Consider the following 288,358-nt stretch of genomic DNA (forward strand, 5'->3'; position numbering starts at 1 on the left):
ATTTTCTCAACAACCAGCAGTTCTAGACTTTTTATTAGATGCTTTATTAATTACTGTTCATAGCAGCATACAATAAAAGAATATAAATATGTAGACAGATCTGAACAGTGAATTGTGAGGGTTGGAGGGCTTGCATCAGGGAAATGTCAAATTTTAAAGACAAATCTGAACTGGGAACATAAAGGATATAATCCATTTTGACATCCAAAACTAATTTCACATCATGAGGTATAATAAAATTCACATTTATATTCATGTAATAAATGCCTCTCAATTTTGCATGGCCCTAATACAATAAAGTTAAAAATATTCTATCACTGTTTATCCTTTGTGATCAGTTGTTTATCCTGTGTTAAACAAATATTGTGGGAAGAACACATGAGAACAGGCTCCAAAGCATTCCTTGGATGCTCATCAACAGAAACACAGAGAGACAGCAGAACCCAGAACTTGGACAGATAAAACCCAACAGGAAAACCAAAAGAAAACTGACTAGAATTTTAAATCTTTAACAATGAATAGAGTAGTGGGATTACTGGTATAAACGTGAACCTGATGCTTCAGAAAATAACTTTGAATTTTTTATTCTAAAAAAATAAATATATCCAGTTGCTTTTCCAAGGAGATCCTTAATGATAAATGTGTCAGGGCAATGTATGTGTGTATGTGTGTGTATAGTGTGTGTGTTATATATAGTTGTTTTTTTAAAGCAAGAGAAAAAAAGCATGAAGAACATATAACATATGGCATTCCCTATCGCCTCAGCTGGTGTTTGCCATTTCCTGCTCGTAACTTTCTTAATTTTACATCTTCTCCTCAATTTCAATATACTAGACATTTTAACCAGATTTCTAATTTGGCCTTCCCAGTTTCTTCATTTGCTGCCCCTGCTCCTATTAATGTTTTCAGTTATATGAATAAGCCTATTAGATTTGAAGGAAAACTAATCATTGCAATGCCTAGAGTATTTTCATGAATAATCAATAATGTGCTCGTTGTGATGTGGCTCTCTGGGTAAGTTATGCTTAGCTGTGAGAGGTAATAAAATAAAAACACATTCTAACATTTTAGTCAAATTTTATGGGATTGACACGTGATGTTAGTGAGACTAAAAATCAGTGAGGAACATGAAGGCAACTTATGAAACAAACTATATATACAAAACTAACTTTGAGAAATTCAAGCATCACCCCTCAAAATTGAACCTCAGTTTCACTGACTTCTAGCCCTGACCAAAGCTAGGCTGCATAATGAAGCAGTTTTCTTTGAAAAAGACAGGCAGTAAAACTGGTCATTTACTCTCAGGCAAATGAGTTAAATATCAGCTTCTCTAAAGCAGCTAACAAGGATGCCAGACCATTAAAATTCCAACCGTGGCTGGCAAAATCTTCCTCATCAATTCCAAGGTCAAAAGTGAAAATGAACCAAGACAAAAGAAAAAGTGAAAGCCAATTCTCAACTAGAAATCAGAGTTACTGGGAAATGTGAACAAGTCAGGGTGATTCCTGTTTCTAAGCTTCTGAATAAAGCTCTAAGAACATTATAGTTCTCAGAGTCCTTATATTTTTTTTTTTAAGATTTTTTAAACTTATTTATCTTTAGAGGGGAAGGGAAGGAGAGAGGGAAAGAAATATCAATGTATGCCTCTCGTGCGTCCCCTGCTGGGAACTGGCCTGCAACCCAGGCATGTGCCCTGACTGGGAATCAAACCTCGATCCTTTGGTTCACAGGCCCGCACTTAATCCACTGAGCTACACCAGGCAGGGAAGAGTTCTTATAGTTTGCTGAGCCACTAACTCCGTGCCTCTGGATACCCCAAAGTCCCTTGCTGGCAAATGCAAAGACTAACCCATCCAAAACACCTTCTTTCACACCCTGACAGCAAGTCCTAGGATTAAACAATATCAGTTAAGGTATTAATGTGCCCAGCCAGGACTCCACAATGACACCTTAGATGCAGGGGTGTCCAAACCTCGGCTCTCAGTTGTGTGTGGCCCAGGGTGACTATGGATGTGGCCCAATACAAAATTGTAAATTTGCCTAAAACCTTAATTTTGCTCAACAGTTTTCATTAGTGTTTGCATTTAATGTGTGGCCCAATACAACTCTTCTTCTTCCAGTGTGGCCCAGAGACTCCAAAAGTTTGGACATCCCCGAAGGGAGGGTCTTCCTGAAGGATCCTGAACTAATTTCCTAAAAGCTTGCATACATAGGCATGGATTCCATCATATTTTCTCGGCTTCACTAATCTAGGTGGTTAGTAGAGAGAGCTAGGACTTCACATTATCCTAAATTTCCCAGCATGTGTGATTGTAAACTCACCCACTGCCTTCCTTGTGTACCTCCTCAGGGGCTGTCTAATGGTTACCTCTTCACAGGTCCTTCTCCTCATCGGAATGATCAGGTTTTAATGAAACTTAAAGTTACTAGCAAAGAAATCCTTAAAATTCGAGAAGTGGGAGATAAGAGAAAAAAAGATACACACTCTCTAGGCAACAAGGTTTGATGTGGTACTGTCAATAGTCATTTCCCACTTATTATCTAATTCTTGATATAAAAAGTTCATATCAGAGTACACAAACAGAAAATCAAGAAATAAGACAGCATAGGCATACCTCCTCATTTATGGAAATTAAAACTCTTTTTTTGATCATGAATATCCAGGTTGGAATTTTAAAATGTATTCATAAAAAGAGACTTTATTAACTTATGTCAATGTAAAATTAATTTTTCTACAAAATAAAATCAACAGACAAATTCAGAATTAAAACATTTCAGCCCTCGCTGGTGTGGCTCAGTGGACTGAGCACTGGCCTGCAAAACAAAGGGTCACCAGTTCAATTCCCAGTCAGGACACATGCCAGGGTTGTGGGCCAGGTTCCCAGTAGAGGTGATGCAAGAGGCAACCACTCATTTATATTTCTCTCCTTCTCTTTCTCCCTCCCTTCCCCTCTCTCTAAAAATAAATAAATAAAATATGTTTTTTAAAAGATCTCCAAATCTCACATGGAAAGTAATTCCAAAACTGGAAGCTGTAATTAAGATAGAAGTGTCAGAATGAAATTTTAGGGTGAGAAAATCTTCAAATCTATGAGAAATCATGTCTGAATAATGATAGATACAGTATAAGAATTTACATTAACAAGTGAAATAAACACAAGGATAAAAATCACACAGTTAAGAAAGGCCAAAACTTAGCCTGTCCTCACATAAAATTTAACACTTCTATGCCTTACCCTAGCCTACAGATTTCATAGGAAACTAAGACCTAAAGCAATTAGGTACAACCATCTGTAAATTACCCAGAAAATGATTGAAAGTGTAGTATCAAAAGACTGACAAGAAGAAAACTCTTGTGAAGGGAATTTACAGCATTTAAGGGAAAAAAAAAACAGCGAAGCCAGATGTCAAAATATGTATATTCAGTGCCTCATAAAATTTCATTGCCCCAAATTGGGAAAAAAAAAAAAGAATACCACATTTAGGCAACATTTTCAGCTGATGCCCCAATATACTTCTAACTTTAAAACATTCCTTCAACTTTCTTTAAGTGCTTCTCATTCATTGATATTTCTCTTATTTTATTGAGATTTTCTAACCATTGTCCTACAGGATTAGCAGTGAATCCAGGGGCAGAAAATCAAGATAAGCTAAAGGTCAAGTTCCCCAAACTCTGCTTATCTACATTCAGCTCAAACACGTAGTCTGATCAAAGGGGATAAACTGGGGGATAAAATGAGAGAAGAAAATAGACCCATTTTCATCATATTCCTCTCTTCCAACTTTGTAAATGGCAATCTAATCTACAATATACACCTCTTATATTTAATGTTTTCAAATTGTGTTTAAAACTTCAAAAAGAAAGTAGAACTGAGTATGTCACACTGGAGAAACTGTAGAAAACTCCAGGCATGGGAAGAATCTCCCCAAATCCCTCAACCCCCACAAGACTGTATGTAGACTCAGGTAAACTTGCAGACCAAGGGCAAATCTGTCCGCAGATGTGTTTTGTTACCAGAGTGCCTTTCAACAGAGCTTCATTCCCCAATTGGTCACAGTCCCCACCGCTACCAATGAGCTTTCAGAGACCCTTCACACATCCGCCTTACCCATTAGTCCCTGTGTACACTTCAGATTTTGACCCCTGCAAATGAAGATTTATCTTCATACACTCATATATATATATATATAAACTCAACATTGACAAGGCCTTAAAGTCCATCTTCTAGAACAATCTTTCATTAGATAATTAGATCCTTCAATACAATTCTGCCTAGCTTTTTGCACATCAGAAACACCAGAAAAACCTCTTTTAAATATAGATTTCTGAGCCACACCTTTGACCCACTGAATTAAAATACCCAAGAGCGAAAGTGGAGCTGGGGCGGGAGGGGCATCCTAAGCATCTACGCAGACCAATCTGATGAGCAGCTAGGGTTACAAACTATCTCTTTACTGCATTCAGTGAGAATTCACTGCTTCCCAACAGTTTTTTGTTTTTTGTTTTAGTAAGAATGTAAGAAAGTTCTTTCCTCAGGCAAGTCTTACTGTTCAGACTAGAGACAGGGAAGAGTTACCTGCCTCTCAGCCCTGGGGCGATTTGACAGTATATCAGAGAGCCTTGTCAAAACTCACAGAGGCTTGTTACAGAAACCAGTCTCTGCCTCTTCCACTTCCTGCCATATGTTTCATTCCCTGCTGACTCCATCCTGAGAAATTTTTCCATCTCTATGTCCATGTGGAAGCTAAAGATACCTATTCAGGTGTTACAGCTGTCACCAACCACATCCCGGTGATGGATGAAATAGATTTTGCTTCAAGAACTATGAAAAAAAGTCAGTGCACAGAAATGACACATTATGAAATGACAAAGTACAACATCTGGCTCAAAAGTGAGTCATACAGGTGTCATTTATAAGACAAACAGGAAGCTTCTTTTTTAAACAGCCAAGCTAAATTTCCAGGCTATTTTAAACTTTCTCTACAAAGGCTTATTAACCAATTCAGTCAAAATAACATTTCAATGTATTTCACCAGATGTTTGGCTGAATTAGGTAAAATGACTGGTTATTATAATATAAAAAAAAGCTATGATGTTAAGTGCCAACAGAAATTTGATAGTTATAGGTCAAAAAATACATCATTATAACACCAAGTCAAAAACTACACAGTACTTTATACCTTTCCAAAAAAAGTACTTGCTTACAAATAATCTTTTTGAAATTTAAAGAAATCCTTTTGTCAGGAGATAATAAACCTATGTAAATAGATGAAGAAACAGAGACTTGTCAAAGGACTTTCCCAGATTTCCTCAGTCAGGATCCGAGCCTGCACAGGTCCCAGATTCCCCAAATCTAAGATCATGTTCAATTTCTGAGGACCTTCAGCTTTTTACATTACAAGAGGAAGCTTAAAAATAAATTAGATAGGTAGATAAATAGATAACAAACATAAACCTAACCATAATTTCTGGAAGCACATAACTGAACATAAAGAAATGTAGTAAAAAGAAAAATGAGAAACATCTATCTCTGGCTGCCAAGAGGACAAGCCAGTTTTCAAACTGAGCCCTAAGGTAATTCCGGTGACATAAATATTTGCAGCTGATTCCCAGGCACATTAGGAACCAGCTGTCAAAGGCACATGTACAGAGCAGAGAACAGAAGATGCCATCACATTCTGGTTGTGCAAAACTTTTTACAGTGATGCAGAAGCGATGAGACCCATTTCCCTGCCAGGTAAATACTGACTGTGGAATACTGGGGCACAGGAATTTGGGGGGGAAGAACATATGAAGTGCCGCTGAACTTGTTGAACTTCAGCCATGACAATGCTTTCTGATGGTCAATAAGGGGTAGGACTGACATCCAAGACAGCAAACAAAAACCTTTGAAAATATAGGACATAATGTGTTATTTGATTTTTCATATTTGGTTCAGTGTGCAAAGTTAAGTCATGGTAAAATGAGGAAGAATACCTCTTAAATATCAAGATCTCAATAAGGGGTGTCCACCAGTGGCCCCTGGGCCACATGCAGCCCAGGATAACTGTGAATGAACGAAGCCCAACACAAAATCATAAATTTACTTGAAACATGAGATTTGTTTGTGATTACCTGTCACAGTGTTTTTAATGTGTGGCCCAAGACAACTGTTCTCCTTCCAATGTGGCACAGAGAGGCCAAAAGTTTGGATGCCCATTCAGGATAAATGTTTAACCCCCTGGGTCATCAGTGTGAGACAAGAGGTTGACAGTGAAAGTAGCAAGGCCCTCTCTATTCAACTACATGGGGATGAGCTTAAATGTGGAATAATTCCTTGCTATTTAGGATGATTTATTAGAACTCTGCTATGAATTTGTTCACAAATTGAAATTTTCTTATGTGTATGGTTTAATTTCTTTTTGCCCTCCAAATCTTATTTTCAGTGTTGATTTTTGGGATGGAGGAACTAACTCAAAATGTTATCTATCCCTATACTAATTTTTTAAATGGGATGTATATTTGTTTTACAAAAAGCCAATATATTTGTGTGTATATGCATGTATATATATATATATTCCAACTTGAGAAAAAGCCAATGTAATAAAATTCCAAATAATAAAATAGATAATTAGAAAGGATTATTTGCATTCATTAATTCAATATACGTTTATTAGGTACTTATCTTTTGTCAGACATTGTGTGAGATATAAAGACACAAAGATGAGTAACACAGAACCCTACTCTCAAGGAATTTACTATAGGAGAAGCAATTCAATGCTAAGAGGGGAAAAAAAGGTAGTCAGAGTATGGTAGAGGTACAACCCAGTAATCAAAACTCCAATCAGTAGCAGCTTTATATTATGCACTAAGGAATATAGAGTTTTTATTTTAGACAAGGAGAGCCATTGAAAAGTTTTAAACAGTGAATAGTTTTCAGAATTATGTTTTATAAATAGCAGTACTACAAAAACAGGATACAGGATAGCTTGAAAGGATCAAGCAAAAGATGAGATAACCAAATAGAAGACTGTGCAAGAGTTCACATAAAAAATGTTGTGGGCTTGTACCAGAATCAGAACAGGGAAGATGGAGGTTAAGTGGGGGTAGCTAGAGAGCAGGAAATGAATGCCATAAGGTACCCTACTGAATATTTTTTCCAAGAACCAGAGTGTACAGGAGATAAGATTATTAACAATGGGAATTTCCTGACTCAGGAAAGGGAAACTTCTTCCAGAGGGTGCTAGGAGATGTCAATAAAAAGAAGAAAAGGAAAACGAGTGCAGGACTAAGATAAATATTTCTCCAAAGAAGATACGCAAATGGCCAGCATGGATATGAAAAGATGCACATCACTAATCATCAGAGAAAAGCAAATTAAGCCCAGAGTGAGATCGTGTCATACCCATTAGGAATTCTGCTATAAAAAAAAAAGAAAGAAAGAAAATAACAAGTGTTGGGAAGAATATGGAGAAATTGGAACTCTTGTGCACAATTGGTGGGATTGTAAAGTGTACAAACTGCTTTGGAAAACAGTATAGAGGCTCCTCAGAAAACTAAAAATGGAACCACAATATGATCCAGCAACCCTACTTCTGGGTATAAATCCAAAAGAATTGAAAGTAGTTTCAAAGAGACATTTGTACATCCGCGTTCACAGCAGTACTATCCACAATAGCTAAGACGTGGAACCAACCCAAAAGTCCAACACAAACGAATGGTTAAACAAAATGTGGTCTATCACACAGTAGCAGATTATTCAGCTTTAAAAAGGAAGGAAATCCTGTCATTTGCTATAACATGGATGAACCTTGAGAACATTATGCTAAGTAAAATAAGCCAGTCACAGAAAGATACTTCCACCCCTTTGAGGTAACTGGAGTAGTCAAATTCACAGAGGCAGAGAGTAGAATGGTGGATGCTAGGCGGGTTAGGGGACAGGGAAGGGGAGTTGTGGTTTCTGTGTATAGAGTTTCAGAGTTGCAAGATGAAAAAATTCTAGAGATCAGTTAACACTACTGAACTATACACTTCAAAAACAGTTAAGATGCTTAAAAAAATAAGGAGGAGGAGGGGAGGAGGGGGAGAAGAAGAGAACAAGAGATCAGATCAAATGTGCTCACTTCCCCCTTAACTCCTCAGGGTTAAGCTTTACGTGGGCTGTGTAGTAGAAATACTGAGGTTGGCTGAGGAGAGCAGTTTCCCGGAGCAGGAAATTTCTCCTAGACAGGCTATATGCCTCTCAGAGAAGCCCCGCAATCACACTGGGCTTTGCCCAACCAACTTGGCACCTGAGCAACAGAGGAGAAGCAACTAGACAAGGTACCTGACCAGATGGGCCTAGAGAAATACCTTGTTCCCCAGGAGCCACATGTCTGGGGTGGTCACGGAGACGGTTCAGGCTGTCAAGCTCATGAGAAGTTCACCAAGATCGTGGGCAAGGAGACTGTAGCAGAGCCTCAGCTGAGCCAGGGAATGCAGGCAGACCCCAGAAGGTTTTTCTCACTGTAACTAAGGTTGGGGCCAATCAGCCAAGAAAGGCATTGCACCATAGTTACTGGGGCCAAGGGCACGGCAGCAGCTCCTTAAGCAAGAATCGAGAATGCAGCACAAGGACAGACATTTCTCCCCCATTGATAAGAGAATAATGAGCATTGCCTCTCGCCAGATACCATCCTGTGACAAAAGGAAAGGGAAGACACTTGAGAAGGCAAAGAGAGGGGCAAATCCAGATTTTGTAGTGCCTGCAGCTTATACAGTTTAAGGACTAATCTACAGGAAAAAGAACACAAAATTATAAATAGAAAATTGCTAGCGCTCCTTCCAGGATTTTGTAAGGGTCCCAGGCAAGCGAGGGGGTCTGAAGCATAAACTTCCCTCAATTCAACTCTGGGATGAGACTCTGAAAATCCGAGTAACTGCCCAAAACAGACTGTTTTGAAACTAGAAATGGAGGTATGTGCCACTAGCATGGCCAGTGTGCTCTGCATCAGCTGGGAATGGGGTCCACAGAATACAGTGAAAATATAAGTCTTGATGTGCAAATATCTACCACCTGCCACATTTTCTATGTTCAGAAAAAGTCACTTTGTGAAATATTCAAAAAAGGATAAGCTGCTGGAAGTCAGATTTGAGATTTACTGCTATTGGAATTTAACCCCATGCCCACTGATAACAAGAAGGGATGTAATCCCCTTGAAATTAATAAATGTGAGTATGATAAGATTGTAACAGAACCCCTGGGTTCTATTGCTCCGTGTTCTGCTGCCCACTGCCAATAAGAATTGTGACTCCCAATGCCAGAGTCTTATGGAAAGGAAAGGAACTATTTATTCAAAAGTTATACAGGTTTAGAACAATGGCAGAATTATGCCATTAAATCTTACTCCCTTCAGAAACAAAAAACACTCACGAACATACAGCCCTGCCACTTCCCAACCCCCACCCCCCGTGCCAACCACTTGCCAAACCAGGCCAGTCAGAGGTACCATCTCTCAGAAAAATAAATATAGAAGTCTATATAGTTTAGCTGGGCAGACTCCTGTCTGTATTCCAGCTTCTTCCAGTTGCCCGTGCTCAGCTAGCTAGGCTCTTGCTTTTTAATCCGAAACTGCATCCTCGTGGCGGGCCAGGGAATCCTTCTGCACCCTTCCCAACAGCATGGCCGAAACACTGGACAGCTGCTGCAAGGCGAAGAGGTTTCTCCTTCCCCAGCTGCATGGTCAAAGAGAGTGAGAGCCTCTCCTGGCTCTCCTACTCTCCTTCACCCATGGTCCGGAGTTCAAGTATGGCTGAGAGAGAGTGTGGCTAGGAGCAAGAGAGAGTTCCCTCAGCCCCCAAACCACATGGTTAAGCCCTCACATGGCTACCACACCTGGGTTTAAATCTCAGCATGGATCTTCCTCCATTACCCCATTTCTAACTCCTCCCATACTGGGTTACATCTCCCAGTGGTCTGGTTCCTTCTGCCTTTTACAGCTACCATTGTTTGTCCAGGAAAGTGTGGCTCCCTGATGTAGAGCTAACAGCCTTCCTGCTCTCACACAGGTGCAGGAAGCCCCTCCAGCCACACTGCATCACAGGATTGCATCACAGGATTGCATCACAGGGTTGCATCATGGGGTTGCATCATGGGTTAGAGTCATGCCCATCTCCCTGGCTCCAAGCAGGCACAGCCACTTAACATCACTAAAACATTGGCCAAGTTCTTCAGATATGCAAAGTAACTCTGAGTGGCCCTGCTCCACTTCCCTCATCCCCCAAACAATAGCTATGGGGGTTTTCTCCATTTGGGGGCGCCTCTAGCTAACACCCCATTACAAGATCACCAGATATCTACTTACCATGAATGTCTTTCACTTTTCCTGGCACTGTGGTATAGACATACTGAGATAACAGCTACTCTACGATAGAGGGTCCTCAGAGGGTATGTGAGGTCCCCCCTTTTCCAGCTACGAAGCTGTGTATGGCTGGATTTTTAAAAATATACACTTCAACCAAAACAACATTTCACAACAGCTTGAATGCAGGAGCAAACATGTGAATCCAGCTGTCTTCTATTCTGCCCAGAAAAGATGGAGATTTGCAAAAATGTGAAACAATGCCACTCCATTCTAATATTTTTTGTTTTAAAAATTTAAAATTTATATATGAATGTATAATATATAATATACATTATATTATTTATATTAATAAGAATAAACACATCACATTGTTTTAAATAAATTAATAAATTTATTTTTAAATTAATAAATATGTTCAATTTTTTCTCATTACTAATATAGCAAATATTAATATAATACACATAAGCCAGGGCTTTTTGGGATCCTCAACAACTGTTAAGAGTATAAAGGGACCCTGAAATCTACTGGTCTGTGAGAACTAAGGTGTGTGTTGTGTAGTAAGCTTTATTCCAAAGAAATCAAGAATGAAATATTGTTCTACTTTTATAGCGTAGGGGAACCCACAGAGATTCAGGAACACATAAATAAAATAGATATTTTATTAACAGGGTCTTTAGGCCTCAGGTTCAATGTTACTCTCTTAGAGAAGCGGTCTCTCCTAGTAAGATAGTCTCTCCGATCTCTCTCACTCTCTCTGTTTCTGTGTGTGCGTGTTTCTTGTCCTATTTCCTTCAGAACACTCCATAAAAATCCCTAATGACCTCATTTCTTTGTTTGCTCTTCTAGGTGTTTATTTCCTGTGGTCCCCACTCTTTTCTTGTTTGTGACCTGTCTCTCCCCTGGAGTATCGTTTTCTTGGCAGACCTTGGATGTCTTCCTCAATGCTGTCCTTTATGTGCTGTCCCCTGCAGCTACATAAAGTCTGACACATAGGAGGAATTTAATTAGTATTTGTTTATTGGCTGAACAAACTGACTACATCTATTGACTACTGTAAGAACTGAAAAAATCTAGAGAATGCTTTTGTAAAATGTGATTCTTGCCTTTCTTTTCTGAAATAGTAAATGTTTCTTAAATATTAAAGGAGCTGCAGTTCTTACAGTTTTTCTTGCGAAGCAGGGTCTTGTCAACCAGGTCTACTTGGCCCTCCAACTAGGAATGTTTTCCGCTGGTGGAAGATGACACCCTCATGCATCCCCCAGGGAAACCTGCTGGAACGCATCTAACTTTGACAAAACGTTGTTACATGTTTATCTCTGACCAGACTTACTGCTGCTTTTTGTCTAATTTTATTCTAATAACAGTAGCTCAGATTGGACCAGCATATTTAAAAGTTCCACACCTAAACATACATGCCTACACGCACAGAGAACTGAATTCAAGCTGTAATAAACATCTCTCTCTAACAAAAGAACAAATTTGTGCCAGAGAAAGGGCTTTAAGTGTTTTTGCCCAGGCAGAAGACATTTGTGATATGACAAAAACACGTATCTCTGTGTATGCAACCAGCATTCCCTTAATCAGAGGCCCTAACCTTGGCTGCAGTTAGCTTATAGACAGTGCTGTTCAGGTCACTACCCTACATTTAGGCCTGGGTCTGCGTGGATCAGAACAGGGCAGCTGCTGCGAAGGTGCACCATAATTAAAGCCCATGGAACAGGCCTGTATCTGCCCCGCTACCCGCGTGATCTTGCTCAAATCACTAAACCCTGGTGTTTGTATTTGTAAAACATACTTAATAATGCCTGTCCCAGGAACTCACCCTAGAAGGATGTTGTAAAGATAGAGGAGATTGGTGACGGCAAAGCTCTACATCTGAAAGGTACTGTTTAAATCACAGATACTATTATTAGGGCTCTCGCAGTTTCTCAGCTAATGGACTGTGCAGCAGATGGGGCTCAGAAGATGTTTGATGTTATTGATATTTTCCTTGAAGTAGGTTTTCTCTTTCCATTTCTATTTATCATTTATTAAAATTCTAGCTCTGATCTACATAACACAGAAGAAAAAACACAGAACGCTCTGCATTTGGGCTGAGTTTGTGAAGATCATCGGACCTGACAGCTTAAAATGCATCACTCCCACGTGCTTGTAAGCACAGGGTGATCTTAGCTGCAGGGACAATGGACACAGTTGGATTAAGCAGTTACAAATGTGCTAGGATTCAATGTAGGCGAGTGGTTGGATTGTGAATTCTTTTTCTTTCTTTTAAAACACTCTTTTTTGGTGCTTGACATTTGGAAAATAAAAATTGATGGAAAAAATGTTAAACCCCTACCTATACTAAAAATGCTCATCTAGGAGATCCAACACAAACACTTTAGAAGAGTAAAAACTAATAGAGTAGCATTCAATACTGACCAGAGATACAACAGTCATTTACTATTTACAAAGGAGGGCAATCACAAAGACTCAATAATAGGGGCACTGCCTACCCAGAGACAGAACAGGGAGGGGCAGAGGGGCAGATCTGGCAGGTAGAGATGTGACAATAGGAATTAAAAAGGTTTCAGAAAACAGCCTGATTCATAGACTTAACATCATCACTGTCTCATGCCCAGCAGCCTCCACCGCCAGCTTGCTCTCTATTTAAAATCACCTCTGGCCAAACCAATCTATTTTCAGTGTTTGTTTTAGTCTTCCTTTAAATACAAGTTATTTCAACAATTAACTCACTGCTGTGATGCAACTTCAGACTGAAAACACACACCTAAGATTTGGGGTGGAGATGTCTGGTAAGACACTTTATTTGAGCCTGATGTGGTTTTAACCAAATTGCATAAAGGATGCTGCTGCTGCTGCTGCTGCTGCTGCTGCTGCTGCTGCTGCTGCTGCTGCTGAAGCAACTCTCCAAAGAGTAGGCTGCTGCTGGGCAGAATAAAACAAAAAGGAACAGGTTGTGCCTGTTTACTGCTGCGTGGTGTTGCTCCCAAATAAATGGATGCTAATTGAGAGGGAGCGTGGCTTCAGATTTTATGACACCCTGGGTATATGTTAGGAAATCTCAGGAGGGCTGCTTTAAATTAAAGCTAATGTTAAACTCTGCTTAATTAGCATTGCCATAGTGAATTTCACATTTCCCTATTAGGAGAAGAATGTGCTATGTTACAGTTCTCCTATTGTAAAATACTAAACTATATGATGGAGGTAAAGAACTGATTTGGGAACTGAATGACTTGCTAGCAAGACAGAACCAGACAGGATGGCATTTTACAGATTAAGATAAGAGGTGTACTATTCAGATGGGAGGAACACAGAGTGGGGACAGTGTAAAGAAATCCTCAGAATGGCACCATTATTTTGGAAAAGTTTATATATCAGATGGGGTTGGGGGTCTATAAGCAATTCCAGATAAAAAAATGAATCAGTCCCTCCTGAACAGTCTGTGGTAAAAAGCTTTAAAGATGCTAAGAACTAAAACTTCTGAGTTCCATGTAAATCATGCATGCCTGATGGGAGTATATTTGAAACAAGAGAGGTGGAAATAGCCTTTACTTTAGCTGAAAATCAGCTTTATCTTTGACTTTTCTTAATCTCATCTCTGACACTTGCTTTTGCTTTAGTTCCATTTACACATAAGCTGTGCAGCCTTTATGCACCAGTTTCAGCTCCTTCCTTGAGTGCCAAGTAGGAGTGCCACACTGGCCTGCCAGTTCCCCAATCTGTCAGTGATTTCAACTGCAGCAGATTCGGAAGTACAAGGTTGGTTGTTTCTGGACTGGCCACCAGACACTAAGCCCTGGTCATTGCATCAGGTACAACCAGGCCAGAGGGGTTTTCACAGATTGACAAAGCAAGAAGTTGCCCAGAAAAAGAAATCCAAGCTTGAAGTTACACATAAAAACGGTTTACTAAGTGATATGTCCTACTCACAGTCTCAGGAGGAAATTTCTGAGGATGACGACCACTCAGTCCACCAAAGAGGACTATTGTCATCTGAGAATAAGAAGAATATTATTCAGCCCTCTGATACAAGTCAAAACACATCTCCTTCTCACAAGGAGCCAGCATAGAACAGGGACTGAGCTGGGAAAACAGGTGTGTTTGCACTTGGAGGAAGCGGCTAGGGAGATGAAAATGACTTAGCAGCTGGTGAAAAAGAAGATTGAAGTTGTGCCAGGCAAAGGGTGTCTTTCCCCTAATTATGCAAAAGCCTTAATTTCATTGATCATGTTGTTCTCTTCTTTCTCCATTTAAATAGTATGAAGTCTGTGCAAAAACTCTTTTGGGAAGTCAAAAACATGGCCAAGGATGCTTATTAAGGGAACAAGGATCAAGAAATGCTCTTTAGTGGATAACCTTGCTGTTTTCACAGGGTTTATGAACCATCATAAACTTAATTAGAAAAAAGTAAAAGATGTAATAAAATGAGGTGTAGGCAGTAGAGCTGACAAAAATGATATGGGAAGAGTGACCTCAGGAAACAAAACCCAGAAAACCTCTTTTTAAATTTGCATTGTTATTTAATTGTTGGCATTCATTCATTCCTTCACTCATTTACATGCATTTTGTGGCAGGCACTGAGCTACACTTTTAGAATACAAAGATGAAAAATGTGTTTTCTGCTTTCTACAATGGTTCGCAATACAGGGCTTGAAAAAGCAGTTCACTCTAATTCTGCTGGGGTGGTTGCTGGGGCAGCTACTTAGATAGAACTTTATTCTAATTAAGAATGTTAGTCTGACCTTTCATGTCAGGTGCAAATTTCATATTTTTAGTTGAATTCTTCAGATAATTTGTGAAAAACTTAGCAAATGGTCTGAACTGAGGGCAAGGACTTCACTCGGCCACATACAACCATGCGACTCAGAAGGACCACCTCTCCTCCTAGACTTGCTCTGTGATCCTACGTGAACATGTAACCCAAAGGTGATGATCTTTTCCAAACCCAAATAAAGTAAAAGACCAAAAATAATAAGATAAACAACATCCTCATATTTCACACAGAAAGGCACTGCTTGGAAACGTATTAGCCACACCACTGCCCTTTGCTTCTGCTCTCCCCACTCAGGGAGGCAACATGTGCTAAGCGACCAAGAAGTCGAAGTAACCTTCTGACTCTACAGCTCGTGGTTGTGAACCAACATTACACATCTCTCTACACCATCAGAAACTGTATCCGCAGTCCTCATAGCTGGAAACAGCAGTCACAGCATGAGGTTCCATGTCTCTGTTTGACTTACAAAGTGTCAATCATTGTGTGGTCTCAGATACATTGACTTGCTCGCTGTTTGGTAACATTGCAATGACAATGTGTTTTAAATATATGCTGGAAGGACAATTTAAACACTTGACAGAAGTGAGAGTCGAGACAGACCATATTTTCCTTTCTGAATCTAGTATGCAAGAGAATCTGCACATACTGCCAGTATTTTATTGTCATTTACATAGTCTTCAAATGTAAAAGTGCTGGCTAAGCAGGCTTTTGCTGGTTGGTTTTACCTTGAGAGCCTGATAGAGCGGGGAAAATTACTAGATGAAGAGAACAAAGGAAGAGAACAAAGGAGTCAGGGACCTAAGGCACCAACCTCCAAATTTCTTATTTATTTCGTGGATCTTTGGATGTGGCACCTCTTTTCTGTAAATCCACACTTACCCCCAGGCAACTGTCCTGGAACTTACACCCTTAAAATGATTCATGCAACACTCTAAAAATGGCCCTCCACTTTGAGTAGGGGGAAAAAAATCTAAGGAGAATACAAGAAAGAAAAGATACAAAACACAGTGTGGCAGGATAATTCATTAAGATACTAAATCATGCTTTGTTCTGAAATTACTTTTCCTTCTTCAGCCCTTTCTAGAAAAACAGCCATGCCATTTGGACTCCTTTACTCTAGGAGTCCAAATATATCCTTCCTGACTTAGTCTTCCAAATATCGTGAGCTTCTTGAAGATATTACGTTATGAGGATGATGAGAAAGAAGTTGGCCTGTTAGAAGGAGAAGTTTTCACCTTCCCTGAGAAGAGAGTGAGCAGTGTACAACCTGCACCTTGCTCCCCACGTGGAACTTCAGCAGAGATGTCCACAGTCAGGCTGTCACAGAAGGAGCAGGGCCGGCTGCTCCAAGGGGACTGCACTTGCTCAGAGAGCCTATTAGTGGCGACCATACTGGATCATACTCTTCCCCATGTTCTGGGCAAAATTTAACTCTCTGGGAGGAAGGAAAGGGAGCAGAATAGTGACAAAACTTGGATTTCCTACCACTTTGGTAACTTACACAAAAATAAAATAGTATCACAATTCTTGATCACACAAATTTATGACTCCAAATTCAACAGTTTCAAATACAAACAAAGTAGAATAACCACATTTATTAGCAGTTCACGTTACTAGGTGTCTTTTTTTCCCAAAGAATGTGTGGCTGCTGTTATTTCTTCTCTGGCTATACTTTGCAGAGGAGTGCTGACTTCTCCCAGAGCCATAAATTAGAGTCAGTTATTTGGGTCTTGATTTTATTTCACAGTTTTAAATTGAATACCAGTTTGCGATTGTCAATAACTTAGTTTTACCTTACTGATTGGATGACGAGTTAGCCAACCACAGTTCTGTGGATGTTGGTTGCTGACTCTTGGGTTAGAGATGAAGGACTTTGTTACAGCACAGCAAGCAGCATGTGCAGAATATTTCCGTCTGTTCTTCCTTGTCTCCAAGCCCTACAGCGGCAACACAGATGGGCCCATATGGATGCCTACACATGCAGTGGCTTGCATTTCAGGAAAGGAAACTTGAACTCAGGGAACTTGAATCTTTTATACTGGACAGCAAGAATGCCTATCTTTTGCCCCAGAGGGAAACACTATGTCTATTTTCAAAAATGAAAATACTGCTTTCTATACTAACCTCCTTGAAAAGACATTCCAAGCCAAAGGACAGTTTATGTCTCTGCTCCCAAGACATACAGAAATGTGAGGAACACATGGAAAATTATCTCCCAGCAGTGCTAAGTTTTCTGTAGCCCTTACGAAGACCAAATGAACACAAACCTCATTCCTCAGAGAATCCAGTGAAAGATCAGTCAGAAGGTGTGCAGGCTATAAGCAGAGAAATCCACGTTTCAATGCTTCTCTTGCTGTGATTATAAAACAGGAATGAATCTTCCCACTCACGGCATATTTTGAGTAAGAAAGGAAAAAAGAACAGTCTGACAAGTGCTTTGAGTTCCGTGATGGACACTCTAAAATAGAAGATATCGAATAAAGAACATACTGAGTTCTAATCACAACTTTATTCTGTGATATCTTTGGAGGAAGTGTGATAAACATACAGATATTTAGTCTGATAAAGTGGAGACATTGATTTTTTAATGGTAAATATAAGTTTAAGGCATTAGTTTCATCAATTTTTAAAGCTGACTAGATATGTTTAAATACTCCATTCTTATTGAAATCACTCTTTAGATTTCCGAAGAAATCAAACAGGTCCACTGTCTCTTGATCACATCACTTTCCAGCAGTCCCTCTGTGCGAGCCCTGCGTCCTCCTTACAGTGCGTGTCCCCCGCGCCCCTCATCATCTCACACGCACTTGGCAGAACTGCCTCCCTGTCTGGCTCCCAGCTAAGGGGCGGCTGATCTCCTCGTTCTCCCAGCAGGGAGTTACCCTCTCTGCTGCCTAATGAGTTTTGACATAAAGTCAAAACTAGGCTTTATACTTACAGATACGAGAATCATTAGACGACGCAGGCTGTACTTAAAAGTTTACCTAAATTCGAGTGTAGGATCTCCAGCATTCTATAGTTAACCTACAGCAATTGAGTTAAAAGATGTCCTCAATTTTCCTGAAGACAATATGAATGTATCGCATGTGCTCTATCACCCTTACAAGAGAATGCGTACAACGCATACACACCACATCTGGCGAATCAGACCATCAAAGACAGAGTCCAGAAACATACATTTTAGCAAGTGCTACAGGTGACTCTCATGGCCACTAAAGGTTGAGAACCACTCCTTTAGTGTAATTACCAATATAACTTAAATAATTACGTTTATCTTCTAAGCTTTAGAATATGAGACAGAAACAAAGGCCATTCCTTGAAAGGCAGAAAAGGCAAGAAACAAAAAATATTTTTTAATTCAGTAGAATAATTTTTATCAACCAATGAATGCATAAATAAGTGGAAAAACAAATTAGTGTTTCTCTGTCACTCTCTAAAAATCAATCACAAAATAGAATGATTTCTAAAGACCAGATGATTTCTAAAGAACAGACAATTGTATACAGAAATACCCTAATTTCCTTTATTAAAAAGGCAAGGAATCTGAAAGGATTAAATAGCCAACAATGAGAAAATAGTTATCTAAAGTATAGTACATCTACTCAATGGAATATTCTGCAGTTGTTATAAATGATCACTATGAAAACTATTAAGCAATATAAAAATATCTATAAGAAACTGAACAATAATACAGAAAAAAGGTCAGGTTATGGGTGAGTCCACTCCCTCCATTTTTTTTTCAAAAATACATTTTATGTTGTATTTCCCTAAAATTTAAAATAAAATCTAGACTGCAGTAGAGGTGGGACTCTAAACACAGCCCCTGACAAATCTACCAAATAGAGTCATACTAATTTGGGAAGTATTAAACAAGAAAATGGGTGAAATTTTTTCACTCTAACACAAGAAGATCTTTTTATTTCCCATCATCTCCCCACTGGTATCCAAACACTTATCACTAAGACTTCTTAACTCAGACTAAAACTGCAAATGCTCTTCTTTTCCCTCTCAAAAACGGACTCAACCGCCTGCATTTTTCACTATCTCAAGGGGTAATACAAAGATTCACCCTCCAGAAAGTACCTACATTTCCCCTCCCTAGAAATCCACGGGGCATCTGGTCTAAGTAGAATTCACAACCAATTTTGCACTGTAGTACAAAAGGCACTGGCTGACCTGTCAAAATTAGACATATTTGGAAGGGTTATTTTGCTGTTGGAGTTGCTTTTCTTAGAAAGAATTTTTCTCTCTACTTACAAGTTGAAAATGATACTGAGAATCTCAAGAGTAAATACTCTTCTTAAACCATCTCCTTATTTTATAAGCAATAAAATGAAATCTGTGTCGGGGATGCCATGCGAGGTCTTTCAAGAGGCGCACTGCACAAGGGTTCAGGCAAGCAGTTGAGTGGCAGCCCACATCCAGCCAGAATTCTGCTCCCTGGACCAGTGCTTCATTGATGCAACACCTGGAGGGGAGGGTGCATTTCTCTGTTGGGAGAAGAAGTCTGCTGTGTGTTTGTTTATTTCTAAAGCTCCTTGATTCCACAGTGTTCACCCCATCAAAAATGCCTGCCCAGAAAAAACTTCAATATAACAGAAAACCTGTGACTACAGAATATAGGAGAGTTCTCTTTGTTAGTGTTCATATTTTTCTTGCTCTTTTAACTATATTGAGATACTAAGGAGCTGAATCAGATGCTGCCAAGACTACTCCTAGAACTCAACTTCTTCAGGGCACACAGATCCCTGAACATAGTCTGACTTGTGCATATTTCCCCGCCATAAGGGCAAAATCCTCAAAGCCAGCATCTGTCCCATCCAAGTACAGTTCCAGGGAAGTTCAATGACAGTGATGCTGGTGGCCCTGAAAATGGCATAACTCTTTCACAACATGGAGCAGATATAAGATGGCACTATATATGTACCATAAATCCTCTCTATTTATGAACTTTTAACTTCACAGCTAATGTACACGAGTGCCAAACACAATATATAATACAGTTGTTTATCTAATGAATCATCATATTATTATTACTATTACTGTTCCTCATCTTAACTCTGAGCAAAGAGAAAATCAGTCAAACATTAAATTGGAGGTGGGGAGATCCCAAAGTAATACATTAAGTTTCAGAGTAATTATAAAACTGTATTTTCCACTTAGCTAACTCTTACCCAAATTAATGAAAGTTCATATCATGTGTAGTTTTGAAACCATAACATGTGACAGTCATGTGCCCCTACAGCTGTCCTAAACCACCACAAAAGACTATTTCTATCACCAAACCCATCTTACAACTGTTACTCATTTTTAGTCATTGGTATTTTTTTTTACAGAATTGCTCATTTTCAGCACTTTCTAATCCAACAATTTTCTCCAGTTTCTTTTTTTTGTGAAAATTCTTTTTATTTTTTAATCAAGTGTATTTTATTAATTATGCTATTTATGGTTGTCCCATTTTATCCCCTTTGACCTCTCTACCTGGTACCCCCATTCCCTCCAACAGTCCCCACCCCTTATTTCATGTCCTTGAGTCATACAAATAAGTTCTTTGGCTTCTCCATTTCCTATACTATTCTTAACCTCTCCCTGTCTATTTTGTACCTACCATTTATGCTTCTTATTCCCTGTACCTTTTCCACCATTCACCCTCCTCCTCCTCCCTGCTGATAACCCTCCATGTGATCTCCATTTCTGTGATTCTGTTCCTATCTAGTTGCTGGCTCAGTTTTTTGTTTTGGTTTGTTGTTGTTATTATTGTTGTTGTTATTGTTTTTAGGTTCAGTCATTGATGGCTGTGAGTTTGTTGTCATTTTACTATTCACAGTTTTGATCTTCTATTTCTTAGTAAGTCCCTTAAACATTTCATAAAGTAAGGGCTTGATGATGATGAATTCCTTTAGCTTTACCTTGTCTGTGAAACACTTTATCTGCCATTCCATTCTAAATAATAGCTTTGCTGGATAGATTAATCTTGGATGTAGGTCCTTGCTTGTCATCTTTTTCAATACTTCTTGCCAGTCCATTCTTGCCTGCAGGATTTATACTGAAAAAATTAGCTGATACTCTTATGGCACAGGTGGCAAACACAAGGCCCACAGGCCAAATCTGGCACTCCACATTGTTCTATCTGGCCTGGCACCTTGCTTCTACCTGGCGACAGTGCCAAGCTCCTTGCACCTAGTTAAGGAATAGTTATATTTCTGCATTTCTAAAATTGCACTCGGCCCTTTGAAGGCAATTGCAAGGCTGATGTGGCCTCCGGTGAAAAATGAGTTTGACACCCCTGCCTTATAGGAACTCCTTTGTAGGTAACTCTCTTCTTTTCTATTGCTGCTTTTAACATTCTCTCTTTATGTTTAAGCTTTGGCATTTTGATTATGATGTGTGTTGGTGTGGCCCTCTTTGAGCCCAACTTTTTTGGGACTCTGAGCTTCCTAGACTTCCTAGAAGTCTATTTCTTTTGCCAAATTGGAAAAGTTTTGTTTTTTCAAATAAGTTCTCAATTTCTTGTTCTTCTTCTTCTCCTTTGGCACTCCTATGATTTGGATGTTGGTACATTTAATATTGTCTTGGAGGTTCTTAAGCCTCTCATTTTTTTGGAATTCTTGTAATCCAACAATTTAAAATCCAATAAAAACTACAGCTTTCATTTCTATTATTCAATATTTAGTGTCCATTTGTGGAGCTGTTATCAAAAAATTTTTCACATGAGCTCAGCCTTGGTGATTTAAGCAATCTTCAATACATCAAATCATAGAGAAGGGGCAGACCCAGGATTAACCTCTGAAAACAGTTTTATTCAATCTCATCGATAATTCAGAAATTCACAGCATCTCAGAAACCCACAATGCTAACTATTGAGTGTTAAGCCTGAAGGAAAGTCTGAATTAAAGTTCTTGAGGCTTCCAGTCTTTCCCAGTTCTGCCTAGCCCTATCTCCAATCTAGGCTCAAACACCATGTAGCTCATGGAATTCTCTTGGGTGTCTCCAGGCTTTGGCCAATCTGATCCTCCACCTAGACTTGCAGACTGCCAGGCCACAGTCAGGAGCTACAGAAATTATAGAGATTCTGGGAGTTAGACTGGCATTAGGCTCTTCCACAGGGAGAGAAGGAACATATCCTAGAGTGGGAATTGTCAAAGATTCACCAGAAGCAGAATAAAGGAAAGTGATGAAAAAGTAAGGGGAGCCAGATCACAGCCCGCTCAGCTGTACCCATGTACCTAACATGTTTCACTTGCAACACAGTTGTTGATTCATTCTTAAAGAAATTACTGTCAGCCATCCACCACGTGTAGAAAATTTCTTTATGGATATAAAGAAACATGATCTAACAAGCCCTTCTGCCCTCTGGGCTGCACAGCTTGTGTGCCATATAATGACCCTAGGCCCTGGAAACAAAGAGTTCAAATCCTGATCTGCCATTTACCATCTACGTCCAAATTACTTAGTCTCTCTGAGACTGCTTTGTCCTCCAAAAAATATCTAATGTACAAGGTAGTTGTCAAAATGAAATGAGGAAGCCTAGCTCAGCACAGAATAGTCACCTAATGAAAGATTCTTGCCCCTTATCTTCATAAGAATTGGCAAACTAGGTGTTAAGGTAATAAAAAGAATCTCCTTGTTTCCAAGATTAGCCTTTTGTGGATCTGCTCCACTTCAAGACAGTCTAATTAACACCCATTCTTCACCTTCACCCGCATGTTCATCAGTTTCAAGAACAGTTAATAGGTAGCAGGAGGTCACAGAGCAGATTTGGGCTCTCAATTCTTAATACCAATTTCTACTTCTGAGTATCTGTCTATGACAAACAATTCAAGTAAAATGAAAACACAATACTTTATTTGTAGTTTAGACATATATATACAGATCTTTAAATCCACGTTCCCCATCATCCTTCTAGGTTCCAACACAATAAAAATATATTTCTAATGAAGTATTTACTCTCAATTTATATAGCAGATATTATGCTATAGTACAGCTGCTTTTTTATGGAGTGTAAGTACTTGTTTTTTTTCTTCTACGGGTCTTTATTTCATAGGTCTTTAAAGAAATAAAATATTACAGACTCTGCAATGCTGTTTGCATATAACAATAAACTAGGGAAATTTTTTTGAATACCAAGGCTTGGGACAAACCTCAGACCAATTAAATCAGAGTCTCTGCAGTGATACCCAGACACTGGAGGGTTCTAAGGCTCCCCAGATGATTTTAATGAGCAGCCTGAGGGAAGTGGAGTGGAGGAGACAGGACTGCTTCTCTCCTCCTTTGTTTATTGGACTCAGAGCCCTGTTCCCCACTGACTAATCTCTGAGAGCTCACTCTAGCCAAGACACCACTTGGGATTTTAGAAGAGCCACATCATCTCCTGCCAGGAAGGAGCCTTATGAGTTTGCACTGACTCTCCAGCCCCAGCCTGGAAGCATTTCCTATGATGCAGCTGTTCGTTTCAACACTCCAGATGACTTGGCCTAGTCCTGCGTCCTACTGCACTGAGCTTCTCTCCTAGTCTTGTGATAAAAATGCCCCATCTCGTGATTGTAATAGACTTTGTTCTGTCTGCTAGTCCTCCAGGTCTGGTTTTCTGGACAGAGTTAGAATCACCTGGGGATCTTGTTAAAATGCAGATTCACCAGATTCAGGTTGGGAAATGCAAAGGCAGGGCCCTGGCATTCTGCATTTTTAATAACCTAATGGTGCTGATACTACTTATCTGTCAACCACACTTAGGTAGCAAAGACACAGATGGTCTTTTTCATCTCTAAAGTCTAGGGCAGAATTCAATTTTGTTGTTTTAAGTCCTTTTTTCTTCTGGGAGACATTCTTTTTTTGAATACCAATTTGCTTTATTTTTAGAGTGAGAGGAAGGGAGGGAGAAAGAGAGGAAGAGAAATATCAATGTGTGATTGCCTCTCACATGCCACCCCACCACCATTGGGGACCTGGACGGCAATCCAGGCATGTGCCCCAACTGGGAATTGAACCCGAGACTTTTTGGTTCACAGGCTTGATCCACTGAGCCACACCAGCCAGGGCTATGGGATATTCTTTGTCATTTCTAGTCTATTGATATTGAATCTCTGGGTGGAAATGAATCCCACAGTTAAACCATTACTTCTCTGGAAAAGCACAATTCATTTTATGAAAACTCACTTTTACATTCAGCTCACAGGAGGCACCATGGTGAAAAAGGCGAATTTGCTGTATAAATAAACTGATAACTACATCTGGAGCAGCATATGCTGACTATCAAATGAAGGTATTGACCTGAAATGGCAAATACACACCAACCACAAATACGTCCCACTGTCTGTCTTCCCTCTGGAGCCTTTGGCAGATATCAATGACCGTGTATAACATTTTTTCTCTTTGAGTTCACAGTTAGCCTTAGAATCCTTCCCAACAGAGAGACCTACCTGATATCCAACATTGGCACCTGCAATATGGACATAATGAGAGCTCGGAGGAAGAAACCATCAACCCCAAGTAGGACCACTTCCCTAAGGGAATTGATTTTTATTCAGCCTGGCCAGACTGAATCTAATTTAGATTAAATAATCTAATCAATTTAATAGCATCTCTTTCTTCATGACACCAACCTCTCAGTAATAATCAGTGTTTAAGTGTTCATGCAGTTTAGGTAACATTAAACATTCATCTTATCTGTAGTTATGTAATTATAATGTGTGTTTTATTAATGCTTTTCATGAAACCCTTGATTTTCACCTTCCTTGATTTTACTATTAATAATAACAAAACAACAACAACAATTTCAAATGGCACTCAGACATCGCATTGGTAGAAAATCCGTCCGTGACATTTATGACTGACTTGGAGAACAGGGTCTGCAATTTGCTGCCACTCTTGCCCCACAATCTGTTTGCCACTATCTAAGGAACCTGGTCCCTTCCTGACTAAGTTGTCTGTTTCTTTGTCAATTAGCATATCACTGTATAAGTGAGTGGCTTAAATCAGACTTTGAAAATGTTTGAATTTTATGAACTAGTAATATTTTCAATAAACATTTGGGGGACCAATGTAAGGTTGTTAATCTTTAAACTGTTTAGCAAAGATATAAATCAAATAACAACCATCCACTAACACTGCTGCTTTGTTTTTAAAAACCACATATTAAAACAAAAAAAGTAGGAGGAAACTAATCTCTGAATTTAAAAAACAGTTCTTTAAAGTGAATTAATTTAGCTTTAGAAGATAATATCAGTGCATTAGCCTTCTCATTTCACATGGTCTAATTAAAACTTTATCATAGACAACAGTCCATCCACTCTTCTTTGGGTACCGCAGGCTTCTATAACTGAAACTTTTGACAGCAAGTTATGTTTTCCTCATCAACAACAAGGACTAGGGTCTCTGCTCAGGAAATGAATTGGCCTTTTTTGAATGAGGTTGAAAACCAGTATCTGCTAAATCATTCCTGCACACAGTCTGCTTTCTGTGCTCTGTACAGTAGACATCCAGCCGTTCCTGAAATAGAAAGGACAGCTTCTATTTCCATTTGTTGCATCTTGGCTTCCTTCTCCTACCTGCTGGTCTACATTGATCCATCAAGGCCAGCCAGTGTTGTTAATTCTTTTGTCTATTAAGGAAATGCCAAGCTATGGTAAAAAATTTCTTTTTGCAGTTATTCCAGAAATAACTGGAATGTCTGATTTCCATCAAGTTGCCATGTATTGCTTTCCGCTCCATGGGCTGCATTTATGAACCCATTTATGAGCAGACTACACAGTGCAGTTACCTAGAAAAAACAAATTTCTGAGTCTCGGTCAGGATCCATTCCTGCTACCATTTTCAAGAAGTTGTGATAGCTTTGAAAAGACGGCAGAACTTTGTTTCTTCCATGGTTTAAAAACGATTTCAATAACAGTAAAGATGAAATCAGAGAAAAGACTTTTGGAGTTAGAGATATATTAACTTTTGAAATCTTTATTAGTTGTCAGGCTGTGGAAGCAATGGCAGAATCCTTCCTCCTGAGTCATGACAATGGATGAATCATATGGAAGCAAATTCAAGCCCACAGACACCAGAGCTCAGGCAAGAGTGAAGTAAATTCAGGATTGGAAACACGATCATTGAAATCAAGAGTAAAGCCGCAAGGTTTCCCTATATGGCAAGCACAGGCCATGCTCTCGCTCACTCTTTTGCTGCCCCCGTCTTGGCCCTGTGTTCCTGCACAAAGAGCCCGGGGAAACCAGATAAATCATCCCTGATACAGGGCAGGAGTTGCCAGAGCCCCAGGCTGAGACATGATCTAGAACAAAATAGATAGTGATGAGTCAGTACTAGAGCTCGAGGAACAAGACTCCACACAGGCAGCCACACGACAGGCACTGCTGGCGTGAAGAACTAGTCAGTAAAGCAAAACAGAGCCAAAGGGAAAAGAAGGCAGAAGAGGCTATGGCCAAACTAGGTCTTCAATAGGTTGCAGGGGTTACTAGAGTCACTATTCGGAAATGTAAGAATATCCTCTTTATCATCACAAAAGCAGATGTCTATGAGAGCCCAGCTTCTGATGCCTACATAGTTTCGGAGGAGGCCAAGTTAAAAGATTTATCTCAGCAAGCAAGCAACTGCTGAGAAATTCAAAGTTCAAGGTGAACCTGTTGCAACTGCTCAAGAAAACACACAGACTCCAACTGTACAAGAGGAGAGTGGAGAGGACAAGGTTGATGAAACAGGTGTGGAAGTTCAGGACATAGAATCGGTCATGTAATAAATGTGTCAAAAGCAAAGGCAGTTTGAGCCTTGAGGAACAACAATAATTATACATGTAACCATATAAAAACAAGGGCTTTTGTGTTTTGGGGGTTGTTTTTTGGTGTTTCAAAAGAGTAACTGCAGCTGGGTCTGAAATTTGTACTATCGTTAATAAAGTTACGGCTTCCTCTGAGATAAAAAAAATAAAAGAAATCAAGAGTAAAGCAGAAATATCACAGAAACACAGGCTGTTGGATCTGGTGATCACCCCCAAACTAGGAATATAGTCGATCAGATCTAGGTCGTTATTTGAGGAGCAGGCACACAAAAGACCAGAGATAAATGATTGCTAAGTGGTGCCATGATTCACGCTTTCTGGAAAAGAAGACTGAAGAGACCTTAAATCTACCACTTGGAAATATTTTCCTCTGTCACCTCCAGCCTGCGGAATAACTTCCATTTGTCTGTCTGTAGGAACCACCCTGAAAGAATGAAAGTCTCTGAGACTAACTCCATACACTGAACTGGTCCAACCATATTGACTGAAGCAATACCTTGAGAAAACAAGTCTGTAGATTAAGTCATCTAGTTCTGTTTATAGATATACACTGAATCTACTTGTGCTTAATATCACAATAGTGAAATTATTGATGTGTGTAGCACTGTACATAGACTTGTTCATATCGCCTCTGGTTTTTATCTGAAGCCCCAGAGCAAAGAACAGTGTTAAAAAGCTCCCGCTACTCATCCATTTGTTCAGGGATCATGCAAAAAAAGGTGATCCCAAAAAATAAAAAAGGGAAGGTGATGAATTTTAAAAAGATTATAGTAGTGGAGATGTTCAGAGAGACTAGTCAGAGAGAAGGCATTTTCTCTAGCCATCTCGCTGTAGAATTTGGTAAAACAATCACCAGTGCACAAGGCATCCAGCCAGGTGATGGGGAGAGTTAGCCTGGCAGTGTCCACTAAAGTAGGTTGAGTATAGAGACTCTTCCCTGGAAGAGTTTAAAGTCAAGAGGCTGGCCTGGTTCTGACTTTGAAGACAGAGCCAGGAGAGAGGGTTGTCTCAGGAGTAGCCCACACTTCCACATTAAGCAGAGCAATGTCACAGGTTTTCTGGTGAACACCATGGGAGGGAACCAGGTCTAAGTCAAAGTTCCAAAACAAAGACCCTGTGTAGGATATACTGTTAATGCAGGGTCTCAGGGGCAATAGTAAGAAATCAAAGAGGTTGTTCATGCCAGGGACAAGTACAGTGTCTCACGGACAATAGGGCATGTACCCTACACAGAGGCTTCCAAGTCAGATTAACACTCCAGCAATACACCTTCTGTTCCACACCTCTGCTCCATTCTCACAACCCCGTACACATGTCTGAAAGATGCGGAGTTTCTGTCTGCCAGTCCCGAAGGCCCTGGTTTCCTGGACAGAGCAAGATCACCTGGGGATCTCTTTAAAATGCAAATTTATCTGATTCAGGTTGAGAAAGGCAGAAGCAGAGCCCTACCATTCTGCATTTCTAGTAATCTAATGGTGCTGTTGCTGCTGATCTGCCAACCACACTTAAGTAGCAAAGACATAGATGGCAACATAGTGAGATGAGGACTGGGGAGTAGAAAAGTGAGTCAGGAAAGAAATACAGAGGACTACCGTGTCCACTGTGTGTCCCTTTCCTCACTGCAGCTTCTGAGCCCAAGCCAGGCCCAAGCAGAGGAAAAATTAGTACTTCTTTAGATGGAACAAGACTCTTTAAAGTGGTGATGAAATGAATTAAGTTGATTTTTGTTTATACCATGGCAAGTTAATTTCACGTTATGTTATGGGCTCAGCTGTGTCCCACCAAAATCATATGTTAAAGTTATAATTCTCAGTTCCTAAAAATATGACTGTATTTGAAGATAGGGCCTTTAAAGAGGTGGTTAAGATGAGGTTATTAAGGTAAGCCTTAATCCAACATGACTGGTCTTCTCATAAAAAGAGAAAATGTGGCCGCACAAAGGGACACCAGGTGGGGAGGGAGACATGTTTGTACAGAGAGACGCAAGAGGGCAGCCATCTGCGAGCAAAGGAGAAGGGTCTGGAACAGCGTCCTCCCTCATGGTCCTCAGAGGAAATCATCTCTGCCAGAACTCGATCCTGGTCTTCCAGGTCCTCTGCAGAACTATGAGAAAATAAATGTCTGTTCTTTAAGCCACCTACCCTGTGGTATTCTGTTATGGCTGCCCTAGTAAAGTAATGCATCAGTAAACCAGTAAATGGAGGGAATTTTTTTCTCCTTGGTTAACTTAAATACCGTATGTTTTGTAGCTGCAGAAAGCTTCTGAACCACACCACTATCAGACTTAAAACCTAAAGAAGGGACTGGTGATTAAGATACAGCGCTTCAGTGAAAGTCTTCTCCTCAGACCCTCAGTCAGATTTACTATCCTACCACTTTAGGGGTGAACTGAAAGCCTGATAGACCTCACGTCCAACTACTTGTAAAAACCTCCACATAAACGCTCCACCAGCTCCTGAATATCAGCTTCAGTAAAACTGAGCATCTTCATCAACATGGTCCTGTTCTCTCTACATCCTTTCGTCTAGGTTCTAATGTGCTTGAAAAGGGTCAGTGAAGCAACATGCTTGTGTGCAGCAGCTAGAATGGTGCCTGGCACCACCATTACTCTCACAGTCACCGGCGCGACCAACTTTCCAGTCACACAGTTAGAAACCCAGTAGCACCCTTCAACAACTTCCTTTCCTTAGATCCCCCATTTCTATCAGTCCCAATATTCTACCAATTTCATAGTCAAATAATTATTCTTAACTGATCTCCCTGCCTCTAATCTCTGTCCTCTTCATTAGATTAGTTTATAATATTTTGTTCCTCTCTGTATCCCACGTAGTAGTAGAGTTATTTTTTTCTACTGAATTAGAGCTTTCAGCTGTTAAATAACCACTTCCTCTAAACCTCAGAAAGGTGTGTGTATACAAAAGGTGCCCCTTTAGTTGACAAAAATCAAGAATAAAAATGTAACAGGAAACCCAAGTAATCAATATCTAAGGTACTTTCAGCTTCAAATATGTACAAGGTTCTAAAGCTCTCCCAGCTACAGCACCTCCTACTTCTGGAACATGCACCTGCCTTTGGCAAGGAGCACCCAACTGGAGAAAACCCTCACCAGCGGACTCCCTCCCTGCTGGGCCACCAACCGCACTGAAACTCTTTCTCATCTAGGCAGCTTCTCTAACTAGCCTCACTCCACTCCAGTTAACTTCATTCAGAGCTACGAACTCAAGCCCTATGACAATTTTCTCTGCTTTTAGAGGAGACCCAGGTCATACACCTAAATGAAGTGAGTTTTTTACTCATTCTGATTAGTATAAATTTTCTTAAGAGAGACTGTGTCATGTGGTGGGAAGAGCATGGGCTCTAGCGTTAAGCAGGCCTCGAGTCAGATCCTGGTTCTACATGAGTAGCTGTTCGACCCTCCTCCACTGTTCTCTCACCTATAGAATGAGAATTAAATCTGCTTCCTGGTATGTTTGACACGATTCAAACATACCAGTAAGATAACGTATTTGTATACAACAGCTAGTATGGTACCTGGCACAACAGAGTTACTGCATAAATATAGGTCTCTTTATCTTCTTTATAAATATTTATTTTTCACTCTTTCACCTTATGCCATGAGCAAGCACCCTGAGAATCTTGGAAGAAAGCCTGGAGTCCTGCCAGTAATTACTTTAGCTTATATTAAGTATTGTCATAAAGTTTCTTTGTTTAATACCTCGGACTATAATTAAAGTCAAGGATTCAATTGGATATTTTCCTCAAGTTTCTGGGTGGGCCTCAACTAAAGAGACATGTAAATGCCCAAAATTTTTAGCGTCCTGTTTCTTTGAATAAGAGTCTTGTTACTATAGGAGGTTTTCTTTACATACAATGCCAAGTAATAAATTCTTCTTTCCATAATATAAACTCATCCTGTGTGGCTATCTATTCAGTAGTCATAGAGAATGTCACATCTCAAACTCAGTCCTGTATTTCTTTGTGTTCTAGATACATCATGAACTATTAAACACCTGGCACAGGCATAGCACTTCTAGGTGCTGTGAAGCTACAAGTTATGTGCCAGTCATGGCTTCTGATCTCAAAACCCCAGAGTAATTCTATAGTAATTCTATAACAACAGTGTGTGTGAGATATAACTAAACTGCATTTCAGAGTCTCAGTGCTAGAAAAGTTCAAAAGAAATTGGGAAGTCTTCTGACTGATAGCAGGGGAAAGGCTCACCTTGGAACAAAAGAAAGGTATCTAATGCAAGAACAGAATGTCAATGAATGTGCCATCAAATGCCAAATGCATTATATTTGTTCCCAGTTGGTTAACTCTATTGTTCTTCTCAAGAAAAACCCACCTCAGCCTTCCACATTGGGCAAGAGGCCACCTCTGTGCAGACCACCTGCATAAGCCATCCTTGTATGCAACCTTTCTTCTCCCACCTTCACCGAACTCCACTTTCCTTTCTTCTCAGTTTTCTCCTACATCCTCTCCCACCATAATCAACTTCTGTGTCAGAAATTCAATCATGCCAAGAAAAAGAATCACAAACTATTGCTAAGTTAGAGCTGAATGGCATCTTAAATATCATAGAGTTACCCTTCCCTTCATTCAAAGTTTGCAATCAAAGACTGTTACATTCAGTCACTCATTATTTCACTTGAAAATATCGAAGCCACCCTATTATATGCAAAGTTCCCGGTAACTGTATTTCTGCTCAGTTTCTCTTATCCTTAAGAATCTTATCCCCTGACTCTTCTCCATGTAATCAGTTCAGATGAAATTGGGAAATGGGGGAAACTGACTTTTGTACTCCTATCTTCTTCATTCTTGGCCCATGTTTCTCTTCAGTGACCTCCCCCATCTGTTACTTTAAATTTTGTCCTTTCTGTAGTTATCAGTTATCATTAGAGTCTTCAGTCACCTTAAGGTTGGATGGCCCATACAAATCTGATTGATTGTTCTTCTTCACGAGGTAGTTACATTTTAATTGGGGTTAAAATCTTATATTACAAATAAAGGCCTAACCCGTTTCAGACACCAGTGAAGGAGGATTTGGGGAACATACCTGAAAAGGCATTTTATAGTTAACAACTCCTTTACATAACTTCAAGTAATATTGATAATATGCTTAAAAGCTACCATTGAATATTGACATAACTGGGCACAATGAAAATTAATCCCTTACATTTAAAAGTTTGCCAGCTAAAAATGTATTGCCCCCAATTCCAAAGCTCCCCTTAACTGTCTTCCTAGAAAAAAAATGGAGCTTGAAATTTTCTCCTTTGCTGTAAGCACAATGTCAAGTTTTGTCGGTATAGGAAACTGGAGAGATACTCCAAGAGGAACCAGGTTCTTGGTTTTCCATTTGCTTCTTGCTCCTATCTCATGGCTTCCAGCTTCATGTGTGGGTTTCATCCATTGGCACTCACCCCCTTAAGGTTCAGTGGAAATAGATGGACTGCTTCTTATCGGGCTGCAGTGCCATCCCTGTTGACAGCTTTCCAGTAAATCACACACATGTCCTGAAAGTCAGTTTCTCAGCCTTGGCCCACCTGCATTTTGGAAGGATGTTTTCTGCATGCCCAGTATCCATGGTCCAGTTCTGACATAGGTACCCCCAGAAAAATTCTCTGCAGTCCAATGGTATATTGCCACACCTTCTCCACTGTGGTCTGAATCCCACCCTTGGGCAGGAGGCCCCTTTTCCATATTCATTTCTTCCTTGGGTACCCTCAATGAGCTCTATTGCATTCTTTTGACTTATGTTCACCCCTTTATAGATCACCATCTGTTATAGTCGATAAGTCTTTATATTAAATATTCCCTATTCAAATTCTAATACTATATGGTGTCTGTCCTTTGACTGGTCCCTGACTGATATAAGAAGGGGAAGAAATTATCTTCATTCCTGAAGAATAAACCTTCAAAGCATGTGTTAAATAATCCAGAGTATGCAAACAACCAGAGAGATAGTTTGAATTTCTGCCAGAGTAATCTGTTGCAAATTAGTCTAATATCTTGGTTACAATAAATAAGATAGAAAAAAAGGCAAGGAGCACTCAAATCCTAGAAAAAAATAGATTCTCATATTGAAACTGCAACTGAAAATAAAATAAAGCAGAATAAACAAATTTAAAAATTCAAAGCTAAGTACACCAGCTCCTTAATCAACTGTCAAGTTTCAATATTGCTGTACCCAATAAGTATCTTCTGTATTTAGTTTTAAAAATCACCTGGGGGATGAGGGATGTGGGATGTGGGAGCTTGACTAATTAGGACTTTTGCATTTGCTTCCTGAAAAAATATTGGCACAAAATAGGGCACAAACAAGCCAAGCTGGAAAAGTATAAGACATGCAGTCATGACACTGAGCATGGTATTGAGTCACACAGTCTGAGCAGTGGAGAGCAAGAACTTCAATGCCTGTCCATGAAGCTATTGCAAAGATCAGACCTAACACAGTGCCTGCCATGTAGCAACTTCTCCAAAAGGCTGTTTTTTTGTGGTTATTGCTGTAATTCACGGATCTTGATTTATTATGTTGAGTTTTATATCAAGAAAATTTTAATTGTTACTAACAGGAAATCCAACTCAAATGAACTTAAACAATAAAAAAAGATTTGGTTGATAACATTACAAGGGAAATCAGGAGGTAAAGGGAGCTTCTAAGTTGGTTCAGCAATATCACTAAAGCCCATCTCTCTTTTGGGGTATCACATGGTAGAGCCTTATTCTACAACTGAAGCCCTTTGTAGATTTAGGCTGGCTGCCAGCCATAACAACCACTTCACTGTTCACTCTCAGTGGAAGAGCGAGCTCTGTATTCCAAATGAGAGTCCTGGGATTCACCCAGATTAGACTGGCTTGCATCACATACTCACCACCCCTAAACCAACAGCAAAACCCAGGGAAATGTATTGTGTTGACTGGTTTAAGCCAATCTTAACTTACCTGTGAATTAGGGGTGTAGTTAGCTTTCCACACAGCACATGCTCCATAAGGGGGAAGACAAAAAGACAATACGGATGTTGCCCAGATGAACAAAAAAATCTTGCTTAAATACTTTAAATTTTCTCTCTAGTTTTCTTGTAAAACTTGTATTTATTCCCATTATGGTTTTACAGAAATAGCGAATAAAAATTTACCAAGGAATAAAAAATAATAATTAAAAATGTATATAGTCTCACCATGTGCTGTACATGTTTTACATATACTAACTCATTCTATCTTTAAACTACCATGAGATTTAGGCAAGGAGCTACTAAAGAATGGAGTCAGTATTTGGAACCTAGGCAGTATGGCTCCGGCACCTGTGTCTCTAACCCTCTGCTAGATTGCCTCTCAACAAAGAGGTAATTTTTCATTCCTCTGATGTGCTATGAAAGGTGCCAGGGAGGTTGATTCTATGTGCCCTCTCCCCAGAGGTGATCAACAGAGCAATTGATGAATAAGTGAATGATGTAAGAAAGAGATTCCTAGAAGGGTTTTTTTATCACTCAAATGTTATTTTAAAATCTGAAACACAGTGAAAAGGGAAGAGATGGGCCATTCACCAACAAAGTAATCAGAGAAGTTCTCCAATCATGCCCCACTCATCATCCATACTTTAACAGCATCCTCAAATTATAGTCAGAGATGATGATCAAGTATGTTGGAGCCAAGACCTCTAATGCCAATGGACATCTGTCAACACCATTATCAGTTATTTGATATTGAGAAAATCTCTCTCTGCGAGTCTCAGTTTCTCCCTCGCTGAAGTGAAAGGATTCAACCGGATTATCTAAAAATAGCATGCATGCACACACACAAATTATTCCTACACTTCTAGCACTACCTCAGTTTTTCTCTCTCAAACAATAGCTTGTTATTGAATCTTTCATCATGGCTCTGGCATCCTTCCAAATATGATCAAATTAAAAGGAAACTTAACTAGTAAACCAAAAAAATAAATAACGGAAAGAATCTTAAAATCTCTCTGCAAGCTTCAGCTGATCAATCCTCCCAACCTGCCCCTGGAGTCAAGCTAAACAGTTTTCAAAGGTCAGGTCTCTTTGAAAGTCTGATTTATTTTATTAAAGTCACGGAGAAACTCAGTTTACAGACTATCCTTCCTGTTTCTCCCTCTTTTTCCTTCTTTTCTTGAATTCCACTCTTGCTGTCACTGCTATGGATAGGCTTGCACATTTTTTATCTCCTCAGTTATAGAGAACTACAGGTATGAACTATTAATCCTATTAATATTAGAAACTACTATACTGTGCGTGTTGCATAGAAAATTATTATGACCTTAAACATCTCACTGAAATTGCAATTTCATGAATTTATGAATCCAAAAGAAATACATTTTAAGTAATGTAAATTTGTTTTCTACCATTTATAAATTCTGGGCCTCTGTGAGGGAGCCAAGTAATTTCTATTTTCTTTATTCTAATATCCAAACCACTTTTCTGGGTATCTCAGTTTAGAAAGAAAATGCTGTGAGGCTCATTCTTTTGGTTGATGGTTCTCATTAACCATAACAGGAGAAATCTCTGTACATAGATCAAAATAAAAGGGCCACTTGGCAATAAACTAAATGTATTGTTACCTTGGCCATTAAAAGAGAAAGTAGAATGTGTAATCCCTGAAGCAGACCTTTCTATGGTAAGGTGTCTCATTCCCTGATAACATTCTGTCATCTTATAGACATTTTTTTATGGAGGCTTAGATAGTTCACCTTGTACCCTGTGAAAGTATCATGGATTTTTTATGAGACATACTAAGCTATGCATAACAGATTGAAAAGGGGAAGAATTGAAGGATAAGTAATCTGCAGAAGCAAATCGTGCACTGTCAGCATCCTTAACTAATGGCACTGAGTCTGCTCCAAGGCTGCCTTGTTTTCCTAAACTGGGCTTTGAGATACAGCAGCGAGTCTAGCTCCCTCCTCCACTTCTCCGCAAAGGCCCATTTCTGCACCGTCCTCCTTTGCTTTCCCATCCTCTTGCTGTTTCCAGTTATATCCTTCTCACATGCCCATCCCAAAACCAAACTGGTAGTTATTGAACAGGGATTGGAGATGGCAGACTCTCAGTTCATTAACTGCTTGTCAAGTTGGAAGTTTTCAAAATTGGCTATAAAAAGGAATAAAACGTGATAGCGTTTCCTCAGAATTTCTTTTTACCTCCTCTAAAATTGCATGCTAGCCCTGGCCAGGTCCCAAGTGACTCAGTTGGTTGGAGGGCCATCCTATGGGCCAGAAGTTTTGGGGTTCAGTTTCTGGTCAGGGCACATATCTAGGTTGCAGTTTCCATTACTAGTCAGGGTGTGTATGGAAGGCAATTGATCCATGTTTCTCTCTCACATTCACATTTTCTCTCTCTCTCAAATCAATAAGTATGTCCTCAGGTAAGGATTAAGAAAATAATTTAAAAAATAAAATAAAATAGCCCCAACAAGTGTGGCTCAGTTGGTTGGACATCACCCCACAAAGCAAAGTGCCGCTGGTTGGATTCACAGTCAGGGCAGATGCCCTGGTTGCAGGTTTGGTCCCTGGTCAGGTCAGGGTGCACAAGGGTAGCAACCGATCTATGTTCCTCTCCCTCTCTCCTTCCTTCTCTTCTCTCTAAAGATAAATAAATAAAACCTTAAAAGTAAAATAAAATAATATTCTATGCTGTCAGTAAGGGAATCTGTATTTGATAAAGTGCACTCTAATGAACATCCCAGCTGCACGGTAATAAAGTTGTTACAGTACAGACTTTGGAGACAGATGCCTGAGTTCCTACTTACTAATTATATTTACTAGGTTAAGTTAGTTAACTTTTTTATGCCTCAGTTTTGTATCAGCAAAAGATTACCTTCCTCACTGGGTACTTATACGGATTACAGGAAATGAATTGTTCCAGGACCAGAGTAAATGTTATGTTAGTCATTATTATCTCATATGAGATGTTAATACCCTTTCAACATTCCCAAGAAGTGACCATTTATTTTAATCTTGATTTTCCGTAGGAACAGAGACATTATCTCCCAGGGAGACTTACTATTATTTTTGCTATAGGAATGTTAATCTCTCTATAGTGAAATAAAATTTATTTTCCTTTTAGTTCTTACTTGCTAGTCTGAGGTCCACCTTGGAGTGATATAGAAGAATTTAACTGATATTTGACTCGATATTTTTCTGATATATTCCTATCATAATGCACATATAGTATAGATGAGTACTTAGTAACTCACTGTCTACATTGTTCTTAAAGAGTGCTATCCAGAAAGAGGATCTGAAAGCACTGTTTCCTTCATTCTAGATGGACTCCTAAGCTCTTATTCATTTTTGGAATTTTTAACATCCCTGTAACCCTACCTTGACTAAAATTAAGTCTTTTTTCTATGACTGCTACTAAATTGCATCTCATTATTGCCTCTCTGGATTTATGTGATTTTTCTCCTGCTTTTTGCTTATTTATAAGGTGGTGGACAGTTGTGGGATAGTTGTAGGATGAGAGTAGTAACTAGACAACTTTATCACTGCTTTTCTTAAATTTCATGCTAGCACCAGTGTATACCTTGAATTTGTCAAGATATTTTGGGATTTTAGTTCTATTAACCATCTTTCCATTACCTGTCACTGAGTCCTTTTTCTTTTGATAGCCAAAATTATATAGCTGTCACACAATGAGGTTTATAGAGTGTTGAGAAAACCAGAGTCCTACTTTTATTCCTAGCTTCAAAAATAATAGGCCTAAGGTACTTCTTAACTGTTCACAATATCTGCCTACTTCACAAATTTGTTTCAACCTCTACAGTGTTGAAAAGTAAACTAAGACTTTTAGAAAAAATTTCCTCACAGTATTATAGAAACAAGCAAAAAGTCCCAAGTTAGCCTAAAGGAAATCAAGTGAATATACTGAGAACATGGGGAAAGTATCAAATAAATTTGTAACCCTTGATCCTTCTTGCTTGTTCATTTAGATGTCTAGGTTTCTCTTCATGAGTCACTCCGGCTAAGGATTGCCCCTGTCTCCGCACAGCACCTTACACACATGTCTGCTCTTGTCTTTGGCAATGGGCAGAGGAAGATATCATTTGCCTGTCTATTTCTTCCTTAATATCATGAGATCCTCGACGGTAAGCAAAAGCATTTTAATAATCCCTACGCCCAGCACAGAACCTAATACATAATACATAATAAACATTGTTGAATAAATAAATGAGCAAGCTTGCTAACTACATGTCCCTACTGATACAAGGCCAGTCATTAACTTAGGTTACACTTTTAAGTAGATGAATTGTATGAAGTAAGGACAGTTCCTTTTCCCTACCTCCTCCCTGTGGCCAGAAGTTCCACTAAATAATTATAAAAGTCTCTAAGCCATAAAATGCAAATATCCCTGAGGGAGAAGTAATATTTTGGCATCAATATATGTTAGATTGTGAATTAACGACACCAGCGACTTCCTCCAGTGCAGTTTATAGAGATTGGGGTGGCATTAGAAAAATAGTATACATTATCCCCACAGGTCCCAACGCTGTTGTGGCCATGGGCCACTAAAATCTTGGAGCATCAGCCCATTAGCAAATAGAGGTTAGAAAATTCCATTCCTCCCGTAGATACCATGTCTAGAACAGGGATTTCTGCAGGTGCCCATGTAATCATCTGAACTGCTTCTCAATCAAACACCTACCCCATGGAGCCCAGCTGCCTAATTAGCTTCCTGGCCAGAGTTCTAGGTACCTGGGTTCCCTCCTGAAGGAGGAAGCCCATCCCTGAATCCTAATCAGCAATTAAGAGCCCTGGCTTTCTTGCCCTCCAGTGTCCCCAGAAAAGATTCTGCTTTTCAGGTCTTATAGAAACCTCTCACCCAGACCTTCCCTGAGAACTCCACTGTCCATGGTGGTGGTCTTCATTCTTTGATTGGCAACCCCTCGGCCATTCACCCCGGTGTGAATGGGAATCTGACTTTTGCCTTCCATCCTTTAATTTTGGCTCAGAGCTCCCTCAAGTCCTCTCTAACCCTAATCATTGTACCCTAACCCTTGCCAATCCTGGCTCAGTGCCAGTTTGCTCCTTTTTTCCTTACAGGAATCTATAGGTTTATCTGCCCTGGTCACATCATTTATGATCCTGAGAGAGAAAAATGAAGGGGAGGGAATAGGAAAAGGAACCATTAGAAACAGCAAAGATAAAAATTTCCATCTGCCTCACATGTTTTGCCAAGAGCCAGAACTTCTTAGCAGCAGAGGTTTTAAATTCCATGCACTTAGACAGAAGTTCCTCAAAAAGATCTCTAACTATAGCTTCTTTGTCTTGGCTTCTCAGGGCCCTTTTGTAAGCATTGCCCCTCCAGGTTAAAGCCAAGTACCCAGGGCTGGCCATTTCTGCTGGATCTTGGCTATCGGCCAAGCTCACATGCCAAACAAATAGAAGAGGAAAAGGGCATAGACAGAGAGACCAAAGGGACATTTCCCAGTTAAGACATCAGCACTCCTTTTTTATTTTTAAGATATCCGTTTTTAGGACCCTGCTCATTCAAAAATGTAAATTCTTGAGAAGCATGTTTTCCTTCCAGTGGTCCTCTTGAATTTTTTTATATTTACAGAGTTCTTAGGGTTTTTTTTTTCCATTGCACACAGGAAAGTTTAATGTTTGGTATCAGTAAGGTAGTTATAAAAAAACACAAGGTATTGCTTCTTGGCCTTTTGGCTAAGATCAAGTGTAGTAAAAAAAACACAAGATGCTGAAGAAAATTAATTCTTCATTATATGTCAGATGAGTAAACGGAACATTTTGAATCATAAGCGTACTCAACATTTTAAATACTTTCAAAACTATTTCCTTTGTACAGAATAATTTCATCATGATTAGAAATATCTCAGGCTTATTTAACATCTAATAGAAGAGAGGGCAGTGTTTTCGAATGGAAAGGACACTAGACTGAGAATCAGAAGTTTTAAATCCTAATCCTTTCACTAATCGTGGATCTTGAGGTGAAGTCTCAGGCTCCTCATCTGCAAAATGTAGGAATTAAAATAGGAGACTTTCAGTCTTTTTTGGCTACAACCTTTTTCCTGTTTAATAACTTTGCTGAGAGTATAGTACAGTGAAAAAAAAAAGAAATACATTCAGATTCAAGAGATTCAGATTTTAATCTGAGTTTTACCTCTAACTTTCTTTGTGACTTTGAGCATTTGCCCTCTCTCCTGTTTCCTCATCTGAATAAAAAGGAAATAGAACAGATGGTGTCTAAGGACATTTCCAGCTCTAAAATTTTATAACAGAGAAAAATGTCTGTGCTGCATATGCTACCTTCCATTTGCACATAAAACTTGATGTTTTCCTCCAAGCAGCCTGAGAAGAATACATGCATTTGTAAAGCATTTCCCCAGTGTACTGGATGGGACACACACTCATCCACCTGAACAATAAACCTTGGTTCCCAAGGAGAAAAGCTGTCTTAAGTGCCTCTGTGCCTCACCTGAGGTCCAGCTCTGGAATCCAGCACAAACATTATTATTACCAGGCTTCATTCAAGTGACCCCTATAGACCATGAAACAAAGACAACTATACCCAAATCTAGTCTTTACCTTCTGTTTATAAATATATTACTTATGGGCAAGAATAACTTCTTAAATGCTAAAAAAAGGCTATTTATCAAATACACTTACTATTACATTTTTTACATGAAACTGTGCTTAATCCAAAAATATTTTTGTATTTATCATTTCTGGATTTTTGTTAAAATGCTGTAACTATTCAAGTAAAGTGTCTGCTTCGAAAGGAAGTCAGAACTACAGTCACGGTGGTTTACAGAACAATTTCTGGTAGTCTTTGCTTCAGTTCAGTATGTTGCCATGATTGGCTGTCAATAGTTACAAATAAGGAAGTTTTCAAGTCAGGGGATTTCTCAGTGGAAGTTCCCAGTTCAACACAAGGGAGAGCTCAGGGGGGTTTGGGCAGCATTCTAGACTCTGTAACTGCCTACACTTTAAAGAGCAGTGGTCTGTGAAAGAAGACTTGTAACCCGAAGAAGCAGTAACCAAAACTTGAATAGTTCGTACTGATTCACAGCCTAGAAAGGGGCTTGGATGGCTTAAACTGAAGTGTTGCTGATTTGCTCTTCTCTTGCTTCTGCTGAGTGAGTAGTTTATGACATGATTCAATAATGCCATTGTATTCATTATTATAGTTAGGAATTTGACCTTTAAAAAAACAGGGTCCCTAGCTAAAAAAAATTTAAATACTGTGATTTTGTTACATTTTTCTCAACTTTTAAAATAGAATATATGTCTATTGGAAATGATTTTTTTAAATATAGACCTTCTGTAATGAGTGGTTTTTATAACATAATGTAGAATAAAATGTATGTATTTGGCATAAGTTATATATGGCTTACTAGGTTGAAAAGTACACTAATACTATACATATTCATACTTTCTTTGGTTATAATTTTAAAGATCAATTCCAGCATAATCCAGTGTGTTCATTCAAACATTAACTCAAGTTTATATTCTTCCATTTTCTAAGAGATACATTTTAAAGAATATAGCTTTACTGTAAAATATCAACCTCATAGGAAATTTTCCATTTCCTATCCTGAAATATGTAAACTTAAATAATTAGAGCAAACTAGTCTTATTCTATTACCAGTTGGCTTTTATGTTCATAATCAAAAATGAATACTAAAGACTATATAGTATCTTCTTAAATATTTTCTTAATAATAATCTTAGGATTAAACACCCAGAATATCATCACTATTGCTATATTAATAGCTACCATTTATTGAGTGTCTGCTGGAGGAAAACAATCACAAAACCTTCCAGTTCACAACAGAGCCCATGCTTAAATATGAATTCGTATCACTCCTTTTTCCATGGCTCTCTGTTTCCACTGCCCTGCCTTCTTACAACATTGAAACAGAATTTGGGGATGTTTTATCCAAACTGCAAAATGATGGGAAGGGGAAGGAAAATGACTTGGCCAAGGTCACAGAGCAGCCAAGTTATTTATAGAAACTTAGAAGTCATTTCTAGTTCTCCCTTCCCCTCACTCACCTGCACCATCCCCTCACCATCCCCAGGGCTCACTTGTACCTGTGCCGAGGTGCACACCAGAGTCTGCCTCCACGCAAAGGGGGTAAGGGCTGTATATGAGGTTCCTGCTAGCAACCGACTAGGGCCCTAAAGGAATGTTCAGTTATTTCTTCTAAACACTTGTGACTATGAAGAGATGGCCAACTGAAAAGATTTAAGACAAATCTGTTAAATTTCTCCAAAAGTGTTCCAGTTGTAATTTCATAAAACTATTTCACAAATTTGAGGAAAATGATCATCCTTACAGTAGAGAACCTTCCTGCCTGCAAACATTCTTTCTTTCCATACACTTAAGGACTCAGGCAATATATAGGTTTTTATTTGTTGTAAAATATATTCCAATAAATTTTGTTTTATTATGTTTCTGTGGGGTAGGGATTTAAGAAAATTCTTGATTCCACAATTTTATCTTGCATCCAGCCATGTATTGAGCTTTTATTTATTCTAAATTATTTTAGGTAATTTACATGTGCTGCCTAGATAGGAAAAATATAATTGTATGTCCTCTTTTGTTCCTCTCACCATATTGTCCAGAGAACTTCTAGAATAGTTTAATAACAGAGAACATAGCAGCCAACCTTGTCTTGTTCTGACCACAATGGGAATTTCCCTAGTGGTTAACATTAAGAATGACGTTGGCTGTTGGTTTGAGGTAAATAAACTTATTATAAAAACCAAATAACTACCAAATATACTTCTAACTCTAGTTTACTAAAGATGTATCAAGACTTCCTATAAAACTGTATTCGATATTGTGGTATCATTAGAGACAACTGTATAGTTTTTCTACTTTATATAGCATTTTGCTGTTATACAATACGGTAATTTCATTTTTTTAAAATTCCACATTATCAAAGATCGTGCCCCAGTAAAAATGATAGGTTTATAGTTATAAAGTATATTTTGTTTTTCCTCTGATTAAAGTAACGAATTGGTTGATCAAAACCAACCAAACTAAACCTACACATTTCCTCATTTTCTCTTCAATCCACATGCTTAGACGCCTCTTCTCTATTATTTTGTCTTCACAATTTAGATCACAACTCAAATTAACAGAAAGGAATGAAAACAACATGACATAGCCAAGGAGCTCTATCCAGGCAGAGCAACCAGATACTCAAACAAAGCAGCTCTTCCTGCGCTTTGTGCAAAATCTTTCTCCCTGTTATGACAGTGCTGGTTGCAGACCAGTTCAGTTACAGTTTACAGTAATATGCAAATGGATGACCCAATTGAACAATTTTATACCAGTTTATATTAAGAAAATGCATTCTGAAGAAATGTCTGTAATTTACTGAGAATTTTTGCATTCATATTCATAAGTGAAATTAATCTGTATTTTTATTTTCTGATAAAAATACCAAAATTTTCCATGTTCTAAAAATATTTAATGGGCACTTTTTGCTCCTTGAAATGTTTAAAGAGCCAACCTTAACACTGTTTGTCCTTGGCACCTGCTTTTGTTTGTTTTGTTCATAAATGATCCTTTTTATCAAATATTTTAAATGCATAAGCATACACGATATTCTCTTGTACTTTTTAAATCATCTCTATAATTATGTGGATAACTCTTTTTCATTTCTTATTTTATCCATTTATGTTTTCTCCCTCTTTCTTTTTCCTGATTGGATATGTCAAAGAATTCATCTCTTGGATGTATCACTTTAATGGTTAGATGATTAGCTCTTTTTTAAATAGTTTTTGCTTTTAATGAATATTTACTTAATGCCATGTTTTAGAATATTTTCTCTTTCCCTTTTTGTTTTTGAGTTGAATGATTACTTCATTTATTTTTATTCTTTGTTGTTTACGTAATGAAAGTATTTAAAGCTAGGAGCACCTCTGAGGATCGTTTTAACTACATCTCACAACTTTGATATGTCACTTCCCCGTGGTCATTATTATATGGTTTTTAATTACAAATTTGTTTCCTTTTTGATTCAATAGTTACTTAAGAGAATGCAGGATTTTTAGTTAATAGACTACATTTTTAGAATAGTTTTAGATTTAGAGAAATATTGAGAAAACATTACAGAGTTCCCATATACCCAGCCACACAGTTTCCCCTACTATTAACATCTTATTTTATTAATTCAGTTCATAGTTTATTCAGACTTCCTTATTTTTTTCCTTTTTAAAATTTTGAGGTAAAATTCACTTAATGTAAAATTCATTTGAATACTATTGTAAATTGAATTGTTTCCTTAACTTCATTTTTGGAATGTCCACTGACGATGCATAGAAACAACTGGCCTTTGAGCATCAATCCTGTAATCCTGCAATTTTGGTAAATTCATTCTTTAGCTCTAGTAGCATTCTTGTGTATTTTGGGGGATTTTCTCTATACAAGACAATTGTCTATATAAGACAGTATCAATGTAAACAAAGATATTATCACTTCTTCCTTTCTAAGTTAGAAACATTTTATAGTATATCTTGTTTAATTGCTCTGACTGGAACTTCAGGACGAGGTTGAACTACTGTGCTGAAAGAATTATCCTTGTCTTGCTCTTGGTCTTCTGGGAAAACCTTTCAGTTTTTCACCATTATGTAAGCTGTTAGCTGTGGATTTCTCATAAATTCTCTTTACATATTGAGGCAGTTCCCTTTTATTTCCAGTTGTCTATGTCTTTTTTTTAATCACTAAAGGCTGTTGGATTTTTGCCAAATGTCTTTTCTGCATCAATGAAGATGATCAGATGTTTTTTTCATCTATAATGTGGTATATTGTATTGAATGATTTACTTATGTTTAACCACCTTTGCATTCCAGTAATAAATTATACTTGGTCATGAAGTAAAATCCACTTAATATGCTGTTGAATTTAGTTTACTAGTATTTTGTAGAGAATTTTTGCTTCTTTATCCATAAGGAATACTGTTTTCAGCAGTTCTTAAATAGTTATGTAACTATATTCCAGAAGTGAAGAGTATTTATAACTCACTTACAAATGCAGTCTGTTACACCAATAAATGTGACTTGACCCATTGTGTAAAGTAAACAATGTGTGAGAATTAGTCCTGAAATTGTTCACTGAATTTCTACTTCTAATCTAGTGGATTAAAAATACAACTACGAGTGGTATAAAGATATAAAACCTTTATTGTGATAAAATCAGTCACAAAAATAGAAAATTTAGATCCTACCCAATTAATTTAAGAACTCAGCAGTTTTCCTCAAATTACATGAGTTCCACCCAGAAAATATTAAAGATGTCTTTCAATGTGATGCAACTGTATAAAACTAGAATATGCCTATTTGATGGCCAATGTATCAAAATCAACAGAATTTAGAAAGCACATATAATTATAAAATAAGCAGAGACAAAAAGGCAATTTACATAGAATTATAAACTTCTTTAAATGTTATCAGAGTTCAAATGATATTTCTTTCTTCAGGTAATTTTTTTCCAGCTTGGTGAAGTTTGTTTTCAAATTTCCTTTGGCCCTGAAATGGTGGCTCCATTAAATGTCTGCTGTAATTAAGAATATCAGAAAAACTAAGCCTCCTTTCTAAAGTTTCTGTGGTGAAGTCATGCGTATCTCCTAGATCAATAAATCCAATGATGTAATCTTTGGTTTTTCCATCTCTTACCAGTATTAGTATGGGAATGACTTTGATCCTCAGTCTCTCAAAAAGAAAAAGTGTTTTTTCCACATTCACCCTCAAAAATTTGGTCTCCAGGCATTTCTTGAACAATATCACCAAATATATGTCTAGTATTTTATACCTGAATGTGGAGTATGTAGAAAGGACAAACAACTTTCCTACTCTCCTTGACTTCTTGCGAAAGGCTTGCTAGAGATTTCTCTGTATTCTCCATGTCCTTTTTAAAGCCATTCTTATTTCTGCTGTTGAGCTTTTCTTTGTGCCTCAGGTCTCTTCCAGGTGTTCCAATTCATCCTTGTCCATCTGATCCAGTTTCTGAATTTCAGCATCCAAATGTTCTTCCACTAGGTTAGTCTAAATTAGTCTGAAGCAACTGCTTCTCTAGGACTTTCGAAAACATGTTGACGGATGCATTAACTTCCATTCTTAACCATTTAGCCTTGGTGAGCTCTCAGTAAAACATGAGAGGTGACAGAAAGGTAGCTTGAGAAGAATAGTCACCTCTGGCTTCAGCCTCCCAGCAGCGGCTAGGAGCTACCAGCCAGCTGTTGGCTGAGGCTCCTTAAGCCTTACAGCTGCAATGCCCCAGGAAGTGTGGAGGAAGAGGAATACTGGTTTTTAGGTTTCTTTACTTGTGGGATCTTCTCTGGCCTTCGTATCACAATCATCCTGGATTCACAGAATTAGGAAGGAATTCACATAATGAAGCCAACTGATCCAGGACTCCTTTTTGTTGGGCGGTTTTTGATTACTGATTCAATCTCTGTGTTTGCCATAGGTCTGTTCATATCTTTTATTTCATCTAGATTTAGTTTGGGTAATTTGTGTGTTTCTAAGAATTTGTACATTACATTTAGGTTATCTAATTTGTTGGCAATCACTCCTCTACCTTTTGGCTAAAATCTGTAATCTGTAGGCATGTAGTTATCCACAGTATACTGTCATAATCCTTGTTATTTCTGTTTGGTTGCTGGTAATGTTCACAGTTTCGTCACTGATTTTAGTTATTTGTTGTTCTCTCACATTTTCTTATAAGTCTAGCTAAAGATTTGGCAGTTTTGTCAGTCTTTTAAAAAATTGATTTGCCCTTGCTGGTTTAGCTCAGTGGATTGAGTGCGGGCTTGTAAACCAAGTGGTTGCTGGTTTGATTCCCAGTCAGGGCACATACCTGAGCTGCTAGCCAGATTTCCAGCTGGGGGAATGTGAGGGGCAACCACACAGTGATGTTTCTTTCCCTTTATTTCTCCTTCCCTTTCCCTCTCTCTGAAAAATAAATAAATAAAATCTTTATTAAAAAACCTGATTTTTACTTCGTTGATTCTATTGTTTTTTCCATTCCCTACTTCATTTATCTCTGCTCTAATCTTTATTATTTCCTTTCTTCTGCTAGATTTGTGTGCTTAGTTCATTTTTTTCTAGTTCCTTGACATATCAAGTTATTGATTTCAAAGCTTTTTTTAATATAGATGTTTGCTGCTATTAATTTCCCTTTGAACACTGTTTTCATTGCATCCCATAAATTCTGATATGGTGTGATTTATCTCTAAGTAAATCTAATTTCCTTTTGACCTATTGATTGTTCAAGAACACGTTGTTTAATTTGCACATATTTGTGAATTTTCCAGCTTTCTCCTTTTATTGATTTCTAACTTCATTTCATTTTGGTTGGAGAAGATACTTTGTATGATTTCAATATTTTTAAATATTAGTATATTGAGACTTTCTGTGGCCTAATACTTAATCTATCCTGAAGAAATTTTCACATCCACTTAAGACAAATGTGCATTCTACTGTTGCTGGGTAACATGTTCTATATATACAAGGAGGGAACCCCAAATAACACAATCTATGTATAAAAATTGTGTATTTATTCTTACATGTTTAAACTTCAGTCACTTTCAAAGTACTCTCCATTCGATGCAATATACTTATCAAAATGTTTGTCCACTGCTCAGAACAGTTTTTGAACTGGTTAATTTTGATGCCTTTCAGTGCTTCTGCCATTTTTTATTTCACCTCTCCCATTGATATGTTTCCCTTTGAGGACTTTTTTCATCCAGGGAAACAAAAAAAAAGTTGTTTGGGGCAAGATTGTGAGAGAAGGGAGGATGAGGCACAGAGTTCATGTCTCTTTGTGATCAAAAGCTGCTGAACACTCAGCATAGTGTGGGCAGGGCACTTGTAAATCACTCATCATGAAATGAGCAAATGCATTGAAAAAGTCTTCCAGAAGAATTCACTGAAGCCCAATACAGCCTCTCACAACAACGCCAGCTGGTACAGTGATACAGATGGATTCCTAAAACACCCACTTAGAGGGAGAAGCCTATACTATAAAGGGACTACCCTCCAGAAGATAATTCCAGTTCTTTTTGGCCCCTCCCCTTGTATCTGTGAAATCTAGCTGTTTATAGTATTCTTCAAGTCTTCTATTTCCTTTTTATCTTCTATTTTTCTATCTGTTATTAAAAGTGGTGTAGTAACATCTCCAACTGTTACTGTAGCACTATTTCTGTCTTCCATTCTATCAATATTTGCTTCATGCATTTTAGGGCTCTTTGTTTGATGTGCATATGTGTATTATTGCTATATCTTTGTGACAAATGTCTCTTTTGTCACTATACGAAGTCTGTCCAGAAAAAGTCCAACCACTGTTAATATAATGAAAATGGTTTGCATGCTATGGATATAACATAGCAGCCAAGGAGAGTGCACTGGAATGTGTATGTATGAACAATGAGAACTTCACTGCACAAGCAGTGGAGGAAGTAGACACGACCGAGAGAGCATGTGTACTGTGTGGCCGTCACATTCAAAATGACTGAGCGAGTAGAGCAATAAACTGCATCAGATTTTGCATTAAGTTTGAATGTTCTTCCATGGAAACTATTCAGATGATTCAGAAGGCCACAGCTGTGGGCAAGTGGTGATTGGCAGCTTCCTCATGACAATGTGCCCACTAATGCATCACATCATGTGCAGAGTTTTTGGTGAAACGTCAAGTCACCCAGGTGACTCTGCCCCAGTACAGCCCAGATTTGGTGCCCTGCAACTTCTGGCTTCTCCCAAAACTAAAATCACCTTCAAAAGGGAAGAGATTTCAGACTGTTGATGAGATTCAGGAAAATATGACAAGGCAGCTAATGGTGGTTGGGAGAACTGTGTGAGGTCACAAGGTGCCCACTTTAAAGGGAACTGAGGCCTACATTGTCCTACATACACTGTTTCTTACATCTTGTATCTTCTTCAATAAATGTCTCTATTTTTCATAATACATGGCTGGATACTTTCTGGATAGGCTTATACCATGCTTTTCTTTGTTTTATAACAGTTTTAGACTTAAAAGCTATTTTGTCTGCAACAGAGCACTGAAGGAATAAATTAAGAAAGATACAAACAAGTAGAAGCATATACTATGTTCATGGATTAGAAGAATTAACATCATTAAAATGTCCTTACTACCCAAAGCAATCTATAGATCAAATGCAATCCCTATTAAAATACTAATAACAATGACATATTCACAGACTTAGAACAAACATTTCAAAGATTTATATGGAACCATAAACAACCTCAAATAGCTGCAGTGATTTTTAGAAAGAAGAACAATGTAGGAGGGATCACAATATCTGATATCAACTATACTACAAGACCCCACTATATTCAAAACTGTCTGGTACTGGCATAAGAAAAGACACAGCTCAATGGAACAGAGTAGAGAGCCCAGAAATAAAACCATGTCTCTATGGTCAATTAACATTTGACAAAACAGGCAGGAGCATAAAAAGGAGTAAAAATAGCCTCTTCAACAAGCGGTGATGGGAGATCTCAAATGGCACATGCAAAAAAATGAAACTAGACTACCAATTTACACCATGTACCAGGATAAATTCAAAATGGATAAAAGACTTAAACATAAGCCATGATACTATAAAATTTCTAGAGAAAAACAGGCAATAAAATTTCAAATATCCCACACAGCAATATTTTCACTGATAAATCCTATAGGGCAAGGAAATAAAGGTTATAGTAAACAAATGGGAGTACACTGAATTAAAAAGTTTCTGCACAGCTAAAGAAAACATCAACAAAATGAAAAAAGAACCAACCATATGGGAAAACATATTTGCCGGCAATATCTTGGAAAAGGGTTTGATCTCCAAAAGACATAAGGAACTCATATGACTCAACACCAGGAAGAAAAACAATCCAATTAAAAAACGGGCAAAGAATCGAACCAATACTTCCCCAAGGAAGACATATAGAGGGCCCATAGGCATATGAAAAGATGCACAACATTACTAGGCATCAGAGAGATGAAAATTAAAACCACAATAAGATACCACCTCACACCAATCAGAATAGCTGTCATTCACAAATCAACGAACAAGTGCTAATGGGAATGTGGAGAAAAGGGAACCCGAGTGCACTAGGGAATGCAGACTGGTGCAGCCAATGTGGAAAACAGTATGGAATTTCCTCAGAAAACCTAAAAATGGGTCCTGGCTGGTGTGGCTCAGTTGATTGAGCACCAGCCTGCAAAGCAAAGGGTCACTGGTTCAATTCCCAGTTAGGTCATATGTCTGGGTTATGGGCCAGGACCCCAGAGTAGGGGGCACACTAGGAGCAACCACACATTGATATTTCTCTCCCTCTGCTTCTCCTTCCCTTCCGCTCTGTCTAAAAATAAATAAATAATCTTAAAAAAAGAGAGAACTAAAACTGGAACTGCCTTTTGACCCACCAATTCCACTGCTGGGACTATACCCCAAGAACCCCAAAACATCAATTTAAGAGAATATTTGCATCCCTATGTTCATAGCAGAGTTATTTACAATAGGCAAGTACTGGAAACAGCCTATGTGCTCATCAGCAAATGAATGAATCAAAAAACTGTGATACATTTACACAATGGAAAGAAAGAAAGGAGGAGCTCAGCAGAAAGAAAGGAGAAGCTCCTACCCTTTGGGATAGCATAGATGGAACTGGAGAGCATTATGCTAAGTGAAATAAGCCAGGCACTGAAAGACAAATACCATAGGATCTTACTTATAACAGGAACCTAATGAACAAAAACAAACAAATGAGCAAAGTAGAACCCGAGGCATGGACACAAGGAACAAACTGACAGTGACCAGAGGGGAGGGGAAGGGGGATAAGGGAGGAACAAAGGGGAAGTGTCTAGTTAAAGAACAAGTATAAATGACCCATGGACATGGAAAACAGGGTGGGGATTGACTGTGGGAGGTGAGGGGGGGCAGTGGGTAAGGCAGGGGAGAGCAAGGGATGGGGGGAAATTGGGACAACTGTATTAGAAAAATAAAAATTTTAAAAATAAATAAAAGCGATCTTGTCTGATATTAGTATAGCTACCCTTTCTTTTTTTTTTTCCATAACTTTTGGCATGGAGAATTTTTCCATCCTTTTACTTTTAAATTATTTGCATTTTTTAAATCTAAAGTAATTCTCTTGTAAAGAACATATAGTTTGATTATGTTGTATTATCCATGCTTCCAAGCTCTGACTTTTGATTGGAGAGGTTAATCCATTTATATTTAAAGTAATTATTGATAAGGAAAATGTACGTCTGACGTTTTGCTATTTGATATCTGTATGTCTTAAGTCATTTTTCTGTCCTTCACTCACTTGCCCCATTATTGCCTTCATTCATGTTTAACTAACTCTGCTTTACAGTATCTTATTCCATTCTCATTTGCTTTTATATTTTTAAACATACTGTCTTAGTTGTTACTATGGGGATTAAATTAGCAACTTAAATTTGTAGCAAACTAATCTGAATGAATACTAACTAAACTTCAATAATATACAAACATTCTCACCTGTATAGCTTATTCCCTCCCCTATGTTGCTATAATCACAAATTTCATATTTATACACTGTGTGTACATTAACATAGGCTTATAATTATTTTAATCATTTGTTCATTGAATCATGTTAAAAATAAAAATAGGAGTTCAAACCACAAATGCAGTCATGCTAGATTTTATATTTACCTATTTAATTATCTTCACCAGAGTTAATTTTTTGGTATGGCCTTGAACTGTTGTCTAGTGGCCTTTTATTTGAGCCTAAAGGACTCTCTTTATCATTTCTCATATGGTGAGTCTACAAACAACAAACTCCCTCACCTTTAGTTTATCTTAGGATATCTCAACTTCCCCTTCATTTTTGAAGAATAGTTTTGCCAGACATAGAATTCTCGGTTGAGACCTATTTTTTCCAGCACTTTAAATGTCATCCCATTGCCTTCTTTCTTCTATGATTTTTAAAATAAAATTGGTTATATTCTTACTGAGGATCCCTTGTACATAATGAGTCATTTTTCTCTTGCTACTTTCATCTTTGGTTCTCAACACTTTGATTATAATGTACCTCAGTATGAATCTCTTTGTGCTTATCCTACTGTAGTTTATTGCACTTCTTGAATGTACAGATTCAGTCTTTCATCAATTAGGTAATTTGGGGCTATTATATTTTCCAACATTTTTTTTCTGTTCCATTTCTCTCACTTCTTCAGAACTTCCATAATGCATATGTTGGTTCCCTGGATGTTGTCTCACAGGTCATCTAGAATTGTTTTACTTTTCTTTATTTTTTTCTTTATGCTCCTCCAACTGGAAAATTTCCATTGTCCCATCATCATATGCACTGACTCTTCTGCCTGCTCAAATCTGCTGTCAACCCCTCCAGTAAATGTTTCGTTTCATGTACAGTGTTGTTCAGCTCTCAAATTTTGATTTTGTTACTTCCTAGAATTTCTCTCTCCTTTTTATCCCCATATTTCTCCTTATTATTTTCCTAATTTCCTTTGGTTCTTTGGCCATGGTTTCTTTCAAACTTCTTTCTTTTTTGGGGGGTTAGGCATGTTTAAGACAATCGATTTAAAGTACTTTCCTAGTAAATCCAATGTCTAGGTTTTCTCAGGGAGAGCTTTTAAAGACATTTTAAATGATAATTATGATTTCTTATTTAAATTAAAAATTAACTGAATGTAGAGCCACTTACTTAAGTTACAGAAATTATCTATATTAACAGTATTGAGTTCCTTATATAGGCCAGGCCATGTTTATATATCATCTCATTGTACATGCACACAAAAACTTTGAGGCAAGGACTATTATAACCTGCATTTAACAGATGAACAAGTTGAGGCACAGGGCTAATAAAGTTATATGTTAGTGGCTATATGTCAATATAACTATATCAACATACAAATGAGGCAATTTTAACTCAGAATTCTCACTTATTACTAGCATGAATTAGCCTCCCTCAGCTTAAAGTTTTGTTGTTGTGGTTGTTGCTTTTGTTTGCAGGGGGGTGGGCAATGACCTAGGTATTAGACTGTCATTTGCAATTTCCTTAATATCAGTTGTAATAGCTGTCCCAACCTCAAAAACATCCAAATATATCTCTTGGAATTTCATGGTGCATGTCATAAAGTGGAAAGACAGAGTGAAATAGGAATCTACAGCTGATCCCACAGTTCTCACCTGGAAAGGGAGTCGAATGAGGTCCTGATTAGAATCAGTCCATTTAGCTGAGGCCTCAATAGACCAAGCAAAACATAAGGGAAACGCGTTCTTGAATAAGAAAACCACATTAGAAAACACCTAAAAAAGACAGAACAGGGAGCATTCGAAGTATCGAAAGGAGCCCAAAATCACCAAGAGGAAGAGGGAGGATATGAGTCTAGGGAAGTAACAAGCCTCATACCATGCTTAGAGTTTGGATTTTATCCTAATGGTAATAAGAAACCAATGAGTGATTTTAGGTAATACAGGAACATAATACAAGAACATAATAACACTTAGAATTTGACAAGAGTAAAAATGAGGAGAACATTGAGAAGGCTGTTAGAGTAAATACAAATTGATGGTGGCTTGAACAGGGCGGCAATAGAGACACAGCAGTAATGAGGTCAGAGTGTGACAATAGGGACACAAAGAGTGTATGCGTGCAAGAAATGTTGCAGAGGATTACTCACCTGAGTTTCCTTACCAGGCGACTGATTAAATGTTGGGAGGTAAGAGTTTTATGTCTTTCCTATATGAACAATGTTTTCTTTCTTCTTCTATTTACATGAAAAAAATGAACATATAATATTTTATTCTACTTGTACTTATTTACCTTTACATATAAAAGAGCTAAAGTAATGTATGTTAAATTGTCATAGGGAAAATGAGATCTTATTTATCATTTCTTTATTTCCACGTAGAAAAGAAAAGAAATGAGTAAATTAGACATTTTTACTTCCTGCCATCTCTCTTTCACCACTTGGGTTTTGTTGCTATAATCAGGAAGCTTAGTACATATTATTAGTAAATTATTTATTTACATTTGTATCTTATGTCTTAACATTTCTTTTAATATTCTCATTATATTTGCAACAAGTTTTAACCTAATCCAGTATTTAAATTATTTCAAAAATTTAAAAATATTTTTTATATCACAATTTCACCTTTGGTTTTTAATTTTGATTCCCTTCTTGACCAATGGAAGTGTAAGTTCAATTATTTCAGGAAATGAGTGGTGTATTTCTGAACCTTGAGGCACGTGAGAATGTCTTTGCATTCCTTTCCTAAATGAATGATGACTTGTGTGCGTACAGTCTTTGTAATGAAACCTTTCCCAAGCAACTGTAAATGTTACTCTATTCAGCTTCTGAAGTCTAGATGATGAAGACAAAAGGACTTTTCTCTACTTTTCCTCCTTTGCAAGTAACTTCTTTCTTTTCTGCTTAAATTCTTGTTGAATATTTTTTTCATACTTTAGATACAGTGTTTCCTCATGCTCTTAAGCCTGGAATAAGGCCTTTCCAAAGTATTTTTCAGAGTATCTTACACTTATCCCTATTGTAACATTATAATAATACCCCATTGTGAAGTAATTGCTTGCTTCTTATATGTAGGTCAAACACAAGAGACATCAAGTTATTTAAGATAGGAATGTGTCCTGATCTGTTTTGTATCTTTAACTTTTACCACATATCAAGTACTCACAAAAATTTGCTGAGTACATGAACAAATTGATAAATCATTAATGTCAAATTTTTTAGCAGGACAGGTTAAAAGTGTTTAGTCTCTTCTGTAATATATTTCAAATATCATTGAATCCTTTTCATCTCTGCTTTGGATAAAAATGTTATTTCAGATACCTTTTGATATATCTTTGGTCACTATTTCTGTTCCATTTACTTTGATCTCTTCTGAAAAAATTGGAGCACTATCTTTTTACTATTTCATGTAATGGTTTTCATCTATTCATCCTTTCCTTTCACATTTTAAGAGAATTTTTTCAAGTTTTTACTCTAATCATTAATAATCTGCAATATTGATTCCATCCTTGATAATATTTAGATAATATTTTAATTTTACATTTGTGTATTTTATGTTCTTACAACCTAACTTTGACTAGGTCTCTCTTTATCTTGATTTAATATCTTATATTAGTCTAATATATTATATTTCATTTCCTGTTTCATAGAAAATGCAAAGTAGGCTCTTTCCATTTTCTGATACACCATTTTTCCAAAGTGTTCACTTTCTCTGCATTTTAAACATTCTGTCATTCTTCATTTATGAGCATAGTCTTTTAAAAGGGGATATTTCATCTTGAATTTACTAATTCTCAGCCTTGAGTATCCTTTACTAACCTAATGTATGGATTTTCCTTGATTCTTCTCCTATCTACCTGATTTCTATCAGTTCTTTAGCACAGATCTTGTGCTCAGAGACAAATATATATGCACAGTTTACAGCTAAATTTTTGGCCTTAAACTGACATTCATCGATTTGTCACCATGATGTTAGCTTGTAGTAGACCCCTGACCTTTATTGCTTAGTTATTTTATTATGAAAAGGTAAATTCTTGGTTAATCACAAACAATCACTGGTCTTTTTCTCAGTAGGAACCATAGATGAAAAATTAAACTCCCACTGAGAGTCAAACACACAGCTCTATCTGCCCAGCCCCCTTCATTATTGGTTTCATGTAGTCTTAAAAACAGAGCATCATCTCTCTCCACTCCCTCTGGAATCGTGCCGGCATAATACAAACCATAGCTTTAAAATGGGTAATAGAGAGAAGTACTAATGGGTATATTGGGGAAAGGAGGTACAAAATACTACTTGTAGGTAACACATAGTAGTGGGATTACTGTCAATTGATTTATAGGTGCCATGAGGCAGATAGGTTGCTTAATGTACCAGGCTAGCAGATTTGGTCACCTTTAAGCAACAAAGTTCATATGCCTTTCAGCCTCACAGTTCTTGCAAATGGTAAAAAACACTGTCAAATTTTGTCACTAAGATGCTTGACAGCAGGGTACAGCTACTCTTTTGATTCCCGTTGTGACTTAGGAAAAGGCACTTCTCTAGAGATGGTTCAAGCCCAAGGGGACAAGTGAGCACATCTGTCAGCCGGGTACCCTGAACAGGGCACAGACTGCTCAGCCATAACACACTGGACCTGGTCATCAATCCTGCCTTTCAATGCTACTATGTGTTCTCATGTTTTTCTAATTTTTTGATTAGTTTAAAGAGTCTGAGACACAAATAGCTAGTCCAGATGTCATCTTACATCAGAAGTCAACCAGATTCTATTAATAGTGATATTTCACATCAAAGATTTGAGTGAGACAATTGTTGCTTACCTGACAGTCCAAGTTGTAGTATTCATACTGGCAGTTTTCCTTGTCCCTAGATTTATATCCAGAATCCTCAATAAAATATTAAGTAGTTTTGAAAATAGCTCCTAAAATGTTTGTAATGCAACTCTCATTTTCATCCCACCCTACCCCACAGTACCACTTGCTAACCTAAGGTCTATAATCATATGAGTAAAGGAAAATTAGACTAAAATTATGTCATTTGTTCAGAAGACTATTTCTCAAATAAATATCTCAATTCAATTGCTAACCTTAATAAAGTATACTTTGTTAATTCTAAAAAATTCATCATCATCATCATAGAAAAAGATATTTTACACTGTTATAGGACAGAACTCATCCACCTACTCCAGCATTTATGTTCCACATGTTGAAGAAATATGCAGCCATTTATTTCTCTTCATAATTACATCATAGAGGTATAAAGAAAAAATGTATTTTAGAAATGTGTACGTTTAATTTTACTTCCTTATTCAAAGTTTTTTAGCACTTCCATTATGGATAAACAAACTGTGGTCTATCCATACAGTAAAATAGTACTTAGTGCTAAAATGAAATAAACTACCTACCCATGAACAAAACATAGAAGAAACTCAAATGCATATTACTCAATGAAAGAAACCAATCTGAAAGGCTATATAGTGTATGATCCAACTATGTGACATTCTAGAAAAAGCAAAACTATGAAGACAGTAAAAAAAAACAAAACAGTGATTGTCAAGGACTGAGGGGAGAAGGGAGAAATAGGTAGAGCACAGATGGTTTTTAGGGCAGTGAAACTATTCTAGTATAGTATTTTTTAAATATATTTTATTGATTATGCTATTACAATTGTCCCATTTCTCCCCCTTTATTTCTTCTGCCTTGCACACCCCCTCCCACCTTCATTTCCCCCTTTAGTTCATGTCCATGGGTCGTACATGTAAGTTCTTTGGCTTCTCCATTTTCTATACTATTCTGAACCTCCTCCTGTCTATTTTGTATGTACCATTTATGCTACTTATACTCTGTACCTTTTCCCCTTGTCTCCTCCTCTGACTCCCACACTGATAAGCCTCCATATGATCTCCATTTCTGTGATTCTGTTCCTATTCTAGTTGTTTAATTAGGGTTTTTTTTAGTTTAGGTTGTTAATATCTGTGAGTTTGTTGTCATTTTACTGTTCATAGTTTTGATCTTCTTTTTCTTAGATAAGCCCCTTTAACATTTCAGATAATGAGGGCTTGGAGATGATGAACTCCTTTAACTTGACCTTATCTGAGAAGCACTTTATCTGGCCTTCCATTCTAAATGATAGCTTTGCTGGATAGAGTAATCTTGGATGTAGATCCTTGCCTGTCAGGACTACGAATACTTCTTTCCAGCTCTTTTTTGCCTATAAGATTTCTTTTGAGGAATCAGCTGATAGCTTAATGGGAACTACTTTGTAGGTAACAGTCTCCTTTTCCATTGCTGCTTTTAAGATTCTCGCCTTATCTTTAATCTTGGGTAATGCAATTATGATGTGCCTTGGTGTGTTCCTCCTTGGGTCCAAATTCTTCGGGACTCTCTTAGCTTCCTGAACTTCCTGAAAGTCTATTACCTTTGCCAGATTGGGAAATTTTCCATTATTACTCTTTCAAATAAGTTTTCAGTTTCTTGCTATTCCTCTTCTTCTCTGGCATCCCTATGATTCAGATATTGGAACATTTTAAGTTGTCCTGGAGGTTCCTAAGCCTCTCCTCATTTTTTTGAATTTTTGTTTCTTCATTCTGTTCTGGTTGAATGTTTCTTTCTTCCTTCTGCTCCAAACCAGTCCCAGTTTCCTTCCCAGTTTTCTTGATTTGAGTCCCAGTTTCCTTCCCATTCCTGTTGGTTCCCTGTTCATTTTTCTTTATTTCACTTTTCATAGCCTTCATATTTTCCTCTAACTTGCAACCATACTCAACCAATTGTGTGAGCATCCGGATTACCAGTGTTTTGAACTGTGCATCTGATAGGTTGACTATCTCTTCATCTCCATTGCTTTGTTGTAGTTTTGATCTGTTCTTTCATTTAGGCCAATTTTTTTTTGTTTCAGTGGGCTCCTTATGTAGTAAGGGTCAGAGCCTTGGGTGTTCACCAGGGCCGAGCAACCCACGTTGCTGCATTGTGATGCTGTATGTGGGGGAGGGGTCCAAGCAGGAACAGTGCTGCTTGCTCCACTCTCTGCCAGTTTTAGTCACTTTCTCCACTACCCACTGTCAAATTGGGCCCTTCTGGTGCTGATTCCTGGGTGGGTGGGTGGGTTTGTGTATTGTCTAGGAACCTGTGGGTCTCTCCAAGAAACCCTCCTGTGAGGTTAGGAATTTCTCTTGCAGCCTCAACCTCCACAGGTGTTTTCAGTTAGAGGCTTTGAGGCTTTATTTCCCAGTGCTGGGGCCCTGGGTTGTGCAGTCTGTCTTACTCCCCAGTTGTTCCTCCTGGTTTATTTGCACACAAATGTGGGACCATGCAGTCCACCAGCTGCTGCCTCACCCAGTCCACGAGCTGCTACCTTGCCAAGAGTCCTCTCTACCCAGATGCCCATCTCCACCCCTCCTACAGGTCTGGATGAATATTTCTTCTTTAACTCCTTGAGTTAAAGAAGAAATATTAGCTTCTTTAACTTCTTTAAATTTGTTGCTGTCCTTCTTTTGCTTGTGAGAGGAGGCACAATGTGTCTACCTATTCCTCCATCTTGGCCAGAATTCCTCTAGTATGGTATTGCTTGATACTTTGATGGGTATATGTCACTCTACATCTGTCCAAACCCATAGAATATATGTATGTATGATGTTGAGAGTGAACATCAATGTGAACTATAGGCTTTGAATGATAATGACGTCAAAGTAGGTTCATCAATTGTGACAAATATACTAGTCAATAGTACATTTGGCACAATGTACTAGTAGCCTGGTGGAAGATGTTGATAATGAAAGAGGTTATGTGCTTGTGCACATATAGGTATAAGGAGTATATGAAAAATCTCCGTACCTTCCCCTTAATTTTGCTGTAAACCTCAAAGTGCTCAAAAAAATTCTTTTTTAAAACTTTTGTATCGTCATGTTTAACTCAATTACTTATTACAAGAAGGCTGTTCAGCTGATCACAATACAAGAAGTTTCTCTGTGTGTTAAAAAAGAAGTTTTTAAAACTATGTTTTGGCTTTGACTTTTAAAAGCAAGCCCAGCATTTTAAAATGCACTGCAACTGGTAAGTTTTTAAATCCTTGGACTTACCTGCTTCAGAAAACGAAGTGCAAACATCCATGGTTCAGGAGTATAGGGAGAAGCTGAGGCAGCTAGTGCCTGATCCTCCTGCTCAAACAAAGAAAAGAATTTATCAGAGGAAGAAAAAGATGCTGGACTCCTTGAGGAGATAGCAGCTTCTAAGTTATACGAACCTTAGGACCAGAAAAAAAGCAGTGCTCAAGAACTCCAGAGCTAAGCTTAAAACATTCAGGATGAAGGAAAAAATTATGGATTTAAGACCTGTTCAAGCAAGGCTTGGTCAAGATCACTAGGACTAGAGAGTCTGCAACCTGGAAAAATTTGTCAGGTTTATGGCTATAAAGTTATGCTCTGGAGCAGGCTCTGCCTGACAAAAAATTCGTAGTATTCATGGTCACTTTTTTTGGCTACCAAATTGCTGCTTTTACAGTCTTTAATATGCTTGTATTTGGTGGTGAGGTCTTTTTCAAATGCCATCAACCCATGTCATATGTGCAAAAGCAGTGAAAGTTTTAAAAAGTACATATTTTTTGTTGTTTTTTTAGTTACACTTGTCCCCATTCCCCCCTCCCCACCCCGCCGTTGCTCTCTTCTGCCCCATCCAACCCCTGCCCCAAAGACATTCCTAACCCCATCGTACTTGTCCATGGATCCTTTGTACATGTTCCTTGACTTGACCAAATCCCTTCTTTCCCCCATTATTCTCCACTCTCCTGACCTCTGGTCACTGTCAGTTTATTATTTCCATGTCTCTGGTTCTTCTTTGCTCATTCGTTTGTTTTGTTCATTAGGTTTCTCTATGGGTGAGATCATATGCTATTTTTCTTTCACTGTCCGGTTTATGTCACTTAGCATAATATTCTCCAGTTCCATCCATGCTGTCCCAAAGGGCAGGCATTCCTTCTTTCTTTCTGCTGCAAAGTATTCCATTGTGTAAATGTATCAGAGTTTTTTGATCCAATCATCTACTGAGGGCACTTAGGCTGTTTCTAGCACTTGGCTATTGTAAATAATGCTTCTATAAACATAGGGGTGCATAAATTCTTTTGAATTGGTATTTCAGAATTCTTAGGGTATAATCCCAGCAGTGGAATTGCTAGGTGAAAAGACAATTCCATTTTTAGTTTTTTGAGGAAATTCCATACTGTTTTCCACAGTGGCTGCACCAGTCTGCATTCCCACCAACAGTGCACTAGGGTTCCTATTTCTGCACAACCTCACCAGCAGTTGTTGTTTGTTGATTTATTAATGATGGACATTCTGACCAGTGTGAAGTGGTATCTCATTGTGATTTTAATTTGCATCCCTCTGATGGCTAGCGATGTCGAGCATCCTCTCATACACCTATGGACCCCCTGTTTGTCCTCCTTAGAGAAGTATCTGTTCTTGTCCTTTGCCCATTTTTTCATTGGACTTAGTCTTCCTGAAGCTTGGTCACAGCTAAAGAAAACATCAGCAAAATAAAAAGGGAAACAACTCTATAAGAAAACATACTTGGCAATGATACCTCGGCCAAGAGTTTGATCTCCAAAATATATAAAACATATTTTTAATTAAATAAATAGGTCATCACTATGACAGCTTCCGAGAGTGCTACCTGCATTCATCCAGATGCAGTCATGCTCCAGTCAACACGGAGAGCCCCTGCCTCCAGTGCTCTCAGGAAGCTGCCACATGTGCTGTGGATTTGACTGCTGTCTGTTCCTGAAAGGAATCCCAGGGAAAATTTTGGTAATGGGAAGGAGCCAGCATGATATGAGTGACTCTGAACTACACCTTTCATTTGTACAGCTATTGTTTACATTATTGAATTGATCCTCCCAACCATCCCTCCAGTAAAATACTTTAGCATTGTCTTTATTTGTCAGATTAAAAACAAAACCAGAAAAAACAAACCTAAGGTTCATTAGGTTAAACAACTTGCCTTAGCCAGTAGGTATCAAAACTAAAACTAGAAGTACAAATGCTTTTCTTATCTGTCTAAAATTTTTATCTTAGCTAGGAAATGGCAAAATCAGGAAATCTAAATTAGTGGGAAATTTTCTAATAAATCTACTTGCATTTACTGACCATTCAAACGATAGCAAGTACATTTAATGTAAGGTGTTACTCACTGGGGAAAAACCAAATGTGTGTGTGTGTAGTTTTTCAGAGTATCGGAATTAATCACATTCACTTGAGGATCTGTCAGAAATACAGGTTCCTGGGCTTCACCCACTTGCTCTGAATTGTAGGCTCTCTACGGTTGAGTTGTTAGAACCAACACCGTTAATAAGCTGATTCTGCGTACGCTGACACACAGGGTGATTTTAGCAAATTGTTATTGTTCAGCATAATTTTAGCCAAGACCCTCAGGTGACCTAAACTTAACATTGGACGCCTTTCCACTGCAGTTACTTACCCTAAAAGGAGGAGCGGCGCACTGGGCGGGGCTGCGCTGGGCGGGGCTATGCCGGGAGGAGGCCATGTGGGTGGGGCTTGTGTGGGTGGGGCGACCCGCCAGGGCCGGCCTGGCTTAGCAGGGTAGAAGAAGAATGGTGAATTGTATGCACCGTGAGAAGGCTCTGCCCTCTGAACTGGAACGGAAAACAACTTCCGGTTGCAGTCACTCCGCCAGGGGACATTGGGCCAGAGGCAAAATGTGAGCGACCAGCTCGGAATCCCGGAATTGTGAGTAAAAAAACTTCGTGAGTGAGTAGATGTATCCAAATCCGTGGAGCACGGCGTCGGAGAACTTGTGTTTGTGTGTGTGTGTGTGATTGTGTGTGTGTGACACTGGCAGTGGGTGCACTGCAGGAAGAGGAGCACAGGAGTTGCGGAGACAACCTATTCTCAGAACGGGGAGGGACTTCGTGGAGAGAAATCCCCGGGGTCTACGTGAGCTGACCGGGAGGGGCTTTCCAGCCCCAGACGTCAGCGCAGCCACCACGTCCCGCCGCCACGTTGTAGGGGAGGGATTCTGTCGGACTTTGACTTCTTCGCTCGGAAGCTGGGGAGGCCGGGCTTGGGGTGTCAGCGTGAGCAGTGGACTCCGTCTGGCGTGTAGACTTCCTTCGGCCCTGGAGCTGCCTTCCACAAGCTAGTACTATCATGGTCACGCTTGCAAAAACTTAACTTTTTAGATTCTTTTCTGTTGTTTTTTCCTGAGGTTGTTGCACAATTCTGCTATCTGCTTTCGTGTGGGGTGTCATCATAATCTTGTCAGTGAGAAGTTGGGTAACTTTCCCGAGGGTCAGGTGGCAGAGGCGGAAAGAGCAAAAGCAAACGGTGCTGGCACTGGGAACCCAGGTGTTAGGTAGAGTCCCCACCCTGGTGTAAACTGACTAGTAACGATTTACAGCTATAAAAAGTTGTTTATGTCAAAAAGTGAAGAAAGAAGAAGGAAGATACTCAAGCCAAAGAGAAGTTGTTTCTTATTGCTATGCCGTCACATACAAAAACAGAGCGGCCTTGCTATGTAAAGTGACATTTATCTCAAATGATTTTGACAAAGTTATCATAAGGAAGAAATGGTAGTAAAGGAAGCGAAGTGACATGAAAGTGAAAGAAAATAAAATGATCTTTCTCCTTACCATGGTTGAAATGTACGGCTCAAACAAGAGGTAGCAGACAAGCAAGCACTATATTCTGTTGAAAACTTATTTTGTCCTCATCTTTTGAGACTAGAAGAAAACCCGAAAATGATACAAGGTTGTGTAAAGCAGAAAATGAAACACTTTCACAGCTGTATTTCCAACCATAGGTACTCCAAAGCCTTTCACATTTATTTCATAGGTGCATATACATGTTATTTCATCTTCTTATGAAAATGAGATTATGTATGCATACCATTCTATTATCTGCTTTCTTAGAAAAATACATGGTGGAAGTCATGCCATGTAGAGCTACTTTGTCTTAATGTCAGCATGGAATTACTTTGTCTGGGTGTTCCGTAACCGACTTAACCATCTCTTAAAATGGCCTGTCCATATATTTTGCCTTTATTCTTCAAAATTATATTTTATTAGAATACAGATATATTAATCCTTTGTGAAATATATGAGAAATATTTTCAAGAAGTATCAGTCTTTTGGTTTAAAATACCCAGGTTTTATATTCCTTAAGGTGGTCCCCACGTAAAATTATCAAAATATATTCCTATATTATCTGTTAGTTCTTTTTATAGTTTTTACGCTTTACTCATGAAAACATCTGAAAGTTATTTTTCTACATTGTTTAAGATAGATGTTTAGCCATTTTCCTGAATCCATTTGTTGAAATCAATTTCTTCCCCCAACTGACTAGAAATAATACTACCTTAAAATAGTAAAAATGTGTACACGGGCCATTCCTGTTGGTTTTTTTTTTTTAATTTTTAAAAGACTTTATCTCTTTATTCTTAGAGAGAGGGGAAGGGAGGAAGAAAAAGAGGGAAAGAGATGTCAATGTGTGGCTGACTCTCATGTGACCCCCACTGGGGACCTGGCCCACAACCCAGGCACATGCACTGACTGGGAATTGAACCAGTGACCCTTTGGTTCACAGTCCGAGTTCAGTCCACTGAGCTACACCAGCTAGGGCCCTTTTCTTTTTTCTTATTCTTCTATTGCTTTGTTCTATTTGTCTCTTCTTATACAAATACTAATCTCTTTGATAATAGCCTTTTTTTTTAACTAATTCATAAAGCAAGTCCCTCATCATTTGCCTTTTAAAGTTTTCTAGAATATTATTGTACCCTCTTTCAATAAAATTTAAAATAAATTGTTCATGTTTCATTAAAATAATCCTATTAGAGTTTTAGCTGTTATTTAATTTCCAGTAAATTCTGTTTATCAAGGAAGTTTCTTTACTGTTTCTAGCTTACTAGGATTTTTGCAGAGAATGCATTTTGGATTATGTCCAAAGTCTTTCTGGGGGTGATGGAGGAGGGTATATTTACATTGACTCGCACTTTGAGAGCCATTTAAAATAATATATGTTGATTGTTCATTTGGTCTATACCTTTCTTGTTCTTAAGATGATGGCTTTTCATTATTACTTAACTAAACACTTCTATCGGGACGGGAAGTTGAATTTTATCATACGGCTTTTTGGCATCTGTCAGAACTTTTCATGTGCTTTTCTTCTTTGACATATTAGGATGGCAAGTTATTTTAGCAGGTTTCCAGTTTGTGAACCAAGCTTTCACCTGGTCATGGTGTAATATTTAAACATATAGGTTCCTTTTAGTAACATTTTTATTTAAAATCAATCATTGGGTTTCATCAGTAGTCTTTTTCTGTGTTATCTTTGCCAACCTTTGGTATGAAAGTTATGCTGCTTTCCTAAAAAGAACTGTGAAGAGTTCCTTCTCTGCTCTGAAATAACGTAGAGGCAATAAGAGCTCTCTGCCCTTTAAAGGTCTGACAGAATACACTCGTGAAACCCTCTTGGCCTGAAAATGTTGTTCTTAAAACAACAACCATATTTCACAAAAAGCCCAGAACTTTGAAATAAACAAAAAACTCCTTAAAATGAATAAAAGGATCTGAAACACCACTAATGTTGACAACAAATAACTGCTGTACTGATCCCACTTGTTTTTATTCCTAGCCACCCCACCTCCTTTTTTTATGATCAGTGAAAATGCCGTTGAAGACAGAGGCTGATAATACAATATATTATGGTACTTCTCTTTCTCTCCTCTATTGCAGTGATAGTTAAAAAAAAAAAAAAGAGTGTTGCTTCCCTTCGCTTCTACATGGGTAAGTTCTCCTAAGCCCTGAAGGGGAAACCAAGGCTGAAACTCAATTGGAAGAGCATCAGTTTCAGTGTTTTCTCTTTAGCTTCCCATTTTTGCTGGGAAATTTCTTCCTTTAGAAGTGATAACCAAGCTGACATTCTACTGTAGGCAAATTCCATAGGGTGGTTTCAAAATGAGTGGGTGAGAAAATATACAAGCTCAACACACTTGTACTTATTTGAATATGAAGTGGAAATCATTCTCACAGTCCACGGCTGGCTTCTAAGGCATACAAACCATCTAACCAACACCTACCATTTCACTGGACTAATAGCAATTTTACTGTTAATATGTGGATGATAGTATATTTAGTAGTCTTTAGTAGGGTCATTAATTTTTATAAATGACTACTTTTAAATACTTTTTAATAACCTTCAAGGATATGACTTTAGGCAGGTAATGTAATTTGCCAGTGTCCATCTGTGAATTGTGGAGAATACTTCAAGACATTCATAAGGACATTTACAGAGTGATGTAGGCATTATGTGAATGGTTGGATATGTGATTTTAAAAGTGATTATCTGTTAATCTAAACAAAAATAATTACTGAGCTGATTTGAGGGTGTGCTTTATAACAAAGACTGTGTGTTTTTTTAAAATCATACCCACTATCCAAAAGTAAATGATAGAAGAAAATAATTATCTATTAATGTAAAATGTCACTATTCTAACTATTCTGATGTGATGCATTAGCTGATTTGCCATTACTCCTATTCATTTTGTTTTTAACATTTTATAAGCATGAATATTACTGTTTTATTTCAACTCCTTTGTGTTGAATTACATCAATCCAAGTATTAGTTTCTATTTCCCTTAGGATTTATGCTGTGGCTGCTGTTTCTCTCCTGCTATCTCCTATGCTTGTATTATGGTTTTTAATCATGGGGAAAGAGAAGGTAATTACCTAGAATAGGTAACAAAAATCTCTTTATAGTTCAGGATCAAGATTCTGAGTCATCCTCAAAAAAGGATGAAAGCCCTGGCCAGGTGTTTCAGTTGGTTAGAGCTTCTCCCCTCCATGCACTAAAAAAGTTGCTGGTTTGATGCCTGGTCAGGGCACTTGTGGTTGTGCCCAGGGGAACCAACTGATCATTGTTTCTCTCTTACATCAATGTTTCTCTCTATATATAATCAGTAAACACATCGTCAGATGAGGATTAACAACAACACAACAACGGATAAGAGAAAATATGAAATAAACTGTATTTGGGGGGGGTGGCTAATTAGTGTGCAAAGTCTTTTAAACTAGGTACAATATTTGACAACCGTTCAAAAAGTCAAGAGGTTATGGAACGGGCAGTGGTACCAGGTTCTTTGCAAAACTGAAGATCAGTCAGCCTTTGGGACCTACATAATACATGTGTCATAGTTTTTCAATACATAGTCTTTAAAAACATTTTTATTAATTATGATAAAATACACATAACGTGAAATTTGCCATATTTACCATTTTTAAGTGTACAGCTCATAGTGTTGAATGTATTCCCATTGTTGTGCAACCAAGAAAAACATTTCTTAAAGGACTTATTTTTTTAGAAAAAGAATTTGGGAACTAAGAAATAATGATAATTGTCTCACTGGGGAAATGTCCTATATGGTAACCTGAGCTTTCCTTCTTTTACTATCAGAAATATACTCTCTATGATGGTAATTATCAGTCCTAAATTGTGAGAATAAACAGTTTGAGCATCAATGATCTGCAGTACCTTTCACTTACCACCAATACTTTTCTTTTGCAAAAAGGAAGGGTCTATTGAAAATAGGTTGTTAATCATCAAAAGTCTTTCAAGTCATTGCAGTAAGGATATACTGGAAATTGAATGAACTAAGAAAAATGTGAATTCCGTCTTGATGGTTACTTAGTAAGTTGAAATAAGAATCCTTGAAATACTTGTGTAGACTGAGATAATGGAGAATTGTTCCCTTGGGCAACAGAACAATCAGGTAATTTTGCTATGGAGAGAGACTTGTTAAAAGGACAGAAATCAGAGATTCAAGTCCTTTCATGATAATACATCATTTAAAATTACCTGAAGAAAATCAATTGTTAAGGGGTATTTAAGTGGTTTTACTATTCAGAGCTATTTATTATGTGGCATTTCATGACTTCATATTTGCTGTCCATAAACTAGAAATGTTTTTCCTTTGATATTGATGTTTCTCAACCTTTTGAATCCATGTTTCCTTTTTTGTTAGACATTGAAATCTCATAAATATTAGATTGTAATATGTGCCCCTGCTTCCCACAGTCCTCTCTTACTCCTCCTTATACACAGTATAAACTTTCTCTTATAGTTCCTCCATTCAAATATATTCTACAGAGCCCTACTTTATATAATTTATGAAAGCAGATTTTTAATATTCAATAGCCATTTTTTAACTACATAACCTACACTGTCTCTAGATTCTAACATGGCACCCACTCAGAGGAGAGGATAATCCTTGCATAGCTGAGCAGGCTAACTGAGCAGTGCCATGTCTGTGTTTACCTTCAAGGAGTTGAACATCATATGCCCAGTTTCCCCTAAGCTATTATATTCTTTAGTTGTGTACATCAACCCATTGAATTTGGTAAATCTGAAAGAAAGTAGAGCTAGAGAAAAAAAGGAAGTGAGGCAAAGCTGAGACTCATGGGTGTGGTCTCTGACTGTAAAGTCTTCTTTTAATTCTCAGAAGATAGCACAAAAAGTTTCACTAAGTTCTAACATCAGCAAAATGGGAACCTGGTCTAGGGAGCTTTCAGTTTGATCAATGACTTGTCTTACTTTGTTAATTCTGATGCATTTAGCCAACCAGCTTATGGAAAAAATAGAAAATCCAAATTCTGACAATGCTGGATCTATGATAATTATTTATTATTTCAGCTGTTTTATTGGGACACAGTACCAGTATAGTGCAGTGTGCTTTGGGTATATCCATAACTAAAGCACAAATTTACATAAATGAAGTTTACAACCTGGAAAGTGAGACTAGAAATGCAAGCTCATCATTTTGCAAGCTCATGTCATTTTGGGGGAATTGTCTGCTCTCTTAAAAGGGGGAAATGATCGTAAGTAAATGTTACCAGTAACAATTTTTATTTCCTTTCTTCAAATAAGGAAAACACACTTACTTTCAAATGTCTTCAAAAGATTAACTATCTGATACAGAGGATGTCCTTTTATTGATGTACTGCATTGTATACAATGCAGTGTATGTACTGCATTATTGACGTATTTTCTGCTTTTTGCTTCTGATGTTTTTGGTGAGTGAGGAGGCCAACATTGAATTAAGATACAGAAAAGGTAGGATGTGTCTGTCACTCACCTCTTTGCTAAAGTGACAGCTTTTCTTAAATAGAATGTGAACTCTTTATTATTCACATCCCAAAGGGTTGGGAAAAACAGGTGACTTTCTTTTCTAGGGCAGAGTGGAAGAAGTAGCACTTATTTAAGGTAACTTCTTTCCTCTATCCTGAAACTGCTTTAGATTTAAATTGGCCTCTCAACACAAGTGTGAACAACTGGCAGAACACTTAGAAAAGTCTTAGCAGTCGGGGAATCCCAGCAGAGGGCCCCTTTCTACCTTCCAGATCACACATGCTTATCTACAACCCCACAAAAAGTAGGCCTTCTTAGAATTATAAATCATTCTAGGATAAAGGTGTTAAGAATCTACCTTTAGGCCTGTGATTCTTTTCAGTCTTGAAGTGTGTGTTTGTGTGTGTGTCTCTGTGTAAGTAATCAAAGTTGAGCTGCTCTGCTCCAGTTGGACTGGGCATTTGGTTGTGAACCATTGTTTGGCTCACACAGTCCCAGCCTCAGTGGAGCTTCACAAGCGCCACTACTTACCTTGATTATTACTTTCTTTATTCAGGATTGGTTACCTATTATTTGGCAGCACAATACTGATTGTCAAAGACAACAGGCTTAAGATATTTTTTTTAATTTTTTATTTTAAAATATATTTTATTACTTATGCCATTACAGTTCTATTTCCCCCCTTCATTCCCCTCCACCCTGCACACCCCTCCCCCACCATTCCTCCCCTTTGTTTATGACCACGTGTCTCAAGTTCTTTAGATTCTATATTTCCCATACTATTCTTACCCTCCCCTCTATCTATTTTCTACCTACGTCTATCCTACTTATTTTCTGTACCTTCTCCCCCCTTTTCCTCCTCCCACTCCCCTGTTGCTAACCCTCCTTGACATCTTCATTTCTATGGTTCTGCTCCTGATCTAGCTGTCCTCTTAGTTTGCTTTTGTTTTAGGTGTGGTTGTTAATAACTGTGAGTTTTCTGTCCTTTCACTGTTCATCTTTTTTATCTTCTTTTTCTTAGATAAGTCCCTTTAGCATTTCATATAATAAGGGCATGGTGATGATGAACTCCTTGAACTTGACCTTATCTGAGAAGCACTTTATCTTCCCTTCCATTCTAAATGAAAGCTTTGCTGGATAGATCAATCTTGGATGTAGGTCTTTGCCTTTCATGACTTGGAATACTTCTTTCCAGCCCCTTCTTGCCTGTAAGGTCTCTTTTGAGAAATCCACTGACAGTCTTATGAAAACTCCTTTGTAGGTGACTATCCCCTTATCTCTTGCTGCTTCTAGGATTCTTCTGTCCTTCATTTTAATCTTGGCTAATGTAATGATGATGTGCCTTGGTGTGTTCCTTCTTGGGTCCAACTTCTTTGGGACTCTCTGAGCTTCCTGGATTTCCTGGAAGTCTATTGCCTTTGCCAGAATGGGGAAATTCTCCTTTATTATTTATTCAAATAAGGTTTCCACTTGTGACTGTTCCTCTTCCCCTTCTGGTACCCCTATAATTCAGATGTTGGAACATTTAAAGAAGTCCTGGAGATTCCTAAGCCTCTCCTCATTTTTTTGAATTCTTGTTTCTTCATTCTTTTCTGTTTGGTCATTTTTTTCCTCCTTCTGGTCCACTCCTTTGATTTGAGTCCCAGTTTCCTTTCCATTACTATTGGTTTCCTGTGTATTTCCCTTCATTTCAATTAGTTTAGCCTTCATATGTTCCTCTAATTTGTGACTAAAATCAACCAGTTCTGTGAGCATCCTGATCACCAGTGTTTTGAACTGTGCACCTGAAAGTTTGGCTATTTCTTCATCACTTAGATTTATCGGCTCTGGGGCTCTGAGTTGTTCTTGAGCCATGTTTTGATCAGTTGGTGCCTGTTATGTATGAGGAGAGGAGCCTTAGGTGTTCACCAGGGTGGGGCCACCCAGGTCGCTAGTTTGTGACGCAGTATGTGACGCAGTATGCGGAGTCAGAGAGGGAGCAATGGTGGTTCTCTCTGCCACTGCGGCCTGCGTGGTCCGTCTCACCATCGCTAGCTCCTTCACTGGTTCATCTGCGCGCGAATATGTGACCACAGTCCGCCCTCAGTGGCGCCCCCCTCTCCCACTTCTCCACACCTGGGACCCGCCCACAGCTGCTGGCGCACCTGGGTGGCACAACCGGGTAGGTCTGGTGGATCTTTCCTGCCAGACCCCACTCTGCTGCTGGCTCTGCCCCTCTTACCAGTTTGGCTGAAGGTTTCGTTGTTGTCAGACTTCCATGTAGTTTAATTTTCTGTGGTTTGGCTGCGTTTTTGTTGCTAAAACTTTGTTGTTTTTAAACTTGGTTGTGTGAGAAGGCAAAGTGCTTCCACCTACGCCTCTATCTTGGCGGAAGTCTAAGATATTTTATCTATAAAGTAGGAGAGAAGTTCATTTAAAAAGGAGAAGGCTGGGAGGAATTAGAGTACCGCTTCAGAAGATTCAACATCCATATAAGAGGAGTCCCAGAAAGGGCCACAGAAGGAATGAAATTGCCCCCAAAATAATTCATTAAAATTTCCAAGAACTGAAGGACAAACCTCCAGATGAGTCACTACAAAATCAGGAATCAAAATGACTCGATTTCAATTAAAACAAATGGAAGCTGGAAGAGAGCATAGCAAAGCTTTCCAAATTCTGAGGAATAATCATTTCCAACCTAAAACTCTTAACTGGCAAACTATCAATGAACTCTAAGGGTGAAATAAAGATATTTTCAGTTATACAAGGTTTCAAAAATTTATTTCACAAACATTTTCTCAGAAAGATACTGGAAGGCTAACTCCACCAAATAGACAGGTGAACAAAAAAGGTGAAGATTTGGAATACTGAAAATGAGGGATTCATCTAGAGAGAGAGGGATGAACAAAGGAAATCCTTAAATTCAAGGTAAAAGAAGGTTTCAAGATAAAGGCTTTTCTTTAGGCATAGAGATCCAGTCTAGCCGGGAGCAAGTCAGAAAGCCCAGGGAGAGATTCTTCCAAGATGAAATCCATAGAATAACTGAAATATCTGAAAGGATTAAGGAATTGTGATAGTGGTAATAAATAAAGCAAAGGAGAAGTTTTTTCAGGAAAATTTTTTCAGAAAAGGGAAAAGAGCCATGGTATACAGGGTGGGCAAAAGTAAGTTTACAGTTGTAATAATAATAAATAATAGAATACTTTTCCCTACCTCTGTATTATAAGGCTCTGCAGTGAATAGCATTACATAGTCATAAGAAGGTAAAGCTGAAAGTTTACTCTAACCAAAAGTAGGAAAGCAGGGAGGATATAAAGTAAGGAAGGGGGGGGTGGTGTTAAAGAGAGCTTAATCCTTGTTTTGCATAGTGGGAAGGTCAGTAAAAGTGAAAATTAATAGTGGCGATATTAACATATTATTTAGAGTACAGAAAGAAATACCAGAAAGAATCAACCAAAAGAACTGAAAGTTGTTGCCACAGTGAAGCAGGAAATGGGGAGGGGGGAACAAGGGACTGTTTTTCGTAAGCCTTGTGAAGCTATTTGACTAATGAAACTATATATACACATATATGTGTATATATATCTTTGATTAAAAAAATAAAAACTAAATTAGGATGAAAAGAGTTACAAGATTGGATTCTTTTATATCAGCAAGACCTGAATTTATCTGGGTCTTCCATTTTCTAATTCTATAACATTAGTCATTGTATTTAAATTTTTGAAGCTCTGTTTTCTTAGCTAGAAAGGGAAGATAATATATACTCCTACAGAGAGATATTAAAAAGCTAATTTATGGATTGAACACGGGCCTGTGAACCAGAGGATCATGGTTCGATTCCCAGTCAGGGCACATGCCTGGGTTGCAGGCCAGTTCCCAGCAGGGGACGCATGAGAGGCAACCATACATTGATATTTCTCTCCCTCTCTCCTTCCCTTCCCCTCTAAAGATAAGTAAGTAAAATCTTTTTAAAAAGGCAGTTTATGTAAAACATCTGGCAAGTAATGTTACCTCAATAGGTGTCAATCCCTACTTCTATTACCTAATGCTTCCCATGAGAAAATAGGGAGCCACCTCCTTCATTGTTAGGATGTTTGTCATGTAAACACAAGACTAAGATTGTCCTTCTGTTCCGTGGCTGTGTGTCTCTTTGGGATTGAAGGCATGTCATTGGGATTTATGTCTTTTTTCAATTATCTGTAGGTAGTTTGAGAATTTAAATAGAATTGAGAGTATTGGTAGGGGAAGAAGCATCATGTTAAAAGGAGTGCTGTGGCCTGGTGGGAGAAGAGCGGTGGTCACACTCAGATTTCTCTCTCAACATGAACTTCAATGCAGATGACATTAATGGAGTCTTTCATTCATATATAAAACACTTATATAGACTGATGAGTTGTGAAAATTTTATGGAATGAAGGTCATTAGAGTGCTATTCTCTGGGTCATCTGCCAAAGTATCAAAGTACATTAAAAAACAAAACAAAACTAAGCAAAAGCAGGTTCAGCTGTCTGCTGCTATGAAAGCATGTACTCAAGAGGCAGTTGCTGATGTAAAGAATAGTGTTTTATTTGTAGATGCTGGCCATCTGGAAGATGGGGGACCCACCTCTCAGTGGAGGCAGAGGTGTTTATAAAGAGGGAGAGGGGAACAGAACAAGAGGTGAGAGGGGGTTGCAAAATTCTCTATATGCAAACTAGCTCAGTCCATTCCGATAAGGCAAGTGATGGTTTGGCATTGCATCATCCTGGTTTAGTCATCATGGATTCACGTCATCCCAACTTCATGTCATCCTGGCTCCATGGTTGAAGGTCAGCAGATCTCCCAGAGCCAGATGCCTGAAGGTCCGGGTCTGTATCTTTTAAAGTTAGTCCCTAGATTTCTTATACAAACATGTTGTTTAAACATGTTGGTTAGTCAGCATCAGCTCTTACAGAAACAGTGTCAAAAGAATGGTGGGGGGTGGGTTACAATTTCCCACTGTTACAGAACATCTCCTACCTTAGCAACTTACTTTTGTTTTCAAACTCTATATGCTTCTGGAGCAATTCAAAAAGCAGATGATTGTGGAGCAAAGGATGCTATGAAAGCCTGTTTCCCTGCCTTGGTGTATAGCTGTGTAGTGTTTTACAGAGTACATTGCTTTCCCAGTTATAACTAGATTCCCTATAGCAGTGATTTTAAATCTGGTTTATATTTGCTCCTTCCTCTTCCCCAACTCCCTCCCCCCCTACACACACCAAATATTGTATGATTCAGGAACTCTTGGACAGGGTTTGCTGATCTATTTTTTAAAACTACCCTTCAGGATTCTAATGCACTGACAGACTGGAAACCCATACCCTACAGCATACTCTACCCCTATACTAAACTGGTGCAGATGAGGGAACTGAGGTTCACAGAAAGGTTACATGACTTGCTCACTCTCATCAACAAGCATGCTGGACTCAATATGCATTCTATACGCTAACTCTGACTTTATCTTTGGTTGATTAGGCATTTTAATTTTGGTTCTAATCTACACATTGTCTTAATAGAGAAATTAATACATTTCATACAACATGTGGTCTCATTTAAAAATTAAGTTTGGAATTTTTATTTTGTAGTATCTTTTTTATTTTTTCCAGATATAAAAGGAAGTGATACAACAAATAAAAAATTTTAATAAACTTTTAGTTCTCTACAGCAAGGATTAGGATTTGCTAGGTCTGAACATGTATATTTGAGAAAAAAATGGTGTAGCCCTGAAAAGAGTGGAAATTTGGATAATTTGGGCGCAAATACAGGTTTGAAACATTGGTTTGTCAGGCCAACCAGGATTTTTGGGTCCTGTCTTGGGAGTATTCAACAGTTGGAGTGATACAGTGTGTTGCATGGTATAAAAATAATGTATCTGGTTTTAAACTTATCATAGTACATTTACAGTCACACCCTAAACATCTTGGGAATGACTGGAAATGGAGATCTGGAAATCTCTGAGACCTTATTTATTTTCTTATTGGAGTTCTCACAGTTACTTCTGATAAAGCAAGTTGTGACTTGCAGTCATTTGCCTAACAGCCTGTAAGTGTCCTCAGGGAAATTAAAAGCAGAGGTATGAAGAACTGTAGAGTCCTGTGCCATTGGTTAAGAGCACAGAGTACAGCTTTATAATTATGTAGGCTCTTGCCTATTCCACTTATCATTGGTAATATTTTCAGGGCTAAATGACTGCTCAGTAATTTAAACTGTGATTGAAAAGAAAAGAGACCTTTGTGTAAAAAGGTCCTTTATTTGTATCCTGAAGTTTAACTCTCTTCATAGAAGAGTTCTCTCTTTTTTTAAATGCTCACTGAGGGTATGTTTATTGCTTTTTGGAGAGGAAGGTGCGGAGAGAGAGAAAAACATCAACAGGAGAGAAATATTGATCGATCGCCTCCTACACACATGCCAGCTTGGGATTGATCCTGCAGCCTGGGTATGTGCTGCAACCGGGGATTGAACCCGTAGCCTTTTGGTTTACAGGATGATGCTCCAACCAAATGAGTTTCCCCGCCAGGGCATGTTCTCTCCTTTTATAAGGTTTTTTTTTTTTCTTATACAGTAAATGACTTGAGATTCTGGAGAGCCCCCTAATCTGTTAACTATAAAATGTTAACTACATTTTCAAGAGCAACTTTTTCCTTTATAAATCTGGTGCAGCCTGTGTCATTTCTTACATTATTGTCTTCTGTTTGGGGGACTTTTTTTCAGATTACTTGAAGGTTTTTTCCCCCCAAAACTTTCCTGGTTAAAGCCAGAAGATAAGTATAGTATCCTATTCTTGTGAGAGACCATTAGTGACACTATTTTATTTTTATAAATTTGGTAGAGTGGAAAATAAAGACTTAAAAATTACATATTCAAACACACTGAGAGTTTTTTCCTGTTGTTTAATAGTCTGTAAGGGTTAACAGAACAGAACATTAGATAACATTCCTATAATATCTATTTGGCTAATAGTCTCTTTACATAAGACAATAGACGTCTACTAAAATGCCTTTCTGCTTTTATGCATTACCTAGTGTTCTTTCTGACATCATACATATAATAAGTAGTCCTGTTCTTTTTTGGTTTATATTCGGGAGGAAAACAGTGTACATCTGGGACGTAAAGTGGTACAATAATGAGTATTGTTTCTTTTTCTCTGTGCTATTTTCTTTTCAAAAATGTAGTTTTTTCTTGCAAAAAAGATTTGGGTCTGGTTGACTGTCCAAGGATTTATCAGCATCAGAGAACACTGGACATTCAAAACAGGACTTCAAGAATATAATTAGGAGGGAAGGCATCTTTGGTCTTCATTTCTTCAGGTTTTGTTATCACTTTCAGCTACATTTTTTTCTGCCTTTTGTTATTTTCTCTCTTCAAGTACTTTTTTCCAAAATTGAGTAACTTTCCCTTAAAAATTTTCTTCCTGTTTTCTGTGTCTGTCTATCATCACTGTCTGCCTAGTATTTTGAAAATTATGGCTGGTGAACCATCTCCAACAGAATTGCCTGGGTTACTTGGCTTCTCAAAACGCAGATTCTAGGGGCCCATCCCAGGCCAACGGATTCAGAATTTCAGGGACCTGAATGCTACTTTCTTGTCTGTTGTGCAGATCCAGTTGATAACCCTGTTGATTTTGCCTTTGAAATATCTCTTGAATCCATCCATCTTTCATTTCCCTTGCTTTAGTTCAAGTCCTCATCTTTCGCCCAGAATAGAGCAGCAGTTTCCTATGGATATCCCTGTTTTGTCTCCCTCAGTTTGTATCCCATGCTGGTGTCCAGTTTACCTTTCTAAAACATGTCTATCTCCTGTTTGAAAATTCTTCATTACTCCTTAATGTCATTACTCCTTAGACTTTAGGTTAAAGTCTAAATTTCAAGGTCTACTATCAATGCAGTCTGGTCATAACTGAGTCTGCTGCGTGTAGTTTATACAGTTAGTGCCCTCTGTATCTCTAGGGGATATGATTCCACTTACAGTCTCTGTGAATGGTGCTCCTGGGGTTTTTGCAGTGTAACAGTCATACCTAGATGGTGGCTCTCATGATCTTGTTAGCGCATCTTCTCATCCTGTACGTACACTAGACTTCATAAATGGAATACGTCCAGACCCTAAATGCACCGTAGTAGTGATTGCTGAGTACCTCTGCTCTTTCAGGGTAAATGTTCCTTAACCTTTCATTCTCTACTTGTTGAAACCCTCATACTTTAGGGCCCAGTTTAATTGTTAGATCCTCTGTGGAGCCCAACAGTTCTCTCTCTCTCTCTTTTTTCCCTTTTGTGGTAAAACTTTACATACAATTAAATGCACAAATCTTGATTGAACTATCAAGTGAGTCCCTACAAATACCTCTACCTGTGCTTCCCAGACCCTACCTATATATGCTCATACCTTTTTACATACTTATAATGACTTACTAGCATGGTTAATCATTTTCATGTGTGTTTGCCTTATGAAATTACAAGCTCTAATTAGAAAAACAAAAGGCAAGGATTACGTACTATGTGTTTAGCACTGAACTAGTCCTGAATATTGTACCAGTTAGGAATCAGCTCAGCTCCCCTCTTAAGAGACCTCCAAAGACAGTGGCTTACAACAGAAATTTTATTTCATTCACGTATTACAATTCAAAGTATAAGATATCCAGAGCTGGTCTGGCAGCTCCACGATGTCAAGAACATAAGCATGTTCATTTTTGTTGTCCCACCATTCCTTTTGTTCAGCCATCCCTGAAGTGTTGTCTTCACCATAGGTGACTATATCACAACATTTTATCCAGCAGGAGAAGCAAAAAATTGGGAATACTAGAAGAGCAGATGTGAGGAACAAATAACATATATTCTTCACATATGGTCTCATTTAATATTCTTAATAACCTTATGAGCTATGCGTGGTAAGAAAACTAATAATCAGAGAAGTTAAGTAAACAGCTATGTTAGTACATGCAAACGAGGGGAAAACCTGGAGACTGAAAATCTACTTCCATAAGTGGAGAGCAAGAAAAGACCAAAGAAAGGCTGGCTACTCCAGCCTGGTAATTAATAGAGTTTATGAAGGGAAATTTACATGTGAGGCTTATTTTGGAAGGTTGCAAGATGAAATGGATCCCCATGCCACTTGGTAGACACCAACCCCTATGGCAGAGGAATAATCAGGAGTATCAGTACATGAATGCTACCAGGTCAGGATAACAGTCTGTCACAGGAACCAGCACATAGCAGGAGGCAAGGGAAGGTACTGTTTATGTCACAATAAACATCAGTTAGGATTAGACAGTCTCTAAGGGTTTTTGTTGTTGTTGCTGTTTTGAAGAAAGCAACCTCCATTCTGACACAAGTCCAGTCATGTCATGGAATAGTCTCTCCTTTATGGGCTAGACAATTGCAGATCTGGGATCTGAATCCAAAGCCTATATTTTTTTATTATTCTACCTAGTAAAATATTAAAGAGGAAATATATAATTGTTATTAAATAAATAAGGTCATTAATTTTCACAGTGTTATATCACATATTGTCAAAGTATCATATGATCTCTTTACTTTCAGGATACCCTATATAAGTTTATTTCATGCTTCTCACCATCTTGGAATGAAACTCATATCAAGTGGTTTATAGCCAAGGCCTACTTTATAATACAATGTAAAACAAAATGGCTACTCCTTTTAAATCTATGGTATCATTTATGAGGAAAAATAAATCACCATATTTGCCAAACAAAAGCTTCTATTCTGTGCTTCTTTGGAAATGCTATATAATAATAAAGTTGAAAGAGATTATATCATTTAACTCCATATTTTTAAAGGCAAGGAAAATTGAAGTCCAAAATATAAAATTTGGTCTTTATTTTATTTTCATTCCTACTTGTTTTTTCAAGGATCATTGGAAGAGCACTAAATTAATCAGTCATTTATGTGAGTAACCATTGTTATAATTAAGAATTGCCTAAGGCTTCTCACTGCATCAGTATCCAGCAAAGGCTTTGCTTATAGTTGGCACTCAGTAAATATTGTAGTGAATGAACATACTCACCATGGCACCCTGGGAGAATACTTTGCTGCAGATTTTAATGAACAATCTTTAAACTAAGAATTTGTAGCCAGTAGGCAAGTCTTTTAATTCCTCTGAGCATTATCTGTCAAATGGGAATGTGAATAATAGGAAATGATGACTTGGCAAAAAAATGTTGTGAAAGAAACACAACCCTAAGTTAGTACCATCTCTAAAGCCCTTGCTGCACCCAGCATAGTGTTTTACGTGTAGAAAGCAATCAGATATTTTAGTTTTTTGTAATTGAAATCAATAGTAATGAGATTATTGATTAAAATAAAAAATTGACCCTAGCAATTGATAGACTTTTGTTGGAGTTGAGAAGCTTGACCAAGGGAAGACAAAATTATCTCCCTTGTGCAGGCTGCCTCTCTAAGCCCATAGCAGTTTCATTATTGAACCAAGGGATCAGTGAAGGAGGAAGCAAGCTGCTGCCCAGGGAATTTCTCGGTGCTTCCTTCTAAGTGGCAGATACTGGCCCTGGGAAGCAGAACAGGAATGCACTGCCCTCCCTTTCCCTTTCATCAGGAACCACCCAGGGGCAAAATAGACCTGCTTGTGGAGGTGAGTGGGTGGGAACTACCCTGGCTTCTGGAGGATTGGGGTTGGGGGGCCACTTTACATTCTGTCCACCCAGCTGCCCTCTGTGGCATCAGTGATGTAATCTTTTCTTCGTATGTGATAGAAGGAAACTGGCAAACCAGACCCAGAAACAGATAAATTACTGTAGAAGGCTTTCCTTAAAGTATATTTAAAAGAGTGAAACCATAACCTGAAGAGTGTTTCTAAGACAGAGGTTGCTCTAGCTTGGACATTCTGGGCTTGGGGAGTGACAATGGCCATAAGATTTGTGTTTGAGCATGTTTACTATAAATAAAGTGAATTCCCTGGAGCCTGGCAAATTTCACAGCAGACATGCCAAAATGTAATTGAAATGTGACTGCCTCTTAAATTGTGAAATTAATCTTACACTTAACAAATGCTTTAAAAAACAGAGGAATGAGTGGCTTTAAAGTTCAGGGTGTTAATATTTGAAATCTGTTCAATTTAATTAGCTGGGTCCAGAGACTGTTTTCCTATTTCTCTGGTCAGTGTCACTGATTAACACCTAATTCTCTTCTTGGCTGTGAGATAAGAATTAAATGTATCATTTATTTAGTTGTATTGACCTGAATTATATCTCCCCAGTGTACATTCTTATTTCAGGAAATAGGATGCATTGCTGTGGAATTTACTTAGTAATTCAGTGACATTTGTATGATCTAATTCAAGGACCTGAAGTACATATTCCACATAATTTACTTGCATATGATGTAGCTATTTTTAATTCTGCATTTGTATTTTTAAAAACAAGAATGTACCTTCTTGATGGAACAGACATGCATTTTTAGACTTACAGACCCCAAGAACTGTAGAACAAAGAAGTTTCTTAGAAATCTATTCCAAATACAATTTTTATATTGTAGAGAAGGAAAACTTGGGTCCAAAAAGATTTAGTGGCCCAGATTGAAAAATATGGGTGAGATTTACATTGACAATTTATAATGACATGTGTAACTTTTAAGACAGTGATAGATAACTTAGCCATTTAGCTACTTAAAACCTTTAACTTCTATATTAGCATGTTACAGTATATTATAGTTCCTGTAGCTACCTACCCTTATTTTTCTTTCCCTGCTTGTATACTTATTTTTAATCTCCTGTGTAAACTGCTTTAAATCCTTCTCTGCTTGATTTAGTGTATAAGTAAATAAATACAGTATTCAAAGTGGTATTTTGTATTAATGCTAATATGTTTCCATAGTGTCTGTGGCATGTCAGAAATCCTGGCAATGGCTCTATGGGTTGGGTGTCATCATGCACACCAAAAGGTCACTGTTTCGGTTCCCGGTCAGGGCACATGTCTGGGTTGCCATCCAAGTGCCTGGTGGGGGGCGTGCAAGAGGCAACCAATTGATGTTTCTCTCACGCATCAATGTTTCTCTCCCTCTCTTTTTCCCTCCCTTCCTCTCTCTATGAATAAATAGGGAGGGAGGGAAATCCTGGCAATGTTGATTTTCCTAACAATATTTCATCTTTTCCATCTATCAGATGTTGCAGTAGAAACAAACTTCCTGAGTAGATTATTTAAAAAGATTAGCATTCTTTTATTTTCAGATAATGAAATTATGATCCCCATAATAAAAAACTTGAAATTGTTTTTATTAAGCCTGAAAGTTGACTTAGAAGTATATTTATTATCTTAAAATGAAAGATTGGCTGATAGGATTGAAATGTTACCGAGGTATTTAAAAGAGCATTGTGATTTATGCTTACCTGTTTTTGACATGGGTGACAAGGCCATTGAGTGGGAGAGAATAGCTTTTTAACAAATGGTACCAGGACAGCCGAATAGCCACATGTGAAAGAAGGAGTCTGGACCCCAACCTCACACCGTTTACAGATAAACTCAATATGGACCAAAGATCTAAATGCAAAAGCTAAAATAATAAAATTCTTAAAGGGAAACGTAGGTGATAATCTATGTGAACTTGGATTGGCAATATTTTCTTTTTTTTAAATATATGTTATTGATTATGCTATTACAGTTGTCACATCCCCCCCCCCTTTATTCCTCTTTGCCCTGCACCCCCCCCACCAGCATTCCCCTTTACCCCCTTAGTTCTTATCCATGGGTCATCCATATAAGTTCTTTGGCTTCTCCATTTCCTATGCGATTTTCCATCTATTTTGTACCTACCATTTATGCTTGTATTCCCTGTACTTTTCCCTTATTCTCCCTTCTCCCCCTTCCCTGCTGATAACCCTCCATGTGATCTCCATTTCTATGATTCTGTTCCTGTTGTAGTTGTTTAGTTTGTTTTGTTTTTTTTTAGGTTACATTGTTGATAGTTCTGAGTTTGTTGTCATTTTACTGTTCATTTTTTTAATCTTCTTTTTCTTAGATAAGCCCCTTTAACATTTCAGATAACGAGGGCTTGGAGATGATAAACTCCTTTAAGTTGACCTTGTTTGAGAAGCACTTTATCCGACCTTCCATTCTAAATGATAGCTTTGCTGCATAGAGTAATCTTGGATGTAGGTCCTTGCATTTCATGACTTAAAATACTTTTTTCCAGCCATTTCTTGCGTATAAGGTTGCTTTTGAGAAATCAGCTGATAATCTTATGGTAATTCCTTTGTAGGTAACTGTCTCCTTTTCTCTTGCTGCTTTTAAGATTCTCTCCTTATCTTTAATCCTGGGTAATGTAATTATGATGTGCATTGGTGTGTGCTTCCTTGGGCCCCACTTCTTTGGGGCTCTCTTAACTTCCTGGACTTCGTGGAAGTCTGTTGTCTTTCCCAGATTAGGGAAGTTCTCCTTCACTATTTTTTCAAATAAGTTTTCAATTTCTTGCTTCTCTTTTCCTTCTGGCACCTCTATGATTTGGATGTTGGAATGTTTAAAGTTACCCCAGAGGTTTCTAAGCCTCTCCTCATTTTTTTTGAATTCTTGTTTCTTCATTCTCTTCTGGTTGAATGTTTATTTCTTCCTTCTACTCCAAACTGTTGATCTGAAAACTCATTTGCTTCCCTTCACTGTTGATTCCCAGTACATTCTCCTTTATTTCATTTTTCAAAGCCTTCACTTTTTTCTCTATTTTGCAACCTACTCAACCATTTCTGTGAGCATCCTGATTACCAGTGTTCTGGTACTCTGCATCTAATAGGCTGGCTATCACTTCATCGCTTAGTGGTATTTTTTTCTGGAGCTTCGATCTGTCTTTCATTTGGGCTTTTTTTTTGTCTTGGCACACCTGGTTCTAGTGAGGGGCGTAGCCTTAGGTATTTGCCAGGGTGGGGCTACTCACATTGCTGTGTTGTGGGGCTGTATGTGGGGAAGAGGTCCAAGCAGAAACAATGTTGCTTGCTCAGCTCTGCACAGGCTTTCAGTTACTTCCTCCACTACCCACAAGCAATTTGGATTCTGCTGGTGCTGATTCCTGGGCGGGTTGTGTATATTACAGGACCCTATAGGCCCCTCCAATGAACTCTCCTTTGAGGTTGGGAGTTTCTCCTGCTGCCCCAACCCCCACAGGTTTTTTCAGTCAGAGGTTTTGAGGCTTTATTTCCCGGGCTGGAAACCTGGGTTGTGCAGTCTTGTCTCACTCCCCAGTCGTTCCTCCTGGTTTATCCACACCCAAATGCAGGAATGCCCGGTCTGCCAGCTACCACACCTGCCCTGGTCTTCTAGCCCCTGCCCTGCCTTGAGTCCTCTCCACCCCAGCTGCCCATCTCTACCCCTCCTATAGGTCTGGATGAATGTTTCCTTAACTCCTTGGTTATTGGACTTCATACAGTTCAATTTTTTGGCAGTTCTTTCTATTTTTGTTTTTTAAATTTTTTGTTGTCCTTCTTTTGGTTGTGTGAGGAGGCACAGTATATCTACCTACACCTCCATCTTGGCTGGAAGTCAGGCAGTATTTTCTTAGATGTGACACAGAAAGTATAAGTAACAAAAGAAAAAATATAAAACTTTGTGGGTTCAATCTCTGGTCAGAGCACATATAAGAATGCATAAATGGGTAAAACAACAAATCAATGTTTCTCTCTTTCAAATCAATAAATTAAAAAATTAAAACACTAGTTTACTTATTGAGAAAAACATTTTTTTTAATTTAAGATTTTGTGTGTCAAAGGACACCATCAGGAAATGAAAAGACAATCTAAAGAATGGGAGAAAATATTTGCCAATTATATACATATATATATACATACATATGCATGTGTATATATTTATAAATATATATCTGCTAAGTCTCTATTAGACAACCCAATTAAAAAGTGGGAAAAGGACTTCACTAGACATTTCTCCAAAGAAGATATACAAGTAAACAATAAACAATGGAAAGATTGTTAACATCTTTAGGGAAGTGCAAATCAAAACTATGTTGAGGCACCACTTCACACCCACCAAGATGCATATAATTTAAAAATAGACAATTAATGTTGCTATTAAGAGCTGAAGAAATTGAAACACTTATATAATTGCTAATAGAAATATAAAATGATACAGCCTCTTTGGAAACAGTTTTCGCAGTTCTTTAAGAAGTTAAAGAGGATTACCATCTAACCTAGCGGTTCTGCACCTTGGTATATAGCTAAGAGAATCAAAAACAGGTTCACACAAATATGTATTACACAAATAGTGGCTTTATTTAAAATAACCAAAAAGTGAAAACAATCCAGATCTCCATTTGATGAATGGATAAATAAAGTGTATATCTGCAGTGGAATATTATTCAGACATAAAAAGCAATGAAGAATTATTACATGCTACAACATGGAAATTTTATGCTATGTGAAAAAAAGCCAGATACAAAAGACCATAAAGTGTATGATTCTATTTATATGAAATGTTCAAAATAATCTAATCCATAGCATTAGAAATCTGACTAGTGGTTTCCGGGGAATGAGGAGAAAAGGGGGTTGGGCCTCACTGCTAATAGGTACAGGTTTCTTTATGTGCTGATGAAAAGTGGAGTTATGTAATGGCGATGGTTCCACAACATAGTGAATGTACTAAAAAAACCCAAATACACACTTTGAAATGGTGATTTTATGCTATATAAACTATATCTTTATGTAAAATACTAAACATTTTTAAAGCATTGTGTACCCAAAGATAAAATGAAAGATGTTATGAAAGATTGGAAACAGAGCTTATGAAGGGTTTCCTATTATAAAGCTAAGTAATTTGGTACTCCAGAAACCCCCTATAACTTATAGGGCACTCTGTCTCTTCTGTGGCTTTCAGAGGGTTAAGAGAAAGGTCCTGTGGTGAGGTGTTTACAGCTGGACAGGAGGAATCGGTCCTGGTAGTCCTCTGCTCAGAGTCCAGGAATGTGGTTAGAGATGTTACGCAAATTGAGGTGATAAAACCAAATTATCTCCACTGAGTAAATCACCTGTAGTTCAGAAACAGCAGGGAGGTTAGAAAACTAATAGGGAGTAGAGGATGTGTTTTTTCTTTTTAAATATATAGTCCCACAGCAGCTCTCCCTCGGTTTTGTGCTAAAATAAGAGCATTTTCACACGTCTTAATTGCTCCGCGATAACAACAGTGCGAACTCCATCCACAAACATTTATTATGTATTTAATTTTGCTCTAATACAGTGTAGTGAAAATTCACCTTGTAAGGGAGTAACTGTTCGTTTAGTAAAAAGAAATCTCTTCCCACATTGCTAATCCTGTTGTGCATTTTTGTAATGTATTAAGAATACTTTTATATTTCTCCATTTTCAGGTTGCACTTACAGATTACTATTTTCAAAGTAGCATCTTTATGAACTGGATTCCCACTTGCTCCTTAAGCACTAGTAAAGAATATTTTAAAATTATAGAAATTAAAGTTTCATGGTATTTATTATTAGGATTTTAGATGATACTTTTATGTCTTTATAAACCTTTATAGTACTTGATGCTATAATGTTCATGACAAACCATTTAGAATTGTATTTAAGATGTATTTAAAAAATGAGATTTATATAACTTAGTAGCTGTAAATTGTTCTGATTATTTTCCAGACGTGTTATTTACTTCATCCTTGATAGTGATGCTACAGAACAGAGAGAAATGGATAAAAACATTGGTGAGCAACTCAATAAAGCTTATGAAGCTTTCCGACAGGCATGCATGGATAGAGATTCTGCAGTAAAAGAACTACAGCAAAAGGTATGTGGTTCTGGTTTTGAAAGTTATGTATCCTGGTAAATGAAATTTGAGAGTCTTGTTACTGAAAAATATGATATTGTTAGACAGTGCTTTGAAGAACTATGATTACTGAAACATGGGGATATATTAATGGATAAAATATGAGAATTTTATGTTTTCTTTTTTAAAAACATTGTGACCTGTGGGAAGAGATCATTTTTAAGGAATCATGTATAATAGATGACAAATGTTCTTTCGTAAATTATTTTTTATTTTATTTTTTCATTACAGTTGACTTTCAGTATTTTATATTAGTTTCAGGTGTAAATAATTCTTACATAAAATTACAAACTGAAGTATTATTATCTTAGCTAGTTTTTTTGGTTTTACTTGGTTATTTGGGTAGCAGGAAGACAGTATAATTTTAAATTTTAGTTTTATCCTAAAACTAAATTTGTTATATATAAGTTTTTCATCTTTAACTAAAATAGGAAAAAATAGGCTATTTCAGTAAAATCTTAGTGACTTACCAGAAGTTTCAGTTTTGTAAAATTACCCCTGTACACAGTGTACTATGAGATGATCCTATGGTTCCAAAAGGACAATAGTCAGAACAGTCCAGGAGAAGAAACTGTGAAAGGATATTAGGGCCCTGTCATGATTAATGTGACTAAGTAGTTTGTACTGTATTTTTTCTTCAGTCAACATTTACTGAAGGAGCCCTGGCTGGTGTGGCTCAGTGGAGTGAGTGCCAGCCTAGGAACCAGGGGTTTGCTACTTCAGTTCCCAGTGAGGTCACGTGCCTGGGTTACGGGCCAGTTCCCCAGTAGGGGACATAAGAAAGGCAACCACACATTGGTGTTTCTCCCCCTCTCTTCCTCCTTTCCTCTCTCTCTAAAAATAAATAAAATCTTTCTAAAAATTTACTGAAGGATTAATACATATATGCTTTAGAAAAGTCTTAATATATAATTACACAAAAGATTGTGGGATAGAAAATAGATAGGATAGAGAATAATGTGGAATTCAGCTAAACAAACATATCGACGCTAACCAATGTTCTAAGAGCCAGGAATTTAAAAGTACATGGCAACCATAAAGTTGAGCTTTATGTACTTTATTTATTTGTTTTTTTATCCTCACCTGAGGACATTTTTTCATTGCTTTGAGAGAAAGAGAGAAACATCAATGTAAGAGAAACATCAATTGATTACCTTCTCATATGCATCCCAGCCAAGGATTGAACCTGTAACCTGGATATGTGCCCTGACCAAGAGTCAAACCCAGACATTGACCCTTCAGTCTGTGGGAAAGGGACAACACTCTAATCAATTGAGCCACCCTGGCCAGGGCTGTACTTTAATATACACTTATACATGAATATCTATTAATAAGCATATTTTAATATATGTGTATATATGTTGTACTTCCATTTTTAAAAGAAAAAATAAGTGGTCTTCATTTCAAGCAACCAAAAAAAGGAGTTAAATTAGTATTAAGAGAGAATGGGGAAGAAATCTAAGATTTATTTAGGAGATAGAATAGAAATAGTGACAGCTGCATGCAGGCCATTTCTGAAGGTATGGCATGGAGTCTAGAATTATAGCCAAGTATCTGGAATAGAAGGCTGGATCAGTTGGTGTGCTGACAACTGAGACCAAGAATGGGGAAGAAGGTGAAAATTTGGGGATAGAGAAATAAAATGTGTAATTTTCAGTTATTAGATTCAGTTACCTATGGGGCATGAAGATGAAAACATCTAGTGCATGGTTACAGATATGGATCTCGAAATCTGTGTGGGGTTTTGAATTGGAGATTATAGATACACATTTCAGAGCAACAGGTTTTATTTTAGCCTTGAATGTGGATAACATATCTGAGTTAAAGTGTATAGGATGAAGAAATAGTTAAAGGACGAAAGGGTAAGAGGAAAATCAGGCCAACCCATTGGTCTGGATTAGGTTGAAAATTTTACTATGAATAAGAAAAGAAACATTATTCCTCTAATAACCGGAGGGAATGAAAGGAAAAAGTAGTCACAAATGAAGATAAGTTTGCAGAAGGAGGTGGTGGTGGCCAGAAGATAGAAGGGTTTATTTTGTATCACACACATAAAATCTAAAGAAGTCAAATATATAAAAACCAGTTAAATGGTGCTAACCAGGGGATAGCATGGGGGTGGGAGTGGTGGATAAGATTAGTGGTGGTTAAGGTTATAGGTGTGTAGTAAATAACAGTACAAACAAGTAGTAAATGAGACAGAATATAGACGATCATAATTTTACAATACTTATGTAATGTGATAACACTACAATGTTAATAATATTATGATATATAGATGTTTCAAATTAACACACTTTACACCTTAAACTTAATGCCATACATCAGATAGATTTATTCAGTAAATTCATCTGAGCCTTCAGTGAGTTGTAATCTATACTGGTAGAGGGTCTTGGCTCGATGTTGCAGAAAAGGCAATATCAATGAAGCAAAATAAAATACGGTATACCTGTAATATAGTAAAATAAGAGTTCTGACATTGGGTTTTATATTTTATTCTTATTTATTTTTTAACTTTTTAAAAAACATGTTTGTGAGAAGACATTTATACTTCCTTTTTATTTCTTGGGATTTTATTTTATGAAACATTGTTTTTGAACCTGCAGAATCAAAAGTACTAAATGTATATCACTAATTTCCACTCATGTATCTACTCCCAGAAATGACATTGAACTTTGAAGTAAAGCAAACTAGTTATTACTCACTTATAATCTTTAGTAATAAGATGATATGTACAGGTTCTCAAACTTCTAGTATGAAGATAAAGGTAAATGTTCTTAAGTCAGACCTGAGTTTTTAAATACCATAGTTAGCACTTTGAAGATTTTAAGCCTGGTTAACTGGAAGACTGATGATGCAGCCACAGAAACAGAGAATGCTGATTATGGTAAATGAAATTATTATTTTGTTTTATTTGGGTATTTTGGGTTCAAGTGTTAGAAGATTAGCTAGGGGAAGATGACCAACAAGCAATTGAAGTGTGGGTCTTTGGAAAAAGGTACCATATGGAAATACAGATTTGGAAGTTTGTCTTTGTAGAGATGATATTTGAAGTGATAGGAGAAGAAGGTACCAAGGAGAAAGAGAGTAGAGCAAGAGAAGAAGAGAAGCAATTGGACAACCTTAGAGAAGTTGTGTACCAACAGATTGAATAACTTGATAAAATGGACAAATTCCTAGAAACACTCAACCTACCAAGACTAAATCATGAAAAATAGGAAATCTAATAGATCTATACCTGATAAAGAGATTGAGAGAGTAATCAGAAAATTCTCAACAATGATAGTACAGGACCCAGAGGGTTCACTGATGAATTTGACCAAACATTCAAATAAGAAAAAACACCAACCCTTTTTACATTCTTCCCCCAAAATTCATTAGGGGAGAGCACTTCATAACTCATTCTAGGAGGCCAATGTTACCTTCATCCCAAAGACAGAAATAACAGAAAAAAGAAAGAAAATTAGACCAATATCCCATGCAGGTATTGATAAAAAAATCTTCAACAAAATACTAGCAAACTTAATTCAGCAGCATATTACATGCATTGCACACCTTAACCAAATTAGATTTATTCCTGCAATGCAAGAATGGTTAACATACAAAATCAGTTCATGTAAAACCACTTTAACAGAATATTTAGATAAACAAAATATTATATATGCATACAGTGAGATATTATTCAGCCTTTAAAAGGAAGGAAATCTGACACATGGTTCAACATAGACGAACCTTGAAGAGATGTTAAGTGAAATAAGACTGTCGCAAAAGATGATTCTACTTTCATGAGATACTTAGAGTGGTCAGGTTCATGGAGACAGAAAGTAGGATGGCTTTCAGGGGATGGGGGAGGGGAATGGAGAGTTAGTGATGTACAGATCCAGAGTTTCATTTCAGGATTGCTTATTCTGCTTTTTGCTTTGTATAAACATTCATATGTATCCACACTAAGAGATTTTTCTGACTTACCAAATAGAGGAGTGTTTAAATCACAATAGCCCTTATAGAGTTGGCTTGGCCTCTAAATTAGTTATTGTATAGGATAAGCTGTTGTTACAGAGACCAAGAAATATTGCGGCTAAATAAGAGAGTTGTTTATTTCTCACTCATATAACAGTTTAGAGGTGAGTAGCCAGGTGGTAAGACAGCTCGAGAATCCTTAAAATATGGTTTCGGTCTCTGGAATCACAGTGGCTACTCTACTTCTTACCATTTCCCCGCCAGTGGGAAGAGAGGAAGAGAGGGGGTAGAAGAGAAAGAAAGAAAAATACCAGGGAAGAGCAGACAGCTTCCTTTTAATTACATGGACCAAAATTTGTACAGGTCACTTCTGTTCATCTGTTAGCCAGAACTGAGTTGCATGCTCACACCTACAAGTGGGGAAGACTAAAAAATATATTCCCTAATTGGATGTCATATGCCCTGCTAGTAGTTCATATTACTTAGAAAAATGAGAACGTAGCCTGCGAACCAAAGGATCGAGGTTCAATTCCCAGTCAGGGCACATGCCTGGGTTGCAGGCCAGTTCCCAGCAGGGACACATGAGAGGCAACCATACATTGACATTTCTCTCCCTTTCTCCTTCCCTTCCCTTCTAAAGATAAATAAACAAAATCTTTTTTAAAATGAAAATGTATATAGGGGAATAATTAGCAGTCTTTGCCACATCTTATGGTTAAGCTAAGGTGCCTGGAGATTTTCAAATATCACAAGATTCCATAAATTGAAGTTAAATATGTAATCAATTGTATTACATTACCAACCTGCTTGTTTTCCATCCCTTCCACTGTTCTTGGGAGAAAACAAGTATTTTTAATAAAGAGTTAAGTACCCTCTACTGATTCTTTGACCATCTTTCTCAGAAGAATCAATAATAAGATAATTAAAAATCTGAAAATTTTAAAACCGATTGCCATTTAAAAGTCATATTACCATATTTATATATGATTGTTACTGAAAACTTCCTCTAGCTGAATCATATATTCATATCTGATTAAGTTACTGAAAACTTCCTATATCTAATTGTTCCAGGATCCTTTCTATTTTGTAATCAGAAATATAAGTCTCCTTGTTGAAGAGAAATACAGAGTAAAGGGAATTTGTCTCTTCCTGCCCAGTTCTGGATTAAAAGAGAAAAATCAACAATGTCTTATACAAAGAAAGAAATCTTAATCCTAAAATAGTTCAGCCGCTGTGGTATAAATTGCTTTTTCTTTGTACTAGTAAAAAAGGTGAACAATATTAACCAGTGAGTCTAAGGTAAAGGCCTCTGTCAATAAGACTAATTGACTCTGCTGTGTCTCTTTATCACAAATTATAGATCCAACATTTTCCTGACAATAAATGTAAAGTTGTAAAGACTGTTTTGTCAGATTACCTTTTTCTAGAGCCGGTCTTAACCCATCTGAAATATTAACTCTTAGCCTAAAGGCCTATGTTACCTCTAAAAGCTTATAAAAAAACATGGTTTAAAGAATTATATGAAGGCATAAAATGCCTTTATTGTAGGTACTATTTTATTTTTTTAAAACACCTTCGTTTTCACTTAAAATGTAAATGACTCATTGTTTACCATCTTTTGGTTCCTTTCTCCGTTCCCCCAAAATCATCTTTGTTTCGGTAAAGTATTGATGAGAATAGAGCAGTCCACTCTGGTTTTTTCTTCTGCTGAAGCTACTGGCATTAAAATAAAGATGCTTCTGTCTGTTTCTAATCAAAGGTTTATTTTTCCTATTGTACTCGTTAGTATTTTGCCATTGACTTGTTTTCAGAATTTAAAATGTATGTATCCTTTTTTCTAGGTTTTTATTTATAGAAATATGTTCTGTCAAAACTTTCAGACAGGTATGCTAGGTTCAAGAAGATCCATTAATAATTAGAGAAATTTAAATTCTGATGCTTATTTAGAACTGTTTTGAGCACCTTACTCAATATATTATAATAGGAACTGCGCTAAGTATTGGGTTGCAATGATAAGCAGAGATATTCCCTGTTTTATGGAATAGTGGCACAGTCTAGAAAAACATAGACTAGTCAAACAATCTCATAAATGTAAAATTTCAAAGTCTGGTAAGTATCAGAAAGAGAGGTCATCTTCCATTAGAATTATTAGGGGCTTGACCTAATCTAGGAGGTCAGAGAAGACAATCTTTATGAAGTAATTTTTTAAAGGGCTTGGGGGGGTGAGACAGGGGGTGTACTTTCCAGATATAAGGGCCTTTGTTATAAAGACCCATTGACCTAAAACAACTGAAAGTATATGGGAAATACTGCAGTGTGAGAAGAGTCAGGGGCAAGACTGTAGAGTTATAGAGACCATACTGAGATTTTGTGTTTCTTCAGTCTAAGAGCAATAGGAAGCCATTTAATTAAGATTTTCGGGCTGCGGGAAGAATGAGAGTTGTGGTTAGATTTGCATTTTGCAGAGAACACCATAGCTAGCATGTAGGGAATGGATTGGCTGATAGATTTAAGAACAGTTAGGTAGTTGGAGGGAGGAGAACCATTAGTTTTGAATAAGTAAATTTGAAGTAATTTTCCAGTACCACTTGGCCACATAGATCTAGAGCTCAGAGTAAAGGTCTGGACTAGAAGGAGAAATTTGAGAGTCTTGCTTCTAATGAGACACTGAGGATGAGACTGCCTAAGGGGGAAGTATATAGCAAACAGAGGACCTTCGTGGAGCTAGGTGTACTCCCATGATATGCCATACTGGTTATTTAGGGCTTGGGCGTTGAGGTCAGGCAAGCTTGGATTCAAATCCCAGTTCTACTACTACCTACTTAGAAACTTTGGGCATGTTATTTTGTACCTCTTTGTCCCTCAGCTTTTCTCACCTTTAACCTTCTCAGAAGGTTAGTGTAGGGAATAGATGAGATAAAGAATATAAAGTTTGCTGATGTGGTTGCATAGTAGCTATCAGAAATGATCATATAATGATAATGCATTATTGAAAAATTTGGTTATAGAACAGCTTTATTTATTTGTTTGTTTATTTATTTATTTTTAGAGAGAGGGGATGGGAAGGAGAAAGGGTGAGAGAGAAACAGCAGTGTGTGGTTGCCTCTTATGCGCCCCCTACTGAGGACCTGGACTGCAACCCAGGGATGTGCCCTGACTGGGAATCGAACCAGTGACCTGTTTCACAGGCCCGCGCTCAGTCTACTGAGCTATACCAGCCAGGGCAAATTCATATTTTTTAGAAAGAAAGATACACACACATATACACAGGAATTCTGAAAGGGCACATACTAAAGTGTCAGTAGTAGTTACCACTGAGGAGGAATTGAAGACAAAGTAAAGGAAGACACTGTCACTTTTTACTTTGTACCTATCTGGATTTTTGTTGTGGTCCTGGTGGACATTTTGATATGTGCATTTTTTTCAACAAACATGCTACTTTTATAATTTTTAACAACCATTAATTATTCCTTAATAATTTTTGAGCCTGTTTTTTATAGGTTTTATAAACTTTCTTTGTAAACTTTGAACAATCAGAGTTTCTTGTTTTTGCTTGACAGAATGTTTTTGTTTCAATGGCGATACCACAAACTTCTGAGTCCTAGGTTACAGTGAACTAGAAGAAAGACTGAGGAAACTGGCTTAGAGCATGGGGTGGTTGTGTGGTAAGTCTGGTAGCAAACTGCCTGTATTCAGTGGTAATCCGGGCTTTAATTCATGAATGTATGCACTACATGCTATGGTAATAGATGCTAGGTAGGTACCTTGCACATTATTAAAAGAAAGGAATTAATGTTTGCAAGGAGCTTATTATGTGCCAGCTATTTTATACATGCAACCTCCTTCAGTCCTTCAGGTAAATATTATCTTCATTGCAAAGAGAAAGAAATCGAGGCTCAAAGACACTAAGTAAATTAATCAGGGCCAAAACACAAGATTGTAAAATAAAAATAGTTTGTCTTAGTGTACCATTTGACATGCTGTGAAATTGCTGGCAGCACTGTCACCTAATAGTAGATAATTAGATTGATAATCTGATCTGTCAAACTGTAGCTCTAGCCTAGATAAATCTTAGTATTGGGAGGGAGAGAGAGGGCAGGCAGGACTTCTACCTCATTATAAGGGAATAATAGCAGAGAATAGATGAAGAAACCAGGGTCTCTGAGTTGCTGATCCTATAAAATCTCATTTTTTTTAAACTTAAAATTGATGGTTAGTTTACCAAAGTATCAAGATAAAAAGTTTGTGTCTAAAATGCTATGTATTGGGATAATTAATATCTAATTATCTTACTTTATGAACTGTGGAACTCCATATTAAGAGCCTTTGTGGTAGCCAAGCAAATCCTTCAGTGAAGTTTTTTGTTCTCTTTGTTAATTTTGGAACAGTTTGAAAGGTTTTTAAATTGAGACTTTTTTCATTCATTCAACATTTATTCCAATTTTTATACTTGAAGGAAAGCAGTAGTATTTTTCAGAATATTGAGATTAGTTCTTTAGGATAAGAAGACATAATGTTCAAAAAGAAATAACATTTGATCTGTTTAGATTATTGTAGATGACTTAAGAGCACTAGACTTTTTTCATATAGGAAATAAGTGCTTTGGAGAATATGAAAAATTAGAATTTTCAGTGTCAGCAATAGGAAAATAATTCAGTTTTTAGAACTCTATTTTATTTTAATGAAACTCATGAAAACTTGAGCAGCTGTATGTCCAAAATTATAGAGAATATGCTGCCAGTTTTTAAGATAGATTCAGATTTTGCCTGGATAAAGGGATATTTGTTAAGCTTTTGATTAAAATATGTGTGGACAACCATTTTTAATAAATTTAAGATGTGTCCTATATTTGATCAGCATTGTTTTAAGTTTTGCTTTTGTACACTGAGAAAGATACAAAGTGCATTATAGTGTAAGTACCTAAGTACCTGTTTTTCCTCTTTAGATGCTGGGTAGACCACTTGTTTTGCTAGTCTTTAGAATTGGAAGGAGTGTCAAATACACAGAAGCCAGAGTCATCTTGGCCAGATGGTGTTTGATACAGATGGATGGTTAGTTGTCATGCAGATCTCTTAGTTGGTAACTTGTTGCTGCCATCTGACTCAAAGAATCATTCACACACACTGGCTGTCAAAAGCATCTTCTCTTCTGTCTGTTTTAGCTGTCATGTCTGTGCTCTGTACAGAAGTGTTGACAAGACATTGCTGTTGTACATTTTCAATGTGGTTGTTAATTTTTTCTGTTTTATGGGGTCTTTGATAGTGCCGGGATACACTTGGCTTTGTAAATTTTTTTAATACTGTGACAGTGCAATAATTGTGTGACCCTTTAAAAGGACTTTCAGGCTCTAAGTTTATTCATATTTTTTTCAGTGAGCATAAGTATTTAATTTTAAAAAAAACCTTTTTGTTTCTTTTAGTTTCCAAACATAGCAAAAAAACTGAATTCTACCATTTAATTTCCAATCTTATATAATATTCTCTGGACTTCCCTCATGGTCTTATGGCCAAATTTCGTTTTTTACTATTTTCTGAATATATATTTTTCTCCTCTTAAATTATTACCTTTTGTTTTCCTGATAGCAAAAGCTTCCCTCCCCCCCAAATTAATAATCTTCCAACATTGCCTATCATTTGCATCCATATTCTTAAACTTAACTTACTTTTATCTTATTCACCTACTGACCTTATCTCCATTTTTCCTGTTTCCCTTTCAGAAAAAAAGCAAAGCCTTTTCTTTATTCTCCCAGGTCACTTGTGAAGGCATATCTACTTTCTTAAGTAGTGTATTTGTTCAAGTAATATTTACTGAGAATCTCAATATGTGCTAGACACTCTGCTGTACTCTGGAGATAACAGAACAAAATAGTCTTTGCCTTCGATGAGGCCATAGTTTAAAGGAAAATTTAATTTCTATAATATAAGTACATAGAAAGAGCAGTGAGAGAACATGAACCACTGCTCTTCTGTTTCCCTTGGTATACTTCTAAGGTATTAGGTTTTAAACTATTACAAAATTTACTTGAGTTTATAAAGTATTTTATTAAGTGGTTTAAGAAATAATTCAAAGCTTCAATTTGAAATAATTGTTGATCTATTGATTTTTCCAAGTTAATATGAATACATTCTCAACATTATTCATTTATTATTATATGTACAAATGTGCTAAAGTATGTTTTTAAACCAGAGAGTAGAAGATGAAAATTACATGCCAGCGCCCTGGCTGCTGTGGCTCAGTGGGTCGAATACCTGTGAACTGAAAGGCCACTGGTTTGATACACAGTAGGAGCACATGCCTGAGTTGCAGTCCAGGTCCCCAGGTGGGGGCTTGTGGGAGGCAACCAATCGATGTTTCTCTCTCTCTTTCTCCCTTCCTTCCCCTCTCTCTAAAAAATAAATAAAATCTGGAAGAAAGGGAGGAAGAGGGGAGGGAAGGAGGGAGAGGGAAGGAAACGGGAGGGAGGGAGGGAAGGAAGGAAAATTACCTGGCAGAGGCTTTCTGAGTTTGCTTCAAAGGAAAATACAGGTCAGTTCATTTTTCATTAAGATGAGGGAAATATATCTCGTGGATGGAGAATGGACTGAGGCTTAAATAACCTATACATTTATTGTGGGCCTATCTCTAACCTGCTGAGTTTTTTGTAGTGGTTACTTAATGTCTGGATAAGTGGAATGTACATACCTATCAAAATACATGAAAAATGGGTAATTATTGGTCATTGTTTGTGATGAGCTTTGAGTTCTTTGGAGAAAGTTCTGAATACACAGAAATAGATAGAGAAGACTTACATCAGTTTGCTGATACCTCAGCCCTGGAGGCTGTGTGTAGTCCAGGTAAATTTAAGGTGTTACAGAGTTTGCTATAGACATTTGAATCCTTCTTTCAGTTAACCTATGCACTCTTTCTAGGTCCTTGAACATAAATTTATATAGGAATAAGATGTCATGTCCTAGGAAGCCTGGCCCTAGACTGGATTTTGGTATCTAGGGTTCAGTTACACACATAGTCACAGGACATGTGGTGCGCATGGACTCACAGGATTTATTCTTCTATTCATAATAAAATGTACTTTGATTTTTTAACTTGGATTCATATATTTTCTTTTTTTCCAAATGAGCATGTACTGAATACTTTCTATAAGTTACCTCGCAGAGCTTTATGGGGACATCCAGTTATATTGTATAAGACTACTTTCAGGTGGCATGTACATCACTTGGGTTATTTATCAGCTCTGACAGTTATCATGTTTGAAACATATTATACAATTTTGCCTTTTAGTTGGGAAAATGCAGGGTCTTGCTTTAGTTTCTTAAGCTAATTTATTTGGGGAATATAGGAACATCTGTATAATTTATAAAGAATTTTAGTCTTATTGTTCTCTGAAACTTTGAACTTTGATCAAGAGCCAGTTCAAATCAAATATTTAGTATCTACTGGAGAACTTTATGAGATTATTAGGACACCCCATCTCACATTTCAAGGAATTTATAGTTTAGTCATTTACTTATTTGTTACCTGGTGATACAAATTGGTAAAGAATTCTCTATTATTCTCTATTATTTTGGTAATAAGTTTTTAAGACTTTGTACTAATTTACTGATGGTAATGCAGCATTTTCAAATTCTTTGAGATTTACAGTATTTCTATTTTCCAATGCAAACTTGTGTCTTGTTTCACTGCTTAATTCTCATAGCTATTGCAATAAAATAGCAAAATAAATGGATTTAAAATATAAGATAAATTATGACATTTAAGATAGCCACTAAAAATTAACCATTTTTTGAAGTCTTAAAACTTTTAGAAATGAAGTTTATGATCAATAGAATTTTATAATTTGTACCCCTCCCTTTGGTTTTCATGTCTTAGTTATACCCATTTCCTTTTTTATTTTGTCCTCTAAAAATAAATTCAAAACTGTGATTATTTAAAAGACATGAGATCTTAGCTTTTTAAGTTAGTGGGTATTTTTATAGAAAACTTTAATATAACATTATTATTTATGCCTTTTTTTATCATTAAGGATTAAATTCTAAATTATAACTTTTATTCTAACCAAAGGACCAAGAAACCATATGTTGAGCTCTTAAGTGAAATTTTCTTTAAGATGATTTTTTAAATTTTATAGTGTTTCAAGTGTTTTAAATCCCAGATGTTGGTAATGATTATAAATACATTGCTGGCGCCAGTGTTTAGCTCATAAATAAGTGCTCAATATCTGGAAAATAGCAATATGGGCGATTTGTATCTATGTAATTATTAATAGAAAATATATATACATATCTGTCAGTAAATATCAGGCTAACTGGTTTTTATGTCAGCAGACTGAAAACTATGAGCAGAGAATACGTGAGCAACAGGAACAGCTGTCACTTCAACAAACTATTATTGACAAGCTAAAATCACAGTTACTTCTTGTGAATTCCAGTCGAGGTATGTTCATGCTAATTTTTTGCATATTTCTTGAACCACTTCTAGAAAAAGGTGGAAGTCAAATTTTTCTAATTTATCTCTACATTGTTTGTCTGATGTACGTATTTAGGAAATAGAAAAGTGAACGTTCACATAATTCTGTATGGTAGAACTCTAGGTTGATAAAATTTTCTAGAAGTCAATTTGCCAATAAATAGCAAAAGCTTATTAAAATGTGCCTTTTAAAACACAAATTTAAGTTCTAAGAATATATTTGTTCAAGTACTCAAAGATATGTAATCTGGGATGCTCACCATGACATAATTCATAATAATAAGTTATTATAGCCAATAAAAGTGATGATAATAGATTAATTAACATGACATATACTCATGTTATATAGCAAAATGAGCAAAACAGGTTACAAAATTAAATTTTATTTTATTTATACAAAAAAAATCTTACATTTTATATATATATATATATATGAAGAACTGGTAATATAAACTAAAATATTAACAGAAATAACAGATAATGAAATTATAGCTTATAGCTAGCTTTTTTTATACTTTTTAGAAAATGTCTACATTTTCTAATTTTTCTATAATAAGCAATGAGTCTGTTAAACAAGAAATACATACCTGAATATACAAGTTACGTAAAACTTTAATTCTAGTTGTTCATGGTTAAGCTGTAAAGAGCATAATTCTAGTTTTCTAAATTCTACATATTTTGTACACCACTAATTGTGGTAGAGTAAGAGTTTTGTGTGCTTAGTAGGAATGAAAACAAATATGAAGTAAATGTGCTCAAATCTAAATAAGCAAATCTAAATTGTCAAAGGAACTATTTTTTACAGAAATTTTAAAACTTGTAGTTTAAAATTTCTACTCCTTAAAATTAGGAATTTGGGTTTGTATTCTATTTACATTTCCAGGTAGAACCAAAAACAAGGGTTTCCTACTTAAGTCCAAGAGGGTTTTGTTTTACAGATAACAGTTATGGCTGTGTTCCCCTGCTCGAAGACAGTGAAGCAAGGAAGAATAATTTGACCCTTGATCAGCCACATGATAAAGTAAAATCAGGAATACCAAGAGAAAAAGAATCCAAGGTAGATTGTGCTGCTGGCTTATTCCCTAAAGGAAAGAAAAAATAAGAAATCAGGTTCCACAGCCTGAATTATTTAGTCAGTATTGTATCATAACTTGGGTGGGCAGGAATGGGACAGAAAGTGGACAAGATTCTTTTCAACCCTAACATTGCTTCTGCAAAAAGCAACATTCAAATGTTGATTTGTAGCTTCTTCATTTTATTTTCCTGAGTTCTAGAATTCTAAACAGAAGTTCTGTATATACAAATAAATGAATTAAATGGTCTTAAATAGAAGTACTATTTCCAAGTAAAATAAAGGCTTAGGTTTCATATTTTCTAGTATTCTCTTTTTAGGCATTTAACAAAAAAAATTTATGAAAAAATAAGAAATTAATCTAAGGTGGGTAATAAGATAGATGTGAATCTGGATTAGAAAATAGCATTCTAGTTTTTTCATCAATTGCCTGTGCTTAAATTTAAAAAGAAAAAGAATCCACCTAACCAGTTTAAGCAAAAGTCTTCATTGAAGCAGTATAAAAAGAAATATTTCATGTCTGCAAGGAGATAGGTACACATATGTTCATGCTGTGTTGATTGGAAACAACCTAAACATCCATCAATAGCAGAATGGTATATCTTTACAATAAAACACTTTAGAAAAATTAAACTAATTTATATATTAATATGCCTAGATTACAAAAGAAATGTTGAGTAAAAATTAAAATGACCAAATAACATCTGGCTGGTGTGACTCAGTGGATTGAGCACTGGCCTGCAAACCAAAGGGTCGCTGGTTCGATTCCTAGTCAGAGCACATGCCTGGGTTACAGGCCAAGTCAGGACCCCAGTTGGGGGTGTGAGAGAGACAACCATATATTAATGTTTCTCTTCCTCTCTTCCTCCCTTCCCCTCTGTCTAAAAATAAATAAATAAATAAAATCTTAATAAATAAAGTCTATTTTTCAGAAAAGAAGTGACCAGATGACAAAAAGGAATAATTTATATAAATTTTTAAACATATAAAATGTAATGACATTGTTTATAAAAACACAGATGTAGTAAAAATATAAAAACACAGACAGGAAGTGTACACATCTTTAGAAAAGTGATACCTCCACAGTTGCTGAAAGAAGAGGTGTGACTCTCAGAAGTCAATAAAGGTGGTTTCAGTTGTATCTATAACTTTTCTTTTTAAAAGAAAATAAAATAAAGCAAATAAAAATTAGATCTAAGTTAGAAAAATACAGGCCAAATCAAGAAATGAAATTAAAATCTTTTTCCATTGGCTTATGTATATCTATACTTATGGAATCATAATTAAAATCACTTTTAGTTAATAAAAATTAAATCATTTTCTAAAGACCTTTGATTGATTTGAATATATTAGGGTTTTTCCAAAATGAAAAAAAATTATATTATTTGGCTTTAATTTTGTAAAATTATGGTCTTTCTACAAGACAAGAGCTTGAAAGCAGAATGCAGAAATGGCTAAGATAGTGGCAAAATGTATTTTTCTATTTTTAATATATTCTATATTTTAGTCTTCTCAAAAATGAATTGATTTCTAGAAATCACATTCCCAATCAGTTGGCCTAACCTCTGTAATGAATTAATTAATTGAAATGCTTTGAACCAGTAACAGAAGGAAGCTACAACTAACCACCCACAGTCCTTTCCTCCTCCTGTTTGGTGGGTGGATTGAGGATTTCTTTTCTTTAGAATAATTTGTTTAAATATTTGAGTGGAGTTAAGATCTGTGGACATTATGGCAAATGGAAACTATTGCTGCCTTGGAAAATGAAACAGAGAAAAGGAATGAGGGATATGTTGAAGGAAAAGAGACCCTTATAGAATATTTTATTTGAAAACACTAAATTTATAGTTCACTCTCTGTTCATGCTAATCCTATACAAACAATGCAAGAATCTTTTGGCTCCTGAAAGAATATAGAGTCAAGACAACAGGGCCTATATCATCAGATGACTCTTAGTACTCTGCTTGTACTTTAGGGACATTAGAGAAGTATTCAGTTTGGTGGAAAATCTTTCACCTCTTGCACACCATGTAGTTTGCAGTCTTTCTTGATGAGATACAGCTTTGTCAAAGAGGATGTTTTATTAGGTATCATGTTATAAGTTATAGAAAGTATCCCAAACTTACCCCAAAACTCAACAAGTTAAAACAACAAATATTTTTTAAAGATTTTTATTTAGAAAGAGAGTAAGGAAAGCAGAAAGAGAGGTAGATTAATATTGATGTGCCAGAGTTACATCGATTGGTTGCTCCATGCATGGGGAAGTGGCTTGCAACTCAGATATGTACCCTGACCGGAATTGAACCAGCAACTTTTTGGTGTGCAGGAAGACACTCAACCTGCTGAGCCACGCCACTCAAGGCAAAACAACAAATATTTATTATCTGTTTCTATGGGTCAGAAATTCAGGAGTGACTTACCTGAGTGGTTCTGATTCAAGATCCCATGTGATTGAAGTCAGGATGTAGGCACAAGGGTTTAGTTCTGAAGGCTTTACTGTAGTTGGAGGATCTACTTCCAGGAGGGATCGCTTATCAGATTATTGGTAGGAGACCTCACCATGTGGATATCTCTTCACAACCTGGCAGCCAACTTCCTCCAGGTAAAAAAGTAAGAGATCTGAGAGAGAGAACAAGGAATAAGCCACAGTGTTTTCTGTTATGTAATTCCTAAAACTCACATACCATCCCTTCCACTTTATTCTGTTCATTAGAAGTAAGTCGCTAATGCTCCAGAGGCAAAGAAATAAGTTCCTCCTTTTAAAAGGAAGAGTAGACATTTTAAAAACATCACAGGGATTATAGATTGTGGTACAGAAGAAGGTACCAAGTATCAAGAGTGTTTTGGGGGGATCTAGTATTTAATTCACCATGTGATAAATATTAATGAAAGGTAAAGGAAGTTAGCAGAATTTAATAATGAGTTAACTTCCTAATCCTATCATTATTAATCTCAGGAAAGAAATATCATAATTTATCATCTTAACAAGTTCAAAAATTCTAATATGAATATAAACTTTACAGAGGATTATAGCTGAGCAGTGCTTTACTGCTGCATGTTATTACTAATTTGTTCTTATAACCAATTAAAAAAATTAAAAATCAGAACAACTGTAATAGCATAATCAATAAAGTATAATTTAACAAATATAAAATAAAATTATATGCCAAAGTACTAAAAATTAAAAGTTAAAATATTTATATACAGGAAATCAAATAACACTAAAATGCACACACTTACTCTTGACAAAGGCTATTTAATCTCTTATTTATAGGATACTGTTGTCAGAGTTAGTAACATGATAGCAATTATTATTGAAATAACACATTTTGTATTTTAATGAAAATATAAAAATTTTTAAACTAGAATTATAACATACTGAGTCATTTGTATGCTGTTAGAAATAAGATATTTTTATAATACTGCTTCTGAGAATCACTTCATTTGCCAGACTAAATGCTACACTGAGTATCTAAGGCTTACAAAACTGTTTGCCCTCATCTTTCTGTCCCACTTGTTGTTGTGGCAGTTACACAAAAGCCTAGAGTGTTTTAATGCAGGAAGATAGTTGAGAGCAGTAATATAGAATACATTAAAGAATTTAGCAATATTGGTAAATTTTCTGTACTCATTTATTCAATAACTCTGAACTGCTACGTTCCTGACACTGTCAGCCACTAGTAGAAAAAAGGTATTGTCCGTCCCCTCTGGGGAGGGAACAGTTTAATAACTAAGGTAGAGATTACTGAATATTGTAATGTTATTTCAGATTCTAGGATCCAGGACACAAAGTCAATATAGTATGAATTTATTTGAACTTTTAACTGTTGAGATTGTGTTCTTGTGTCCAAAGAGCTGATTTTATGTTTAATTTCTGATTTCCTATATATATTTGTAATATATTCTTTTTTATTGTTGTTCAAGTATAGTTATCTCCATTTTCACCCCACCACACCACACTGTCCCATTAATATATTCTTTATATATGTCTTTTTTCTTCTGAGTTATATGCTTTAAGCAAAATTTTAAAAATATGAAGAATGAAGTTGTGTCTTTAAGTCACCAGTTAGACAGTGGCAGTTTTCTGATGTGGCTGCCCTTATGACTACATCAGCAGGTATATGGTAGCTTTGAGGAGCAGGGAAGATTTTATAGGTTTAGAAGAGTAAAACAGTGAAGGTAGGTGTGGAGCTGCCATCTTTGCTAACTAAACATTAAGGAAATGTGCTGGCAATTGCAAGTTATATAGACACTGATGTTTGAAGAAAGCTAATGTCTAAAAGTTCACCTGTCAATCACTTACACAAGCAGTATGTATTGAACTCCTTTTGTTTGCCCACTCTTGCTGGTTGATGTCAAGAACACAAAAAAAGGAGAGAGAGAGATCTGTCTCTTTTAAGGAGCTACAGTCTGGTTGGAGAAACAAAGATTTGGAGACCCAAGCATTATAAGACAATGTGAAGTCCTAATTATATGACAAAATAAAATCCTAATTGTTTTATGGTACAGATAAAACATATAGGCCCTTATTTTAAAAATAAACATTCTCCTTGACCTGAAGGTAGATGAGCAGGGGCTCAACATTTAGTTCAAGTAGAGAAAAGAAAGCAAATTCTTACTTGCCTATATCTTTTTTATTAAATATCTTATTGTTATTTTATTACAGTAGTCCCAATTTTTCCCCTTTTGCCCTTCTTTCCCAGCCCACCTCCTACTTTTATAGTCATCCTCCACACTGTCGTCCATGGGTCATTCATACATGTCCTTGACTAATCCTTCCCCATCTCTCTACCTTTATCCCCCTCTCCACTTCCCTCTGGTATCTGTCTATTCCTTGTTTCCATGTTTCTGGTTCTATTTTACTCATTAGGTTCCTCTTATAGATGAAATCATGTGGTATTTGTCTTTCACCAACTGGCTTATTTCACTTAGTATAATACTCTCCAGTTCCATCCATGCTGTTGTGAAAGGTAGGAGTTCTTTCTCTCTGCTGTATAGTGGTCCATTGTGTAAATGTACCACAGTTTTTTGATCCACTCATTTACTGATGGACACTTAGGCTGTTTCCAGCATTTGGGTATTGTGAATAGCACTGCTGTGAACATTGGCGTACATAAATTCTTTTAAATTGGTGTTTCAGGATTCTTAGGGTATAATCCCAGCAGTGGAATGGGGCGAGGGGCAAAAGACAGTTCCACTTTTTTTTAGTTTTTTAAGGAAATTCCATTCTGTTTTCCACAGTGGCTACATCCATCTGCATCCCACCAACAGTGCACTAGGGTTCCCTTTTCTCTACATCTTTGCCAGCACTTGTTACTTGTTGATTTATTAATGATGGCCATTCTAACTGATGTGAAGTGGTATCTCATTGTGATTGTAATTTGCATCCCTTTGATGACTATGATGAGCATCCTTTCACATGTCTATGAGCAATCTGTATGTCCTGCTTCGTGAAGTATCTGTTCAGATACTTTGCCCATTTTTTAATTGGATTGTTTGACTTCCTGGTGTTGAGGCATGAGAGTTCTTAATATATTTTGGAGATCAAACCATTGTCTGAGGTATCATTGGCAAATACATTCTCCCGTATGGTCAGTTCCCTTTTCATTTAGATGATGTTTTCTTTAGTCATGCAGAAGCTTTTTTAATTTGATGTAGTCCCATTTATTTATTTTTGCCTTTATTTCCCTTGCCCTAGGAGATATGTTAGTAAAAATATTGCCCTGTGCAATATCTGAAATTTTTCTGCCTATATTTTCCTCCAGGACTTTTATGGTGTCACCACTTACAATTAAGTCTTTTATCCATTTTCAGTTTATTCTGGTGTATGGTGTAAGTTGGTCATCTAGTCTTTCTTTCTCTCTCTTTTTTTTTTTTTGCATGTACCAATCTGGTTTTCCCAACACCATTTATTGAAGAGGATATTTTTGCTCCACTATATGCTCCTGCTCCCTTTGTCAAATATTAATTGACCATGGGTTTATTTCTGGGTTCTCTATTCTTTTCCACTGATATATGTGTTTATTCTTATGCCACTACCAGACTGTTCTGATTACAGTGGCCTTGTAGTATAGTTTGATATCAGATATTTTGATCCTCCTACTTTGTTCTTCTTTCTCAAGATTGCTGAGGCTATACAGGGTCTTTTTTGGTTCCATATAAATTTTTGGAGTCTTTATTCTAGATCTGCGAAATATGCCATTGGTATTTTAATAGGCATTGCATTGAATCTATAGATTGCTTTGGGTAGTATGGACATTTTAATGATATTAATTCTTCTATTACATGAACATGGTATATGTTTCCATTTATTTTTACTGCATATATTTATTTATTTATCTTTAGAGGGGAAGGGAAGGAGAGAGGGAGAGAAACATCAATGTATGGTTGCCTTTTGTGCATCCCCTGCTGGGAACTGGCCTGCAGGGAAACGGCCTGCAACCCAGGCATGTGCCCTGACTGGGAATCAAACTGGGATCCTTTGATTCACAGGCCCGCGCTCTATCCACTGAGCTACACCAGCCAGGGCTTTGTTTCCATTTATTTTTATCTTCCTTAATTTCTTTCTTTAGTATTCTGTAGTTTTCCAAGTACAGTTCTTCTACCTCCTTGGTTAAGTTTATCTCTAGGTACTTTATTTTTCTTGTTGCTATAGTAAATGGGATTTTTTTCCAAGTTTCTGTTTCTCATATTTCATTACCGGTATACAGAAATGCACTCAATTATTGAATATTGACTTTATGGCCCACTATTTTGCCAAATTCAATTATAAGGTCCAGTAGTTTTTTGATGGAGTCTGTAGGGTTTTCTATGTACACTATCATGTTGTCTCCAAATAATGACAGTTTTCCTTCCTTTTTTGTAACTTGGATGCTTTTTATTTCTTCTTGTGTGATTTTTGTGGCTAGAACTTCCAGTACTATGTTGAATAAGAGTGGTGAATGCAGATAACCTTGCCTTGTTCCTGATCTTGAGGGGAAGTCTTTTGGTTTTTTCCCATTGAGTATGATGTTTGCTATAGGTTTCTTTATTATATGAGGTATGCTCCCTCCATTCCCACTTTGTTGAATGTTTTTAATCATAAACGAGTGCTAGATTTTATCAAATGCTTTTTCAGAATCAATTGATGTGATCATGTGATTTTTGCCTTTCATTTTGTTTATGTGATGTATTATGTGTATTGATTTGTGAATATTGTACCATCCTTACATCTCGGGATGAATCCCACTTGATCATGGTGTATGATCTTTTCAATGTATGGCCAATAATTTATTGAGGATTTTAGCATCCATGTTCATCAGTGATATTGGCCTGTAGTTTTCTTTGTTTATTGTGTCTTTACCTAGTTTTGGAATTAGGATAATACTGGCCTCGTAAAAAGACTTTAGGACTCTTCCCTCTTCTTGAATTTTTTGGAATAATTTGAGGATAGCAGTTCTTCTTTAAATGTTTGGTAAAATTTACCTGTGAAGCCGTCCAGTCCAAGGCTTTTGTGTGCCAGGAGCTTTTTGATGACTGCTTCAACTAGTGAGTTGTTTTGATCTATTCAGGCTTTCTGCTTCTTGATTCAGTTTTGGAAGATTGTATGTTTACAGAAATTTGTCCATTTTGCCCAGACTGTCCAATTTCTTGGCATATAAATGTTCATAGTAATTTCTTATAATCCTTTGTATTTCTGTGGTATCAGTTGTAACTTCTCTGTCATTTCTGTTTTTATTTATTTGGGTCCCCTTTTTTTCTCGATGTATCTGGTTAAAAGTTTGTCAGTTTTGCTTATCTTTTCAAAGAACCAGCTCCTGGATTCATTGATGTTTTGAATTATTTTTTAGTCCTATATTATTTAATTATGCTCTGATCTTGATTTTTTTTCTTCCTTCTACTCGCTCTTGGCTTTCTTGTTGTTCCTCAAGTTTTTGTAGATGTAGGGTTAGGTTTTTTATTTGAGATTTTTCTCTCTTCTTTAGGTGGGCCTGCAGTGCTATGAACTTCCCTCAGGATTGCCTTTGTTTGCTGTGTCCCATAGGTTTTGGGTTGTTGTATGTTCATTTTCATTTCTTTCCAGATACTTTTTGATTCTTCCTTGGTCTCATTGTTAACCCATTAATTATTTAATAGCCCGTTATTCGGTCTCCATGTATTTGAATGTGTTTGAGTTTTTTCCTTGAGGTTGGTTTCCAATTTCAAGCCATTGTGATCTGAGAAGTTGCTTGATATGGTTTCAATTTTCTTGAATTTGTTGAGTCTTGTTTTGTGTCCTACCATGTGGTCTGTCCTTGAAAATATTTTATGTGTGTTTGAAAAGAATGTATATTTTGCTTTTCTTTTTTTTTTGAAGTAAAAGGTTCTGTATATATCAATTAGTCCGTTTGATCTAGAGTATGTTCAGTGTCTCAGTTTCCTTGCTGACTCTTTGTTTACAAGATCTCTCCATTGTTGACGTGGTGTTAAAATCCCCTACTAAGAGTGTGTTCCTGTTGATATTTTTCTAGAAAACCTCCAAGATTCCCCTTATATACTTGGTGCTCCTGTGTTAGGTGCCTCTATGTTTACAAGGGTTATATCTTCTTGATAGATTATTCCCTTAAGTATTATGAGTATATTCCCTTAAGAGATTTTATCTCTTTTTATTGCTATTGTTTTGAAATCTTTGAAATCTATTTTGTCTGATATAAGTATTGCTACCCCACCTTTTTTTATGTCCTTGGAATATTTTTTTCTATCCCTTCACTTTTATTCTGTGTAGGTTTTTTTTTCTGGGGTGGGTCTCTTGTAGACAGAGTATATGTGGGTCCCGTTATCTTTTCCATTCGGCTCTACTATGTTTGATTGGAGCATTTAATCCATTTATAGTTAAGGTTAGTATTGATAGGTTCTTATTCATTGCCATTTTACCCCCTTTGTTCTTGTGTTCCTCTCTCTCTCTTTTTCTTCATCTTCTTAAAGCAGTCCCTTTAGCATCTCTTGTTATGTTGGTTTGATGGAGGTGTGTTCTTTTAGCCTTCTTTTGTCTGGGAAACTCTGTATTTCACCTTCCATTTTAATTGAGAGCCTTGCTTTAATTGAGAGTCCTGGTTGCAGGCCTTTGCTTTTTTTTTTTTTAGATTTTATTTATTTTTTAGAAAGAGGGGAAGGGAAGGAAAAAGAGAGGGAGAGAAACATCATTGGGTGGTTGCCTCTCACATGCCCCCACTGGGGACCTGGCCTGTAACACAGACATATGACCTGACTGGGAATTGAACCAGCAACCTTTTGGTTCACAGGCCGGCACTCAGTCTACTGAACCACACCAGCCAGGGCATTTCTTTGCTTTTTATTACTAGTTCCCTTGTATGTATGTTACTAGCTTTTTCTGCCTAGTTGCCTATATCTTGGTAATGTACGCATTGGTATGTAAAGTTAAATTGTCTCCAAGATTTAAATGAAAAAATATTTCTAGCCCTGGCTGGTGTGGCTCAGTGGATTGAGTGCCTGCCTGGGAACCAAAGGGTTGCCAGTTCAAGCCACGTAATCATGGCTCAGAGGAAAGTGCTCCCTACCTTTTTATCATAGACAGCTCTTCAGTGAGAGGCTTTTACCTGTGCTGTGTTACTCCAACTGTTATGTATGACAGTTTCAGCAGGCATTATAGGAACTGTTCTGCTCTCTGGCCTCTATAGCTTATAAAATACTAGCCTCACAGATCTAGGTCTTGGATGGGATCCCCATCCTTGAACTGTTCATATCATATACAGTGGATTTCAGGTGCAGCTCCCATTTGGTGAGTTCCATCTGAACTTTAGTTCCCCCATAACTTTTCTCAGCACTGTAGATACTTTCTCTATTGCATGTCTCTTACACTATGTTTATTAGTTTGTTAAGTTGCTGTATATTATTCAGGTACCTGGTTATATATTGGAAAAGTTTTAAAATAGAGTGCCATATACAGGTATATGATAAATAATGTTTTCTATCATTTGAACAAAAGTTAGAAATTAGACCACTGGTCAAATAAGTAATTACCCAGTGATTTCTGTGGAAAAGGCAAATCTAGTTATGTCATCTGAACAACGTTGTGTATTTCTTAAGAGAGGGACTTGGAATAAATTTGACTACTTATGTTTATTACACAGCTTTGTAAAGCAAAATGCCTTATAGTCCTTTAATGTTTGATTCTTTTTTTTCATCATCTTTTACTCAGTAGAAACAGTGCTTGTGCCCACTATACAGTGCTGCATGTTAACCTAGCCTAGGGCTTACAGAAAGCTGAGAAAATGCACACGCATGTGCAGCACTTCGCCTCTGTCAGAGCAGATGTCCCACTGTCCCTGTTTTGTTTCTAGAGACTGGGACGAGTATACCTTCTTGTTTTATAGACATATAACACTTCTCTTTGGAGACTAGTCTTTGTTTATTGATTCTCTGGTAGAATAATAATTAGAGGGAAATAATTATCTTTAATCAGTTCATTCATTGAAGTTCAAAGTTTTGTTCCAATTTGTTATAATAAATATATCACAATAAGAAAACGTACCAAGATATTTTAATATTTACATTGAAGTTTCTTTTATAAAAATTATTTCCAGAGATTGATTATTAATTCATCCTAACCCTTTCCTGTTTTTCAATTCAGTACCTCATTTTAGAGTTTTTGAGGGGATAAGAAAATGAGAAGAGGTATATCCCTTTTTAACATCTCTTCCCTGGTTTCTAAGCAAATTTGAGTGTTTCTAAGTGTGTCTTTTCTCCTCTTATTTCCCTCAATTATCCCCTTTCTCACATTTCCCATTTTTATTTTTTTCTCTGTGTTCCAGAGCCCACAAAACAGAGCTTGTGTATTTTATTCAGCCCTGATTTCTCTTGACAAAGGCATGAAAGACTGTTATCTCAACCTTAGTAGATTAGGAATAGCCCCCCCAAAACCAAATCTAGTTTCTCTTATTAACTTGTCATCCTAAAGGTTCTCAAAATTTGTTTTGAAGATTTCTTTTACATTGTTGTGAAATGTTGCTGCATTAATCTGCTGTAATATTTTGTGGGGTTTTCATTTTGTTTCATTTTTTGGTTGGATTTCGTGAAGAAAATCTAGCCTCACACAGATATGTAGTTGGGAAAGGGAAGAGTATTTTAGTAATCTTTTTAGAAATTATGGATGTTCTCTCATACTATTCCAAAACTCGATAAATTGTAGTTTCTTAAGTGTTAGCTGCAGTATAAAAGCCGAAACTAATGACCTTTTCTACTACATTAAAAGCCACTGGCCTGTCTTGTATTTTGAATGTATCTCCTCTCTATGTGTGATTGCGTAACATCATAATTTAGTCATTGGTTCACTAAACTATGCAGATCTTCCAAATTCTGACTTATTTTATGATATATTTAAAAATTATATGTAATATCATCACTGATCTTATCAGAAAAGTTTTTTCAGTATTAGCTGTCAAGTTTACTGTAATGGGTACACATTTTTTTTAATTAAAATTTTCACAAGAAAACTTAAATTTTTTTCATGGACAACAAACCTTGTCAGTTGGGTTTTTTCTTAAGTCAGAAATTAACTTCATTTGCTTTCGAGAAAATGCCTGCTCATCAGTCATTCTTTCAAGTAAAAATGACATTCCATATTTAAAAAATGATTAGTTCATCTTGTAACTCAAAATGTTACAATAGGTGCTTTTTCCCAAGACAACCCTTATACTTCAGTATGAAACAGAGACCCTTTTTGTGTATTTCCCATTTTGTCACACAGAATGTTAGCAAGATCTTAACTTGGGAATAAAATTCAATAAATCTTTACAGCCTCATCAAGGACATTCTTGGGTGAAACTGGCTTTTTTTTTTTTTAACTGGCAATGTGACATTGAAGAATATAGTGACTACAGTCTGGTACCTCGGTCTTAGTCATACTCAGGCACCAGCAGTTTTACTGACCCATCACTTTTCATCAACATTTTATGTAAATGCCAACACACAAAAAAAAGAAAAAAAGGCAAATAACATCTAATAGTGTTGTAACAATAGTTGACCCCAGGGATTTCAGAGTCCGGATTAGATTTTACCCTACTTACAAGCTAATAAATTAGCCAGTTATCGCTTCATGGATGATGGAAGAAGACACAAGACTCCTTGATCAGAGGAAAACAGATTTATTATTCATAGCACAGCAACCTGCAAGAGCATTATATTTGCACTGGTACCACCCGGGGGTGATGTGGTTGACTCAGATGAATGCTGGGACATTAAAAGAGAGGGACATTGAGTTTGGCAATCACACCATTTTATAGCAAAGCAGTAAAGCAGGTTTTCCCTCTGTGAATGCAACTCTGAGAAATGTGCCAGGCCTTGTATTCTTGGCATGCAAGCAAAAATATGCAGGGACACTCAGGGCCCATGCAGATTCTTTCTTCCCAACACTGGATCTCTGGAAAGGATCTTAGGACCCCCTGGGATCCTCCCAAGGGATCCTAGGCCATATTTTGAGAACCACTGTCCTCAAAATGTGGTATAATTTTAACAGATTATAATTTTCTGTTATAAAAAATCAAGTTGTCTTTTTTTCTCACTAAGTTGTTTGCTTTTCATCCTGCAGAAAAAATTGTCACAAATACCACATTATCTCACCTTTAACAGGAACCTAAACAACAAAACAAACAAGCAAGCAAAATATAACCAAAGGCACTGAAATAGAGAACAGGCTGACAGTGTCTAGAGGGGAGAGGGGAGGGAATTTCAGGGGAAAAGGGGAAGGATTTACAGGAATTAGTATAAAGGACACATGGACAACAACTAAGGTGGATGGAAAATGGGAGGGAGGTGGGGAGCACTGGGGGGGTGGGCTGTAATGGGAGTAAAATACAGAAAACTGTACTTGAACAACAATTAAATTTTTTAAAAAAAGAAAAGAAAAAATTGTCATGCTCCAAGAGTACTCTAGCATCAGGAACTCTGTATTCATGGAGGTCATATTGCTTGCTAAGCCTTTCTTTTCACATTCATTGGATACATAAGTACTTTGTGTCTCTATACTTTAAATCATGATACCTGTAATTAATCCTGTTTACTTAGCTATACCTACTACATTAAATCTAGAGCAAACTCTGAATTTTCACTCTATTCTGTTAAAAGATACTGAAGGACCTGATGCATTTCCAGAGGTGTTCCACAAAACCCTACACTTGTGAAATGCTGCATACTATGTACTCTGTGGTCATTTTAATGGCATGAGAGTGTGCTTTAGGATCTGAAATCAACAGTAAGAAAACCATTTAGCTTCCTTTAACCAAAGAATCTCTAGCTAGCACTTTTCCCACTATTATATTTAACAATTTGTTGTAGATTTGTAGTTCTCCCTAAGATACTGATAGAATTTAGCAGGGGAGTAGAAGGGAAGTCTCATCTAAATTTTCATTTGCAAAATGGTATTAATGCTCTTTGTTGCTTGCTTAAGTATTGCTGTGTTATGAAAGCCAACTTTTTCCCTAAAAGGTATTTTTGTTGTTATTGTCGATAAACATCTTTCCATACACTTGATATTTTGCTCTAATATATAAATATATCCTACAATTCTGATAAAATTAACTATTGTAAAGTATGTCCCAGACATTCTGTGTGTCATTAACCTGTGATTTTTTTCTTCCCTAATAAGTTCCTTTTGGAAAACCAAATAATTTCAAGATGGATATCCTTTGTTTTGTTTCTCCGATTGTGTTTATCAATAGTGGTATGATTTTTGTATTTCAACTAAGTTTTCACCTAAGTAATTCCATATAGAATGGGTTTACACACTCTTATTTTTTAGTCCTAATTGCTCTCTGCTATTAACATTAAGGACAGCATGTTTCCCTGTACTAATGGGACATGGGGTCACTGACTTGTTCACATTCCCTTGAAGTATCATCTGGAACGTATTCCTGCTGGGTGGCCAAATGGCCACAGTAAATCTTCCTTTCCTTCCTGCCACTGCCGATGGAACATGGTCTCCTCCTCTTTCCCATGCTGTAGCCTCAGAATCCTCATTCCTGTCCCTCGCTCTTGCCACTCATCCTCTGATGAGAATTTTATAAAGCTGAATCTAAAACTTCCTCCTGTCTTTCTGATAAATGTCTTTTCCTTTTTGACAAGAAGGAGGTAGATCTTGGCAATTTGTTCTTTTTACTAACTTTTTTCTTGGCAGAATTAAAAGTTGGTAGACCTTTGTCATGCCCAGAGCCTTGTTTGGATTTTACTATTCTAGAAGAGCCTAATCTCAGTTCCTTTAAAGTTTTATCTTGCCTTAAGATTTTTCCATGCTAAAAAAGGGGGGGAAATGAAGATTTGAAGTGTGAGCAGGATTTGAGGAAAAGATGATTATGAGTATATCATGTTTTAATGCGTGGTGGTCTACAGTAGACAACAAGTGAGCATGTATTGGATCAAAAGGGAATTGAGAGTGGCTGTCAAGAGAGAGGTTGAGCCTGAACAGACAGACTTTAGGGGTGAATACTCAATAGCCTTGACAAGAGAATGAATGGTAAGAAGTATGTGTAATGAAGGGAGAACAGTGTACTCATGTCTGAACCTTAGAAAATACCCACATTTGACAGGAAGCTAAACAATAAAACAAACAAGCAAATAGAATAAAAACAAAGACACTGAAATAGAGAACAAGTGGGCAGCGACCAGAGGGGAGAGGGAAGGGAATTTAAGGGGAAAAATGGGGAGGGATTTTGAGGAACAAGTATGAAAGACCCAGAGATGAGGACTGGGGAGGGGGGAATAGGAGGGAGGTGGGGAGACCGGGCGGGGGGCTGGGATGGGAGAAATAGACAAAAAAATGTACTTGAAAAATAATTAAATAAAAATTTTAAAAAAAAGAAAATACCCACATTTATGTTCTAGAAAGAAGGACCAATGAAAATACTAAAACCTTAGAAGAAAACCTAAATAGTACACTGGTAACCAAAAAAAAAAAACCCAAAATAAGTTTTGAGGAGGAGCTGCCTAGTAATGTGAACTACTATTGAATGAGCATTAAACAAAGTAAGAGCTTTGGGAAGAGCTATTGGATTGGTGATTAAATCACCTCTGGAAAATTATGATGAAATTTGAGACGAATAGAGGGATTTAAATAAACAAGAACTAAGTTTGGGGGTTCAACTTCTGTTATGAAGAAGTGAGTACCAAACAAACCAATCCTCTACAAATCAAGAGTAATAACATATAAAAAATCAACTACCTGAAGACTTCAGAGACTGAACTCTGCACATTTTGATAGGGAGTCAAAATGTGGAGCAAGTAGTGGCTCAGTGTCAATTCTCAGTTTTCTGTGGTTTTATCCTAAGGGTACGCCAAAGTTTTAGTGGCTGAAATTCCAATAAAAAGCCCAATATTATTCTAGCTGGCAGAACCAGGAGGCAGAATGAGTCCAGAAAAAACTATGGTCACCATAGAGTGAGGGAAGGACCCCCAGAGGGGAGAGAGCCAGCAGAGAACTCTGAGTTCAGTGTTCAAACTCGGCCCAAGTCTCTGGCTACTTCTTGAACCCATGGATTTGTGGGGCAACCTGAAACTAGTCTGCAGCTCAGACTTAAAGTACTGAACTGAGATATGAGCTGCTGCTCTTCAAAAGAGTGGCAGTTTGGAGTCTGAGCCTAACCAACTTAATAGCCTGGAGAGACAAAAACATCAGCACCCTCTGGTATCATAACACAGTGTCTCCACAACATAATATTCACAGTGTTCAGGGCACAGCTCAAAATTACTCAACATATGGAGAGTAAAGATAATGTGACTCATTTTCAAGGGAACAGATACCAATCATGAAGTGATCCAGATATTGAAATAATCAGACAAGGATTTAAATCAGCTACTATAAATAAGCACACTCTTCTATTAGGAGATAAAAAGACAAGGAAGGTTGTTAAGGTTTTGAGAGGATAAATTTAAAAGTAAGATACTCCATTGTCATGTTGTCAAACAGTTAACTTATAATAAGTTTGAGGTATAATAGTTAGATTATGAAATTTTGGTTAAGAAATTATTGCCAAATTATCCCTGTCATCAAATGAACTGGTTTGGCAAAACCTGAGATATTTATCTAGGTTATTTTGGGATGTTAATTTCTACTTGGACATTCTTGAATGTGTGCACACATGCACACACAGAGACATACAAAGGCCATACCTAAGTCCCCCGCCCCACAGGCAATGTATAAACGGCAGTCTTGGCTTAGAACCACTCTTGAATGAGAAATATATTTGTTGCCTGACAGGTTTTAGAGTCTTAAAATTATTTTGTGTCAGTGCAACGCATACATGTTCCCATTCTGCATCTACCTCCCCATGCTAGATAACTGCATCACTTCATTTCTCTAGTAGCCAAGCCCTGTGCCAGAAGTTAAGAGCCTGGGTTCCAATTACAACTACTTCACCTACTGGAACTGTAGACAATTTTTTTGAGGTCTCCAAAGCCTTATTTACTACAGCAAACTTGAAAGTCAAAATAAAGTACTTAATTCACAAGGTTATATGCATTAAGTTAAATAATAATACATGCAGATTGCTTAAATATCCATTTTCATGAACATATTTTCTGTTCATCATGATAATAGTATATCATAAAGCTTGTGGTTAATGGAAAGGATTTTCCTACATCAGTTCATTTTAAAATCTAGCATTTGGAAAGGGGGTTAGGTGATCATGGAAAACCTTACTTTTAAAAATTATTTATTTTAAAAAGTCATTTAAATTATTTATTTTCTATTTTGCATTAAAAGGCATTCCTGCAATTGGATATTTCTTCCCATTGAGAAAATAAGATATGCACAGGAGAACCTAATGCAAAGTGAAAGGCTCAAAAGACAGACAGTGGAAGAGTATTAATCTCACTCTGCTTCAAATTAACTTCATAGGATTGAAATTATACTAATTGTAGCAATACTGGTAAAGGATTTTAACTTTTTTTAAAGGATTTTTTTATAGCATTGAATTAGTAGAGCTTTTTTGGGATTTATATTAAAACAGAACCTTGTAAAGAACTTGGAAGTAATTGGGATATTTAATTTTATTTTTTATATTGTTTATTTTCTTGCCACTTCCTTCAGAACTCTGGGATGGATCCCATTTTGCCCTGGAATTGTTCCCAAACTGGCAGTGGGTTTGCCTAGCACACTGCATCATGCAGAATGGGCAGGGCTCCTAGGATTTGTGCCTTGCTAGATTTTTAGTAATGTAGTAACATTTAGTAATGTTAATGAGGGTAAGAGAAATGAAGATTTTACATAGCCATAAAACCTTATAGATACAGTTACCTTGTATTTTTTAAATTTGCCTTTTGTCAAACTTTCCTTTTATTACACTTCTATATTTATTCATATCAAGTCTCATTTTTGTTTTTGTATTTTTTCTGTTCCTGTTTTCTACTTTAATCCCTTCGCTGTCTCATCCCTTTTCATGCTAATTCAACAGTAGTCAGAGCTTGACTTTAACCACAGCATCCTTGTGTAAGTGTATCTAAAACTGGTAAGTAGCTACAAGGTGTAAAAGCAGGTTTACAGTTGCTAGTGCACCAGAGTTTATTCTTGGATTATTATTTATTACTTATTGTATTATTTTCCATATGAACATCTGTAAACCTACTTTTGCCCCATCCTGTATTCTACCTCAGTTTCTTCTTTATTATTTCACTCTTAGTTTCAAAAATCTGAGTGATAAGTGAATTCTTATTTTCTATTTCTTTTTCCACTGTTCATTTTTCCTTTCGCTGTAGAAAATTTTATCAGGCTTCTATTTATTCCAGTTTATATTCCCTTTGCTAGTCCATCCCGTCTCACTTCAGCTTATTTCTTAGTTTACATTGTTCCAAATAAGAACATAGTTTTAAAAGCATAATTTTATTGTTGTTTTAAAGCATAATTCTATTAAGCCTCCTCCAGAAAAAAAAATACTGACTAGGTGCCTGACCATGTAAAAATGAATATTCCTTTTGCATGCAGGAATCTCAACTAAAGTTTAGAGACAATCTTTGATATGAACACTGGAATAAAAGTGATAATCATCACTATAGTCCAAATATGTATCATTGAAAACTTACCACCTATATTCAGTATTAGCTTTTAAAGTTTCAGTTCCTTCCATATGAAAGAATAGGCATTACATTATGAGTTTATGATTATCCTTAGAAGTTTCAGAACTCAACTTAATTTTGTTAACTTTAGTTGCATAGAAAAAAACATGATTCTGAGTTTAAATTTTTCTTTGCATTTTTTCCCTCCATCTTTATGGAGGTGTAATTAACAAATAAAAATTATATACCTTTACATTGTAGATGATGTTTTGATATATATATATATACATACATTATACTGTATCACAATCTTATTAATATATTCACCACTTTACATAGTTATCTTTCTTTTTTATTGTAGTGAAAACATTTAAGATTTACTCTCAGTAAATTCAAGTATGCAGTACAGTAGTAATGATTAACTGTAGTCACCATGTTATACTTAGATCTTCAGAACTTTGTATTCCATAAAACTGATAATTTGTCCTCTTTGACTAGCATATCCCCATTTCCCCAGTCCACGACCCTGGCAGCCACCATTCTATTATATTATACTCCTGTGAACTTGAGTTGTTTAAATTCCACATGTAAGTGAGATCATGCAGTATTTGTCTTTCTGTTCCTGGCTTATTTCTCATAGCATAATATCCTTTATTTAGGCTCATCCATGTCGTCTCAAATGACAGGAGTTTTTCTTTTTTAAAGTTGATATATTCAGCCTAAAATATTCTTTTTTTTTCATTTTTTTATTTATTTATCTTTAGAGGGGAAGGGAAGAAGAGAAGGAGAGAAACATCAATGTATGGTTGCCTCTCTCATGGGTCCCCTGCTGGGAACCGGCCACAACCCAGGCATATGCCCTGATTGGGAATTGAACCGCGATACTCTGGTTCACAGGCCCGCGTTCAATCCACTGAGCTACACCAGCCAGGGCTAAAATATTCTTTATATATGTGTATAATATCCTACTATGTATGTATGTATATCAGATGTTTTTTATCTACTCATCCACCAATAGACACTTAGGTTGAATCCATATCTTGGCTTTTGTGAATCATTTCTGTGTTTTTCAAATTGCTTTATAAAAGGAATAATATACTTTCACTTTTGCTACCAAATATTTTAACAGGCAGGCATTAGGAAAAATACACATTTCTTTCTTTGAGATGTTGATATTTAACAAAATGTGGACTCCTGAAAACAATATTTTTTATTACCTTTGCATAAACAATAAACCTGGCTTTGTCCTAATGAAATATTGGCCATATGGGGTTTTTTTCACCTTCTTAAATATTACTGCTTATTCAGATAGCCCTTGAAAATATATTTTTTATATAACATCCGTATCTGAGATGGGTAAATTGATTCACATATACTAAGAAACTGATTTATATATACTGAAACAAAAATTCTCCCAATTCACATAACTAGGAATTTAAGGAATCATTTCACAGTGTCTTCCAACTGTTTCAAACGGGTTTGTCTTAATGATTTAGTCGAATGATTATCCAGCGCCATACTGGAAGTATAAGTGAAAAGTGCGACGTGTAAGACTCTCATTTCAGTATTCATTCCACAAATTCGGCATTTCCAAACTAGTACTTGGAACAGTTTATAATGTTGAGTATTTTAAGTTTTAGTACCTCAAGATAAATTCATTTGTTGAATGATTTAATGTTTAAAATCTCCTAAAACATAATGTCCAAAGTTCCCTTGCTTTCTTATCTGAAGTTGCAATAACTTAACTTCCTGCAGTATAGGGTCCATCTGGTTAATATTTGAGAGTAGAAGGAAAAATAAAAATGATCTCTTCTAATGTTTATGTACACTCTGGGATGCTCAACAAACTGAAAAATCTCATTAAGATAAATTAGCACTGAAAAGAAAGTCTGAATTTCTGAAAGTGTTGGAGTTGCCATTAACTTTACTAATCTCAAATCCTTTGAAAAATAATGAGCATTTTCAGAAAGTTGTGTCAAATTGCCACAGTGGAAAATAATGTGCCCTGGCTAGTGTGGCTCAGTGGATTGAGCACCAGCCTATAAACCAAGGGGTCACAGGTTCGATTCCCAGTCAGGACACATGCCTGTGTTGCAGTATAAGAGGCAACCACACATTGATGTTTCTCTGCCTCTTTTTCTCCCTCCCTTCTCCTCTCTCTAAAACTAAATAAATATTTTTTTTGAAAAAAAGAAAATAACATTAACATGCTACATTCATTGTAGATAAATCCTATTTGTCCTTTCTTTTTAAGTAACATGTTAATAGGTTCCTTTGTGAGATATTTTCTTGGGATGCTGAGGATTTAAGATTTTTATTTTAAATATATCAACAATCAGTAATACTTTTATTTAATAATAATAAAAATAATAGTAAAGCAGAGCTGTATTTCTAACCCCAAACAAGGTGAAGACCTTAAATACATCATAGAAATACCTCAAAGAGTGAGTCTTCCCTTTTATGTCTTGCCAGTAAACCCAAAGAATCTTCCAGATAAATTTACCCAAACCCATAATGAAATCTAGATATCACAGAAGTTGACAGTTGTTTGTAAAGCCAAAGATGTATCCTTCTTTTCCTACCTTTTCCTCCATCTCCTCCCTAACCTTTACCACCTTAGCTTTTAAAGGTTTTTCAGCATTAGAAGCAGTCATTCCTAGTATAGGGCAGAATCATCAGTACTTTGACAACTGGGGTAGTCTTTATCACTTTCTGTAACTGTCTTCATTTTCAGGCCAAAATTACAGAGTACCTCTTTTTGGTTCTAGTTCCTAGTAAAATCGTTTTTTTTATATTGAGAATTTCTAGTAGCAAATTTCAAAAAGAGATTAATCAATTCCATTTAATTTACTTATTTTGTTTAACATAATGTCAAGTGTTTCTGTTCTCAAATATCACTTCTGATTTTGTTGATAAAGATTTAATATAATCTGTTAGAAGTTTATTTTCATACATGTAGCATCCTGAACGGTTGGCTAGCTTTCACATGTCACCATTCTCCCTAGTCCACACTAAAAGCCATTGTGTTCTAATTGCACGTAACACTAAAGAAAAACTTTGTCTACCACTTTTTAAAAAAAACTGTGACTGTGAAAATGTCTGCTGATGTGACCGCTGTATAAGCTTGGTGAAGCAGTTTTGATCCAGAGGAAAACATGGCCTAATTGTTGGTCAGACAAAAAATACGCAGCAGTAAATGATCTTTATTTTACCTCAGTTTGACTACATAATTACGAAAGTAAAGTAGTACTCTATTTTAGAAATGTTAAGCAAACACTGGTACTTAGAAAATACCACATTAGAATGTATATTAGAAAAGTTGAAAAAGGTGTATTATAAGAAGCTGGTACAATAGAGCAATAAACTGAAATAAACTGGAGAAGGTGTTGAGGAGACCAAAGAGAAATCAAGTCTTTTTCTTAAAGAACAAATAAGACTCCTAAGAAATTGAAAGAAACTCCTAAGAAATTTTCAAAAAACAAGATTAGAGGGAGATGTACTCAGATGATAAGAAACAATGAGGTAAAATCACTCATTTTAATAAAAGATACGATGACCTTAATTGAATAAAATCTTAAAAGTCACTAAATATAAATGTCCACTGGTTTGAATTTGAACTTCTAAGACCGAAATTGCTTTGGCTGAAGTATTTATGATTGTATAATATTAGGACTTCAGATCTCTGAATTTTTCAATTTATAGCTTTATAAGGTACACACAGTTTTCTAGGTATGATCAAATTTTTTTTAAATCCAAACCATACTGTAGATTATTTCATGTTGTTCAATGTTGACTTTTTAGATGTCAGAGTAAATGTAATACCAGTGTAAGCCACAGGGTGGGAGTGAAAGGCAAGAACTTGTGTTAAAGTAGTTTAAATACATAATCGTACTATCTTTAAAATGTTTGTTAAATGCCAAGGAGCTGTTGCTTGGTCTTCTTCCTTCAATAAAGCGGCATTCCTCAGCAAAGACTCTAACAAAATACAAAGACATTGATTTAAATGTATAGGCCAGTACTGGAAAAGAAGAGCACAAACACACACATATTTTCTCTAAACTTTTCAGTCATTTCAGGTGCTACTGGTGATCAGAGTAGCAATTTTGATCAGTAGGTGGATCTGAGGAAATTCCTCGAATTATCAGTATTGGAAATAGTACCAGACAGAAATACTTTATATCTTCATCCTATTTTTCTCCCTTCATTTCCCTTTTTTCCTTATTCTCATTTAAAGGAAAAAATCAATCATGTGTCTATATATGTACATATACATATATGTATATGTGTATTTGCATATACCACATACAGGTACATGCATATGCACATGTGCGTAGATGTATATATACATATCTATAATTTACTTAAAGTTATTTTTCAAAGAAGAATATAAATTTTCATTGTTTTCTGTTAACCTATTCTCATTTGAGTTGAGAAGCAATTTAAAGTGGTAATCATTTTCTATCTTTAAGGAAAGAAGACAAGAAGTTTCTTCTCCTAGAAAAGAAACTTCACCAAGGAGTCTTGGCATTCCTTTATTCCATGAAAGGTAGCTCTATATCCTTTTTCTGCCTACTCTAAAAATGATAAATATTGAAATATATTCTTACTTACATATTTTTAAATTTTAGCAATTGAAAAAAATAGCAGCTTCTTAGAACTAGACAAGACCAACCCAAGGCTCCTCTATGTGAAAATGACCTACATGAGTTATACAGTTAATACCAGAGGTTAATCTAAAAACTGAATTCTCTAAAGTGCTAGTATTTTAATTGACCAAGTATTGGGTTGGCCAAAAAGTTCATTTGGTTTTTATCCATGAGATGACTGTAGTAATGCTCAGTTGTCTAACTTTATTCAAAATAATTTTGTTAGATTGTATTATGACAGCTGTCATATCAGCAGGCATTTTTTTTAAAAACATCAAAATTGGAGAATTTTTGTGTAGACATTTTAATATTAAAGATGGAAGAAAATATACAATGTTTTCAGAATATTATGCTTTGTTATTTATTGCAAGAATGGGAAAAATGCAACTGAAACACAAAAAAAGATTTGTACAGTGTATGGAGAAGGTGCTGTGACTGATCGAATGTGTCAAAAGTGGTTTGTGAAGTTTTATGCTGGAGATTTCACACTGGACAGTGCTCCATGGTTGGGTAGACCAGTTGAAGTTGGTAACAATCAAATCAAGACACTGAGAACAATCAATGTTATACCACATGGTAGATAGCCACATACTCAGAATATCCAAGTCAGTAAAGTTATTGGTAAAAATGAAAAATTTTATATCCATAAAATTTTTATTTTATGGATAAAACCAAATGGACTCTTTGTCCAACCCAGTATTATGGCCACATTGTTTTATACAGATGACTCTTAATATTAACCTTATCAAAGTGAGGAATATTTAATTTTCCTTTGCTTCACAGGCTTAACAGAGAACAAAAGTCAAAGCGTCGAAATTTCTAATGTGAGAATGTGACAGCCAGTATAAGTGTGATATATGAATAAGCAGCTATGCTGGTCTGCCCTGTGTTTATGTATTAGAAGTCTTAGTTTTTTGTTACTTTGTACCTGGCTCTCCAAACATTAGAATTTTTTAGGGGACATTTTCTAGGAGTTGAAAACATTTATTTAACTTTAACCTTTCAATAATTATTTTCTGGTACATAAAAACTTGCTATATAAGTTTAATTATGATGGAAGAATATTTGAAGAAATAACCTTATATTTTTAAATACTGATTTATTTTTAGGAGTTATATAGAGAAGACTTTCTGGGATCTGAAAGAAGAATTTCATAGAATATGCATGCTAGCAAAAGCTCAAAAAGACCACTTAAGCAAACTTAATGTCCCAGCCACTGCAACTGGTAAGGTTCAATTTAATGTAATATTAATATTACTGATAATATTAATCTTATTGGTTGGAATTTCTTGTTGATTATGGACATAGTTCTAAATGTTTAAGTGTCACATATCTTCAGCTTAGGCCTCATACCAGTTATAGTTGGTCAGTGCTGTTAAAGTTTTGTAATGTATTACATTATATTATTTATTGGGTTTTCTTTCCTTCTTTATTGTATGTGGTAAATATAGATTAAATGAAATGACACTATTACTAATCATAATGAAAAGTTTCATCATGGAAAAAATATAAAATAAATATAAACTATATCTCTCAAAGTTTTCAGTTGCTCTTTGGGTGTCTTATAAAACATTAATTCATGTGTCAGTACGCGACCTTAAAACTGCATTACCATATATAAGCTGAGTTAAACTATAACATCAGGCTTGTTTTAAATACTGTCTGAAAGATAGTTAACGCCATAGATACATTTTGTAATTTGGTTGAGAAATAAACATTGTACATTTTGTGAGGCCACTTCTTTTGGAGGCACAAAATACAAATTTAGTATTAAAAATAAAAGGAGCATCTGTCTTACACATATATTTCAGTGTGTTTTTAAAAGCTGCACCTTTTCTTAAAACCTCAGATTGGCTTCCTGGTGTTTGCATCAGGAGTTCATGTGAATAGCAGCATACTGGGGATTGAACCTGGCTACCAAGCACTTCGGTAAACAAAAGGAAAGTAAGAAAGTAAATGATCACTTATGATAAATTCCCCTTTACCCTTGTGATTTGAAATATTCATCAATTCCCGAGAGATGTGATTTAGAGTTTTCACTCTGAAAGATGTTGCATCGGTGCTAATACCCCTTTAATTAAAGATCACATTCCATTTTTTATAGCTTTTATATCTGGGCTATTTAAAAGTCATTCTATAGTGTAAATTCACTTTCTGCTTTTTCTGCCATTTTATTTTCAGAAAAGCTTCACCGTGTTGTATTGGAAAAACAAAACAATCTTCATGGACAGATATAATTTATTGCTTCCCCACCTTTCCTCCTACCTCTCCAAAAAAGAACTTTAATTTTTCCTTCTTAGTTTTTGTCATTTTCATTAGAGATTGGTACTCTGTGCCAACTAAAAACACTAAGTACTTCTGAAGGGATTGAATTATTTTACTTAAAAGATACTAACTATAGAGAAGTAGTACCTAGAATTCATAAACATTCTTTTTTGAACATCAACATCTTATCAAAACATTGCAATGGTGATATATTCCTTGGCTTTACCCCATTATCAGTGGCTTAATACCTTGACCATTTTTAAATTGCACAGTTCTAAAACTAGTATGTATCTGTCAACTAGAACACTGAGTGTTTAACTTCAGTTTTTTCCCCACTAAATCTGCTTCCTAACATTATTCTAACTGTCACAAATAATAAATATAACATTATTCTTGAAATGTTTTAGAACTGCTGTGCTACAGATTCCGGTGAAGTTTTTGCCAGGTCCAAACAGAAACCAAAATATCAAATACTATGCTGCTGACAGCAGTAAAGGGGATAGAAAAAAAGTATTTTGGAAAAAGATACCTTTTTAGGTTTTTTAATGGGTAAATACTACATTGAAGAAAGTATAAAGGGGCCCTAGCTGGGCAGCTCAGCTGGTAGAGCATTGTCCCTGGGCCAGGATAGCAGGTTCCTTCCCCAGGCAGGGCACATGCAAGAAACAGCCAGTGAATTCATAAATAAGTGGAAAACCAGATCCATGTTTCTCTCCCTGTCTCCCTTTTTCTGTCCCTCTGCTTCTCCCTCTCTCTCTCTCCTATAAATAAATAAGATACAAAGAAAAAAGGATAAAGGAACTATTTCAAATGTGATTTTCATAATACATCTGGAAAAAGCATATTTAATATTATCCCTATGTTTCTTTTGTTAAAATTTTATTTTTACTTTTAAATAAACAGATACAATTTGTGAAAATTTGCTGTTGGTAGGATTGTACATTTCTGTATTACTTTCTTTTCCTTGTCATTGACACTCATTAAGTGTTTAGTCCACAGAGCAGCCAAGAGCACCCTTCCCAAACTGCCTAAACCAGTTTGGGGAAGCCAGAAGAACCATCCAGATACATGAAGATACATGTTTAAGTCAAGGAATGACAAACAAATAAGAGTTAGGCAAACAGTAGTGGGAGGGGACACTAGGCAGTCCGCACAACATATGCAAAAACCCAAAAACAAGAAAGCATGTCTATTTTGAAGAACTCTCCCTAAGTCTGTTATAGCTGGAGTAAGGAGTGAGGCAGGTATTGTTGAAAGATGAGAGAATGGAGAGGTGACTGGCAGCTGAGGATCTTGGAGAGCCATGAAAAAGTTCTATCAGGAAGGTAACAAGACCAAATTTGTACTTTACCAAAAAAACTAGGGGCTTATGCAATGTAGAAAATGAAGAATATGAGATAAACTTAGAGGCAGGAAGTAGTTCAAAGTCTGTTGTAATAGTCCAATAGAGAAGATATATGTACTAGAAAAAGGGAGAAGGTGTAGAATAGAGGGAACCAAAGAAGTTAGTTGCAGTGCACTACAGTCATGTCCAAACAGAAGGCACTGTTTTGGAGTGTGGTGTGGCTTGAGACTGCCAAGACCCTGAAGAAGGGAAAGGAATTGACATTTGTTAAGTGGCGACTAAGCTGGACAGACACTGTGTGAGGTTCTTAGAATGTCATCGTTGGTCAGTTTTGTTTTGTGATTACACAACTTCATTGATGATTACCTTGTTAAAGTGATCATTGTTGTTCTTACCATTTGCCCACTTAATGAAAATACACACATTACCAACTACCAACCTCACAGCCTTCAGGAAGTAACATGTAGAGCGTAATTGAGCTTTTCCTAATGTCTCAGGATCATCAACGTGAAAAGTGCTTTGAGCATTATTTTTTTGTTTTTTTGTTTTGATTTGGGTGGGTTTTTTTCATTGAGAAATGCAGCTTTTGTTGGCTATAAACAAGACAGTGGTGTTTTCTGAATTATTCTGTCTGCTTTTTTTGTTGTTTTTCTTGTCTCCACTCCTGCCTTGAGCTCTTGTTGATATCTATATCTGCATTCAGCAACTCATATCCATACCTTTTAATTTGCTGCTTCTAACCAGCTATGAGCTAGGGAAGCATCATCAAGCTTGTTAGAATAAATCCAAAATGAGAATAAGAGCAAAACTCATATATCTGTGGAGCATGTGGCTCTCATTCTGACTCTTGAAAAGCTCAGTTCACTTACTTGTTAGCTTTGCCTATGCCCTAGGGAGCGGAATTTGTTGGATAAGTGACGTCTGATAGTGGAGCTACACAGTCCCTGGTATCTTCCTGATAGCTACCTATTATCTACAGAGGCCTCTTTTTTAACCTATGAGAAAATAATAGATTCACGTGTAATTTGCTGAACATCCATTCCAAAATGTTATTCTTTTGCCTCCACTGTCTCCCCGCCCCCCCCAACCACATCACTCCCTCACATGGATTACTGAGAGTAGACGGCGGCTACATTGATTGGTGATATACTTTGTCACACAGTGATACTAGGGGAAATAAATGACCTAATTCATAGTGATTCTTAACCTGTAAAATATATATATATGTATGTATGTATAAGGATTTTCCTTTTTAACAATTTATTTTTCTAATAAGCAAGCTCACAGTTGCAGCTTCTCTCCCTGACAAAATGTTTAAATGTATACACTATAAGTAAGGTTTTTGTTTTTTGTTTTAACTGTAAAGCAGTAGAACTGTGAACAAGATGCAAAGCTTATAGCAAAAGAACTGGGAAAAGACAAAGCAGTTAAACCATGGCTAATAAGATACGTTCCAGTTCACCCACTGGAGAATGCTAATAGTTTCGTGTAAGATGGTAGCAAATGTAAAAAATCATTGTTTTCTGTTGCTATAAATAATACCAATCGGAAAAATAATACTCATCTGTCCAAAGCTAATTGTACATTCAGATTGTTAAGAATGATTGGAATATGACTTGCTTTCGTCTTCTTTTGCCTGCAGAGACACAGTGCTCGGTGCCTGTACAGTGTACCGATAAAACAGATAAACAGGAAGTGCTGTTTAAGCATCAGACTAAAGATGATATAAATAGAGGCGCACCCTGCATCACGTCTGTCACACCAAGAGGACTGGGCCGAGATGAGGAAGACACCTCTTTTGAATCACTTTCTAAGTTCAATGTCAAGTTTCCACCTGTGGACAGTGACTCTACTTTCTTACATAGTACCCCAGAAAGACCCAATGTCCTTGGTCCTGCCATATCTGAGGCTGTGTGTGAGGATAAATTCAATATGGAAATCATAGACAACCCAGGAAACTTTGTTAAAACAGAAGAAACTTTATTTGAAATTCAGGGAATTGACCCTATAGCCTCAGCTATACAAAACCTTAAAACAACTGACAATACAAAATCCTCAAATCTTGTAAACACTTGTATCAGGACAACTCTGGATAGAGCTCCGTGCTTACCACCTGGAGACCATAATGCATTATATGTAAAAACATTCCCTGATAAGGACCTGTCTGATGCTTTTCCTTCACTTGATTCACCAGGAAAACCTATCCGAGGACCACAGCAGGTAACTGTTTTGCATTAGCAAATATATTACGCATGAACACATGCTTTGCTATACAGGCACAGATAAGCATCTCTTTCAGGTTATCGGGCATCCTTTTAAACTAATGACTAGCCAAATGTAAATTCTCAATAAAAGATCCAATCCCTATAATAAATTATATGGTAAACCTGTATTATAAAGTACCTTAAAATTTATGGCACATTTTAAGATACGTGTAAGCCTTCTCCATATCTAGTGTGTGTCACTGTTTTAATCCTTTTTTCAAGCCTCTTTTACTCAGCATTATTGTTGTAGCAGGATTCTTTGTTAAATTTCATACTGTGAAACAAATGCTGTTTTTCTATTAAAAAGTTTGTGTAGATGTACTCATCTTTATAAGGATTCATGATTTTTCATAATAATTGTATTGCATATTCCTGTTCATCAAAATAAGTAATCTGTCTTTTAACTGATATCAGTTATACAGTACGTACATCTCTAGGGTTTAGACTTGGTTTTTAATCTGCCACTGACGTGCACCTTAATATATTTTTAATAGTGTCTTCATTTGTATGATTTTAATCAAATACTTTAATGTTCCTAAAGCTCACAGACTACTTAAAGCCCAGCAGTCCACTCCTACCATCTTTTTCATTTGGGTACTCATGGGATGATTCTTCTAGTTTAGTTTAGTTTTTTTTTAAATTAATGCCTGAAGGCAAATGAAAATATATAATTGTTAAAATAAACAAAAACTCATGAAAATACAGATTGGTGTAAATGTCTGTGTAACTTGCAAACATTTGTTTGATTTCTCCTTGTCTTAAACAACTTGATGAATACCCCTTGGCTTTATAAGTACTCTAATAGGCTATAGACTTTTAAATTAGGATGCAAAGGACGCAATAGCCAAGCTGTGGTATATTTTAACAGTGAGGAAAACGAGGCATTTCTGACAATGAACTTTAATTATAAACTCACTTACGTTCTACATTTTACCTTATTTCACATCATAGTCTTATAGTTACTACTAAATGAAGCAAATTAAACAATTTCATTTATTGCAAGTAGAATGCCTGTGGAGCTGTGAAGTGCATCAGTTCTAATGCCTGTTACTTTTCTCCCCATTATGTATCTCTTGCTTGTTCTTTTACTAGTTAGTCTGTGCATTCATGTTTCAGTAGATGGCACCCTGCATTGTGCATTTGCTTTCCATGCTAGAGCTAGGGAAACAGCTGGTATGTGATTACAACTTGATGGAAAAGTATTCAGCTTAAAAAATGCAGGAGAATTGGTGTTGAGCTGTCACAAGACATGGGGCATAAGGTTAGATAATTGATATTTTGGCAGAAAAGGCAAAATTAGTTTGTTTTGAAGGCCATGTTACAGTTTAAGATGGAAAGAATATTTCTTAAAATGGGTTTTAAAAAATATTTTGCTATTTTATTTGTATCAATGTAGCTAGTATAATAAATATAAAATTCTTGAGTTGAAATAACAAAGAGCAGTGAAATTATGGTTAAGTATACCATCTTTTACTTTTTATTAATCATTATTACTGAACACTGTTTTAATATGTTCAGCTATCATTATAAAATTTAAAATACATCTCCCTATTTTTGCTCTATGGGACTTTCTTTTCTTCCTGCTTTTGCTGAGTCAGTCATGGGGGCCCCAACTGAAGTATATGAAGAGATCAAACCTGAATTAATAGCTTTTAACAGAGAAGGATAAATGTGAACTTTGAAGTTAAATCGGCAGTAGAAGATTGGCTCACAAAACTTAAAAGCTAAATTCCATCCATCTAAGTCTGCTTCTCTTTATTTTATACACCTTAGTAATTACTTTAACATAACTTTTTATGTATTTCCTTATTATTAATTTCCCATTAGAGTGGTACATATTAATCAGTTGTATTTTTCGTTTAAAATGCAAACAGCAAAATTTAAATCTAGTTAACTAGATATTTGCTTACTCAAAATTATTACTGCTTTTATCATAGAAGATTTTCCCCAAAAGTATTTTACCCCCAATTTCAAAGTGTATATTTTAAGTGTTACTATTTTATGTAATAAAATTACCACTTCTCACAAAAGGAATTTTGTCACTGTTACTGTAAGCTCTCTGTACTGATATTTGAATGCATCTCAGTGCTTAGACAGACTCTGTGTATTTACACCAACTGTACACAGCTGTCCAGTGAAATGTGTGTAAGAAGACAATGATGTCATGAAATCCAGATACTTCAATTAGTAATATGTGTGCTTTTTCAAATCATTGGTTAGCTAGAATGAAAGAGACTGGTTTAGGAAATGAAAGCTAACACTGTATTAGGTGTTGGACTAAGGTTACTTTAAAAACATTTTGGGAATAGGAGCACACAGGGGTCTCTTTAAATTGACTTTTTTGAGGTGATTTTCCTCAAACTATCAGAATTTAGCTATGTCAAGGTAATTTATCTACACAAGGTAAAAAGCAAATTAAAAAAAGAAATTTGATTTGTAACACTTTAGGAAAATTATATACTCCAATCAACAAGTATTTATTGAACACCTACTGTGGAACTAAATTCTTTTCCTTGCCCTTCTAGTTTTGTTTTTTGTTTTTTTTAAGAATAAATTCAGTTACTTAAGGGCATTTGTGTGCTGCTTATAAATGGAGATAGTTTTATTGAATTATGGTGTTCTGTTAACTATTAATAGGTTTCACTTTATTCAGCCACAAAAAGGAATAAAGAAGGCCAATCTATACACTAACAGGAGCAAAAAATGAAATCAAAAAATGAATCCAGTGTTAGATTTTGTTGAATAATTAATATGTATTAATTAATATTAACATATTAATATGTTCAAATACTTAAATATTTGAGATTTTAAAAAACTGATCAATGGAATGAAAAAAACTTATTTTCAAAAATCAAAACATTTATGAATTTGCTTGTAGTGAAATTTGAATTACTCTTCATCACAATGTATGTACATACATATCATGTCTAGTGTACTGTGTATTAATAAAGGCCCTATAATTTAAGGTTTCTGTTGTAAAATAGAAAAGATAGAATTTAATTTTTAAAGTCTCAATTATTGATTGTTGTTCCAAAATTACTGCCTTTGTGATAAGGGTATTAAAATATGCTGGTGTTAAAAGTTGGAAGATTTTTTAGATATGTGAAGATAAAATGCATGGATGTATGTTTCAAGCGACTCTAAAGTTTTGATGTAACACCCCTTAGGAAAAAGAGAATAAAGTCATGTTTCATACTAACTCTTTGGAAAGGTAATTTACTTTTATATTAGGGAATTTGATATATATATGCACAAACCCATTCAAAAAATTTGAATGTGAAATTCAATGCAAGTTGATTTTAAATATAAATAACAAGAGATGTTTCTGTTTGTTTGTTCCCTGCAGCCAGTTTGGAAGCCCTTTCCTAGTCCAGACGGTGACCCACCAGTACAAAGTGGCACAGGCTCAGAACTGCATATACCTCGAGTATGTGAATTCTGTCAAGCGGTTTTCCCACCCTCCATTACATCCAGGGGGGATTTCCTCCGGCATCTTAATTCACACTTTAATGGGGAGACCTAAGACACATTTGAAAAAGACATATCGGGTTCTATGTGATGATTTTGAGTTTGTAATACTATAAATACTCTGATTGCAAACTTACTTCGAGACCATTTGTTAAAAAATCACAGCTATTTGAATTTTTCTAAACTTATATTGTAACTTTCTTTTATTAAAGATCAAACTGTAAGTCATTGCATTCATGTTTACGGTGCTTATTACCATAACCCAAAGTTATGTGTGTACTTACGGAATTATGTGACCACAATGGAAGTTTGCTTCAACTGTCTAAGCTTATTGCTTGGATTTCTAGTTAGATCTGTTGAATTTGGTGATGTCAAATGTTTATAGGGTATTTTTCATTGTTTTCATTAAAAATTTTAAATTATACTCTAGGTGATTTTTTAAATAAGCCTATAGTAAAGAATAGCAGACAACATAAACATCTAAATACAAAACCTAAGACATTTGTTGCTCAGTGACAGAATCACTGGGAGAACTATTTAAACACTTTATATTTTTTAAAAATAATATACATGGCTTTAATTTTTACTGTATAGGTACAGGATGAAATGAACTATTAAAAGAGTTACTTATATTGTGATCATTAATGTGTGCTTTGTTCCTGAGTAAAAAAAATATGAAGGAAATAAATCACATTTTGGGGACATTTACAAAATGCATGTTTTCTTTCCAATAATTGATACAAGGGTGACACCAGGTCTGGTGACATTTCATTACAACTAGTAGATCACTTTGAATTTTTAAAGTATTTTTCAAACTAAACTTACTAAAGAAACATTTGTATTTAATGGGAACAAATCTAAAAACCTGTAAGAACTATATCCATATGTATTAATTTATACTACTTATATTCACATTCTTCTTGAGAAATTTGTTATTGTTAGCATTCTGATTGATGGCCACTGGAAGACATTTAAGAGAGGGGATACCAAATTCAGAAGGCTGCAGAATTTTGTTTAGAGTGACACTTCCCTTTTGCTTTCTTCCCTGTGATTCTTGTCTTTTAGGTTTCTCTTCCCTCCTACCCTTCCCCCAATTTTTTAAAATGTCTGAGGAATGACTTCCGTTTCATGAAGTAAACATTGATTTACAACTCTCAAAACAAATTTAAGGCTTCCTTGGAGTGTGTGTTTTGAAAAGCTGGAGGGTTTCCGATGAGGGAATTGGAGCAGGCCCCTGTGCCACAGCGAAGAAGAGCCGTAACTTGAGGAAGAATGAGAGTGGTGCCTCAACTTCTCAGGGTGCCAAGCACATCACGTTGACATCTTCCTCACCCAGGTGACATGGTGATTATTAGGTATTCACTGTGAAGGGTTCCAAGGCATGTACATCTTTCTTTCATTGCCACTGGGGCAGGCGAATGGAAATGCCTAGACAATTATCCAAGCCTCTTCCCTTCCCCCACTACCTTCCACCCACCCAGCCTCCCTTCTCACTCCCTGCCACCCCCACCACACACAGGCACCAAATTAAAAATAAAGACTTCCCTGCGTGTATCAGCCAGAATATACCACTGCACCTATCGTGCAAGGGGATTCTTTTCCTCTTTTTCTGGAAAAGTCCCCCTCACACACTTGACATCTAGACTACTGACAACCAAAAGAAATTACAGCCCAGAAAGTGACTCAGTGTATCACTGACCCCTCTTCTCCAGTCAACTGTTTTCCCACCTCCAACACTGTAGTAAGAGGGGGCAACTCTTATTTTCTTTTGGGTTCTAGTGCTACCAACATCCGAGGGACAAAGGCCCTCTTGGGGCCGCAGGGGAGGCAGCCAGAGAACTGGCTCCTGTCCCGAACTGCAGAGGTGGCACCGGCTGCAGCTTGAAAGGTGGAGTGGGCACCCGCCAGGACTCTCCCTCTGTCTCTTATTACTGAGTCGTGCAGAGGCTGCATCTTGGCATCTGCTAAGCGTGGCCGGGTAAGAACAGCTCCCAGGTAAAAAAGCTGCACACTCGAAACGCTGAGTCTGAAAAAACCACCCCCGCCGAGGCGAGGCAGTTGTGAGCGGGATGCCTGAGAAGTGGGAGGTGAATGTCCTCGGGAGGGCCCCCCGGTGCAGCTTTCCCCGGAGGCTGAGGCTGCTGCCAGCGGGGACATCTGCTTTCTTACACTCCCGCCTGGCTCACCCCGCCCCCTCAGCCCGGGTTGCGTGGTTATTTTACCAACACCGTGGTAGGGAGAACTCGAGGAGGTAGAAAGGGGGTGGATGGAAGCTCAGGAGATGTTCTTCCCACTCCTCCACGTCCCCTCCTTTTCCTTTCACATCTTTTAACCTTCAAGGTAAAGACTTTATAAATATGAAAGATGAGCGTGTCCGCCGGCTGCTAGGCCTGCTTTGTGCTCGCTGGGCTCTCGGGTGCGGGGCCTTGCCTTTCCATCCTCCCCGGGGTCGGGCGGAGTTCCGGCGGGGCCGCAGGGCCGGCGGGTGCGCCCGGCCCGTGGCGGCTTCTCTCCCGGGCTGCTGCCTCGACAGCTGCTCGTAGCTACAGTAATTAGACTGTCAGTGCTTGTTAGAAGAGAGCGGGGAAAACACGCTTCTGACAGCAGATTCCGAGACTCCCCAGTTTGTTAATTTCTAAGAGATCTTTAAAGCATTAATTGAGGTCTCCCCAACTCTCCCCTCCCGTCCCTCTCCCCAACTCCTCCTTTCCCAAAAATATCTTCAGGAGAAGAGAATTCTCTCCGCGTGGAAGCAGTGTTTCCCGCAAAACTGCAAGCCCCCCTCCCCGGATTCACGCACGTCCACCCTATTTTATATCTACATATAGACGCATACACGTATACGCGTAAGGTTAACTCCGCGGAGGCCTCGTCCAAAGAGGAACCAGGATTGCATTTTAAAATAATAATAATAATAATTAATAAATAAATGCACTAAGAAGGAAAGGGGGGAGGGAAACAGAGTCGGAAAGAAAAGAGAAAAGCAGCAGGCTGATTACGAGGTGTCAAAACTGCCAGGAGCAAGAAGGTGATAGCAATCAGGGGTGAGAAGAGTGCGGCATTCGTGCGGGGCAACTAATTATCCGTCTCATTTGAGAAGAGCAGCATTTGAGGCAGCAGCGTTCGCCTGCTGAACGGTGACAGATTGGCGCGGAGGAGAGGGGAGGTGTTAAAACAATGGAGCCGGGCGCGCGAGCGCTGCTGCATGCTAATCAGCCCTCCCTCCGCCTGCCTGCCGCGCTCCCTCCTTCCTCCCGGCCTCCCTCCTCCGCGCTCCCTCCTCCCGCCTGCGGCGCTCCCTCCTTTTCAGCGGGCCCGCAGCCGCCGCCGCCACCACCACCCGCGTCCTGCTCCCTCGCTTTCCCGCGCGTCCTTCCCGCCGCTGGCAAGTGGAACCCAGCCGCTGACACCGCGTCCCTCGCGGACCGGGGCCCTCTGGCACCCCCCGCGGGGGCCGTTCGCAGGCCCTGGCCGCACGCGAGCCGCGGCGGAGCGCCACCCGTGCTGGTGCGCCTGGAGCTCGGCCTGACCGAGCACTCGCGTTCTCGGTTCCAAGTCTTGGAGTAGAGGCCGGGGAACCTGTATTCTCGCGCTTTCTGCTGGTGGATTGCACGCGTTGAGCTGGCAGCGGGAACCTAAGCGAACTCAGGGAAGAGCGATGGGGAGCCAGGGGAAGAGAGTCAAGGCCAGAAAGGCAAAGAGGGCCCCTGCGCGGCCGGCGGATACCCGGATCTGGCCCTGGAGCGGCTGGCACTGCACAGGCCTTCCGCCGCCTGCAGCGCGCCAGGGAACTGCGGCCAGCACTGTCTCCCTAGCTCGTTGATCCCGGAAGACCCCAGCACCTTACCTCACAGACACCCCCCAGGAGAGAACTACACTATTACATGATTTAGTAAGCGCAGGAGGAAGACCTTAGCGCTTAGCATAAAGAGCCTTAGCATTAGGTGTGTTTCCAAGGCTTAGCTTCCTGACCCAAGACCTGACCTAAGGTGCTTCTGGACTCCTCAGAGAAACACCATTGAACTGTCCCGGGTCAGCTAAATAAACTTTAAGAAACCGGCCACCCGCCCTCTACTTCAGAGACTTGGAGGCCTGAGGGAGGTCAGGGTTGCTGGCTCAGAGCTCTGGCCTGAGAGACATTGGTCAAAACTTCAGGGCCGTGGCTGCCTCTGGACGGAGAATCCACCAGAACCCGAGTCTCTGCTGAAAAAGATCTCCTATACCTGTTGAGGCTGGCCCAGGACCTGAGGTTTTGCATACAATTTCCTCCTACTTTTTGAGTTTAAAAGCTGATTGTTGAGCTTAAAGCTTTTGCTTCTATTTCTACATTTTTTACTATTTACATTCACAAACTATCCGTAGAGATTAAAAAACATTGACACATTAACGTACTTGTGGTTTAAGTTGATTAAAGGGAAGAGCTCAAGAAGTGGTAGGATATAGACTGAGAATGCAATTCCTTCTAATGGGTTCCCTGCTATTTAGCTAACCAGGTGTTGAAATTAACATAAAACTTCCTTCCCCCAAGCCATAGAGGGGAAAGGAAAGCAGATGAAAATTAATCCCTGCTGTGTAATTTTTTTCCTGCTGACCTTTACCATTGCATAACTTTACACACACAATTGTTCTTCCAAATCAATTTAAAATGTGAAGATCTGATAAAGCTGTCATACGTACATCAGGGTGTTATTGATATTATTCTCTCTCCCCTTCAATTTGTAAGGTTGCACAATAAAAGTACAACAAAAATAAAATAAAAATCACTCGAGTACAATTGGGTATTTTATATCATCATTATTGATCTAGTCATGAAAAAAACATACAAGCTCACAGCAATCATTTTTAAGAACATTCCCCAGCACCCCCAATACAATAGCTGAATGTAAAATATTAGGGTCAACTGAAATAATACAGAATGCTTAACAGTTTTTACATGGAGAATTCTTAAAAGACTGAAACAAAGAATTGTGTGTAAATAGATGTTAATTCCTTTTTGTTTCTACTCTTTGGAAAACCACTAAGCAGGCCTCTGTGCCCTTAGTGCATCACAAGCTTTTCAGTGCTGGAGTGTTATCTGGCATTTGGAAAACTCCCTGGCATCTGAATCTGTTAAAATAGCAACCTATCTAACAAGAAATACATTAATTTTACATATTTATTAATGTAAACTTGGAGGCTCAGATGCTTCATCAGCCTCAAAATTAAGCAATTTATTAACTATTCTAATCAGCCTTTTCTTCATTAACCAATGCTAATACGCAAAGTATCTCTCTGAAGCAATGAATCTATAGAGTTAAATAAATTTAGTTTAATTCCATGTTACGTATTTCTAGTAGCTAATCAAGTTTTTTACCTTCCAACAATTTGATTATTATGGATTTAGTGTAATTTCTTCTCAGTCTTTTAGACTTCACAAATTTGCAAGATTGTTTTAATGGTGTATTTACAGATAAGTTTTTATTTGCACATAAGGACAAAAAGGTGAAGTGAAATTTGGTCCCAATGGGAACCTGTTAGGTTCCCTGAACATATGGCTCATTGGGCTGTTACTTTCTTTTTGAGATCATTTTCCAAGATTTTTTAATATATACATCAATTTGACATCAGTTATAAAGAAAAGATATTGGCTTTGAAGATGCCTCCACCTGGGGCATATCTCTCAGTAACAAGCCATCTAGTCAGGTGTACCTCTGAATGTAGAGGTTTCCAATCTCCAAGAACAGGGGATAATTTCTAACCAGTCAGAACTGACAGTTGATTTACACTGTCTTTGAAATTAGGTGATTCTGTGGATTCTTAGACTGCCACAGTGATTCGATTAATACAATTTAGGGGTGATTGCTTGTATCCCTTTTCAGAAACCTATGCATTTGGAATCCACAGTATTACAATGATTTTTCTCGGTAATACAAGTGATGTAAGTCTCATTTATTGAAAGTATGTGGTGCCAGTTTAAGACTTAAGGGGAAAATCACAGCACATTGAAAAAGATGTAAATGTTCAATTGGTAAAAAAAAAAAAAAGGGGGGGGGACCGTGAAAAAACATGTGCCTATTTCCGTTAAGCTTAATTTACTATTCAAAACAAGTTTTTCCTAATAAGCTCTATTGTTTCTTTCTGTTTTGTAAAATTTAATATGTGTGAGACAAAAACCAGATTCCGAATGTGAATGAAGTCTGTTTAATGAAAGCTTGTTGGAGCTTACAGTTCAAGGAGGGCCTCAAATTAAAAGACACATCACCTTACAACACTGATAGGCTACAAGGAAGCAGTTTTCTTAGGTCAATTCTAGAACCATTTTCAACTAGATTGTTAACTTACTCCAGCCTCAGAGCTCCTCATGGATAAATTTGAACATTTAATGTGCAGAAAACACTAGACTATTCAGAGTGATGATGCATGCATATTTACTATAGAATCTTAGCTTTCGCTTTATTGCAGTCCTCTTCTTTCTGAGGTCCCAGTCCCCAAATAGGATGGAAGAGTAAGTTCTTAAACATGTCATTCCCTTGTCCTATCTGCACAGGGTTGTTTGCCTTTAGGCCACTCACACTTTTCCAGACTATTTGCACCTGATTGTTGGACCCCTTGATGGTGAACTGGCCTCCCTCATTTAAATATCCCCTTGGAATCTGGAATGCCTGGAGAACCAGAGTGAGCCTGTGCTTCCTTTGTTGTTTAGGGCTCTGCCATGAATACATTTTTAAATATATCATGCTTATATCCTTTGGAAGCAGTGTAAAAATATGAGTTATTGCTTATTAATTCAAGGAATAATTGCTCTAGAAATAACAAAATCTTAAAGACTGCATAATACAACTTCTTCTGTATGTGGACAAAACAAAACTGTCTATAGGGGAGGAATGAGTCCTCAAATCCCATCCAAATAGCTAGAATGTGACTCATGTTCTCCAGCCATTCAGTCCACTATTTTTTTCATAATAATCTCAAAACAACTGTACCTCAAAATAGATACACTTTTTCACTGGCTTTGTCCTTGGCTTCACAGGAAGCTTAAATCGCTGTGTCATAAGTCTTTTGTACACAAAGAAACAAACCATTACCCACTTTTCTTCACCACGAAGACATTAGGAAGCCTGACACAACCTGACCAGTAGGTGGGGTGTATTTTTAGGGATTATCAATTTATCACCTCCCTACCACAGGCCCAGAATATTTCTGCTGGGACTAAGAAGCACACTGAGTGTAGAACATTTCTCATGCCTGCCCCACGGAGGGAACAGCAAGTGTTGGAATGTTATTTTTCAAGCTTGAGACACAGACTAAGGTAGGAGAGAAGGTAAAGATTTGTACATCTAAAGCGTGGAGTTAAGCCTCACCATAACGCCCAAACCACAATGTTAACTTCTTGATAGTCCAAATTCTAAACCAAAGTTTATATGGGAAAGAAAGAAAAAAGTAAACCAGTATGAACTGGGAGTGAGCCTATGTATTTTCCAAACTATTAAACTGGAACTAAAACAATTTCTAAACCAACAAATATTTCATTTGGGTCAAGAATTGGTCTGGAGACAGTCTTGAGGCCCATGAGGAGGTCTCAGCACTGTATTATTTTTTCAACGGTTGGTGAATCAACTCTGAAAACAACTCTCATTAGATAGTTTCTTTTTTTTTAAGTTGTTAAATAGCACTAATCGCCAGTGAGAAAGGGGCATTATGCAACTACAAGCAATTGGCTTAAAAGGAAGACAAGCTCACTGGGAATCCAAAGGATCAGTAAGGGTGATAAAACTTCCGTGAAAAACCTTCTCTAACCCAGACTGAGGATGAAATGCAAGCAGCAGGCTTCCTCTCTTAAGCAGCTTCCTCTCTCTCTCTCTCTCTCTCTCATACACACACACACACACACACACACACACACACACAGTGCTCCAATATGCCATAGCACATTGTTTTGTTTGACCTTTCCAGAGGTTTTACCATTGGCATTGCGAAAGTCTTTTCTTTCAGCATCTGCAAGGCCTGGTTGAGATTTGTGGGTCAAAGCACTTAATGAATTCCAAAGCGGATTTTGCTCTACCTTTCTGCCTTTGAAGTTTTCAAGTCTCAGTTTTGTTTTGTCTTTTTTTTTGTTTGTTTCAAAATAAATAACAGTAATGTGTCTCTGTAGTAGAACTTTAGAAAAAAATGTATCATCCTGACATGGAAGTACAGTAGTAACTGCCACTCTGCTTCCGGACATGTTGTGGTACCCTCTACTGGCCTGGAAGGGGGCCAACCTTGGGGAAGGAACCAGTCCATTTTCCAGCCCACAATGACACTGCCACTTCCTCCAAAAAATAAGGACATTTCCAAGCATTTCAGTCATTTCTCCCTCCTCCACCCTACACTGTGCTTGGAAAAGCATGCTCCCCAGATGACTCATTTCTTTTCCAAAGCCAAGTCCCAATAAAAATGTCCTGAGTATCCTGATTGATACACATCAAGAGAATGAGCCTGTCTTCTTGTATGGTTTCTCCAATAAAGTGTGTTTTTAAAGTTATGATAGCCAATTTAGCAAATGCAAATACAGGATGCCCAGATAAATCTGAATGTCAAATAAACAACAAATAACTTTCTATTGTTACTATGCCCTATGCAATATTTGGTGAGCCTTTTTTTCTTTTTGTGAGTTTGAGGAGGGGCAGGGAGTGTGATTAAGTGTGGAACCAATATCCTTTTTTGTGCCTGGAATTTTCTTTCTTCCTTTCTCATTCTGCAGGGAGTCTCAGATCCTCTTAAATATCTCTCAGCATTTGCTGTACAAACTACCCCCCTCGCTTTAGATTATACATTGTTTTGTGTTGTATTTAAATGTGCGTTTCTATAGTCTCCAAAATAACACGAGCTTTTTAAAGCGAAAAGGCTTATCACATCTCTTCCTCTTTCTCAGGGTCCTCTGCGCCTTCCTTGCTGTCCTTGCAGGCTGCTTCTGGAGGCTCAGGAGGTGCACTGGGAATTCTTCACTGCGCCTGTGTCCCGGATGTAAGGGGAAACTGAGACTCAGGGACTGGGCCCCTGGAACTGCACGGAAGGAAGAAAGCAAGGTGGCCTTTTAGGCCCTTTGCAGACCTGGCCTGCGGAGCGATGAGGCCTTGAGGCCTGGACTGGAGGCCTCTTCCCGGCGCGGGGGCCTTTCTGTCCGGCCTGAGGTCCTGCTCTCCTGCTGGGGCCCCCGAAGGCGGGACAGCCGGGGCCCCTCTGCCCAGCGAGCCGCGCGGGGCACCGACTGCTTTTGGCGTCCGGGGTCGAGAGGCCGAGAAACCTCCGCTGCGGGGCGACAGGCGCCCAGGCCCTTCTCGACCCCGGCCCGGGCGCTGCATCTCCTCGCTTCACCTTGCTTCAGCCGGGCGATTTTCCTCTCATTTGTTGCATTGTTTGCATTAATATGAATATTTTGTTCTGTTTGTTTTGTCTCCTGGGAGCCAATAAAGCTGTGAGTTTTTTTCTTTACACCAAATGCAGCTCTTCGGGCGATCAATCAATGGGTAGTCTTCGGATAATCTGTGAGAGTGAGAAATCTAATAAAGCCAGCGACTAAAAAAGGAAAACGAAATCTATTTTTCCTCTTAGGTTCACTACGGCAGGATGAATGTGTTCCACTTCTGCTTGAGGTGGGTTTAACTCTTGTTTTATTTTGGGTTTTTTCCCCCTTTTTTAACAAATGAATTTAAATGTCAAGAAGGGAGGGAAGAGTGAGAGGAAGAAAGAGGGCCGTTTAGGGGCCTCTTATATTTTCTAGTGACTGGTGAGTTCTTGCAAGAAGAAGAAAGAAGTTACTTTCTAACGTCCCAGAAAACGAGAGCGTGAGGGAGGATTCTAATAAAATGCACTTTGGCAAAGAGGTCCTTATTTTTCAAGCAGGCAGAAAATGTACAGTACATTAATAAGAGGGTTAAGTAATGATTACAGATCAAGTTTTTATTAGTGTCCCCTGCCCCAATCACTTCTCTGTTCTCGTTAGATGCATTTTTGGGAGTCCTCTCTGCTCTCCTGAGCCACGCAAGGAAGATGAGAAACATCTTCTGCCTCCGTGGCTGCAGTTCCCACAGCACAATGCAACCCAAATTATTTTATAAACACATCAAAATAACAATCTGAATTATCTAACATTCACAGCTGAACTGAAGAGCCCAAGATTGTGTGATGAATTGTTAAATTGTGATAGCATTGTTTTGGATTGCTAATTAAAAAAAATAAGCAAACCCCATGACTCTAGATATGACAACTGAAAATACCCACAAATTATTTAATAAATGAAGCGTCTAACAACTTTAACACTTCCTGGTCGCCTTGTAAATAAATGTAATTTGAGGTAGATCTTTAAAATCTTCAACCTAAACAGTGAATTCATTACCCGCCATTCAGCTCTCTGGATGCCTATGGACTTCTTGGAATTAGGTGTTAAATAGACAAAAGTGAACCAAACCGCCTTTAAAAGCACAGCATGACCATGTAATTCTTTTTCCAGTTTGTGGTAAAAAATGATGAAACTTCTTTCCAAGTAGCTATCACCCAGATTCAGTGTGAAAAGTAGTGTAATTGTAATTCACGCCATCAGGGTCTATCGCTGATAGACGATCAGCTGTTCCGTGGTGGGGAGAGGCTTTCTTTTCGAACAGGAAAGCTGCCAAGTGCTCCGCGATACCTCCAGCAAGCTTATCGGGTGGAGTTCAGAGCCAAAACAGCAGCTGCACACATATGCAAATTGGCAATTAATAGTATAACATTCTGGAAAAAAAACGTTCAAAAAATTTTTTTAAAGAAAATAGAAAGAAGCTACCTGAACATTAACCTTAACTGGGACTGGGACTTCTAGGATGGATGACTAAGGATTAATTACGCTCTGCAGAGGACGTGCTCTTTACTGCCTTCTCCCCTGCAGATCAAGTCTTTGTTGTCTTGCTGAGTTTTGTTTGTTTCATGGAACACAACAATGGACACTACAGGAAGAAGTTTTAAAATAATTAAAAGCTTCTACATTTTGATTAAAAAAAAACAGAGAAATTCAGTTCTTTCCATTGATCATCCTTTCCATACACAGAGATCACGAAGCAAGAGCTTTAGCATCCTCATGAAAGAGACATATTGTCCTGGACGTCATCATCTCCCTCCACTGCAGCGTGCAGCAGGACGCAGCTCTCCGTCCTGGGGGAGCTGCCTGTCTCCCTCTTGATTTGTCTGTCTCTTCCTCCCATGGCCAGGGATGCTGCTGGTGGCTTCACGCAGCAGTTTGCACAAATCCAGCAAGATTTATGGGTTCTGTTGCCCAGCGTGGATAAACACAGCACTCTCAAAATCTTTAAAGATAAAAACCATATGGATTTGTTAAATTTCTTAACATTTTAGTCCCCCCACCCCAGCCCAATCTCGCACACAAGGTCACTGTTTCCCTGATAGAGTCACACAGTGGTTGTGGCTGGGGTTAGGTTGACAACCTAAACCCTCCAAAGGGCCTGCATTTTCACAGCAGGTTCTCCCTAATGCTCTGAGTCTTCGTCTCCCTCTAGCAAAGGGGTGGGATGACTAACAAATGTTTCAGAGAACCTGTGAATTCTTAGTCGTCATAGCTGCATGGTTGAAGATCTGTCTCTCTCTGGAATGGGGCAGGTTTCAGAAATGTTGGCGTTGGGGGTTTTACAGAGTTTGAGATTCGGGTCAGGGTTCTAATTCTCCTCAATATGTAAGGGTGAGGGAGGTTTATTTTGCTTCATTTTTTCATGTTTTGGGGTGAAATTGTACCAATTCTGGCTGTAGTGTACCATAAATGCTGAGTTGCAACCATTTTTCTTGCCTTTTACTCTTTTTATCATCTATACTTCTGGCATCACTACTTTCAGGTTTATTGCAGTTCAAATGTGCCTTTAGTTTAAAAACATTCTTTTCTTATACTCTAGGGACACTTATAATCCCAAACAAGTTTTGGAGTATTAACACTCTAGTTAAATGGATACCATATGCTTTCATTGCCAATATAGGTTTTGAAGCGTGGATACCAAATCTTCAAAAGGAATTTCACACAGGTGGCATTTAAATATATTTGTTTCTATTTCTTGGGGGGCGGGGGAAGATTTTGAATAACTGTCAATTGAGCATCCAATCTTATTTGTAGTACAGAAAAATTTGAGTCCCTGCATGGGAGGACAAAAATCCCTTCCACTAAATGACAAACTCTGGGTCAGTAGATTGTACTTTTCTAAATATTCATTATTGACAGAACTTTTCTCTGTCTTATTAAATAGTAGTATCCTATGTTCTGAAGATTATAAAGTATGGGAGAAAAATCGTCAAGCCTAAATTTTATTCATAAGTAAAGTATTATTTGTCTGGTGAGTGAATTTGAACACACTGTTAGATTCTTCTTTTTTCTTGTGACTAAATACAGAGTAGTTAAAAATGATGCAGCAAGTCGATTGAAAAGTTGCTTTTGAATAAAACAGAACAATGGGAATGCCAACTTTCTTTCCTTCTCTATAACTTCATTAACATGGTTTATAGACATTTGCATGTAAAATATAGTTAACGAAGATTACACAAAAGTATATTTAGTCCTTTTAGTGCCTACCTCTATGGTAAACTCATGCCATTTGGCAGAGTTTGAAGTCTTCCAAGAAGCCTGGTTTCCACCTGGAAAACAAACAACTAAATCTGAATGTGTTACTTATACGATGGTGAGTTTCTCTCTGTTACATTTTATTTTAGTGCATATACTAGAAATTGTATTTAGAGTTTTCTAAAATTGTCATCTGTCAAGGTAGAGAACTATAGTAATATAATTATACCAGAAAAAGTGTCTGACTTTAGATTATTTTGGTAGTTACAAATATGCATTTTAAAAATTTCAGAATGTTTGTCACAAACTCATGTTTCATTGTCCAATTCTCAGATTAATTTACATTAGCATTAACTATTATAACCAAAGTTCATTTTCTTTGCATTTATTGATGCATAGATAATGTTACGCACAAACTTAAATGCGACACACAGACACTAGTGCACTCTCTAGCTGGACCTAATTTTGCTCCACCTTCAATTGAAACTTCATCTCAAAATTTTCTACAAAATATATCCTATATTTCTAAATATAGGATATTTATTAAATCATTGTTGTAGTCCCAGTTCCATGTATCCTACTGCTTTAAATCATAAAGAGTTTGCTTTATAAGAACTATGTTTGATTAATCAAAGATCCTATGTTGTAGACACAAAGTGTCATGATGCGATGACCGGTGAGATGTCACAGATAGTGAAGACAACACTGAATAACTTCTCCAGATACACACCCTGTTTTATAATGAATGCTGCAGGTGCGCACAGTGGGAGGAGATGAAGATGTGGGACCATCATGGCCCAGGAAAAATTTACTACCACAGCTAGTGAAAAGGGGAGACTCTATGTCTCCTTAAAATGTATTTGCAGCTTTTTCTTCATCTGAGAGTGCATAATCTCCTAAAGGAATCGATATGATATTTCTTGCTGAAGATACATCTTCCAAGAACAGGTGTGGTTGTGGAAGTCTGTATCCTCAAGCCCAGACGCTTTAAAATGCACTACAATATATGAAAATATGTCTCATGCCTCTACCACTTTTGTATTATAATTTTTATATTTGTCATTTTTTATTCTAAAGTGCTTTGTGAATCCAGATGAATATATAATAGATACCACATTCTCTGGGAGTAAAAAGAAGAAAAATTAATTCATATTTTGAGCAATATGATGTTAAAATATTTTATCTTAGCACAGGGCATTTGTTTTCAGGAATTTATCTGAGAACTCAGGACCTCTTCTACATAGAAAACTGAATGGGGACCCTTTATTTAAGATGACAAAGGGTAATGTTTTTAGAAAATCATGCTTTTAGGAAATTCATTTGGCCATTAGTCTAATGAAGGCTAATAGTCTAAGAAGTGATGGCGATAGAATAATAATATTTCTTGGTTACTTTCTCCATGCTAGACACTTCACACATACTCCCTCATTAAGTCATAATAACCACCTTACGAGGCCAGCATTATTAACTTTATTTTACCGAAGAGGCAAATGAGGCTAAGTTTGGGTCACATAGCTAGTGATGGATGAGCCCCTATGGCTGTGGACATTGACTTATACGCTCTTACCGTGTGAGGCATCTCCATTCTGGTGTTTGAAGGACGGAGCATGAGGAGGTCAGAAAACTGTCCTTCCCATCTTAGAACTCCATTTTTCCTTTGCTAAGTCAAAAGGAGTCAATAAAGTAGCCCTAGACTTGAGCAGTGTAACTGAGGTCCCTTTGATTAAGATGTCTCTATATGACTGGAGACAGGACTGTTTTGGCACATGCATAAAGACTCAGGCAATCTCCACATCCATCCTCAATTTTAGCAATTCGAAGCAGTTAGCTTACCCGGACAGTTTTGTATGCATTGCTAAATGAAGACACAAAAACTGCATTCGCAAAGAGAGGAAACCCAGTTAAACTAGGTTGCAAATTTGGCCCTAATTTAGCGTAGCATTTGTGATACATATAGGTTAGAGTGACATTTATATAATGGTGTGAAATATGAGAAAGTTCCAATGCTAGACACAAAGACTTTTTAAAATTGCTTTTGCCTACTTTGGTTAGTTTAAGAAACAGGAGGAAGAATTTGGTTTTTCAAGTGATAGAAAGCCTTTAAGGATGTTGGAACACAGTTTGGTCCCCTGGGGTTCTGCCTGCTGTACAATTTTAAATGTCTTTTAGCTAAAAAATTGGCCAACAAGGGAAACGTGGAGATGAAATCTCTTCTTCTTTATCTGGGAAGTGAGAAGCTATAGGTAACTAGCATAATCCAATTGTGTTAGTCAAATAAATGGTCAGCTTTCAGGCTCAGAAAGCCATGATGTGCATTCCTCTTGGCTAATACTTCTCTTGAACTGGGGTAATTATCTGTACATGAGAACCTACTTTGGAGGTTTTATCCTTATGCTTGGTTGTAGATGTGGGTTTCAGTTTAAGAAATACAGCCAGATATGAGACTAGGTAGACACATGTTTTATATAGATGCTAAGATCATGGTACCTGAAACTGTTTCCATTTCTCCAAAGAAGACCACTGGAGGGCAGTGTTTTCTCCTTTGGGAACAGCACCTGGTTTTACAAGGTGAACGCATGGACGTGTTAAACAGGCGTCTACCAGTTTCGGAAAATTAGTCGCACATCTCATTCAGGCTGTGCTTGGAGCTTACTCCCTCCTGTTTACATGTCATGCAGCTTGTTGCTTGTCATACTGCCAGTCAAATTAGTTACATACCTAAAATCAATCCTCAAAGAAGATCATGTACAATATTTGTTACCTGAGAATCATTTAAAGTTTTATATTAATTAGCCATTTGAGGATTGTGCAAAGTTTATTTTAAATAGCAAATGAAAGAAAGGTGCACAAGAAGGATAGTTTTAACCAGCTTCCTTGCCCTGCTAAATTTCAATACTTCATTACATTTACATTAACTTTATTTTCTTTTTTTAAAAGATTTTATTTACCTTATTTTTTAGAAAGGGAAAGGGAGAGGGAAAGAGAGGGAGAGAAACATCTCTGTGTGGTCACCTCCCCGGCACCCTCCCCTGCGGACACAGGGGACCCAGGCATGTGCCCGGACTGGGAATTCAACCCGCGACCCTCTGATTTGCAGGCAGGCACTCAACCACTGAGCCACACCAGCCAGGGCTAACTTTATTTTCAATAAAATATGTGTATCTAGGAAGGACAAATCAAGATTTTTTTCTAGATGTTGTTTTGGTATATTTTATGGTATGTCTTGTTCTCTAGGGAGAGTTTATGAAAAAATAATTAGAAAGTTTTTAGTAAAAATAATATATTGCTGAGTATTAAATTATAAAATTATACTTTTTGGCTCTGACTGATGTAGCTCAGTGGGTTGGTTGTCAACCTGCAATCCTAAAGGTTGCTGGTTGGATTCTGGGTAGACACGTGTGTGAGAAGCAACTGGTCAATGCTTCTCTCACACAATGATGTTTCTCCCCCTCTTCCTCCCTCCCTTCTCCTCTCTCTAAAAATAAATAAATAAATAAACAAATGTTTTTAATTATGCTTTTTGGTTTTCGCATTAATTAAAAAGTGAACCTGTATTACATAATATAATTTCTGGGGGAGGGATTTAATTTTTAGTTAAATGTATCTAATGCTAATTGAATTTTTAAATTACAGTAGTCATTTTGTTTCATTAAAAAAATAAAAATACATTTTAGCTTTGTAATTTTTTTCTAGCAAAAGATTGCTATGTATAACAAATCCATTTTGTTCTAATGATCGATGTGATTTTTTTAATGAAATGACTAGAAGCTGACCTGGAATTATGCCTAAGCAACACAAAGGAACCCAAAGCAACCAGACACTTAAAAGAAAAACATAGCTATCAATGTCTGCATTATAAATATTTTGTTTAAAGTATTTCTTTCTAAGATTATTTCTGATTATAAAACTAATGTGTTCATTGAGGAAATTATGGAAATCATATAAAATCACCCATAACCAATTAGAGATAACCACTATTATATTCACAATAATTTATATTCACATAACATATTTTTCTATGCAATGATATGTAGTAAAAATAGTTAAAATACATGACATCTCTCAGTGTGAGCTATACTTTCCATTTAAAACATATCAGGAACCCTGGGTGGTATAGCTCACCCAGTGGACTGAGCATGGGCTGTGAGCCAAAGGATCGCGGTTCGATTCCCAGTCAGGGCACATTCCTGAGTTGCAGGACAGGTCCCCAGTGAGGGGTGCACAAGAGGCAACCATACATTGATGTTTCTCTCTCTCTCCTTCTCCCTCTTTTCCCCTCTCTCTAAAAATAAATAAATAAAATTTAAAAAATAAAACATATCAGAAATATGGCCCATTTCATCAAATATTTGTCAACATAATTATTTCGAGTGAGTATATGGTGCACCAAAGTTTACCTAACAAGTATTCTAACACTATATGTGGTGGCTTCTAATTCTCCTATATTATAAACTATGTTATGAATATCTCTGTAGACAATATTTTCATACATCCATAATTATCTCCTCTCCATAAATTTCTAAAAGCGGAATTTCAGGGTCAAAAAGTTTCTTTTCGTTTTTGCAAATTTTGAACCTAACCCCAAAATGTCTTCCAAAATGGAAGTGCATGAAAGTGTCCATTTTTCATTTCTTCAGTAACACTGGGTGTTGTTTATTGTCGACACTATTGCAGACGTTCTCCATTTCCCCTACCTTTGCTCCCCTCCCCCCAGCCCCCACCCACCAGTCCCCCGCCCTTCGCCATTATTGTTTTCTGTGTATGTGAGCTATGCATGTACGTCCTCCAGCTAATCTCTCCCAGTGCCTCCCCAAGACCTCTCCTCTCTGAGATCTGTTCGTGTGTTCCATGCATCCATGCCTCTGGTTTTAGTTTGTTCATCAGTTTACTTTGTTCATTAGATTTTACGTCAGTGAGATTATATGGTATTTGTCTTTCTCTGACTGGCTAATTTCACTTAGCATAATATTCTCCAGGTCCATCTATGTTGTTGCAAAGGGTGAATCTGCTTTCCTTTTTACTGTCGAGTAGTATTCTGTCGTGTAAATGTACCACGTCTTTTTTAACCACTCATCTGCTGGTAGGCACTTGGCTGTTACCAGATCTTGGCTAGTGGAAATAACACTGCTATGAACATAGGGGTGCATAAATTCTTTCTAATAGGTGTTTTGTGATTCTTAGGGTATCTTCCCAGATGAAATTATTTTAATCTTCTCTAATTTAATGTCTGAAAAAATTTGTTCTTCTAGTTTTTGTTACTTAAAAAATGTAATATATTTCATATGCTTATTTGCTATTTATATATTTTCATTATGGCTTGCTTTTTTAAAAAATCTATTTTATTGATTTTGCCATTACAGTTGTCCCATTTCCCCCCTTTACTCCCCCCTGCACACTCCCTCCCCTCCTTTAGTTCATGTCCATGTGTCACAAGTTCTTTAGTTTCTATATTTCCCATACTATTCTTGCCCTCTCCACTGTCTATTTTTCTACCTACCATCTATGCTACTTATTCTCTGTACCTTCTCCCCACTTCTCCTCCTCCCACTCCCCTGTTGTGAACCCTCCTTGTGATCTCCATTTCTATGGTTATATAATCTAGCTGTCCACTTAGTTTGCTTTTGCTTTAGGTGTGGTTGTTAATAACTGTGAGTTTGCTGTCCTTTCACTGTTCATATTTTTAATCTTCTTTTTCTTAGGTAAGTCCCTTTAACATTTCATATAATAAGGGCTTGGTGATGATGAACTCCTTGAACTTGACCTTATCTAAGAAGCACTTTATCGGCCCTTCCATTCTAAATGAAAGCTTTGCTGGATAGATCAATCTTGGTTGTAGGTCTTTGCCTTTCATGACTTGGAATATTTCTTTCCAGCCCCTTCTTGCCTGTAAGGTCTCTTTTGAGAAATCAGCTGACAGTCTGATGGGAAGTTCTTTGTAGGTGACTGTCCCCTTATCTCTTGCTGCTTCTAGGATTCTCTCCTTCATTTTAATCTTGGCTAATGTAATTATGATGTGCCTTGGTGTGTTCTTCTTGGGTCCAACTTCTTTGGGACTCTCTGAGCTTCCTGGACTTCCTAGAAGTCTATTGCCTTTGCCAGATTGGGGAAGTTCTCCTTTATTATTTGTTCAAATAAGTTTTCCTCTCATGGCTATTCCTCTTCCCCTTCTGGTACCCCTATAATTTGGATGTTGGAACATTTAAGGATGTCCTGGAGGTTCCTAAGCCTCTCCTCATTTTTTAAAATTCTTGTTTCTTCATCCTTTTCTGTTTGGTTGTTTCTTCCTTCTAGTCCACTCCCTTGATTTGAGTCCCAGTTTTCTTTCCATCACTGTTAGTTCCCTGTTCATTTTGCTTCATTTCACTTAGTGTAGCCATCATTTTTTCATCTAATTTGTGACTAAAATCAAACAGTTCTGTAAGCATCCTGATCACCAGTGTTTTGAACCGTGCATCTTGATAGTTTGGCTATCTCTTGGTCACTTAGAAGTATTGGCTCTGGGGCTCTGAGCTGTTCTTCTGCTTGAGCCATAATGTTTTGGTCTGTTGGCGCCTGTTATGTGTGATGGGTGAAAGCTTAGGTGTTCACCAGGATGGGTCAACCCAGTCCCTGGGTTGTGACGGGGGGGCAGGGTCAGAGAGGGAGCAATGACGTTTGTTCTGCTCTCTCTTGGATTTCTGTCCCCTCTGCTGCTTCCCATAAGCAAATCGGGCCCTTCTGGTGCTGGTTCTCAGGTGGGTGGGCTTGTGTACATTCTAGCACCCTGTGGGTCTCCAAAGAACTCTCCTGTGAGGCTGGGAGCCTCTCCCGGTACCTCAACCCCTGAAAGATTTTCCAATTGGTGCTTTTAGGCTTTATTTCCTGGCACTGGGGAGCTGCATTGCATGGTCTCTCTCACTGTCCATTTTTTTACCTGGTTTATCCACGTGTGAATGTGTGACCATGGTCAGCCAGCTGCCTTGTGCCCTCACTGGGTCTTCCCATTGCCACCGCACACCTGGGATCTGCCGAGCGCCGCCTGTGCTTCTGAGTCAGTCGGTCGATTTTTCCTGCTGTGACCCGGCTCTGCCAGCCACTGACTCAGCCCCTCTTACTGGTCTGGATGAATGGTTCTGGGTTCATTTTTTCTCTTGAGATACTGGGTTTCTAACATCAATTTATGAGAATTCTTCATATAGTAAAAAAAGTAACACTATACCATACATTCTATAAGTACCTTTCCAGGCTTATATTATGTTTTGCTATTGACTTCTTCACTTTTAAATTACCACCTTCTGAAATGTTTTTATTAAAATGTTTACCCTTATATATTTAGAAAATATTTGTCACAAAGATTAAATATCCACTTATATTTTCTCTGACATGTTTAATTTGTTTTTGTTTTTATTTTATACATTTAATGCTTTAGTTAATCTGCAATTTATTTTGATTTATCATGTCGGGTGACTATTAGATCATTTTTCCATTGTTAATCAATTGTTTCTGAATATTTCCTGAATAACATACCTTTTCCTATGGATTTAAGAAGACTTTGAATCAAGCTGAAAGCTTTTACATTCCAGGGCCTGCTCCTGAGATTAATTTCTGCTCCAATTTTTCCTCTCTTCTTCAACCTTTATCACGGTGTCATAATCATACATTGTGACAGCTGGTATTGGAACTCTCTTTTCAGTTCTTCAGTAGTTGATTTTTTTCCCAAAATATTCTTTGTGATTTATTTCTCTTTATTTTTTATATACTTCAGAATTGCTTTACTAAGTTAAAAATTCACTTGACCCTGGCTAAGGTGGCTCGGTGGATTGAGTGCCAGCCTGCAAACCAAAAGGTTGCTGGTTCGAGTCCCAGTCAGGGCGTGTGCCTGGGTTGCAGGCCAGGTCCCCAGCGGAGGGCACACAAGAGGCAACCATACACTGATATTTCTCTCCCTCTCTTTCTCCCTTCCTCCCCCTCTGTCTAAAAATAAATGAATAAAATCTTTTAAAAAATTCACTTGAGAGCATATGTTTTGTTATGGAAAAAGGCCAAAGATATATTAAGTGAAGAAAGGCACTTGTAGAACAGTATATATGACATTATTCCTTCTATAATTATAAAAAGTCAGAAAAAGCATAGCAGTGCATGTGCATTCCCCGGGTGTATGTGACTACATGCCCTACAAACACATGCAATTTCCTGGAAGAATAGACAAAAAAAATTATTAACCATGGTTGCCTTTGGAGAGTGGGAATGGACATTGTGAGAAAGAGAAAATTTTGCTTTTTACTATTAGCAGTAAAAAGTAGTTGTAAGTAGTTTAGACTTTAAAATTTACCTGAAACAAAAAACAGAATTATATTAAATTTATAAATGGATTGAGACGTTCTTCTAACATTGTCATTTTCCCATACAGGAACACTTTTCAAAATTTGTATGCCTCTTAGTAAAATTTTATAATTTTCTTCAGATGGGCCCAACACAAGCTCTGTAGTTTATTGGCTTATCCCTGGATGTATATAGCTATAAACATAGGTAAATTATGTGTCTGTACCAATAGACTTATGCACAGATACAGATATACAATGTTGTACGTATATACATTATAATTGCCATTGCTTGTAAAGTTAATTCGTCTTATTGAAGACTATTTTCTGATTGTCCTTTTTTAAAAATAATTGAGAGCAACTTAATTTTTTAATTTTTTGGACTTTAAAAATAATCTTGAAGTAATTGGTTACTTTAAGTTTATGCTAAAATTATCGTTTTCTGTAGAAGTCCTCTAATTTTACTCAATAGAATCATTTTCATTTATGACTTTTTTTGAATCATATAAACATGGCTTAAAAATAATAATTATGAGAAATATTTTTAAATATGTATGTGACTTTCTGAAGAAATGCAAAGGAATAATGAACAAAAATAATTATTAGTATAATTAGGATTTCCATTAATAATTTATGAGAACCTAGAGAAAGAAGAAGAAATAGATGTGACCTACTTTGAGTCCTATAGACTTTTCCATATTTGTAGAAGGTAATTTCATTTTTCATATTTTTTCTTTTCAAAAAAAATCCTATTGCTATCATTCTTGACTATAAATAAATAATATTCTCATTGTAAAAAACACTCAAGTATTGTAGAAAAAAGTACTTTCTTATATGGTCAACCATAACCCTATCATCTAGAAAAATTTAGTTAATAGTATTTTACATATTCTTCAAGAATTAATTTTATATATTTATAAAATTAGACCACACTATACATACTGGTTTTTAACTTCCTTTTTTCTTCTAAAGTATAATCACTGGTGTCTCTTACTGTCTGTAAATGCAGATCTTCACAATTTCTAATGGCTGCCATTAAAATATATATTTTATTTCATGACATTCAATAATTTATTTGATTAATTTTCCATAGATTAACACCCTGGTAGTTTCCAATATTTTACAATTAATATGATAAAACATCCTTTTGCATTTGACACATTATTTTTTAAGAAATAAAATGATAGATTGAGTCTTCATAATTTTAAGACTTTGGATAATACTGCAATACTGCAAAAAGCCATGGTGATTTTGTTTTCAAGTCCTTCCAATATTTAGTGTTGCTATTATTTTTATTTATTTATTTTAATGTTTTTAAAGATTTTCTATATTTACTTTTAGATACAGGGAAAGGGAGGGAGGAAAAGAGAGAGAAATGTCAATGTTCAAGAGAAATGCTATGGGCTGTTTCCCACACGCCCCCAGCTGGGAACCCGGCCTGTGTTGTGACCTGGAATGACACAAGCAATGCTTTGGTTCATAGGCCGGCACTCAATTCACTGAGCCTCACCAAGCAGGGTGCTGCTATTATTTTTAGATCTTTATAATCTGATAGGCGGGAAATAGTATTTTATTGTTCTTTTAATTTCAAAAATATGATTCCTAATGAGGTTTACTGAGTTTTCTTATGTTTAAAGTCTACCGTTGTTTCTATGTTTGTGAATTAACTATTCTTTTCCAGTCCTGCTTTTCTTTGGAGTACCATATGTATCTTATTGTTCTTGACTCTTAAATGTCTCCTTAAAAATAAAAAACATTAATCTTTTGGTGTGATATGTATTTCTTTCAGTATGTCTTTAATTTTGTTGCCTTGTTCATGTCATTTTGCCGCACAAAGTTTCTATGTAATCAAATTTACCAGTTATCACTGAAATTAAGTGTCTTTGGTGTCATCCTCAGAAAGACACTATGATAAGATAATAATAAAAAATTCTCTTATGGTTTATTATAACTATATTTATGTTTTCATATTTAACACTTATATCTTTAACCAATATAGACTTTCTTTTTTAAGACATAAGTAGAGATATAACCATATTTTTCCAAATGTTTAGTTAATGTTCCCACACCATTTTTGAACAACCCATATTTTCTTCAGTAAATTTTTGGATGTACTATAATCTTGGTCTAGATTTTATCTGGATGAACTATATTAATGTGATTTGTATTAGTGCAATTCTGAGAATATGATTAATGTTTTGTTACAGTAGTGCTGTGTAACAAACATCCCCCGGATTTCAATAGCTTACATCAAACATTTACTTCTCTGTCATGGTTACCTGAGTCACCTCTAACACTGTAGTGTTCTCCTGGACTCAGTGGACTTTGCTCCCCGTGCCAGGGCATGTTTATGACTGTCCCACCAATATCTTATCAGGCCAAAGTAGCAATACCATAGAATATGTTCTTCCCATGATGAATGGTAGAAGTTCAACAAGCGTGGTGAAAATTTGGCCACACTTTTAAAATTTCAACTTAATGCACTCTCTTTTCCATCCACACTCCCACTGGTTTGAGAAAATCACATGGCCAGGCCCTAAATGAATGAGAAAGGGAAGTGCAGTGCCTCAAAGGCCATGGAGAAAATGAACGTTTGTAAACAAATAATACTTCTACCACTCTGAGCTAGTTATATTTTTAAGTCTCATTTTCCTCACTGTTAAAATATGATTATTGTTAAGATTCAATTACATAGATAATAAATATCAAACACATTGGCACCTTGCATCTAGTAATTCAGTAAATGTGCATGTGTTTTCTCACAGTACACTACAGCTTGGCAAGATACTTTACCGTGTGGAAGAGCAGATTAGCTCTTTAACATCGCTCTTTCTGTTTTGTTCTTTTTTCTTTCTCTCTCTCTCTCTTCCCAACACTCTTTCTTTTATAGGATTTTTTTCTGACTATTCGCTACCATTTTTCAAGGTGAATAAACAGACTTTTGATTCCATCACACAGGTTTTCTCATTCTAACTGAGGAAAACGTCTTCTCAATCATACTACTTTTAGATGATGAGCAAGTTATTTCAAGGTCTTACCAAGAGAAAGTTCAGGGATTACTCTTGAGACTCATAATAATCAACATATTTTTAAAAAAGGCAAAACTATACTGCACAAATTTGCCAATGATGTTAAATTCATTGAAATGGTTAGTATCCAGAAAAAAATAAATGAAAATTCAATTTAGGATAATGGTAATATAAAAATAATGCTCAAAAAAAGCAAATGCAAGGCATGCTCACAAACATTCAGTACAATATAGAATTGTACAAAAATGTCTAGGCAAAAGGATTAAAAAAAAGGCTGAGGTTTACTGCAAAGTAATGTCAACAATGTGAAAGAAAAACATATGAGTAGGGACTCCCCCAAAAAGAATTTATTTATAAAAAATTTCGTATTCATTCTTACACATTTGAATTCCAGTCACCATCGAAGTTCTCTCCCTTTGATGCAATACACCTATTGAGACATTGTTTCCACTGCTCAAAACAGTTTGAGCCATAGAGCATAACTGTTTTTAATGCCTTCAAATGTCAGAAAGAATACTTCTGCTGTTTTTTGTTTCACCTTTTCCACATCAGCAAAATGTTTCCCTTTGAGGACTTTTTTCATCCAGAGAAACAAACAAACAAAAAACTTGCCAGGGACCAGATTGGGTGAATAGGGAGGGTGGGGCACAGGGGTCATGCCATTTTTGGTCAAAAAATGCTGAACACTCAGCACAGCGTGGGCAGGTGCACTTGTAAATCACCCACCGTGAAATGGCCAGACATTGAAAGGGTCTTCAAAAAATTTACTGAAGCCAAACGCAGCCTCTCACAACAACGCCAGATGGTACACTGATGTAGGTGCACTACTAGGACACTTACCTAGGGGGGGTGCCTGTTAACATGGAATCTGCCTTCCAGAAGGTAATTCAGTGGATTTTGGGGGGCCTCCCTCATAATTATTCTGATTTCCTTAAATAATATTAAGTATGCAAGGGACAGTTTCTCCTCTGTATCATGTATTAATTATACTTTTGTCTGAAAAACACTTCCTGTTGGATCATACTTTTAAAAGATTTGGAGATATCGATGATAATTCAATGAACAGAAAAAGAACCAAAGAGATCTAATGTAGGTCCTTGAGGAAAGCTAAAGGAATTGGCATTATTTAATCTTAAAGTCAAAAGTGTGACTTTATTCCCATTTAATTATAAGAATTATTTTAAGAGAAAAGATGCTGATCCTGGGTTTTCTATGTCTAAATAAGGAGAGAAAGTTTATTAAAATAGACAGTTTTATGTGATTTTATAAGGATGCACTGATTGTTAGGTCAAGGAGACACTAGAGGTAAATATTTAAAATTTTTATTTCTGGAAAGAGAAATATTCTATTTTATAAGTTAGAGAATAGATAATTATCCTCTGGTTAAAACTACCATTTCAAGGTCACTGACAGACCGGATTGACCCTTCTGATACTATGAGCCATGAATTTATACTAAGTTGTCCAACACTTTAATCTGTATTATTCATTAATAAATTGATTAAAATATTTATGATGTAGTTTCATCATACAACCATACTGACATATTTACATAATATTTGAATATGGGACAAAATAGTTACAGTGTTCTAATTATAATTATTTATTCTTAATAATAATAAGTATATGAGAAATACATTTGGTCAGTTACGCTCTATGGGTCATTTTGGAGTATTTTTCACAAGCATCTAATAAAATGTTGCCCAAACTATACTCATTCATTCTTGATTGTAACATAAAAATTTTGGGTTTAAATGTAGTTTTAAACATTATTTCGAGTATAGTTTTAGGGCCATATTAATTTGAGTTGTTCTCCAAGGACGCAAGTTTGAATCAGAACTATGATCTTAGGAGGAAAAAAGATGGTTTATTCTGCCTTGTAACTTCCTGTTCCACCACTACACAGCACGAGAGGCTCCGGAGCACTCAAGTCTTATTTGTTGGTTGGATGAACTGACAAAATAATGTAATAGCATCAAAACTGCCCCTTTGGTTCTTTAAACTTTTATGTAGTTTTGCTGTTTTTTAAGCTGCAGTGTAAAACTCCTTAGCAGATATTTTTATTCATTGTGGTTAGCAACTTGCTAGTGTTCATAAAAATTTAATACACGTGTTTGACCTGGCAATTCCAATTCTTTGAACTTACTTTATGAAATACTCAAACACACCCACAAAGATAGCTATGCAAGGTTACTTGTTGCCTCATTGTTTTTAACAGAAAATATTTGAAAGAAACTAAGTGTTCATCATCAGCAGACAGTTAAATAAAAGCAAGGTATATCTATACTTGGACCACTATGCAGAAATCTTAAAAGAAGGAAGAAGATGTACATATATATGTGCATAGAAAGATCTCCGAAATACTGTTGAAAGTTAAAAGACCAAACAAAATTCTCCAAATAATCTATGTAATGTTAAAACATAAGAATATGTTCTGAAATGATAGACACCACAATTTTAATTGTGTTTACCTCTGGGATAGAAAAATATATTGATGATAATATTAAGTGTTTTAAGACTCTGGCAAAGGCTTTCACTTTTTACCCCCTTGTACTGGTGTATTGTTTTAACTTTTAACAGTGACCATGCATTTATATATTAAATAATTAAGTAAGCCTGTGATTTAACAAAAACCAAAAACCAATACCTCTTTGCACAGAGAAAAATTTATCTTGTAAATAATTATTAAAATATAACATGAAAAATAAAATTAATAAAATAAAATATAACGTGAAATAGTTACAATTGTTCTCTAGATCTCTTTCTGCCATTCCTCTCTTATACATCCCACCAATTACAAAGCTACAAAGAGCAAGCCAAGAAAAGTGTCTTTAAAAATCAGAAAAAGGGAAATAAAGGTATGCCTAGAAAAACACCACGTTCAGATTATGTCCCTCATGACAAATAATACATTTATTTAATCCAGAGGATTCTATTCATACACACAGTGCTGAGGCCACTGGAAAAGCTGGAATGTTGATCCCTTTTAGTAAATTTCTAGGGAGATGCAGCTGATCATTTCTACCAAAGGTTAAAGGTGGGAGAGTTCTTAAATGCTTTTGAAAGAGTAGATGCATTCCATTTTAGCATGTTATCTGATTGTGTTACATCGAATAATATTGAATAATGTCTGACTGGGTTAATATTTTCTTTTTAAATATATTTTATTAATTATGCCATTACAGTTGTTCTATTCCCCCCTTCATTCCCCTCCACCCTGCACACCCTCCCATTCCCCCCTTTAGTTTATGACCACATGTCTCAAGTTCTTTAGATTCTGTATTTCCCCTACTATTCTTGCCTTCCCCCCTATCTATTTTCTACCTACCATCTATGCTACTTATTTTCTGTACCTTCTCGCCCCTTCTCCTTCTCCCACTCCCCTGTTGCTAACCCTCCATGTGATCTTCATTTCTATGGTTCTGCTCCTGATCTAGCTGTCCTCTTAGTTTGCTTTTGTTTTAGGTGTGGTTGTTAATAACTGTGAGTTTGCTGTCCTTTCACTGTTCATCTTTTTTATCTTCTTTTTCTTAGGTAAGTCCCTTTAACATTTCATATAATAAGGGCTTGGTGATGATGAACTCCTTGAACTTGACCTTATCTGAGAAGCACTTTATCTTCCCTTCCATTCTAAATGAAAGCTTTGCTGGATAGATCAATCTTGGATGTAGGTCTTTGCCTTTCATGACTTGGAATACTTCTTCCCAGCCCCTTCTTGCCTGTAAGGCCTCTTTTGAGAAATCAGCTGACAGTCTGATGGGAAGTCCTTTGTAGGTGACTGTCCCCTTATCTCTTGCTGCTTCTAGGATTCTCTCCTTCATTTTAATCTTGGCTAATATAATGATGATGTGCCTTGGTGTGTTCCTTCTTGGGTCCACCTTCTTTGGGACTCTCTGAGCTTCCTGGATTTCCTGGAAGTCTATTGCCTTTGCCAGATTGGGGAAAATTCTCCTTTATTATTTGTTCAAATAAGTGTTCCACTGGTGGCTGTTCCTCTTCCCCTTCTGGTACCCCTATACTTTGGATGTTGGAATGTTTAAAGATGTCCTGGAGGTTCCTAAGCCTCTTCTCATTTTTTTTGAATTCTTGTTTCTTCATCCTTTTCTGTTTGGTCATTTTTTTCCTCCTTCTGGTCCACTTCATTGATTTGAGTCCCAGTTTTCTTTCCATTACTATTGGTTTCCTGTGTATTTCCCTTCATTTCAATTAGTTTAGCTTCCATATGTTCCTCTAATTTGTGACTAAAATCAACCAGTTCTCTGAGCATCCTGATCACTAGTGTTTTGAACTGTGCATCTGAAAGTTTGGCTATTTCTTTATCACTTAGATTTATCGGCTCTGGGGCTCTGAGTTGTTCTTGAGGCATGTTTTGATCTGTTTGTGCCTGCTACGTATGAGGAGCAGAGCCTTAGCTGTTCACCAGGGCAGGGCCACCCAGGGCGCTGATTTGTGACGCTGTGTGTGGGGGCGGAGTCAGAGAGGGACGGTGGCAGTTCTCTCTGCTGCTTTCCACTGCTGGGGCCTGCGCAGTCCATCTCACCACCGATAGCTCCTTCACCTGTTTATCTGCACATGAATGTGTGACCACGGTCCACCTCAGTGGGTCCACCTGCTTTTCCACACCTGGGATTTGCCCACAGCTGCTGGCGCACCTGGGTTGCATGCCCTGGTCAGTCCCGTGGATCTTTCCTGCCCGACCCCACTCTGCTGCTGGCTTTGCCCCTCTTACCGGTTTGGCTGAAGGGTTCGTTGTTGTCAGACTTCCGTATAGTTCAATTATCTGTGGTTTGGCTGCGTTTTTGTTGCTAAAACTTTGTTGTTTTTAAACTTGGTTGTGTGAGAAGGCACAGTGCTCCCACCTACGCCTCCATCTTGGCGGAAGTCCAATATTTTCTTTAAGTAGATCTTACACTGTTTTAATTCTACTAGGTATTAATATTTATTAGTGTATGTTCTGTTATATTATTTTCTTTTTTTTTTTGCCTACCTCCCATGTCACATTATTGCTGAGACTAAGTCTTGTCCATGCCTGTGTATTTCAAATATAAGAACTACAAAATCATTGCTTAGCTCTTGTCATTTCTTACTCTCTACTTTTATATATACTTGTATATAATCTAATACTTAATTATAAAATTATTTGCTGTTTTAGCCCTGGCTAGTATAACTCAGTGGATTGAGCACGGGCCTGTGAAGCAAAGGGTTGCTGGTTCGATTCCCAGTCAGGGCACATGCCTGGGTTGCAGGCTAGTTCCCAGCGGGGGATGCATGAGAGGCAACCATACATTGATATTTCTCTTCCTCTCCTTCCCTTATGCTTTAAAGATAAATAAATAAAATCTTTAAAAATAAAAAAAATTATTTCCTGTTTCTATGTTTTCATATGAGAGCTATTTTAAATAATAAATAAGAAAGAGAAATACTGATATATAATGAGAAATTGCCATCCAAAGGAGGTGAATTTTTAAAATCTTACAAATGCTTAAACTTACTTGCTCTATGGAAAGTCTTCCCTTAGATTTCAGCTACAGGCCTCCTGTAGCTGATGTCCACTTAGATTGGATCTCCACTTCTCAAAACTCTGCATATGTAAACCAATCCTTTTATTATTTTCTAATTCAATAAGCTATGAAGCCCAATTTAATCTGAGCAGATTTCTTTCTTGAAAAGAGAAAATTTATTATTGAGGCCAAAGGCTGTCTCATTCAGTGCCATTTTCAGCTTACTTCTAACATAAGGCTAAAAAGAAAATGTAGGCATCACCTGTCACCTTAGCCTCTACAGAATCTGATCTGGTCAGTAAAACCAGTTACAAACCAAATAATTATTTCATAAAACTTACCACTATTCTAAATGAAAAGACATTATGCTAATAAGATCAAATAAAAATGTAAGATAGTTAACTATTTCTGCTCCATTCAAATTCAGAAATAGTCTCCCACTTTTCCCAAGGGAAATTTTTTTTTTACTAAATCAGTAGAAAATAAAATTTTTTTCACATATTTTTCTATTAAAGCATTCCAAGAAAAAGAGGCAGTTAAAAACCTTAAAGTAAAAAAATACAGCAAAGAAAAAAAGTGTGAGCCTTTGTTTATTTTTAATTATTCAGATTATTTTCTTTATTCTTTAAATCTACTCCCCAGTTGCTTTTTAAAAGAGTTGTACTTGTAAAGTCAGTGGAAAATGAAGGCATTGTTGTAGATCAAGTAATACGAGACATGTTAATGATGTATAACAATGTGGAAAATCCCACTGAGGTCTTAACAGTCACTCAGGACAATGGCCTCCCCTCACACCCCCTTGTCTCCCTCCCCACCACCTCCTGTTTCATCAGTACTGCCATGGCCACTGAACAGGAGCAGAGTAAGCGATGCTGAGAGGGCTGCAACTTTCATTTAAATACAGTTCAAAATTTGAAATAGTTGATGGTCTAATGGAGAGAAAACATACGGTAAAATGACTTCACTTAAAATAAGGTAATAGGGATTATTTAATTATAGTTATGTACTTGTAGGTTTGCTTTTATATAGGCATTTACATATATACTTATTATTTGTGATTACATAGGAACATACTACATGAAAGGGAGAAAGTGGTCAGTCACTCTATATTAACCAGAGATGGCTTCTAAGAGTAGATTCCAAATATCTAGACATACAGATGGCTGGTAATTCTATGCCTGTAGAAAGCTTTAAAGTTATAGTACACCGAAAGACCACCTCAGTTTTTTACTTCTAGAAATTGCAGTGTCGTCACAGGAATGGTGGCTCTCTATGGGACAAATGTACACACACACACACACACACACACACACAGAGTTATTGACCTATTTGCTTAAGATGCATAACTTTGAACTTTGAACTTTGTTTCAAATTAAGTTTTGATGAATGGGAAATAACTTCATATATGAAGAAGACAATTTTCTTTCTGTTTTCCATTTCTGTACACAGAACAAACAACAAATAAAAAACAGTGTGATAACTGATTTCTACTTTAGGACTATTTGTCAGATAAATCTATAGAACACACGTGGGAAGGAATGTCTGTGTTGTCAGCAGGAATGAAAATTTTAAATTACTTTACTAGAACTTAAAGCAGCCCTCAGGTAACCTTCACTCAAAAGAGCCAAGAAAGGTAAAAGCATCCCGTTTACTGAAACAACCATTGATCTTCCTAAAGTTGATGATTTTAGTAAGATTACACTTTTAAAAAGTTAACAGACTAGGAGGATTACATTTACCTGCATCTGCATGAAGGAATAAATGAGACTATTATTAGAATAATTTTATCTATTTATTAGCTAGCCGATGTTTCTACAGGAATCAAGCTTCAGCAAATCTACTTCTAATGATCTTTGTCTTGCCTTTGTTTGGTAAGTCAGGATACCATTTTGGATGTTTTTGTGCTCAGGATACTTCCAAAGCACTTCAAAATCAAAATAATCTTGAAGACCCTATCCAGCACAACTTTGGTTAAAGATACATCACCTACCTGTAATAAACCAGCAAAAACACACTTTGCCCAGCACAAGGTGGAAAAAGTATCCTCGGTTAAGGTCTCAGACTTGGTGCACTTCTCTTTAGGGTACACTGAACAAATTAAACACTTTTCTTTCCCGATTTTCTTGGTTAAATGGACTGTTAATGGTAGAGCAAGCCACTTCAGTGGTTTTCCTTTGAGGAGAGAAATCCTATAGAGACGATGGGTTATTTTCCCCAACACTTTTGTGCTGACCATGGTCTAATTCTGTAGGGTCTCCGAACGAAGCTCCCCTACATCGCTGGGAAGACAACTCTCCATTGTCATATTTCAAGGTAGGTCTTCATTTCTTTAACACAACTGGGTTTTTCAACTTTGAAAAGCAGCTACTGCCTAAGCAGCCTGACTTAGACTGACAAAAGCAAGGAAATCCTGGATCCATAAATCACCTTCCACCCCTTGACCCCGCCACCCGCCATGTTCGCGTGATCACACCCAAATACCAGCTTGTGTTTACACTTTCAGTCCCCACCGCGGACGGCCGCGTGCACGCGAGCGCTCGCTCTGTGAGCACTGAATGGGATCGCGACCCGGAGAGCTGGCAATGTAAACACAAGCTGGTATTATGGTGTGACTGGCGGTTTGTGGTCCTGTGTTTGGATACTTTAAAAATGGGCACCCTGGCAGGAACCGAAGAGGCAGAAAGCAGAACTGCTCTTAAATGACTTCTCTGGGCTTCATCTCGCCTCAGGTAGACCCAAAATAACTTATCCACTTGACCAGGTCCCTCTCAACCATTTGTTTTTGCCTAGTTGGCTACACTTCAACACAACAGTTTTGTTTTCAAATGTAGGCCATAATACTTTGCCTTTGGTAGTTTCAAATTATTTTCTGAGTATTTGCAAGCACTATATTTATCCAGTTAATATTTTTATCAAAATCTTCCATGTGGCAAACTCATTGCAATGTTCGATGTGTGTAAGCAAGAACCTATATGCCTCATGTGGTCTTGTTTTCATATTTGCAAATTTGCAATAGTTCTTTTACCCCAAATGAGAATTGGCATCAACATAACTGTGTTAGACAACATGTCTACTTAGTGGTCCTACTTATGCTATTTTAATCATTGATTTTGAAGTTCAGAAGTTGACCTCAGGAGAAACGTAAAGGGTAAAAAGCCTAAAATTACAAGGTTTCTCTTAGCATATCATCCCCTGGCACAGTCAGCCCTTCAGTTTTCCCTGCAGTCTCTGCCACTTCTCCATCCTCACACGGAGTCCCACCGCTGGCTCTCCACTGTGAGCTTTGATTCTGAAATCGATTTTCTTGTAGGATGAGGAGATGATCATCTAGTTCAGGAAGAAAATTAAGGCATATAAAGGAGAAAGGTTGAAAAGAGCTTATTTCTTAAAAAATGTCAACATAGCTCATGATATGCTTGGTTCCGTGATAAAGTATTATCGTGGTTTTTAAAAAATACAAAATTTTCTCTTTGGGATTAGGGATGCCATCACTACCAAAAATCAGAAACAAAAGAAACAGTGGGTGGCGTGGCAGATCACTCTTCTCAAATAAAAGTTACAAATTGAGTTTACACCCGTTGAGGCAGCCGTTCTTCACTGTAAGCTTATTTCTGACAACTGTTTCTTTTAGAATCCAGTAAGTCATTGAAAAACAAAAGTGATGTTCTCAATACAGTCGAGAAAGCAGTTAATGTAAAGACATAAACACAAACAACTCGTGGCTGTAGACAGGTTTGATGTGGACTGCAGTCCTTAATAAGGAAATAAGAGGGGTTTAAGCTTGAGATCTTTAATGACATGCCACTCACATGGAAACAAGTGAATTCAGAAGTGTTGCCAGTCACTTTAGACTGTAAAGAAATAACTTTTAAAATATCAAATAATTTGCACTAAAATGCTGTAGGGCAGCAAATTGCCTTGTTTACTTAAAACCTATTGTCTTTGATTGACGCAGTTATTGGCTCTTGGTGCCCGTGGCATCATGGATGAGACATGAGACAAATTCATACAGATTACTGAGTCCTGTGGAGGAAGAGGGGCCGCATGGCTACTCCCTCAAGGGGGGAGTACCTTGGAGTGGCCTGGCAACTCTCTCGAAGGGAGAATGTACTGACCCTCACCTAGACAGGCTTTTATTGGGTTTAATTTGAGCAGGAATACAGGTACAGATCATTAATCATTGTCAGGCAGTAAAGATCAAACAGTAGATAGCATGCAAAGAACTAAGGGCTTCTTCTGAGTCAGGGTCTATCAGCTAAGAGGCTACAAAACTTTGGGAAACAAACTCATTTCCTGCTTGGGCCTTTATCATTTAACTAAGAGCATTCTTAGCAAAGCAGGTTTCAGAGCATTTTACACAACCTTTCTCAGGCCTGATCCCCTGGGGAGCCTGCCCTTTCCAGCACAGGGCTGCACTGCTCTCTGTCCTTTTTTCAGGCGTAAGTCAGACAGAGGAGGCAAGGTAGCCAAGGAATTAGGAGAAATGAGGACTCAGGCTTCAATCAAAGCTGAAGGGTGACAGTCCATCACCCCCTTTCTCCATAGCCCCCCAAGTGCTTCCCTGGGGCCTCCACGTGATCATGCCTGTCTTAGGTCATTCCCCCCTTGGGGAATCTTATCCATCATTGGCTAACTGATCAAGCATTGGGGGCCAGCTTGAAAAAAGGAGCGGAAGTGGCACTCCTGCCAGGGGGATAAGCTTTGTCTCCTTAGTGGCTTATGGTTCGAAGGTCTCTCACTCGGCCTTAGCAATGGGGGGTTACAGCTCCTGAAACTAGGCAAGATGGTTCCCAACATTTGATCACTTCACAAAACTGCACAAAGTGACGGACCTTTGCCATCTTGTGTCTTGATTATCTGTCTCTGTATGAGACGTCTCCTCAAGACAGCCCGCAAGCATTTCTCAAGTTACAATAAAGGAACCACTTGCAAGTATATCCACAGTGACAGATCTGGATCATCTTATTTTCACCTGATATACCTTCAGGCTCAGTTGACAACCAAGCTATGGAATGAATAGATGTACTGGAAGAGTGAGTAAGCCCTATCTTACACACTCATTTTCAGAACAACTGTATGGAGATATTTTGAAGATTCAATAGCTATGGTAATATGTCCATATACACAAAGAAATATTGTACAAAGAATTGATGTTTTCACAGATTTACTCCCCAATACCATATACATTCATATCTCCTATGCCATAGTTCACATTCTGAAGGGAAAAAATTCCATGGTACAGGATTTCATAGCTTTAAACTTTAGTTTTCAGTTTGAGATTTTCAAAAATTCTTTAATTCGAATATATTATTGCAATTTGACAGAAAGATCAGAACATGTTAAAGCCTGCAGACCTCCTTCCCATTCCTCATAATTTGCTCAGGCCCATTCAGTCTCTCACATCATCACCTTTCTGAGCCACCTCATGCTGTTCGTATCTGTTGGGCAAACACGTAACAAAGTGGCCTTATAGATTAGAAGGCAGTTGGCAAATTCCTCATGTGGAGACCAGAGAGAAAGGTAAAGTGGGGCCAGAAAAGCTGCAGCAAAGCCCCAGTCGAACATCTCTAGCAGTTTTTATTTTAAACAGTTTGTTGGTGATGATTACACAACACTGTTGACATACTTACTTAACAACACAGGACTCTGCACTTAAAGTGGCTCGAATGGCAAATTTTATGTTATGTGTATTTTAAACAAGTTTTTTTAAGAGGTTAAGATGAACTTGAATGAGAAATTAGAGACAGACTTTAAGAACCTAACTGACCCACAAAAGAAAAAAATATATACTACAACAGTGTTGCAAAGATAATGATAAATTAAGCAGAAAAAACTTTCTTCCCAGTGTGTTGGAACAAACATTTAAGAATTCTCTGTTGTCGGAGTTCATTCGAACCCAAATACCATGTAAAGTAGCCAGGAGATAATATAAAAGTAAGACAACGTTTATTAAATACTTTTCAGTCCCTTCTCTATATTTTTTCTAATGGCTTCCCCCCCAATTTGTTATTTTTTTAAAGCTCATGCACATGAGCATATAACTTGTCTGTGTAACTATGAATATAAATGAAAAGGAATAAAGTAAAAGTGAAAAATAACACTGCCTGAAATACTGATGAACTTTAAGTAGTTGAATTTTTTTTTTAAAGTAAACTCTAAGTCATCCTGTAGGGCCTACTTTCCCACTTTTTAATAGCTTTCTAAAAAAACTCGAACCTTAAAGTGCGTGCAATTAGAAACATACAACAGTGAGGCTAGGCTTAGTCACAGTCCTATTTCAATGCAAGCTGCTCCTATTTTCGGTGTCCTCCAAAGAAATAGGATTAGAATGTTCTAACCTCTGCTCAGTCTGCAGGTGAAAGCCGGAAGCTGACTGTTTAAGAAATTGGTGCGGGCTCATCCTTTTTCACCAGTTCTTTCTCGTGTATTATATATTGGAAAATTATATTACTGTCGTGTGGACAATGAAAAGCAAATAATTAATTTTGTATGCACAGTCAGCTCCAGACTCTTCTGGACAGATTGCCATGAATATGTCCTGTCTGTGAGCATCAGAACATGGATTCTGCCTTGTAGTCACAGTATGCTATGGGTTGTGTGCCCTAGCTGTGTGTTTCTAAGGCTTCTCCATGATCTAAAATAGTGCACTGTTACATAAATTCATCGAATCTTAGGATTTGATGAATTTTAAATTCATCCAGTTCAAGCACCCATCTGAGGCTTGAATCTCTCAAGTACTTACTTGGCTTTAGCATTAATATTCCTTTTTTAAAAAGATTTTATTTAGTCATTCATTTATTCATTTATTTATTCGTTTGTTTATTTATTAAAGGGACATGGGAAGGAAGGGAGAAAGAGAGGGAAAGAAATAACAATGCAAGAGAGAAACATTGATTGGTTGCCTTCTGCATGTGCCCCATCTGCTGACAGAACCCACAGCCAGGCATGTGCCCTGGCAGAGAATCAAACTGGCGACCTTTGGCTTGGCGGTACAATGTGGGCATTGTACCAACTGAGCCATTCCAGCCAGGGCAGCATTAATGTGCTTTGAAGCAAAATGGTGGTACTGTTTAATTCTGCTGGAGCATATACACTTGACAACAGAAAAACTAATAAGCCAGGAGAAAACAATCATTTCTTCATCTGTAAAAGATGTATAAGATGGAGAACTGAATGAAATAACCTATATAATCTTGCTTAGCGAGTGCTAGAAACATAATATATAGTAAAGATAGTTATATTTAAATTCATTTATATAGCACTTACGACTCCATATATTTCAAGCTTCTGATGCTGGTTGATGTCACCTAGATTTTGGGGTGCCTGGTTGTCTGTGATAATGTTAAGGAACAGGGAAATATTTATGTAAATATGTCATGGTACAACCATAACCCTAACACCACAAGAATCTAATATATGAGAGAAACATCTTTATTTCATGTAAAAAAAATTGTGAACTGTATCATATTAGACTAATGACATTTGAGCAACCTTAACTGTAAATTCACCTTCCCACTCACTAATGCTAACATCTCAGTTACAAGCTATAAAAGTCACCACATGTTTTGGAATCTTATGATAGTCTCCATAAGTGCTTGTCTTCACAAAGGCAAGATTGCTCTCGTACTTCATTCATACTCTTTACTGACTCGATGTTGAGAAGTATAAAAAAACTACTAACCTCTTCATCTAAAACACACCACATGTCCATTTCTTAATTTTATATTCACATGGTAAAACCACGCCAAAACTTCCTGCTGGCTCCCTGACTGGTGTGGATGGAGTGCTGTCTTGCAAACCGAAAGGTCACTGGTTCGACTCCCATTCAAGGCACATGCCTGGCTTGAGGGCCAGGTCCCCAGTAGGGGGCATGTGAGAGGCAACTGATCCATGTCTCTCTTGCACATTGATGTTTCTTTCCCTCTCTTTCTCCCTCCCTTCCTCTCTCCGTAAAAATAAAGAAATAAAATCTTTAAAAGAACTTCCCTCTGGTAAAATCACAGTCAACTAGGCATTATAGTCTTTGAGCTATGTTTTTAAATGTTCTTAAAGATTTCTAGTTCTATGGCTATGATTATTTAGCAATCTGCATATGAGTAGCTTTATTGAAGGTAAATTAATTTGAATTATGAATGTGTGACCTAAAACTTCTTAAAGTAATTAGCAGCTCTCGTTTACCTGAAAGATGCAGTTATCAGGAGCATGTAGTTTAGTATCTGCACATCTCTAATATCGATGTTATTTAAAGCCATACATTAAGAGTCATAAGCATCTGTAGTGACAGAAGAAGCATACAGCAAAGCACTGGAAAACTGGAATAGAATTAATTGGTTTTGGTCTACCCACTTCACATTAGAAAATAGCAACAGAAAAAAAATAAAAGACTAAATGTATTCGTTAGGCAGGATCAGCAATCATGCTGCCCACACATGATCTGCAATTAATTTGTAAACAAGAAGATTCATCACCTGGAGGATAATAAACTCTAGTTTTATGGCCCAAAAGACTAGACAAGTAAAAAACCACTAATGAATGCACTGTGTAAACACAGGGGCAAGCATGTACATTGGTTGAGTAAGTGAGGATAACAAGGAGACTCTGTTTTGTTATTAAAGTAGACCAAAAGATACATGATGCATATCTGGAGATTTTCCGGTGTTAACACTTCTCAAAACAGGGTCACTTAAAAGACATGGAAAAGTGTTTCTATCAGTAAGAAGGGCAAAAGTTGATTTTTAGAAAGAGCATTTGAAAAACAAGCAAGGATCAGTATGAAAAAAAAAAACCTGACATAGTTACCTTAATTTTAATTATATTCTCATAGTTACTTACTAGAAAATCCTACAATAGTAATCAGACGTGATTTTAGTTTACCATCTTCAGATATGACTTGGAGTATGAAGAGATGTCCCCAAAAATTATTTATTGAGAATATAAGTACTAGTGGAATTATCAGTATTGTCTTACTTTGGGAAAGGTTTTGATGTGAAAACTAATTTCCTTCCTGTAAGTTACAGTTGTATAACACACCAATTCTGAACCCAAAATAAAGCACTCAACTTTACATCTGTTCAGGTGAGAATTACTTCTTTAGTATCAGCTAAAAATTGTGAGAAACACAGATGTAAAGAATCAATTCAGGGTGTTTGTCTGAAATACAGAATCCTGGTCTCCACCTCATACCAATTGAAACACAATCTCTGAAACTGGGGGCCCTGGAATCTGTATACATTTGTTACAAAATCTCCACCTGATTCTGATGGATACTGAAGTTAAAGGATGAATTTATTGGTTAATATACATGTTTTTTTCTTTTTTGTTGGGTGTTTTGTTTGTTCAAGTCTAAGATTTGGAAATGCTGACCCTCTGTTAACAAGAGCCAATGGGAAATACAGGGTCCCTTCCCTCCCCGGGCCTCCTTGGCTGGAACTACCACCATCACCTCCTTGGCTGGGAGAGCCCTCCGTGGATGTGGACCCAGGATGCCAGGGCAGCCTCCTTCTGTGGTTGCTGGGCCTGTGAACACTGCAGTATCACTTGGCTTTCCACATCTCTAAAATGTTTTTCAACTATTTTGCGTACATGGCTCAGTGCACTCCCCTCTTTGCTTTTACAGTTTTCCACTTGATATGGGGGTGTAATAACAACTTCTTCCATGGCTACGATGGTTTTTTTCTTGCCATTTACAGTCTTTAATGGTCTTGTGAATGGTTTGGAAGAGCTGCTGGCCCTCTGAGGAGACAGACACCAGCACTGATTGCATAAGCCTGGCTCAGTTTCTGCTCCTTTCTCTGTCCGTGCTTTGCTGGCAAACTTACTAACCTTGAGTGAAGCTAGGGGAGGAGGGGTTTCTGTTAGTCATTAATTATTTCCACTTCTGAAACATTCTGTAAGTTTATGGGCAAGATGTCTGCGTGGTTGGGCTTTCCACTGGAAGAGGGACATTTTAAAGCCAGCATTTTGGGCTGGTACTCCAAGGCTACCACCTGGCCCTGCAGCCGCTGCTCCTGGCCCGTCCGACAGGACACCGGGCTCCCAGCGCTGAAGTGCTCGCCCGCAGGAGCCATCGTCTTGGGAGAGCAGCCGTGGCTGGCCTAATACACATGTTTTCACAGATTTTTATAAATTGTTCCTTTCTGTAGATAAAATTATTTTAATAAACATATGAAAATACATTTTTAAAGTGTAAGAAGTAGACCTGAAATTACTCACATGAAGTAAGTTCTCAGACCTGGAGTCACCTTACTGGGGTGAATGGTGTTATTAATGCCGCAATGAAAATAAAGGAAGTCAAAGGGAAGTCTTTTTTTTTTTTCAAAGGGAAGTCTTAATGCAGTAAATAGCACTAAAATTTTCGAATGCCCTGCACCTCAATGATTAATTATAAATATAATCAACATATTCAAAAATATCACTTATTAAGCAACTTCAGCTTTCAAAACATCTCTACTCAAACAGATCATAGAGGACTCAAAACAAATACCATAAACCATACTACAAATACCATGTAGTTCATCAATAAGAATTATATTTGACCCAATTTTAATAACTTCATTTCTCTGGGCGATTTGATCAGAATGCATTAGAAGTAACAATATTTCATTTTTAAAAAGATTTATTTATATATTTTTAGAGAGAGGGGAAGGGAGGGAGAAAGAAAGGGAGAGGAAACTTCAGTGTGTGGTTGCCTCTCATGTGGCCCCGACTGGAGACCTGGCCTGCAACCTAGGCATGTACCCTAATTGGGAATCGAACTGGTGACCCTTTGTTTCATAGTCTGGTGCTAAATCCACTAAGCTACACCAGCCAGGGCATAGCGGTAGCAATATTATTTCAAAACAAAGAATGGGCAGTGCTTGCTTCAGCAGTACATATACTAAAATTGGAACAATACAGAGAAGATTAGTGCGGCCCCTGAGCAAGGATGACACACAAGTTTGTGAAGCGCTCCATATTCTTATACTTCTCCAAGGAGGACATACAGAGGGCCCAGAGACATATGAAAGGATGCTCAGCATCACTAGCCATCAGAGAGATGCAAATTAAAACCACAATAAGATACCACTTTACACCAATCTGAATGGCCATCATAAACAAAGCAACAAACAACAAGTGCCGGCAAGGTTGTGGAGAAAAGGGAACCCTAGAATATTGTTGGTGGGAATGCAAACTGGTGCAGCCACTGTGGATAATGGTATGAAATTTCCTCAAAAAACTAAAAATGGAACTGCCTTTTGACCTGGCAATTCCATTACTGGCACTATACCCTAAGAATCCTGAAACACTAATTCTAAAGAACCTATGCGCCCCAATGTTCACAGCAGCACAATTTACAACAGCCAAGTGCTGGAGGCAACCTAAGTGCCTATCAGTAAATGAGTAGATCAAAAAACTATCATTTACCCAGTGGAATACTACACAGCAGAAAGAAATAAGGAGCTCCTACCCTTTGCCACAGCATGGATGGAACCAGAGAGTATTATGCTAAGTGAAATAAGCCAGGTGGTAAAAGAAAAATACCATATGAGCTCACCTGTAAGTGAAACCTACTCAACAAAACAAGTGAGCAAAATAGAACCAGAGACATGGAAGTAAAGAACAAACTGACAGTGACCAGAGGGTGTGGGAAAGGATAACAAGGGAAAGAAGGGGAAGGGTCAAATAAGGGAATTTGGTATAAAGGACCCGTGAACAACGCAGGTGTGGGGGGAAGGATTGAATGTGACTGGTAGGGGGTGGGTAGGACAGGGAAGAGTAATGGGGACTATTGTAATTGAACAGTAAAAAATATACAAAGGTTGGGCAAAGATGACATTTGTTCCTAGAAGTTAATTTTTTAAATATTTGGAAAGAAAAAAAGAAAAATGTTTATTAAAAAAACAAGCCCCAACATACTAGACTAGACTAAAATACTGTACAACATGAACTTAAAAAGCATAGTTATGTGGGGCTGTTTAATGTAGGATCAAGCACTAGAATGATCTTGTGTAGTGCTGTAACTGATGTTATAATGACTACTAAATCATCAGGCAGCATGTTTATTATGCTCTAGATTAAGAGAGAGAAATGTATAGCTCAATTTAGAAAGATTGTGTGCTGGATGGTGTGGCTTGGTGGATTGAACACGGGCCTGGAAACCGAAAGGTCGCCAGTTTGATTCCCAGTCAGGGCACATGCCTCGGTTATGGACCAGGTCCTCAGGTGGGGCATGTGGAAGGCAACTGATCGATGTTTCTCTCTCTTTCTCCCTCTCTCTAAACAATAAATAAAATATTTTTAAAAGAAAAATTTTAATCCAAATTGTCTAAAATTAACAATGTTTTTTAGATTTTATTTGTTCATTTTTAGAGAGAGGAGAAGACAAGGAGAGACGTATCAATGTGTGGTTGCCTCTCATGTACCTCGTACTGCGGATCTGGCCCGCAACCTAGGCATGTGCCCTGACTGGGAATCAAACTGACGACCCTTTGGTTTGCAGCCCATGATTTTTTTTTTAAGATTTTATTTATTTATTTTTAACTAGCCGGGAAGGGAAGGAGAAAAAGAGGAAAAGAAACATCAATGTGTGGTCGCCTCTCACGCACCCCCTACTGGGGACCTGGGCCACTATCCAGGCTTGTGCCTTGACTGGGAATCCAACTGGCGAGCTTTTGGTTCATCTGCCAGAACTCAATCCACGAAGCTTCAACAGCCAAAGCTAAAATTAACAATTTTTTTAATCATAAAGAGGTAAATTTTACCTATTATTAAAACTCATCAGCAGGATTTACCTTAAAGGATGACAAGGTTATTTCCAAATTAACTTAAAAAAATAGATTGTGTTACTTAGACATAGGCGCCATCTAGTGGCAAAAGGCAATAGTTTCAGGGTAATTGTTTAGATTTTGGATTAAGACAATATGGAAGTGGCTACATCCAGAGATTTTGTTCAAGGTTTAAAATAACTGTCAATTTTAAATTGCATGGATTAAATGGAAAATTATTTATTTAACTTCAAAAGCCTTCTAAATATCACAAAATGAGGAAGAAATTGAAGGTGATGAAGGCAGGTCAACATACACAAAAATAAAGGGGATATAAAATGAAAAATAAACACAAATAGAGTTAAAGGAAAAACTTTATTGAATATTGATTATGGATAAGCATGTAGGTAAGCCTAACACTGAATTGAAAAAATAAATATAATGATTAATTATAAGAATCTTGAAAGCAAGATGGAACTGGAAGATAATATGGAAGATGAAACAGGAGTGTATTGGAATTCAAGCATCTTTTTTTTTATTCTTGTATTATTTTTTATTTATTAATGTATTATTTTTCATACAAACAACCAACTTTTGCCCTAACCTACCTTAAAGAGCTTGATATACTTTTTTTTAATTTTTTAAAAAATTTTATTTAGTTACTTTTCAAGTACATTTTTTTTTTTTTATCTATTTCTCCCATCCCACCCCCCCCCGCCCGGTCTCCCCCCTCCCTCCCATTTCCCCCCCCCCCCCCAGTCCTCATCTCTGTGTCTTTCATACCTGTTCCTCAAAATCCCTCCCCCTTTTTCCCCTTAAGTTCCCTTCCTTCTCCCCTCTGGTCGCATCTTAAGATCCTTGATTTAAAGAAATAAGAGAGATATTGGCTAAATATATATTGATAAGTTAAATAGTCATGTTAATGTATAAAGTTAGCAACTAAGAATGGCTAAATGTATAATGCACAGGCAAAACCAATGGATTTCTAGATTATAGACAATAATTATAACAATAAGTGCATTACAAATATTAAGACATTTAATCCTCACAACAATTCCATTGAATAAGAAGCATAATTATCTGCACCCTGACTCCAAAATTTATACTCTTTAACCACTATGCCAGTGTTTTTTATGTATGTCTTATTTGGTTACCATTGCATATATGTCAATATGTTTACACATTTGACAATAAAGAAGAGTAAATGTGGCATGAAAAGGTAACAAAATGTTGGCTATCAGTGTACAGAACTGAAGTCTTCATAGTTTAAGAAACAAGGACTGTAATATACTTGTTCTTGGCAATATGTAAAGGGTGGGAAGAGAGAGAAGCATCCCTATAACTAAAGTACCAGAAGCTAGAAATAAATACATTTGATGATATGTGATAATTTATTATAGGAGAAGGATGACATTTCAAATTAACATGAGAATAAAATAATAAATGGAAGAACAATTAGGTAGTAATCTTGGAAAATGTGAATCTGGAGGTCTACATTACTCCTATGTGAAAGTGAAATCCAGATAGATCAAGTTTTACATGTGAAAGTCTTTGAAGAAGGAAGATATGATTAACAATTTTTATGCTGTAAAGTTCTTTCTTGAGTATGTACAACCTAGAAACAAAAGCCACGTCATCAGACTTTTTTGAAACCTTCATGCAGTGAAAAACGGCATTAACAGATCTGCAGAGGGCTCTGCGTTTTTCCCATCCACCACCTCAGCAGAGCAGTTCTCCGTTTATCTGCTTTGTATATCTGCTGCACGTAAGATACCATTTGACGCAATGTTCTAACACAGGAGTGGGAAAAAGAAGAGGAAGAGGTTGGAAACCACTCTGCAGTTGTGCCCCCAGAACAGTTAAGTGATACAAAGTTAGCAGCATACTGTGGTCCAGACCTGTGCTGTCTTCTTTCCTTTTTGTTAACATTAAATGAAGCACCATACTAGCAATTGAAATAAAAATCTTCTTTTGAAGTAATGAAATAAATAGCCTATTGACTTCTTCAAATAATTGTGCAGTATTTAGTAGTTTTGACTGGTTTTACATTTTTTGCATGTGTCCCATTATTGATTATTTAATTACTTATTATAGCACTATAGTCTAGAAATAGGAAGGCTACAAAAATTGAGTAGCCTATTCCAAGAATATACAATGTATCTGTTGCTTTGAGAGTTATTTTTCCATTTCTCCAAACAATGAAAAATTCATTAGAAACCATTTATAACGTAATAAAATTTGGCATTATGCCAAATTTTGAGGAGCTATCCCCTTGGAGGCAATTCTGTACCACAGATACTGTGGTTAGCATTTCAACTCTATCAAGCCTTTTTGCATCCCTGTCTGATAAAGTTACATATGTATTGTACATCTATAAAAGATTTGATGTGTTACATGTGAATATTATTTTTAAATGTTTTTGGTCAGAACGATTAGATTGCTCTGTTAAACATTAGTGGCCCAATTATGTTTTAAAATGTAAAATAAAAGTTATCTCTCAGTAAAGAAAATAATCTGCCCTTTTTTATTGAATAATTCTTAATCAAGTTATTTGTTGTCTCAGAATTACCACTTTCAAATCTTTCACTCAGTTGAGATTTCTTTAAATGGCTGAGATTTCTTTAAAATGTCACCATCTATCTGTAAAGAACTCTTGTCATTTTGTCAATGAATATTAAATCCTCTCCATGAATGAAGTCATTTTCACCCAAATCATTAGGAAATTCTTCTATTACACTACCACTGTAAAGCATTAAGGTTACTGCTTAATTTAGTAAATGCACAATAATTATAGAAAATCAAAAATGCTAAGAAAACTAAAGATTAAAAGAGTTTATAGTGCACTAATCTATAAATCAAGTAAGTTCATTATAAAATAGTTATACTCTAATAATGGGATTCTTTATAGACCCAATTAATACCATCTGACAAAGATGATCTTGTGTAAGCTACCACATAAGAGGCCAAGAAAGCTTTTGAAGTTTAAATAGAGAACATTTTCTGATCCTTAGCACGTTCTGATTTAATTTTCATATTTGTAAGTGGATCAAGTTTATTTTATAAAAGATTTGGGGCCTTATGTAAGTCCAAACCAATGAGTCACTAATGTTTTTACACTTAAAGTAGGAGATAATTGTCAGTTTGATGATATTGAAAGTTTCTTAACTACAATAAATAGCTAGCTTATTGTTAACTCTTTGCTTGAGATAGTTGAACCGTAATTTTCTGTTAAGACCCCAAGGATACAGTGATGAGGCAGATGCAGTCCCTGTCCTATGAGCCTGAGGTTGGAGTGGGTAATTAATAAAAGATGACATTCTTTTCACTGGTCCAGCAGTGTGTTAAATGCATGATATACTATTATATTTAGTCACATAATCCTACAAGGTTGTTAATATTATTCTTTTGATTTTCCAGATAAGAAAACAGGTTTATAGAGATTAGGTGATGTGCCCAAAGTAAGTAAGAAGTGGAACTGGGGCTTTGGCTGCTGTAGCTCACTTGGTTGGGTGTCATCCTGCTTACTGAAAGGAGGCAGGTTTGATTCCAGTCAGGGTACGTGCCTGGGCTGTGGGTTTGGTCTCCAGTTGGGGCACATGCAAGAGTTATCCTATTGATGTTTCTTTCTCATTTTGATGTTTCTTTCCCTCTCTTTCCCCCTCTCTCTGAAATCAATAAAATAAAGAAATGGAACTGGGATTTGATTCTAGAACTTTCAAATACCACAGTATGGGTTATTGTAGCTGTATAATAAGTCTTGATGTCAGCTAGTGTAACTCCTTCAACTTTGTTCTTTTTCAGAGTTGTTTTGCTTATTCTAAATCTTTTGCATTTCCATTTGAATTGTAGAATCAGCTTGGGAAGAATCTTAATGTTGAATGTGGTTCAATTTCTTAGAAACACTTCTATCTTTTGGAACCTTGCTTTAATTTTTTAAAGGAGGCCCAGACCTGCATTTAGTCTAAGCACACTTGTTCCCCACTACTGAAGCACACCCTACTTCATGCCCTAGTGATACTGCTTCAGTTATGAGGGGTTTCACCCTAAGTTTATTGCCATTGGAGACAAGTATTATTTCTGGCCCCTACCAGCCAGTCACCATCCCACCTAACCCTTTCACATGGTCCTTTCTCCAGCCACACGCAATTCACCAATCACCACTGAACTGGAAGGGTCTCCGTGAAGATCTCTGGCATTCTCCCTCTGCGTCTCTCTCCTCTCTAGTCCTCTGCCCTGTGAATTCTAGCAGCCTGGCTCCCAAGACTCCCACCTCTCTCCTCAACTCAGAGTCACCTCGGGGTTTTCCCTTCCTGTGCTGAGGCTTGGAAACTTTCTCTAGCAGGGGTGTCCAACCATTTGGCATCTCTGGGCCACACTGGAAGAGGAAGAGTTGTCTTGGGCCACACATTAAATACATTGTACACAAAATCACACACAAAAATCTCATAATATTTTAAGTATCTTTACAGTTTTGTGTTGGGCTGCACTCATAGCCATACTGAGCTGTATGCGGCCCAGGGCCACAGGTTGGGCCCCCTACATAATGTAGGACCACTCAGGGAGCGAGAGGGCTCTCCTTATTTGTTTTCCATCTCTCAGAATTCATTTTCCTTTGTTGTTCAATGTCCAATGTCTTAAGTTTTATTGTTTTCTTGCTTCCTACTAGAAATGACAGTATATTCTTTTGCAGTTAACCATCAGATTGTAAATAAAAAGGACACGTGTAAGTACCAGTTCGTGCTCTTAATAGAAAGCTGTTCACCCATACTTCCATTGTTCCCCGTCTGACACGCTGCTGCGTGAGCGGACAGCGAAACAGCTCAGTAGGAGGATCACATCTCCCCGATGGCTTCACGGCACAGTGCTACCCTGAGCCCCTCACCACCTTGAACTTGCATGGGAGGTCAAAAAAATGTTATCACTTAGTTAAACCATTACTATTTTGGTCTTTGCTAAAAAACAACTAATACTCCAACCAATTCAGCCATGAGAGGTAAATAACTTCCATAGAGTCCATTTATAAACCTAGATTTAACTATGGACTATTGAAAATCATAGTCCAGTGTTTCTCAAATTTGGATCATTTTTGCATTATTTGCACAATTTTTCCCTCCCACATACTATTTGTGTTATTGTTTGCTTTATATATTTTTAACATAGATGCTCTAAAAAATTGAATGTTCTTTTAAGACAGACATTAATTCAAGGGTCAGATAGGCTCTTTATATATTTTTCTAGTACACATTGAAATAAGTATATAGCTATTAAGGCAAACTGTCCATGGACATTTTGTGCCAGCTGCTACTCATGGCAAACAATGAGAAATACATTGTACATTTATTTTTCCTCTCAATCACTTTACACAATGGCTTACATAGATCTCAGTGAATAGAAAGATCAGACTCATCAGAGGGTATTTATTACATTACACACTTTACTCACTTCATTCCCCCACCCCCCCAATTTGAGTTTCCAGGGTAGTTGTTAAAAAATTCCCTCTGTCATCTGCAAATATAAAGAACAAACTGGTGACTTCTCACTGTCAGGTATGAGCCTCCCTGGAGCTGCATTTGGTCTCGGAGAATAGCTAAGCCTACACATCTGCCTGGCTCAGAAAGGAGATGATCATATGCAATCCAAAGTGTCATAGAAATCTAACATTATACTTGTTTCCACTTTAGAAAAATTAAATTGTAGCCAGAAAGAAATGACACTAGTTGCACATAAGTTGCTTTTCCATCAAAAAAAATTACTGGCTACTATGAGTTTTGACTTTGCTGTTAACTCACTACGTGACCTTTCCTATGCTATGTGTCCACTTTGGGTTTCATTTTACTGAAGTACAAAGTTAAGAAAGTATGCAGATAAGGACAAATAACTTCATAATAAAGAACGTGCCAAAGTCATTAATTGGCACCTCAGAAAAGAAAAGGTACAACTGACCAACAAACACATGAAAGTTTAGTAATAAGAAACATGCAAATTAAAGCAAAATGATGTTGTTTTATTCCCATTAGATAGGCAAAAATTATTAAGTCTGACAAATTGTAATGTTAGTTATGATGCAGAGCAGTGGGAAAGTTTGAATATTATATTGGAGTACAATTTGGTACTATAGAGTGCAACTGACATGCATGCCTCGACTTCTAGGTTTACACTCTAAACAATCTGTTAGTAAGACCAAGGAACTCAGAGAATATTTATAGAAGCATTCATAACACCAACACCTGGAAACAAGCCAGATGTCCATCAACTAGAGAATGGATAGTGATATAGTCATATAACAATGAAAAACCTGGGTAACAGATAGGCACGGATAATAGAAGTTTGCAAGTCTTCAGAATGTACATGATACAAACTTTAAGCCTGAATGAAATGATACATAGAGCCCTGTAAAGTGAAAAGAGAAACTGGTAGAGAATGACAGAGGATAGGGGACCATCAAATTGCCTTTTAAATACGGCAGCAGAAACAAAGGCTCGTACACTAGTTCCCCCTGGTCCATGGGGAATACATTATAAGACCCCAGGGCATGCCAGAAATCATCAATAGGGCCTAAACCCTACATAACAATGTTTATTCTAAAACATACATAGCTATGATAAAGTTTAATTTATAAATCAGACACATTAAGATATTAACAACAATAACAAAATGGAATAATTATATAAGATTATACTGTGATCTTGTAAATATGATCTCTCTCTCAAAATATCTTACTGTTTTATTCTTGCCTTTTTTCTTGTGATGATGTGAGATGATGCAATGTCTTTGTGATGAGATGGAGTGAGGTGAATGAGGGCGTTGATGAAGACTCAGTCCACTCGGCTGGTAGCACACACAGCACGGATATACTAGACAGAGAAAGGGATGATTCCCACCCTGAGCAGGACAGAGCAGGATATTGCGAGATTTCATTATGTTACTCAGAATGGCATGCAACTTAACACTTATGAATTTCTTATTTATTTTTTTATCCTCACCAGAGGACATACTTATTGAATTTAGAGAGAGGAGAAGGGAGGGAGAGAGTGAGAAGCATGGATGTGAGAGAGAAACATCAATGGGTTGCCTCTTGTACGTGCCTAGACCGGAATTGAACCCACAACTGAGGTGTGCACCCTGACTGGGACTCACACCTGACCTTTTGGTTTACAGCTGATGCTCCAACCAACCAACCGAGCTACACTGTTTATTTATGGGATTTTCCATTTAATATTCTGCACTGCAACTGACTGTGGGTAACTGATACAGCAGAGAGCAAAACTGCAGGTGAGGGGGCACTACTGTAAAGTCTTTGTTTTAATAATCATCTACCATGGATTTCTTTTGAATGCTATTTTCTATCTTTTCCATAAGGTTTTTTTCCAGTTAGAAATCCTTTGTAATGTGTAAAATTATCTTGTACTATAATCACCCTCTTTTTTAATATGCTTAATAATATGCTGGTTTTTTGGACTTAAAGTACATAAATTTGAAATCCTTTGAGTTACTCTGTATATTTTATTTACTTTGCCAGAATACACTAAATTACATTTTAGAGCCTTCTTGAAAACAGAGATTATGCTGTTTACATACTAGAAAATTCAGTATAGACTTGGGATTCTGATTTATGCTCCTTATGATATTCCTTCTTTGCAGATGCTAAGGAATAAGAAAATTATTTGTGAAGATTAAATTTTCTTGACACCAGGGATATTCAGGCCACATCACCAAAAATTTTATGGCAATATCAGTAGTGCCTTTTAAATTAAATGACAAATTGGAAGTATTTAACAACATATGGTCGTTTTTTCTTGACATATATGATTAAGAATATACTTTTTATCAAAATGTAAAATACCATCTGGCAGAAGTAACAATTATTCTATTGGTCTTATACATTAAATTAATTCACTGTACTTTAAAAAGTAAATATTTTCCTATTTTTTCTGTTTCTTGTGCTAGATCTATATTTATTTATAATACTCAGAAACTGCATTATTCAAAAACTATAATTAGGTATAACAATTAAAACTGACTTTGAATTTTGAGCAGAAAAAAAATGTGTTTCTTAAGTTCTTTCCAAACATTTCTCAAAAATTAAAATGGCAACAGCCCTCTTCTGATATTCATAATTGTAAAGCTGGGCTATCAGAAAATTTGCTGTAATGATGTCCTGTGAGACACACAGTCAGACTTTGTAGATGAAAGGAATTATATGTATATGCACATAATGTCCTTTACAAATGGGAGGAAATTTTTATAGGGTTGAATCAGTTTGAACGGGTTCATAGTAATGCTACTCTAGACAGAGACAGTCATTCATTTAACAAACCTCTCAGGTTCAGAAGGTACCAAATGAGTAGGAGAGCTTCTCTGACACAATGCATATGTTGCATGTTCAACAATGTGGACTTTGGGCAATTTATGATTTTAAGACATATCAAACATTTCATAATTCCATACAAAGCCACAATGGGACTTACCTAAACAGTGAATGCTTTAAGCTTAGCATGTAACATTCATATCAGATATGTGGCCATTTAGATTCCATAAATTTGTTTTTATGGCAGATTAGTTTTATTTATTTACTTACTTATTTCCTTATTAAATTTGTTGGGGTGACACCGGTTCATAGGGTAATAGGTTTCAGTATATTGAAATGTACCTTTTCATATAGGTACATTTCAATGATACATGATCTGTGTATTGTGTTACGTGCCCACTGCCCAAAGTCAAATCCTCTTCCGTCACCATGTATTTGGCCCCCTTATACCCTTTACCCTCCTCCCACCCCCTTCCCTCTGGTGGCAACCATGCTGTTGTCTGTCTATGTCTATGAATTTTAGTTTTATATCCCACATATGAGTGAAACCATATGGTTCTTAGCTTTTTCTGACTGATTTACTTTGCTTAACATAATAGTTTCAAGATCCATGCATGTTCTCACAAATGGCAGTATTTCATCTTTTCTTATGTACCACATCTTCTTTATCCAATCCTCTATCAGAGGACATTTTCACTGTCTCCATGTCTTGGACACTATGAAAAATGCTGCAGTGAACATAGGGGTGCATATATCTTTATGAATAAATGCTTTCAAGTTTTTTGGGTTGATACCCAGAAGGGGGATTGCTGGGTCATGTGGTAACTCTATTCCTAATTTTTTAAGGAACTACATATTGTTTTCCACAGTGGCTGTCCAGTTTACATTTCCACCAGCAGTGAAAGAGGGTTCCTTTCACTCCACAACCTCTCCAACACTTGTTATTACCTGTCTTGTTGATAGCTGTTCTAACAGGTATGAGGTGGTATTGCATTTCAGTTTTGATATGCATTTCCCTAATAGCTAGTGAGATTGAACAACTTTTCTTTCTTTCTTTTTTTTTTTTTTTTTTTTGGTTTACATCTGCCACTTCATTTATTTATTTTTATTTGCAGGAGTTGAAACAAATCTTTAAGGGTATTTTCATTTTTCCCCCTCACCATGAGTCATTCAAATACAGCCAACTATAGAAATGTAGCAAAGCAAGGAAAAAGTAGCACAACAACCCAAGAGGCAAAGGTCGGAAGGAGAGGTGGGTGCAGTCCACATATACCATATGCGTAAATGCCATGTGATTCACCTGCTCAGGACCCCCTCCCCGGAATGAACATCTTATCACATATCTGTTGGCCACTTGTATGTTTTGTTGGGAATGGTGTCTGTTCAAGTCCCCTGTCCATTTTTTAATTGGATTGTTCATTTGTTTGGTGTTGAGTTGTATGATAAAGTTCTTTATATATTTGGACATTAACTCCTTGTCAGAGCTGTTGTTTGCAAATATTTCCCATGCAGGCAGTTGCCTTTTTGTTTTGTTGGCAGTTTCTTTTGCTGTGCAGAAGCTTTTCAGTTTTACACAGCCTTATTCACTTATTTTTGCCTTTAGTTCCCTTGCCCTTGGGGTCAAATTTATACAATATTCTCTAACACCCAGGCCCATAAGTTTAGTAGCTATGTTTTCTTCTATGTAATTTATTGTTTCGGATCTTATATTTAGGTCTTTGATCCATTTTAAATTATTTTTTGTACATGGGGGCAAACTGTAGTCTAATATCATTCTTTTGCTTGTGGTTTTCCAATTCTCCTGGCACCATTTATTGCTGAGGCTTTTTCCCCCCATTGTGTGTTTTTGGCTCATTTTCAAAAAAGTATATGCCCATATACATGTGATTTTATTTCTGGGCTCTCAATTCTGTTCCATTAGTCTGTGTGTCTATTTTTCTGCCAATAACATGTTATTTGGATTATTGTAGCTCTGTGATATAATCTGAAGTCTGGTAGTGTGATACCTCTGGCTTCATTCTTTTTGCTCAGTTCTTCTGTAGTTTTATACAAATCTGATGATTTTTTGCTTTATTTCTTTAAAAAATGACATGGGAATTTTGATGGAGATTGCATTAAATCTGTATATTGCTTTGGGGAAGATGGACATTTTAACTGTGCTGATTCTTCTAATTCATTGACATGGACTATCTCTCCATTTCATTGTGTCTTTTTCAATCTCTTTTAATAATGCTTTGCAGTTTTCAGTATATAGGTCCTCCACATCATTGTTAAGATTCCATAAATTTGTTTGTTTATTTTTTAGAAAAGTATTTTAAGAGGGACTGTATCCGGATTTAAAATATTTCTGATCCTTTTGGGCATTCTTAGCAAGGAAACTACTCGGACGAGTACTACATCAGTTTTTAGTACCTACTACAGACAGGCCATGTTCTCTGTTTTCAAGCTTAAAGTTTCGATAGGAAGGTAGACAAGTAAAACAAGGATGATAAAGTAACCATCTTTCAATTGTAGGGTAATGTACATGGCTGGTATTAACTGATCACACTTCAGAAAGGCGGGGTGAAATGTGGGGATTGGAGGTGGAAGGGCATTTAAGATAGGAGAAACAATATATTTGAAGATTCTGAGGCATAAAACAATATGATTTATCTGTGAATACTTTGGTGTGGTTAAGAAAAGGAATAAACTAACAAATTTGAGAATTTTTCTTTCTTTAAACCAAATTGATTATAATATAAATTATATGCAATAAAATGTACCTATTTCATGTGCAAAGTTTGATGAGTGTTGACAAACTATCATCACAATTAAGACACAGAACTTTTCCAACAACCCTAATGGAAATTTCGCACCCTAAGCAGTCAATCCTTCCACCTAACTTCACTTGGAATTCTCAGGATAATCACTGATCTGCCTTCTGTTACTACATCCTTGATTTCATTTGTTTAGAGTTTCATTAAAACAGTATTTTTTGTTCCAGAATGGTGTGGTGATGCAGACACTGGTCCACAGTGCCCGTGGCATTATGGATGAGACATGAGACAAATTCACATGGACTACTGAGTCCTGTGAAGGAAAAGGGATGGCACTGCTACTCCCTCAAGGGGAGAGCATGCTGGTCCTTGCCTTGAAAGGGTTTTATTGGGTTTAATTTGAGCAGGAATACAGGTACAGATCATTAATCCTTGTCAGGCAGTAAGAATCAAACAGTAGATAGCATACAAAGAACTATTAGGGCTTCTTCTGAGTCAGGGTGTATCAGCTAAGAGGCTACAAAACTTTGGGAAACAAACTCATTTCCTGCTTGGGCCTTTATCATTTAACTAAGAGCATTCTTAGCAAAGCAGGTTTCACAGCATTTTACACAACCTGTCTCAGGCCTGATCACCTGGGGAGCCTGCCCTTTCCAGCACAGGGCTGCACTGCCCTCTGTCCTTTTTTCAGGCTTAAGTCAGACAGAGGAGGCAAGATAGCCAAGGAATTAGGAGAAATGAGGACTCAGGCTTCGTCCAAGCTGAGGGGCAAGGAGGGTCCATCACCCCCTTTCTCCATAGCCCCCCAAGTGCTTCCCTGGGGCCTCCACGTGATCATGCCTATCTTCCCCCCTTGGGGAATCTTATCCATCATTGGCTAACTGATCAAGCAATGGGGGCCAGCTATGAAAAAAGGAGCAGAAGCAATGCTCCTGCCAGGGAGATAAGCTTTGTCTTTTTAGTGGCTTGTGGTCTGAAGGTTGCTCACTCAGCCTTAGTTAGCCATGGGGGGTTTACAGCTCCTGAACCCAGGCAGGGCGGTTCCCAATAGTGTGGCCATGTGGATTGAGCACAGACCTGTGAATTGAGGAGTAGATTCCCAGTCAGGGCATGTGCCTAGGTTGCAGACCAGGTGAGGTCCCCAGTAGGTGGTGCACAGGAGACAACCACACATTATTTCTCTGCCTTGTTCTTCCTCCCTTCTCAGTCTAAAATAAATAAAATCTTTAAAAAATGATATTATTCAATACGTACTCATTTGTGTCTCACTTATTTTCTTCAGTATGATATTTTTGAAAGGCATCCTCGTTGCACATGTTAGTAGCTTCCTTTTTATTGCTGAATATTATTGCATTGTAAGGATATACCATACTTTATCCGTTTATCACCTGGAAAACATATCATTTCTAGTTTAGGGCTCTTATTAATAAAACTGTTATGAACCATTATGTTCAAGTCTTGGTGTGAACACAGGATACTTAATTATTTTTGATATTTAATAACTCTATATATAGAGTTATTGTATGAAATTGTAACTTTTACTTTATAAAAATGCTAGGACAATTTTCAAAGTTGTTGTACCATTGTACTTATTGTTCATATGCTATGCATTTTTTATCCTTTTAGTTTCAACATAGTTCTGTCTCTAGCGAACTGCATATAGTTCTGTTTTAACTTTTTACCTATTCTGCCAATTGCTGCCTAGTAACTGAATGTTTAATCTTTACATTTAATGTAATTACTGATAAGGTAGTATTTACACCTGCCATTTTGCTATTTGTTTTCTAAATATTGTACATCTTTTACTTCCTTTTATCTCTTCATCACTGCTGCTCTTTGGGTTAAATACATATTTTCTTGTGTACCACTTTAATTCCCTGCCATTTATTTTATTATATATATATTTTTAGTATTTTCTTAGAGGTTGCTCTGGGGATTATAATTACCAAGTTACAACAATATAGTTTGGACTAATTCCAACTTAACTTCAATTAGTACGCAGAAATATTGCTACTATAAAGCCTCTTTCTTTCTCCCCTTGTTTATGCTGTTACTGTAATACAAATTACATCTTTATACATTAAATCGACACAGGTTTATAAATATTGCTTTATGCAGTTGTCTTTTAAATCATATAGCAGACAAAATGAATTACAAACAAAAAGATATCTGTACTGTCTTTTATATTTACTTACGTAGTTACCTATACAAGTGTCCTTTATTCCTTTATATGGATTCGAGTTATTGTCTAGTGTCCTTTCATTTCAGGCTGAAGGACTCCCTTTAGTACTTCTTGTAGGGAAAATTTGCTAGTGATAAATTCTCTCTAATTTTTTAGACATATATTTGATGAATATATTAATTTTCCTTCTTTTTTGAAGGATAGTATGTTTAGATATAGAAATCTTGGTTGAAAGTCTTTTTTTCTTCAGCATTTGAATGTCAGCCCACTGCTTTCTGCTTCCGTAACTTTGGCTATAAATCTTACTGAGAATTATGTGATAAGTAGTTTCTCTCTTGACACTTTCAAGATTCTCTCCTTGCTTTTGACCTTCAACAGGTTGATTATAATGTATCTGGGTGTGAATTTCTTTAAATTTATTTGAGTCAGAGTCTTAGGCATCTTTCATGTTTTTCATGAAATTTGGGAAGAATTGAACATTATTTTTCAAATATTATTTCTGCCTTTTTCTCTTTCTCCTCTTCTTCTAGGACTCCCATTATACCTATGTTGTTATGTTTGATTGTGTCCCACAGGCTTCTGAGGCCCTGTTTATACTGCTATATTCTCTTTTTTACAGGCCTACTTCAGAATTTTACAAGTTTAGTTTCAGACCAGAGCAAGAAAGTGAAAACCATAATAAGTAAATCACACTAATTCTTTGGTTTACCAGCACATATAAAAGCGATTTTTATACTGTTCTGCAGTCAATTAAATGTGCTATAGCATTATGCCTGAAAAAATAATGTACATATCTTAATTTAAAAATACTTTATTGTTGCCCTGGCCAGGTGGCTCAGTTGGTTGGAGCATTGTCCCATACACCAAAGGGTTGTGGGTTCAATTCCTGGTCAGGGCAAAAACCTAGGTTGCAGGTTCAAACTTGTGTCAAGGTGCATATGGGGGGCAACTGATCAATGTTTCTCTCTTACATCAATGTTTCTCTCTCTCTTTCCCCCCCATCTCTCTCTCTCAAATCAATGAAAATACGTCCTCAGGTGAGGATTAAAAAAATTACTTTTTTGCTAAAAAACCCCTAACCCTCATCTCAGCCTTCAGTGAGTCATGATGTTTTTGTTGGTAGAGAGTCTTGTCTTGATGTCAGTGGCTGCTGGCTGATCAGGATGGAGGGTGCTGAAGGCTGAGGTTGCTGTAGCAATTTCTTATAATAAGACAACAATGAAGTTTGCCACATCAATGGACCCTTCCTTTCATGAACAATTTCTCTATAGCAGCGATTTTCAAACAGTGCTGCAACAATTTTTAAAACATGCAATACCTGACTATTTAGTCAGGGGCACTGATCTCTTTTCCCTTAGATTGTCAAATAAAAAAAATGACAACAGCCAACACAACAATTGCTGTCTGGTGTGAATAAATCAAATCATACCTATTCCTTTTTGTCAGATCAGCAGAAAATATATTATTTGGTGTGCCACAGAATTTTAGTAATTTATTTCTGTGTGCTGCGAAATGAAAAAGATTGAAAATCGCTTCTCTATGGCCTGTGACGCTGTTTGATCCACAGTAGAACTTCCTTCAAAATCGGTCAATCCTTCAAACCCTGTAGCTTTATCAACTAGGTATATATAATATTCTAAATTCTGTGTTGTCATTTCAACAAACTTTATAGTGTTTTCACCAGGAGTAGATTCCATCTTAAAGAGTCACTTTTTTGCTCATCCATAAAAGGCATCCCCTCATCCATTAAAGTTTTATCCTGAAATTGCAGCAATTCAGTCACATCTTAAGGCTCTACTTCCAATTCTAGTTCTCTTGCTATATTCCTATTCACCACTTCTGCTGCTGCTTCTTGCACTGAAGTCTTGAATCCCTCAAAATCATCTGTAAAGGTTGGCATTAACCTCCAATCTCCTGTTAATGTTGATATGTTAATGTTCATGGTGTGCCCAAACAATTACAGCAGTGGTTATAGATCAGCAGCATCAAAGATCACTGATTATAAGCCCTGGCTGGTGTAGCTCAGTGGATTGAGTGCGAGCCTGTGAAGCAATGGGTTGCTGGTTCGGTTCCCAGGCAGGGCACATGAGAGGCAACCACACATTGCTGTTTATCTCCCACTCTTTCTCCTTCCCTTACCCTCTCTCTAAAAATAAATAAATAAATAAAATACTTTTTAAAAGATCACTGATTATAGATCACTATAACAAGTAGGATAATAGTGAAAAAGTTTGAAATATTGTGAGATTTAGCAAAATGTGACACAGAGACATTAAAGGAGCAATTGCTATTGGAAAAAATGATATAGACTCATTCAACATATGGTTGCCATAAACATTCAATTTGAAAAAAATATCTGCAAAGTGCAATACAGTGCAATAAAACTGACCTAAATCCAAATTTGAAAAAATTTTTTCAATCTGATGATATCTCTGTTGAGTCCCTCTGATGAATTTTTCACTTTGGTTATTATTCTTTTCAACTCCAGAATTTTTACTTATATATTTAAAAATGATTTCTTTCTCTTTATTAATATTATCTATTTGGTGAAACACACTTCTCATATTTTCCTTTATTTTGTTTAGACATGGTTTCCTTTAGCTTCGTGAACATATTTAAAATTTCTCATTTAAAGTCTTTATCTAGTAAGTCCAAAGTGATAGTTTCTACTGATTCTTTTACCCCTGTGTATGGGCATCACATTCTTGTTTCTTTGCAAGTGTCATATTTAATTTTTTTTATTTTGAAACCTGGACGTTTTGAAAAATAAAATATGGCAATTCAGGAAACCAGATTCTACCCTCTCCACAGGGTTTTTGTTGTTTCTTCTTATTCATTCAAGTAGTTGTTGGTTTAGTGACTTTTCTGAATTCCTTTTTTAAAGTCTGTGCTCTTTGCTCTGTGTGAGCACTGAAATCTTTGCTTAGTTAGCTTAGTGGTCATCTGATGACTGGACAGAGATTTCCTTAAACATCTTCAACTAATAGTCTCCCACTCTTTGCCATGTGGGTCTTACTATGTGTGTTGGGGCATGCCTTCCACACTCCGCCAAAGAATTTACAACTGTATCTTAGCCTTTACTTCTTACTTGTATAAGAGCCTCAAGATCAGCCAGAAATGAAAGCTTAAGGCCCTCTCAGGTCTTTCCTGAGCAATCACATGGCCCTAGGCATGCACACAATTCTAAACATGCATATTTCCTTCTAGATTCTCAGGAATATGTCCGAGTTTTTAAAACTCCCAATGGACATCTCATTCTCCTGCTTAATACTTTAGTATGGGTGGAGCAATGGTGCTCCAAAGAAAGTTGAAGCATTCTTAATTTTTGATTGGATGTTATGGGGAGCCACTGGTGAAATTTTAAACAAAGAAAGGGCATGATTGCAAAGGAATTGCAGAAAAAATCTTTTCCGATGGAGAATGATTGAATGGGAACAGACTGGAGACTGGGAAATCAAGGAGATTATTGCAATATTCTAGGGGAGAAAAAGGCCTGAGTTAAGAGAGAATGGAGAAAGGGAAGTGGTAGATTGGGAAAGCTATTTTACATTTTAGACACATCATTAGTTGGGAGGCCAGTGGGAACAGGGATATAGGAGGGAAGTGTCTACTCTTAGGTCAAACTAGGAAAACTGGTTGAAGGATAGGGTCATTCACCAAAAATGTAAACAAAGGAGACATAGGTTTTGGAGAAAACATAAAGATGAGGACCCAAATATAATGAATATTACCTATGCTTAAATAACCTATGTATTTTTTAGATAGAGTATCTTTGAAAGGGAAATTCTGTGTAATAGTGCCTCTCAAACAGCTTTGGATTTAGATGAGATAATCTCTTTCCCTTTCACCCAGTAGACTTCATAACCATCCTTGGTTTACGAATGTTTTAAAAAGGCTTATTATTTGCAGTATATGTGACCAAGTGAGTGGGACTTGGTAAACATGCTGCCTTAAACAGAGTCTGTACCTAAGTGTGATAAATACTTTCAATACTCATTTTTGGGCGGTTTTGCTCTCTTAAAACCCAGCAGAGAGCAGATAATGGATAAAACGTTGTTATTAATGCAAATCGCATGGAGAAACATCAGTAAATGATTCTTTAAGTCCTGCAAATTAATTTGAGCTTAAAGTAGGTGATTTTGACATTTGGTAACGTTGGTTTTACTTGAAATCCAATCCTTCCAAAGCGGTAAAGACAAGGTCAGCAGATCGCACTGAGAGAAAAAACCTCTGACCGATTCCCCTTCTTTTCACGCCCCTCCTTCTCTCTCGCTTTTCAGGTGACCGGGGTGAACACCAAAGCGAAAGGGGTTCTGATGTCTGCGATCTTGCAGCTCCATTTCCTAGACAGTCACCTCCCCGACTGGGTAGGCGGGCATGCCAGATCTGGGGCGCAAAGAGGTAGGGAGAGAAGAGAAAGGGTGTTGAGGCGGCAGCGGAGCGGGCTGCACAATCCCGCCTGGCCCTCCCAACCTGGACCGGGGAAGTGGGACCGTCCCAGCCGCCCGTCCCCGCGCTACTCCTGGACCGCCGGCCGGACTCCAGAGACGTCTCCAATTGGCCGTCGGGGGAACGGAAGCCGAAGTAGTGCACTGAACCCGGAAGTGCTTCGCTGCGGAGGCCCAGGCGACTCTTTTGAATGGAATCGGGCTGATTCATCGCCGGTTTGCGGAGCCAGAGCTCAACCGAGTCGGATCCCTTGCTGCAGCTGCCGCGGCTGCCGCATCACCGCAGCAAAAACACCAGGGTCCAGACCGCGAACTCCTGCCCGCCTTTAGGTAAGACGGGGAAGTCAGGTCCCGGAGGTCCGCGGAGACGGCCGCGCTAGGCCGCGGCCAGCCCCGTGGTTTCCTGAGTCACGATGCCCAGCCGAGGTGTCACTGGAGGCCCGGGCCCTCGTGGAGGAGCCCGGGCTTGTTCGTCTTTCTCGCGGGCTACCAGGGTGGCCTGTCTGGGCGTGATCTCCTTCCTCCTGGCGTTTCTGCTCCACTGAATTCAGATCCTGGGAACCTCTCCTTCCTGTAGAGGGAGAACCCGTGTTTATGGCCTCAATTTATGCTCTATTGGTAGTTACCCCTATTTTGAAAAACTCCAAAATACACAGGGAAAAAAGGGGAGAAAGAGTAAAATTAACCTTCTAATTGAACGCATGTTTGCTTTATTACTTGCCCTTTCTATGGGCCTCGACTCTTAGTATTAGGTTTTCAACTCCCTTCAAAAAACAAAAATCCCAGAGACTCACTGGTTTCTCACCTTGAAGATCTTCAAAACATAGTGTGATAATTCCAGCTATGCCTTTTAACTAACTTTCAGTGTGTCGTAACTGTAGTTTTGGTGAATTGATTGCATTTACTGTTTTCAATAAAGTAGAAGTCTTCTACTGTGTGTTACCTTCTGATTTTGGTGGTGACGTTACTTAATGTAAGTCAAAAGAAGAAAAATGGTAAACTTTTTGAAAAAGTCTGGTGACCTAGGCAAGTGTTGAAATTTTAAAATGGTACCAAAAGTTGATCAAGGTTTCATGGGAAAGGCAGGAAAGAGGCTTTAAAAATTAGCATCGAAATGTAGTTTTAGAGCAAAAATAATTTTTTCACTGCTCACACAGTTATGTTTGTAGTGCTGATGATGACTTTGTGTTTATGAGTAAAGCAACAAGACAGTCATTGGCAATGTTGAAATAACAACAACAACAAAAGAACTGAATACAATTTTAGTGGAGATGATTAACAAAATGGTGACCTTTTTGTCCTGTCGTGTAAGCCTACTATCCTTCAAAGTTTAAATTATATGGTTCAAACAAATTGTATGGGTTTTTGTGCATTTAAAGAGATTAAGACATAGTGGCTCAGAATTAACTAGTTACAAAGTGGTATTTAATGAAAAGCCTGAATATTGTCTTAAATTTAAATTTGTCCCAGAACAAAATTACATCAGGCCAACAGAAGGAAGTTTTGAACTCATGATCTTTCAGTGAAGCCTCACCTGTTGAATTTAGGAGATTACACTCCCCCGCCCCATACTTAGAAAATAATATATTGCTCTTCTAAGTGAAAAGCTGGAGTTGAACTTCTTTGACATGAGTATGTTCTGTTTTGTATTATACTTGTCATCTAAATTGTGTATTTAATATCTTTGTTCAGAACCCATATTTGCAAGTCAGTAATGAGAAGCAATTATACTTTTGTTTTTTTCAATTTCACTAAAAAGCAATATTCACTTTACAAATCACTGTCCACCTGTGAAAGCCTTGCTTTAATACTCATGTGATTTCTTACTCATGAACTTGTCATATATCCTGTTTTTCATACTCATTTGACATTTATATTCTGTTTTGTGATATTTTCATGTCACTGTAAAATGACAATTGGGTTCAGTAATCTCTTCCAGCTCAAAGATGGTAATAATAGTAACAATAACAGCCGTTGTTAAGTATCTATGAATGTACCAGGCACTATATTCAGTGCTTGTATTTATTCTTGCAACAGACTTGAAATTGCAAGGTCAGTGTTGGCCCATTTTATAGATGAAATGGAGGAGGTTATCTTTTTCTAGATCCTATCTAGAGTAGGTGTTGAAACCATGATTCAAATCTAGGTCTGATTGGGCTCAGAGCCTTTCAAGCTCTACTCTGCTATCCTTTCATTTTATGTATTTTTCATGGGTTTACGTCATCCCTCCCCAGGTAGTTTGTAAATTCTTTCAGTGTAAGCCACTAAGTTTCTTAGTGGCTCTATTTTTGTATTACCTTATACACACAGTAGTACTTAATAACTGTTTTACTTGAATGATATAATTAGGAGACACCACAAGAGATACTTAGGATAATTCTGTCCTCACTGTTGTGAATTGGGGAAAATCTTGCTTTCAAAATCTTGTTTATATAATTAAGTTTAATGTTGACTCTTTGTATATCTTCCACTGGAGAAAGCCCTTAAGAATGTGAGAGAGTTCCTAATTACTTTCTACAAATCAGAGAGTAAAGGAATTAGAAATACAGTGAGATCACAAAGGATTTAGCATCAGTCTGAGAAATAATAGTACTTAACTGCAACATGGGTTGGAAAGTAAAAAGGGAAAATAAGAAACATAATGTTAAACCCAGACAGCTAAGAGTTTCATGATTTTGTTCGAATTTTATAAATTATTGGGATACCATGTCCCCTGTAAAAAGGTTGAAAAGTTAAAAAAAATCACATACTTAATCCAGAATAAGATAATTTTGAAGGATTTTTTAAAGTATTTTCTTGTGTACATAAATTTCCTATAGATATTCGAAAATGGTATGTTTTAATTACAATGTGAACATGATCTAACTATATATCAGGTGCTAACCAGATCTTAACTGAGATGAAAAAATAGAAAATCATTAACCTTTTGAAGGTAATGATACTTTGTACTATTTTTACCAATAAAATACATTACCGTATATATAGCATGTTGCATGTAGTTAAACACTAAATGTTTTAAGTAAAGTTAATCATATCATGAATGAGCTCTTGAGTGTTTTACGTTTTGATAGGGATAAAAGCTTTCTTTAAATTCATAGACTTTTTGTATTGCTTTTATTCCTAAGAATTGGAAGTATTCTGTTTTATAGTATAACACTTTAATTTTATAAATTTCTTTGGTAAATTCTGCAAAATGCAAGTCCTTTTAGGACTGTGAAATATGCCCAGTGCTTGGAAACTCCCTAAGTGGCGAACTGTGTATGACGAAGGATCTGTATTGGATGAACTGTACCTGTGCTCCTATGTAGTGCTGGTGACAGCAGCTAGTGTTCATTGTTTTATTTACTCTGTGCCAAACACTGTGTTAAATATTATTTATGTCCATTGTCTTTAATCTTCAAAACTACATTTGAGATGGGTGCTACCATTATCCCCATTTTCCAGATGAGGAAACAGAGGCTGAGAGAGGTGACTGACCCCAGGACACGGAGCTAGTAAGTGTTAGAGCCAGGATTTGAATCCTGGCACTCGGACTACAGAATCATAACTCTTAACACTCATATGCCAAGAAAAATAGTCATCATGTTTACCATCTGGGTTGTATGTTAGAAATATTAACATAGCTTAAACATAGAAAATGCACATTTTTATTCTGTATTTACCTGGTTTTGAAGGTACATGTAATTCTTTGAATGTATTTAACTGCTCTTCATCCATCATGCATAAACCTGGGCCATATCCCTCTTGTAAAGATAAGCTTCACATTTTTTTTAAAAGTCTCTAACCAGGCCCTCTAACTCATTATTTCTTCTTGTTCTCCTTGCACTTGTAGTTCTTGGTATGTGTAAACATATACATAACCTAAAGTTTACCGTGTTGACCCCATTTAGGTGCATGGTTTAGTGGCATTAGGTATATTCACTTTGTTGGGCAAGCATCCCCACCATCCACCTCCGGACTTTTTTTATCTTCCCAACTGCAGTACTTTTGAAAACACTGGCAGTTCGTAATTTTGTTGAAGAGAGGACAGTCATCATGTTTGCTTGCAAAGCATTTTATTTTTAGCTTCATAAACACCAATTAGAGTTAGTTCAATGGTTTTTTTCATTTCTACATTATTTTCTTTTAGTCACCTTTGTGTTACACTTCTGCATTTATTTACATATAAACTATATCAACATTATAAAAGATAAAAGAATATGTTACACATCTTTTTAGCAAAACAGGTTCTTGTAAACTAGAGTGTGATGAAGTCCTTCTTGTTGAATACCTGGGTGAGAATGTCATATTTCTTTTTTGGTCTTAGAAATATTGTTGTTTGTTCATTGGTCCTTTAAAGAAATCATTATTGAGGTGAAATTTATGTGACATAAAATTAACCATTTTAAGTGAACAGTTTTAGTACAGTGTCAGTTGGTACATTCACAGTGCTGTACAGCTAACACCTCTGTCTAGTTTCAAAACATCTCCATCATTCTAAAGTAAAATTGGTTACTTTAAACCTGTTCAGCAGTGTCTACATTTTACTTCCTTCATGCAGCCCCTGGCAATCGCCAATCTTCATGTGTCTCTCAGGATTTATATATTTTGGATATTTCATATAAATGGAATCATACAACATGTGACCTTTTGTGAATGGCTTCTTTCACATGGCATAATGTTTTGAGGTTCATGAACATTGTAACATGTATCAGTACTTCATTCCTTTTTATAGCTGAATACTATTCCATGTTTCATTGTTTATGTAGATAGTCCTAGATTTTGATCAACATTTGGGCTGTTGCCACTGTTTGGCTGTTGTGAATAGTGATGCTGTAAACATGCATGCACATGTACTTGTTTTGAATACTTGTTTTCACCTCTTTTGGATGTATACCCAGGAGTGGAATTGCTGGGTCACATAGTAGTTCTATGTTGAACTTTCTGAAGAGCTCCCAAACTGTTTGCAGCACTCATTGCTTCTTAAGTTAAAGAAAATGAATCTAAGATATTGCCGTCTGAAGATGCATAATCTGAGGTGTTTGTGTCAGTGGTTCTTACCTGGGAGTGATTTAGCCCTTTCAGAGAACATTTGACAATGTCTGGAGACGTTTGTGATTATCACTGCTGGACAGGTGCTATTGGCATCCAGTGCGCAGAGGCCAGGGATGCTGCTAAACATCCTGTAATATACAAGACAGCCCCTACAGCAAAACATTTTTTGGTTCTGAATGTCAGTAGGGCCCCCAAGCCGTAGCTTATATCATCAGTTTTACTGTCATTATTAGAGGCGAGAATGCTGTTACTTCTTTCTTTACACATTAATCTTGTGATTCTCTAATAACTATGAAGGCTTTTTTTTTCCTCTTTGCCATTATGGATGGGATATAGAAAATTCTAAATTCTCAGCTAGGTCCAATGAAAGTTAAAAGACTACAATGATAATGTCTCTAGTCTTCGGTATTTTTTTGAAAGATGAAGCAATAATTTGGGTAGTGCAGTAAAAACTGAAGGATGATACAGTAGCTGTAATGTATTTCACCATCGCTTCATTTTGGATGATGGTTTTCTTTCATTTCCTTGTGATTTTAGTCTGTTTTGTCATAGTTGGAAATAATGGGTTAAGAAATGGTAAACTAATTTCTAGGATACTGGAAATAGCAAATTTCAGGATATAGGACAGATAACATTATGATGATTCCATAATGCATCATAGATTTGTAATAATGTTGCAGTGGACCCAATATAATAATTGTATAATTGAATGAGTTTTGTTCTATTTGTAATGTAAGTAAATTTTCTCATTGCTCGTTGAAATACCTTTAGAAAGACTAAAAGTCATGACATGTCAATTTTTATGCATAATTAGAACTGCTCAAAAAATTAGAAACACAATTTTGATACAGGGTTAATCACTATGTCCTGTAGCTTCCAGGATGGTATTTCAGTTTATACCCTGGGGCAATTAAAAAATAAGTTTTGATTTTTGTTTTGTTTTTAGGAATTTTGCTTCTCATAAAGCTCTTGTTACATTTTCCTTTTTAGTTCTCAGTGTACTTATATCTTATTTATTTTTATTTTTTTAGAAGAGAGAAAAAATAGTTGGATAAAATCATACCTGCCAGTGTTAGCAAGAACTTGATTTAGAAGAAACTTGTCAAAGTCAACAAATTGAAGCTTAATACCACAGGAGTTGTAGCTACTGACCAGGTGAGAATTCAGAATGTTTTTTACTCTTACCTATTCTTTCAGGAGATATAAGGATGTTATAAAAATATATTATTTTTAACACATGTCAAATTATAAATCAGATAACCAGATTTAAGGAGTCATCAAAGTTAACTAGCATTTTTGGTTTTGTTTGCTTTCTGTAAAGTTATAAAAAGTAGTGTGATTTAGAATATTGATCAGTGTATTTCATTTCTAAATGTTAAGATCTGATTATTTTATCTTAAAATGTTTTAGTTTGTTAAATATTTTTTCCTGTTTGCTGAGACATCTAATTTTGCTAAAAACACAAATTTGACCTGCCAGATTTTCTTTCCCTCTGCTCACTACATTGCTCATGTATATTCACAGCATCTGGAGTCTGTGTAAAGTCATCAGAAACAACGCAGGGATTAGATAAGCTGAACACAGCTGGGAACCAACTTTGGCCTGGAATATGCATACTGTCTAAAAGGATACTGCATACTGTTAGTTTTTTTACCATTTGTTTTTAAGTTTGTGAGCTCGAAATGGTCCAAAAGAAAATTTTTTTCTTTGGTAATACAATATATTCTAGAGAAATGTCTTTAATATTTTAAATGATACAAGTTTATTTTTTCCTATTTATAATCTTTAAAAAGTGCTATGTACTGAATCCCATATTTTAGTTGAAGAATTTTAATGAGAATTTGATGGAGATTTTATTTGTAAATGTTGCTATTAGAAGCAGGAGTTAAGGTTGTAAAGCAGAACTTTTGTCTGGACTATCAAGTTTTGTTCTGTGTCTTTTCACCTTTTAAAATGAGTTTATTTGCTGTGAATCTCACAAACTTGTGGAGTGAAAGCCAGATAATGCAAGTATATGACTTCATTTCTATAGAATTCAAAAATAGCAGAGCTAATTTCCACTGTTACAAGTTGGAATTCTGCCTTTGTGGGGTAGTAGAGATGGGAAGAGAGCATGAGGTGTTCTTAGGTGCGAATAATGTCCCGTTCCTTCATCTATGTGGTGGTTATGGGGGTGTGTTCACTTTGTGAAATTTCCATGGCTGTGTCATTTGTGCACTCTTCTACATGGGGACTTGAATACAGTCTGCAATGTTAGTATTGTTAAATAGTCTCAGGATTAAATTATTAGCAGGATTCAACAAACATGATAAGGCAATAAAGTAATAATCATAAGTACATTATTGAGTTTCAGTTCGTATAGCAGTTTAACTTATTTATTGTTAGTATATTTAATTAAACAATATGGACAAATGACTAACATCTGTTCGTATTTAACTTAGAATATATTTGTAGTAATACCATTTTCTAAAGCATACCCTACTAGCAAGTAGAAAAAAATACTTTGTTCTCATGTTTAAGTATTTAGTTGTACTGGATATTGATTTTATAGTTTGATTAGTCCTTTTTATGTATTTGAGGCCATGTTAGTACCCTTGCTGTTTTTTCCTTTGAGTTTTTTGTGAAAGTTTTAGGCTTATAGGAATTTCTTCCTCAGTTACTGCGGACATGAAAAACAAATCAAATGGATGTTTCAAAGTTAATCCTCTCTATTGATTACCTCTAAGATTATAATTGGGAATAGCAGCTGAATTTCCTTAGCAAAAAAGTACATATTTCCACAATATCTGAAATAATGCACATCTGTGTAGGTTCTAAAACACTATCTTAATGCATTTAATGTTTACTTTTAATATTTCTTTTAGTACAATGAGTACATTTTTTAAAAGCCTTTGATGCTAATTCAGAGATCCATAATCTGCTCACAATGTCTTTCACATGTAGTTTTGATGATAACTGACAAGCTGTAAGTTAATTAGCACAGAACTTACTAATGAGGATGTTAAAATTTAATTTAAAAGTGAGGATTTTTATTTGTACACTGTGGACAAATGGAAGGAAATTCAATCACACATATGATATGCATTTCAGGCTCTTTTTCATTATTCCGGTACTTTATTAGATAACAATAAGAAAATATAATTAACTTAATGATAGCAAAGTTTTGAAATTATGCTAAGATTGCCTGTCTTTAAACTGGGGGTAACCCAAAACCAAAGCAGTAAAATAAGGTCTGTTAATTAGCATGGAAGACAGCTTCTTGAATTAATATGTGGTGTTAATTAACAGGAAGTCTGATGTTGTGTTGTAATTACCACCAATATTTTTGACATACTGAGTGACTGAAGGTGAATTATATAGATAGCAATTGAGTAAACACTTTCATGCTTAGAAACGTTTTCCTTTGTTTCTGTTTTCTAGAGACATGGACAGACTTCTTAGACTTGGAGGTGGTATGCCTGGACTGGGCCAGGTTAGTATATAGACCCTCAGTATTTCTTTGTGTGTAAATTGCACACCTTTTTCTAGTTATCAAAGAGAAAGAAGTCACTCCCAAGAAAATCACCTCATAGATGCCCTTGTGGTAAGAAGCTCACCTTATTGCTGGTTGCTGTATTTCAACACTAAGTAACATAATGGAGAACATTTTCTACTATCTTAATTTCCACCTAGGAATTGGAATTTTCTCTCTTTGATTTAAAATTTCGGGATATGTGAGATTATCAGACTTGCCTTTTAGTAAAAAAGGGACTCAAAACATCTTATTTGGAGGTTTACAATGTAGACTTTAAAAGTAACATGAAAAAGTAAACATGGCATATTCTTGGTAAGATCCAGAAAACTGACTCACAGAATGTTTGTATGTATAATCTTAAGACTGATAAATTCCTGTTAGTAATTATGATACGTGGATTAATTAATAAAATAATCTCTTTTCTTTAAATTTGGCACATATTTTTTACATTCTTATTAAAATTAAATGAATTCTTAGTTGTTTTAATGTTGTCATTTATCTTGTGCTGCTGGGCAGATGACCTCCAAATAGATTTCTGTCTGAGGGTATTCTCTCTACTTTCACTTAAAGAAGAAATTTCTGCTTCTTTTGAGTTTTACACTAATTATCATTTTACTGCTCTGTTGATAAACAAGACGACTATGTGTTGTTCCTTTCTTTTATATGATGAATTGTTTTATTACCAAATTTGGGGACTATTTTTTTAGTCCACCTTTTGAACACTTTTGATTACTAACTTTACCTCATTTCCATATCACTGTCAATGACTTTGTCCTCCTTCAGTCAAAGTAGTCTATATTTTGTGTAAGAAACAATTTTGTTTGAAATTTCATGAATTTTTTAGTGTTTTAGAGTTATTATTTTTTTTTTTTTCCAGTAATTCTCTGATTAGGTCTATCATGGTTTACTACTAATAAATTTTTTAGAAAGTTAAATTCATTTTGTGGTTCTATATATTGCATCCTTGCATAGACTTCCGTTATTTTTTATTTATTTTTGTTTGTGTTTTTTTTTTAAAGATTTAATTTATTTTCAGAGAAAGAGAGGGAGAGAAACTTCAATGTGTGGTTGCCTCTCATGCACCCAAGCTGGGGATATGTCCAGCAACCCAGGCATGTGCCCAGACTTGGTGACCCTTTGGTTTGCAGGCTGGCAGTCAATCCACTAAGCTACACCAGCCAGGGCTACTTTTGTTAGTTTTAAATATTTTCATGTTTCTCTATTGTCAGCCTACTTCTTCATGATTATTCAACTTTGCAAGATTTAAATCCATCCTCTTAAGAGGCCTAAGCATCTCTGAACTTGATGCTTCCAAAGCTGCTTCTATACTTTTTTTTCCTTTTTTCATTATTATATTATTTTTTTTATTGATTATGCCAATACATTTGCTCTATTCCCCCCTCCATTCCCCTCCACACTGCATACCCCTCCCCCACCATTTCCCCCTTTAGTTCATGAATACGTGTCTCAAATTCTTTAGATTCTGTATTTCCCCTACTATTCTTGCCCTCCCCCTGTCTATTTTCTATCTACCATCTATGCTACTTATTTTCTGTACCTTCTCCCCCCTTCTCCTCCTCCCACTCCCCTGTTGCTAACCCTCCATGAGATCTTCATTTCTATGGTTCTGCTCCTGATCTAGCTGTCCTCTTAGTTTGCTTTTGTTTTAGGTGTGGTTGTTACTAACTGTGATTTTGCTGTCCTTTCACTGTTCATCTTTTTTATCTTCTTTTTCTTAGGTAAGTCCCTTTAACATTTCATATAATAAGGGCTTGGTGATGATGAACTCCTTGAATTTGGTCTTATCTGAGAAGCACTTTATCTGTCCTTCCATTCTAAATGAAAACTTTGCTGGGTAGAGCAATCTTGGATGTAGGTCTTTGGTTTTCATGACTTGGAATACCTCTTTCCAGCCCCTTCTTGCCTGTAAGGTCCTCTTTTGAGAAATCCGCTGACAGTCTGATGGGAACTCCTTTGTAGGTGACTGTCCCCTTAGCTCTTGCTGCTTCTAGGATTCTCTCCTTCATGTTAATCTTGGCTAATGTAATGATGATGTGCCTTGGTGTGTCCCTTCTTGGGTCCAACTTCTTTGGGACTCTCTGAGCTTCCTGGATTTCCTGGAAGTCTATTTCCTCTGCTAGAATGGGGAAGTTATCCTTTATTATTTGTTCAAATAAGTTTTCCACTGGTGGCTGTGCCTTTCCCCCTTCTGGTACCCCTGTAATTCGGATGTTGGAACGTTTAAAGATGTCCTGGAGGTTCCTAAGCTTCTCCTCATTTTTCTGAATTCTTATTTCTTCCTTCTTTTCTGTTTGATCATTTTTTTCTTCCTTGTGGTCCACTCCCTTGATTTGAGTCCCAATTTTCTTTCCATTACTATTGATTTCCTTTGTATTACCATTCATTTCAATTAGTTTAGCTTCCATATGTTTCTCTAATTTGTGACTAAAATCAACCAGTTCTGTAAGGATCCTGATAACCAGTGTTTTGAACTGTGCATCTGAAAGACTGGCTATTTCTTCATCGCTTAGATCTATGGGTTCTGGGGCTTTGAGTTGTCCTAGAGCCATTTTTGGTCTATTCGTGCTGTTAAGTAAGCGGAGCGAAGCCTTAGTTATTTACCAGGATGGGGCGACCCAGGTCGCTGGTTTGTGACACTGTGTATGGGGGCGTGGTCAGAGAGGGAGCAATGGCTGTCCTCTCCGCTAGCCCAGCCCGTCCAGTCACACCACTCGCCACGGGCTTGTTTATCTGATCGGAATTGTGCGAGCCTGCTGCCCCACGCAGGCTTCCCTTCTCACTGGCTTCTCCGCACGCAGATGCGCGCGACCTACCGAGACAGCCCGCCGCGCCTCTTCCCTGTGCGCTCCCGTAGCTAGCTCGCATCAGCACCTTCGGCTGCTCGCACACCGGGCATCACCTGGGGATTTTTTCTTGCTAACCTGCTCCGCTGCTGGTTTCGCTTCTCTTACCGGTTTAGTTGAGCATTTAGTTGTCCTCTGGACTCCGTATTGTCGATTTTCCGTGTGGCTTGGTTGTGATTGTTGTTAAAAATAGTTGTTCTTAGATTTGGTTGTGCACAGAGGCAAGGTGGTTCCTCCACCTACGTCTCCATCTTGGCGGAAGTCTGCTTCTATACTTTTATAAACATTCTAGATAGCTTCTAGAATTTCCCTAACTTATTCTAAAATTAACAATAACAATGTTAAGACATACAAAAATGTCAGAAGTGAGCTGAGGTGATATGTAGGTACTGCAGATTTACCTGCAAATTGTAGGTAAAGATGTTGCCTTAATAGAAATTTAATGGAAGTTGCATCAAATTTAAATACCAAAATAACTTCCCTTAAGCATTAGATTCAGTAAATTATATATCCATGCTGGAATCCATGCTGGGAAATTGCTAGCCATGAAATAATGGTTTTGTTTACTGCAAATTGAGCTACATCATATCTCAGTGACCACTGGAAACCTTTGCAGTAGTGGAAAACTAAGTTTTGGTTCAGTAACTTCTCTTTGACCTGTGATAATTCAGTCTAGCCCTTGGGTCCTCAGTTACTTTCTTATTTGAAGTTAAAAATGCATTGCGTAAGAATTTGTCATTTCATGTGTGTGTTTCATCTGCCCAATCAAATGATACCCTCAAAGGAATAATTTGCGTGCATTCTTATTTCTGTGATATCTCCTTTATCAAATACTCGGTATTAAAGGGGTAAAATTTTTTCGTAAAATTTATTTTACTCTTGTTCTAGATTAATTTGTCATACTTATGATGTTACTTTTGCAACATGAAGTGTTAAGTGTGTTGTCTTTTAATAAACAAATAAAGTGTTAAGTGTATTATTTATTTTTAATAAATCTTATCTTTGGATTGGTAATAGTCATTCTTGCTATTATTAGCTAATACATAGCAGCCAATAAAAGTAGAAGAGGAGACATAAGTTGTTTCACCTTCCAAAAATCAGTAGAGAATATTACTGTCTTTCTTTTCTTCTCATTGTATTTTTACACCAAACTTGCTGGTGAGTTTGCAGATGGCCCTTTTAAAACATGGGAATAAGAGCAGAAAAGGGTCCTTTATTAATTCTAAGTACTCTTACCTTTCTCTGAAGAGAAGTAGCGTTTCTTTTTCCATGACTGACATCAGCTTATTCTCTCATCCCATCCTCTCTTAAAACTTGGTTCCATTGACCTTGTCCTTCTTTGCCTACAAAGATATTTAAGTCTCCTACATCCTAAAAACAACAAAACTTCACTGTACACTGACATTAAGCCTTTTCTTCCGTTTATTTCTAGAATTTCCGAAATAATAGCTTATACTCGTATATTCTACTTCCTTATCCCCGTTGACTCTCCTGAGATTAATATTCTGGCTTCCTTCATTACTGTCTTGGAATTCCTTCAATTGCCAAGTTTACTTACCAACTTTTAGTTCTCTTTTAACTAGACTTCACTATTCAACAGTGTTCACAGTGTCTTTCTAAAACTTTCTCTTCTGTTATCTTTATCATGTGACTTTTTTTAGTTCTTCATTATAGTGTCTATACCTGCAAAACAACTTCTTTTAAAGTCTTTTTTTTTTTTTTTGAAGATTTTACTTATTTACTTTCAGAGAGAGGGGAAGGGAAGGAGAGAAGGAGAGAAACATCAGTGTGTGGTTGCCTCTTGAGTGCCCCCTACTGGGGACCTGGCCCCCAGCCCAGGCATGTGCTCTGACTGGAAATAGATCCAGTGACCCTTTGGTTTGCAGGCCATCACTCAGTCCATTGAGCGACACCAGCTAGGGCAAAGTCGTATTTTTTTAATAGTACATTTTAAAATATTAGTATTTGGACAGGGATAAGCTAAAATAATGAAGTCTATCCACAGTCTCCTACTTCACTGTAACTTAGATTGAAATAGAAACAGATGTTTTATTAGAAGTAATAGATTTTATATAGTAGTTGCTTTAAATTTCAGATGTGTTTTTAAATTTACTTTGCTAAAGTGCTTACAAAGTAGAAATTACTAAAAGATGTGAGATGACTGTATTAAAAGCATTTAGTGTTGTAATTTGGCTACCTGATTGTCTTTATAACTATCCCTACTTAGGTCTTGGCAACTAAACTTTTTCCAAAATCGGTGACAAAACCCAAGAGATGTACATAACCAAAGCATAGTCTCCAGTCTCTAAAAGTGTTAGTTTAAGTCTGGGTTCATTTTAATTTAGAAACAAAGTAAGCTTAAATGTAAATGAAATTTAAGTGAAATGTCAGTGGCATTTATTATCTTGTATTTGAATATTTAGGCAATATTTTGAGAATCTGTGTGTTGGGTGTTATGCTATCGGGAATTAGTAGGATAAATAAGAACATCATTACTTAATCTAGACCCTTACATTCTAGCAGATACATGGCAATTATGTTTTAAGTGCCTGGCACATATTAACTACTTTGAATAAGTGAATGCTAGTGCTTGTTATAAATAATATGATTTGTAAGTATAGTGGATGTAGGATTTAATTTCTTCTACAAAAAGGAGGAAATGGGCCAGATTTGAGGAGGTGATGTTTAAGCTAAATTTTAGATTATATGCTGAGGCATTAGAAAGGCTAAGGCTAGCAAATAGGTGATGTGAGGAGACTTAATGAGAGGAGGAGGTGGTAAAAGACTTTGGAGAAGATTATGAGAGGTGTCGAATGCCATCCTTAGTGAGTTTTACTTTTTATCCTGTAAACATTGTAGTTTCGTGATTTTTTTTTAAAGCAGTGTTGTGAGATAATGAATTCTGTGTTCTGAAGAGTAATTCTAGTTTAGAGAATACATAGAAGGGAAGAGATTGAAGGCAAAGTAATCAATTATAGAAAATATTTCTGACCTTTTACCTTCCAGACACATACAGTGTTATACTTTCCCATCATTTTTGAAGTTAGCTTCATCATGATTTTACTTTTGAACAATGGAATGTGAGTTGGAAATTAATGGCCACTTTTAAGTGGCCAAAGCTTTAAGAATCAGTGTGAGACTTGCTTTCACTGGTAATCAAAGCAGCATGCAGATGGAACTTCTTATTCCTAAGTCCCTCAGAGAGAATGACTTATAACCTGTAAATCAGAAATCCTGTGGGTTTTGTGTAAATGCCCTAATTTTTTTTTTTTGGTCCCCAGTTTTTATTTTAAGCAAGCTCGTGTAGGTCAAACTAAGCACATAGGCAGGTCCATGTTGCCTATATGTGATTGGTTTGTATCTCTTTGGTACAGACCTCAGTAATTTCCAGATGCAAAGATAAGGGAGAATACTGTAGCTAAGTGATCAGAGAAGGCTTTCTGAAAGTGGTGAGGTATAAGGCACATTTTGAAGGATTATTACAGTGGCTAGATTTTTAAAAATAATTTCATAAATTGGTTATGATCTATTTTATTTGTTATAAGTTACAAATAAGGATTTTGTATAGTTAATCATTTTTTTTGGTCACCTATTATGAATCTTAGATGAGAAGTATTCTTTCAGTTATTTGCCTTTTAGGATTTGGTGTAATGTTTTACAGGAAGGATTAATTTAACATAGCAATGAGGAAACAACTGGAATAAATTAAGAAATAATACTGTTTTCATAGATAAGGAGTCTTAATATCCCATTCCAATTCTCTCCAATTAATCTTAAATTCAAGGTAGTTCCAATAAAAATACCAACCAGAATTTTCTTGCAGTTAAAAAACTGATTCTAAAATTCATATAGGACAAAATAATCCAAAAATAGCAAAGAATTTCTTTGGTTTACCAAATATCAAAAGATATGTTAGTGCTGTATGACTCAAGGAGCATTATATTGGTGTAGTGATAGCCAGGTAGATCTGTATAATCAGAGAGAAAGCCCAGAAGTAGATTTATGCATGTATGGGAACTTAATTTATGATAGTGTTGGTATTAAAAAGTAGTGGAGAAGAAGAAGCCTGTGCATTAAATGATGCTGAAGAAAAGGAGTTTCTATATGGGAGGAAAACTAATATTAAATTCCTACTTTATTCTGCATGTAAAAATGTATACCAAATGAAGACCTAGCTGTGAAAATCAGACATTATAATTTTGGAAGACGTACCCATTAGGATGGCTATTATCCACAGATAAACCAAAGTAGCTGTTAGTGAGGATAGAACCCTTGTACGGTCCTAATAGAAATGTAAAATTTTGTGACCTCTGTGGAAAACATACAATTACCATATGATCCAGCAATTCCATTACTGGGTATATACCCCAGGGAATTGAAACCAGGGACTCAAATAGATACATGTACATCAGTATTCACAGCAGCATTATTCACAATAGCCAAAATGTGGAAACAGCTTGTATCTATTGATGGGTGAATGAATAAAACAAAATGTGGTGTATATGTACCATGGAAGATTATTCAGCCTTAAAAAAGAAGGAAATTCTGACACATGGTATAATGTGGATAAACTTGGAGACATTATGCAAAGTGAAGTGAGGAGTTAGTGTTTAATGAGTAGGACAAGCTATTGTATGATTCCACTTATATGAGGTTCTAGAGTAGTCATGTTCATAGAGACAGAAAGTAGAATGGTGGTTGCCAGGGGATGGGGCGCATAGCAGAGTGAGAAGTTAGTGTTTAATGAGTACAGAGTTCAGTGTGGGAAATGAAAAGTTTCTGGAGATGGAAAGTGGTTATGGCTGCGTAACAGTGTGAATACTTAATGCCACAGAAGTGCGCACTTAAATACAGCTAAAATGGTAGATTTTATGTATATTTTACCACAATAAAGATTCAGTGACCATATCTTTGCAATATTAATAATAGCTACCTTAGATGATTTTTGTAAGAATAAAATAAACTCAGATGTGAACCTGTCAGACACACAGTAAATAGCCACCAAGTGATATTTTTAGAAGAAAATTTTGTCCTTATGACGTCAAAATAGGAAAGCATGACTCAGAAGATTAGTAATTTGACTACCTCAATACTTTACTAACTCTCGCCCCAATAAAGACAATAAAAAGAGACTTTAAAGACAAGCAATAGAGGGAGAGAAATTATTTGCAACACATTTATCTACAAAACATTTAGCAAACCATAAGACAGTAAGACTATGAAAGCCTCATAGAAAAAAAGAACACGAAATGGTAATTTGTAGAGCAAGAATTGCTAGCAAGCATATGAAAAGATACTGAACCTCACTGTATATCAGGGAAATGAACATTAAAACAAGTGTTAGATTTCTTTTTTAAGCAGAAGTATGTTGTATCAAGTGTTAATGAAGATTTGGGGAAGCAGAAATTCTCATGTAAGCTTTTTTCCCCATAGGGTGGGTTGGTTTAGGGTAAGGGAGTTGGTTGAAAATTGTATCTCAGTGCTTAGAACTTTACCTGGCAAATAGAAGATCATGAATATATGTTGAGTGAACATGCTGATATGGAGTATAAATGGTTAGTGCCACTCTGGAAAGCAATTTGATGGTATCTAGTCAAGTTGAAAAAGCCCTAACTTATGTGATTCAGCAAATCCATTTATTCACATTAGAGAAACTTACATGTGTGGAGACATGTTTAAGGATAATCCTTATGATATCGTTTGGGTTATTGAAAAATTGCAAAATATTTAAACATCTATCTGCAGCAAAATGTATTATGATGGAATATTATGCAGTATAATATGAACTAGATTCTATATGTCAAATGTAAAATAGGCCTTATAAACATATTAAGAGAAAATTTAGGGTTGTAGAGGTATGTGAAATCATTAACATAATTTTAAAAACATAAAATAACACTTTTCTTTTTTAAGTATACATAACTCTTGTAAAAGGGTTACAAAGTTTACAGCGGCCCTGTCCAGTAGAACTCTCTGCAGTGCTGGGAACGCCCCACATCTGCAACATTAAGCTCTTGAAATGTGAGTGGAGCAGTTGAAAACGAAACTTTACTTCTGGCCAAGATGGAGGCATAGGTGGAAACACTGTGCTTCCTCACACAACCAAGTTTAAAGACAACAAAGTTTTAGTAACAAAAACGCAGCGAAAACACAGAAAAATGAACTGCACGGAAGTTTGACAACAGCGAACCATTCAGCCAGACTGGTAAGAACAGCGGAGCCAGCGGCGGAGCTGGGCAGGGCAGGAAAGATCCAGGCATGCAAGCAGCTGTGGGCAGATCCCAGGTGTGGGGTGGCAATGGGTGGCCCCAGTGAGGACTCAGGGCGGCAGGCTGACCATGGTTAAACATTCGCTCACAGATGAAACGGGAAGGAGTGAGCAGTGAGACAGACCATGCAGTCCTCCTGTGCAAGCAGCAAAGGGGACTGCTATTGCCCCTCTTTGGCCCGCCCCCACATACAGCATCACAACCCAGGGAACTGAGTTGCCCTGCCCTGGTGAACACCTAGGGCTCTGCCCCTCATATGTAACAGGCGTGAGCATACCAAAACATGGCTTAAGAAGAACTCAAAGCCCCAGAGCCCATAACTCTAAGCAACCAAGAAATAGCCAACCTATCAGATGCACAGTTAAAAACACTGGTGATCAGGATGGTCACAGAACTGGTTGATTTTAGTCACAAATTAGAGGAACAAATGAAGGCTAAACTATTTGAGATGAAGGGAAATGCACAGGAAACCAATAGTGATGGAAAGGAAACTGGGACTCAGATCAAGGGAGTGGACCAGAAGGAAGAAAAAAATGACCAAACAGGAAAGGATGAAGAAACAATAATTCAAAAAAATGAGGAGAGGCTTAGGAACCTCCAGGACATCTTTAAACATTCCAACATCCGAATTAAAGGGTTACCAGAGGGGAAAAGAGGAAGAGCGACAAGTGGAAAACTTACTTGAACAATAATAAAAGAGAACTCCCCAATCTGGCAAAGGAAATAGACTTCCAGGAAATCCAGGAAGCTCAGAGAGTCCCAAAGAAGTTGGACCCAAGAAGGGACACACCAAGGCACTTCATAATTATATTAGCCAAGATTAAAATGAAAGAGAGAATCCTAGAAGCAGCAAGAGCTAAGGGGACAGTCACCTACAAAGGAGTTCCCATCAGACTGTCAGCTGATTTCTCAAAAGAGGCCTCACAGACAAGAAGGGGCTGGGAAAAAGTATTCCAAGTCATGAAATCCAAAGACCTACATCCAAGATTGATCTATCCAGCAAAGCTTTCATTTAGAATGGAAGGGCACATAAAGTGCTTCTCAGATAAGATCAAATTCAAGGAATTCATCATCACCAAGTCCTTATTATATGAAATGTTAAAGGGACTTACCTAAGAAAAAGAAGATAAAGAAGATGAACAGTGAAAGGACAGCAAACTCACAGTTATTAACAACCACACCTAAAACAAAAGCAAACTAAGAGGACAGCTAGGTCAGGAGCAGAACCATAGAAATGAAGATCACATGGAGGGTTAGCAACGGGAGTGGGAGAAGGAGAAGTGGGGAGAAGGTACAGAAAATAAGTAGCATAGATGGTACGTAGAAAATAGACGGGGAGGGCGAGAATAGTAGGGGAAATATAGAATCTAAAGAACTTGAGACACGTGGTCATAAACTAAAGGGGGGAATGGTGGGGGAGGGGTGTGCAGGGTGGAGGGGAATGAAGGGGGAAATAGGACAACTGTAATGGCATAATCAATAAAATAACATTAAAAAATGAATTTTTAAAAAATTTTAATTAAATTGACTTTAATAGCCACATGTTATGCTTAGTATGACCAAATAACTGAATATTTAGTTTTCTTTAAATTTATGTAGTCATGTCTGTAGTTGCCATAATGTACAGCATAGGCCTAGATAACCCATATCAAATTCATGAGTGGGGAGGAAGGCTATGGAAAATTCCACTGCATAATAATGTTCTGTATTTTTAATAAAAAAAACTAAAGCAAAAGAACATTACATTATGAGTAAAATTAAATGATATCAAATAAGTTTTTTCTTAAAAAATAACATTTTCTGCCCTGGCTGGTGTAGCTCAGTGGATTGAGCGCGGGCCTGCGAACCACACGATCGTGGTTCGATTCCCAGTCAGGGCACATGCCTGTGTTGCAGGCCAGTTCCCAGCAGGGGACTCACGAGAGGCAACCATACATTGATATTTCTCTCCTTCTCACCTTCCCTTCCCATCTAAAGATAAATAAATAAAAATTAAAAAATAACATTTTCTTTTAGTACTTTTTTAAAAAACCACCAAATAAAACAAAATCAGTAAATTCTTGTTATTTATTACTTTTTCTTGTACCTTAGGCGTTCCATATATTCTCCCTCAGTCTTGAAGGGGATAACTCTAGAGAGGTTGCCAGAGACTAGATTATGCCCAGCTTTGTAGAAGGTTCTCTTCTGAGCGCGTTGGGGGGTTTTTAGAGATTTTTGAACAAAGGAGTTATGCTTATCAGACATATTTTTAAAGAACCTAGATACTCTGGAGATGAGACGTAAGAAGGCAAGAATGGGAACATAGACAAGAAACTATTGTGATTCTTTTTTAAAATTACAGATTATGATGTTTATTTTTATTGTGTATTTATTTGATAGATTCTGGTGTAGTTTAATGTGTACAATTAGTCTTTACACCTGTCATATTTGAAGTAAAATTATTTACTACTGGCACAGTAGCGTGAAATTGAGCAGGCTTTTACACAGGCTTTTCGTGAAGTGTCTTTTTGTTCCTCAGGCTCTTTAGCCTATCTCCATTGACAGTTTTATATATACTGTGGGATGCTTCTGGTTACCTTTTTTTCCCTTTTATTCTTTGGCTATCCTGATGTGATCCTATGAACATTTACAAAGGCCTTTCTAAACTTTGGTAGATTAATTTGGCCATTTTTCTTTCTATTAAGAAGTAGGGAACGGTTAAGAAATTTTCATTGTTTTATTTCTTTGCTTAACTACAAATAGCAATTTTGCTTTAGAAACAAAGTAAAAATACAAGTCCATTTTAAGTTTTTTCATTTTGTTGCTCTTGTGTGATAATTTTATTATTTTTGAAAGTATACTTCATGAATAGAATAGAATAGAATCACTATTCATGGAATTGAGCTGATGTTTTTACTGCAGAAAATTTAGAAAGAGGTCAGGTCAAAAGTAAGTTAATTAGAGCATACTTTCTAGTTGTCATTGTACCATTATTCTTTTTAAAAGATATTAAACCCTATGAGAGGTCTCAAAACAACTCTTGAGAGTTCTCAAATAAGTAAAAGGGAAACCAATTCATGGTGGGTACATTCTAGTTAATCTGTTATTTTGTTTGAACATTCTGGTTGTGACTGGTATTTGAAGGAAGAAGATCTTTGACATTGTGAATGCTAAATTACTATTTTGATATGAAATTATCCTAAATAATTTTGAGTTCTTTATTACATAAGGGGAGCAGTGATATATTTTTAAATTACAGTGAAATTGTCTTCCCAAATTAACCACAATATGATGAAATAGAAAATCAGAATTATGAGGAAAAATAGAATTTAAGATTTTAAATTTGAAATCAAGGACATGATGGAACTGTGACATGTGATACCATTTTTGATAGGAAGGGTATATGAGATAAGAAACAATAAGATACCCCTAATATAGGAAGCTAAGATATTGCAGTATAATCTCAGTATTCCAAATGCATGGGGATGTTATGATCATAAAGATCCAACCTACGTTTTTTCCTCCCCTCCCCTAAACATTGTTTCACATGTTTGATTTACTGGTTACATTGCTCATTTGGTACATTGATTTTTGGTTTTCTATCTTAAACTTGTGTATCATAACTTCTAATTTTTCAGTTCATATTATCATTTGGACAGTTCTGTAGAAATACTCATTTACAATCTGAGCAGACGTGTCCAGTGCTGTCTCCCACAGCACACCTTCATGGTGGTTCTCCGTCAGATGTTCCCTGGGTTGAGTGCCCTGAGGTATGCGTGCATCCGGGCAGAGCAGTGGTCTCCACTGCGCAGGCTCCAGTGCTGCCTCTCCAGCTGCTCCCAGTGATTTCATAGGCTCTTTCCTCCGGGAGGCTGAATGCCACATGTGTTGGGCACAATGGGAAGGCTTAGGGACAATGAAGGGTAAGTTAATAGTTATGGTGGTTATACTTGAACTCATTGTATATATTTTAAAGATTTTATTTATTTAATTTTACAGAGAAGTGAAGGGAGGGAGAAAGAGAAACACCAGTGTGTTGTCTCTCATACATGCCCTGACTGGGGGGCCTAACCCTCAACCCAAGCATGTGCTCTGACTGGGAGTTGAACCGGTGACCTTTTACTTTGCAAGAGGATGCCCAACCAACTGAGCCACACCTGTTAGGGCCACATTGCTGCTCTTTTTACTTGATTACATTCTTACCTGTCTGTGGTGGCTCTGTGTTGATTAGTTTTTTATTCCCTACTGCTGCAAACACCAGAGCCTGTAATTGGAAGCCAAATGCTTATGAAAAGTATGTAGTAAACTGACAAAACCTAGTTTTGGAAAAACACCCCTTTCTGTTTTATAGAAAAGGTGTGTTTTTAAATCTCATAGGAAATACTTCATTTCCTAGTAGAATACATTTTTGTTACCGTTGTCTAGCTGTGTCACTGTGGGGAGATAATTTTTATTTTATGTTGGTTTGCACCTGGTTGCAGTTTCTGGCTACTGTTTCCTTCCCATTTGCAGGTTCTGGTTACCATATACGTTTCCTGATTTCCATTTTATAGACTAAATGAGATCTTCTAATATTTCGTAGCTCAGTTTTTCATTTTGTTTTTTATAAGTCCTTTCCTTGGCAGTTTCCTTGTGGGTGCGAGAATTGTAGCAATATAGGGCGATAACCAGGCACTCTGAATAGGGGATTCGTTTGTCAGTGGGGTCAGGAGCAAATGTATGAATCTGTAAAGAGACCCCACGTATTTTGATAGTTGTGTCAGGATTCCCTTCTAGAATTTAAAGAAGTGGGGTGGGGAAGGGACTTCCTAGTAGTTAGTTAGGAATGATAGCCAAATGGACTAATGCTGAGTGCCCCCTGTGTTTTGATGTGTTAGGTGCTTTGTGTATTTAATCTTCTCATTTCGTCCTCACAGCAATCCTATGTGGGTAGGGATAATTATTTCCATGTTATAGGGTTGAATCACAGATCTAACAGTGAATGGAGCTGGAGTTGGAACACAAGTCTTTTGGGTGCCAGAGCCTACTCTCCATCAACACATTTCCTCAGGTAGATGATGTCTGTAGTGTTGTCACTGGCTACTTGCCTCATGAAGTAAAAAACCTTAAATAGTCTGAAAATTTTTATTGCATGTAGGTGAAGAGTAAGGTGCTTGCTTTTAAATTGTAGGAAACAAACTATTTGGGAGGGTTTTTCATTATTCGGACATGTAATACTTAGTCTGTGTTTTCAGAATATTTAAGTCATGAATATTTCATTTTATTCCCTATGATAAGTATATTTTGACATATTGATAAAGGTAGAGGACACAAATAGTACAACTTTGTAATGAAGGCTTACATTTCTTACTCCTTTTAATTTATAAAACATTTTCCTTACTATTCAGAAACTGATTAGTGCTCTAAACTCATTGCCAAAACATGTTATTTCTTTTAAAAAATCATTTTGGGAAAGAGGCTTCTCTTGTTAAGCTAATTTGAATGACCAGTTTTGTTGTACCTTGACTCGTAATAATGAAAGAAGAGGTACAGAGAGCTGTTTTATTTGAATAGACTTGCCAATTAGCCATCAAGTGCTTCCATCTGTGAAATTGTTGATCAGATGGGTTAGCTGGGATGTTTCCAGACTAGGGCATCATAAATGGCACTTGAAAACTGTCACTTTCATGATGAGGTTTCAAGTATTACACTGCTTGATGCTGTGGAACCTTTATTTCCTTTTGCAGTACCATGTTTTTTTAGAACATACTGATCCCACTTATGAATTCTGTGGTATCAAGAGAACTTGGGAGACCTGCCACTGATGTACAGTTCTGCTTAATCTGCTGCTCTGGCCTGTGCTGAGATGAAACTAGAGTGTTAACAGCTTCTTTCACGGCCTTCACAGTAATGTTTGGTGATCTGCCTGGGACAGGCAGGTGATGCTCATTGCTTGTGGGCCATGGAGTTGGCACACATGGTCAAGTTTCTTTGTATTTTCCCACTAATATAAGCTCACTTTCAAATGTCTCACTCCTTTAAATAAATGTATAGTAGCCTAAGGCCACATAAGTGTTGAGATTTCTACATGTAGCATTTATGTGAAATGAATTTAATGTCTGCCCTATAAATTCTTAAGGATTTAACTTATTGATACATATTATATTTTTAAATTTAATAACTTGAAAATAAAAATTTCTGAAAGTAATTGTCACTGCCACATCTTCCTTGTTTAGTCTTATATTTTGTAGGACATTTTCTTTAGTAAGTTGACTTCTTTGAATGATTGTGTATATGATTAAATATTGGAGTACTTGAGTGGCATTTTTATCTTATAAACTATACTATGCTTTTGTGTTCCCACAAATCCAGATTCTTGAAATTTGGGCAGGCTTCCTGGTCACCAGTCTGTGTGGGGACAAATTCATACCCATGTCACTTTGTGGGTGCCAGTTTGGCCTTCTCTCTGCCCTGGCACAGATCTCTGACCTGCCCAAACTCACTATGAAAGGCAGTATGTGTTGGGAACAATGAAAGGCAATGCTCTAGTGCTAGACTAGATTCAAACATGGCTGAGATCCATGGAGCAGGAAAGGAGAATGAAAATGCGGTGTTTATGTACGGGAAAGGGGACAGTCTGGGATCCTATTTCCATTTATTTTTCTTCCAGGGTAGATTTTCATATATTAGCATCATCCCCAGGCTCTTTAACCTCCCAGAAGTGATCGTCTCTTAATGAGAGAAAAGTATCTATTGAAATGTTTTGTCGTTTATTATTTTGTACAACCTGACTACTGTGCCTTCTTTGTTCTCAGAGGTTTGGCTGTTCCCTCTCCTACGGCAAAAATGCCCAGTAGTTAGTAAATACCACTGGTGAAGCAACAGGTTTCCATTTTATAGGTGAGGAAACTAAGGCATGTAGAATTAAGTAACTTGTCCAGTGTATTATGATATTTGAAGAGGTATGACATTTGGGGGGAAAAAAGGTGACTTCAGAGCAGAACTGAGAGACTGTTGCTTTTTAAATACTCTTCTGTGCAGCATTGAATGGGAACATAAGAGAAATAAATGTGAATATGACTTATGTCTTTCTTCCCAAAATAGAACTTGCCCCTGTGCCTTTTGACCACACTTACTCTTTCAACACTTTGTAAGAATTTTTCTTCTGATGTTTTTTCTGTTCCTCTTTTTTTCATTCCTCAGAAACAGCAACTCTGTAATATTTTGCACAATATCCCAAATAGTGAATAGATGAATGCTTAATAAAGTTAGGGTAGTGGTCAGCAGTATTTCTAGGAAGTCTGAAGAGATGATTTCTACCCTTTATTCTCTCTTTTGCCTCAGAACTTCTAAGCTTTTTTTTTCTTCTAGTTAGCATAAATCAAGGAGATTTTTTTGAGAACTCTGCAAGATTTTTAAAAGTAGGCAAATAGGTATTTTTAAATTAATAATATATGATATGTTGCAGAGTTCAGAAATTATTATTGTGTATATGTTGATGAGGTGTCCTGGCTGCATATGTTCCCTTCCCTAGAAACAGTGACTGTTACCAGTTTCTTTCTGTCCTTCCAAAAATATTTTCTCTCAGTGTTGTCCAACAGAATGTGTTGAGGGCAGAAATGTATTATATTATACCCAGCTAGTTAGTATGAGAGCCACAAGCCACATGTGGCTTCAAGTTCTTGAAGTGTGGGGTGGTAGACTGAAGAACTAAATGTTTACATTGAATTTTAAGTTATTTAAGTTTAAATACCTGCATGTGGCCAGAGGCTACTGTATTGAATAGCAGTGTACATACTTTACAGTGTATGTTAGAGTTGTCTAACCCCATATCCATACATATAAAGCTCTGCCACACTTTCTTTAAACGATTGCTTGCTATCCCACTTTGTGGATGAATCATGATTAAGTAAACTAGTCCTCTGCTGATACATGATGAGGTCTGTCCAGAAAATGTCCAGCCATTATTAACAACAAGAATGATTTGCACTGTGCCAATATAACCTGACAGCCAGTGAGGGAACAATGATGACTTCACTGTACTAGTTAGTCAGTGGGGGTGTTAGACACCATTGAGTGAGCATGTGCACTGTGTGGCCATGACATTCAAAATGACTGAGTGACTAGAGCAAACGGATCTGCATCAAATTTTGTGTTAAGCTTGAACATTTCTCTGTGAAAACTGTTCAGATGATTCAGAAGGATGTGGCTATGGGCAACTGGTGATTGGCAGCTTCATCGCAACAGTGCGCCTGAACATCCATAACATTTCGTGCAGTTTTTTGGCAAAATATCCCATCACCCAGGTGACTCAGTGCCCTTAAACCCCAAATTTGGTGACTTCTGGATTTTCCCAAAACTAAAATCACCTTTGAAAGAGAAGAGATTTCAGACTGTTGATGAGATTCAGGAAAATAAGACCAGGCAGTTGGTGGTGATTGGGAGAACTGTTGTGAGGTCCCAAGGTGCCTACTTTTGAAGGGGACCGCTATGGGCAGGGTTTCTTCTGTCTCGTGTCTTCTTCAATAAATGGCTCTGTTTTTCATATTACATGTCTGGGTACCTTCTGGACAGGCCTCATACACTTAAGTTGTTTCCATGTCAGTGTTTTCAAAAGGACATTTAGTGTAACACTGGCAGCTTTGAATTGAGACTTCACCACTTACCTGGCTCACCTTGGACATATGGATTAAAATTCTTTCAGCTTCAGCTTCCTTAATTGTACAATAGGCACAACAATATCCAAAGTGCAGGATTATATGATTATTAGAAGTAATGCATATAATGGATCTCTGGAATGGTGCTAGGAGCTCAAATTAAGACTGGTTGATAAAGATAGCCGTATTTTCCCTTACTATTTGATAACAAGCCCCGAGGACTATGTTTAATGTTGAATTACGGCAGAATATCTAAAGACTTTGCTGAGCCCAATTTAGGTTGTTAGGTACAGACACTGTCTACCTTTTATTCACTTGACTTCTGTGAATTGCACACAGCCATCTGTAGATTATTTTTCATTGACTAATTTAGAACTTTTCTATGTCAGCTGCCAAAATTGTACATTTCAAGCTTTTATGTAGTACTGTGCCTGTCAGCCAAGTGTTAAATTTTAGCAGGGTCACTGTCTTAATGCAATATTGCTTATATTTGAGTAGTTGGAAAACAGTAAAATAAAAATACTGATACTATTTAGAAGCAGCCATAGGTCCCAAAATTGTATGGATTTTGGAAGCATATTATGAACTTGGATATATTTTTCTTTAGTATTTTCACTGATGTTGCTCATTTGAAATAAAGCCCTTAAAATTATATTGAAGAATTGAAAACTTACAACTTGATTTTTTTAATACAGGTGATTTTTACATTCTTCATACAGTGACAAATATTAATAAGTTAATTTTAAGTTTTCTTTGACTTCACTTTTCATTACAGTCTATTGTCAGCACTTTGCACTGTCATATGAATGGTTTACTTATTCATAATTAAGGAAAAATTAGATTAAAATTTAAAAGTCAGTAACCAAATTTTCACATGTTTACAGATTAAGGACCAGCTTTAGACATACTCTCTGTACACTGCAAATGTAATGTGCTAGGTTTTGTTTGTTGGTTTTATTTGTTGGTTTTGCTTGTTTTTTAAAAGTTTTTATCTTTTATTGATTTCTAGAGGGGGAAGGGAGGGCAAAAGAGAGAGAGAAAGACACATCAAAATGAGAAACATTAATCAGTTGTCTCTTGCATGCTCCCTGACTGGGGATTGAACCCACAGTCCAGATATGTCCCCTGGCTGGGAATTGAACTGGCAACCTATGTCATTAAGTAGTAGGGAGAGTAGTAGCAGCTGTGTGCCAAGCATTATATTAAATGCAACACATGTATAATTTTATTTTCATGGTAACCATACTATGGGTATGAATGGGTATGATTACCCCTGCTTCACAAGGGAAATTGAGTCTTAGCTTTAAGCAGTTAAGTGAGGATTTAAGCTTATATTTAGTCTTTCTAACTAGAGAATATCTACGCCCCTTACCAATATTTTAGTTTGGGGGGGCAGTTTTCATATTGTAGATAGGTATTATCATTTTTTATATACTGAATTTACTTCCTTTTCGATCTAGATGCCTCTTATTTGTTGCTTTACTGAACTCACTAGAACCTTCAGTAAAATGTTGAATTCCATGTCTCCACACCTGACTACTCATCTGAATGAATGTGATGACTTTAATTCCTTGGTTGTCAGACTTCAGTACAGTTTGATTTTCTGACAGTTCTGGGTGATAGTTGTTTTGTAGTCTAGTTGTAATTTTTGCTATGGTTGTGTGAGGAGGCCAGATTATGGGGAGAAACTGAAGTGTCTAGGTTAAGCGCAAGTGCCAGGGGACAGCTCCCTCCCAGATTAAACTCCAGAGGCCAGGTAGTTGTCATTATCCCTTTTCTGAGCCCTCCCCTACACAGAGTCACAGAGTGGCAACGCCCTATCTGAGACTCTATCAACCTGGTTCACATGGTCTGCCCTGCCCAGGCAATTACCAACTTATGGTTGTGCTTTTCTATGTTAGGCCACACTACAGGGAGTCATAGCAGCTCCATCTGATACATGGAAACAAACTCGAGGATGCTGTCAAATAAAGGAGACAAAAAAATGTGGCCCAAATGAAAGAACAAATCAAAACTCCAGAAAAAAGAGTGAAACAAAATGGAGATGAGCAATCTGTCAGATGCAGAGTTCAAAACACTGGTTACAAGGGTGCTCAAGGAACTCATTGGGTGCTTGAACAACATAAAAAAGAACCAGACCAAAACAAAGGTTACACTACATGAAATGAAAAATTTATGGGGAATCAACAGTGGAATGGATGAACTGAGAATCAAATCAGTGATTTGGAACACAAGGGAAAAACATTTAATCAGAACAACAAGAAGAAAAAGGGAATAAAAATAAAACAAGGATAGGATAAGGAGCCTCTAAGATAACTTAGATGTACCAACATTTGAATCACAGGGGTTCTAGAAGAAGAGAAATAGCAAGAAATCAAAAACTTATTTGGAAAAAAAAAAGAAAACTTCTCTAATTTGGTGAAGGAAGTAGACATACAAATCCAGGAAGCACACAGAGTCCCAAACAAGTTGGACCCAAAGAGGACCACTGCAAGACACAACACAATTAAAATGCCAAAGGTTAAAGATAAAGAGAGAATCTTAAAAGCAGCAAGAGAAAAGCGGAGTTACCAACAAAGGAGTGCTCATGAGATTGTTGGCTGATTTCTCAAAAGAAACTCTGCAGGCAATAGGAGACCAGCAAGAAGTATTCAGAGTGATGAAAAGCAAGGACCTGTACAACCTAGATTTCTCTACCCAGCAAAACTGTCATTTCAAATGGAAGTGCAGATAAAGTGCTTCTCAGACAAGGTAAAGCTAAAGGAGTTCATCATCACCAAACCATTAGTACAAGAAACATTAAAGGGACTTATTTAAGAAAAAGATAGAAACTATGAGCATTAAAATGATAATAAATTCAGTTATCAACAGTTGAATTTAAAAAATTACTAAGCAGACAAGCAGAACATAAACAATTGTAGATATGGAGATCATTTGGATGCTTACTAGTTAGCAGGGGGAAGGGAGAGAATGGGGGAAAGGGTGCAGGGATTAGGAACAAAAAATTGGTAGTAACAAAATAGGGGGGAATGTTAAGAACAGTATAGGAAATAGAGTAGCCAAAGAACTGATATGCATGGCCCATAGACATGAACTAACAGAGGAGATAAAGGGGGGAATACTGGAACAACTGTAATAGCATAATTAACAGAATGTGTTTGTAAAATTTCCTTCTCTTTAAAGTTGAGTAATATTCTGTTATTCCGCATTTTGTGTTTATTCACCCACTGGTGAACATTTGGGTTATTTCTGCCTTTTGGCTATTATGAATTATGCTGCTGTGAACAACTGATTTGCAAACACCTGGTTTAATCTCTGTGTCCCATTCTTTTGGTATACCCAGAAGAGGAATTGCCAGGTAAAATGTTAATTCTATTTTAAGTGTCTGAGGAATTACCATATTGTTTTCCACAGCAGTCTATTGTACTTTAAATAGATTTAAATAAGAAAAAAGTAATATATTTACCTATATAGTTACCCTTTTCTATGTTCTTTCTATTTTGTAGACTTATATCTTGTATGATGATCATGCTCGTAACATACAAAGACATAACATTTTTGTAGGGCAAATCTGCCCATTTAAACAGTTGGGCTATTTTTCTTTTTTTTCTCTCTTTTTATAAAGATTTTATTTATTTATTTTTACAGAGGGGAAGGGAGGGAGAAAGAAAGGCAGAGAAACATCAGTGTGTGGTTGCCTCTCACACACACCCTCCCCCCACCCTTAGGACCTGGCCTGCAACCCAGGCATGGGCCCTTACTGGGAATTGAACTTGCAACCCTTTGATTAGCAGGCCGGCACTCAATCCACTGAGCCACACCAGCCAGGGGCTGTTTTTCTTTTTACTGTTGAGTTGTAAGAGGTTTTTATATTGGGGACACAAGTCCTCTTATATAATATGCAAATATTTTCTTGCAATCTGTAGTCTATCTTCATTTTCTTAATGGTGACCTTTGAAGCACAAAAGTTTTTAATTTTTATCTATGTTGAATGTGTCAGTCTATTTTTTTTAATCCTTACCAGAGGACATTTTTTTCATTGGTTTTAGAGAGTGAGAGGAAGGGAGATAGAAAGGAAAGAAAGAGAGGGAAAAACATTGATGTGAGAGAGAAACATCAATAAGTTGCGTCCTGCACATGCCCTGACTGGGGATCAAACCTGTAACTTTTTGGTTTATAGGATGATGCTCTAATCGACTGAGCCACCTGGCCCCAGCAATCTTTTTTTTTATGACTTGCACTTTTGATTTTGTAGTAAGAAATCATTGTCTAACCAAGTTCATGAAGATTAACTCTTACCGAAATATATGTTTCATTTTGGCTGTTACGTTTAGTTCTGTGATCCACTTTGCTCATGGTGTGAGGTGAGGCTCACGCTTTTGCATATACTCAGAATCTAGTTGTCCCAGCACGATGTTTTGAAGAGACTCTGCTTTCTTTATAGAATTATCTCCCCCTTTGTTGAAAATCTGTCGACCATCTATGTTAGGGCTTATTTCTGAACGTTCAATTCTGTTTCATTGATCTCTGTATCTACCCTTATTGTTCTATAAATTTTTAATATTTTTCTCTTAATCATTGGGTTTAATTTTAAATCTAAATTTGGAATGGTTATTGGATTTTTTAAATCCTCATCTGAAGACATGCCTACTGATTTTAGAGAGAGGAGAAGGGAGGAGAAATAGGAGAAGAACATCGATTGGGTGCTCTTTGCACACTCCCTGACGTGACCGAACCCTGGACCTTTCAGTCTACGGACAACACGCAACATAATGAGCTACACTGGCTAAGGCTATCGGTGGTTTTTAATAATGTGCATTGATATAGTTTTCTTTATCTTGCTTTTGCTTGTGGTTTTTTGAGCTTCCTTATCTATAGGTATATTATTTTCATCAAGTTTCAATAAATTTTGGTATTATTTCTTTAAATATTTTTTCTATTCTTCTACCACCCCTCCACCCTTCAGGGATCTCAGAGACCTAATATTCTTACTGTAGTTGTACCATAGTTCACTGATGTATCTGTTATTTTTATTTTTTAATTTTTTTAGTCACCGTTTCATTTTCTTTGCTGTGTCTTTGAGTTCACTCATTTTTTTCTTGTACAAGGTTTTAATCTTCCATTAATCCCACCCAATGTGTTTTTCAACTTTTGGTCATCTGTGGACACCATGGAGATAAAACTCCACCAAGCCTCTCTAAATTTACCCCTTACTTTATCCTGTTTCTGCTGATGTATCATAGTTTTTATCTCAGAAAATTTGACTTGGGTCATTTTTATGTCTTCCATGTTTCCACTTAACTTTTTGACAGTTATAATAACATTTTAATGTTTTTGTGTGCTAATTTAGCATCTGTGTCAGTTCTGGATTGGTTTCAATTGATTGGTTTATCTCCTCATTGTGGGTACATGTTATTGCTTTTTTGCTTGCTTGGTAATTTTTTTATTAGTGCCTGACATTGTGAATTTTGCTGTGTTTATGTTGACTTTTTTATTCTTATGAATATTCCAGATATGGGTTATTTTGAGCAGTGTTTGGTCTAGGTCTTGTTATCTTCCACTATTGAGGCAAGATCCTTCTGTCTACTCAAACCAGTGCTCTCAACTGTGAAGTTTTTCAGTTTGTCTGATGGGGAATAAGCAGTATTTCCAGCGCTACATGAGAAGTAGGTGCTTATTCTTCTCTTTAATCCTTTCAGGTGGTTTTTACCCTCTTCTCTGGTGATTTTCTCATGTACATGCACTGATGGATACTCAGCTGAATACTCAAGGAGGACCCTCAGAAGACCCCTAGGGTCTTCTCTCTTTGCGGCCATTTTCTCTCTGGTACTGTCCTCATAACTGTAGCTACTTTGATTTCTGATTTCAGCCCCATCATCTCAACTCAGAGAATCACTAGGCCCTGCTTGTTTCCTTTTCCCTGGACTGTGGCCAGAAAACTGTCTCAGGGCAGTAAGCTAGGTACGTAGTAGGACTCGCCTCCCTTGTTTTCTGGTTCTCAGAGATCACTGTCCTTTGTTGCTAATCAACTGTGTCTCACAAACTACAATATAAATTTAGTTCCTCTTCCTCTACCTTGGACATAAGCAGATATCTCTTTTATTTACTTTTTTAAAAAGATTTTATTTATTTATTTATGTTCAGAGAGGGGAAGAGAAGGAGAGAAACATCAGTGTGTGGTTGCCTCTTATACGCCCCTTACTGGGACCTGGCCTAAAACCCCGGCATGTGCCCTAGACTGGGAATTGAACCAGCAACCCTTTTGGTTCATAAGCCATGGCTCAATTTACTGAGCCACACCAGCCAGGGCACTTTTATTTACTTTTTCATGGGAAAATTTTGTGTTGGACTGGACATTCTAGATAGAGTTCTTTTTTTCTGCTTTAACTTTAGAGAGATCAGTATTAAAATTGTATTTAGGTTTTAAGAAAATGTGCTGAAATTGAGTAGTTAATTGAAATAAAATCAAAGAAAGTGCTATTCTTAGCATTCTGAGGTACTAATAAATAAGATAGGTCAAGACCTAGATTGCTTTATGGATGCAGAATTAAGGTAGTATTTCTTAAACAAGATAACACAAATACTAGACACATTGATAAATTAATTTACATTGAAATTTAACATTCATTTTTCCTTTAAAAACACTGTTACAAAATAATTAGTTTGCATTTGTGGAGCACTCCCAAGCGCTAGCCGTTGTTCTAAGTACTTGGAATATATTAACTTGTAATCTCTGCAACAACTACGAATTTAAGCTGTTATAATCCTAATTTTTCATATGCACCTGAGGCACACAGAACTGTAAATAAGAAAACAATGATCCACAGATGGGGAAAGCTGTGTCTAATGTATAAAAGGCAAAACACTAGATACTTAGCTTCTACAAATCAGTAAGGGAAAAAAACATTGTCTTTAAAGGGTCGAAAGATAGGAACATTGGAAGAAGTGTGAATGTTCTATAAACACATGTAAGCTATTGCTAGTATACAATATTTTGGAAAACTTTTTAGTAAAATCCTGTAACAATAAAGATTGGCCTGCCCTAAAATCTAACACATTTTTCAAATTATGTTTCCCAGGGAAAGTTTCCCACATGGATATAAGGACATTCATGATAGCATTGTTTATAACAGGGGTCAGTGCTCTTTTCATAAAGAGACAGATAGTAAATATTTTAGGCTTGTGGACTGCTGGTCTCTGTTGTAACTACTCAATTCCATTCTGCCATTGTAGGTTTAAAGAAGCCACACACAATACAAAGATGAATGGGCCTGGTGCTCTAATAAAACTTTATTTGCAAAAACAATCAGCTGGCTTGCCCACAGATTATAGTTGGCTGATCTCTAGATATATAAAAGTTGAAAACAACCTAACTGTTCATTAGTAAGAAAATGTATACCTAATTTCACTTAACAGTGGAATTTTTTAAAGTAGGTAAGCTTTACATATCGACATGCTTAATCCATGCTAACATAATGAAGGAAAAAAGCAAGTGGAAGAATAATGCAATCTACATGGTTCTTATAATTAATTTTAAAACATTCAGTTACTATTATACTGTATATTACCTGTGTAGATTTATTTAGTGAAAGTATAAAGAAATGGAACATAATAACCAAAATTAGACTAGTGGCTACAACTGGGGGTAGAGTAGAGGAAGATCCAGTCAATCAAAGGGTGGATGACACAGGCCCTGACTTGTGTGGCTCAGTGGGTTGGGCATCGTCCCTCAGACCAAAAGATCACTGGTTTGATTCCTGGTTAGGGTGCATCCCTGGGTTGTGGGCCAGGTCCCCAGTTGGAACATGTATGAGAAGCAGCTGAGTGATGTTTCTCTCACACATCGATGTTTCTCTCCTCTTTCTCCCTTCCCCTCTCTCTCAACATGAGTTAATAAAATCTTAATTAATTAATTAATTAAGAAAGAAAGAAAAGAAGGACAACATAGGAGCTTCAGCCCAACTGTTCTAGTGATGTTTTATTTCATAAGCTTGGCTATATAGTTATTGTTTATTAGATCTTTATGTATAACTTACTTTGTAAGCTTAAAAGAAATAAACTAACATTGGTTAGTTAGGAAAAAAACATTAATTGTTCACTCTGTGGATAGTTGTCATTTGGCTCTCTTTACTCACCTACTCACCTACCTGCCTCTTTGGCCTTTCTCCTCCCAGGAAGGCAACTTTCTACTCTTAGGCCTAAGACAGATCGGCTCTTTCAGTGAATAACCCCTGTGCCCCATCCGGTGCCTAACTGATTTATTATCTCTGTCTCTTGTTCCATTCTAAGTATACTTCAAGCATGTTAGTTTCCTTTTCTCTAGCCTCTCATTTATTCTGCCCTTTGAATATACTTATCCTTCTGGGAAAAGAGATCTAAAGTTCTTAATGGAGACCATACAAGCAAAGGATTGCCTTTGGCATTTTCATGTATGCTTGGCTCATAGACGCATCAGAATGCCTGCTTGGCATGTTTTAATGTGAGATAGTGATCAAAAATAAAAGCTAAAACTGAATTTATTTATAAAGAGACTGAAGAGTTATTTATTGAGCATCTTACTTGTGTGTGTCGGATAATCTTTCTCTAGTGTGGAATTCTTTCTCTTATGTCAGTAACCATCTCTTAACTTTCCTCCTTTTCTATTAAGATGTATACCCTGGCTGGTAGTGGATTGAGTGCCAGCCTGCAAACCAAAAGGTCACTGCTTTGATTCTCAGTCAGGGAACATTGCCTGTGTTTCAGGGCAGGTCCCCAGTTGGGGGCATGTGAGAAGCAGCCGATTGAGGCACTCAATTGATGTTCCTCTCACACACCAATGTTTTCCTCTCTTTCTTTCTCTCTAAAAATAAATAGATAAATAAAACCTCTTTTTTAAAAAGATGTTTTTTCAGGGAGCAATAGTAGTGTGCAAAGCACTGATCCAGATGCTATGTGAAGTTATAGACAAGTGAATGCTGAACTCTTACAGAGTATTTCACTTAATGAAGACTTTACTATAATGAGGAGAAAAGTGCACAGCAGAGAAAATCCAGTGCATCTCTGGATGAGATGCTACTCAGGGCACTGTTAGTTATACTAGGGGCAGAGGTTAGACCAGCAGCGTCTTATGCATGGTGTGCTCTGAGCTGTGAATGTTTTCCAGCCTAAAGGAAAAGATATTTGTTGGTTAATGAATGATTAGTTAAGCATTTGGAAAGAGAAGATATTTCAAAGTAGATTCTGATTCCCAATAAAAATTAAAATGTGATGTGTATATATCATTAAGATGTACATTTCATTTGTGCTCTGTTTGTAAGAGGGAATTGAGTGACCATTTGGCAACGGTGCTTTAGTCTTAAAAGTAAGAATCAAAACAAAGAATCACTTGGGGTACTAAAAAATAAAAAAGATTTTTGGGCTTTACCCCAGGGCAGTTTAAATCAACATCTCCGAGATGGGTGCAGCCATCAGAATTTTTTAATCTCTCCAAGTGGTTCTGGGGAATAAACAGGGTTAAGAAGCACTGGCTTACATCTTCATTGCTTATTTGCTTTGTGGGGAGCCCTTTTGAAAATAAGACCTTGTTATTATTATGTCCCCAAGGCTTATTTATTCTCTTTCATTATTTTGGTACCAAACCCAAGGTACAATTATATAAGGTCTGTCCAGAAAAAGCCCAGCCATTGTTAATATAATTAGAATGTTTTGCGTGAAATAAAATGTAACCTGGCAGCCAAGGAGACTGGACTGAAATGCACATGCACAATGATGACTTCACTGTACTAGTCACTGGGGATGGTAAATGCCATTGACTGAGCAAGTGAACTGTGTGGCTGTCACATTCAAAATGAGCAAGTAGAGAATCGAATTTGCATAAAATTTTACATTAAGTTACCCTAGCTGATGTGGCTCAATGGCTTGAGTGGCAGCCTGCAAACCAAAGGGTCACTGGTTCAATTCCTAGTTGGGGCACATGCCTAGTCAGTTGCGGGCCAGGTCCCCATTGGGGGCACATGAGAGCCAACCACACATTGATGTTTCTCTCTCTCTTCCCTCCCTTCCCCTCTGTTTAAAAATATATAAATAAAATCTTTAAAAAACATTTTGCATTAAGCTTGAACATTCCTCCATGGAAATTATTCATATGATTCAGGAGGCTTTCAGGGGATGATGCAGTGAATGCAACACAAAGAGTATTGCACAAATGCTTCAAAGATGGTCGAGAATCTGTTGAAAGTGATCCATGTTCTGGAAGGCCTAAAACGAGCAAAACACCTGAGAATGTTGGAAATGTACAGGCTGCAATCAAAGATTAGTGCCTGACTGTATGAGAACTGGAAGCTGATCTGGAGATTCCAAAAACTACTGTCAAAGATTTTGATGTGAGATCTTGGCATGAAACGTGTTCTACAGTTTTTCTGCTACAAGAGTAGAAGGAACATTGTGCTGCAATTGGGAGAACTGTGAGGTCCCAAGGTACCTACTTTGAAAGGGACTGAAGTGTCATTGTCCTGTGTGCAATGTTTCTTGTCTTTTCTTCAGTAAATGTGGCTGGATACTTTTTGGACAGACGTTGTGTGTTCATTTTTCTATTTACTTGCATTATCTGTCTTCTACATTTTAAGGACTAGAACCACATCTAATTCATCGTGCATGTCATTGTGTGTGGCACACAGAACTTTCCCAAGTCTTTTTCTTTCTTTCTCTGAGCCGTGCCCATATTCACTCGCCCCCCCACCTTCGTTTTTTGGATACCCTGTCCTCTGCATGGTGTTCTTTTTCTTCTGTATTGTCCCTTGGTCTTCTTTTATTGGGTTTGATAAATCACATATTTGAAAAATATAAAGCAAGATGCAAATATAATACACTTGAAAGATAAAAAGCAAGGTACATCTAAACTGGCAAAATTATTAGTATTGTTTGTTAATACCCCTGGGGCCTGGGTTTATGGCTCTTTGGGGGCTCTGACAGCTGAACACAGTACCATGCACTTAACCTTCAGCTCCTTTGATTAGTAATCTAGGTAATCCCAGCTTTGAATTGTCTTCTCTTCCAGTGGTACCCATTACTTGGATGTCAGTTAATCAGGTTTTTATATTATGTGTTGAAAGAATATTTTTGTTCTGAGAACTCTATGTTAAAGAGATATAGCCCCTGGCCTCTGACTGTGAGTCAGATACAGTATTTGTACAAATTCTGTAAACCATAGAGGCATTACATCAGACTTGAATATAACATTTTGTATGGGAAAACACACATCATCTCCTTTATTGTCTTGTAACTGTATTTTTTAAAGCATGTCAGAGAACTTCAAAGATTTATATTCTAAAGTGCTGAATATTTTTCATAAAGGCAAAAGTGAATAAGAAAATGCATTTCTTTTAAAGATGACTTTTTTTTTAGTTATATCCTCAGAAAAACACCCATTGAAATTGAAGAATATTAACTCATGTTTGACTTTTTAAGAATCCATGGTTTAGTCAACCCATTTTATTATTTAAAAAGCTTTGAATGGTTATGTGCAGGATGATTGCTGTTTTATGTCTCTGTGCATTATGTGTCATTTTTTTTCTTGGAATGTCTCTACCCATCACTCCCCCTTTTTTTTTGGCTTGGAAATACTCTATGTAATCTTCAATCCTTAGCATAATGGAAGATTTTATCAAGTAAATTGTTCTGACTTCTATGCCCTGTACATGTCTCTATGTTTGCACTTAGTCTACTCTCATATAGCCAGTACAATGGCAAGTGGACTCTCGAGTCTGTGGTTGTTGAGTGAATAAATAAAAACATTCATTCTGTGTGTGTGTGTGTGTGTGTGTGTGTGTGTGTGTGTGTGTGTGTGTTAACATTCTATACTTGGTTTTGCATAGCATAATTAGATGGTGGGCTAATTAATTAATGAATGATGTATGCTTCCCAGAATAACCAATTAATTTGTGGCTGACTATATTTTATGTGTTTAGTGATTTAAATGCATAAATAAATGTTATGGTAGTTGAATAGTGTAAAAGAAGAAGGGGCCACCCAGGACTATAAGAAGTTTAAAGCCAAAGCTAGCTATAGGGCCTGTTACGGAACAGATCTGATATATTAGTGTTCTGTTGTAGGACATTCAAGTTCTGCTTTGTTCTGGGACCCTATATTCAGTTATAAAAGATAGTGTGTTTTAGCCACTCCTAAACTCTTGTAGTTATTGTACAGTTTCTGAAGTTTAATTAACCAATCCTTGAAAATGATGCTTTATATATGGCAAAGATAGCCAGATGTTGTGCTTGCTCCTCCCTCATTTCTGTGGGGCAGAATGAAAATCACCCATTAGGGGAGACAGTCCCTATATGGGGAGAAAGATTTCAGGGATGTCTGAAGTGGTTGGTCCTTATGGCATATTTCACAAACACATTTTTAAGTAGGTGAACATTCTTTCAAAGTGAATATCCAAGGTGGTCTTAAAGAGAAAGAAAAAGAAATGTCATAATTGGCCATTGTGCATTAGACCATCGCCCTTATGTCACTTTGATCAGTTGTCTCAATAACCAGGTAGTGTTGCCATCTTTCTTTTTCCTTTGCTGCTGCTATTACATTGCTCACCCCACTGCCTGTTCCCCACTAAAATGTTTATATTCTTAAAATATTGGCTTCACAGCAGCCACTTAGGTTTGCTGTATTGAAGGAGCTCAGTAGGTCTAGGGAAAGAAAGTTTTCATTGAAACAAGAACTGAGTTTGTCAAATAATTTAAAGACTTGAAAGAAGGAGATGGGTGGGGTAGGAAAAGGCATATAGAATGAAATGTAGAAATATATTATAATTCTTGGGGGTTTTTTTGTATCCTCAAATCATTATATTGCCCATTATTATCTAAGCCTTTCCTGGTCAAATTTATAATAGTATATCATTGGTTATATTTACTCAAGAGCCCAACTGTATTACAGCAGTGGGTGAAAATATGTTTCCATTGTCATGTTGGTAATTTAATTGATTTATCACAGGCTACACAGTGTTAGGTATTACAGGTTTTTTAATGTTTGGTTCTTAGTCTGATATTATTTTTATTAAGAAGTATTTCCAAGATTACTCAGAGATGAAATATGCAGCATATGTATGTTGATTTATAAATCACACTATTTAGAATATTATTTATACAATTGAATTTTATGTTAAATGTCTATAATGTTTAAAAATATGGGGATATTAGCATTTATAAATATAGCATTTTAAAGCAATACATCATTATTTTGACATTTCCATTCTTATTTTTTTCCTTTTTGTCTTTTTTTTTTTTTTTTTAAGAATTAATGTGCCATCTGGAAGCCTCTGAGATCATGCCATAAAAGGAATTTTTGGCTTTTTGGTTACCAGTTATCAGGCTATGCTTGCGACTATGCACCTTACCAGAATAATGAAACATGATTAGAAAGGTGTTTAATAAATATGTATCAAAACATTTTTATATTGGGGATTTTTATACAAACATGGGAATAAAAAAATTACTACTGCTCTATTAGAAGATTAAAGTGATTAAGTTATCATGGGATGGTTGGGTCCTTAAACAGAAATATAAACCAAAACTGTATGTGGTTAAATGATTCTGAGCTATTTCTAAACACTAAATTCTATATCTTCAGTGTTAAAATAAGCAAATACAGTTTGTTTATATGTTTTTCAGAGAGGAGAATTACAAAAATATATTGCAATTAACTTGTTCTGTTCTTTTCTTCTGAATAATAGTCATTGGAACTGTCAGCCAAAGGACCCCTTTTTTGGAACTTTTTTTTAACTCTAAAAAGTAACAAGTTTTTAAAATTAATTGAGAGGAAACAGCTAAAATCATGCATTGAAAGGGTTAAGTCGACATGAAAGAATTCATTTCCACTTTAATGACCTAGCCTTGCTGGGTTAGGACTATAGGGAACATGCTTCTGACTTGTACTCCTATTGCCAATTAACACCTCCTATAACAGGTTGCCTCAGCTAGTCATTGAAGCTCAGGCAGTAGAAATAGTTTACATGCAGCTTGTTTTTCACACTGGTTGTTTAATACTCACAAAATTAAAGTATTAAAAGGTTGTTTCTTACCTTTCTGAGTAAGAGATAAACAATAGAGTGGTAGTTATTTGTATGTGTTTGAATTTGCTTATTTTGTGTGGGTGGTTTTTTAGGTTTTTTTTTAATTGAGGAAACTAAAGGTGCTAGTTGCATTAAAATTTTAAATTTTTGACAATTTGTTGAGTGTTATATTGGATATCATAAATTAAGACTTATTTTCTGTTAACTATTCAGTATATCATAAGTTTTGTTTTTTAAAGTAGTCACCTTTACTTGTTTATAAAATTTATTATCTGTTGAAAAATACGTATTTCAATAGACCTTTAAACATAATTCTATAATGCCATGCCAAATATAAGTATAAATGTAATTCCTATGTAATATTTACTCCTACAATAATTTTTAAAATAAATGTTGAAATGTTTGATGCCATTTCTCAAGATAACTTTATAATTTCAGTTATTTTTGGAGTTGTTGAAGTTCAGTGATATCCTTTATTTTACATTTCTTTCAACTGACACTTTGGTTCATGTTTAATCGGGTACTTTAATAACATAATAAAATTGGCTAAGTAATTGATACCAGTTCACACTAAGAGAAAGGTGGAGTAATATAACTAATAGTGTTAACAAATTTGTTAAAAGGCCTAAGTAGGTAACACTTTGAGGCATTAGTTTTTATCCTGTTATAATGGCAAATGCCTTTTCTTTTTTTTTAACACTTAGTCAACAAGGGCTACCCAGGTAGAAGTCACACCCTTTTATGCTGGATCAGATTTTAACCTTCTAAATAGGGGTAGGGGTTTGGGGAAACCATCCCATGTCTCATTTAATTTAACCACACTTAAAATTTGTGGACCTGAATAATAATTTATGTTTTACTAAATGTGGCACATCCAAACTCATTGTACAGAGATAAGTTTGATGCTTCTTTGGAGTCCAGTATATGTGTTATATCTCACTGGTTGTGTAGGTTTTCATGTATTTATAAAGGTTGGTGTCACTCCTTGTGCCTATGGCTCACCTATTTATCCCCCAGTTTGGTTCTGTTAGATAGCTGACTTAGAATCTTAGTCAGTTGACAGGAATGGAGTTTCTCCCCTTTTAATACAGACTTCTTTTAAAGAGTCAGACTTATGGAAGTGATTTCAAAGTTGCCTATAGAAATTAAAATAGTTACTTTTGCTATATATTTTTTAATACTTAAGTTTCTGTAGCACTAGACTAAAAAGTTGCAGGACATTCAGAGGTTTATTTTATTTATTTGTTGTCAGTGATGTGTGTGTTTCTATTTTATAGTGGCATTGTGTGGAATACAGACCATTTTTCTTTAGTTTTATTTTTTCATTTGCTTAATGCCATTTTAGTTATATCAGTGCCTTCAGTTATTCTTACAGGTCTTATTAAAAGACCTTGAAGTTTGTTATATCATGTTCAATCTCCAAAAAATGATTTTGTGTACTTGTTTATTATGGTGGTAAAATAATTGTTATAAGGTCAGCAGAGTTAACTTGAACAGTTCACACACATATAAACTGATAATTTTAGAGCTATACTGTTGATTAAGCACCAGGAAGAAAACATTTTCTCTTATTTTTTGTAATAGTAATAGCCTCAGCCAATTTTTAAAATTTAAAAATATTTGGGACTAGGTTTTCATTTGATTTATATTGTACAGTTTTCACCTTAGTTTACCCAGCATTTAAACATAGGCTATTAAGCATAAATTCTCAGTAAATGAAAAATGATTCAAGTAATTCAAATTCTCCAGATTTTTTTTTTCATTCTGTCTTGGGACATTTAGAATTTGTCATTACATGTGATTTAAAAAAAACTGCCCCACATGATTTGTGTGACTTAAATTTTCTGTAATATATTTTAATAAAAAGGCATATTTTTATTTTCATAGTAGGGTATGTAGTATCTTATAAATAAACACAGTAGTGTGTTTTACTCTGCAAAGTCCAATATACCCATCTAGATTTCAGAAAATATAAGGAGGCTCTTTAAGTGTTCTCTGTTCTCAGTGAGTATACTAACTGCTTTTGGGTAGGAACAATGTCCCAAGTCTTATTTCCATTTTCTTTAATAGGAAATGGTTCCAGGTGGCAGAGGATTCTAAAATTGTAAAGAAAGGAAAGGTATTAAGCTTTTAGAATAAAAGTAGATTTGGGCATCTGAAAATGGGGTGGTATGCTGTAGTGGAAAGAGCATGTTGCTAGAAGTCGGTTGCATTTTAGTCCTGATGATTTATGCCAATATATGTTTTTGTCTGCCTTTCTGACTACATCATCAACTTCTTGAAACCTTCATTTAGCCATACAGCTAAAGTGCTAGGCACATTGTAAACACTTAAGTATTCTTTGGAGCCCGGGATTGATCTCTGCCTTCATATTTGAAAAATGATAAATTTTTCAGGATCTGCAAAAGTAATTCCAGATTTTCTCTGAGAACACCATGTGGCCCATAGAATGATTTGCAAAACTTCAGGTTAAACAAAGATAAACATTTTTTTCTATTTCAGAATTTTTCTTAAAGCCTTTAATATTCTAATATAGACCATATACAGGGTCCAGCAGAACTAACTGCCTACTTGAGTGTGGTTTGGAGGATGATAATATGGGGGTAATAATTTATAGTTTTAATTTGAACATTTCACCTAAAATGTCATGTGGTGTCCTTGAGTATGATATTTTTATGTTACAGAATTTTATATGTTTATGATTGTGTAAAAAATTATGATAAAAAGGGGTGTTATTTGTGTTGGACCCTGTATTTGGGAGGTAGAGTACATATGCAGTATATTTTGAACTTACTTGACTAGGAGTGAATTCTTTGGATGGTATTTTCTTGAAACTTTCTTATATAATGAATAGTTTTTGAAATCTCTGGTAAATCAGTATGAAATCTCTGTCACACTGATAAAACTTGATGATATATTCAACATAAGGACTAAAGGAAACAAAAAATGCATAGGTTTCTAGTTTGAGACTCAAGGTAATTAGAATTGTAAGTTGGGTAAGTTAGTTTGTAGAGAAACATGGTAAGTTTCATGTTTGAAGATGATGGATTTGAGATGTGTCCTTTGGGAGACAATATGATGATTGGTAAATTAGGAGGGAACCTAAAAACAATCATCTGCCTTAATTTGCTATTTATTGTTTGAGCTGTTTCTATAACATTTCATAAATTTGAACACTTATGTTTCAGTATCAACCAATTACAAGAAGCTCATTAACTTCAACTCTTCTTTAGACAGCTTGGATCAATATAAGGTTCTTTTTATATTGAACTCCAATTTACTCCATTAGCCATAGTCCTACAGGCTATGTAGTCTAAATTAGTGGTCTCCAGTTTAGCCAGCATTAGAATCACCTACAGTGCTTTTTGAAAATCCAGATTTGTGGGCTTTGCTGCCAAAATTTCTGATTCAGTAAGATGGTGCATTTCTTTTTTGTTTTGTTTTGTTTTGTTTTCAACTGTTTTAAGAATTACTGTGAATACTATATTTTTTGCTTTTTAAAAATATTTTATTCTCTATACTATTAACAATTGTCCCAAATTTTCTCCCTTTGTCCCACCATTGTCTGTGCCCATGGGTCCTGCATATATATTCTTTGATGACTATGTTCCTTGTGCTGTACTTTACAGCCCAGTGACTATTCTGCAACTAGCAATTTTACTTCTTCATTCCTTTGCTTTTTTTACCCATTCACCTAACCAACCTCTGCTCCCAGTCCAGTGGCCATCAAAACATTCTCTGTATGTATGATTCTGTTTCTGTTCTGCTTGTTTACTTTGGTTTTGAGATTCAGTTGTTGATAGATATGTGTATCCATTTTATTCATATTTTTTTTCTTAAAGAAGACCTATTAACATTTCATATAATACTGGTTTGGTGATGAACTTCTTTAGCTTTTTCTTGTCTGGGAAGCTCGTTATCTGCCCTTTGGTTCTAAATGATAGCTTTCCTGGATAGAGTAATCTTGGTTGTAGGCCCTTGCTTTTCATCATTTTGAATACTTTTTGCCAATCCCTTCTAGCTTGCAAAGTCTTTTTTGAGAAACCAGCTGACGTTCTTACGGGAGCTCCCTTGTAGGTAACTAACTGCTTTTCTCTTGCTGCTTTCAAGATTCTCTCTTTAACATTTGGTATTTTCATTGTAATGTGTCTAGGAGTGGGCCTCTTTGGGTTCATCTGGTTTGCAGCTGTGTGCTTCCTGGGCATGTATGTCTATTTCTTTCACCAAATTAGGGAAGTTTTCTTTCATTTTTTAAAATAGGTTTACACTTTCTTACTCTTTCTCATCTCCTTCCAGCACCCCTGTGATGCAAATGTTTGTCTGCTTGAAGTTGTCACAGAAGCCCCTTACCCTATCCTCATTTTTTTGGATTCTGTTTTCTTCATGCTGATCTGATTGATTTTTTTTTTTTTTTTGCTTCCTTATGTTCCAAATTGCTGATTTGATTCTCAGTTTCATCTACTTTAATGTTGATTTCCTGTAAATTGTTCTTTATTTCAATTAGTGTATCCTTCATTTCTGACTATCTTTTTTTTATGCTATTTAGGTACTAAGTTCCTTGAGCATCCTTATAACCAGTGTTTTGAACTCTGCATCTGATATATTGCTTTTCTTCATTTTGTCTAGTTCTTTTTCTGGAGTTTTGGTCTGGTCTTTCATTTGGACCATGTTTCTCTGTCTCTTCCTTTTTACATCTTTCTTGTATTTGTTTTTATGTATCAGGTAGAGCTACTAAGTAACCCAGGCTTTATAGAGTAGTTTAATGTAGTAGGTGTCCTGAAGGGTCAAGTGGTATAGCCCCCTGTTACCCAAGCCAGGTACTTAATGTGCATGACCTCCTCTTATAGTTGAGCCTTGATTGCTGTTCATATGTCCAAGGTCAGCCATTGCCTGTGTTCTGTCTGGGTCACACAGCATTAGCTATAAAGCGATCTGAAGGTGGCTGCTACTTGTGCTAGGCTTGGCAATGCCCAGGTGAAGCCATGCTGTGAACCAAGGCTGGCTACTGCCATGCCTGGGTCAACTTAGCAATAGGTGTGGGGCTCTCTGAAGCCAGATGCTGCTTCTTTGAGAGAATTTAGGAAAAAGGGGACCATGGTCCAAGACAAGCCATTCATATGGAAAAGCCACTGGAAACAGCTTGGGTGGACCTGAAAGTTGAGTGGTATAGGGCTTCAGGGAATCACTGGCGTGGGTCATGTAGTGTGAGCCAGGTTGGTAGAGTTTCAGATATGGCACCCATCAGTTGACTCTGTGGGGAGAGGACTCAAAAGTAACCGTGGCCTCTGCCAGCACTTCTGTTTGGAATAAAGCTGACCCCCTAGCTCTCTTCCTGATGCCAGACAATTCATTTCCTCCCTATTTGTGTCCGATGCCTTTCATTCTGCTGTCCCAGCGCTGGAGCTCAGAGGGAGTTAGTTTGATTAAGTCTGCACAGGGGCTTTTTAAGAGACAGTCTGGCATTTCAGCAGTTTCTGTCTTCCACAGCCTCAATTCTGGTTAGTTTTTACAGCCAAAAGTTATGGACAGTTACCTTCCTGGCCCTGGAACCCCCTGGGCTGGGGGGCCTGGTGTGGAGCTAAGATCACTTGCTCCTGAGATATCCTTCCAAATTTTTATCTGCCAAATGTGGGTGTGGGACCAGCTTGTTCTGTGTCTCTACCCTCTTACCACTGTCCTTGTGGTTTCCTCTTTAATTCTGTGGTTGTCAGACTTCTATTCAGCTCAGTTTCAGACAGTTTTGAATGATGGTTCTTCTATAGTTCACTTGTAATTTTGATGCAGTTCTGTGAGGAGGCAAGCCATCTTGACCAGAAGTCCTCATTTTTTTTAATTCAATTTTTTTTTGTTTCATCACCATTTATACCCTTTACACCCTATTCTACTCCCCCCATCTGCCCCTTCCGACAATCACCAGAGTTTGTCCGTGTCCTGAAGTTCTTTTTTTCCTCTCTATCCCTCCACCTCAATCCCCGCCAATTGTATTTCTAACAAATTCGCAGATGATGCTGATGTCGTGTCTGGTTCAAGGACCGCACTTTGTGAACTGTTAGTCTGAACTTGGATAACTGTTCATATAGTTGAAGATTTCTCCTTTGTATCTTGAACCTTTTTCAAGTTACGTCAAGTCCTTGAACCTTTACTGTGTATCATGATTTTAGGTCACTTACCCACATTGAGAACTCAGATTTTGAGAATGAAGAAATTTCTGAAGGGGAATCCCTTACATACAGTCAAGAACTGGCCAAAAAAGACTGAAGCCTTAAGTGTTATAAATTACTGTACTTTGGTAAACATGGAATTCTCTGTGGTTGTCTTATGGATTAATTCCTAATTTACCTCTGTTGCTATCATTTCCTCCAAGGAGGGAGAAAAATCTTCCTCCACATGAATGTACTTAGCAGCCATGCTCCATTGTCTTAGTTTTCTTTTTAAATTAGGAGAGTATTCCTTCAAGATTCTGAGTTTAAAATAGTAGAGTAGCAAGCTGGCATACTTTTAACTTAAGATGATATTGCTGATTAAGATCTCCACAAAGAGCAGGGATCTCAGAAAAAGGAGCTTTCAGCAATATTTTGTAATTATTGGTTGTTATTTTGTTCTAGGTTTATTTGCATTATGTTAAAAGAACTATCATGCAAATATTTCTGCTTATTTGCTTACATAATTTCTAGGAGTGCAAAAATGGGTCAGAAAGGTTGTGCATTCATAAGACTCTTGACATCCACAAGCATATTCATGTCCATGGGTCATACATATAGGTCTTTGGCTTCCCCATTTCCCGTACTATTCTTAACCTCCCCACTATATTTTTGTACCTAAAATTTGTGCTTCTTATTCCCTGTACCTTTTCCTCCATTCTCCCCGCTAACCCTCCATGTGATCTCCATTTTTGTGAATCTGTTCCTGGTCTAATTGTTTGGTTAGTTTGTTTTGGGTTATTAGGTTCAGTTGTTGATAGTTGTGAGTTTGTTGTCATTTTATTGTTTGCATTTTTATCTTCTTTTTCTTAAATAAGTTCCTTAACATTTCATATAATAAGAGTTTGGTGATGATGAATTCCTTTAACTTGACCTTACCTGGGAAATACTTTTTCTGTTCTTCCATTCTAACGATAGGTTTGCTAGATACAGTAATCTTAGATGTAGGTCCTTACATTTCATGACTTTGAATACTTCTTTCCAGCCCCTTTTTGCCTGCAAGGTTTTTTTGGAGAAATCAGCTGATAGTCTTATGGGAACTCCTTTGTAGGTAACTGTCTGTTTTTCTCTTGCTGCTTTTAAGATTCTCTACTTATCTTTCACTTAGGTAATGTAATTATAATGTTCCTTGGTGAGTGCTTCCTTGGATCCAGCTTCTTTGGGACTCTGAGCTTCCTGCACTTCCTAGAAGTCTGTTTCCTTTGCCATATTAGGGAAGTTCTCCATTATATTTTCAAATATGTGTTCGATTTCTTGTTCTTCCTCTTCTCCTTCAGGTACCCATATGATTTGGATGTTGAAACATTTAAATTTGTCCTGGAGGTTCCTAAGCCGTGCGCGTGCGTGCGTGTGTGTTTTAATTCTCGTTTTTTCATTCTGTTCTGGTTGAATATTTATTTCTTCCTTCTGCTCCAAATTGTTGGTTTGATTCGGGTTTTCTTCCTGTCACTGTTGGTTCCTTGTACATTTTCCTTTATTTCATTTTTCATAGCCTTCACTTTTTCCTCTACTTTGTGGTCATACTCAATCCTTTCTGTGAACATCCTGATTACCAGTGTTTTGAACTCTGCATCTAATAGCTTGATTCTCTCTTCATTGCTTAGTTGTATTTTTTTTTTTTCTGGAGCTTTGATCTGTTCTTTCATTTGGGCCCTTTTTTGTTGTTGTTTGTTTGTTTGCTTTTTTGGTCTCAGCATGCTTGTTACATAATAAGGGTGGTGGAGCCTTAGGTGTTCACCAGGGCAGGGCAACCCATGTCACTGCATTATGGTGCTGTTATTAGGGGAGGGGTCTGGGAGGGAACAATGCTGCTTTCTCAGTTCTCGGTAGGCTTTCAGTCACTCTGGTACCCGCAAGCAAATTGTGCCTTTCTGCTGCTGATTCCCAGGTGGGCGGGCTTGTGTACATTTTGGGACCCCATGGGTCTCTCCAATGAACTCTTCTATGAAGCTGGGAGTTTCTCTTGCAACCTCAAACCCTACAAGTTTTTGTAGTCTTTATTTTCCTGCATTGGAACCCTGGGTTAATGGGTCTCGTTTCTAAGCAAGTCAGTTTCTCCTGGTTTATCTGCATGTAAATGTGGGACTGCCTGGTCTGCCAGCTACCACCTTGTCCCCTCGGTCCTCCAGCCACCATGTTGCCATGTGTCCTCTCTGCCTCAGCTGTCCATCTCCACCCCTCCTACTGGTCTGGATGAATGTTTCTTCTTTAACTCCTTGGTTGTTAGACTTCCATACAGTTCAGTTTTCTGGCAGTTCTGGTTATTTTTTGTTTTAAAAGTTGTTGTCCTTTTGGTTGTGTGAGGAGGCAAAGTGGATGCACCTACACTTCCATCTTGGCCAGAAGTCCCCAGCCCTACTCTCACTGCTATTTCTTGCCAAGTTCTTTTCTGGGAAATTTAATTTAACTAGATCAAGAAAAAAAGTAGTGATGGAGTAAAAGGGACAACAGAAAATATCACTTGCTGCTATCTCTAAAAACAGCACCCATACAGTAAAGAAACAGCTGCATGGTAAAGAAACATACAAACAGCTGTATGTTTATGAGTCAGAAGAAAAGGGAGAGCAGCTATGGGTCTTCCTGTCTCCTTGCACATGGCTTGTTTTCTCTCACAGGGTAACTGCTTGGTATTTTTTATTTCTGTTCCATTTAAATTGTATCTCAATTTATTCATTGATTTTTTTTTTCAACCAGTACTTACTGAGTTCTCTTATTGTGTGCCAGGCACTTTGCTAAGTACTGTTTACATACAGTGTTGAACAAAACAGTGTTTTTCATCTTTCGTGGATGGCAGAAATAGTTTCTGGACTTTGTCAGTAATACAGTTTGGTGATGGTATGATATTTTATTTCTCTGTTCCTTTCTTCTGTTAAAAATGTTTCCTGTCAAGTTGATGCAGCCTATATTAATAACTGTAGTATAGATAACAGTTTAAATCCTTCCTCCATATGCATTTTTTAAGTTGCTCTGGATCCAGGAAGTAATATTTGTGAATATAGTTGGTATTCACTGATCTTAAAGTATTACTTCCCCCAAACCTGTTATCGCGGTTCACTGCCTTAAATGTCCTTACCTTAAATTTCCTTTACTTTCTTAGATGAATAAAATTATATCAATAAAATTTTCCTGTTTTACGTGATGGCATGATAGCACTTTAGCTTACCTTGGAGTTTTTTTCCTGACACTCATATCTATTTGAAACTCAAGTGATAAAGCTATATTAGGTGACAATAGATGAAGAATTTCATCAGTTTTTAAGTTATTACCTGGCATTTATTATTAAAAATAAAATGTAAGGGATTTGATTTTTCTTACCACTTTGTACATGAAGTAATTTTCATATGGTTTTTGTTTTTAGAGAAAACTTATTATAGAATCTTTTATGCTTATTAATACTTATTAAACTCAGTAACTATTAATGAGTTTAAACAAAACAAAAAAATCACATATTTAGCAAATAAATGGACAAAAAGAATCACAGAGTACACATAGACCTATTAAGTGTGAAATGTAATGAATAAAGCAGTTGTTTAATTTTAGTGAGTAAACCTATAAGAGCAAGACAGAATATTGGCATAATTTGGGGAGCTAACATGTTTGTTATATAATTTATAACTGGACCTAGCAGTTATAAGTCACATCTCATTTTAATTTCCTAGACTGCTCAGTATGAAGAGAGAAAGAAAAAGTTTTCTTTGGTTGGGGCAGAAGTACATTTATGATTGTAGTCATCTTGAGAGTTAAGGATATATGTAAATTACTTTGTGCCACAGACTGTTATAGTAAAAGAGGTTTTTTGCTTTTGATGAAGATAGAATCCTTAGGGAGAAACATAGTGTCTTTCTTAACCTGTAATAAGATTAAGAGTAACGTTTGTTTTGAAGGTAGTGGTGAGGATTTGGAAGTATTTTCGTGTTAGCTACACCAGTACCAGTTCGTTCATACCTGTGGTTTATTGTATAAAATTTGTTGGTGTATAGGGGTGAACAGTTCCTTCAGGTGAAGTAGAGCATGTTGTTCACAGCTCTTTCACATGTGGATTAAGTCTTCTGTCCCCCTCCCCCACACTGCACCTACTGTTTGCAAAGAGATCCCATAGCCCTAATCTACCTGCTGTCTTTAGCGAAAATCAAGCTCAGAGAATTTGCTGTTTTTATTGATCCTTCAGTTAATCATGCTAGTCTTACAGCACCTTATGTTCACATTGCAGTAAGAAACATGGCTAATTGATGCATTATAGTTATTTCAGACTGGAGGTATTGCCTATTAACATTGCTGAAACATTTAAGTTTATGTCCATTGGGCACTTGCCTTAGTATCAAGTTCGAGCTGTTTCCTACAGATTTGATATGCCAAATTTGTTCTATTTGTGTTGCACCTGAATAAAGGGATACTTGACATATTTTCCCAAAACTTGTAAAGCAATAAAGTTTATGTAATATGTAACTTTAATTTGAAACTCATAAACGCTGTGCGTTTAGAATAACTGATGTGCTTGTTTATAGGGGCCACCTACAGATGCTCCTGCAGTGGACACAGCAGAACAAGTCTATATTTCTTCCCTGGCACTGTTAAAAGTAAGTATTGGATGGAGTAATTTGCTTTAAGAGAGCTTTGTTGCTTTTACTATATCTTCTACTTTGGCATATTCGTCACTTGAATCCTCTCAGATATAAGCTACTGTTTTAGCTACATCAATTATAGAGTATTTTATTTCCACTCAAACTAAATTAGGTTCTTAATTACAAAAAAAAAGACAAAGATCTCAAAGCTTTGTGTCCCTATATCATCTTCTTAACAGATGTTAAAACATGGTCGTGCTGGAGTTCCAATGGAAGTTATGGGCCTGATGCTGGGAGAATTTGTTGACGATTACACCGTCAGAGTGATTGATGTGTTTGCTATGCCACAGTCAGGAACAGTGAGTACTTTTATGGTTGCCTGCTGCAAGTAAATGTGTTTCTTTTCTCCTTTCTTTTTCTTTGCAAAATAACTTTCATTATATTATATTTTCTATTTCTGACAGGAAAAATTCGTCATAAGATTAATGATAGAAATTCTAGATTGTATTGAATTAGAGTCCATCATTCCTTGTAGGTCCACAAACTAAATAATGCTAACATTAAATCCCTTTACTCATAACTTCAGCTTAAATTAGCATAGCATACTTGGTTTATAGAGTCAGTTACTCTAAAATAGGAGGATATTAGTTTGATTAGTTTGAACACTTCAAGTCCAAAAGATTTTAGTCTCTTAATTAGGTTTTAGTTTACATACATTATATAATTCCCATGTTTTGTCTCCATTGTTTTGAAATATGGCCCCTTTTTTAAATGTCCTATATATGGTGATACATGGCTCCTAATTAAGCTTCTATTCAAAATGTAAGTTGAAAAGAAAAGAAATAAAACACTATGGCATCAGCGTTTTTGTCCAGGTGTGGCAATTTGTTTATAGAGAAAACATACTCATACAGATTTCGAAAGTCATCTACTCTACCTGTTTAGAATTATTGTTCTTTCTGGAACAGTGATTTTGTTTGTTTGTTTTTTTGTTTGTTTAACGCATTGGACTTGTGTAGATAGGTGTGTATTTTGATTAAAATGGCCAAAAAACAGTGCCCATTCTACCTACCTTCCAAAAAAACAACATACATAATACTTCTCATCTGTTTGCTTGCCTAGAAACAATATAATATGTATGTATATCTTTATGATGGATTTTTTTCCTCTAATATGCAATCTTTCTCTTACTGGATCTTATAAAATAGCTGGGTTAAAGAAATTTTTTTTATAAAACTGTTCTGTTTGAGGCTCTTTGTTTTGATAAGTAGATGCTAGAGAAAAATAAATTTTGTTTTTAAGTGATGCAGTATATGTATGTATATGTATAATAAGCATTTAAATGAAGTAGTAGCTATAGAATGTGGTTTACTTGTAAATAATGCAAAATATAGAAAATATGCATTTTTTTCTTTAAATAGTCCAGTTTATTGATTTGGATCTGCTAATTTTGTCCTGAATATCCATTATATTTATTTTGTACATTGGACATAAAGAAATGTACTGCATATTAACTAAAGATTTAGATTTGAATCTTAGATTATTGTTTGTATCTATCTTTTCATGTCAGAATATATAAAACACAAAGTTAACTGCTAATTTCTGTTACATGTCATTGTTATATACTTACTCATTATAATAGAGGGATCTTAAGCTTTAATATTATTTCTGTGTGAAAGCTTATTTGACAATATAAAATTATAGAATTTTATTTATTTTTATTTTTAAAGATTTTATTTATTTATTGTTAGAGACGGGAAGGGAGGAAGAAAGAGGGGAAGAGAGACATCATGTGTGGCTAACTCCCACATGCCCCCTACTGGGGACCTGGCCCGCAACCCAGCCATGTGCCCTGACTGGGAATTGAACCTGTGACGAACTGGTGACCCCCCAATTTGCAGACCTGTACTCAGTCCAGTGAGCCACACCATCCAGGGTTTTATGTAGAATTTTAAAGTTTATATTCTGGCCAAAGAGTTAGCAAAGTTTTTCTGTAAGGACATATGTCTGTCTCATATTCTTTTTTTTTTTTTTAACAATCTTTTAAAAATAAAAATATATAAATAAACCTTTCTTAGCCTGTTGGCTGCAGATTGCATACCCCTGTTCTTGAGTGTGCACTCTCAACTAGGATTCAAAATAGTGTTCGTGTTGCTGGAAAGGAAGTATTTATGTTAACTGGTTTAAGTAAATTGGACTTAAATATCTGATGGGAGAAGAATGCCTTTTGGGAGTTATAATGTCAGTGATCTATCACTAAAGAGGTGATAAGAATGCATTTGATGCTTCATGTTCTAAAATCTTTCGGTTGAACTAGCAAAGTTGTGCAGCATTTAAAAGAATTCGTTATAGATTTTCTCTAGTGGAGAATTATTTTATGAATGCTTTTATATTTGAGGTAATAACCAATGGTACATATTTCCATCCAACCACCAAATCTACCAAGTCTTTCTAACTGAAGCACTAAACTGCTTCCCCTTCCAACCCACCCATTCACCCACAAAACTACTCTGGGAAACTAATAACTTTCTTTCTTAAGTGTTTATATTACTGAGAAAAAAGTTAAAAATGGTAATTGTTATAATAGCTGAAGAGTAGAGCTTTGGGTGAGATGCCTATCAGCTATCAGAAGATGGCATTAGGAAGTACATTTCCTAGTTAGGTCCAACCAAAAATAGTTAATACAATTATTAGGTACTTCTGATATATACACAACACACACACATATGTATGTACATGGCCATGGCTATAAACTCCTTATTTTTTTTTTAATTTTATTTTATCGTGGTCATATACTCTTAAAAGATTCCGAAAATTGACTTAACTCATGAGCTAACAGCAATTTGGTAGTTGGCAATTTTAGAAGCTTTATTGTTGATGTATGGTTTATAATTGAGTGACAAGAGTGAGTATCAAATATTTAGTTTTTCCAGAGTTATAAAAGCTAATTATTTCTCTTTTTAAACCAGGGTGTCAGTGTGGAAGCAGTTGATCCAGTATTCCAAGCCAAAATGTTAGATATGCTGAAGCAGACAGGAAGGTAAATATTTTTAATGATCATATAAAGGAATAATGGGGAATATTTTCAGAAATGCATCTCAAAAATTTTTAATGTTTTTGAATATCATTCCTTGGGGGAAAGAGCCATGTAGTGAATGTAAAAGTATCACTGTCCGTGCTGTGTACCACCTATCTAGTCTCTCTTCCATCTTGAATCAAAGAAACGTGCCAGTCAGAAAACTGTTCTATGTTAAAATTCTCAACCATACATAAACATAGTAAGCTTGTACTGTAGCCTCCCTCTGTTTAGTATATGGAGTTACTCTCTAGTCACTTATACTTGAAGGAGAATATATGTTCTATGTATTTAAGAGTTGCAACTGAGTAAGATTCTGAATATTTAACTACATTTGTCGGCTTATGAATTTTAAAGACAGGGCAAATAGGATTCACATATCCTTTAAGTTTTTCTCCCCAGATTAAACCTCTCAATAGTTGTCATTCTCTTGCTCAAATTCTTCCACTGTGGAAAAAACTTCAAAATTAATGTTAGCAAAAGGCTCAGCAGCTGAGCAGAACAGTGCAAATTGGTTTTTGACTGAGTTCCTAGTTCTACTGCTGGTTTAATTGATATTTAATCCTTTCACAACAGTGGATCCTGGTGTCCATTGTTAAAAATATACTCTGCCTGGAAAATCCAACTCCCAGAGCTAAGGAGTTAAAGGGTAGATATTTACTTGAATGCTGAAAGGGTAAAAACTGGCTCTGAGAAAGTGTGGTAACAAGGTGAAAAACTGAAAGCCTTATCTACCACTGCTAATGTGCATCTCTTAATGATAGCACTCCTTTGTCACACTTATTCATTTCCATGTTTTGTGGATAATATGGTGCGTGATTTCAGTGTTTCTAATGGTGCTTTTTCACACCTGTGTGTTTATCATTTCTTCTTAATTTATACCCTGTTAGTGTGTTGGTTCTTTTTATATCATAAATTTATTACTTACTCTGTTCTGAATAGCTGAATGCCCTCTTTGTTTCAGGCCTGAGATGGTTGTTGGTTGGTATCACAGTCACCCTGGCTTTGGTTGTTGGCTTTCTGGTGTGGATATCAACACTCAGCAGAGCTTTGAAGCCTTGTCGGAGAGAGCTGTGGCAGTGGTTGTGGATCCCATTCAGAGTGTCAAAGGCAAGGTAGAGTAGATTCTATCTTTATTAACATCTACTGCCACATTCTGCTTACAGCATTAAATAAAAATCTATTTTCTTTCAAGCAGAATTCAAATTACACAAAAACCCCTGTTTACTTTTTAAAAAACTCTTTTAAGTCGATAAATGTGTTATTGGTATTACTTAGAGATTTCTTTCCACTTTAGTCAGCTGTTGTCTAATCATAAATGTTTATCTTTAAATTTTTTATTTCATAGATTTAGGAATGTTAGACCATAGTAAAAGCCTGCTATACACATTTCATTAATATTTTAATAAGCATTACTCCACCTTTATTTTAAAACAGATAATTTGGGGTTGGCACATTTTAAAAATCCAGTTAAAGAGCTATGTTTTGCAGACACTGTGCAGGACATATTCTGGAATTGTTTATTTCAAATATTTTAGACAATGAAAACTTGCCCCGACGACTTTGGTGTCAATCATCCACATTTTTGGAGTGAGGACACACAAATGATTAAATATGCTAAATGATTCTGAAAAGAGATTAACTTGCAAAGCATATTGGGTTATAATTGTTCTTTGTTGAAATCTTTTGTTCTTGTTTAGTTCTTTTTTTTTTTCTTTTTTGTTTGTTCGTTCCTTCTTTTTTTTATTTCTTTCTTTCTAGCCCCATATGCCATTTTCCTATTTCCTGCCTCATGACAGCAGGGAGCAGCTCTATTATCACCTTCACAGAGCTGTCTGCAAATGTGAGAGGCAATTCGATTTTGCTCAACCACAGGGAGAGTGGATTAGAAAAACTACAGAACATACAGAAATTGGCTAGGTGGTTACTGCTTTAAAATACTGCTGAGGTGTCTTGTTTGAGCATGTATTTCCATTGTAGTGTAGAATAATTGTTAAAATAAAATCACAATACATTTACGGAATCCTTTTTATGCAGGTTTTACAAATTATTTTTGGAGCACTTAAAAGTAAATATTAGCTTCCTGTCTATCAGACCTGGAGTTTGATAGTACTGCAGATTACATTAACATCTGCTCACCAGCTCAAACAAACTAATCTGGCTGTTAAAACGTGGAGTTTTTATCTGCCATGAATTTGAAGTTAAACACTTTCTGACATCACATTATTATGATGAATAAAAATTGAGGTCTTCTCTAAATCATGATCCTATTAGATGTGATTTAGCTTTTCAGAGGCAGAAACTAACCACCGAAAAATAATAGCTGATATACTAGGCCATTCAGAATGGATAGCTGCTGGTGCTTACTATTCCTATATTTGAATTTCTTTCTTTCTTTCTTTCTTTCTTTCTTTTTTTTTTACTAAGTTTATTGTTACTTAAATGACATAAATAAAAATATTTGAAAATTCTTGATTTTTGTTTTTAGTTTTCTGAGTTAAAGTATAGGGTAATACTTGTTCAGTTTAATTCTCTGATAATTAATGTAACCTTTTTAGTAACTTATCTAAGTAATGATTCTTATTTTAGAAATGTAACAGAAAAACCTGATTAAGTTTCCCTACCACAATATTTACAAATAGTAATTGAAGCTTCATTTTAAATACAGAGTTTTATTTTGTATCAGTGTCAGAGACTTTTTCTGATATTTGGCTCATGTGATAGTGGCCACTTTGAGAAAAAAAACATAAAACTTATATACAATAAAAGAAAGCATTCTTAAAATAGAACGTAAAGAAATGAATGTGTATTTTGTTTTTGGTTGTCTTATTTATAGTTTTCTAAATGGCGGTTTTAGTTTTTAATCCTAGTTTAAGTATTATATACAACATTGGAATTTTCATTGTTTATAATTAAACATAATTCATATTAAAAGAATGCATTGTATTTAAAAATACACATGTATCACATGACTGCTCTCGTGTGGTAAAATGTAGCATTTTGAAAAAATATATCTAAAATTATGAAATCACAGGTATTGCTGTCCAATTTTATATCAAAACATTTTTGAAAAATTTTAGTATATATATATCATTGATGATTCACATCACTTATTGTATCTAACATACAGGTTTTACACTTATATTACCTGAAGTAGGTTCTAGTTTTTGTTAATTATTTTGACTTCTTCTATAAGGTTCTGAGTATGGTTATAACTTAACATTTTCAGTGTCAAGACCTTTTAAAACTATGAACCAAATTAAATGCTAGTAAGTCCATGGCCAGTGTTCCTAGTTAAATCATTAAACTTAAGAATATAAACTTGTAAGAATTGAGTAACATAAGACTCTGCCCTCTTCTTCCTTGCATTTGCCTTCTCAAAGCTGTCAAAATATTTAGTAAGGCAATGGGTAGATCAAGAATTAAAAATGGCAGTCTATAGGTAAAGGATTTAAGTTGGGTCCCTGTTTACTACATGACCTCTTTCCAGTGTTTTTTATATTTTCCTTTTTATAAATCCATACTATCTTTTGTTTGGGGGTGATAAAATAAGCATGAATTCTTTCTTTTTAATCACAATTAATTCATAATGTGTTATTTCCTTTTATGTGACTTGACTGTGTCTTTTTGGAATTGTTGCTCTGTGCCAGGTATTGCGGTGATATTTTAACTTGTCTCATTCTTTTCAGTAATTCTGCAGATGACACTATTATATTTCCATTTTATCAATGAAACAATTAGAGTCAAGAGATTACTTTGCCCAAATCATTAAGCAGCAGAACAAGGATGAAATCTAAATTTATAACATTTAAGAGCTCACGCTGTTTTACTGGCCCTTTAAAATTAAGCAGTGATGATGATACCATTGGGGTGACTCAGGAATGGGAAGTGAGCAGAGGCCGTCACGGGGCCTCCCTAACTTGTGTGGATGGGTGTCACTTGCTTTAGCGTGTGTCACGGGAGGGAGCCACACATTTCTCAGTGGTTCTGTGTATACGACTTGCTTTCAGTAGTTCTCTGTATACTACTTGTAGTAGCAATTATATATTAATTTTTTTCATGTAATATTTGTTGTGTTAATTAAAAAAAAAAACAGTTTAGACTCATCCCTGTCAGCTTTTGTGACATACTGAGGAAAAACATGGAGCCCAACATAAATAATAAAATATACAATATGATAAAGAATCTATATCACTCCATATATTATATGATCCTGTAAATGCTTAAAAATGATATCAGTGATAATGATAATAATATTCATAATTTAAATGGAGTTATCACATACAAATTACCAGTGAGTTCTACTCTAAACTTACCAGTGAAGTAGTTTTTATGATTCTGTTTTAGTTTATTTGTAAAACACACATATTCAAATATTTAAATTTCAGTTCTCAAGTGGCATGGTGGCACCCTCTTGTTTAATGTTTTGTTATCTTGTATATTCAGCCCATAATTTGGACTTGATCCAGCAGCAAATTTAGAAGTTAGTTCAACTTGTAAGATGACTATACTTCCTTAGGGCATAAAAATAATCTTTATGACTTTGTACAAAGTCATAAAGCTAGCATATGGCTATTACTACTTTTGAGAATTCCTTTTCTTGTCAGGATTCCTGTCAGTAAAATATTCAAATGTTACCTGGTAACTCCTAACAATCTCTGTGTCCTTTATTCTGAAAGCATTAAAACATACACACATACTTTTAACCCTTTAGTTCAAATAAATCTTGGTTTTCTTGAAAATGTTTTACTTAATCAGAAATACTCAATAAACTTTAAAAAATGTGATGTTTATCTACAGATCATCACACCTGTAGGTATATCTTAAGTATATACCCGATGTACCTGTATGCTAACAATTCTGTGGTACAGCATAAAGAAAAAGTGATGTTTGTCTCTTTGAGAAAATGAGTCATGTACATTTGGTATTACTTGTGAGCCAGATAACATTATGCCAACTGTGTGCCAATAATCCTACATTGGAATATACATGATACTGACATAGCTTAGTTTCTGTAACTCAGTATTAAATTGGTTACTAGAGTCAGCTATAATTGAACACATACTTACTTGGAACCATCTAGGTACTAATATGCAATAAAGTACTGCTTTCATAGCAAATGTAGTAATTGCAAATTAAATTAGAAAAAGGGAGACATGGATATAGGCTGCAAAAAATAGATGAAGTATGGACTGAGTTTTGAGGGATGGACAGGACATCACTCAGAAAAGAAGAGTTTGTACCTATGGGGAAGAATGTAGGAACAGTACCATTCCAGGTTCTACTTGCCTCTTTGTTCATTCTTTCATAGATGTGTTAGAATGTAAAGTAAGTAGGTTTGGTTGTTATGTTTTTAATCAACATTTTATAGAAAAAGATGGGACTCTGAAGAGTAAATACAAATATAAGGAAAAAATGGAATGAATCCTGTAACATCTTTTAATTTTCAAATATCTTCAAGGTTATGTATTTTTCAGGCAAGTGGGCACATATTGTATTTACCAAGAAATTTTGTTATTGGAAACTTTTAAGATGGTGGAGATTTTAAACTACTCAACTAATGGTTTTGTTTTAAGTTTTTATTATTTAAAAAAATAATAGCCACACCCGGCTGGTGTGGCTCAGTGAATTGAGTGCCAGACTGCGAATCAGAAGGTTGTGATTCAATTCTTGGTCAGGTCACATGCCTGAGTTGCTGGCAGGTCCCCGGTTAGGGGCGTGTGAGAAGCAACTGATCCATGTTTCTCTCTCATATCAATGTTTCTCTCCCACTCTTTCTCCCTGCCTTCCTCTCTCTAAAAATAAATAAATAAAATCTTATAGAAAAGAAATAAATTAAAAAAAAATATATCATAAAAGCAAGGAAGGACATAGAGTAGTGAAGAGCACAAGCTCTGGGGTCAGGCCTGTATTGGAATTTCATTTTTGTATCTTCTTTACAGCATGACCTTGAGCAGGTTGTCTAATCTTTAGCTTCAGATAAATCTGTAAAACAGAGTTTAGTAACTACCATAATATTGTGAATATTATGAAATTATTTATGTAATGATTAGCATGCACATGTCATAATAGAAGGCATGCAATAAATGACACTTATTATTCTGAAAATTAAAATAATTGATACTTGAAAGAATTAACAACTAGCCTATTTTAAAAATTTGAGTATCTCTGAAAACTTTGTTAAAAATAAGTATAAATTATTTACTAATTTACTTACTTTAGGAGGATGAAGGTAATGACTATAAAAGAAATGAAAACTTTCCTTTCTTGAGTTTTTGTACATACTGAAGAATTTATTAATACTTTTCTGATTCAGCTAATTTTTACTGAGCAATTACTATTTTCCAGCATATTTCTCTGGGGCATGCTGATGAAGAGGAAAATGAATATATTACATTAAAATTCTGGCCTTTGAAGTGATTAAACATATTACCTTTAAAACCATTTTGTGTATGTGGGTTTTTTTAAAGATTGTATTTGTTTATTTTTAGAGAGAGAGAAACATTGATGTGTGAGAGATACATTAATCAGTGGCCTCTTGCACACCCCCAACTGGGGAATTGGCCAGCAATTCAGGTGTGTGCCTTCACTGGGAATCAAACCACCAACCTTTCCATTCTCAGACCAGCGCTCAGTCCACTGAGCCATTCTAGCCAGAGCGGTTTTCTGTTTTATCCATCTGTTCATGTGTTGTCTTCTCCACAGATTGTGGCCTCTTTGGGGGTGAAATGTTTATATCTTGAATTTATATGTTGTCTGGCAAAGTAGTTTTCTTAATAACGTTTATAAAATAAAATAAGAAATGAATGTGTCAGTGGTCAGCTCTTACCAGTTTCACTATCAGCATATAAAAAACTACAGTTGCCCTGGCTGGTGTAGCTCAGTGGATCGAGTGTGTTTTGTGAACCAGAGGGTCACCGGTTGGATTCCTAGTCAGGGCACATGCCTGGTTTGCAGGCCAGGTCCCCAGTCGGGCCCACATGAGAGGCAACCACACATTGATGTTTCTCTCCCTCTCTTTCTTCTTCCTTTCCCCTCTCTCTAAAAATAAATTTAAAAACCTTTAAAAAATTAAAAATAAGTAAAAAAATAAAAAACTACAGTTAACTTTTGTGAAGCTTAGTAAGTAATTTTTATACATTACCAGTCAGAGTCCTTTATTTAATACATGAAATTGATGAGGTCAGTGAGTCAGTTTGTTCATAGATATTAGCCTTGATGGATTTGAACTGTGTGTGATAAACTCGAGTTCAAGTTTAACATGTCATTTGTTTTCTAAAGGTAGTGCAAGATATTTAGAATAGCTGTTATTCATAAGATTTTCTTTTGATCATTATTCTATAATGGTGAATTAGGGATAGATAGTCCTAATCTCACATATACACACACCTTTTCTTCATCTAGTTTTCCTTATTGAAAGAGAAAAGTAGAAAATAGGACACATAAACATTCTATTTTCAGTTTTAATATAACTTTGTGAGCATATCCACCCAACTCTTGGAACAAATTTAGTTACTGTTTTTTGTTTGCTTTCTGTTTTTTACTTTTGTTATCAATTTGAAGTTTTATAATAGCATTAGATTTAATCTGTGAGGCTATCTAAAAAGATTTTATAGGTGCTAATGTACTTATAGTATCCCTGACAAATGTTTCATAGTTTAACATTTGCTAATATAATCAGAAATTGTTAGATGGGAATCTTAAAGCAATTTATGTTTATAAGTATAAGAAGGATAAATCTTATATAAAAGTAACAGTTTTTAGTGTGGTGCTTTTAATATAGAGCTTCTATATTAATAATACACTCTCTGAGCTAATTTACTGTTGTTTAGTACTTGCTATACATTTTGGATGATGCAGATGTGCTTCAAATTGGTTCTGTTCCCACTGTTTCAGTTAAAAAGGAAAACCTTTAAAACAATGTCCCATTATCTATGAGAATATTATTTATTGAACCCTTTTGCTTCCTTAATGCTTTTATTTCCCTAGTTTAATTCCTGGTCATTAATTCAACAGACACTTATTGACCACTGCTCTATGCCACTTACACAACTGAAGACAGAGAAGAGTAACATTTACTCCCTGTCCTTGATGCCAGTGTTGTACCAACGAATGGAAACATGACTTTGTACAAGAGGCCATTGCATAGCCCAAATATATTACTTTTTACAACTGTATTTAAATAATTTGACATTAGCTCTTGTTAATTGTGAGGATGTTTCTGGACCTGGGACTTAGTTTCAGTGGTATTAATATGTCATTATCATTGTAATTTCCTGAAGAGGGTAGGATTGATGATGGTAAATTTTCTTCTAAGTTATAGATGATTCCTCATTGGTTATTCTTAGACTGCTAGTAACCTGATTAGTAGATGCCTACTGCCACTTTTTACATTTCAAGTACCTTTATTATATGCAGTTTTTATTCCAAATTAAACACAAGTTAGTGCTTTGTGATGTTCTGAGTTTCAGTTCAGCATGCCATAGAAGAGCTTTTCATGAATTTGAAACTGAGGAAATGGGAAGTGTATATTTTGTTAAGCCAGTGATTAAATTTTTATAGATAATGAATGTCTCTTCTTTGGAAGCGGAAAATAGACATGAATAATAAAACTATATATAAAATAATATCCAAAACAAGTTTCTTGAAGCATTTCATTTCAATAGATATTTATTCTGCACCATATTATCCGTGTCAGGTATTCTGCTGAGAAATGTACATTCAACGGCGAGTGAGACTCAAACCTTTCTGGCAAGTAAAGGAATCTAATAGTAGTGTTTTCTTGTGTTCATGTTAGCATAACTGTTACATCACACAGCTTGATGATGAGGAATGCTGGCTTTGGCAAGCTGTGTGTGGGACATCATTGTGGTATCACGTGCTGATTGTGTCCTCTCACTTAATTAATTCAGGTCCTCTGATTTTCAGTTTCCTCATCCATAAATTGAGAATATTAATGCCTACCTCTTAGTTGTTGAGAGGATTAGATAATTTCTATATAGTCATTTACTTAATAAGCCCAATAAAAATATGAAAAAGTGATACATAGAAAAGTAATTTCTATGCATATTTTTCTATGCACCTTTGCATATTTTTCCTATGAAAATAACTTTGCCTATTGAGAGATGGCAGTTTGAAGGATATATTTGCATTTTTTGAGGTGATGTTAAAGTACAACAAATGTATGTAAGTCCTTTGTTCTTCTCATTCACCCTCCCTGCTGCCTTGCTAACATAGTCAAGGCCCAGCCTTTTATTTCTTAACTTTATATGGAATTGTGAATCAGCATACCAATTGTCTTGCTTTACTTTGTCTACTAGAAAGGAATGTGGAATCTGTTCATTTTCTGTAGGCCGACTCATTAGCCACCAGATAGAATTGATACCCTGTGTTCATGTCCAACCAGTGACCCTGACTTGACAGTCTCTTCAAGAGGCTCACTAATAGTCTCCCGAGGAGTTCAGTTTTTAAATTCACTGTTTATTTGTCACATATAAGTCTGGAAATACCTGTCTTGCAGGAGTATCAAGATTCTAGGCATATTGTTATTTTTTTAACTGTGATAATATGCTGTGTAATTGTGTGCTATTTTTATTTTTATTTTTTAATTATTTTATTGTTGTTCAGTTACAGTTGTCTGCATCCCCCCCCCCGTGCTATTTTTATTTTAATTAGGAATTTTCCTAAGGAAATATATACTTTTATTTTTATTTTTTATTTTTTTAATATTTTATTTATTTATCTTTAGAGGGGAAAGGAAGGAGAGAAGGAGAGAACTGGCCTGCAACCCAGGCATGTGCCCTGACTGGGAATCGAACCGTGGTTGCTTGGTTCCCAGGCCCGCGCTCAATCCACTGAGCTACACCAGCCAGGGCAGGAAATATATACTTTTAAATATCTCTGCTTAATTTCCTTTTGAAGTTTTTATATGCCAAGTGTTTGTGGATGTCAAATCTATGATCTGATTTGATTCTGGCGGTAACTTTTCTTTAACACCATTACAATAGTATATTCTGCTTCCTTTACTGTGTTAATGTTCCAAGAAGCAGATGCCAAAATGGGATTAGATATGCAAGAGATTATTAGGGGAGATACCTGTGGTGGATAAAAGGTAGACCCTTCAGATAACAGTGCAGGAAGAGAAAGGAAAGGTAGGATTGGGCTCTGGCTGGCGTAGCTCAGTGGATTGAGCAAGGGCCTGTGAACCAAAGGATTGCAGTTCAATTCCCAGTCAGGGCACATGCCTGGGTTGCAGGCCAGTTTCCAGCAGGGGACACATGAGAGGCAACCATACATTGACATTTCTCTCCCTTTCTCCCTCCCGTCCCCTCCAAGGATAAATGAATAAAATCTTTTTTATTTTTTTTAAAGGTAGGATTGGGTAGGAAGAACATCAGACAGCAGCATATTTCTGAGAAAGTTTCAGTCAGGCTGATAGGGAGTCCTTGAGGCAGTTTCCCTTTAGAAGAATTCCTTATTTGGCCCTTGCTGGTATGGCTTAGTGGATTGAGCACTGGCCTGTGAACTGAAGGGGCACTGGTTCCATTTCCAGTCAGGGCACATGGCTGGGTTTTGGGCCAGGTCCCCAGCAGGGGGCATGTGAGAGGCAACCATGCATTGATGTTTCTCTATCTTTCTTTCGCCTTCTTCCTTCTCCTCTTTCTAAAAATAAATAAACTCTTAAAAAAGAAGAAGGATCCCTTATTTGGTGGGACTGGCTAGGTTCTAGTACTGCTGTTATGCTCAGTCTTTGGCTGGCCCAAGGAAAGCATTACCTGGGTTGAATCCCCTGTGGACCTAAAAGTGTAGCATATGGAGGTTGTGAGTCAGCTGTGCTCTCTACAGCAGGTTTGAAAGGAAATCTGGGGTGGGCAACTCTATTATGACCAAGTTACTAGCATTAGGAACTATGGGACAGGTACACCTGTACTGTTTCATTTAATTGTATCACCAACTCTGTAGGGTGTCAGTCGTGCACAAATGGAGACATTGAAAGGTTAATAACATCACTTAGTAGCAAGTGATAGATCCAGAATTCTAACTGAGGCAGTGTTCTGACATCAGAGTGTCTCAAGCATTTAAATACCTGTACCATAGTGACTACGTGCATACACTAAAAAATTATGCCAAAACTGTAAGACTTAACTACATATTTTTTAACAAAGTTTCATGAATCTGCCCTGGCTGGTGTGGCTTAGTGGATTGAGTGCCGGCCTGCAAACCAAAGGGTTGCGGGTTCTATTCTCAGTCAGGGCACATGCCTGGGTTGTGGGCCAGGTCCCCAGTGGGGGGTGCTCCAGAGGCAACCACACATTGATGTTTCTCTCCCTCTCTTCCTCCCTTCTCTGCTCTCTAAAAATAAATAAATAAAATCTCTTTAAGAAAAGTTTCATGAATCTAAAAACGTCTAATTACCTTTTGCCATAATAATTTTCTAAAGATCAATTTGTTTTCACTGAGATATATATGTTCAAAACTTGTGGCTTTTCTGTCTGAATTTTGGTGCATGTCTTCACTTGTCAAAAAAAAATACATTGTGCCAGTTACACCCCTTCCCCCTTTTTTACCAATATATTGAAGTTGTACTACAGCTCTCTAGCTACAGTAAGCAATTCTCCAAGGATGAAGAGAGAAAATGTACATACACAGAGGAATTTCTTTTCCAGAGCTAAAATTGACATTTTATAAATAATTTCCGTGTTGCAAACTTGAGACTAGGAAATCACAGAGATTCAGTGATATGCATTTGGCATGAGTCAGTTTTAGTTCTTAGTGCTTTCCATTGGAAATGGCATAAAAAGTAAGATTTCTTTGAATTTTTTATGCTGTGGGCTTACAAGAGACATAAGATGTTTTTCTCTTATAGATGTCTGGCAGTGCATAACAGCAGAAGTAACAACATGGTCACAAACCCCAGCAGTACTTCCTAGGTCACGTGCACCCTCAATTTTTAAAGACTCTGGAAACAGCCTAAGCAGTTGATAACAGGTCATTTCTAGGTGATAAAGGATATTTGAGATGGGGCGTTGCTTTTCTTTCCACACCTAACATTTTTATAGTCATTTAGAGACTTAATTTTATATGGTGGTGGGTTTATATGATTTTAAATATGTAACTTAACTGGTAACTGAATTGTAACTCTCTTTCCCTTTTTTGATGTTTGACCTTGATTTTGAGGCCTTAATACTTTTTTTCATGCTTTTAAAAAATTATTCTAGTTCATTTTACATGTAAACACCTTCCATAGTCATTGACCTCAATATAAGTACAATTGGAAATGCCAAAAGCAGCATCTACTGTTAAAAAAAGGAGAGGGGAGCCCTGGCTGGTATAGCTCAGTGGATTGAGCCACCAGCCTGTAAACCAGAGAGAGGGTCTCTGGTTCGATTCCCAGTCAGGGCACATGCCTGGGTTGTGGGCCAGGTCCCCAGTAGTGGGTGTGAGAGGCAACCACACACTGAGGTTTCTCTCTCCCTCTTTCTCCCTCCTTTCCCTCTGTCTAAAAATAAATAAATGAAATCTTTTTTTAAAAAGAGAGAATTATGAATTATACTGACTACTGCCAGAAGTGCTTATGCATTTTTCTTTCAAAACACCTTTGTATTAATCAAACACCTTTGTATTAAACTAATTTTAAGACCTTTGCTTCCTTTGTATGTAAAAATTGGAAACTATAGATTATTGCTTTACAAATTAGTTTAGTCTTTCAGTGACCTAACAGTTGATATGAAAACATGAATTTAAAAATAAATAGCATATTGGATAAACTGTACTATAGTCATGAAAGAAGCCAAGAAAATGGATTAAGCTGAATTCATTAATAATTAGTTTTGAGTCCTAAACCATATTCATTATGAAATTGAAATGATAGGTCCTTGACCCCTGGGTGTGCTAGGAATAAATATGGACACAGTATTGTTTTTAAAGCTATTTTGCTTTTATAAGCTAAGACAGATGTACAAAAAAGATGTAGTTTTTATTTTGTATTGGCAGCTTCCAAATATTTAGTATCTATTTCCAAGAGTTGCAATTAGTAAAGCAACCATGGTACTGAAATCTGCACATCCCACAAGCTAATTATATTTGCAAGGTCAGAGTGAATACATATTTTCAGAAAAATAAAGGGTTATATAAATATGTGTCTTCTACTTGGCTGTTATATCACAGTTTGTTGATCTGGAATATAATGTGTACAATTCACAAATTTGTCTGATAACAGAAAGTGGTGTGTGATTGTGTTTATTTTACTAACCAGTATATTCACAGCAATCACTTCCAAATATCTCTCCAGTAAAGATGTGTTAATTACAAAACAGACAAGGTCTTCTATTATATTAAAGCTACTAACAAGAAGACAGCAGGAATCACACATGTAAATAGCATCATCAACCCCTATTTTAGTCCTCTGTTTTGATCTGTGAGTTGCGCATAGACCAAAGGTGCTATTAAAGACTGAGTGTATGAAATAGGCAGCATTATATGAACAAAATTTATTCAACAAGAAAACAGACCTTTAACATGAATTTAACAAGCCTGAGAAATTATAAACTATCATATGCTGCAGATTCATGCAGTGATAATAAACAAAAAAGGAAAGTAAGAGGTTTCCCTAAGCTAGCCAAACTGCTAATGGTTGTGTTATAAGCTGTCTACTGTTGCAGTGACCTCTGAAAAGTCTCAAGGCACTTGTACCAGAAAAAATTAAATGATCAGGCTGGTGAATAGAGATTCAGTGTAGTGTGTAGGACTTCAGCATGGAAGGGAATTATAAAAGCATCGTATTCCTGAAAATATTCATACTTTAGCTTGCAAGTTTTTATTATATATATAGAAGTAGTTTTTGTGTAAGTTTTTAGCTCAGTTACTGTTTGGATTTGTAAGACATAAACTGAACTGGTTTAATGTACATATACTTTAAAACAAACTCCTTAGAAAATTTATATAGCTCCAAAAATGGAATATTTCCCCTGTCCCCCTTATACCTTAATTAATCCTTGGGGGTTCTTTGTTCAGCATTATTGTATGTAAGATTTCCATTCTTAACCATGGAGTGGCCACTTTGCTTGTCTTTCTATTGCATCATGTTGTAAATACATAAACATGGAGAAACACCTCCAGGTGCTCACTAGGGCTTTTTCTTAAATCTTATCCTGGCATAATTAACGCCTTCTTTACCCATTGCTCATTAGTGTACTGGACATTAATGAGTCTATTTTGATAGGTTGCTCTAAAGGAGAAACCTACTTATTCTCATAGTGCAAAAAGCAATTATAAAATTGTACAGAAATTAAAATGTAGATTATATTGCCACATTTATAGTTTTATTGCATACTAAATCTAATTTTGGTTTGCAGGTTGTTGAACATGTTAGTTTCCTTAAGACAGTTGCTATAGTGATGGCAGCAAATTCCTTTAATCCTAGTGTACTCATTTTCTGTTGGCTATCATACTGCTGCTCAGGAATGGTCCATCTAGACATGTCATTTCACATAAGCCAACATTTACTAGTTGAACAGTATATTAAATTCTCCTAATTGAATTGAATTTTCCCCTAATTCTTAAATAGGATTTTAAAATTATATTCAGATTTGTTTTCTGCTGATCATGATATCTACTTAGCTGGTATTTTTATTTCCTTTTCATGAAGTTTCACACCTGCTTATATCATTCCAGAGAAATTTTACAGAAATTTATGCATGTAAAATAGCTGTCTTCTGTTTTAGTTTCAAAGTGCTCAATATGAAAAAAGTCTATAGGCATTTTGTTACGATATGTAATGGAATTTTTATGGTTTTGTAGAGTGGTTTTTTTTCCTACAAATGATTTTACTAAAATATTAAGATGGGATCAAAGTATTCTGAATAAACAATTGGACCTCAATGATGCTTTGCTCTTAAATATTTACCAGTAGTAGTAAGGGTGACAATTCTTAATTATTTATGTATTTAAGTTGTACTTCTATTAGAATGCTCACTTTTGCATAAATTTTAATTTAATTTTTATGTGCTTTTTTGTAGAAAATGTTAGAAAAATTATGATTATTTATTTATTTATTTATTTATTTATTTATTTATTTATTTTTAGAGGGGAAAGAGAGGAGGGAGGGAGAGAAATATTAATGTATGGTTGCCTCTCGTGCATCCCCTGCTGGGAACTGACCTGCAACCCAGGGCATGTGCCCTGACTGGGAATCAAACCACGATCCTCTGGTTCGTAGGCCTTTGTTCAATCGATTGAGCCACACCAGCCAGGGTCAAATGTTAGAAAATTTTAAACAACTGTTTTAAAGTATTTCTTATGATGTCTGACATTGATACCTATTTTTATTAATGCTTTGTGGGAAAACACTATTAGAAAATTTTTTAAGTATAAGGAAGAGGTCTAAACCTAGGCCATATTTATTTATATATAAATGTGAAAGTTAAGTCTGAATTATAGTTATTGTATAACAAGAAAAAGTAGTTTTCACAAACTGTTAAATCATATATGTTCTGAGGATACTTAGTTTTATTTTGAGGCAAGAGGAATCTTTGGGGAAATTCAAACTGTTAGAAATAAAGGCAACATTCAAAGTTGATTGTTTTAAAAATTTTTTTCCCAACCAGAGTAGGTAGGCCTTTGATTTACCTGTCATAATGATTTGGTCTAAGTTTGTACTGTTTGGACCTGTTGACCCTTTGTGACAACCTTTAGAAAGAGTGATTTTTGTCTCCCTCCCTCCCTCCTTCCTTCCTTCCATCTTGTTCTTTATCATACAATGTACAGTAATACTTAATCACAGTTTTTGGTCAGATTTGATTGGGATTAACTTGAATATAAATTTTATTTTAATCTCTAGTTAGCAATAGCTTTTAAAACATTGATAAATCACAGTTTAACACCATTAAAAACAAATTTAGAAGCACTATATTATCTTGCTTTATGTTTCTTGTTAGGTGATAAATGTATTGAGTTTATTCTCTCAGTAATTGATTTCACTTCCCTGAAAGAGGCATCTATCATAAAGTCCCAGTGCTTTACTTAAAACTTCACAACATTTAAAAGCTTTAATGAGTTTTTTCAGATCGATGGTAATGATCAGAAAAAAGCTATAAGATAGTATATGATTCTTGTTAAAACCCTTAATATATATTTAAGAGCTAACATGACATTGTATCATGCAAGAATTTGAACTTTCTGTACAGAAATATTGAAATACTCTTCGCACAAAGAGGATACATATTGTTATTTCTTTACTGTGGGCCTAGAGCCATGTCATTCTGTACCATGTTCCTGGGCACAGATGACCTTGGTTGTCTTGCGTTATGTCTCCTATTCTTGCCATGGGCTGGACACTTAAGGCCATCAGACAAGGTATAAAGTCTTTTATAGTCACAAGAAATAAAAGGTATCTGACTAGAAGAGAATACATGGAGCAAGTACCTTGCTGGTTGTAATTTTGTTGTCATTTCAAGTACTGTGGTGGTATAATTGATGTGACAGGACTGGGCTTTAGATGTGGTCCCTTAGCTTGTGCTCACTTACAGTTTTAGTTTCTCTTTATCATTCACTCTGATTAGGTAAAATTTAGGTGACAAACATATGCACACCGATGAAGGCCGTTTGGTGTGTAAGTTTAATAATGAAGTATTTCAATAATAAAGATGCAAAGTTAATGTTTTTCTTTACTGCTTCATGAAAATTGCAATAATTGGTGTCACCTTACATTACAAGATCGAGGGTGGTGTGCTGATGGCATAGTCAGCAGGAGGTTCTTTTTTATTAATATTGTAATTAAATGATTTTCTGGAAATAGGCCAGAAACAGATGCAAGTTGATCATGCCTTGTCCACTGTTGCTTGGCATCATCACTTGCTTTTTAAAAAAGAATTGACCTGACGCCTTGTTTTTACAGGTTGTTATTGATGCCTTTAGATTGATCAATGCTAATATGATGGTCCTAGGACATGAACCAAGACAAACCACCTCAAATCTGGGTCACTTAAATAAGCCGTCTATCCAGGTAATGCCTGCATTTGATAATGTGTTAAAAACTGTGTTTTACATTTTAAAAGCTGGTATAAATGGCCATTCTTAGATCTAATACTTAGCCTTTTAATTTGTTTACAATTAATTTTTTGTGCTTTAAGAGATTTATGGAGATACTGTTGTAAATGTTAGATTTGCTCATATATGGGTCAGTTTTTAGTGTAGTCTTCAAACTTTCCTCATGGCTTAGGGTACCCTTTTGGGGAGTATAGTAGAGTCTTGCATGGTTAAAATTGGTCATAAAGGATCAATAGGAGTTTCAGGTGGACTATGTTAAGTATCATTCTTAATTGGTAACTAGACATTTCTCATAGCTGTAAATAATGAGAAAATTGATGTAAACTTTAAGAAGTCCCCAGGAACAATTCCTAAATAATACTTAGAGTTTTCTACTTTTTCTATTTAATCCTCACCTTTAAAACAAATCCTATAAAACACATCTATATATCACCTTTGATAAGAGATTATATGTTATTTGAAGTCATGTCAACCACCTTTGTTACAGTTACTCAGACACTTAATATCCTCCTGAGTAAGTAATGTTTTCTTTGTGTCATTCACATGCCTCATTGTTTTTCCACAAATCTTTATAGTGTACAAAAATTATTTTAAATGTGTTTTTAAATGCACCACAACCCGTGCCTATATAGTTAATTGCTTCTCTTAAGATTAATTAAAAGGACAGAAATACATGTTTGGTTACATAGAACACACAGACAAAGACTTTATAGCAGCTATTGCTGTTTCCCCTCTGAAACCTTGCTCTGTCACACCATTGTCTTTGGGGAATTGTGGTTTTCATAGTTAACCATGGTTAAGCCTGTGTTACACTTTAGTAACTACTTTTAAACATTTACTTTTGCAGCAGTTACTCATCTGAAATCCTCATCAGAATGAAATGTTTGTTTCAAATGATTTGGGGTGTGTTGTTTTTGGAAAAATAATCATAAGTCAGGAAAAACTGCAAAGTATAATGACTATGAAACAAGCTACCAGTGTTTTTGATTGGGTACAGACAAGCCCATGCTTGCATGTTCCAAGAGAATATATTGTTGGACCTGTTTAGCCTGTGATAATGACCTTTCTTATAAACCCCCATAGCATCATACTACTTCATTTCGGGTTTTTTTGTTTTTTTCAAAAGGTTAAGTAGCATTTCATAGTCCAAGATCATTGTGATTACTGCATGGTATGTCTCTGCCAGAAGTTTTTACTAATTGGCAAGTCAATAACCACCTGTTGCATATTTCATTTTTTTAATTTAAACACTGCTTGTTGACCTTAAAAATTGAGTATAATCAATATTTTGAATTTTTTTCTACACTATCCACTTTCTATTTTTTTGGCCCTACCATATAGTCTGTAATATAAGGCAGACCTTGTGAAGCAGGTTCCAAACCCAATTTGAAAGGACCTGTGAGTATAATATATAACAGCTATGGCATCATTGGGTTTTCTTATTTTAGGGGTTTTTTTTTTTTTTGCCTTCCAACTAAAATCTGTAAATGCACTTATTTCACAGTTTATGTAGTGCCCATCAGCATGACATCTATCTGGGTGCTTTACTTAAGATAATTTTAATACTAAAACACTGAAATGGGACCAAGCCAAAAAGTGACAGAGCAAAGCTATGCCTTAAAATCATTTCTTATTTTTCTAAGACAAACTACAAAGGAAGCAACCCAAAAGAACATGAAGCTATTGGAATTTTTAACCTGGCGATCAGAAGTTATACCTAAAGGCCATAGTTTTTATTTTAAATGAAAACTAGTTCGTGTTGAGGTGAATCTCACTCCTAAACCAACTTTGAAGTAATGAGGATAGAAACCTGCTAGCAGCCACTCGTGTTGGTGGTCACTATGCCTTTCTAACACTGTTTTTTGTTTACTATTATTATTCTAGTAATGCTGAAAAATTCTATTTTATTGGACACTAGTATTTAATAATTTGAGGAAAGTTCCTAATATGTTAAGTAAGAAAAAGATGATAAAATAAGACGTATAAGTTGCAAATATATATTTTATAAACTGCCTACATATTTACACCAAAATATTTGTATTGCCTTTGGTTGGAAGGATTTTTAAATTAAATTTCAGGTTTTAAATGAGAAGTCATTAATAATCTAGGTAGAGAGGGGAAAGAATAATGCTTATACTATAGGTATTTTTGTTAATATATGAGACTACTATTTTGTGAATACAGAAATATTAACAATTCAATGGTGGTTGATTTTGACATTCATTTCACTGTGATGATTATTTTATTTATGTACTTGTTTTAAATTCATCATACCAACAAAATTATGAAGCTCTACTCTAATGATTAACTAGAGGCATAGAAATAATCTGAAAGTTAATCAACAGAATCTCAAAACACCCCTTTGTCTATCTAGGTCTTCCTCTAAACCATTCTTTGTCTAGAATAGATAGCATATTAGACTGGTACTGAGTACCGACCTAGGCAGAACTTTCTTCTTGCAGGGGGTCAGGCTTTCAGCTAAGGAAAGGTCAGGATATCTAAGAACCAGGTAAGCTAAGCACTGTAAATAAATCTAAAAATACATTGTCCTACGAACAGTGCGATCAAAGGTGGCTAGTGGCTAGCTTCAACTATTATTTAAAACACTTGTTCTGTGAGAAACTGTTGCAGATCTCAAATGGCCAATTAACGAATGAGCTTCTTCTGGAACATATCCTTCTTTAATGAAGAATTGCCTAAATTTTCGTAAATCCATCATATCTCTTTTAGGTTAACTTAAAAAGTTAAGTAGTGGTTTTAAGAATTTTCTAGCTACATAACTTTCTCCTTTATCTGCCTGACATACTGTGGCATTTGCTAATATAATGTGTTTAATTTACCATTTGACCCTTTCAAAACGTTAGTCTCTTCCTTGATAAAACTAATCATATATTTGGCATATGCTGCCACAATTTGTAACTCAATGTCAACTGGACTGTTTAACTGGAGAGAATTTATTATCTGTTGAGATAAAAGAGGATGTGTTTTCTGGGCTGTTTTCGAAGGAGGGGTCCACACATGGTGAATTTACTTAGGATTTGTGATGAATGCACTGGGGATACGCCAAGCAGGTGAGGAAGGGAAGTTGGAAGCCTGCTTGAGGCTATTATTTGATTTAACCGTATGTTAGTTGTATTATTCTTCCTGCTAATCTTTCACACTTCCTGTGTTAGTTTTACTACTTCTATCTAAATAATGTCATTGAAAATCAAGTAGGTGGTGCCTTCAAGTACCAAACTATATATTTCAGCAATACAGTTATCTCCAAAATGTGGATCTATCTGGGGCACATCGACTGACTCCTGTAATTATTGGCTATAGCTGTTAACTATATGGCCACTATGTAGAATTATGTAGTTAGGACATTGTACAAAAGTACTTGGATGATGGAGCAGTTTGCACCTCAACTCTAATTTCAGCTCCATTCTCCAACCAGGCTGTATCTGGAGACTGGGCACCTTTTTCTGATTCTTCCACCCAGCAGATACATTTCATAATTTGCATAAAGATGAGTACAGGTTAAGATCTGTACAGTACAATTTTTGATCTGTACAGTATAGCATTTCTATATACTATAATTTAATTCACTGCTCCTGATGATTATTAAAAGGGATAGGGATTCAATAGATACTCTTAGTACTTTAATTTTATGTGTCAACCATTTTATTTTATTAGTTGATAGCAGATGTTAGGAATATAAGTGGATTATTACAGTATGTATTAAAATGTTTAATTGATGGAGTGATTTTTGCTAGCAAAGTGAGCTGTGCTTTGTCTTTATCCTGATCCTTAAAGTTCAAAGACTTATCCAGGAATTTCTTAAGATACATTATAGCATAGAATGGTAGAAAAAAACATGGGCTTCGGAATTAGGACTTGGTTTCAAATCCAAGCTTTGCCTTTTACTAGCTATAAAACAGAACAAATTCAGATTTCTGCTTTATTTTCCTCATCTGTCAAAATACAAATGGAACCAGCCCACTTACTAGGTGGTTGTGAAGATTGTAAGACTTACTGTAAAGCAGATGCAGGTGCTCAGCAAGTAGTCCCTTCTACATCAACACTGTAACACTGCAAAAAATCCAATAATCAGACAGTGTGGCTGTTGTTTGGTCAGGTTTACCTCTAGTTTCCTGAGAGTTGACCCCAAAGTCCTCTTTATTTTTATACTTGTTGTAAATATGTCCAAAGTGTATTTATAGTTTGTCTTAGTAAGCTGATAGAGGGTCCCTCAGAATACCATTCTGAAGCTCACTTGAACTTTTTTGGCTAGAGTTGAATATTTTAGCATTTATGAATGTATCCCAGCACGTGCAAGTTTATTGTAACTTAATAAAGCTATGCTGTTAACTTAAATTTTTATTTTGGTTTGCCTGTTTGTCTTGGAGACCCAGGGCAGTGGGGATAAAATCTGGTTAGTGAGACTGAGCATGAGCTAAATAAACCCAGTAGGAACAAACTCTACTTTCTTAATTTGGAGATACGTGCAGACACAATTATTTGAATCTGTGAGAACTGAATTAAGAAGGGAAATCCCGGATTCATGTTGTAAGTGAAGAAATAAGTATCTTAGTATGACTTTAAGCTTTAATTTTGAAATAACAAAGAGCCCCCTAGATATAGAAATCAGTCTTATTAAATTATATACTTACAAATTATGAGTATTTAATGTATAATTTGGATTATAATGCGGTAAGCCCTCTCTCTGAGCAGGGCTACTGGAATGGCTGGGTTTGTGCTGCTCCGTAGCCTACTGTGAAGAATCCGTGAACCAGACCTGTAAACCTCGTGCTAAACTTGTAGCTGAGAGAAAAATATTAATTTAATTTTTATTTAGGATAAATCACCTTTTTAAGGAGATACTAAAGGTATCGTCTACAGGTTATATTAACAGTTTCAGATGGTTGTATTTATTTTAATAAATGAAAAATATTAATTTGTCCTTCTTCAAATCTTTTATCTATATAGGCATTAATTCATGGACTAAACAGACATTATTACTCTATTACTATTAACTATCGGAAAAATGAACTGGAACAGAAGGTAAGTTTAAATTTTTATGTTAGAAAGGGAGAAAAACCTTTTTCATACCTTTCAAATCTCTTTAAATTATGTCCCAATATATTTGATATTGAATTGTTGACCTATTTCATGGATATGTTCCAAATACTTTTTTTTTATTGCTGATGAATTGTGGCATAAAAGAAAGGAATATCTTATTGGATATATTGGAAGATATTTTATCTTATTGGTAGGTGCTAAAGTAGGAAAGAAAGTAGGAAATAAACATTCTAATTTGGTTTTATAATAAATAATAAAAATCTTTTTCCTAATTATATAATTTTCCTGATTAATTTATCTTCTCAATAAAAGGAATTTTTGTAACTAAATTACTACATAGTTTTCCACATTTGAAATGAATAAATCAGATTGTAATTGTGTACTACTTTTTAAAAAGTACCTTGTTTACCTAGGGTAAATGAAAGGTAAATCAAAAGAGAAATGCAATTTGGGGTTTTCAGATATTCAGAGCTGGATTTTTTTTGTTTAAGATAATCTTTTTTTTTTTAAGATTTTATTTATTTATTTTTAGAGATGGGGGGAGGGAGGGAAAAATAGAAACATCTACCAGTTGCTTGACATATGCGCCCCGACCAGGGACAAACCTGAAACCCAGGCATGTACCCTGACTAAGAATTGAATAGGCAACCTTTTGCTTTTTGGGATAATACTTTGTGGCCAGGGCTAAAGTGAGATTTTTTTTCAAATTTGTTTATTTATTTAGTTTAGAGAGCAGGCAGAGAAAGAAACATCTGTTTGTTGGTTCACTTACTTATGCATTCATTGGTTGATTCTTGTATATGCCCTGACCGGGGATCGAACCCACACTTTGGCATATCAGGACAGTGCTCTAACCAGCTGAGTTACCCAGACAGGGCTAGAGCTAGATTCTTATCCCTATTTATATCAGGCAAATTTCAAATTAATTACTTTTATTTTTATTTTTTTGACATTTTATTTATTTTGAATATTTTATTGTTCTGTTACAGTTGTCCCAATTTTTCCCCCTTTGCCTGCCTCCACCCAGTAATTACTTTTAAAATTATGTAGCATCTTGGTGGATTAGCATTCTTTTATTTCTGCTATTTTAGAATTATTTCAGGTACAGTTTTTCTCTCCACTAATGTTCAAAGGTTTAAATCTGCCTATTTTTGAAATTTCAATCTGAACTTTTTTTTCTTTACTATTAAAACTACTCATCCTTCAAATTAGCTTCTTGTGTTTCTCTCTGAGAAAAACAAAAAAATTTAAGAACACCGAGTACTATTTTCAGCCAGTAATTTTTGGTTCCTTCAAGTCCAAGACACTCTCAAGTCCAAACATGGTAAGTAATTAGTACTAAAGAAGACCTTTCTTACCATTTGAAACTGTTCCTCACAAAGGTACCTTAGAAGGGAATTCTAGTGCATGTGATGGGTGGGAGGGGGAGCAAATTGGGGTCTCCATACTACCCCCTCTTTCAACCAGATAACTTCCATTTTAATCTCAAGTTTGATAAACTGGTGTTTTAAAAGGTTAAAGCCACCAATAAACTCACCTTAAGGTCCTAGAGGCTGCAGGGAATCAGTTATTCCGTGGCCTGAGGGGAGATGCAGAGTCATAAAGTTCTCTTTCAGTTGCTTGTTGTATCCTGAAGTTCTGATCCGCTGTAGTGGGTTTAGTTGATAGCTTGAAGTACAAAAGTTAAAAGTTTTTAGCCAGGGATTGAGCTTCGGCTTGTATACCAAGAAGTCACTGGTTTAGTTCCCAGTCAGGGTACATGCCTGGGTTGCAGGCCAGGTCCCCAGTTGGGGTCATGTGGGAGGCATCTGATGGATGTTTCTCTCCCTTTCTCCCTCCCTTCCTCTTTTTCTAAAAATAAATAATTAAAATCTTTAAAATATATGTTAATGATTTTTAAGTTCGCTACATTTAACATTTTCCTTCATATATATTTCTCTACTATTTAATAGTCCAGAATTAGACCTCATATTAAACTTTATCAGTATTGCACAAAGAATCAATTCCATGAGAAAACAGTCTAACAGTTCGTATACTCACTGAACATAATATCCACTCCAATACGATAAGCCTTAGATTGAGGCAGCATGCACAGGTTCATCACTTATTTTTAATTTTACATAGAATAGTACTGGTTGAAAATTAGTACTACTTGGAAATACTCAGCTAATTGCATAATTTTCCCTTTATTATTTTTTTGGGGGTTCCACATAAACTTAGCTTTCATCCTTGGCATAAAAACACACATACAATTACATAAATTAATTAATGTTATAAATAGTTACATTTCTAGTAGTTCAGTTCAGATGCTTTCTTGTTACCAAAATCTTTGGCTTTATCCTTATCCCACCAACCTTTATACATACCCCAAGCCCTTCCCGAGGGCCCCAGTGGAATTCTTGTCTAGGCATGGTAGGTGATCCTGCTGCTCTGTGGGAACTTTGTTTGCTATTGAAGTGGTAGGAAAATTCATTCTCAACACTTAATTACAGGTAGCTTTATGATACACGTAGTTGCAGCACTGAAATTTCTCAAGGATATATTTTCTAGTATACTATCAGTGGCAAAGATAAGAAGCAATCAAAGAAATAAGAGGTACTTGTGCTGGATTTTTTCACTTCTCCATCCCCAACTACTCTGGGCCCTAGAAGGGGCATAAGGGAATTTGAAGACTTTGTTTCTTAAAAACCCTCATAGATGTTTGTGACATGCAGCTTCTTCTCCAGCATGAGAAGAACTTTGTACCATGTCTAGTTGCAAGCCTCTAAACAGGGAGAGTAATTTTTCTAAGCTAAACTCAAACATTTCTAGCTATATCTTCAGATCTTCATGGCTCAGGAATTTTTCTTCAAGTATACTGGTTCAACAACAATCATTTTGTAGTCACTTTTTTCACACTGGACAATAGTATTAATTATTTTTAAAAACTCTTATTTAGTGATAGTCTGCAACTGAAGAACATCTTTAGAATGAAACTTTAAAAAGAACTATCTTAAGACTCTAAACTTGAAAATTTATGGACTTCCAAGAATATATGCATATACTCAGAACCAGCAGTCCAGTTTGCAAAACAATGAATGATGGTGTGTGTTCCTTGATTACTCGTAGAGTCTGATACCAACTTGCTAATGTGATTGCACACCAGATGAATTTATTTCCTTCCCAGTTTCATGACTTTTTTTTCTGATAGTAAAGATGTTTTTTTTTAAATTATAAGTAGAAAGTTAGAATTTCAAAGTAATTTAGAGTTTACCTAATATAAGCCCTAAATTAACAGCTTTTATAAACAGAAGCTCAGAAAATTTGACATAAAGTCATTCAGTAAATGGGGCATTTACCTTCTTGGCATTTGAAAGCTGAGTTATGTGAACTGTTAAAGATCTTATGTCATGGAATACTGCACAGCAGTAAAAAAGAAGGAATTTTTACCTTTTGCAGCAGCATGGATGGAACTGGAGACTGTTATGCTAAGTGAAATAAGCCAGTCAATGAAGACAAGTACCGTATGATCTCACTTATAAGTGGAATCTAATGAACAATATAAACTAATGAGCAAAATAGAATTAAGAGGCATAGAAGCATGGAACAGACCGATAGCTAGAGGAGGGGAGGGGGCTGGTGGGGACTGGTTAGAAGAAGGTGAGGGGATTAGTGAAAGAATATATGTGGATGACCCATAGACGTGGACAACAGTGTGGGGATTGACTATGGAAAAGGGGGGCAGGCTTGGGGGGAGGGGCAAAGGGGGAAATGGGACAACTATAATAGTATAAACAAGAATATATTTAAAAGAAATGTAATCTATAACCATAAACCTGTAATTGATATAATATGTTGATATAATAAAGTTTTAAAATTCTAAGTTGGTGTTCCAGGACATTAAATTAATCATGAAAAAGATCTTGTGTGTAACATAGTTTCATTATTTATTCAACAGATATTTATTGAGGGTCTGCTATAATTAGATACTGTTCTAGAATATAGACCCTGGTGATCTTAAATAGGGCAAAGTCCTTGCCCTGTTGATTTGTCTTTAGTGAGAAGGAAGTGCATTATATAAGAAAAAATTCTGTGATGAACACACAATACAATATACACATGATGTATTATAGAACTGTAACCATTGTAACCCCAATAAATTTAATAAAAATAAAGGAAAAATGTCAGCTCTTGATGTTACAAAAATAACGAAGCAGGTTAGGGAAGAAAGATGTTTAAGATAGTGTGGGGTGGCTTTTTTCTGTAGTATGGTGAGTGAAGGCATCTGTTTCTAAGGAAATGAGGAAGTAAGCCCGGAAAAGATAAGGAAAATAGCCCTTGAGGCAGAAGAAGAGGAAATACAAACACCATGGAGTTAGAGTACTCCTTAGGTTCTGTACGTAAATTTAGGAAAATTCTGATTAGAGTTTACTTAAGTTAATATAATTAAATTTATTCCTGAAGTTGTTCTCAAGACTCATGAAGGAAATATTGTCCATACAGGAAAATAATGACTTTTTCTTTATATTTTTTAGATGTTGCTAAATTTGCATAAGAAGAGTTGGATGGAAGGTTTGACACTTCAGGACTACAGTGAACACTGTAAACATAATGAATCAGTGGTAAAAGAGATGTTGGAATTAGCCAAGAATTACAATAAGGTAAAAGTTATTTCCAACATTTATTTCTCACAGTCTTTGGAACGTGTATGATTAGATGTCAAGCATTGTATAAATATAATTAGTTAAAATAGAGAGTGGTCTAATTTGTAGACCAGGTAGTAAATATTGTAGGCTTTGCAGCCACCCCATCTGTCACAGATGCTCAGCTCTGCTGTTGTACAAAAGTTCGTAAAGGAACGAGGCTGTGGTCCTCGCTCATTGTGACACACCCAGACAGGCAGCTGCCTCGACGTGGCCCAGGGCATATGGTTTGCCAATCCTGCTGTAGACCAGTTAAAATAATCTTACATTTGAAGTCCCTTCATTATTCAGAGGACTTTGTCTTGGAAGGGAAGGGGAACAAGGAGTTGTCACATTTTAATGCACACTATATAAAATGTATTTTATGTGCTTTTCTGTTTTTGTGTTTAAAAACGCTTATTGAAAACCTACTATGGAGGTATCAGGGACATGGTGAGAAGCAAGACCTCTTGGGAAACAGAAAGTTAACAAATAAATACAAAATACTTTATGATTAGTGTTATGAAAAAAATAAACAGGTTGATGTAAAGAAGAGTGTCTAGGGGAGACGGCTTTACATGAGGACATTAAAAAAGTTGAGTTTTATCCCAGCTGGGGTGGCTCAGTGAACTGAGTGCTGGTCTGCGAACCAAAGGGTCACCGGTCCGATGCCCAGTCAGGGCACCAGCCTGGGTTGCAGGCCGGGGCCCCAGTGGGGGCTGCGGAAGAGGCAACCGCACAGTGATGTTTCCCTCCCTCTTTCTCCGCCTTTCCCTCTCTCTATACGTAAATAAATAAAAAATTTAAAAATATTTAAAAACTTTGTATTTTGCAGAATTTCCTGAAAATGTTTTGTATACTAGATATTTATGGCCATGATAATGTTTTTGTTCACAATTTTGTATTCTTTTACAATTTTGAAATTAAGAAAATACTTGAGCTATGACTAAAATGTATATTCTTTGTTGTATTACTTTTGTGGTGCTGTCACAGCAAACTACCATGAACTGGATGTCTTAAAACAATGAATTTATTCCCTAAAAATTTCGGAGGCCAGAAGTCCCAAATCCAAGGTCTTGGCAGGGCCATACTTCCTCTGAAGCCTCTAGGGGAAGGTCTTTCTTTTTCAGCTTCTCTTAGTCCCAGTCTTTGGTGTGTGGCAGCATAAGTCCAATCTCTAATTAGGGTTAGGATATCAACGCATCTTTTTGGAGGATGTGATTCTGTCTGTAATATGTATTTCCAACTTTTTTATCAGAGCCACGTGAAGAACAGATTTTACATTTTTACCCAGTACAATGCAAATGTGTATGTGCATGCGTAACTTCAACAAAAGTTTTATGAAACAGTATTTACCCTCATTATTGATATATCCTATTTTCTTTTTGATTCAATTTCATTCTGTTTTAATGATATATGTAAGCATTATATGAGATCTGTCCAGAAGGTATCCAGCCATGTAATATGAAATATAAAAGACATTTATTGAAGAAGATACTGGATGCAGGAAACATTGTTCATAGGACAATGGTACCTCAGTCCCCTTCAAAGTAGGTACCTTGGGACCTCACAGTTCTCTCAGTCACCATCAACTGCCCCGTCATATTTTCCTGACTCTCATCAAGGGTCTGAAACCTCTTCCCTTTCAAAGGTGAAAGCCAGAAGTCACAGGGCACCAAATCTGGGATATGAAATGTTAAAGGGACTTACCTAAGAAAAAGAAGATAAAGAAGATGAACAGTGAAAGGACAGCGAACTCACAGTTATCAACAACCACACCTAAAACAAAAGCAAACTAAGAGAGGACAGCTAGATCAAGAGCGGAACCATAGAAATGGAGATCACATGGAGGGTTAGCAACAGGGGAGTGGGAGAAGGAGAAGGGGGGAGAAGGTACAGAAAATAAGTGGCATAGACAGTAGGTAGAAAATAGACGGGGAGGGCAAGAATAGTATGGGAAATACAGAATCTAAAGAACTTGAGACACATGGTCATAAACTAAAGGGGGGAATGGTGGGGGCGGGGGTGTGCAGGGTGGAGGGGAATGAAGCAGGGGAATAGAACAACTGTAATGGCATAATTAATAAAATATATTTTTAAAAAAAGACTCAGCATGAGTCGTAGTGTGTGAGCAGGCACATTGTTATGATGAAGCTGCCAGTCACCAGTTGCCCATAGCTGTGCCCTTCTGAATCATCTGAATAGTTTCTGTGGAAAATGCATTAATGTTCACACTTTGCAAAATTTGATGCAGATTCACTGCTCTACTCACTCAGTCATTTTGAATGTGATGGCCACACAGTATACATGCTCACTCAATGGTGTCCACCACCCCCACTGACCAGTACAGTGAAGTCATCATTGCTCACACATGCACATTCCAGTCCACTCCTTGGCTGCCAGGTTATGTTGATGTCACATAACCCATTCTTACTATATTAATGATGGCTTGACTTTTCTGTACAGAACTTGTAAACAAATATATACAGGTTACAGCCTATAAATGGATAAACATCTAGAATTTGTAAAACATATGTAGACATTATACAGTGTTATGTTTATAAATATTTATTGAATATCCCCTCTACAAGTTACAATGGAAAACAAGGATCCTTCCTTCATTTATAAGAAAACAGGTCTGTAAGAAAAGCTGATAATGATAGTACTGCAGACCACTAGACCCAAATTGGTGTGTTCCATAACACCTTAGTGTTCAAGTTGTCCAGAATCAGCTGCCTCAGTATCACCTGGGCTCTTCTCTAGACTCTCAGACCTACTGAATCACAATCTTCATTTTAACAATATTTCTAGATTTGTACACTCATTCAAGTTCAAAAACACTGCTGTAGAGAAGCCCATGTGAAGTACTGTAGAAGGTCAGAGGCTTGTGCTTTCAGCTGTGGAAGACCCAGGAGACTGACTGTCTTAGAGAATGACAACATTTGAACTAGATGTTAAAACATAAATACAATAATATTTAGACATACAGAGAAATGTTACCCTAGACAAAAATGAACATCACAGGCAAAGTCTAGGAGAAACAGAGAAAAGTCAAGGACATGTTTTAGAAACTGTTTGGCCACAGTACGTAATGGATGAGGGTGATAATAGGGAGCAGGTTTTTTAAAAGTTACTGAAGTCAAGTAACAGGGTTTAGAATGTCAGGTAACAGTTATTTTTTATCAGGAGCATGATATACCCAGAAGTGTATACTTGACTTTAGAAACATAAGAACCAGATTTTAGAAGCATAATTTAACAGTAGTTTTGAAGGAGTGTTGTGAATAGAGGTTCTGTGTGGGAGGAGCTTGCTATTATCCAGACAAAAGATAGTGAGTGTCTGGATTATCAGAGTGGTATAGGAATGGAGACATCAATAGACAAGTAAACAAAACACGCACCTGCCATTGGATAGATGAAGGGAAAGGAGGAGGAGGAATCAAAGGTGAATTCAAGGTTTTCTGCCTAGATGACTAGAAGCATGACAGTGTCATTAACATTTCCAGTTTAGGTGGAAAGGATTGAGAAAGGAGATAAAGAGATCCATTTTAGACAAGTAGTTAGAATGTGGGGCTGCAAATAAACGGCAGGGGCTAGAGCTTATGATTTTGGAGGCAGTTAAAATTCATGTGGGTTAGCACACCAAAAAGTAATATTTCTCTTTTTAAATAAAACACATTTTACCAAAATATATGTAAATATTAATCAAGAGACGACAATGTATAAAATTTTCCAAGTATAGCAACATCTTTTGAGAGAACTGAGCTTTGAAAAAGTTGCTGGGCCCATACAAACTAAATTTCAGCAGAATGAATGAGGTTTGACTTTGAAGAGTATGCTCTATTTACAAGTTGTGTTCAAGCTGTAAATCCCCTTTGGTTCTAGATTATAAGGAAAATATTTTTTATTTGTGAAGAGTAAAGAGAAAGAATAGTTTAGTATACTTGAAACAGTTAACCTTTTATAAACTGAAAATCTATGACAAATTATTCAGCAGACTGTAGGAATGGTTTTCATTTTTCTGTAATGTTACAAGTTTAAGTGAATTCATGTTGGTACCACTGCCAGGAAATAACCTATTTTTGGTCACTGCTGCCCATCTACAGAAGTTTTTGCTTTTTTAAAGTTTGAAAAAAATCTCTGTAGTATCCAAAAAGTTGTAAGGTTTGGTTATAAAATGAAAACAATGTGTAAGCTGTGATATGAAGGATTCCAAATTTGGAAATGTAATTCCCTCTGTGATTGAAAGAGACTGTGGTGGAGTTTTTAGTAACACTTAAAATATAGAAAGAAAGGCTCATGCTACCAATTTTTTTTCAGTATTCTTTTTAATTGGTTGGTGTTTTAAAGTAAGGTAATTATTGTTAGGTGCCAGTTAGCTCCTAAAGTAAGAGAAGGTTAGAAAATAATTAAATTCCTTTGTTCCAACTTTTTGATTTTAAGTCTGAATTCCACACACACAGTCTTGCTAGATCACTAGTCATTGATTTCTCTAATTACTGAACTTCAACACCCACCACTGTTATTCCAAATATCCCAATTTTTTCGTGCCAGGTGCATCAATTTTTAAAATATTTGATTGGATATTTATAAATGAATATGCAGGTGAAAATGAATTACAAATGCACTTTAAGAATATCATACACACATAAAACTTGCCATGTTTTCAAACATGTAGCCTTATAATGCTGAGTTCTGACAGTTTACTGTTTAGGTAGAAATATTGCCTACTTAGAACCTGAAGAAAACTTTGAATATATCTTTTATGTGATTCCATATAATATATGTAACTATGTGATTATGTTTGGTTTACTATAGTAGCTATATTAAATAGTAAAATTGGGGGGGCTAGTATAATACGATTAGAAAAACAAAAATAAGTATTGGGAAAATTGGGCCAAATTATCATTATTTAAGTATGATAAGATATGTTTGCAATCAAACATAGAAACCCAAGAGACTATACTAGAGAGCTATTAGAATTATTATAATTAAGAATTATGTAGCTGGTAACTATGCAGATGCTGGTATCCAAACACTGCACAATATCTAAAGAATTCTTGTAAAATTGTTTTTAAAAATAGTAATAAACTGGATAAGAGAGCTCTGGGAAACTCTGAAGACAAATGGCATGTAAACATGAAAAAAAGCTCAACCTTACTGGGTAGTCAAAGAAAAAAATAAAAATTAGAAGTTAAAATTTTATTTTCAAATTTAAAAAAATTGTTTGGAAAAATGCATCCCTAGGGGGAAAGTAAACTGATGTAGCATTTTTGAAGGCCGTCTTCCAATTTTAAGTGCATATAACTCTTTAAAACAACATGTTCTCTTTTAAGGCTTTATTATGAAGAACAAAAAACTACATGTACCAACTGAGAGAAATACAACCTGCACTTATGTGTAAAAAATTAAATTGGATAGCAATATTAAAGTCTCTAGTGTGTTACCTGCCCTCCCTTTCTCAAAGACACCTCTCTATCACATATATCTCAACATACTATACTGGTAACAGTGTCACCTCTTAGGTGCAAGGTAGGGGAATTACATACTTTATGTAAATCCTGAATTATTTTCAGTTTTTGCACCAATCAGGTGTTACTTATACCTGAGATTGTGTTATTTCAAGTAACAATGGCTTAACCAAAATAGAAATATATGTGTCTTGCAATTCAAGGCCAGTATGGAACTTTGACGTGATCACAGGCACACAACCCTTCTGTCCTTTGCTCCACTTCCCTTACATTGGCTTCCATCTTTTAGCTCTCCTCCTGATTTCAGGGTGATTGCTATGGCTTTGGCCATCCCATCTGAGTTCTAGGCAAGGGGGGAAAAGGAAGGGCAAAGAGGGATACCTCCCGCCTAAATCAGTTCCCTTTCAGAATCTTTTCCCTAAGTTCCACCCAGCATTTCTGGTAATATCTCATTGGCAGAACTTAGTCAAGTGAACATACCTTGCTTTGAGAAAGGCTGTAAAATGTGGTCTTTACCTGGGAGCATTTCTCCCTTTAATAAAATCAGAGTTTTATTATAAAAGAAGAAAGAGAAGATACATATTGGGTAGGCAACTAGTAGGCTCTGACAAATTTTTTTTTAACAAGCTGAACTACAATCATGTACGTACGTACATATGTACGTACGTACACACAGGTACACATATGATCTTTATTTTATATCCCTATTGCATTGATTACATTTTAAAATTGGATTGCCTATATGATTTTTAGAAAGAATTTATGCTGGTCAAGGCTGCTTATTAAATCATGGCTTTGGCTTTATTGTTATTCAGGATGTGTCTTTAAAAAGTCCTAATTTCCTGAATTGCTATGAATGTTGCTTCAGTTTTTGAAGACCAGTAGTCCTGTGTTTAAGTCGCCGTTTCATTGCTTAATGGCTCTGTGGTTGTACGTGTCCCTGTCATTCTTTGTGCACACTCCTTTTTTGGATGTTTCATATTGCACTCATCATAATTTGAGATTTACCAGGCAAGTAAAGCCCAAACGTGAGCTCCTTGAAGAGCAAGAACTGTTTTACTCAGAGTACGTAATAGTGATTATTTGAACATGTAAAATGATAAAAATTTTACTGTTGAGGACATCTATAGAAGGTACTGGAATGTTAAAAGCTATTCCAAAAAGAGCTGGGGAAAAAATTTTGTAGTATCAGTATTACCAGAGTTAACGTGATTCTCCCAATAAGATAGTGTCTAATATTTTCATATATAAAATGCAGATTACCCCTGGCTGGCATAGCTCAGTGGATTGAGCGCAGGCTGTGAACCAGTGTCGCTGGTTTGATTCCTAGTCAGGTCACATGCCTGGGTTGTGGGCCAGGTCCCCAGTGGGGGACACGTAAGAGGCAACCACACATTGATGTTTCTCTCCTTCCCTTCCTCTCTCTCTAAATATAAATTTCTAAAAAATGTAGATTCACTACTTCACTGTGACGTTTTAAGGATTCAGTAAACTAGTATTTGTCAAGGCTCTGTATGTTAGTTTTTAATTCCTGATGGTTGTAGGAAAACCAGTTTTATTTTTTTTCCGTACTCATACCTCTTCTACTTTCTCAGTTTTTAAATTGATTTATGTTTGTTAATTTTATTTTCCCACATGTTATATAATTTTTTTAATTTATTCTCTACCACTAAACCCATAACATGATTTTCATTTAATATCCAATATATTGACTCGATATAAAAATCAAGAAAGAAGTAAAATACATTATCTTGAAATGCACTAGCAATTATGCAGAGATTGTTTAATAATGAAAAATACCATATAAGTGATTTGAGAAAACATGCAGTTTAAAGGGATTATAGCATGTTACCTAGAGTAAAGAAACTTAACGTGTCAAAGGGAAACAAGAAGCCGAAGAAATAGAGAAATATGAATTGGAGTAAGAGACATGATGTCCAAGAAAAACAGAGGTCACAGAAAGGAAGAACAGGTCCTGGAATAGCTCTGAGGTATTCAAAAAGTTCAAGAAAACCAAGTCCATTGGAATTCACCTGTTGGTGAATCTTAAAAGACTGTGAATGAAGTACCAAGGGTATTGTCCATGTGTATTAAAGGGTAAATAAATGGTAGAATTTGAGATACAGGTTATCCACTTAATAAATGTGACCATTACCAGAAAAAAAAGAAAGTGAGGTAAATGAGTTTAGAAAAAGGCTCTTTGAGATAGGGGGTGCATCTAAGGGGATTATAATAACATAACAGACCAAATTCCAGGAATTTCTTAGAACTGTGCAGACCGTGCATGATGGGATAGCCATCTGGGGGTCTTTGTTGATAAACTGTTAAAAACGTTTCTGGTGTGAATAGCCACAAACATTTTCAGTGCTTTTTGTTGGTTGAGTAAACCGAAGAGCATGAATGCAAAAGCAAAATTTGATGCCAAATCGCAGAAGTTGCCATAAACACAGAAGTTCCCTAGTGAGGACACTGCCTGTGCCTGAATTTCATTTGTTTTCTGCTGCTACCATTTCTTCATTTTTCCTGGTGACTCGCCAGATTAGAACTACAAATGAAGACACAGTGGTCTTGCCCAGATGGCAGATAAGATATAGGTAACTTAGGTAGATGGAGAACATATTTTAGGGGGTTTACGTGATGATCTGGTCTGGTCATATCTGGTGTATCTTAGAATGTAAGAGATATGCTTACTCTTTTGTCATGGGGTTTGCAACCTTAGTATATGCCTAAATCTACAGCTGCTCCTCATTTTCCAGATGGCATCTATGGCTGGGAGTACTTTTTACCATCTGCACTTCTCAAAGAGTTTGTGAACTCTGTATTTTAATTATTGGAAATGGAAAAACTAATTGGTAAAGTTGTTATATGATATAAAAGATTTTAAAATTGAGTTTTTACATTTCACTTAAGCTTTCATATAAGGTCAATACTTTAAATGCCTTTTGACTTTCTCCTTTGCCTATCTGCCATCCTTGATATTTGCAACACTCCAAAATACTCCATAATAACTATTTTGTACGTGAATTGGTATTTTGAGCCAAACTCCCAAACTCTTACCTCCTTCAGTACTTGGGAAGCACTGTTGCTGGCATGTGCGTCGAACTGCTAGCACTGAATGGATGTAGAGCACTAACTCATGTGTATTGTTCCGTTCCTCTCATATGTTTTCAGGTCAGTCAGTAAGGTGTAGTGTCATAATTTTTAAAAGTAATTTAGAAGGACGAAGTTTTTATGTATTGAATTGTATCCATATATGTAAAACATTGAGATAGTGAAGAAGCAATTTTCCAGTTAGGAAATACTTTTTAACTAGCTGAGAATAATATGAGTGACATCTGACTCTGAAAATGAGCATATTCTCTGTCTAGGGAATTCTGGATTTGGAGTGTTATTAACTTTTTTTTTGCAGTATTATGAATCATAAGTGCATTTCCTAATGATGTGTTGTATACTCTAATAATCAGTGCATACAATACTTTTATTCACCATCTTTCCTTTTAGGCAGGTTCTACTGAGGAAATTCTCTAGATAGTTTGTCCATTTATAAAATTAGACACTTGCCATCTTTGCTCATTTTCAAGTTCTCTGTTTACAAAACTATTAAGAAGGTGTGAAATGCAGCCAAACTTCCCAGTTTATGGGAAATGTCTGATGATTGCATTTCCTACATGTTCATTGTTCACACATGAAGAAATTTGGCAGCTGCAAGATTATTAAGTTAGAGTATCCAAATCTAACCCTCGCTGGGATTTTTGGTTTCCTGCTTTCTGCCACCAGTGTCATCCCATTTAACCATATTCGTGGTTAGTGCTATGGTGTTGTTTCTTAAAGTTGGTGATCCTTAAATTTTCTTCTTTTTCCCCCCCATTTATCAGGCAGGTAAATGGAATAAATCATAGGCCAGGAGTTCACCTGATGTAGAGTCCTAGCTTCAGGCAGTAACATATCCAAACTCTTAAGGGAGGTTCCTTAAATTTAGACTTCTCAATAAGGAGTTCTTGTTGGTGGCACCAGTATTATGAAAGGATCAGCAATACCACCAGTGGTGGTAGCTAATCTAAATGCTGTAATTATTTCAGAATCACTCTGATAGCCCTGGCTGGCATGGCTCAGTGGATTGAGCTCGGGCCTGCGAACCACACAACCGTGGTTCGATTCCCATTCAGGGCACATGCCTCGGTTGCAGGCCAGTTCCCGGTGGGGGACTCACGAGAGGCAACCACACATTGATGTTTCTCCCCTTCTCTCCTTCCCTTCCTCTCTAAAGATAAATAAAATCTTAAAAAAAAAAAAAAAGAATCACTCTGATAGAAAATTTATCGTCATACACAAAAGTTTATAGCTAACTTTGGTAATAGTAGAAAGTGGTTTGTGTACTTTAAAGTATTTTTTTTATGTGGGAGACCTCAAATTATTCTGTATTTCTTCATGATTACTAAAAATCACTTACATGGAAAAGTGAGGTTTTTTCCTGAATCATATACTTCTTTCAGAGATTTAAATATGTGAAGTTATTGAGGGAGAAAACGATATGATCTGTAAAAGGGATCAAAAGCCAGGGGCTCTGCCCTGGCCACATTGGTCAGTTGATTGGAGTGTGACCCTGTGCATCAAAAGGTGGTGGGTTCAATTCCCAGTCACTGCACTAGCTGAGTTGCCGGTTTGATTCCCCAGTTGAGACACATACAAGAGGCAGCTGATCAATATTTTTCTCTCTCTTTCTCCCTCCCTTCATCCCTCTCTAAAATCAATAAAAACATATTCTCAGATGAGGATTAAAAAATAATATCAGCAGCTCCTTTGAACCCAGGTGCTAGTGATAGTTTTAAATTCATTGATCCTGAGTATGGACAGGTTCAGGTGACCAGAAAAAGAAGACAAAGAAATGGGAAGCTGTGGCAGAACTATAGTGAAAGTAGGAAAAGGGAAGAAGACAGTAAGACTGGTTAGTATCACAGTGTCAGTAGCAGCTGCCTCAGGCACTCTTTTGTCTTCCAGTTTGGCCATCCCTCAAAGAATCCCAGAACCGTTTCCAAATGGTTAAAGTATCAAATGGCCCAATTTGATCATTTCAGGGCCTTCTACATATTTCTTAAAGTCTGTTTTTGAAATGATGGTGGTAATAGTTTTCATTATTTTCAAGGATATTCTGAAGATTGGTAAAATTGCTTTTTTGTTTAATAAAAACTGTGTAGCTCTTATCGTTGGTGATTATTCTGCAGCAGGGAAAGTAAATTTAGAATTTGAAACTCTGTCCTTTGTGTTTCATTCACAGGCAGTAGAAGAAGAAGATAAGATGACACCTGAACAGCTGGCCATAAAGAATGTTGGCAAGCAGGTGAGGCGTTCGTACTGTAAGAGTTTGTGCGGTTGTGCAACAGCATGCTCTTGTCGAGTCAGAACTGTTCTAGGGGCTGTGGATGTTTTCTCCCCGTCTTTTCACTCTACCTGTTTCTTCTGTTTTGTACATGGCATGCTGGTTTTATTTCTTTTGAATTTATTTTTATTCTGTTTTTTCTGTTACCATTTATCCCCCTTATACACTTTTCCCCCCACAATTACCACACTGTTGTCCATATCTGTGAGTCCTTTTTCCTTTGTTGTGATGCTGATTTTAAAGGTCATGAATTATTTGATGTCATATTCTCTTTGCCACCTATAGAGAAGTAGATCACAAATATGTCTCTGGAGTCTTTAGTGAAAATAACTTACTAGAAATAAATTGGGAATCTTGTGTCCTGAGTTAATTTTTAAGTATTATTTTTACTTGAAATATTATCAGTGAAGGTAATAGAATGGTAGATTTATTTCATATGTAACAGTTTTTAAATGATACAGTTTAGCAATGTGTAGACTTCAATATGTAGGTAATATTCCTGAGAAGGCTTAGAGCACTAGTGGATTATACCAAGTTAAGAGAAAGTGTTTTAAGTATTTGCTCTTTCACTTTTTCAAGATGAAATACGTACTTTAGTTCCTATTTTCTGAGGGTTGGGGGAACACACCAACCAATTAAAAGAATCTACAGATTAATTAGACTGTTTTTTAAAGAATGTTGATTACGTTTTTTTTCATTTCATGGAACATGGTTATCATATTGCTGATGTTGGCAGAATCTTGATATTTCAGATGCAAGACACTAAGCTGTCTTTGCTTTCAGCCATCCTACCATATGCTCTGATCCCATCACATCTCACAAGCTATGTAGGTTTGGGCCAGGACCATTCTTGGATGGTACATCTCTCAGAATCACCCAGCTGCCACAAGAAGTAATGTAGATAACTGAGGGAGTGTGTTACCATTTCACTATAAAACCAGTTATTCCAATAGAGCAGTAGGGGCAAAAGCCTGACTTAAAAATATCACAATTGGTAGATTATTACAATCTCACTATATTCTGAATATTATAATTTAAAAACAAGAACCTTCCAAAATAAAAATGAAATACAGTTCATCTTATTCTGTCACACTGTGGGATCTCGTCACTCCTGTCGTCTTCACCCACTACTTATTTTCATCCAGTGTGTAATCTTAGGTCACCAACTTGGAGCCTTGCACTGTAAAATTCAGTAACTATTTTTTTTTTAGTAATGACTCTCTGAAGCTATAGTTTTTTGGTGTGTAGGTTTTATATAGCAATTAGCAGTAAATAAAAATGAAACTGACAATGTATAATTGGCAATGTATAATAAATATCAGAATCATTTTAAAAATGTAGTACTTCACTGGTTTGGCCTATTCACAGCAAAAGCAAAACTGTTATAATGAAATTTAGACTGGTAATCGTTTACTGCTTTAAGTTGTTCTTAGTCTCTTTCTCCTAAAACACCCTAGGTCTTATTTCTGAAATAAAGAAAATTTATTGTGGTCTAGTTACTCAGATTATTTGTAGCATGTTGTATCTCTGGGTTGTTTAAGGAAATCAAGTGTACTAAAATTGTAGCTTAGAAGAGAACAGGCAGGAAATAATTTCAGTGATGAACATTTGTTTAAAGTTAGGAGCCTTAGGTATTTCAGCAATACTCATAAGAAAATATGCTTTAATTGAAAGTTTTTTATTGTGTGCAATATATATCCTTTATTTGAAAGCTTTCAGATTTAGCTGAAATACTTCTTTTGGCTCAGCATTAAGCTTAAATATAAATTAAGACTTTGATTTAATTTCTGTTACTATAATGTAATCTTAAGCCTTTTTGTTTAACTCAGACATTTCAAATATAGATTTTTATCATGTTTAACCTAAAGGATTGCACCTATACACATTTCTCTGATACTTTTTTTTTTTGGTACAGAGTCTAAATGTACTCTGTATAAATCAATACTTCATTATGTAATCTATCAGTTAAACTTTGACCAGATTTAGAAATCCTAAAAACGTAACAGTATGTTAGAAAAGTTAAATTATAAAATATATATTAATTTAGGTTTGGCTTTCTTGACTAATTTTATCAGCTACTGAAAGAAAATCTAAGTAATTTATCTCCCAGTAATATGGTTCTTTTTTTCTTTCTCTTCCTTATTTTTTTCCTTTTAGGACCCCAAACGTCATTTGGAGGAACATGTGGATGTACTTATGACTTCAAATATTGTCCAGTGTTTAGCAGCTATGTTGGATACTGTCGTCTTTAAATAAAGCAACACAAAGCTTTTAGAGATACTTTCAGTGTATATTACTCTGTTGTTCCTAATGCTCCAAATCAAGGGACCTCTGAAGGTGTGTTTGGTTAAATGTAAGACATCTGGCATCATTTACAGCACTGTAACGCCTTCAGTCTCAGTTGTGCAATTACTTCTGTTTCTTTAGTCAGGGTCTTTGCAGATTCCAAAGTTGTATAAGAATACATCAAAGTGGACAAATTTTGTTAAGATCCCATTTAATATTTGAAGAAATCAGTAACACAAATATATTTTGATTGTTGCTTACAAAATAAAATACATTTACAATCTATGTCTCCTGAGGTCTTCTTGGCACTGGGTGGAATCCACAGAATAATGTTTGACGGTGCTTTAGAAATCTCACATTAAGGTGTGTTTCCCCTTGCATTTTAAGATTTCATAACACATACAACATCAATGTGATAACTTCACCAATGTAAAATGATTGTCATTAATGAGTGGCTACCTCATTAGTGGGTAACAGAAAAAAATGCTGACATATTTCATTTAAAGCATTTGTCACAAGTTAATATTATATATGCGATATAGCTTGTTAACATATGTTCATGATTTCAGAAGAGTACATTTAAGAAGGGACGATTTTGATGTAGACATTACCATTTTTTAAGAGTGTAGTCTACCAATAGCATTGAGATTGTGTGGGAATTGCCTGCTGCAAACTCCCCTAAACTTCCAGCTAAAACAGCCGTAGAAGATATATTGTACTGTATAACGTCTTCAAAGCAAAATGAGAAAAGTAGCCATAATGTGAGTTTAATATGAGCACATAAGGAATAATTTTGTTACTGTTTTATCTTTTCTCAAACTAACTTAGAAATCTGGTAAAGACAAAAATGTGACTAATGGTGGCTTTTGTAAATAACCTCATCCCACAACCTGCTTTGAACTTGATGTACAGAAGTTCATCCCCATTAACATTCACTCATGGCGCAGCACCACACTGGATGCACCAAGGGGTGCTGGCAAAACATAGGGAGACAAAGAATTTGTTTACTGATTTTAGAAAGGGAGAAACAATGATTTCTATGCATTTATGCACTTGCTGGTTGATTCTTATATGTGCCCCACAACCTTGGGGCCTCAGGAGGACACTCCAGCCAAGTGAGCCACCCTGCCAAGGGCTGGAGACAGACTTCATTCTTATCTACACTCTTTGTGAGAATATGACAGAAAATGTTTCTGAGGCTTCATTAAAGGAGGGTTTTCCTTAGGACTTAGAATTTAGACTTAGCCTGTACTAGAGATGGTATGAATGAAGTGGTAGAACAAAATCCTGTCCTGTTTGAACAGTTCTGGGTTTTTATTACTCACCTAATAAGCTCGGAGAAACTAAAAGTGGCAGTGGGTTAAATTTTGTTGTGTTTCGCTGTCTCTCTTTTTCTTTTTGATGTAATAAGAGACATTCTGAACATTTCTTGCTTTTCCTGGGGTTTCATCTTTATAGTGACAGCATATTTTATGTAGGACATGTAATATGTATTTAATTGTTGGGATTACAACTGATCATTTACAATTAGAATATAGGTGAAAGGTTTCCTTTTGCCTAATTTAAACTGTGTGGACCATTGGGCGGGGGTGGGGTACATGATTTTTTTCCCTTTAAGTAAACAAGGTTCTACAGCTTATTTTCACAGATACTGTTCATTAGAGCTAATAGTACTTTTTGGTCCAATATGCCTTCAGAAGAAGGCCTTAATAACGCAAGGACGTTATTCTCAACATTCTGTTTGGAAGTACCTTTTTGTTGTTGTTGTTGTGGGTTTTTTCACTTTAGACCCCTGAAACTGTCTCCTGAGTGAGTACAGTGACTGAGAAGGCTCAAACAATTCTTGTCTCTTGTGCTCTTATGTGGTCACCTCATACTCCTGGACTCCACAGCCACCCACAACTTTCTCTCACTTGGTTCATGTTGAGGACATTCTCATTTCAAAACCACATCAGAATCCCTCCTGCTACCAAAAATGTATATTTTCTTTGCAGATTTGGAGTCTGTCAGAATTAGGGTGCCCAGAGAAGCTCATTGAATATACCTTTGTGTCAGAATGTATTGCTGTTTTAGCAGCAGCCTGATGGCTGAGGCCCAGTTAGGCATTGCAACCACTTACTGAATCACAGGCTCAATGAGCCACTTTAGCTGTGTGTGTTTATGTGAGCATCTCTACTCAAGTACTATACAGCATTAAAGCAGCACTAGAACCAAAAGTTTTACTTGCCTCTAGTAGAGATGTCCCGGCTTTTCTCTTAAACTAGTGTGGGGACATGAAAGTTCCAACCTATTTAGTATGATTTGCATAGAATAGGGACACCTGAGTCTTCTGGAACCTTACTACATATATACAGAATTCAGGCCCCACTCCAGCCATAAATCAAAATAATCCTGGCATAGTTCATATGCACTTAGAGAAGCCCTGCTCTGCATAAATATGGTTCAAGAGCAGGTGTTCCGGTCCTGGGGCAAACCTTAGTTTTTCTTGAGCGTGTATAAATTAAAGGCACAGCCTATAAGCGAGTCACTGGACTTTGTACTGATCATTTAAAGTGACTGCACATGTATCTCCTACTCCAATTCCTTAAAAACTGAGGGATGTGCACTCGAACCTTTCTCTATAGTTCGACATTTCATTTTAGTCATCGTCATTTTTTTAAAAAGGCAATTCAGGATGCTAGGTATGACAACGCCTCAAAAAGCCCAGGTGGAGTCTTACCTTTTTGCTACACGTTTAAGGCTCTGTGTCCCACTGAGGAAGGAGGGGGTAACTTTGGAAGCAATGGAGAGGGGAGATGCAGGGACAAAGAATTTAATGATCAGAGAAAGGGGGGAAAAGCCAAAATAAAGCAAAAACTTTTCATGAGAAAGGGCAATGGAAGGTAAAAGGCAGAAAAAAAAACAAAACCTGTCAAATAATGTCATAGCTACAGTCCCCAACCCCACTCGAAGCCTCAACATCTAAGGCCCTGCTTGGTTTATGAAGGTTCCAGGCAAGGAGCTGAGACTTGCTTCCAAATGGAAAAATTGGTCTGGCTGTATTTTTCTCCCAGCAAACCGTCTCTGCTTGAATGTGGGACATCTGGCCATCAACCTGTCCAGCCCAAGGCCGCCCGCTCCGGGCACTGCTCGCGGCGCACGGCGCCCAGCTGGAAGCCTCAGCTGGTGCCTTCTGCAGCCTGGGTGGCCAGCCCGCCTCAAGGGCGCAGCCTGAACTCTGCGCAGGCCGCAGTGCCCAGCGAGGCCCGAACCTAAGACCGCGCCCGCCTAGGCGTCGGTCGGGTCTGGCTAAACACGGTCTGACCGTGCCCAGGCCCCACCCAAAGACCCAACCGACGCTCTCACTCAGGCAGCCGCTTGGGCCCGGGTAGGACAGACAAGCTCCCTGGAAGGCGCAGACCACACCGAGCGGAGGCGCCGGGCCGTGCCTTCCGAAGAGTGTGTGCCCCCAGGTCTGTGTCACACACCGCTCGCCCGCGCGTCCTCAGTCTCCCCGGCGGCGGCTTCCTCTGAGGATCCCTAGGGCCCCAGGGCCCTGGAGGGCCTTCTCTCTCGGGGCGCTCCGGGACCTTAGATAATGAGCCAGGGCCGGGCAGCTGGTGGGCTGGGGCGGAGCGCGGGGGGGCGGCCTCGCCCGCCGCCTGCC

The 288,358-nt window shown here is 36.6% G+C and overlaps 2 protein-coding genes, 1 non-coding gene and 4 pseudogenes across 6 annotated transcripts; 5 read left to right on the forward strand and 2 right to left on the reverse strand.

Annotated features, from left to right (window-relative positions):
• Positions 1-26,320: 26,320 nt before the first annotated feature.
• On the forward strand, positions 26,321-26,956 carry LOC119045664 (nascent polypeptide-associated complex subunit alpha-like; annotated as a pseudogene).
• Positions 26,957-39,529: 12,573 nt separating this feature from the next.
• LOC119045668 (uncharacterized) lies at positions 39,530-39,634 on the forward strand (annotated as a pseudogene).
• A 1,144-nt stretch (positions 39,635-40,778) lies between these two features.
• TANK (TRAF family member associated NFKB activator) lies at positions 40,779-131,035 on the forward strand. 3 transcript variants are annotated; one of them, XM_037140412.2, is made up of 8 exons: positions 40,779-40,982; positions 85,124-85,271; positions 97,589-97,700; positions 98,672-98,790; positions 121,293-121,369; positions 122,579-122,694; positions 126,722-127,299; positions 130,690-131,035. In XM_037140412.2, the coding sequence occupies exons 2-8, from the start codon at positions 85,173-85,175 to the stop codon at positions 130,864-130,866; spliced, it is 1,278 nt and encodes a 425-aa protein (XP_036996307.1). In that variant the 5' UTR covers positions 40,779-40,982; positions 85,124-85,172; the 3' UTR covers positions 130,867-131,035. The 3 variants fall into 3 exon arrangements, with proteins under 3 accessions (XP_036996307.1, XP_036996306.1, XP_036996308.1); XM_037140411.2 differs by lacking the exon at positions 40,779-40,982 and adding an exon at positions 61,966-62,135; XM_037140413.2 differs by lacking the exon at positions 40,779-40,982 and adding an exon at positions 61,967-62,135 and having other exon boundaries at positions 97,592-97,700.
• On the reverse strand, positions 45,298-45,972 carry LOC119045663 (thioredoxin domain-containing protein 9-like; annotated as a pseudogene).
• A 38,596-nt stretch (positions 131,036-169,631) lies between the features above and the next one.
• Positions 169,632-170,260, reverse strand: LOC119064054 (protein LSM12-like; annotated as a pseudogene).
• A 785-nt stretch (positions 170,261-171,045) lies between these two features.
• On the forward strand, positions 171,046-171,152 carry LOC119064055 (U6 spliceosomal RNA). The gene has a single exon (XR_005081839.1). It is a non-coding gene; the product is annotated as a U6 spliceosomal RNA (small nuclear RNA).
• Positions 171,153-190,875: 19,723 nt separating this feature from the next.
• Positions 190,876-284,997, forward strand: PSMD14 (proteasome 26S subunit, non-ATPase 14). 2 transcript variants are annotated; one of them, XM_037140409.2, is made up of 11 exons: positions 190,876-190,960; positions 199,085-199,136; positions 241,679-241,750; positions 241,975-242,094; positions 244,705-244,775; positions 245,776-245,926; positions 261,706-261,813; positions 266,826-266,900; positions 271,433-271,558; positions 282,325-282,387; positions 284,584-284,997. In XM_037140409.2, the coding sequence occupies exons 2-11, from the start codon at positions 199,089-199,091 to the stop codon at positions 284,680-284,682; spliced, it is 933 nt and encodes a 310-aa protein (XP_036996304.2). In that variant the 5' UTR covers positions 190,876-190,960; positions 199,085-199,088; the 3' UTR covers positions 284,683-284,997. The 2 variants fall into 2 exon arrangements, with proteins under 2 accessions (XP_036996304.2, XP_053521117.1); XM_053665142.1 differs by lacking the exon at positions 190,876-190,960 and adding an exon at positions 196,729-196,819.
• Positions 284,998-288,358: the final 3,361 nt, after the last annotated feature.

Source organism: Artibeus jamaicensis, unplaced genomic scaffold (assembly GCF_021234435.1).
Source record: "Artibeus jamaicensis isolate MK-2021 breed Jamaican fruit bat unplaced genomic scaffold, CSHL_Jam_final contig_391, whole genome shotgun sequence".
Lineage (NCBI taxonomy): Eukaryota > Metazoa > Chordata > Mammalia > Chiroptera > Phyllostomidae > Artibeus > Artibeus jamaicensis.

Coding starts and splice junctions, on each gene's coding strand:
- TANK (XM_037140412.2), top strand. CDS start 85,173: ATGGATAAAAACATTGGTGAGCAACTCAATAAAGCTTATGAAGCTTTC. Junction 85,272..97,588: donor TAAAAGAACTACAGCAAAAG/GTATGTGGTTCT, acceptor TTTTTATGTCAG/CAGACTGAAAACTATGAGCA. Junction 97,701..98,671: donor TCTTGTGAATTCCAGTCGAG/GTATGTTCATGC, acceptor TTTGTTTTACAG/ATAACAGTTATGGCTGTGTT.
- PSMD14 (XM_037140409.2), top strand. CDS start 199,089: ATGGACAGACTTCTTAGACTTGGAGGTGGTATGCCTGGACTGGGCCAG. Junction 199,137..241,678: donor GTATGCCTGGACTGGGCCAG/GTTAGTATATAG, acceptor GCTTGTTTATAG/GGGCCACCTACAGATGCTCC. Junction 261,814..266,825: donor TAAATAAGCCGTCTATCCAG/GTAATGCCTGCA, acceptor TTATCTATATAG/GCATTAATTCATGGACTAAA.